We start from the raw sequence: 281,625 nt of genomic DNA, 5'->3' as shown, positions 1-281,625 counted from the left end.
GACATCATCATTGCCATCAAAAGCAGCATCCTTCGCATTGGTAAACAATTTTTACTTCCCAACTTTTCCATCGAGTTTTATTTTATTTTTCCCGCTCTATATTACCCGCAGAACATTGTTAACTTGTATGAGCATTATATTTTATGCTTATAATGCGACTCGATTACTTTAAAGCTGTTTATCGTCTCCAGCCGCCGCCGTTGTCGGGTTAACAATTTTACTGAGTCATCGCTGGGCTGCCACAGACCGACAATTTGTAGCGGCCACTGACGCACAACCAGCACAACAAACCCAAATACACCACTTACAGCCATTAAAGGAATACATATTTAAATTATAGACTTTTCCACATCACGCAATTCGCACATGCACGCGCTTTTCACACCACATAAGAGTGGTTGCGAAAATTGCAAACTTTCCTCAAAGTTACTAGAATGTTTTTTATACATAAAGTCTTTTTTGACGATGCAGAGTCGACTAGCCAATAAAATACTTGGTAATTGAATCGTAACAACTTATGTTTCCTTATTATTAGTTGACTTTTGTAGTCTTTTGGATTTAATTGAAAATTTTACACTTTTAATTTTACACATTATATTTCAAATTAAATATATCATAATTCTACAAGTTTCTATGAAACAAGAAGACCAACCTTTCTGTTTTTATTTTATTTTACGTTTCTTGGTATTCAGAGAATGTTCATTTTGATGAACTAAAATTTTATATTGCCTTTATCCAATTTTCTTATTTGCATTCATTTTATTTGATTTAATCAATGTGCATCGGCATTTTCCGGCATACATTTTCCCCAGGTCCGCTCCGCTCCGCCTCGTCCTCGTCTTGGTTCCTTTGCCGCAGTGCTTTCTCTTTAACGATTTATTTATTTGTATTTGACTTTCACTGTGTGGGCGTAAAATGGCGCGAAGGAAGCTCGAAAGGCAAATACAATTACAGTGAGTGCTCCTGCCCCGGCATTCCCAGCCCTCGCCTGGCACCTGGCTATTGGCCTGGCCAAAAGGCACGGATGAAAGCAAAGACTCGGGTAAACAAATCATTTGGAAAATATTTTTGCGCACAAATCACATCAAGGTGTAAAAATTATTTACGAATATTATTTTGGCGAACCCAGTCAGTGCCAGTGCCGCTTCAACGAAGCATTGAAGAAGAGCAAGGTATGCAGAAAAGCTTGACGGCTAGATGGATTGATAGAGAGATACAAAAATGTATGGACGGTTGGGGCAAATCCGGCGGGGAGATGATGAAAAAAATGGAAAAAGGAAAAGTCGATAGCAAATCGTGAAAATCGTGAAAAGTGTAAATATTGCCACTGCCACAATATTTGTACAGTGATGTATTCTTTCTTCCTCTCTTCCATGCCCAGCCCAACTCCACTTTGTTGATGAGTGTCAGCTTCGCCGATTTTCAGCCAAGACGATAAAGTTGACTGAGGGATTCAGCCAAAGGTGAGGATAGAACCTTCTCAATGCATACTAGATATTCAATAGTAATAGGCAGTGGTATGGAAATAATTCAATAATATATTTAAAAGGGAAATCAGGCCTTCAAATGATACAACTATACATTAAACTCTGTAATCCCTAGCGTTTTTTATATCGACTATTTATAATTACACATTTTGCCTCCAACACTAAAATAGTACCAACCATGTACTCTTCTAATAAACAAAAAACAACAAAACTATTTTGTTGAAGCCAAAAGTGAGCAAGAAAGTTGGCAGTCACTTGCACTTCCGCTTACAAGTGTTGCCTTTGGGAGTGCTGGCTGAGATTATTATAATAAAACAAATAAATACGCCGGGGAGAAAGGATGGCTGGGAAAGTACTCCACGATGAGAGTATTTGTATTTATGGCAAAAAGTTGTGTGTGGCGGCAAATACGCGAGCCCTAACAATGCTCCACAGAAATTCTGTGAGATTTCCGGGAAATGAAAAGTCCTTGTTTGCTGTGACGGTGGGGTCGTGCCCCACATACGCTAATAATGTTTTTGCAGTACTCCCTCCCGGGGGTCCTTGCAAAATAATTCCTACTCTGGGTTTTTGCTGTTTTTATTTCGCCTTTTCGAATGATAATTAGGGGTATATTACGTGGGTGGGCATAACGAAACAATTGAGAGAGAAGAAAACAAATAAGTAATGTTGTTTAGTTTCCCGGAAGGGTTAAAGCGCCAATAACGAGTTATTGGGTAAATGAATATATATATAAAAAAAAATATCGGTTTTATTTCTCAGATGATAGGGTTTCTTTTCGCTACAATACACAGACCATGAACGATATCGAAGCTAGCTGAACTTCGAACTCAGCCAATGAAAGGGCAATTAAAAATCCCGAGCCCGGCCAGGACAGCTGGAATAGAAGCTCATGCCTTTCATGTACCTCTCAAATCGTTCAGCTCAGTCATATCTTTCCCCATCAGCCAAATTGCCGGCTAACCCAAATGAGTGCCATAATACTGTGACCTTTGCAAGTGGATTTTCAGCAGGAATTGGTGCACTTTCAACTGCAACATTTCCTGCCATCGGGGGCATTAATTGTGAGGGGCAGGCAGATCTTTTTGCAATTTTCACTGGTACGGCCTGGTATCGCATCATTTGGATAATCAGCTATCCTCAGTCTAAGTCCTCTTTTGGATTCGATGAGTCTGCATGTGTGTAAATTTTTGAGGATGTTGGATAGCGAGTGAGTCAGCTCAGCTCTCTTAAACTTTTCCAACTGCGGGAAATTTATGATGTTTTCATAGTTTTCTTTTTCGCCCTCAACATGACTGTGGGAAATTGTCGATCCTGCATATTTGAGTTTTTATCCTGTGGTTTATATCATTCCCCAAACCATAAGGGTGGGCAGCGGCGGGCAGAGAACCCGGGGGTTCTGAGACAGCGTTTGCGGTTTATTAATATTTTTTGACTGCCTCGATTTCCCGCCACTGTCTGTGGCTTTGACTTTCACAAAAGTTTACAGACGTTCCGGCGGGGATGGCTCGGGGACTGCGTTTTTGATTGGGGTTTTAGCTTTGTCTGAACTAGAAATAGATGGAATATTTTTGGATTAGTTTAATATGCACAAAAGTTTCATTTTTTCCGTGGCCACGCGTTTAAAGGAAACCATTCAATAAACAAAATATAACACTTGTTTGTATAGAAAAAAACAGGAAAAAGTAAATCTAGAAAGCATATGTATGTATATTCCATGTCTTTCTTTTAGTAAATGGGACATGGTTTTCTGATGTCTTTCATTAACTTTCGTCCTATCCAGTTGATTATCACATCTTATCATTATATTTTTCATAGGTAAGCTCCTTTGTGGGAAAGCATACTTCACGCCAGACACATTCGTTGCATTTAAACACTTGCCACACCTTCGACGCCAGGCTGGCCATTGTATAAGGCACCACCCAGCGCCACCCTCCCCCCCATTATGGCAGCTAATAAACGGTAAATATTGAAACATTTAAGCGCACGCAACACGCGGCAAGGACAAAACCGACAGGACTCGAGTGGTGCCAACTGAAGTGTAATTTTCATTGTTTGCGCTCACAGATATGAAGACACATAGGCACGCGACAAAGCCACAATGACGGCGAAGACCGCGGGAGTTTTGTTAACATAGTTATGTTAACTTTAGATAAATAAAATTAATGTTTTTAATTTTGTAACTTCTGTTTATTTCTTTACGATGTGTTCTTGTTCGCTTCTGCTCACCAAGTCAGCTCAAAAGCTTTTTCTTGTACCTTCTTTGAAGTCGAGAGAGCTTGTGATCTCTCTCTCTCTCTTGTTAAATGTAAACGAAGAGAATGGAAGCTTCGACTACATAACTTCCCCATCGCTTAAATTAAGACTCTCCTGAGTTTTACAATTTGGTTATGAAAAATATACATACATAAGTGTTAGGAATACAATTATAGTAGATTACGTTAAATTTGAAGTCTGATATTTCTTCTTTCTTTTTATATTGGAGCTATGTACATTGCTTAAATTAAATTTCCTATATTTCGGTTCATTTTTGTGTCTTAGAGATTTATAGTTTTTTATATATCCCTTATTTCTAGTTTCTTCAAAATTTTCTCTGGTTTGGTTTAAAGATGTAATGTAATTTTCCTTATATTTTAGAATGTTGTTACGTATAACTTGTTTGTCACAATTTCCATATTCAATATTCAGTGGCGTGTTTTGTATTGTTGAGTGATAGCTGTTATTATAATATTCTATAGCTTTACTAACTTTATCTTTGATTGATAGATCTTTATTTTCGAGGTATATTATTCTTATCTTTTCTGTTAACGTGTTGTGGAATCTTTCAACGTCTGCATTGCCAGTGTGACTGTTCGGTTTCACAAAATGAACTTCTATATTTTCATTTCTTAAATATTCTTTTATATTTACACTATTAAATTCATTATCAGTTATTAATTTTTCAAAATTTCCTCTTTGGGATTTGTACAAGCGCATTTTTTCGATTATAGTTTGGTTATTGCGATCCTCAAGGTAGAATGCAGTAGCAAATTTTGAAAATCGGTCAATAAAAGTTAGAAAATTACATTTTGAATTTGTATAGATATCCATATGAACAATTTTTTTTATATCGTTTGGTGTTTCTGTATATTTAAATTTTTCTTTTACTGGGTTCCTATCATATTTACATTGATTACAAATATCACAATTGTTGATATACTTTTGGATGTAATGTTGAAGTTTTGGAAAGTAAATAATCTTTTTTAAGCTTTGATAATTTTCATTTATACCTGAATGACCAGTATCATATTTGTGGAATCTTTCAATTTCTTTGTACACATCTTCTTCGTTTTCAATGTCTTTTGCATGAAATGAGCATTTTACAAATTTTACATTTTTATTACCTTCAAAAATTTGGATAATTTTGTTTTGAAATTTATTGTATTGATGATCGTTATATTCACTGAATATTCCTACTTTGCCTTTTATGATATGATGCTTCAAAATTTCTTCCATTCTATTTTCGAGATCATTTAAATTTAAATAAATTTTCTTATTTTTATTTTTATATTCAAATTCAATGGTTTTTTTATCTGTTAGAATGATTTGTATTTTAAATCTATTAACAACCGTTTCTAAATTACCTAAAATAGTTGTGTCCACAAAGTCTTCAGCTTGTGTATGTTGTGTACTAATATCATCAACATTGTTTTCTAAAGAGCTACACGATTCAGCTGTGTTTACGGCACAAATTTCGTAGTTACTTATTCGACTTAAAAAATCAGCTACCTGATTATCTTTTCCTTTAATGTATGATACGTTTATATTAAATTGGCTGAGCTTAACAAGCCATCTATAAAGTATTTCATTAAGTTCTTTTCCTTTATATTTAATTAGCAGCCACTTAAGTGGTTGGTGGTCGGATAAAATATCGAATTTAACTCCATAGAGATATGGGCGGAAATAAGCTGTTGCCCACACTATAGCTAGTAATTCCTTTTGTATAGAAGAGTAGTTTTTCTCATGGTCATTCAATGTGCGACTTGCATAGCAAATAGGATGATTATCTTGTTGCAAAACCGCACCTAAAGCTATATTACTAGCATCAGTAATAAGCTGAAATTTCTTTTTGAAATCCGGATACTTAAGTACCGGTGCCTCAGTTATGATTCTTTTTAATTTGTCAAATGCAATCATGAAGTTGGGTTCATTGACATCTATTTTGGCGTCCTTTTTAAGGCATTTAATTAATGGATAAGCTACTTGCGAGAAATCCTTTATGAACTTTCTATAGTACCCAGTTATTCCTAGAAAAGCTCTAATTTGTTTAATATTTCTCGGAATTTTAAGCATTTTAAGAATGCTGTTAACTTTTTCTGGGTTAGGCTTAACTCCTTCGGGGGTTAAAACATGGCCCAAAAACTGAGTTTCTTTTGAAAAGAATTTGCATTTATTAATTTGAATCTTAAGATTTGCTTTAGAGAGTTTTTTAAAAATTGTATGAATGTGGCCAACATGTTCTGAAAAACTAGTAGAAAAAATAAGAACGTCGTCAAGATAGACCACACAAATTTTATTTATTTCTTCTTTTAAGACTGTGTTTATGAGGCGTTGAAATGTGGCAGGGGCGTTTTTGAGTCCGAATGGCATCCGATTAAACTCATAATGCCCGTGAGGAGTAGAAAATGCTGTCTTTTCCCTGTCTTGTTCCTGAACAAGAATTTGGTGAAAGCCCTTCGCGAGATCTATAGTAGAAAAATATTGCGCTCTTCCTAACTTATCCAATATACCTTCTATATTTGGGATAGGAAACTTATCATCTACTGTGTTTTCGTTCAATTTGCGATAATCAATAACTATACGCCACTTTTTTGTTCCACTATTATCAGCTTTTTTTGGGACAAGCCATAGAGGGGCATTATATGGAGAATTGCTTTTACGTATAATGCCCTGATGTAGCATTTCTTCAATTTGCTTATAAATTTCTTGCTCATGTACTTGAGGATATCTATAAATCTTACAATATACGGGTTTATCCATTACTGTTTTTATCTGATGCTCGATAATGTTTGTATTGCTAAGACACTGACCTTCAAGAAATATTAATGTTTTAAATTTACTTAAAATTTTATTTAGAGCATTGTTTTCTTCTTGATTTAAATTATTGAAAAGAATTTTTTGTATTTTATCATCTATTTTTATTGGTTCAATTTGATTTACCTCATCAGAGTATGGTGAACTATTTTGAAATTGGATAATATTATTATTAATTGTAATTGTATTGTGATAAAAATCAATTACAGCATTTAATGGCTTGAGAATATTTTGACCTATTATAGCATCGAACGATTTGTTATTAAATATGGCCAATTTCCAACTCATTGTGGCATCTTCTTTAAATTCAAGAGGTAAATCAGTTACAATTTCTTGCGTTATTAGCGATTTTGAATTTAGAGATGAAAATGATATTGGATGACGCAAAGTACTTCGAGGATATTGTAACAATTTATTTCTATCTAACATGGAAGTTGTTGAACCAGTATCAATCAAGGCTGTGATTATTTCATTGTTTATAGTTAAGTTAATCAAGGGAAGTGATTTTTCGAGGCAACTATATGAAAATTTGCATGACAAGGACAGTTCATTGGTTCTGGCATTGATTCAGAAATGAAGCTTTGATCTTGATTATAGTTTTTAAATTGGCTACAATTAGTTTTATCTACCTCGACATGATCGATTTCCATTTTTGAAATATGGCTTTGTTGATTTGTACAGTTTTGATTTGAATTTAAATTTTGTGTTCCTGATCGAAAGTTCCCTGAATTAGCTTTTACATTTTGGAAATTGTTGTTGTGGTTTGCATTCTGATCTTGATTATTATAATTTAGTTTGTAAAATCGGTCTCTTTGATTATTTGCATTATGATAGTTTTGATTTTCCGTTTTGTTCGGTTTTTCGTTACTTTGAGGAAATTTTGTTTTAACACTTTGAGTTCTAACAAGACCTTCGGTTTCCAATAAATCGAAAGCTTCTCTTAAATTTTTTACATTTCTATTAATTATAACTGAAGCTAAATTTACGTCAATATTTTTCAAGAATGTTCTTAGCATAGCTTCTTCAACATTTTTGGGACTAAACTCAGAATGTTTTACGTTATCATATTCATATTTTTCATTAACTTTACACATTATACTTCTTAAAGACTTAAAATATTCTGTAATATTGTTGTTGTTACTTAGCATAAATGCTTCTTGGTAAAGTTGATTATAGGACTCTTTTACGCCAAAATTCCGAATAAGAATCCTCTTGATGTCATCCCACGACGGCTCGGAGTTCTCGATGGTTCTCACAACATGTAGGGCTCCGCCTTGGATTTTGTTGAGTATGACACGGCGAAACACGTAGGCTCCTGCAGTAGTTGTGGGAGGTAATAGTGACAATATCATCTCCACTTCGCGAATGAATGATGAAAGAGCCCTTGAATGATCTCCTCTGTACTCGTGAATGTGGTGGGCATCCTTAAGAATATCCCCAAACGATAAAGTAAAATCGTTTGCCATCGTTCGTAGTTAGAATAAATAGCCGTTGAGTTCTTTGGAACTTAGAATATTCTAACAGAATTAGTTCTGTTAGTTTTCGTTGCTCATCGATATCAGACGTTCTTATGAACTTGTTATCGAACTACTTATGAACAGAATAAGTTCGCTCTGAGATGCTGGTGTGTGAAATTGTTGGTTTATACACACAGTCACACATACATACAAATATAAGTACAGTTTCAAAATGCCGGCACGCTGCACACAAAAAAGAGGTGCACCAGATACCTCTTTGCTAAAAAACAAAGTTGAACGGGATGCAGCAAATATCCAATGCACAAAAACAGCTTGTTGGTCTTTTTCTTCTCTTTTTTTTTTTTTTTTGTACGCACTTTTGCGAGTCTTTTTGTCAAAGTCTGTATGTTTTGACAAAACGTGCCTTTTCAGGTTATGTGTCTTTTTCACAAGATAATTGTGGGATTAGCACAAGCACCAATTCACTCAACACTGCACTTAAGTGGATTTTTTTAATGTTTTCGGTTACTCCGTCGACTGCGCCAGTTTTGTTAACATAGTTATGTTAACTTTAGATAAATAAAATTAATGTTTTTAATTTTGTAACTTCTGTTTATTTCTTTACGATGTGTTCTTGTTCGCTTCTGCTCACCAAGTCAGCTCAAAAGCTTTTTCTTGTACCTTCTTTGAAGTCGAGAGAGCTTGTGATCTCTCTCTCTCTCTTGTTAAATGTAAACGAAGAGAATGGAAGCTTCGACTACATAACTCGGGCGACTTGACAGTTAATGGGAGTGGAAACTCCCGTCAATTACCAACAACCAGTGCAAGCTGCAACTGCAACTTCCTCATTAAACTCTATTTTTTTTCTTTTGCGGGGAATCTGTCAGCGGGGAATATTTTCCAAATCAACGTCCAGAACGCTCCACGATCCAGGAACCGCTCACTTCAGACACTCAAGTACGCAATTAAGTGCTCAATGTGTTTATTAAAAGTGAAATGGCAAACAACTTTTCATGCCTCTCCCGTGGCGCCCAAACTGTTTGTTGCTTTTTTGTTTGTGTTTTTGTTCCTTGTTTTTGTTGCGTTTGTTGTTTGTTGTTTGGCGCCCGCAGGTTTTGCGCTGGCCTTTCCCTGTTAGTCACTCAGCTGGCATGCAATTGTTGCTACTTTCCCAGTTAGTAGTTCGCTGTTTGTTATTACTGTATTAGCGGATCAAAGGATTACATGTCGTTGGTTAGCCTTGGTCATTGGAACTAGTCTGTTAAAAATTAGTTTAGCTTAAATTGCTTCAAAATCATTGGTTTTTCTATCTAAAACTTGACACCACTAACCTAACCTTTTGGTTATCCCAGAGTGATTATTTTGTAAAGAAAGAAGAGTATTTCAGATCTGGTCGTTGACATAGCTGGTGGTTTTTCAGCATTCTCCCAATCTTATATTTGCTTTTGTTTACATGCCGCAAACTGTTTCCTCTCGACTAACTGGGGGCCGGTTACCGTGTCGGTATCCCAAGAAGTATCATTGCCAGGATATCTCCAGAATGTAATGGAAAGAGGAGCAAAGCTCACAAGCCTGAATCCTTAGCCGTTTCATTGTCCTCGTTTTTGCGTCCCAGCTGCGTACAACTCACTTTCAAATCAATTTTCTTCCTTGGTCTGGACAATGCAAATGATTTGCTGGCATTGTTTTGCTTTCATGTTATTCTGTACTTCCTTTATTTTTTTTTACATTTCTTGTAGATTTTTATACTGGAGCTGGAAGCCAGTGACCATGAAATTGAATGACAAGCTAAATCAGTCAACCAACAAAATAAAACGTCACACACAGGACATCTGGGATGTGCGGATGTGTGAGTGGTTTGTCCGTGTGCATGTGTGTGGGCCATTTGCAACTATTTTGCGTCCTGCCTCAACATCATTTGTTGTAGATCCCACACCCTGGCATGTTCCAGCCATCCAAATGTGGGAAAGCAATCAAAGCAAACATCAAATCAAAATAATGCCATCATTTATTTTCAATGAACTTTAATGATATCTTCCCACATACGCTACTTTTTCAGCGAATGGTAGGCAGACATGCAAAATAAAACTTCGATGAAGACTCGTACACTTTGTGAAAAATACTTAAAAAAAAATAGTACAAATATGAACAAAATTTAAAGTGCACGCATTTGTACTTTAAATGGCCGTCCGTTTTGTTTATTTTCTTATTTTTACTGTTTAATCCTTACTGTTTATAAACGGTTTCGGTTTGAAAATTGTTAAAGCTTAGTTTTGGTTATTTTCCGAGTGCAGATCTGCAGGAATCTCAATCCATTTCAGCAGCCTCAATCTCGGGCTGTCATTGATTACATAACAATGGATATACATTCTATGCCCTCGCAAGGACACAATGAACGACGAAAACAACGAGCCACATCTGGTTTCTGGTTCAGATGCTAAAGCATTTCACATCAAAATAGTAATGAAAGTCATTCATATGTTTGCTTCTTTTTTCTATTTTCGTTTCGTTTCCTTTCGCTGTCGTTGTTTTCCTATAGAACTTCCTGCAGGTCGCGTGGTAGGCATGAAATTTATTGCATACTTTTAGGCGTTGCATAGTAAACCCTACAGATCCTGAAGGACTATTCTAGATTGAGGGGTTAGCTGTTGTTCTTTGTATAGCAATTAAAGTGAATGGGATTTCGTTGTTTTGGGAAAGGAAGTCGATTTAAGTTTTAATAGCTAGTCCTAGCAGAGTTGAGGCGAGTGCTTAGCCAAATTGATGAATGATGGGAAAGTGATGGAACAATCAATGATCTTAACATCATTGTCTATGTATATGACCGCTATTTAAAAAAACAAAATATATACACAGTTCAAAAAAATCCGATTTACTTAAAAGACATTTCTATTCAGCTTATATTTTCATTAGATTCCACTCTATTATTTCTAGATTTCCAAAGGTGAAAGTCTAACATTTAATTTAAGTTTCCCAGAAGCCCTAAATTACCACCATCAAGCAATACTTGACTTATGTCCGTCCTACTCACTTGAAGTTTGACAAGCGAACATTACTCAAAACGCGCTCTACGGGGCGCAGCCACAAAAAGGGGCAATCTTGTGGGCGGCAAGGACGAGGCTTCGCCACCTGCAAGGGCACGCACAGACACCCACTGACAGTTTAACTGTCATTAATAAAGAGCACCGGGCACATGGCACACTCGCACAACAACATGTGTGGAGTCCTCGCATAATTGATGTGTTTTTGTGAGTTATGCCAGAGCTCGTCGACCCGGCTCACTGCTGACTTCCCAACTTTCTGGTAGCCTTCCATCCACACATGGGTGGGTTGTTCTCTCCTACACTTCAAATAATGTGTGACCCTAAACCAGCACGTAATTTCCTGGGGCCATATTTCACTTGCTTTAATATAATCATAAGACAATTTTATGCGGAACACTCTCCTACGAACTAAATTTATTTTGACACTTTTTGGAGGGTTCTTGGGGGATAATAGGTTAATTTTGATAGCGTGCTGATAATAAGTGTTTTTAGGTGTGTTTTGCTCATTAAACATATTTAGATATAAATGTAATAAAATTTGTTGGATAATAAATGAGTCTCCTATTGTTTTGAGAAGACATTCCTTTAGAAAAGTGTTTTAAGTGTAAAATTCTATGGTTGAAAAGTAAGAACATGTTATCAGTTCGATGGCACCGTTCCACCTCGACCACCAACTTCGGGCTTCCGGATGTTGTTTGTCCGTGTTGAGTGATGACTTCAAATTGGCCATCTCTGATGATGACGGCGACTACGTGTTGTCCTTTGTATTTGATGGCCCGGTTACATCGGCAAAAACACGTGTGCGAGTGTCTATAATGTGAATCTCCTCTTTTTGTGTTCTTCGACGACTTGATACTACTTTTGCGGGTTTTATGAAGAGGTGGAAAAACATTATAGTGGAACAATTCAGATGTTCTATTTCCATTTGGGGCCTTCAAAGGCACAACTATTTAGACACTTGATGGATGCCAGGGAAAACCAAAAGTCGTTTTCGTTTCGTTAATCTAATTTATCTGCATGATGTTCGGCATAGGAAATGCCAGGCCATTACCAATTGCTCAGGTGTGTTCCGTCCCTGACCATTTGAGACCTCGGCGCACACACACCCAAATCGGTATCACGCCCGGACACCCACTCCATAATACGGCTTTCAGTTGCCTTGATAAATGATGCGCAATTTGTAGGCGCAGCTTTGTTAATAGAAACAAATTGCCGGCCTTTAGTGCAACCATGGACGGTGGAAGGCTGGCGCGGGGCTTGGGAGAAATGTGACGATTAGTGTTGCTTATTTATAAAAATTATACCACACCAGTTTTTGGGGAAAATTAATTAAAATTGATTAAAGGTACGGCGCTGTGTGCTCTGCAACTGCGTTCTGTTCAAATGAAAAGAGGCAACGCCATTTAATTTAAATGTAATTTCTTTTGGCTCCTTGGTGTCGTTTTTGCCTGCATATAATTTCATTTAATTTTCAGCCACGCCCCACATAACATCACTTCTTGCCAGTCATTTCGGCAATCCACCACTGATCCCTGGCCCGCCCCGCGGAATGCTCCATCATCTTCTGGTGGCTGTTGCACTGCACGCTTTTCACTTTTCATGAATAATAAAGTGAAAGTCTAGTTAGTTTGGCGTTTTTCAGCTCACTACTCGACGGCAGCGGCAGTGGCTTCCTAGCTTCAAACCCGAGTGCTGGTCCTACTCCCTTCCATTTTGCCATTGCGAGGTGAGGGCTTGTCACGCCCCCTGCTAGTCCCCGCCATCCGCCGCCTCCTTTCACCTCAACCAACAGTGCACCGTACATTTGTAATTTCGTTGCATACTTTTGCGAGCATAAAAACCATGAAAAGGCGGCACCTCGCAATTGTTCGGCGGGGAGGAAGGAAGACTCACAGGAATGAGATGGGAAAGCCCAGCAAGTTTTTCATTTCCATGTTCCTCTGAATGCACTTCCCGTTATTGTTGTTGTTCAGCTTATTGTGTTCCGTATTTAATGAATAATTTTTAATAGTTTCGCCAATGCTCTAGGCATCACTTGCAGTTTGGGGCATCGGGGGAAACAGTAGCATAGGGACGGAAACTACTGGCACTAGAAGTGGATTAATTTGCAGGCAAACTTTCTGGCGATGATAAAAAGAAATTAACTTTATATTAAATCATTGAGAAAAGTTCAAGTCGATTTACATGGAAGTTCTGATTAAAAGAAAGCTTTATCATTTGAAGGTTAGATGTTCAAAGTGGACTAGCATAAGTTCTGTAGTTTTGGGATAAAAATATTATAAAATAGCCATCGATTGGATTATTTGCATTCTTCAAGGCAACTCCACATTGCATCCTATTTTCATCCTTTTGTGTTTACCTGCATTTCCCCCTCATAAAATTCAATTATATGCACTTGCCGCATCAACTCCTTGTGGTGCGCATTCATTCCTATTAGGTTTACGAACACTGCGGCACCCCTTGGATGCATATCCTGGGTTGAGGTCGCATCCCCCTGCAATTGTTGCATAAATCAAGAAGAGTCTCACGCATATAAACAGTGCAAAGTGTGCGTAACGAGCGTTTCAATTTAAGAGCTAGACTTTCATTTTTCCTTTTCGTTTGCTTTCTATATGTTTTTTTTTGGTTTTGGTTTTGTTTTTGGATGGATGGGGGTGAACACAGGCAACAAATTCAATTTTTCATTTTGAGAGCAGTCAGATTGCCGGCATTGCCCCGAAGTCCCTCTAAAAACACCACCCGCCGCCCGAGGCTCCATTCCGACAGTTTGAAAACACTAAAGTTGAATTACAATTGCAATTTTTTGCCCTCCCCGCACTTTGGTGCGTTTTGTTTGCTTCATTTTTGCCGTCGACTTGGTGTTAAGAGATTTTTATGTGCCTACGTATTTGAAATGCTAAAATGATGTATGGCAGCCAAGCCAGACTACAACTCCAGGCCCATCCCTCCAGTTTTTTTTCGCCTTTCTGGACCGTTGGCAGTGTGTGAGTGTGGGTGTGTTGGAAGGGAGAGTGCTATAAAATGTCCATTAAGCTTTTCGAGGAAACCTGCTGAAATGCACTTTTCGCATTCTAAACTGCCAACAGGTTCACTTGAATATGGCCAAATGGAAAGGGGAAAAGGAGTTGCTTCAAGTTGCCTTTGACGAGCTGTTCGCGGCCACTTAGGCATTTATTCTGGCTGAGGAAAAGTTTGCTTTAAAAGTGAGTAGCACAACATTGCCACAATGCGAAGTTGCAATTGAAAGCCTTTAACAATGGAATATCCCACTATTGATTTCACGAATCTTTTCTTCGTCACGCTTTCATTGCCGTCTAATAAAAATTTATTTATTTCTCTCTTGTAAATCATAATTATGCTGTCATCTATTAGTTATTAATACAGATGTGTTGCGGTCATTTATTATAAGTATATACACTTAGTTCCTCCTCGAAGATTAATGATGGCGAAATATTTCACATAATCAAGTGATTTTGGTTTCCCTTTTGCCAAGCTTCCCGTCGCATTTTGTTATTTTTTTCAATGGGCGGAGCTTACCGATGATGATGATGATGTTACTGTTGTTTTGGGTGGGTGGAAGTGGTGGTGAGTGACCTTAAGCAGACACAAAAACATCTTGACTTGTCAATATTTTATTTATTGCCCATTGTGTGTAATTAGAGCAGGCGTTTTATCGTTGATCCTTGCTTTTGATTCGGAATGGGATTATGTTGTGGCCCTAGGCTATTTGTTGTAGATGTGTATGGGTCCTTAATAAATATAATTAGGGGTGGAATTCCAGCCTTTGATTGATATTATCTCGATTTATTACCATAAAAATAAAGAAGATGTTCGTCCGTAGAGCGTTATGCGGCAACTACGTCAAACTTGAACTCACGGGAGTAACGGTAGGTCCCGGAGTCGTAGTCAAAATGTTGTAAATAGTCCTGACTAAATTTACCTGGATTCTGCAAGGGACTGCTCGGGTTGGCCAGACGCTTGCTGTGATCAGGCATGAGTTGATGTGCTTGAAGTCCTGGGGTGGTTTTCCTCAAGTACCGGTGGTATGGTGGTTCGGCTGATTCCTTATCGGCCGGTCCTACTGGCGGTCCGTTTCACGGGAGCAACACTCGAAGTAGGTTAGGTAATGCGGGGTCTACTTGTGGTCCGTTTCACGGGAGCAACACTTGAAGTAGACTGGTATGCCGCGGATTCTACTTGTGGTCCGTTTACACAGGAGCCACTCGAAGTAGATTCGATGATGAAAGTTCTACTGGTGGTCCGTTTACACTGGAGCCACGCGAAGTAGATAGCTTTCAGAGAGTCCTACTTGTGAACCGTTTTACACAGGATCACTCGAAGTAGGTTGATTTTAAGTGCCGTGGTTCAGACACTGAGTAACGAGACGATTGACTCTGATTTCGGAACTGTCTTTATTTCAGAAGAATAACTCTTATATAAGATGCTAAATTATACATCATTAAATCTAAGAAAGGTCAAAGTTCTGGACGTGCTAAACTAAGGTTAATGCCAGGGTCACCCACCTCTGAGTCTGCTGACTCAGATTGTTTGTTCATGTACTGCTTGCGCATTTCGGCTTAGCTGGCTGGTTTTTACTTGCATCGGTCAGTCGGTCATTCTTCCCGCTGATATGCTGCTTCTGCTTTTGGCGCCGTCTACTAGTGCTGGGTTAATAGGTTGGATATAGTTTTATGCTTATTACTAATTGTTTATAGGTGAGAAAATCGGTTAGTGGGTTTGTATATTGCGACATGCTGATGCATATTGATTGGATCAAATTACTAAGTGTGCAATATATATTTGCTTTAAGTAAACAAAAAAGAAAAATAGCATTGCCCATGGCAACGTATCTGCAATCTGATTTTAGTTTCTAAGTAAATAAATATTTCACATTCTTCGTTATATATTTTTTTGTAAAAATTTAAGGATATTGAGAGCCTACACTTCCAAGGATCACTTCTTTTATAATGCTTTTCCTCAGATACACAAAAAGACTACTTTTATACCAGGTACTAAAGGAAAACTTTAGTTTTTATTGTAAAGCCATCAATTATGCTGCTCTTTCAACAACGGCCATTATAAAAGACTATCATAATCGGCTGGCGGGGAATAGGAACAAAACAAGAGCTAAAACACAAAACGCAATCTAGCGAATTGCTGGGGGGATGAGACGACCTTTGACCAGACAACCGAACAATAACCAGACGCGTTCAACTTGATGACCCCAATAGAAATAAAACGCATACTTTTTGCAACATTTGCCTGGACTGCCCCCCTCCTATACCCTCCATCCCAACAAAAAGTGTCCCTTTGGACTTTGGAGCGAAAACAAACGTGTCGCATGGAAGGGACATTCGCTGCAAGTGTCGCGCACTGCAATCCTGTAAGTTTTATCCTGGCCTGGACATTGTTTACAGTCCGGCCGCACCTCGCCAATCCCCTCGCTGACTGCGTCGCACATAGTTGTGGCTTTTTATTGTCTTATTTTGGTTATCCTTTGACTATGCTGTTTTCATTTGCGTTTATAGTTGGCTTTGTTTTCGGCTGATTGTGTGCGGTTGTTGCAGGTTTTTCTTAACTCTGGCCTGCGAGCCGAAAATATCTATAAATTTAAGACCAACATTATATTTGTTTGGTGTTGGCCAGCGTGTACTGTCCTGTCCTGACTGCCCCAATTTTCCGCCCAGCAGGAGCTGGTTACAATTCAATTTCAAAAGATAACGTGACTGTGGGACAGTACAGTGGAACTCCTGCACTTCTCATTCCCATTTCCCTTCCCGAGTGTAAGCGACAAAGGTCTGTATATCTTGGCCAGATAATTGGCGGGGCAATGAATTATACTGAGACAGTGGCGTGGATCAGATGGGGTGTAGTGGGTGTAAGACAAGAAATACGATTTATCTTCAGAAATGAATCCGTAATAAATATGTATACTATACATTGTATAGTAATGCTTTTCTAAATGTTTTGTTTTGTTTTCGGAGGTTGATCATCAAAGAAACAGAGAGTTTACTGTTTACAACATATGTATATTTTGTAGTCTGTGGTATTAGGCTGAATTCAAGGTCCATTGGCCTTTCAGCTTTTAGTCTCAGAAGTTCCCATAACCCGAAACTGTATGGCTATTATGAGTCAATAAATAATGTATTATATTTTCTTGTCAGTTAAAACCACATAGAATTCTATTTTGCTCCCCTGTCCCCAGTTCTCGTCCTTGTCAAATATTGGGGCTCCGGTATGTGTGAACCAGTTGCACTTCCCAGCACACACACAACCCGGCTAATTTGCGAAATCTGAATTGTCATATCAACAGATGGACCTGAGCTCCAAATGGAGCTGAGATTGCCCCCATACCCAGGATCCCTTCAGCCCCTTACCATCAACTGGAGCGGCTCTTTGCGCCTTACGTTAATTGCATTGAATTGGGGCAGCTTGGACGCCTTCGTTTCGGGTGGCACTCCCTAACTCTCCAAAAGTCCCTTTCCCTTGGTCCTAGTGCCGCATCGGTGGTCTAGGAAACTCGACTGCACTGTCTAATATGCTAATTACACTGCAGGCAACAATGCTGAGAGGCTTCCCGTACAATCCTTGCTGCCTCCGCCCGCCTGCCATGTGTGTCTGTGACTGCAATGCGTTTGGGTCGTTCATTTCGGTTCGGGATTTGTGCAGATTGGAGAACATATAGGATAGCCTCTTCAGTCCCCTAACTCTTTCGCTCTGACTCCAATGTCTGGCCTAAGCCGCTTTAGTGAAGTGTCATTTATAGAAGTATGTACACTTAGAAAAACAAGGATAACTCGGAATAAGGCTAGGAATTCGGTAAGGGAATTTAAAAGCAATATGAGGACTTAAAGTATTATCTATATGACTATTGCTTTCATGGTACCAACTTAATTTAGAAATGTAAAGACCCCTTATATTTTGTTCTGTGCTTCTGCCTGTGTGCGTTTGAATCTATACTCGGCTCCCCCGCACTGCGTCTGTCTAATTAATTATACTTTTCAATTGTATCGCAAACAATGACAATGACATTTGCCGGCGCCTCCCGTCTTCCGACTGCTGTCGCATTCTACCCATTTCAGATGGCTGGGGCTTCGGTGTGGTTCGCTTATCTATGTGGCATACTTTTTGGCGCTTCTGCCTTTCGAAGCTGCAATCAAAAGTTTTCGGTGTGTGGGTGCAAAGTTGAAGGGGAAAATTTGCATGTGCCGCAGATAAATGTGTGTCAGAGTCGCTTATCGCACTTTTCAATTCCTTTGCCATCCAGAAACAAAACGAAACCCAAAAAGAAAAAAATGAAGAAATTAGTTAAGTTTTTGTTTCAGAAGATTATGTGGCTAAACAAATGTGTTTGTGTTTCGGAAGTTGGCGACAAATAATTTATTTTTTGAAACATTTACCCAAATAGTCTGTTTGAAACTAATAGAGATTTAAATTGTATAACTCAAACATTTAAAATTACGCGTTCAATCAATTAAAATTGAATCATATAATTAAATAATGAACTTTGCGATTACCGACCAACATTATCACTAATGGACATCCCTTTATTTACGAAATTTTCAGCCCCGAAAAGCAATTGACCTCTCCGACGAACCAACAATTGGGTCCTCGTATTTATTATCCATTTAGGTGTAATAAACAAACGCTGAATGCACCGGGTATTTACCACACATCTAAATTAGAGATCCCGAACCAAATCAACTACTGACAGTGACTTCCCATTCGCCCACAGTTTTTATCCGGTCCGTGGCGCTTACCCCCTCCAGGAATCAAAATTCAGGCAATTGTTTGTCGTTCGGCAAATATATGTTTATAACCAGCGGCTGAACGATAGATAAATGCAAATTTGATATGCAATGCCGCAGCTGTCAATGATGGAATAATATTTTCAATAATTTCCAAATGTGGCTGCCCAATGAAATAAATTAATAGAAATTGCAAAAAAAAATGTCAAATTCAGTGAAAATTTATTTTAAATAAATATATTTTCATACATATGTATGTTTTGCGTAAAGGAGCAAATCTCAGTTTATAGATCTATTATAATTAATGTTTTATTCACAAAGGCTAATAAAGGATTAAGTCTAACCGACTACAAATAAAGCCAAGAGGCCATATACACCATGAATATTAATCTTTGCATTAAATTTGATTATTATTTAGCTAAATGAATGAATCCTTTCTACTGAAAGTCTGGGATTCAATATATGTAATTATGCCAAAGTGCTTAGCTTATATTTTTTGCATTGATTTTGTCGAACTCTAGGTTGCAAAGACAAAGAAACAATATATACCCAAGCCAAATCGTGCGTAAGAGGCGGACAAAGAAATCCGATTGTCGAACAAGGAGAAAAGTACGTTTCCAATACTGCGAGTACGTATGAATATGAAAATTGATGTATGGGAAGATTGCAAAGGACACGCAAAGTATTTTGTATTGCCGTCGAGGTCGAAGAATTGGGGACCGTGGGGGTGGCCAAATTGAGGACTTCGAATTGGAATTCTGATTCTGATTGAAGGAAAGCAGCAGCATTTCGAGTGGCAGGGCGTGGAATTCAAACAAAATGAGCTTTGATTTCAACCCATGGCAGACAGAAGGAAAATTCAGCAATAATAAAATTTGGACTGCCGTTTGAGGGTTTAACATTTTTTTGCCTTGCAGGTACTTTTGGGACTTATTCTTTTTCTTTCCTACTTCATAAACTAATTGTGGTAATGCATATGATATCAGGAAATTTCTCTGCAAATTATATTCATTTTTGAAATTGATATTTGCATATTGGCTTGAAGCACAAATTTCACTAGATTTTGTTGAATCAATTTTTATTTTTTTCAAGTATAACTTTCGACGTCTTTCTTATAAGGATTTGCCAAATTCAACAGGCCTAATTGCGTTTTACAAATTGTACCTTTTATTCAAAAACCCCATTCATAGTCCTTACTAACCAAATCGCTGGGGACAACTTTTCAACTTTTCAGTAATTTCAACAAGAAAAATATTTTCCCAGCTAAAATTTTCCGACATTCCCATTTTCTTTTCTTAACCATACACCATTTTAATTAAAATTCGAGACTCCTATTTTGGCAGACCAAATTTTTTTGCAAACATTTCCCGCGACATTTTCTTATGGGAAACAGTCCCATTAGTTTTCAAGTGTTATTTAAAATGCATTTTCTAGTAAATGATGTGCCGCATTTTAATTAGCTTTCTTGTCGAGCAAAACTAATTCAATTTGCACTTTCCAAGAACCAGAACCACAAGAAGAAGAGCTCTAACACAAAATTTGGCTACGCTTTTTTTTTAAGTTTTTGACTTTTATTATTGTTATTTTTTTACTTTTTTATTTTAACTTCAAAGACAAGCCAAGACGGTTGGTTCTTCGCCTGGTTGAAACGACTTAACGACTTCTGCTCCCTGGCATACAAATTAGTTTTTTCCGCCCAGGACGAAGAAGATGTTGAGTAAAGAACATTTTGCCTGAACGTTGGTTTTTGTTTTATTTGACTTTTTTGGTTAACCGAAAAAATTAAAACATCATCATTTGGTGCACTCAGCCAAAAAGTCAACTCTACTCGAGTCAAGTCAACTCCATTCAGTTCGGCTGGATTCTTTGGATGGGTGTGCTTGCTGAATTTCAATTTCGCTGGCCTGTCACCCGAGAGGCCGTGTTTGGCCGGAGTTCATATGAAAAACATTACGCATACGCACGGTTGCACAATTTTAAATGGCACGCGCACAACAAGCCACCAACAAATTTTCACCGCCAAGCTAAATCAAACCAAGTTAAGATTTTTCTTTATCTTTTCTGTTTGACTAACCAGGCGTGTGTTCGCAGCAGAAGATTAGTTAACTACATGACATCCCACCCCACACCACCGTTTCAAGACTTTGAGTCGAAGTTTTCCCCGGAGAGACCAGGAACACAGCTACCTGGAAACATGGAAAACATTTGTTGCTTCTTTTGCCATTCACCTGCGACTCGACATCTTCAGGTGATTCGCAAATAATCAACAAAGTTTTTGAATTAATTTGAAAGGAGCTTGTCTCCTATTGACCCCAATTTATTCAGACCACGTTGACCTGCGAATTGGTCCATGAAGCTTCAAATTTTTCAGTTATTTGCTGGAGTGTATTGACCTAGGATTAGATAGAGTATTCGTATATGATACTGCACCCAAACTGAAAATGATAAAGATGGTAAAATTTAAATATCTGCACATAAAATTTTCGATTATAAAATTTTGATTTCAATTTCCACATCGATCGTTTTTAGAAACACGGAGAAATCGTCCGGCATTGGCCGTCTCAATCAAAACCAATTAACGTACCGAGCACTAAGCTACCGGCTGTTGTCATTTCATTTCCCCCAGATAAAGAGATGGAACATATCCTAATGCCGAATGCTTGCACAAATTTCCCCCCCAGCCCAAACCCATGTACACACAGAGAGCCTGTCATATGTTTCCCGAGGCAACAACAATGGCAGGCAACAAAAGCGCCTGGCATCAACTCCTCCAAATGAAGCCAGAAAGCGACACAAGGAAAAAAAGGCGGAAAAAAACAAGTAACTTGGCAAACAAGGATACACTCCAGAGAGGAGTCGGCAAATTGGGTAGCAAAAAAGGGCCATCGGAGGGGAAAACCCTTTTGTCAACATAAATGAAATGCGCCCACAATTTCAAGTTTGGCGACGGCCCCGCCGCTCCAAAAGTATAAAATGAATGAAAAGCGAAAAGCACAATAACAACAACGACGCCGAAGAGTGGTTAAAGGTTGGTGAGGGTTTTCGGCGGGCTAGAGGCGGCAGGGGTACGAGCGAGTGGTGCGGTGCTCCAGCCAGCTATACAAAAGAAATGACATTCGAGTGCAGTGCAGTGCAAAAAATGACATAAGAATGCATTAAAAGCGCGTCAACGTTGACTGACTACGGGAGCAGTAAGAGACGGGGACATCGCCAAGGACAGGGTCCACGGACAGGATTCTGCCAGTGAGCAGAGAGAGACAACAATCCCGGGACAGGGACAGCAACAGGACAAGACAGGGCCAGCAGCACCAGAAACGAAGAGAAAATGCTTTCGCAACAATGCAACAGACGAGACGGCGTCAACTTGACTTCCACATCAGACCCCCTGCACATCCCGCACCCAAAGGACTTCCCAAAAAGACCCCTCACTGCCGGCACCTCCTGCCAGGATCCTGCTGGCAAAGACTGGGGAGTAGATGGAGAAAAAAATGTTCGCACAAAATGACAAACAGTCATACTGATTGAATAATGGTCGTAAATCGCATTGGTGACATAGCTGCAGGTGCTGGGGAACGGGGTATATTGGGATGTTTGGAAATGCAGCGAGCTTAAAGGAATTGGAAATGGAGAAGTTTTTGACTCTAAAAGACGAAATCTACTTATAGTCGTGACTATACTATTGACTCAAATAAAGCAGTACAAATGTTTCGATAACTAGCTTCTGAATTCGCTATTCTGAATTTTGATTTATATATTAAATGCCACTTTAACTCCCACTATTAATTCTGAATTTCAGAAACAATACGTTTATATTTCAAACTACAACCCACAAAGTCTTTTAATCGTATACAGTGTTTATATTCCACCGCATAGGTGGACAAGTTTTTTCCTTTCCTGTAAGATACAGCGATTTTTATCGGACTTGTTCTCGCAAATGGATTAGAGCCGTGTGACGGTTGACAGTTTTTTTCAGAAATTCGAGTGAATTTGATAGGGTGGGTCTCGGGTAGTTGATGTTAAATTGATTGCCGCCAATAGGATTTGCAAGCACACCGTCTCAATCACGAATTGTGGTGAACACGAACGAAAAAAGTGTGTCAAATTTGAAGGAGTTGAAGCTAAAAACTGAAAAAATTCATAAAGATGTAAAAGGAGCCAAGCTTATATTTCAGTTTTAGTCGCTTGATGATTAATTTGAATATAAAATGTATATTTAAAAAAAGTTTATTTCAAGTAAATTATTCCAACCCTCAGTCATTTGCTATTACTCATAGTCCTAAATTTTCTATTTGTGCATTTCCATTTTAAAATTCTTAATGTTCACCAAACCATTATCAGCAGTCCCCCTGAAAAAAAATGCCTCCACCTCAAAACACCCCTCTAAAAATAGGACAAATTAAAATGCATTTTATGCACCCGCACACAATGTTTATATATGTACATCCCCTTCATTCCAATTTGTCTATAAATGTCTTCAAACGAAGACAGACGTCGTTTCCCTATTTTGTGCTATCCCTTCCCATTAATCAATGGATTCCAACCCCTCGATTTAAGCCAAAGGAAGTGAAATCAATAGCCACAAATTTTGACATTTGTCCAACGACTTTGGCAAACTTTCTTTGCTCAAAGCATCACAGAGCAGAAATTTGCAATTTTATGAGAATCTGAAATCCTTAACCTCCATCCCGGAGCAGTGGAATTAATACATTAGGCTTTTAAGACCATCCCCATCCACTAGGCGATGTCCTGACCGCCCCGCATGGTACGCACCCCCAAGGAGAAAATTGCAAGCAAGACGAGATCGAATGTTGGCCATAGTTCTCGGCAAAGTATTTTCAACGCGTGCCAAGAAAACTAGGGTGAAAGCCACCCCTCCTTTCCCATCATTCCACCATGCTGTTGGCTTACGCATCGACTTGGGAAAGTTAAATCGTAACGGCGACGACAATCAATTGATTTATACAAGTCGACGGGAGGGTGGAAGTGTCTTTGATATTTATTTGCCAAATATTTGGTGAGGCATTGCTCCATGTCCCGGATATTGGCTTAGTCCGCTTCAACTTCCTCGACTTAATTTCAACTCCGTCCTGTTTAATTGCCCCTGGCAGTTAAGTTTAAAATATTTGCGTTATTAAGACATTTTTATGTTTTTCTCTACCTACTAAAGCTTATGTCGTTTATTTCGTTTCAACCATTTTATTGTTTACATCGGATTTTTTTCCGGCGTGGTCGTGGCAATTTTGTATATGCCATTCATGATTGCGCTTTTACAATCGAATTCGGTTTGCTTTAAGCCGCTTTCCGAGGCTCAGGAAAGATATAAGCCAAGTATATTGTTAAAAAGTCATTTGGAAAGAACCCCAAAAATTCCAGAGGACAATCATTTGTTTACCAAACGATTGAAAAATGATTTCTATATCATTTTATTGATTAATTAAAATAATATCCAAGCATTTGGTTTACAAATTTGTTTTAAATTTATAATATAAAATATATTATTATTTAAATATATAACCTTATTTTTTTAATTAAAAAAACTTTAAGTGTGTCTCACTGTTCGCTTTATTCATTTCACTGGCGCTCCAGCCTTCGTCCTTTTTGTGGGTTATTTAAAAAATGTCTTATCACTTTCTTATCATTTATCTTTATTACGACCTAAGACCCCCGACAAACACGGCTTCATTTACTTTTCAACGAGACACAAAAAAATGGAAAAGTAAATAAAGAAGAGAAAAGCCGAAAACCTCAATGAAAGGCAACATCCGTGTGCGTAGCCTTTTCCTTCCTGGCCATTGTCATTGAATCTTTGTGCTTTGTTTGGGGGGAAATTTAAAAAAAAAGTAGGGAACACCCGAGGAAAGCACGGATAAACCAAAACAAGTTTGTTATTTAGCTTTAGCACCTAGTGTCCTTCTTTGTTCGTCGTATTTACGCTGGGAGGAGGGAAAAAGGAAGTAGCATAAACGCCTTTTCAATGTAAACACTTCAAAATGAAGGGAAAATCGGAAAAAAAAGGAGTTATCCCTTTATAAGCAGTGGACAAGCTCAATCTTTGCTAATTGATTGCCATTAGGTGGTTGGATTTATTCCCAGACGCTTTCATTTTTAAGGACCTCCAATCGTCTCGAGCAGTCATACTATCGAAACGGTTTTTCCTCTACCGGGAGATCTGGAGGAAAACGGTCAAATGGGCAAACAAGCCACAAGAGCATCGATTCAGTGGCATATAAAAAGCGATTTCAAGGCAGTTGTCTTTCAGTCCGCTTTGACAAAAGACTGGCCCATCCTTTGACCACCTTTGCAAAGTGCCTTGGTCCTTGGGCCTATGCAAACAGCGAGGACTTCCGCTTGTGTAGACGCCTTGGACATTTGGTTTTACTTAAGGTTTGCGATTCGGATTAGAGTTGACAGTAAAGGTCTCCATTGTTGGCACTATTTACTGAAGGCGAGCGAAATATTTATTATGCCATCAAACAAAAGGCAAGGATCCACTCAACGAGCTTCTACTCTTTCACAGACTCTCACAGGACTGGCTGATTTCGTAATCGATTTTTTAGTTCCCTTCAAAACTGTGTAGACTTTTTGAACAACCTAACAGTTTTTCCTATAGCTTTTCCTTAGCTTGCCTAATACAAATCCTTATACTAATAGAAGATTTGTAGTAGTCATGGGAGGCTCAATATGGCCCCCAGCGATGGCTATATCTTTTCCAATAATCATACGATTCTCGAGATATTTACCGTAAATGATTTTTATATTGATTTCCTTTTAATCTGCATCGAAATCTAAGAATTAATTTTTTTGTAGGGTTATTAAAATTAATTTCTGGAGGATTCCCTTCGAAATTATGAAAAAATGCATGGGAGCCTCAATAGCATCCCCCCAGCGATAGCTGTTTCTTTGCCAATATTTATCCGATTTTCCAGAGGAATGCCTTAAACGATTCGTATCAATTTCCTTAAATTTTGTTCCCCTTCGAAATTATGAGAGGTTTAAGCTATTATTTAAGCTATCCCCATCCAAAAAAGTTGTTTTGTGTGTTCTTGTTAGCCCACATTATAAAAAAGTTGGCCATTAGGTGTAATTCAATATTCTATTCATGGAAAAAAAAAATAATATTTGGCCGGCATAATGACAGCGTCCAGTTGAGAGGGACGCTGTGAAGGAACAAAGAACCTGCGGTTGCCAATGGTCGACCCTCAGATAATTCTATGCTCTAAAATGTCTAAAAGGTTGAGAAATATCTCCCTTCTTCTTTATGCTTGCCCCTCGTTTTAGTGGCAAAACTTGAACTCATCTTGGGGTTTTCTTGGCTCGGTTTTGACACAATGGTACTTTATGGGATGTTAGCTTTTGACGAAAATATTTTTGGAGTATTTTCCCTCCTTTGCCCTGGAGTTAATAGGCTGTTTTTTGAGGAAATAAATCAGAAGAAAATAATATTTACTTTGTTGAGGATTAAATAACAAGACTAATGGTTGTTTATCAATATAGCCCGTTTAATGTTAAAAATAATTGGGTCACGTGGATTATACTTTTTTTTTAAGTATAATCCGTTTTCATCAAAAATATTATGAAAAATTATTGAATAATGTTTATTGATATTAATTCCACACCCTTGTATGCTAATTTAATAAAATGCGTAAATGTATTGGTATATCTGAATATTATGATGGTGATAACCTTTAAACCTATTTTTCGTGTAAAGAGATAAACTGAATCCCCTTTAAAATAACCTTGAAATTAAGAGTATAGTGATTCGATTTATAAAGCAAAAAAATTAATATAATCTTATTCTTTTAAGATAATTTCTACAATTACACATTTTATCTATATTTTGAATAAAATTATATGAGACATATTTATATTTCTTCATGTTTCAATCCATCATTACAGTATTATTAGCTTCGACTCAAAACCGACAATTGGTAACAAAATTTTTTTTTGTTGAAAACGATAGTTTTATTTTTGCATATATTAAGCACAAAAACAAAAATTATCGAAGCGCATATAATACAAATGAATTCGATTTGTGGAACAATAAAGCTCTCAATGACGGCACAGTTGCCACTGCCGTTGATGGCCAATATTGATGCCGGCATTGTGAAAAGAAATAACATCACGTATACGCGGGGAATTGCAGCCAGTGCAAACTATTTATTTGCCTAAAGCAAACGTGACAAATATTGTACCGAATTTCCACTCCGCTGTCATTTAAAGCCACCGGAAAGAGTTGATTTCCGTGCATAATGTGCCACACGTATCCATCTTCATATATGTATATGCGACCTGACATCCTACTTCTGTCTCCCGATAAAGTTTCCCTTGTAATCCCCATTAAGACAACGACAGCCTCAAAAGTTACTTTAACGACATGTAAGTGGCCAAATATACCCAAGTATATTTATTTTATTGTTCTCCAAAAACTGGCAAACTGGTGATGAGAGTTTGCCAAATTATTGTCATTAGTTTTCCGAATGGGCACAGTCCGGGCAAATGGGCCGAGGGTAGGAACGCATGATACTATAAGGTCAGATTGGCCCGAGGGAGAGTGAATCAAGTTTCCTATTCGGCCTGGTGTTTGCCAGTTAATTAGACGATTTGGCTTGGGACCCAGCTTCTTGGCCATACTTGTCTGGTTTCTGGGAAAAAGTTGTTGGTTGGTAATGCCAAACATAAACATAAGGTTATGGAGCTGATTTCTGTATCAGCTTTAATGAAAATATTCATTTTGTTGGCTGTCAGATTAGGATTCAGCAAATTGGTATATTTTTAAAATATGGATTTGGACAAAACCTGTGAATTAATAATTTCCTAAATTTTTTAGAAAAAATAAATTAAAATGAAGCTTGACCTGCCTTTAATATCCTCCAAATTTCCTATTCATCTACTGGCTTGGCATCCAAAAGGATGCACAGACTCCTGTTATTTCATGGTTGTTTTAACTTGAAAGTTACTCATACCCTGTGTTTTGTACGGATTTGCCCCCCAGTTGCCTCTATTTTACTCCTTTCTGCACAGTTTGATTTCAATTTGCTTATGAAAAGAGCAAAAAGGCGTTAAAAATTGATTTGCACGCTTCTATAACCTAAAGCTTCGGGCTCAGAACGTTAATCACTCCGCTAATTAATTGGTAAATTGCGTTGGTAGCTTAAATTATGTCACCGTCGCTTGGCAAAACAGCAACTGTTGGGCTTTTAAAATTCATACATATATGTAATTTTAAATGTGTGTTAATCCGTAATGAAATAAAATATTACTATAAAGGACTTTTTACTCGATAATGGTAGGCTCTCTTTTGCTCGAAACGTAAATGTAAATTGCCACAAACTGCAGAAAATTTTTAATGTTCTTTACTGCATAGCCTGCTTTTAATTGAGTATTTATTACTACTGACTACCAAGCTATGTTTTCAATTACTCGGAAAGGCCGAGATGGACATTAACCTATTTCCAAATATGGTTCTTTGTCAGGCAAAAAGCAGCTACTTCTTCAACATATTGATCAAAATGCAATTACAGGCAATTACCAGCCCGAAAAATAGATACTCAGCACATACCTTTCAATTGGCTTCACCTAATTAGTCACTTGCCGAAATATTGAATAAATACTTCGTCGGACTGAATGACATGCTGTTGATTTGCTTGTTTTCCTGTGTCGGAGGGCATCTGTGACATCTGCCAATTAAAAGGGTAACATATTCGCGCAATTAGGTTTCAATTAAAGCCGCCTTCAGTTCGGACAAAAGTTTTCCTCCACTTCAGTCTGTGAAGCCTGGAAACGGAAACGTCACAATTACATAAGTAAACAAAAACACTCCTCAAGCCGTCAGCTCTTGGAACAATGTGTTACAATTTTGCATCGCCTTTGAGCTACGTCCGCAGTGCTCAGGACTCAGTATTCTGGGCTTGTAGTGTGTGCCACGCCCGTGGGCGTAATAAACACTTGACCCATAAAATGCACAAGTGTGCTCCACTCTTTCCTCCCCTAAGTGCAATGAAGTCCAAGTGAAGTGCGCACGTGTGAGGAGCCGGAAAAGTGTCCTGGAAGCAGGACTATGCTAATTTGGCCATTTGTTTTGGATGATGTCGATGCGAGACAGTGTCCCTGAAGCGATAAGCCAAATTACCTAAAAAGGCTTATTTCTGGTCTTTGTCACATTTTGGAGTTAGACATTTTAAATTAACTCCATCTTTACGAGATAATTTCATAATATGCCTTCCATCAATTCAAATCCAAAGAGGAAAGGTCTTCAATGATATTGGCTCTATGCTTCTTATTAAATATTTTATAAATTTATTATTCCCTTTACGATTTTCCGGAAAAACTAATTTCAAACCACTGTCCAGTGAATTTGATTCACTGCTGATGGGGGCTAAACTTGCACTTGCTTTGTGCTCCACTCCGCAGTTTAAGCGAACGTTTATCCCCACCACTTTGCAATTAAAATTCTGAATCGGAGCCGTGTAAAATGTTTCCTCATTTATTTTCAATTTCATTAAACTTTGTGCTGCCCCGCCAGTTTGCTCGATGTCACCGTGCAATGAGCAAGGAGCAATGTGCAATTGCGAACTGCAGAACAAAACTTATAATTGGTTTCAGAGCTTATTTATGCCGCATTTCTTTTAAAGCGGATACCCTAAAGCAAATAAAGGTATAGAGAAAAATTAGCATTTTACATTTTATAAAAATGAATATAATGGAAACTAGATAAAACCAAATTTCCATGTATTACTTAGCTGTTCTCTTTAGTCTTTCTACGAATTTTGAATAGCTTGGTTAGGGTACCATAAATTTCGAATAAATTTTAATCAAGAATTCCATTCTTCCCTTTGACCCCCTAAATGCAATTACAGCATAAATCTCTGTCATTAGACCATGTTTGTTGGGCCGCAGATATTGGAGCTTACTTACTTCGCTTCAGGTGGAGCGTTGAGGTCAGCTCTGGACTCTGATTCCCTGCCTGCCTGCGCTCAGTGGAAAACCACGGCCTGCGGTTGCGGAGCAGGCGTACATGGTGTATGAGTTATGTTTGCTTATGCTCGCTCTGTATAAAAGTTGCACACAATGCAGAATATTTAATAAAAAATACGAACAGCAATTTGAGAGCTAAGCTTAGCACAATGGCATATCTGTATGAAAGGGCACGGACGGCGAAGGATTTTCATTTTTTTAGAATTTCACGCACGCTCCCATCTTAAAACATGTCACTCGATGTTTTATTAACTCAGTTTTGAGACCTCTCGACGGAAAATCCCAGCTGTCAATACTTGCAAATATTAATCAGAGCAAACCCGCAATCTCCTTCCACTTTTCGGAGTGCCGCGCCCGCAAATATGCAAAGCATTATGTATTAAGCACATGGGAGGCATATTAAAAAAGAGCCGGAAGTCTCTACGGCGCTGACAGGAGACACTCACATTCACATCAATTCAATGGAAGAAACGAAAACGGGGCCAGGGGCTGCCTTATTGACAGGTGTCGATTAAGAATTTAGCATTATTTTTGTTCGTCCGCACTGCATATAAAAAATTTATTACACGCACGAAAACACACAAACGTGTCACATTTGCAGACAATCCCCATTCCGCTCAGCCATCCTTACAGCAGGGACCCTCGATTGGCACTTGGAAGTGCGCTTATGTCGTGACATGTAAAATAAATCAACCATAGGACATCCCTCTCGTTTCTTCGACTGGGGCTAAAAACCAAAGGAATGGCGAGAAAGTTTCCCTTTTATGTTTTTCAGACAAGAAGTCGAGAGTTGAGAAGAGGCCTTCCACTGGAGTAACAGATGAGCCTGATTGGGGGTATGATACATCAAAATAAGTTTTTACTAAGAAAATGGAAGTGTTGCTTGTAGAATGTACCTTGAATTTATGCTCGCAGATGGTATTTTACTAATAGAGGAGTCGATGGAGACTTCTAAAATTTTTAACTTCCCAGCTAGATTTACAAAATATGACCACGCAACGAGCACATACTTTCCGTATTTTGCATACCTACTTACCTTAGTTTAATCCAAAATGTAACCACATTTCGGTACTTTGTGTAACTTCATAAAAATGAAAATTTACAACGTATATCCTTTATGCTTATATGCTTACCAGGAACTTCAACAACAGTATATGGGAGCAACAAGAAAATGCGATAAACGCTGGTCTGCTCATTTCGCCTCTTTTTCTTCATTGCATCAACTTTTGTGGCTTTGGCTGCCGCTGGAGAAAGGCAAGAAATTGGCAAGAAGCGGGGGCGTGGTATGCCCCTTTGAAAACTTTGTTGCATCACAATGCCAAGAGCAGCAGCAGTAGCAGCAACAGAAGGGTTGAAGCTGAATGCTGATTAGGTGTTGAGCGATTACGTGAAATGTTTACGCATTTGCTGAAATGGGTTAAGTGAGCCACTGAGCAAACTGGCGAAGTTCTGTGCATGTTCTGCCACATAAAAGATGAAGCACGCTCAAATGTGTGGCAGAGTGGAGAATGATAAACTTGAATGGGGCATGCCAGAAACCAGTGATGAAATTGAAATAAGTGAATTTACTACTCTTTTATAGGCCAATGTTTCCCTTTCCGAAAAAAAATGGGATTAAACATGGTCTGGAGGATATATGAAAAGAACCTTATCAGTTGATTTTAAGATTCTGCCGCATTTTTCAAAGTGTACATAATCGCCAATTTGCCATTAATTATGGTTCCCTGCTTCAATTACTTACAAAAAGACTATATGAGAAAATCAATTTATTTATTAATTAACCCAGATTCCCTTTCATTATGCCATTATCTTGTTTCTCCTTCCTGCACGTCTTCAACTTGAGAATTTCATACAAATTTAATTAAAGGATTTTCGAGTAGTTCGGGAAAAGACAAAAAAGGCGACCAAGTGGGGAGCATCAAAAAGATTTATTTACCAAGCGTAAATTTATTTTCATTCCACTTTCCCCCACTTAATGACTTTATGCAGGCAGACTTCGGAAAACACCGCGGGGGCGGAGAAGACATAACATATGTCGTTCCCGAATATACCCGACCGCGCCATCGCCCGCTTTTAAATCTTCAGCTTGCTGCTGAAAAAGCTCCTTGGGGGAGTGTCTTAAATAAAGGTGCCAAGACTTCACTTTCTCCAAAAAACAGAAAATAAAATAAAACCAAAGAAGCTGAAAAAGCATAAGAAGTGGGTAAGGAAGGAAGTCACTTCTATGTTACGAGTGCAACGGGGAACGGGAGCTCAATGGCACAGAGAACTTCTTGACTTGCTCAGTTCCAGTATCCGGGAACAACAAGTTGTATAATTTCCTTTTCTTTACATTACAATTTCGTTCAAGTTTTTGTTAAATGTATTTTCTCGACACCCCTTTACCATCCAACGTCCCGCAACTGCTCCTCGTTGCAAAGATACACAAGTTTTCGTAAATATCCTTAGCCTCAGCGCGTGGCACGTATGAGTCTTAAGATACTTAAGGAGCATGTAATGTGAGTACTGCTTTCCAGCTCCCTACTTGCTCCGCTCGCTCGGCAGCTTTCCTCCATCCTCTGGCAAATGCAATTTTCACCTTGCATTGTCTGTTGCGTGCCATGTAATTATTTTTGCTTCCTCCCGAAGCTCCCTCCTTTCTGCCCCCAAGTAATATTATCGCAGAAACATTTTCAGATTCTCCTATTTTCGATTTTTTTGTAAAACGAGTTTTCGGGCCTTTTAAACCAGCGATGTTTGATGAAAATTTCATTAGTAATTGAACATAACTACTTCATAATTTCTACTTGCCTATTCTTTACAAAGTCTTTTTGTCGGCTCTACAATTAATAAATAGTTTCAGAATTATGTTCATTCAGATGCGCAAACAAATAGTGTAAGCCACCAAAATCAATATTATATAGCGATACAAGTAAGAACTATCTTGTGAATTGTGGCTTCAACTCAAAAAATCGAAGGAAAATGTGCTTTGGCATTGACCAGTTGAATTTCTTATAGTCGTTCGACGTTTGCCTTTGGCTGACTTTATTTTTTCACACATGCTCCAGGTGGCAATGAATATTTGGTGCGTGGCTTGATTGTAAATTGGAGCATAAAAATGGTTTACAAACCTGCTCTACCTCGACCAGTTCTTAAAAAGCGCAGCCAGGCAAAGGCTTGTTCATACATCATATAAACATATACATATATATTTTGTGTTAAAAATGCATTTATTGTTATGTGTACCGAGTTCATACATATTCACATTCATACAATATGTGTTCATTTTCCTACGTAATGTTCGGTTGGTGTTTGTCGGTGTATTTACGACGTATGAAATATTCAAGCCGGGTGAAATCGCAGTTGCAAAAATGGTTGCCGCCACCGCAATGGCGTCGCGCCGTCACTCTGCCACTTCTTGCATAATGACATTGACATGCCGCATCCTGTTGGCATACTTTTGTGTGCCACTATTTAAAATCTCTTAAATTGCACGTCATTAGGGAAAAGAGCGAGCCGGGTCTGCGGCTCAAGAAGTGCCAAGACTTCAGTCGAAAGTGTTTAACAGACTCGACTCAAGGCGACTTGAGTTAGTCTTTGAGGTTTCGTCGGGCATCTGCGTTTTAATGAACGCAGGCAAAAGACTTAACGCTTTTCAATATTTGATTACTAGGGTCGAGAAACATTGGTCAAGACCTTGGCATAAGCGCTTCAAAACCTAACCTAAAATGTTAAACCTTTTGGAAGTGTTTAAAACAAAAAGTCAAATCAGAAATAGGTCAAGCCAAATGGGAAAACTTATTTACGGGAATGGCTCGATTGGCCATGAACTGTGACTTATTCGGTTATGGTAACAACTTGAGTTGCCATGAGTACCACTTCGAGTACATGTAGCTTAGCATTTCAACGGAGCAACTTACTTTATTTTATATATTATGGTGTTTTCTTTGAAATACAAGCGACCATTTCAAAGACCTAACATTTTTGTGTTCCTCGATCCGCACGGAACTAAACAAAAGTTCAATTAACTTATCATTGAACAATGCTAAGCACTTGGGGTCAAAGTCACTAAGCGAATCTTTACGCTTATTTGCATTCATTTCGCTGAGTTTCAATGGCAAACAAAGCGAGCCAAGAACTTGAGCCAATTTTGATTCGCTGGCCGCACATAATTCATGCTTGAGGCAACTTGAATGCTCAATAATAAGCACAAATGCCACAAGTTTCGCCCTGACTTTTATTGACTTGCTTCAGTTGGTGGTCCGGGCAGTGATTTTCATTTCAAATTAAATGCGTGCAATCACAAGATGGTGGAAATAACTTGTGTATACAATTTTCAAGGTTGTCCCTTGGGCAGACCCCAAATTCATTCCATTTAGCTCGAATTTCAATTTTCCTTGAGACCTAGGAGCTAATCAATAAATAAGACAAATTGGTCCAAGCATGTATTAATCCAATATTGCGTCTGTACATTGACTTGTCTGTGTGTGGGAAACCATGGCGTATACGCAACCCAAAAATTCAATGCATTGAACTCTCGCCCAACCTTGAAGTCAGCCGCAGTCCTCGGTCATTGCACATAAATATGCCAATGATATGGCTGATATAGCGTCTGAGAATTTTGCTACGCTTCTCCTTCACCAACTCGCTCTCGTACTGAATATTTTTTATTTTTTGCATGTCTAAGACATGTCTTTCGTATTTGGTTCGCCTTGCGCTGATTTAAATTTCGAAGAAGCTGGGAGTCTGAGACACTATAGCCTGGCCATTTTATTCTAGGAATATATTAGGGACCTTTGGGACTGAGCACGTTTTGTTATGTTTAGTTTTATGGAATTTGGAGAAGCGATGTCTAGCCCGGCTTATAACAGTTCAATGGTTTCATTTTGATGTGGGTTTAATTAGCTTGTTGCGCTTTCGGACACAAGCATTGCCAACTTCTAGACTTGACCCTATTTCTACGGGTCTCTTGGCCATTGGACGCCTAGTTGGACATGCGCTTGTAGGTCCAGTTAGACGCACATCAATACACGCTTATTAGTCGTCCAACCAAGCTTTCCATATTAGTGTCACTCGAAAAGCCTGGTCAGGAGTTGGCCTTCAAAAAGAAGTTGCCCCCTAAACGTAAAATGATGCATATTTCATGTGACTTACTGGACCCATTGGAGTCCTCTAAATGTTGGAATGGAGAAAATCACTCAAATTACATACATTCCTGGAGTTCCGTGCTGATAATGATTTGATTTTGATTGATTTTCAAGGTCTATCGCTTGTATTATATTTTGATAGGAAGTTCCTCTTCATTTCAGCATATTCAATGAAACCGAATAATTCTTCCATGGCCAGCCGCACCATCTGACAGCCTTTTCTGCTTGCATTTATAAATATTGAAATAGATGTCAATAACGTTTTCACACGCCCTGCCACCAGGCATTGCCCTGCTGTCCTGCCCTCTGGCTAAATGGAGAACTCAGGATATGGGAATTTCGGGTTTCGTGCGTGTCGCACCCAAAAATCTGTTAATAATGATGCTTGACATATGTAGGCAGTTGCTTGTAAGTCGGGGCCAACAAAAGGGAATCCAACCGAAAGCCGGCGCATTTGTGCGTGTGAAATATGTTTTGTCAACTTATTAAATATTCTCACTTCTCTGTTCGTTTTTTTGGGAATTTGTCTTTGTCTGATTTTATTTTATTTATTTATTTACTTTTTTTTATTTTGGTTGTGGCTTTCGATACGTGCCGGAGCATTTGAATGGCCCGAATAGCATAAACAAATGTGGTCTGCCTGTCGCAATGGGTGGCTTCGGATCCACGCGGTTGAATTGATGCTGATGAAATTGCGAGGTGTGAAGCTGAGGGCGTGATTGAGTTCGGTTTGAATGGAGTCGAAATGAGTTATATCAGCAAAATATTTGCTGAATTATTGATAAAGTGTTCCATAACAATTCAGTTTGCTTTGGGCGCAAAAAATTGAGGTGCCACTCTAAAAAAAACACAAATGGAGCATATTTGGTAACATTTAAATATTCGTTGCAAATCCTTTAAAAAGTGTTTCAAATTCCTTTTTTTATAAATTTAATGGGTAGAATTACGGTTGGAACTTATTTAAACCCTTTTCATTTTTTTGTTTCTAATTTTAAAAGGAAATTCAGCTTTAAAGAAATGTTAATATAACTGAGATTAAATAAAATTTGTATAATACGTTGTAGTTAAATTTCGATTATTTTAAAATAGAAACGGTGTCCGAAATCATGAACTGAGTCACAACCAAAGGACATTCATCCCAGTGAGCGACCAAAGTTTTAGAGTCCGGTCCGGTTAGCCTTCCCATTCAACTCCCATGTTTATTGCCAATAGAAGGCAGCAGCCTTAGAAACATAGAGTGAGAGCTCTCTGTTCCACAGCACTTATTTTTATTTAGCCAAAGAAAAGCAAACCAGAAAAAAGGCAGTAAAGGCTAAGCAAGTATCCGATATACAGTTTCTCTTCAAAAAATTTTGTGTTAAATATAAACTTGCTTACATTTGGTCTTTGAAATTTGGTAAATATAAAATAAAAGAAAATTTAAGTTGACTAGCTTTCAATTATTAGTAAAGACGCAATTCATCACAATATAACTCTTTCTATTTTCCTTTACCTTAGTTTAAAACACATTTGGATAGTGTACAGTATAATACTGGGGAAAATGTGGAACTCGGAGAAAAAATTTACTTTATCTGCTGGAGAACAGCTACGTGGTGATTGTCGGGCGGACAAACCGTCCTGTTGTTTTGTATCTCTGGACGGGTGGCTGTATTTACAGGTAAAACCCCATTGAAATGTGGCCCGTGTTTTGTTTGTGAACAATCTGCTTTTTGTTTTCGTCGTCTCGTTGGCGCCAAGCTGCAAAAAGAGCACCAACAACAACGGACAAAAGCACAACTTCATTTTAATGGAGTAGACAACGTCAGCCATGGCGACACAAAACGGGCGCCACACTCGATTCCTGCGTGGGTGGTAGGGGATGCGTTCCACGCCCAATCATCACGCCCCTTTTGGCCACCTAACCTGCCCGCCCAGTAGGCGGGCTTTTCGAGATTACTCCCCCCTACCACCCACAATTCAGGGCTGTGCTTAATTATCGCATTAAATTTCTAGTATTGGCAGCCATAACTTTTTGCCACCTTCGTTTTATGGACGGCAATTTGCGGAACAATTGAAATTATTGCGAGAATTGAAACACGATTATTCAATTATTAGCCCGGATAGGACAAAAGACGGCGTGTTTCCCAAACAAGATCGCTACGTTCAATAATAATATTTAATTATTTAAATTTAATAGGGGAGACATTTAATGGGATGAGACGATTTGTGGAATTTGTGGATGTTAAAAGATTTCAACAGATTTTTTTACGCAAAAGATCTTATTTATAAGGAAAATTCATATACAACCTATAGAATGGTTGTAATTTAGACCAAAATGAACATTAGTAGTCTGCCAATTATTATTGTCATCTCAAATACAGTCGATCCGAAACTGGATGCCTTTGGGGCCCTTGAGTAAATGACAGATGGTCATTTTGTAGAGAAGACTTCCTCCGGCGGGGCTTCGATTCAAAAAAGTCTGCAAGTGCATAGGGACACGAGCAGAGCTCACCGCAATAGTACCGCTGCCAAACAGCGATGCCGGCGACTAGTAAAGGTGTCATTAACAAAGGCCACATGGGCCGACCGCTTTTCCCGCGCTCTCCTCGCCACTCATCCCTATTACCAACAAAACCAGGCCAAAAGCCCTCGCAGCCATTTTCCAGCCGCGTCAACATAATTGATGAGTTTGGCTCTAAGCAAGAGGCGATGTCGACATCGGTTTGGCGGCCGACGCTTCCTGAGGACTTTGTTTGTGTATTTGCGGTAACCTCTCACACACACTGCCTCTCACAGCTACACCCACACCAAATCACACACACACACTCACACGCAGCACGTTTATGTTAGTAAATTGGCTTATTTTGTCGACAGCTTAAGTCCCTTGGGTATTTATTGAAATTTAGTTGAAAATAGCCAAACACTTACGTTGGCATTTCAGGCCCACTGGAAGATAAATGATGGTTGGTTGGTAGCACCTTCGGATTTATGTGTGCAAGTTATTTGATTACGTTAATACTCTTTCATCTAGCAGAATCTTGGTTCAAAGGACTTTTCATGGTTCCTTCTTAAGACAAGAGCTCAACGCATTTGAAAAATACACTTCTTTTATAACGCAAATATGTATTCAATTATTTAAAAAATAAATCACAAAGCATGCAAAAATAAATACCCTAGCACGTAGAGAATCCAAAAAAGGCTTCATGGTATTTTCATTTCCATTGGACGAGGGCATAGCGTTATCCACTCTAGGAAGTCGAGTAGACACATCGCATTTATGGATCATGGATCTGCCCATGCAGTCGCCGGCAAAGGACCTCAGCTCCTTGGCGGAATCGATGCCGCAGAGCAGGGCCGCCCTGGTGTAGTAGCAGTCGAGGACATCGTTGAAGATCTGGCATACCTTGGTCTTGTTCCGGCGTTCGTACCAATCCGCCGGAGCCTCACACTCGATCATGTCCGTGCGGAGCTCCTTAAGACAGCTGTGCGCCTCGTGTAGCCCGGTGCTCCGCTTCCGGTTGCTGCCCTCTCCGCCTTCGCAGACTTCCTTTCGGAAGTAATTAAGTCCGTTGGCCAGATTTCCGTATATGTTGTCCGGCGCAAGGACGCAGCGGCGCATCGATTTCCTAATGTTTTCCAGCACATCGTTTATTTCCGCGCAAGAGTCCGGAAGCGACGTCTGTGACAACAGCAGGACAATCCTCTCCGGACTCACCACATACAGTCTGGCCAGCTGCATCAGTATTGGGTTATCGTCGCACAGTTTTGGCGGAGTTTCTTTCGGAGTTTCAGAATTGTCGTCTGATCCTGTTCCTGATTTTGATTGTGATCCTGCGCCACAGCCAGAAGAGGCGTCGACTTGACGAACGGCATTAGCCTTTGGCGCATAACCAGGTGGACAAGTAGCGCCATTCATTCCGTGGCGCATGGAGTGCGGCTGTAATCCATATCTGTGAAAGTACCACGGAAACCAAATGGCCAAGTTGGAGTCCGGATAAAAAACAACTAGCAGAAGGAGAATAACCCAGGCAGATATCTTGCCCGACATGGTTTTAAAAAGGTTGAGTCTCACTTTGTAATGATTTATCTTATTGAACATATTTTTTGACATGTAACCCTTTGTATTAGATTGACGGTTTAAGAATTACTCATGCTCAAAACGTACATATGTATATGCAACGCAACGCCAATATGTACATAAATTCATAGAGTTCAAGGATGTAAAAAATGAAGAAGCGCTGATCAGCGTTGCCACGGCTTCAAATATAAACAATTGGTAACAACTTAAATAAATAGAGTTCTTTTATTATATTCTCATTAAATCAATGTTGCATAACGCTCAGATGAATATTCAAGGTTGGCGCAATATAATCTGTAAAAGAATTGTCCAGGATATCTAATAATGTTATAAAAAATAATAAACCAAGCGTACAATTGCCTTTTCCAATGCTTTTTGGAAAATACCTGTCTTTCATATGCCACAAATGCAGAAAATATTTTTGTCACCAACAGAGAAAATCTCCAATGCATACCGAATAAAACTCAATAAACTTTGCATCAGAGATTTTGCAAAATTTTTATTCTTTTCTCGAGACACTTCCCATCCATTCTTCTGCGAAATTATCACAGAAATTGCAAAAGGCACCGAATGTAACCACTCTTGGCCAATCCCAACCCTGCTCCGGAACAAATGATACAATATATTGTTAAATTTAAAATGAAATCCTTGCCTTTTATGCTGTCCATGCGGATCTGAGCTCGAGAAACTGCTTAACCAGAAAGGACTCGCCGGAGGGTTGCCTTTATCAAAGCGCACACCTTGAAGCACTCGCGCCATTTTGCTCGCTTTTTTGTGCGAATTGTCGACGAGTGAGTGTGCCGAGAGAATTTTATTAGTACTCATAAGTTGTAAAGTGTATGGCAAAGGCAACCCAAGACAGAACAAGATGATTTCCCAGGATCTCCCTATTTTCTCCTTTGCAATTGTCGCTGCGGCAGACTTTTGTGCGTTCGCCGCACTTCATGTTAAACAGATTTTTATTGCAGTTTTTTATTTGCCAGAGCCCTCGCCCTCACACCCTCATTTTTCTGCATGAAATTTACTTTGTCGCTTATTTTGTCCGCCTGTTGTTGCTTTCTTTTTATTATTTAACATTTTTCCGCTGAAGGAAATGAAATATTTTTGCATGTAAAAAACATTCGACTTCACGCTGTGACAATGTTTTCGCGCTGTTTATGTGGACGCTTGCCGCCTCAGAACCTGAGCTCAGATTCTGTTTTTATTTTATTTTATATTTCGGTTCATTTCCGTCACGTAATAAAATAGCAAGGTAAATATGCAAAAGAGCAGCAATTTAAGCGCTCATAAATAAAAAGAGATTCGCACTCACCAGGGGCAGATATATCCGTGCCAGGAGCAGATTCCCCGCACTTCATCCACTTGTCATTATCTTCATCGTCACTTCATCGGGCACGCGGGATGGAATTTCTTCACATTCCCCAGAATAACTTCATTAGGGACTTCCAATCATTAATCTTTAGCTCCTGGGCTTATAACAGATTGTAATGTGTCCTGAGCAGGACCTATAACAATTAATTGACGCGATGGACCGGGGCGCAGGAACGAACATGCCAGTATTATCTAATCCAGTCGATGGCGAAATTATGTCATTAGGTTCGTCCATGTTCTAATTTGCCCAATGAACTGTGTTAAATTTTCTGACTAATTGCTTCTGTATGCGTATGCTCTGTGCCGGATGCTATTGGAAAATTGTTGTTGGCCCACCGCAAAAAAATTACAAATAAAGCAACCAACACAAAGCCAGAATATACAAATTAATTGCTTTTTGATGTGCTGACCAGAAAATAAAAGATAAAGCGACCCTAAGATGATGGCTAATTAAAGGAATGGATGGATAGTATTAAGAACTAAAAAAAATATAGTGAAAATTAAATATTAAATATCATTATAATGAGACTTAAAAATATATTATATAATGTAAAATATAATAAAATATTTAAAATATTATATATTATATTTTAGAAAAAATAAAAACTTGATGGTATTCAGGTAATTGGAACTTGGATATAGGTAAATTGGCTGCGCATTTTGTTTTTCTTTATTCTCAATTACTGACGTCCATTATTCACTTTAAAATAATAAAAATCAACATTCATTTTATATGGCGAGACTTTACGTAGGCGGAAACTTATTGCATTTTAAGTGTATAATTTCGCACATAATTTAATGCAATTAATTGAACATTAAAAATTGAACTGCAAACAACAAAAATTAAAACAAATGGCCGGAAAAGGGGAAGACTCAATGCAAATCACTCACTCGCAGGATACATGAATATATCTACATGATTGTTTGTTTGTTGCCGCGTCGGCAAGCATAATTAAAATGTCAAACACGGCATAAATCATTTTTCAGTTTATGTTAATGCACTTACGCCCGGAGCTCTGCTAAATTTTTAATTGCATTTTCATTAAAATCAATAAAAAGAGAAACTTCCGACCAGAAGAACTTGGTGGAGAACTCTCTAAAACTCAATGTAACTACCGAGTGCACTTCTGCATACTGCAGCCCAAAAACTGGTGGAAACAAAATCGAATAAAAATGGCACTTAATTTCGCTTGGAATGAACTTTTTAGTCAGCTCCAGGTGTGGCTGCCATGGAATGAAAAACTAATGAAAAAGCCAACAAAGTACGAGCACTTGGTCGAGGATAGCGGGTGAAGCTGGGCAAATGGAAATTAGATTGCCGAGAGCTTTGGTCACCCGCCAGACAACAACTTGATATAACTTTTGCAGCCGAAACTCCTTCGGCCCCGGTGGACACTCATTTACCCGGGGGAAAAGGGGGCTCCAACTCCCGGTGCAACTAGTTCAAGTCGCTGCCAGTAATTATAAATTTACCCAAGGAATTACCCAGGCGCGTTGAGTGCATCCCAGCCTCCTGCCTCCATGACCCCCCGGGGTTGGGGGCTTAAACTTCCGAGTGGCAACAAGCTGAAGAGATCCTAACTACCTACGCATAATAATATTATTGATAGATTACGGTGGAGCTCGAGTGGGTTTGTTTTTGGTGAAAGGGCCCTGGAACGGGGTTAAGCATTATAGTGGAAAAGTTAACAAAGTTGATCTGAAAGTCTGTTTGCACTGCACTTTGCCAAAGGTAGAACTAGTTTAGATAGTTATTATAGAATGGCTTAGGAGCAGTGGCAAGCAGCTACACCCATCTAATTAGGTTGTCAAGCCCTAACAGTCAAGTGTATCGAAATGCACTCTAATTAAAATTTAAATAACGCGTTAGGCGACTGAAGTTTTGGCAATATATTACATTTTTAGGTTAAATCTGTCTTCAAACTGGCTCAGAAGAAAAAAATTCGGTACCACTTTAAGCATAAGGCCAAAAGGAGAAGCCCGAAACTGAAGCTTTTCTCGACCATTCCTCTTGGGTCCTTATAGGCCAAATGAAAAGCGGCCAAAACCAAATGCGGAAGTGAAAGGTGTTAAGACCCAAGCAAATCCTCGAAGACTTTGAGCCGAGTCTTATCTGGGCTACGATGTTTCTCTTTTTTGCCTTCTCTCTTTCCGAATTTCATTTTCGGGTTTCTCCTTAATTTTGTGTTCGGAAAGAAGGTTGAGAAAACGAATCAAAATAGTTCTTAAAGGACAACAATGAAAGGCTTTAAAGTTGTTACTCTTTTGATTTTGTATGACGTATTTTCCCTGTCATGTTTTCATTTACATTTTTACAAAGCGACAATTTAATAAGAAATGTAATGGGAGTCACCGTAAATAATACATCCTTATGTATTTTGGAATACTTAATTAAGTAATCTAACGATATAGTTTGGGGTGAAGACGTCTAATCTGTATGCAACTTTTCTCAGAGTTTATCTAGTCCAAACCCTCCAAGTTATATAAAGCCCCCTTCTTAATATCCGCGCTTTCCCTGCAACTTTTACCTAAATTACAATCACTTAGGACACTTTTAGCAGACATTATGCACTCATTTTAGACTTCCGTCTAATTTACATGCTATTTAAATTATGCTGCTGCTCCGGCAGCTCCTGGGAGGAGCCAAGCGCCCAACAAAAGCCAGCACCCAATATATAAAGCAGCTTCATCAAAATGCCTGTCTGCTCGCCCTGTCCTTTCCTGACTGCCCGCCGCCTCCAGTCCTCTAAGAACCTCTCTGCATTCTGTCCCGTTCCCCTCCCCTGCGGCTCATAGATGCTGTTCAAACTTGCAACAGCTGCCGCAGCTACTTTGTAAAAACTTTTGTATGGAATGCTGAGCCAGAGGGACGAGGCAGCTGCATCCTTTGGATCGCCTTGCTTAGCATCTCCAACTGCATAAAATTTTGCCCAATATAATTTAAAGAGCACCCCAAGTGGCCTTTCTCCCACTACGCCCCTGGCAGCACACCTATATGTATATCCTTTTCCTCTATCTGTCTGTAAGCTTTTGCAATAAAAATGAATTAAATGCAATGAAGTAGCAGAAAAAGCAAGGTCCACAGGGAGAAAATAGTATTAAAGAGATATAGTATTGCTTACTTTGTTTATTTTTTTCCCAAATATAATTGGAATAAGAATTATTTTAAAGTAATTCCTTCGCAAGAAATTCTTAACAATTGTGCAGATTTAATATCTAATTTATTTCCTTGGTTATCAAAAATATTATATGTTCATATTTCGTAAATAAACTATAAAGAAAATCATTCTTAAATGTTTTCCAAGTGTAGCATCATCGTTTCGCCGCCACATCCGCTGCCGGCGCCTCGGGTCGCGAAAATTGTTGCAACAAAGTGGAAAGTGGAAAGCAGAGCAGCAACTGGTGTCAGTTATTGTTGGAGCTTTCACGTGGGAGAGCAGAAGCCAGTTCGGGCCAGGTGGAGCAAAGATGTACAAGCTATGGTGGGGTATCCGTTAACGGCCACGCCCACTCACCCGGGCTTCCAGGCGCCCCTTGTTTCTGTATTTAATGGCAATTTGTAGTCGAAGACGGCGGCTTCATGCAAATTTGCGGCTTATAGTTTATCAAGCTTGCCTCGTATTACGGCTCATCTGCCACCATGCCTTCCTCCATGTCCCCTTTACCACGCCTCACTCCTTCAGGTAATCCATCAGGTATTTCGAATTGCGTAAGATTGCATAAAATGCGTAAATGGGTGGTTTTGCGTTGCGCTGGAAATGGTTTCGAGATGGGAAGAGTTTCTACTCTTGTAGATTTCTTAGCTTCCTTCTACCACAAATGCGTTTAAGCGCGAAATGCAGTTGCCCAAGGTAAAAACGGCCAGGGCCAATTAAAATGTATTTATGTGAGCTTGAGCTTGTATTATAAATTACTAGAAATAAAGTGGAATTTGTAATATATCGGGTGGCAGGGAAATATATTTCATTTTATGAGTTTGTGTTTCATTTTCAGAGAATAATAAACAGATAAATAAGACTTCCGAAATTTAAAATTTATAATTTTTGGGTCTTTTTTTTTACACTTGCTTATTCAATTCTTGCGAATTCAAATTGAGATTTTTCAAATGTCTTCGGGTCTATACTGTCCCTTTATGCAATAAAAAATTGAAAGTTTTCTTTGTAAAATAAAAGTTAACTGGCTACTGGAGGATAACAATAAAGGTCAGCTAAGGGATTCAAAAATTCTATCAGTTTAAAAACAACTTTCCCAGCCACTTAGCTTTTTTTTACTTTTAAGAACAACAGAAAAAAGTGCGTCCCACATGGCGTATGAAAGTTGGCAACTTATTCGCGTACTTTTTTCATCTTCTGCTACTACCAAAGTAAAAAGTGGAATAAAAAGAAGTGCAAAGACAGGCACCAGGGGAATTGGAGTGGTTGTTGCTGCTTTAGTCGGGTGTTTGAAAAAAAAGCAACGAATTGCAGTAAGCTATGCAAATTTTTCTTGCTATTGTGGTGCCTGCCGCATGGTGTTTCAGCCTTTTCTTTAGCAAATCAAAGCCGAAAGCGGCAAAGGAAACCTACAGCAGCTAGAACCACTCCTGCGATGTCCTGTTGCGTCAGGGAAAAGGAAAACGTGCGGCAGCACTTAGCACGCTCCGACTTCTCTCCTTTCTCTCGTCTGTGCCGTTCTCCATTCGCCGTTATCCTTTCCCATTTCTCCGGCTTTCCTTAGAGCAGCTCCTGGCATTATGTCTGCAGGACTCACACAGCGCCTCGTCCTGCGGGATCCTCTCTTCAGCTTTTGTTTGCACATCCCTGTTTGTGTTGTGGTTCCCGTCACCCTCGCCACCACCGCATGCTGCTATTTGTTTGATTGTGGAATATTTGCATCCAAGTATAGTTTTTATTGGCACAGCGTTGACACTGATAAGTTCCCCTCGGGCAATCTTCTCTCGTTTTTCCCCAGAAATTAAATAACAGCTCAGGGTGGATGGAACAACGGAGGCGAGGGGCGATGTGGATGCGGAGGAGACCACTTGAATATTAATTAATGCGTTTGGTTATTTTACCCACTTGCCCACATCGTTCTGGGTGCGCTGCACCTTCCTTTCTGTTTCTTTTTCAGTGCTCCAATATTGCCCCTTTGGCCTCCGTCGATTCGATTTGCATAATAAACATTCTGTCACTGGTTGCCCATGGGGAAACTTGCGTTTAATAAAAAATTATTGAAATCTAACTGGCTTTGAGGTGCCTCACAAGCAGCGGGCACAACCAGATGTAGGACACTTTTGTAGTTAAGGGAAAAATTGAAAAAAAAAAAATTGAAAACAGAAACATTCACTTTTTAAGTTGAAGTTACCCATGATTCAAAAATCATCTCTGAAATTGAACAGCAACTTGAAAAGCAGTCACAGTAGAATCTTCAATTTCATCTTTAAAACTCTAATAAATGGCAAAAATGGACAAATTGAGTAAAAGGCCTAGCAGGCAATGTAGACAAAGCTAAAAATGCGATGCCGATGGTCAGGGTTTTTTAGACCCATGTGAAATGGAATTGAAAACAAGTTCAACACCCAAACAAAAAAAAAAGAAAAATTGAAAAGATTCGGTTTAAGTTTCGACCCAGACATACCCTAAATGTATTTTAGAGGTAATAAAATCTCTTAAAAGAAGGAAAAAACCTAATGTCCTTATATGGTATTTAACAAATATTGTTAACATCCTGATCCTTTCAGCCAATAAAATCCTTCTTCATAGAGGTAGTCTTTTGAATTCGATTGGTCCCAGACAAAAGTCAATATGCCTCACGGCTGTGGATGTGTACCTCATATTGGAGCCATTCAAAGGGGTATGGCTCCACTCGACGTTTTCGTGCCCCAACTCTGTTCATTCATTAGAGGACGAGGCATTTCGCGGGGCGCAGTCAATGCCATTGAATGTTTGGGAGCGCAAACAGAAGGCAGCCGTTAGACTCAAAATCATCGCAATATTCGGTTTCATTTTCTCTTCACAGGAGCTGCACGTGTGGGTGACTGCGTGAGTATCTGTGCGACAGAGCGTTTGTTTCTGTGAGGGTGCGTGAGTATCTGTGTGACGGGACGTGCCATTAATGGCGGAAATTTCATTTCAGTGTAACGGTGCGCCTAATAAAATATTTATTCACCGACCAAACAGGTGCGAAATTTTAAATGCAAGCATTTGCTTTTTACACTCTCCTGTTTTCGTAATGTAATGTAATTTTATTTACTTGAACACTCTGTTGAAAGAAGCCAAAATTGTCCCCGAAAATTTTTCTCCCCCCCAAACTGAATTTGTTTCTGTTTCGTTCAATTTGCGTTCATGGGATGTGCGAAATGATTTCGAGTGTGCACTTCATTAACAATCAGCATCGTAATGAGAGGATATATAAGGACACAGGATACAGGATCGGTTGGCAGTGAGGCGCGTGCTTATCGGCTAATACGTGCGTGGTACTCATCAGAATTTATTTATATACTTGCCTGTGTATTTGTTTTGGTTCATTATACTCGTTATTAAGTTTCTGCGCATCGATTTCCACATGAATCCGAAATTCCACGTATGTTATTTAAATTTTTTTTCATTTTATGTTTGCATTACAATTAGTTTTGAAGTTTGTTTAAAAATTCTCTCACGGTTTCGACAGTTTCATTTTACTTTACAGGAAAGCAATTAGCAACATTTTGCAATTTAACAAGCTAAAAATAATTGGGGTATGTATTTATAATTTGAGGTTATTATCAGGTTATTATTATTTTTTTCAAAATGTTTTATTTCGATATTACCCAATTCATGGATATTTTGGCTGTAATAAATGGAGCCGGAAAGCCTTGCTAACCAAGCTAAAAACAGGCTTGCCAAAGCGGCAAAATATACTTTCTAGCCAATATTTAATTCATTTGTCATAAGAATTGAAAAATGAATGCCATTTAATCAGGAAATCTATTATCGTCGATCCACAAAATACCGAAATTCCACGAAAATATAGATAGACAATTTTGGGTCGATTTTTGGCCAAATTCATGATGTTACCCCTTTGAAAATTTGAGAAAATGGGGTCACATTTTAGGTGTCGAGGCTTTGATGTAGAATTATACTACTCGCTAATCTAAGATCGGGAAGGTATTTGATTCAACGATCGGATAAACATTAGCCAAGTTATGGCTGTTTCCCCGAAATAAACCGATCCGGAAAGCTTGACCAAGTTAAAAAGAGGTGGCCAAAACGGAAACTTTTGAGACACTTTTTCAGATATTTGTCATCGGATTTGGAAGAAAAATGCCATATACGAATCAGGAAATCAATTGCTTTCGATCTGAATTAAAGTACCATGTATGCAAATAGAGACATAAAATTTTGGGTCGCCTTTTTTTTCATGATTTCACGACATTTTGAAAATTTAAAAAAATTAAAAATTTAATGAAAACTCTTATAAACGAAAGTAGGAAGTCGAATGAACAATAGATGTTCTATCTTCCAAAAATATTTAAGTTTATTTCCTTCGGTTTCGACGTCGGCAATCAAATTATAAATCCAAGATCGGGATTCATTTCCCAAGCTAAGGCTATGTGTCTGAAATGCGTGCTTTTAACATACATTAAAATCAACATACCGTGTCATACTTGGGAAAGGAGCACTTATTCACCTATTGGGTAGTTTTTCTTCCACAGGTTCGTTTTAAGTCATCGACCTAGAAGAATATGACTGAAAAAAAGAACACATTTCACTTATCATCCACTTCGCACGCAACATCAACTAGTCGACTTGTCTCGCTGTTTCTGTCGGAGGAAAAAGTAAAAATATTTCTTTATCTTAACATATCTAACTGTTAGGCTACACAACTGCATTTTGCCGTCCTGTGCGCACTCGGTACTTTCTGCCGAATGTGAATCCAAAAATAGGGAAGTGTGTATGCGAATCCTTGGGCAGCCTCAGGCGTGGTGTTTTTCTGTTTTGGCTTTGATTTTGATTTATGTTGCAACAAACACAGTCAACTGAAGTAAAAGGAAAAGCCGCCGCCGTGGAACAACCCCAGAAACCTCGTTTGCTACTTACTTTGTCGCATCATTTCACCATAGACGATGGCACTACCAGGCCACAGGATCCACTGGTATTCCCAGGCATCTCAGCCCCAAAAACTTAAACCGCAGCTGGAAAAAGCATGCCAACGCATGGACGCAGTGATTTGTCTCTTGTTTTGTTGTTCTTCAGCCAAATTTCTTCAGGCGACAGAGTAAATGTTTTCCATCCCCCGGAGGCTTCTCGCATACATAATTGTGGCGGTGGTCGTAGCAACCTTTCAGAATTCAAGAATTTAAAATAGTTCCGTACCTATGTATATATTATATCCAAAAATCTTCAGATTCTTTTCAATAAATGTTCTTTTAAAAAAACTAAAAAACTATACTACTATTCTAAAAAAAACGCATATTGAGTGTTGGTTGCTTATAAAAGTAAACATTTTGGTGGTAACGGTGGTGAAATAGCATCTACCATGACAGTTGGCAAAGAGACAAGGTGGCTTTTAGCCCAACTCAAAGACGTGTAAATTATATATATATATGTAAGAGCAAAAACTACCAAAACGCTTTGTTTGACTTAAATTTATGGTGATGTTTCTCTTTTTTTTTCTTCTTTTTTTTTTGTTCTTGGCAAGCTCCCAGCTGACTCATAGGAAGTGCCTGAGAATGGCAGACAGTGTCTGGCTGTCTGACAGTTTTTTCCAGAAATGTTTTAATTCCTCGGGCTCGAGACCATAATTTACACACTCATACTCCGGGGCTTCCAGCTGGTTGGTCGGCCATAAAATTCTTGTTTGACTTGCATTGCCGCCAATAATTATGTTTGCACATTTGTATAGTCTTTGGCGGCGCTTATTAAAATTTATATGACAATTCGTTAGTTTGTTGTCTGACAGAATGAAACAATGGGAAGCTCCTTACGAAGCTCTGGATTATTTTTGGTTGCCATAATTCGGGGTTGGGTGTCTGTTGGCAATGGAATTCGCACTTATTATAGCTTATTTTTGGTTTTATTAACCATTCGTTTTTGGTCCTCAACATATTTGGCCCATCAAAGATGATTGCATACTTTCTGGGTGCTGCGCCTGTTTATATGGCTAGTGAGCCCCAAAGCACGCACTAAAAAACCCTGCCATTGAATGGCTTCATATTTTTTATGATTTTATCAGTAAGCTCGCAAAATAAGCAATATTTTTTGAACATAACTTTTGGTTCTCATAGTTAACCGATTTTTATGTGGCTAACGATGATGATCTCTTGTCACAATGTTGCAAGAACAACATTATATTCAATATATTAAAACTTAAAAATTTTACTCACTGCAGTTCTCTTCCTTTTGTAGCGTAGTTTAAGAATATGGACCTTTGATCTAATTTATTTTGAAACTCAAAACCGAAACTTCTGGCAGACCATAAAGCAGCTTAAAATGTTTGGTCCGGCTAATTAGGGTGCCAGCCAGTAAAAATAACATCTCCCAGCAGCTTAAGAGCTTCCTCCATGAATTACAGATGCTGAAACTCACAACTTGAGACCAGCAAAGGAGAACCAAAACCAGAAACGTACAAAATAAATGTGAATCCAAAGAGAATTTTCCATTAACACACATATTCTCGAAGCAAAGACCAGGACCGGTTTTGCTTTTCTCTTTGCAACAAAAAGAATTTGAAGTTCGGTTTGTGTATTCTTGGACGATATGAAGCCAACATGGCAAACTGTCTGACAAAACCTCAACGTGCCACTAAAAGCATAATCATGCACTTAAGGAAAGCCCATCCGAAGGAAGTTGTAACTGCCAGGTGAAGGGTTCCAGCAAGGTTGCTCCTGGGGGTAGGGCTGCTCAGGTGCCAAAGCAACGCCCGTAGAACTTAAGTCATCATCATATAAATAAAAATTTATGGCTTTAACTGGTGCTGTGCGTGAGTTTGTTTGTGCGGTCACGAATTTGGAATGGAGCCCCGAAGTCATGGTTTGTGGTGTGAATGGTGTGTTGAAAGTTGGGGAGTTGAGGCGACATATGTGACTTTAATCGCGTTTTCTTTTGCCTCTGATACTTATAGTCCCATTTTATAATATTTAAGGACTGTTTCCATAAGTATTGATGTATAATCGTTGCAAAATTAAATACTTTACATTTAAAGAGAAACTAAAAATTCGACAACACGTCGTATGAGTGATATTCACAAAACACTAAGCTCATATTTATCTATCGTCTTATAAAAGTCTAATAATAATCTATATTTCAAAATATACCGTTTTTCCTCGAGCTTAAATAAAGCCCCTTAATATATGTTTGTAGCTAATGCGACAAACTAACGAGGGAAAGCTGCTTTCTCGGCTACTTTTCAAGTTAAAGTTATTATCCTGAGGGCAGGGCAGGTCCTTCAAGTGGCGCTTCTCTTATGCCAGACTTGACAAAACTCAGCAGACTTTTGAATAAATTTTCAATTTCCAGGACAACGGCTGCAGGAATAAGGGCGGGGAAGTGACACAGACAAAAACATCAGGGAAATTCAGCGTTATGAATATGTAGCTACATCTTCTTAAAAGTGTTCGTGTTGTTGGCTAAGTGAAAAGCTAAAGCCAAGTTGCGCCTGCAACATTTTTAAAAGCGGCTTTACTTTCCCTCTAAGACGTTGGCTTTATTAAATTTTTTTTTCGCCAAGCGAAAACTTTCTACCAGCTGCAGCCAACAAAGAATAAGAACTATCTGGAATAGAATAGAAAGTTCTCTGGCTTTCGCAGTCTTGTACTTCTTATTTGGTTTCATGTTAAATGCTTTTAGCCGCTTTTGTTAAGAAGTTTTGGCCGGAGTTGCGCCCGAAATGACAAACGATTTTCGTATTCGGTCGAATTATGATTTAATTTCGGTTGATTCGGTGATAAGAAACGGAAATTAATTAAGCCACTAAACAGCTGATAACAAATCCCCAATTAAAAATAGAGCAATTAAATTTAATGCCTCCAAAACAGAGGAATGTCGCCGCACCGAGCGAATGCGGTCCGAACGAAGTGCGACCATTTCTCTTTGTGGTCAACCGCCATTAACGTTTATTACACCCACCGATGGCGGCAAAAACCAAAGAGCACATGAACAAAAAGAAAGCCCCGAAAGGAAAAACCAAATGAAATAAAGAAACCAACAACAGAAATGGACGAAAAAATATAATTAAAAATAAACATTAAGCGGTGACAGACAATGGACGAAACCGAAGAAAATTCACAATCCAAAGAAGGACCAAGAGTAAAAAAAGCCATAGGAAAGAAGTGCGACCAACGGAGAAATGGGTAATAAAGGAAAGCAGCAGCGGCCAGGTGAAAATTGCATTAGTTTGGGCGACAGAGGGCTAAAGGCAAAGGACGGGAGTGAAAAAAGGACATCAGATCGGAGGGCCATCTTGGTCACACTGTGCAGCGGCATTTTAGGCGCTTAATTGAGCGTTTTAGTTATGCTAATTGTTTGTGAACCAGAATAAGGAAAACAAGCTAATGGCCAGATGCGAGATGTCCATTCGGATTTCGTTACAGGTCCCCAGCCCCTGGGATCGTTTTATTGTTTGTCATTTGTTTAAGGGGAGATCTCGAGCTCATTATGGGATATAGCTCCTGGGGTGGTTTTGGGCAGATTCATGAGTAATTTGTCCAGGGATTCCAACAAATGTACACTAATTAATTATGTTGGCCTCTGACGAAGAATAGAGGACGAAGTGCTATAAACTTATATAATTATGAATTTCAATCTAACGACCACGTTTAAGAAAAATCTCCATTTAGTTCTCTTCTGATTTTTATTTTGATTATCTACCGTAAATACTTATAATATACATATCTTTTATCCATCTGTCTATCGTGTTCCAATTATATATTATATACAAGTACAATACATATATTCTTTTACATGTGTAGGCAATATTTAAACTTAGGATCTAATTGCTTAACTTTGCCGTTCGTTTGCTTTTTGGTTTTGGGGCAAATACATTTAGGCATATTAAGTATAACTTTATATAGTACATATACATATACATAAACATCATTTATATGATTTATAAATAATCTTGACTTTGATATATATAAATATATATAAATGTATAGAGAACTAAGAATTAAAAGCTTAGCACAACATGTTTTCTTTTTCTGGCTTTTCGACTCATCTAATGACACGAAAACTAAGTGGGGAGCGGCTTCCAAATGGTTTCAAATCATTGAATGCAAAAAGTTTTATGGAGTCCATCTTTAATTCATAATTTAATTAAATCTAATTAATTAAATCTAAAGCTTTTCCTGAAGTTTGTATGAGCCGGAAACCATTTCGAACCCTTATCTCCTCCGCCCCGAAAAAGTGAACATATAAGTATCGCTGCAGCGTGTTTCTGGTAATTTTATTTTGTATTTTTACCTAAATGCATCTGAAGTTACTTTGAGCTATCTGAAACGAGTGTCTTTGTGGTAGTGTAGGTGTATAAATATTTTAGATACATTTTGCTGTAGCTTCTGGGTCTTGGCCTTGGGCTGAAATAGTTCCCATATCCTTTTCTTCCTTATTTAGCTGGACTCCCTCGACCACCTCCACGTCCACCTCCATCTCCGCTTCGGTTTTTGGTTTGAACCTCACGTCCTCCCCATCCCTGAAGTGTGGCACTAGAGTTGCGTGACAATGGAATCATGTTAATTGCCGGGTGCTTCTGCCGCTCCTGTTTGTGCTGAGGGTGATGGTGCTGCATCCTTGCCAGCTGCAGTCGGAGGCCCGCAGGCATCTCTTGTGCTTTGTTGCAATGACCCGCATACCTTGTGTCCGTCGGATCTGGCAATGCCTCCTGCCCGGGCGGCCCTGGGTGCTCTGGCTGCGCGAGTTTTGGGTTTTGCAGGTGTTGCACACACTCTCGGTCTTTGACGCCGCCTCCAACGGCGATGACACTAATTGCCTGCCGAGCGTCCAACTGAGCGCCGCCAGAAACAGTCCGCCTCCGCCTGCCGCCCAGGACTGACTTAGGCGGGAGCTGGACGACCCGGCTCCTCGCCATGCTGCGCCCCCATCCTCTACACCGTTGTCTATTCCATCATCTTCTTCGCCTGGGAATACAAAATAAAACAAGTCTAGCGAGAAATAGAAAGAGACGCAGACAAATGCAGGCCATGTATTCAATGTTCTTCTGTAGTTTGCAATTTTTCTCCTAACTGACTACAGGGGAGCTTGTGTAGCTTGAACCAAAGTGTTTTTTAGGCCACATCAAAATCATTGACAGTCCCTTTCTGCCCAAATATGACTGCACCTTTTAATGAAAGAGACATAGATTGCACAGTAAAAAACGAAATTCAAGATACACAAGTTCAACTGTAGCCTTATATTTTTTCATTTTTCTCGAGTGTATATGGATAAGTGTTTCCTAGCACTAATTGGCTGTTCTACTCACCCTGCAGGTGCGTCAGGAAGCCATTCTTCTTGCTGTGGAACTGGTCTTCCTCGTGAAGCGTGTACTGGTCATAAAACTCGTCGGGGCTAACCCTGTTTCCATTGGCCCCATTTCCGTATTTCGTGAACGGATCCACCTCGAGAACGGTCTTTTCGGTGGTCTTCCAATAAATGTCATGCAGCTGGGCACTGCAACGAAGCTGCAAAAGGGAAAATGAAGCCAGTAACCAACTTAAATCCAATTTTATTTACCTTTAGCTTTCCATTATCAAAGTGCTGATCGGTTACAACAAAATGAATACCCACAATCGAGGATTCCAGGTCATTGCGAGATTCTCTGACAACTTTGTGGTGACGCACGTGGGAAGGATTGACCTGGCAAAAATTAACACAATATTTGAATTGGGGACAATATTTGAATTCGAAAAGGGGAAGGATGTATTGAGTCTAATTTAGGCTATCAAAGCACTTCATTCGGTCGGCTTTATTGAATGTCCAATCAGTTATGAAAATGAGTTCAATGGACTTTGCTCCCGTTGACATTTGACATATTTTCAATTTTGTCAGCTTTAATTGACTTCTGGACTGCTGAGTAATTTGCTTTATGCATCAGAGTGACCGATTAGCAGTCCGAGATATTTCGTTGTTGGGGGAAACATTGGTTTTTGTGCTTGTTACCCGATTATTTCGCAAGTGGTTCACTACGGATGCCAGACTTGTGGTGTGTTTTTGGTGGTTTTTTTTATGTATTGTTAAGCGTATTTTGTGAACGAGAGCGAACGGCAGGCGAGGTGTGTAGAGGATTAGGGACATTCAATCGACCAAGCGTGGCCAACTCGACTCAACTCGACTCAATTCGCCAAACCAATTCAGCGCCATTCGCTTTTCTATTCACCCAAACCCGCCATTGTGGTTTGTCTGTATATACGTATTCACGCATATGTATGTGTATGAGTGCATGGGTGTGTTTTGTGAGTGTGTGTTCTGGGAGGAGGGAAATGGACGTGTGCGTGTTGGCTTTGTTTCCCACTGCCTGTAACCCGTTTTCAGTTTCCGGTGGAGCTCCTATAATGCAGCATCAATAAGCATTGTTTGCCGTTGACTGATGCTGAAATTGCAGCTGCCGTCTCTTTCTACGATAGACTCCCCCTCTCACTCTGCTCTTCGCCATTTTTGTGCAGGAAACGCAAGCTAATTATTTAGGCAGGCGTCTTTTATTATTTAATTTCCCATATGGCTGATGGCATGTTCACGCCAAATTAAACAATGCATTGTTTGTCTGGAAAAGACTAAATTGACTTGGTTAAATAAAAATAGGATTTCAATTCTAATGCAGCGGTTAGGAGTGCGACACTGCTAGCATTATTAAATCATATGTTGATATGCCGGCGATAAAATATCTCAACATTTTTAGGGATACTTTGAAATCGCTTCCTAAATAGACAAATAAGCCCTGAATCGTCTGGAGGGCCTATTTAAATAAAAGTATGCGAGGAAGTTAATGGTTCGGCTTACCACTCCCGCCGGGAACATTAATTTTCACCGTAACCGGAGTGCTTGCCACGGACGTGTGCTCATTCAGTGGGCGTAGATCTCGACAAGTGGAAAATATAATTGAGAAATGTAAAATGCAAAGCTGTGAAAATTGCCCCCCGACTCGAGGGTACTTTCAGACCTCTCTTAATTCCGCACATTTCCCAAGCCCATTTCCATATCCCCCGATTGCCAGATACGCAAGCACATATGCACAAATGTATGGATGAAACGATGGCCGAAAATAAAAATTGCACCTAAAATTTGACGTTCTGGGCATGGGCGGCATAATGTATGGTTATAGGAGGAGTTGGGATGCGTTGATCTCCACGAATGCGTCTGTTTTTCTGGTAATTACAGAACGAGCTTAACCCGTATTCCCGGATACCCCGTTTCCAAAAACAGACGCATAAATTTCCACCAGATGCCAGAGCTTGAAAACAAGAAAATTGTGTTTGCATAATTCCCGGCGCTTGCAAGGGCGTCGAATGTGCATTGCTGGTTGGGGTTGGGTAGGGGGTAGGGCGGTATTTTTCAAGGGGGGTGGTACTCACCTCTTCATTATTCACTGTCCATGTGAGATTGGCCGCCGGTCGCGAGTGGCGCGATGTGCAATTACCTCGCAATATGTCGCCGACCCGATATCGAGCCCGTATTCCCGTTATGAATGGCGGATTGTGCGGCGTTTCTGGAAGAGAAGAGTGGAGCATGAGAGTAAAACGAGATGGCAGCAGTTTACAGGTGAAGCAGATCGCTTGTCACTATATTTTTGATACTCTGCGGCATTCGGAAAAACCAGAGTGCGGCCAAAACCCTGACCCCACCTGTCCGCCTGTCAATTGGGATGGCTAAGTGGGAGTGTGTGAGAGGGATTTGAGGGTGTGTGTGCAACAATCAATGTCCGACAGCTGCATCTGTGTGGATGTGTATCATGTGCATGTGCATGGCAAGAGGCCATTTCATAATTGAAATAATTACGAGATCTCCTGGGCAGTTCTCCGGACCTACAATTTAATTGCGTGCTCCAGCCTAGATCCCAAAAATCTTTACATCAATGAAACTCGAAAGCTGACAAGGACCCATTCTCTAAAGGATATTTTCCACAAAAATAATTCCTCTTAATGTCCATCATCTAGATATTTGGAATGTCGGAATGGAGACCAGGCAGTCGCACACATCCGCATTTGTGACACAAAACATGAAATACACACTTCCCAAAGTTTGTCAAGCCAATTTAAGCTTACCTACGTCAACAAATGGACGTAGGAACCCGTCGAAGGCTCTTCGTCCCACCACATTACTATCCGCCCACTACCGCCTCCCTCTCATACACCCACGCATTCAGTTTGTCAGCTTATTGACCGTCGCTTAAACCATTGGCAAAACATTTGCTCTCAAGGTCTTTATTTTGTTTGCTGGCTAAATATCTTCGTCTTTATCTCGTTTAGCCTCAAATTTGTTTGTACTTTGTCCGTCTTCCTGCCAAAACATTCGAGCTCGGAGTTTATTTTTAAGTTTTATGTCCAAAGTCTTAGTCCACACACATTGGCCTGGCTCAGACTTGGTCCGCCCAATTGAATATGACAGTTGGCCGACTTGGAAAGTTATCTTTGCCTCCGGGAGTCGAAGTTGAAAAGTTTTCTTATTTTCTTTTTGACGTGGAACGTACTTTAAATAAAAATTAATTAAGTTTTGAAAAACAAACATTTGCACTCAGAATATAAAATTCCACTCCAATCCAGAAACTATTTAATAAAAGTGAGAATAATGGGCGCGGGAAGCATTTCCTTTTCCGATTTTCACAGGACCCCGAATTTTTTTCACTTACCAATAACTTCCAATTCGGCGGCCGCTATTAATGTATGAAATGAGGGCGCATCCGCAGATACTTCGCAACTGTATTTACCGGATGTAGCCATTGTAACTGCATCGAGTACCACTTGGCTCTCGTTCGAGGACATTCGCTGTAAAATGAAAAAAATGAAGGCGTATTGAGGATATTCGAGTGCACACAATAAAAGTTCGATTTTATTTTAAAATCCAGGACGCACATATTCATATTTATTTATACATATCGTATATCCGCATACACAGATGAAACATTGTCCAACAAACGTATCTCCCTGGATTGCTTCCGGTTTCTATATATTCGGTAGTAAAATATTTTTTGCACATTTTAAGAGGCTTTCAATAATAAAGATGAAAACGAATATGCATTCTTTGGCTATCGACGAGGCTTTTATTCAAACATTCATTTTTATGTTTTCACATACCTTATAATTGCTAAAAAAAATGCAAGGTATTAAACAAATTCCTCTTTAATACAATATCTGTTTTAGTATATTTTTTTAACCTTTTTAGGTTATAAAAAAAGTGGAACTATTTTCTATTATTTTTTAAACTTGATAAATTTTCTTTCGTTTGTGTTTGCCAGACTATATTGGCGGGAAACATTTCTATTCTTCTGCTATTGTCACTATATTTGATAGAGAATAGCTCTTCAAATGCAAAGAATGTTTTTATCTTATTTTTTCTCACATGAGTTGGAAAAATATATTTGAATGAAAAATAGAAATTCCCGCACAAAAGCCGTATGCAAATAAATAAAATGCCAACGTGTTTCTTTATATGCCTGAATAATTTTTGAACCAATTTAAAAATGCCAATATTTATTGAAAAATATTGCCAGCTACCTCGAACGTATTTCGAAACTATAAAATAAATAAAAAACCAAAAAAGTTCAGGACCCGAAACGGATTCTCAATGCTCGGAGAATGTGGATGTGTGCGCGTTTCTATTTTTCCGGATCGTAACTGCGATGAAGCGGAAGTTAAAAACCGTGTTTTGATTTGATTGTGCATTGAAATTTCTCGTGATTCCATCCATCGCCTCCCCACACTCCTGACCATTCTTTTTAACTGTAGCAACGCGTTCAATTTGAATGCCTGGAAACGCAAATGTTTTACATTGTTGAAGCCGCAACCCGTTTAGTTTAGTTTAATTTATTTGGTTCATGTTTTTTGCGTGCCCTCTTTTTTATTGGCGGTGCAAATGGCATGCATAGAACCAAAACACAAATCTGTGGGTGGAATATTTTTAGTATTTTTAAATAACAGTTCTCTAGTGCCCTCAAAGTTACGAATTTGGGTGGACTGTAAAGCAAATGGACAATGTCCGTTGATTGTTTGATGGCCGTATTGTCAACATTTTAAATCACAGCCTTGAATAAACTGCCATTTTATTCTACAAAGATATTATTCTCTCAGATCCAGAATTACATGAAAACATGAAAAAATAAGAAACTCACTAAATACGGCCATTATAAATTCTCTCATGATGTTTTTTGGCAGTTCTTCTTTGTAATTTAGGCCTCAAATAAACATAAGTAGACAAATAGTTTGTTTATTGGAAAACACCCATCCACTCACCTTCACTTTGACACCTGGAAAGTGAAAGACTTTCATTGGCGGAGTCTCCTTCGGTGTATATCGGTAGAACTCCCGACGTCCCTTGTACCATTTCACGGAGTACAAGCTGTCGTCTTCGATGTCGTAGAAGCATTTCAGAATCGCCTTCTCGTTCCGCCTCACCGCATGAGGAACTCGCACTCGGACATCTCTTAATGCGGCGATCAGCTCTGAAATTAAAAAATAACACAAAAAAATGAAAAACAAACCTTCCAACAAGACCATTAAATCATTTGGGCTTTCAGCGCATTGGACCTGAAAAGGGAACTAAATAAACAATTCCCACAGGCTTTGTCTAATAGGAATCAACTGGAAGTGATAAAAATCATCACAGGCTCATTTTTAATTTACAATTTGCTTTTATTTTATTATCAATTTCATTTTTGTTTTATGACAATCGCCGCCCTTGTTTTTCTACTTTGGTTTACGGCGTTGTGCATAATTTATGGCAGACACTTTCAGTTTTATTATTTGGAATTTTTATTAAATAAATCCCCAACGGCTTTTATTGACTCAACGATTCCCACGGTATTTTAGATATTTGTCGGATGTTCTGATTTACCCTTCAAAAAAGAACTGTCGTTTTGAATATTGTATGGTGAATGAAAATATAAATATAATCTATTTATAACCCGAACTTTGTGTATTTATGTTATACGTATTTAAAACCACATTCTGTACATATTTTTTTTTTAAATAATAGGGTACCTTGAATTCGACCAGTCTCTGTTGGTTTTGGCCATTTTTAATGTTTAGTCTGATCACGTATTGACATGACTTTGGGCACGGCTTTATGCCACAAATCTCTAACTGACTGAACTCTCTCATACCCCAAAGCGCCCGCACAGACTATCATTCATACATGTTTAATACAGGAAAATTTGTACAGTTTTTTCTCACTTTTTTATTGAAGAATATTTTCATCCTGACTTGGCAAAATAAATCGGCTTATAACGAAGCGGAAGGCCCGTGGGTTGAAGAGGCCCAACCCTTCAGCTGTTTGAAGTTATTACATTCCTGTAAAATGTGAATAATTTGTTGTCTGATTAAGTGAGATGGCATGAAAAACAATTTTATTGAATGCCTTGTAGTGCAGCAGTTTATTAGTTAATCGTTGTTAAGAACAGCCTGCCTTCGGCCTGTGGTCAAGAAGTTACGTATCATTCAAAATCTAGAACGGAAATCCTTAGCCACATTCCGGAAAATTGCATTGCCCTTGAGACATACTCAAACCTCAATTTGCTTTTATTATGACTCCTCTCTCCAGCCACTCCTGCCACTAATGTCTGCCCCACTGTCATTTAGCGCCTTTTGCCTTCTGTGGCTCCCATTTCATGCCACACTAAATAGACAAGGTTGCAACAATCCGGCAACAAATGAATGTCCAAACAACCTGGCACGAGTGTGGGAGGTGCATTGTAAATCCCATCAAATAACTGTAATTGCAAAGTTTTTACAGCCAGACACGAGCCGCACGCCTACTGCCGCAAGAGGGGCCGCCACCAGAATGGATACCACTTCGACCCCAGTACCCGCCCCCCGCAGCAAGAACAATGCACATGCAACCAGACCATTTGTCCGGGGAGGTGGCCTGCATAGAAGAGCACCACCAGGACTCCAGTGGCAGGACTACTCCTCCGTCCAACCCGGAGGAGGCGGAACTTCTCACAACGTGTGCAATAAATATGAATAACGAGCACAACGTGAGTGGCATACAAAGTAAAAACGAGACCGCACTCGACGTGGTACCAGCGGCAGGGAAAGGGCAATGCCAGATTCTACGGGACGGGTGTCCTTGGGGACCATCCTTGCCTCATCCGGCCTCATTGTTGGCGACACGCGGCGGCAAATATTTGCCTTTGCTGCTGTGCTTTTGTTTAAATCTTGTTTATGCAACATGCATGACATATATTAAGAAGTGACGACCAGACTCGTCCCATCTCAAGTGTCAAACAAATGACCGACAGCCCCGTGATTTACACTCGGCCACCGCCATATCCTCGGAGAGTCCCAAGTGTTGGCCCAGTTAACAGATTGTTCTGCGGGTTGGTTACTTTTGTCCAGCTCAAGGACTTTAGTTGGATTATGCGAGAGCGTGTAATCGAATTGGACAACGGGCTGTGTCCCTGCAGCCTTCAAATCTGGTAAAGCCAAATAAAATCTTCAATATCTTTAATATTACTTAAATTTCGTATTCTTGGAAAGGTGAAAAAATGTTGAAAAACTTTGTAAATGAATTGCAATGCATTTTTTTTTTTCAACTTTAAATGCATTATCCCTTGGAGTTAATGACATCTAAAGTTCTTACCTGAGCAGCCCTTTTCTTTGCCCTGAGTTGTTGAAATTATGACACATTGTGTCAAAGCATGTTTCTGAAAGTTCCGAGCAGCTAATTGAAAAGACTAAAACTATAAAGAAGCAAACTGAAAGTTTTGGCAAACTATGAACCCCTGACCCCACCGCATTATGACCTCAACTGGCACATAATTTCCCTTCCACATGAAGTCCTGGCCAAGAGCAGCATTTGCCTGACTGACCACACAGTTTACCCCAAGAAACTGGCGAATAACTATGAGTTCCTTGGCCAAGTGGAAACTTTGCAAAGTCCAAGTTTATGGGGCTTGGCTTTTGAAATGTGCATAACGCCGACTTACACTTGCACTCAAGCAACAGATGGGAAAGGCGGCAGTCTGCAGTTTTAATTTTCTATTAGCCTGGTCGACAAGTTCACGAAACTTGCTCAGATCACTGGGGTTGCTCTCGAATCCTGTCGAGCAATTACCCCCGACATCGGGACATATCTGGGGAGTTCTGGCGCCAAATTTATCATAATTTGTGCTGACGTTAAAAATGCAAAATCGCTTCACAGTGTAACCCAATACGAGCTCCAGCTCCGCAAAACCCATAACGGCCACTATTAGTGTCCCCGAGTTGGGTAGTCATTATTCAGTCAGATTTGACTACCATCTGGGGTTATCAGTCTCCCTCTTGCCAAAGCCAAGCCGAGAAGGGAGGTCCTTTCCGGGCTGTTTATTCAGGCGGACTTGACGCCATCGCGTCGGGGATGCTCGACTCCACGTCTGCCGTCCTTTGGGGGTGGCTTGAAAAATTGTTGACAATTCTAGCTTAATGCATTTTTATGTCACTTCTTTTGGTTTGGCGAAAATGAATGCTGCCACAGCCACTGCTGTTGTTGTTGTTTGTCCTGCACAAACACAAACGCAAACACATCCAGTCAGTCACTCACATATGAGCACTCCTCACTGCACTCGTAGTTCCACCAATTCTGACCAAGTTGAAGCAACCCAGCCTGGCCCAGCCACACACCACCCCCTCTCAGTGTTGCCTTTGCCGGATCGGCGGAGCCATTCAACGCCGACATTCAGGACTCGGTGGCAGGGTTCTGTGTCTGTCCTTTGTGTTGATTATGAAATTTAAGCACAAAAACCCCGGTCTCAGTCTGGGTTCCCCTCTTTGTTTACGCTTAAAGAGTTTGCTGCTCGGTGTTTGCCATTTAATGGCACATTTTCCACTTTTCCTTACAGACAAATTGTAGTCCGTTTGGTTTAGGGGTTTGGGGCCTTTTTCATTAAATTTAATGCCTTTCTATGTAACTTTGAACAGATTTCTGCCGGAGTGTTTGCAATGTTTCATCCCTAACGCCCGCAAGTATCTCCAGGCGTTCTCTAATGCAATTAACTAAAAGCTTACCCTCAATATGTTTCGTTAAAACTTTATCGAAAACTAAAGTTTTAAAAACGTTAGTATGAAGCTTACATAAACAGCTAAATTACACTCAAAAGAGAGTAAGTTTTTAAACAGATACTTGAATAAAAATGACTTCAACAATGGTTCGTTAATAGCCCTGTAGCTTTGTCTTAGACCTCTCATAATCGCCCGTTCTGATTCAGAATCAGGCAAGGGCCCTCGAGCAACGACAAATCCAACAAGACTTAGCCACTTTTGCTCTGCAGCGCAAAAGGCAAAGCCAACTTAACATCCTTGGCCATTTATTTAAAAACTAAATAAGACAAGCATCGCTAAATCGCCAACTAAGCTTATAAAATCCCACGAACAAGTGGCCAAGTGTAAAGCAACGTGGGAAATGTTCAAGTACGAGAAGGGGGTGGATAGATTGAGAGAGATAGCGCATAGTTTAGGGGAACTGGAACTTGGAAGGTCGCGAGGTGAAAAGCCATGAAAAAGTGCCGGGGATCAAACAACTGAAAGCGAACACAGTCACACGGCTTGGCTAAGTAATAAAAGAAGAATACGAGAAAAAATGGTGGCCTCCAGAAGGATTTTAAAAATAAAAAATCTAGCGTTTTATGTGGTGTCTGCTCCCTTTTTAAAACCAACACCCTCCAGACCCCAGCCTCTCCTACTCGTGCCTTTTGAAAACCCTTGACTCACTCTTTTGTGCACGGTTTCTAATCTAACGCTGGAAATTGTGCAGGAATTTGTTGCAATGAGCTTTTTATTATCCGTTTTCGATCCTTCGCTCCCTTTCCAACACATATGTATGTGTGGCAATCGGCGGTCTCGTCCCTCTCTCTCTCGTCCTTTTTTGGCATTTTTTGCACGCTTTTGCATTCCTTTGCCGATCCGAGAGGCGAAAATTGCAGTGGCAGCGGGTTTTTCCTCGCACGGAGCACAGGTGGAAATTTATACAGTGTCCGTGTTGCCACGCCCCCTAACACACTCACACACACACATACAGAAATGCACTAACACACTTACCGTCCGCCTCGGGCAGACGTTCAAATTATTTGAGGATTTGTTAAATTTTTCGGTATTTTTTGTCCACCTTTCCACCATTTTATTTTTATACAATTTGTCGTGGCAAGGCGAACAAAATGGGACACACAAGTGTCTGTTAAATGGTAGTTTCGGCCGAGGGGATCGCTGTTTGTGGACTGTTTGGGTTCAAGGCTCCTTTTATTTTCAGGTGGCTCGCTTTCTATCGCGAAAGAGCTGGCAACTTGTTGACCTGTAAATAACTTGAGTTTAACGAAGAGATTAACGTTCCAGATTCGTTGCTGAAATTTTATATATTTCGTGATGTCGGAAACGGGAAATGAAAACCAGAGAGATGTAAAATTTTGATTCACAATCTCTGAATGGAATAAAGTGTTTTATTTGGTTCTTCGAGGTCCCTCTGCCTTTTGTTGTAGCTCAAGTGGAAAATAACATAAAATTCTAGCATAGACTCATATGATCATCTCCATATATGACGTTTATGTTCATTTTTTATACAATTGGGTAAATTAAATGCAAATACTGTTCATAAATAAAACTTATCTCCGATCCTTGGCCCCAGAAACTACTTTAGAGATCCACTCAAAGATAAGATATTGCTCAGCCACCCCGCCAGTTATTCCAAATGTCCTCCTTCTTATCTTATCCACTGTGCACATGTAAACCCACCCCTGCCACACCCCCGCAGATTTCACCCTTGGAATTAACCCTCCCCGTTTTGCACCAGCAAGCCATATTACTTTGCGAGACGGGCAGAACGCGTAATTTTTAATTTACCATGACATAAATCGTATAAAACTGTCAAATTCACTAAAAGCAAAGAGCAACAGCCTGTCCTCTCTGACTGCAGTGTTCTTTATCCAAAGACATCCTTCTGGGCGAAAATTATGTCTCAAATACACAGGAGGGTGTCGAAAGTCAACAGAGGGTAAGCAAAAAGGCCAGGAAAGGTGCCAAGCTAGAGGGGGCTTCGGTGGGGCGGCTTGAAAACAAAGCAAAACAAAGCCAAGCCACGCAGGATTCCCCCCAGCAGAGCAGGATGTCGGCCCAGGACTCGAAACAGGCATTAATAAGTAAATCTTCAGCATGTGACGGCTATCAGTGGCACTTCCGCTTCGAAAACCGAAGCCATTTATATTTTATCTTGTGCTCGTCCTCGTCCTTGTCCTCGTACTCGCCTACGTAACGGTTCATGGGAAGCGAACTTCTCTAAAGTTCCAGCTCCTGCGAAATGAAGTTGCCATGTAAGTCCCTCTGCGTCCCCCAAGATCTGGGGAGTTCCCCCAACGCTCAGTATGTGGCAGTATATGTTTTGCCGGTCGTGCCGGAAGTTGCAATTCCTGCTCTCAATGCCTATAAATTTAAGTTAGTCTTTTGCGGAACTTATCCTGCTCCAGTGGCTGTTGTTGTTTTGTCATGTTTTGTTATCCTATTTGTCCTTTGCCAGCAAGTCCGGTCCGGGCCAAAGCCGTAACATATATTTTGGCTTGACTTAACACTCTGGCTGTTGATTTTCGGTCAAGGATTGGATTAGTTTAATTAGCCGTACAGAGGTGACACAAAACAAGATAAATGATTAAAGTTTAAATTTAAAGCGAAAATCGGTTAAATATTCAGTAAAAGGAATTGATAGCAAATGGCTTTTGACGAACGCCAAAAATAGTTTGGAAAACAGTATCTTAAAGATTGTTAAATTTCAAGTTCCATTATAATTCCTTTTTTTTGGGAATTGAAATGTCTACCATGTCCACCCAGTCGCTGTGAGTGACATTATGATAACCCAGTGACAGCTATTTGCCAAATCAGACATGAACAATGTCGGAGTGGGTGGCTTCCTGGGGGTGGGCCTGCTGGCAGGAAAGGGGCTTTGTGTAAATCAATTGATTGGCAATGCGTTTTGATTGCCAGCCAAAATTTGGTACTCTCACGCGACGACGGATTGGAAAGATTTGTGGGCGAGGGTGAATTGATTGGGAAGCTAAGTGCGGGGCGGAAAAAGAATACCAGTGGAAGGGTCTTTTCATTTAATATATTAATACCCGACATGCACCCCGATGCTTTATTGTCTAGGAATCAGCAAATAGACATTTGAAAGAACCTTCGACGAAAGCCAGCTGAATCGAAATTGCAAATTAAAGCGACTTGTGTTAATTTCTCTGGCCTACAGTTCATTGCCACAAATCACCAATGTGGATCTGTTCCATTTACTTACAAATAAGGGGCTGCGGCAGTGGTATTTGGAAATTTATGGAAAACCAAACGTATAGCTCTTAGCTGACAGCTGCAGCTCGCTCTCATTCGTTGGGACTCGACAAACAAAATAGGGTTCAATAAAAGTTTCGCAATGAAAGAAGAGTATTGACGATTAGTGGATCTGCTGGTCTGGACAGTAAAATTATTTGAAAAATATATAAAATTTAATTTTATTGGAAATAAAGTAATTTCTAGCTGGAAAGCTGCAACAACTGGTATTCGGTTTCTTCCTAAGGCTGATACTTCAGCTTATATACTGTTTATCAGATAATCGGATCATATTGTTTTACTAGGACTCGGAAAACTCGTCCTTTGTAAGCGCATGAATATTATTCCCTCAGAAATATTTTTATCTCTGCATTTTTTCCTTATTTTGAATTGGGAATATTTTTTCATGTATTTATGTACTTTGAGCTTGTTTTTCCTCTTGATTTATTTTAATATTTTATTACTTTTCTCCTTTGATACAAAATGCATTTTGGGCTATTTTCTTCTTTGGTTTCCAAGCTTCGATTTATCTCGCCACGATATTTTTCCTTTTATGGGAAAATAGGATTTATTTCTTATTTATCCTGGCTTGTGTACAGCAAACATTTTACAAAATGTGCCTTGCCGATATTTGGGTGAAATTTTAATGTAATTTGTTGATGTTCGTGTTCATACTCGGAGCTTTAAATAAGTGCCGGAAAGTTTTTAAATTGTTTTGCTGAGAATGGCTAAGAAATGGTTCTTGTATGTTATGTTTGTTGTAAACTGGTCTAATGAAAAACTGAAAATTTTGATTTTTAAAGTAATTATACAAAAGAAGAGAGAAGTAAGATAGTAATGCAGAATACGCCATAGCAAATATGCATGTTGAAAAGCTACCATCGATTGACAAACTCGAGTTAACTTGACCCCAATCACACATGTCACATTCACTCGCACCAAATGCAATTGGTCGAAAAGGTCCTTCGAATTGGGGCCAAAGTTGCTAACAAATTAAACTCAAATTACCTTTCTTCTGCAGTGTATGTATCAATATACAAATGCATCAAACATCAGACATCAGAAAATTGACGGCCTCGGCCTACCGCAACCACAATAAATGTGGGGGGCCAAGGTCCGCAGGCATTAAAGTGGGTGCCCGGAGGGGTCAGGACAATTACCGCTGGGTCAGAGGGTGGACACTACAGAACAATAGCTTCCTGCTTTCTGAGTGCTAAAGTTTTCATGTGTCTCATGGCATGCTGACCCCACCACCCCACGCATCATATCCTCCGGCTGTTCGTTCACAAACCGAGGACCCCGACCCTGGACGGGGCCTGACCATGTCGCTTCGGATGGGGTCGTATTATGGGAGCTCGCATGCCCGAGTTATTAGGGGAAGTAGTTCTGGCCCCACTCCGGAACGGCTCTAATGCAATTTTCACCTAGCCAGGGAAAGTCTGTTCTAATCTCCTACCCCCTCCTCTCTCGCCGCAGACGCCCCTGCTCGTGCCCTCACGTAATTACTAAATACTTTTGGTGCTCACTCTCTCTTTCCCAGCCAGGACCTTTCTTCCCGCCCAGTCTCGTTGGGCCCTCGTCCCGCCGGCCCGCTCTTTGTTACTTATTTTCTTATCGTCTCGGATTTGTGGCCGCAAAATGTTTCGTGAGCTTTTGTTTGGAATTTGGCTAGCTCGGCTTTCATTTTTCTTATTTGTCTGGATATGGGTTTTTCTTCTCCAACGCTTTGGCTCTCTCTCCTCTTCATTGGACTTTTTTGCTGGTGTTTTGCCCATTTTCCTTGGTGCCTGCGGTCTATTTTGGTTGGCATTTCCCAAAGAACAAGCGTGTGCCATGTTTATTTTTAATTAATTTTCCTTAAGCAGTCTAAGACCCTGCACACAGCCAACGGCCGAAAATCTCTCATAGCCCGGGCAAGAAGAACAGTAAAAACTCGACTCGATTTAGTATTTTTTTGTTTTGTTAATTTTTGCAATTTTCTACTTAATTACCTAACGGGTTGCAAGTGGGAGCGAGACTTAACCGCCTTTTGAGGTCACCACCATAAATGTTAATTACTGTAATTGGTAGCCCAGAACAGAAGTTTCTTCTTCTACCATGGATATGCTAATTTCTCTTTCAGAATATGGTGTCCTTTAAATTTTTTTGAAATCGAAGCGAATATATTTCAGAAGCTTGAGACAAAAATTTTAAATTTTAAGTAAGCTCAAATGATTTAAAATACTTAACCATTATCTACTTTAATTGCATAACTTAATCAATTTAATCCTCTCTCCGCAAATACTACGTGGCGCACTTTTTTATTGCCCAAGTTTTGAGCCCAGCTGAAGTTCTTTCAGCATTCCACTTTGGGTGGCAGTTGTCAGGACTCAAATCACCAAGAACCGCATCCGATTAGGCCAACTCTATTCCAGTCCGTTAGCCTGTCGGAGCGTTCCGGTAATCGAGCAAATTTCAGGCACAATTGAAGCCAGCTCGAATATAGCAACTGGCAAAGCGCAGGAACGAGCCGGATCAAGGGAGGTCCTGTCTTATCCTGGCTTGACAATTTCCACGCCCGAAAATTTCGCCAGAGGACTTTGGACGTCAGCGGCAGAGTGGGGACATGTCGGTACAAATTAAGTTGAATTTAGCCCCGTTTAAAGTATAATGAGCGTATAAATGATTAATTGTTTTTCTCGGAAATTGATAATGGCAGGAGGCCAAACCGAACTGGCGCTTAATTAACTTCACCTTATTGACTGTGCAAATTAGGCTAATTGCTCATTTGCCACTTTTTCAGGTGACACCTGTTCGAATCCTCAAGACTGGTCGTCCTTCTCCACCGCATCCCCATTTTTCATTCAAAATATCCACTTGGCGAAATGAATTTCCGTCCCTAAACTCGGCTGTGAAATTAAATAATCTTTCACCAATTCCCCAAACAATTGTCAACAATCGGTGAGGAAGGTCTAGCCGAACGAAGAATACTCGGGAGAGTCCACAGCGATTTGTCAGACAGCGATTTCTGCTTATATTCACAATAATTCTATTTGCTGTTTTGTTTGCTAACAACAAAAACTTTTCCATTCCATCCTTGAAAGACCGCAAAGTTTCAATTACTAATATCCTAAGGCGGAGAGACTGAATGTGAAAAATGACGGGCGGAAAAGCCTGAGATATTTAAAAAATGTTAAATTAAACGAAATAGTTGCCATGCCATGAATGAAGTTTAAATAAAAGCCGAAATGCCATCGGCAAAAACTTGTCACATTCTTAAAGCTTTGTTCGTGCCTCTCTACTGTTTTAACCCTTTGTTCCAGCAATGAATCGATGGCTGATTTTTCAGTGCTTTGTGTCCTGCTGCTGTCCAACCTCGAAAAATCAATTTGCCTTTAATTAGTGTGCCAGACACGCATATCCTGTGCCATACTCTGTGCCAGTAGAATAAAGAATAATGTTAAGTAATGAAGAAGTGCCCAGTTTTTTAACTACCAGGCGGAAGTTCCTTGCACTCAGTACACCCTTGACCAATTTTTATAATAAAATATTTTGCAAAACTAGACGAATGCGCCAAATTTAGGGGAAAATGTGTGCAACAGCTATGAAATATTTGACAGGCAGCGGAAAAAGTTTCGCAACTAATAAAAAGCTGAAATCCCATGGATGAGGGACGGTGCCACCCCGACCTACTGGTACTAAGGAGCTAGGACTCAGACATCAGTGGAAAGTGCGTCTTGCGAGGAAGTGGCCCCTTTCGAATTCCGCGCAGCGAGCATAAATAATAAATACGGCATGTAGTAAATGTAAATGCGCAGTGAAACTTCCATAAATTCAACGGCCCAGCTGCGCTTACCCTTCATGACATTTAACACTTTGGCAAACAGCAGCCGGCGAGTTAGTGAGGCGGCAAGTTAGCAAGCCATTCAAATGCACTTGCCATCCCCGAAGCAACAGCTGCGGCCTTCCAAAGGCCACCTCGAAGGGTCCTGTCAATGGCGCCTAGGGATGCCATCGTGACGTGATTACGTGCCTATAGTGCCTACAAATTAGTTACAAACTATTTTCATATGCCTCAATCAATGATTAATGATATCTTTCAAAGTTAATACATTATTTGTAAAAATATAAAAAATATGTAGACATGGTCATTGGATTTTATCCGACTATGAACACTTAAAAGAAAAAGTGTATGTTCCTAAAGAGTTTATTAGCAATATTGATTAATTTTGGGTCACGATTACGAGCATGATATATAAGGATTTTGGCCGTCCACTCCATCTATGACACTCCCAATTATTTTTGTTTTTTTTATTTTTGATACTTAACCTTTTGAAATCACGACGACATCTCCGCTGAATGAAACGGATTGGAGCATGCCTGTTGGCGTGCAAAGGCGCCAAATCCAAATTAAATAAGATTTGTTTGGCTGACGTTCAAAGATGCTGAACGGCAGGTCAGGCCAGGTCCTTTGGCTCCTTTAACTCTGGCAGCCACATCCAGGGTCCTCTTGGTTTAAACTTTGGTTGATGGCACCGACCCGATGCCGCGCATTTTAATGAGCCAAACTCAGCCGGGTTGACGCGGGGGCGTGAGATGTCGGATTGTTTGCCAACAAACATGCGTCAAGTTCAAGTTGGCGTGTGAAAGGCAAGAAACCAACGCTGCTAGAGCTCAGCACCAAAAAAAAGAGAAACCGGCGTACAACAACAACCAAAAGGAATTCCACTCAAGAAAGGACAAAAGTTTTTATCATGACGTCTTGGCCTTAATTCCAAGTTTCAGTCTCGGCGTTCGAGGTTTCTGGTGTCGGCCACATTGTGTCGTTTTGGAGCTGTTTGCCACTGGGCGGGGCTCGAGAAAAATGTGTTTAGAATGCGGAAAACTTGTTGAAAATTGAGTTTTGTGTGAAGTTTTATTCATTGATTTGCGGCTAACATGTGTGTGAGGACTTGAGCTTGAGTGTGGGTGTGTTGTGGTTTCTTGATGGAGTCTTGTGGAGATAAATGTGTGCAGAAGCTGGGAGGTTGTGGCTCCAGGGCACGAATACCTCTGCCCTTTTAATTATTTGTTTTAAAAATGGACCAAAGGCTCTTCCATGTTCACAAATGTGAATTTGACATCGTATTTTCTCAAATAAACTTACCTAAAAGAAGAACAATAATGTTAACCAATAGAATTTGCTATTTTTGTAATCGTATGCTTTGAGATTGTAACAAAAAATCAATAGCAAATTGCTAATATCACTTTGCAATCATATCAATTAAATTGACAGCAACTCTCGCAGCTTGTTTGCCGCAGGTTCTGATTAGGAAACCCCTTGTGCCCCCGATTTCCTACAAATGTCAATCGGAATCGGCGAATGCCACGAATGCTCGGAAAAGTTTCTGTATGACCCATTAGTGCCATTCGAAACGTACGTGTTTATTGGAAACTCAGCTCAGTTGCACGTTCATTATTTGAGGTCACAGGCAGGCAACAACAATTGCAAAGCGACGTCGAAATGTGCAATAATTTGTTGCTCGAAGCTTTTCCTTGGGACGGAAGTGAGTGAAACAGTTTAAGGTTTCCACATGGAGATGACATTGAGTGGAAGGATTTTTTAATCAATAAATTTTATTGTCTTTGTTGTTGTGACAGTAGCAGCAATTACTAGAAAGGGAGAACTGTAAGTTTTATTAATTGCCACTTTCTCCACACACAGAGTCGCAGCAATCTTTATTTGCAGTTGTCGAACCAATAAACTATCCCTGTTGCACGGCCTGCCCTACTGCTGCACTGACGTACATTTTTTAATGGCAAAATGCTGAAGGAAAATACTTGCATTAAGTTTTTATTGCTGCGACGCAAGCATTGGCGAAAGCAAAAGCTGTAAGGTGAGTGGCGACATGGAGGGCGCTCTCGTTTTGTGCCGTTTGCTGATTGCCCGACTTGCAAATGCCAGCAGTCGCACATGTGAAGGAGATATTGCCTTTAAATATGCAGCAAGCCCTTTGTGCACCGGATTGAACAATTTTCTTGGGGGGCTGTGCCAGGTTCGTCCGCGAGGTTATGAATTGCAATGCATTTCGTAGTGGCAGCCCGAAGAGAAAGTTCCTGATGGCATTCACTTCCGACTACAAAGTGCTACAGACCAGAAAACAATCAAATAAATTCAAATAATTCAATATTAATTAATATGTCGCCACTCCAACGATCTTCTTAACGAGTTGAGTAACCCTGTCAAAACGAAGACAATCAATTATTTCCACAAAAGTCTCCATTTAACAAATACAATTTTATGTATTTTCTTCTCCAAGGGAATGTGCATTGACAATTATACAAGATATATAAGCTGGAATTAATGAGCACGCCATTTAACTGCGATTTTAATTCGGATAATGGGCTTTCAATTATTTAAATTTTTGCGACAGAGTACGCAGCTATAATATATTGATTAGCCTGTCCCAACAATTTATGATAAAACATGAAAATACCCGACGGTAATTCTGCATTTTAAGGGTCAAGTTGCTCTTGGAGCATCAGCCGGAAAATCGCATGTTAATTATTTAATTAAAAACAAACTCTTTACTGGAGCAACCTCCTGCATAATGCTCTTTATTAGACTGCTGCTCGACGGCCAGCGAGGAAATTGGGGTAGTGCGGGGTCCTGGCTTAGTGGTTTGCTGCATAATAGAGGTGAAAATTGCTGTCTCTGGGCCCAGTCCGGCGTGTGCATGCAATGTTTGGCTGTTATGCGCCAGGCATTTAGCCACGTAGATATTAATAATGATTATTAACTATTTGCCGGCGTTGCAAGGAGTCCGCCGGATAATGGCTGGCGTACATGGCAGCCGTGTGTGGATGCCCACGTGCGTATATTAAAATTTCGCGGATTGTAAATCTGTCCTGGACTCTATGGCTTTCCAGATAATTAGTTTGTTTCAAAAACAATAACATCCCACACAAGACTTTAGTTCTTTAGGCATTAAAAGCAGGCTCTTTATTTCAATTTAATAATATTCAATAGTTTTGTTTAAAAAATCATATTAAATCCACTTCTACATTCATTTCTTTTAAAGTAACTTACAGAGCACAAAAAGGAATTTTGGTAAGGATTTCATATTAGGATTTTCGTCATTCTCTACATTTTTCAACCTCTCTACAATTTAGGCTATAGCTGCATTTTGTTAAGCTAACACATCGTTTTCCGGTGCATTGCTACGGAAAAAGCAAAGCCAATGGCCAGGATCCGATGCGATCTCATATAGCCGCTCAGGACACGCACTCAAACACACAAAATTGTTTCCTGTTATTATGCAAATTTCTTCATGCCTCCGAAGCGCTTTTCGCCTGCAGGCATTCCATGAAAATAGTTTCCTTTTGGAGGGCTTTGCGTACCCAGAGTTGACCTTACCAGAGCAATTAAGCCGCTTAACCCATGGCTCGAACTCAGCCCACCCACGGCATCCATATTTCGGATCCCCGCCTTCATGGGGCATCGCCATAAAAATTGTTAAGCTTCGTCCCATCCGCTTCGTCCCACGAAAACGAAGCGAAAATGAAAAATAAAATGGCCAAAAACATTTGGCCGTTACAGCTGCAGTTTGTCAGTCGTGGCTAAAGCTTCAATTTGTCCGCCCATCCCAGGCGAAACGTTGGTTTCTTTTTTTAGCTTTTAGCTGAATCGAGATTTTCATTCATTTTATGTAACGATCCGACCAGCCCTCTTCCCCCTTCCACTACCCACCGACCAACCCCTTCCTGACACTCCGCCAGCGCACAGGTCTTTGCATCAATAATAGCTGTTCGGGGGATGCCTCCCTTTGGTTTGGTTTGGTGTTAGCGTTTGGTATGATTTTTTAGCAAACGAGGAAACGACTGGAATTCGAAATTCCAAACACTCGCAGCTTATTCATATTTTCTTTTTTTCAGCTCCCCGTTACCCTGCCATTGATTTGCCTGTTAGTTTTAAGTATGCCAAGCGAAAGGCGAAGCCAAGTCAAGCATCCTTGAATGGCAAGTCTACCAGGACGAAAGGAGATCTGCGCGGTGGCATGTCTCGAGTGCTAAAATGGATTGCTAGATGTCATCGGCTCAAAAATTCCATGCCACGGTATAATTGGTTTGATAATATATACAGGGATTGATTTTCAACCGAAGAGGCTTCCTCGATTGGGGTTTAATTAAAGGCAATGGGACAAAGTGAAAAGGAGATGCGGCAAACGACACTAAAATGATTTCTTCCGGAAAATAAAATTACCAAAAGAAACTGGAGCGATTGCTTAATCAAACATCCTTTATGGATTTACCCAAGGCGGACAATTCACTGCCAAAATATTACTCCATTTATGTTCCCAGCTCCATACTGTTAACCTTATAATTAAGTTAGTTTTGGAATTTAATATGCGGATGGCCCAAAATATCACTCAAACAAACCCAATCAGACCATCAGACACTTGACTTCTAATTGATGTCAACATAATAAAATCAATAAGCCCAGAGAAAGGCGCACCTTTCGGAAATCCTCACCCAAATGTTTGCTCCTTGCAATTTAAATCACATTTGCGGCTAATACAAATTACATGATAGCCTCTAATTTTCCGAACAAAGCTCGTCTGGGCCAATCTCCAATAAATGTCAATTTCCCCAAACAATTCGTCGGCCATAACATTAAGACATTAACACAAGTTTGAAGCAAGCCGAAATGGATATAATGCTGTCACAAATTTGCAACAACTCCGGCCAAGGTTCAGCATGTGGTTATTAAAAGTAAATCAAGTGCACGACCGTTTTACGTGGCCCGCAGCTAATTAGCCACTGTATGTGAGTTTTGTTCAACAAAATAGAAATGGGAGTGCGACACAGCCAATAGCCGACTCACACCGACTGTGGTGCGTGTTGGAGATTGTTATCGGCACTCCGAATTGTGAATTGCCGAAAGGACGAAGGAAGGGAAAAAAGGTCCCCGGAGTCTAGTACAATGTCCTCATCTACATCGAGTGCACTTGGGCCCCGGCTCGATAATGCCAGGTTAATAAACGTTTTTGTGCGACATTGAACGCACGGCCAGACCTTCCTTTCCTATTGGGGGCGTGTCTTTTGGTGTGGGCGGCCAATCGTCTCCTACAAGGGTAATGGCGCCTCTGGCCGACCCAAAACACGTGGGCTGCATGGGTTGTGTGCATAAGCAGTGAATCAGGGTTCAATGGAGCTAATTTAAAGAAAATACGATGTCTGCATTTGATAAGAAGGCAAAACTAGGCGTAGAACTTAAGACCAACCTGAGGCAATTTTTAATGCCTTATTTACGAATGATTTATATAAATAAACAGTAATATAGCGATAATTTCAGCAATAGGTCATTTTAGAAGTACAACAAAATCTCAAGCTCCAGGTATTTCTATCTCGTTTTCAACTTCACTTTAAGATTATAATCCTTAAATTTTACAAGTCTTGTTGGTGTTGTGTTGAATATTGCAAGAACTAAGCCCAAAAGTCACTTGTCACAGAATCCGAGGAAAAAGTGTGTTTCACCAAATAAAGACAGAAAAAGGTATGGCACACAAAACAAATGCCAGGCACGTTGAGGGCATTTATCAAGACCACCGGACCCATTCAGAGCACTATGGATGTCGGGTGCTAACGAGAAGAAGAAAAAGGAGCCGTGGAAAAAGGGATAACAGGCGGCCATGTGAGAGGCTCCAAATCCTGCCAGCTCCTCGACTGGATCGTTCAAAGTGACAAAGAGTCCAAAATTTCAGTCACGCGAAGGGATTAAATGTCGTTTGATGTATTCTCTGTCATTTAAGTTTCTGTTGATAGAGCGACGGATAGATACATAGGAGGAAAATCAACTGTCAGATGCCGCCTACCAAGCAAGCTACCTGGGCTACCCGGGGAATGCCTACTTCTCCAAGGCAAATGCATTTATTTGATATATTTTCCGCCTTTATTGACACATGTCCTGGCACTCTGCTCCGAACCCGATTGAGTGGGTCGAAGATGCAGATAAAATTTAAATCTGCGGCGCACGTTCAAGGGTTAAAGCCAGGTGAGTGGGTGGCAAAGCAGGGGGAGCGGTAAAGGAAGCCGCAGCAACTTGTGTGATTTATTGAATAAATCAGTTTGGTAGTCTCCTCCTAGCAGATGCTGAAATATTTATATGCATGTACGAGCGTCCTGGATACGCGGCAGTTGGAGTGTGCGTGCGGTTTTCGGAATTTATGTGCGCTGGTAAATAAAATGAGACCTCCAATGGCGGCGAAAGCCGCAAAGACGAGGCAATAAAATTTTGAAGTGTGTGTAAAGTATGGCCAGAGTTAATCGTCTATATGTGGCAGAAGACGCTGACAGAGTGAGTTATTGGCTTCATATTTTGCCATTTGAATGCGGTGGCTCTTTAAATACAATTTGGAATTATGTAGAATCGAGTGTTGCAAAATCCTGCGACACATAGGAACATTTTCTAAGCCCACCGTGTGTTTATCCCGACAAATCGAACAAGCTCATTAATCGAATCATTTTATGGCCTCAGCGGATTTTTGTTTGAATTATTCTCTGTGGCTTGATTAAACAGAATTTGATTTTATTGCTATTTGTGTGCTGAAATCCCATAAATTTCCGCGCAATATTTCTCTGACATTTATTTTAATAGCAACTAATTAGCATTTATGGCGCAAACAGGGTAAGGGAAATGTCCTCACAGCGGAAAACTGTTGAAATTAATAAAATAAGAAATTAATAAACATAAATATTATTTTTAATTCACGTCAATCATAATTGCAATTCAATGTTTTGCCAACATTATAATGTATAATTTTATTTTCATCCAGCCTTTAGTGATGTGAGTTAGAAGTCTGGCGATAAATTTAAATGTTGCACCCAATTATCAGTTTAGAATTATAAATAAAATTAAAATTTAGCAATAAAAAAGTATGAACCTAGCTTACCAAAGTTTATTGCCAGAAGAATTGTGGCCAAAGCCGTTTGGCAGACAATTCGTGGAAACCGCATGATGAAAATTTGTAACGTAGCTTTTCTGAAATAAAAGAAGGAACATTTTAAAGTTTCAATCTATTCTTTACTTATATTGAATTGTAAGACCTTAAAAGGAAAGCTTCAAATTATTGTAAAGACAGTTCATTAAAGAAAATAGCATATATTGGCCGTCCCTTTAGAAAACTCACGTGGCTTATGTAAAGTATTTTTTTAACAGCCCCCGAAGTTGTATACAACACCCACACGAAAACGTGGTGGAGCAACATCCTGAATCGGTGGCAGACAGCAACACCGGTTCTTAATGCGTTAAACTTTGACTGCAGCCTGTAAGTCTTTTTGGCCACTGCATTCGACTGGGCCGGGTTGCCCCTGAGGCAGGTGTTGCAAAGTGAGTTTCTTATAGTCACTCTTTGGGGCAAAGTATTGGAAGCAATTTTGTAATCAGCAGGAAAGGAACAAGGGGAAACTGTATAAAGTAATAACTATAAAGAAAACTGCAGCGATTTTCCTCTCCCACACATACACTTTGAGTGAAAAGTTTTCCATTAACAGAGAAGGAGGCGAGTTCCGTGCCTGGCCAAAAAACACATTGTTGCCTAACTGCACATCAAATGTTTCTGGCCCGGCTAGGGGGTGTAACACTTTTCCATAAATTCTCGACTTCTTTTTGGGTGCACTTTAAGTTTGAAATCGGATTATAATAATCCCCTGGTCAGCTCGAGTGGACACGCCGAGACTCGGCAGCTTGAGGAGGAACTTTAACAAGTTGTAATCTTTTATAGCAGCAAATTGTATTACCGAATCAGGACAAAAGCGAGGCCAGGGCCATCTCGTATGGGAATTCGCATTGAGCCCCAAGGTCCGACCAAGTGGTTATTTTGTCTATATCCCATTAACACCGCAGTGCCCTGGCTTAATTGCTTTGGCTTCATTAGGGTCAGCCAAAACTAACCGAAAACAGGGAAAACAAAGGAGAATTAGGTGGAAACTCCTAACTTTTTAATTTATGCATTGACAAACTTAAACGACCGACTGCGACTGGAAGCAAGACAAACAAAAGGCCAAGTCTGTTCCCAACGCGATAAGCCGCAAAGAGTGCATTCTTATACGGTCTCCTCCTCTTCCGGCGGGGAAGTTGCAAAAAGGAGCTAGAAAGCAGAAAAAGGGATAAAAACTTAACACAAATTCAAAGCCCTGATCCCTGTTGGCTTAGTTAATTACATGTGCACTTTAAAAGACAAATTGAACATTCAAGCCGTTTGATTTTAATAAAGGATATATGTTTTGAATAATATTTTTGTTTTTGTTTAATTAAAAACCGTAGCAGATAGAAAAAATTGTAAGCAATTCTCCATTTATTTCCACAATTAAGTTCATAAATCCATCAAAAGTCGCACAGTCAAAACAGGCTATTTGCAAAACTATCAGAGCAATAAATATGTCCTGTCATCCTTGCTGATTGCCATGAAATCGGCTTGTGTTGAAACTCTGCTATCACAAAGATTTTTCGATTACAATGTAACAAGAGGTCCGACATACGAAGAAAATGAAACACAATTTTAACCTCCCAAGATAGATGGCTCGGCTTTGACTGCTAAATCATAATAGGTTTGCCAAGAGCCAAGAGCAGAGAGCTATTAAACCGCTTTCAGCATTCAGAGCCAAAAACAAAGCTCACATAGCTGTAGAGCTGCGCAGAACTTGTGAAAATTGGTAAACAATTTATGTGGTCAAATAAAATTGGTCTGAAGTGGAGCGGCAAAAAGCGAAGGCTGAAGCTGAAGCTGCAGTACAGGGCAGCCGTAGAAAAACCAGACACTGCAAAAGGAGCAGAAACAAATTTATGACTGGTTCAACCAACACCGGAAGACTAGTACGGCTGCGTCAAAAAAATGGGAATATTTTGCAATATTAACAGGGGCGTAGTTATCACAGGAATGAGGATCATAAACCATATGCGTAAGTATCGCTTTAAAAGGAAAAAAGGCTAGAAATATCTGGGTAAATTATTTGATATTGTGTTACCCTTTTAAGTTAAGGTGTGCAAAAATTCGGTAAAAATAAAAAATATAAACACATTTCATCTAACTTGCTGCCGTTTTAAGGTCTCATATTTCGTATACCCGCTATGCATTCAGAGCCAACGCCTCTGTGAATCTAAAAAGCTGCAGAGATGCAGAAACCCAAACCAATAGGAAGCCCGATACTGGAGTTTTTAAAGGGAAAAGGTGGGGCACTCAAGGATATAAATTACATGCTTAGCTACTCATAGTTCCCCAGCCCCATGTCCCTTCCTATCATATGCAAAAGTTTTCCCCATTCTCCGTTGCTGCCTGGGCGGGCTGTGTGTGGCGGCTTGTTGTTGCAGAGATTATGAAATAAATTTCCACATGCCGCAACATTTTCGCAACCGCAAACGAACAGCAAATATTCTAGGTACACAGTCTTCTCGGCGAATGTTGCACTTGAGATGCGCCCGTGGCGCCAAAAAGTAGGCAACGAAGCCCTAAATTACACTCCCTGCCACATCCATGGCAGGCACTCGGCAATCCGGATTCGGGATTCCGGATCCCGGAGAGCCACTGGCCATACAGCCGATAACAACAACAATGGATTTACATATGAAATATTTTCAATCGCCCAAGGGGTTTTTTCCGCCGTGTTTTCATATTTGTTCAGGCGAAGTTTGAGTCGATATAAGATTTGCAAGGCCAGCAGAAAAAAGTTGTGCATCTAGACGCTGGAAAATTTGTAAAGTTTGTGTCGTTTTCAATCCATATATTACCCAAGATAAAAATTAGAATGGGGATTTGTGCGAAAGTTTATCCTGAGATGACACTTTGCCCTCAATGATGAATGAGTCTTCTCGAATTCCAGTACTATATCTCATACCGTCTGGAAAATGAATCCGAAACATCTTAATGCTGAACACACAGTTATGATCCACACAAATTCACATTCAAACGGAAAACGAATTAATTAATTATTTGATTGCATAGTTACGCAATTGGCTGAATTTGCATGGGCAGCTTCGTGCATTTAATTCGATTATGCCATAAATATTAAATGGCTATCAAAAATTAAACTAATGCAGTAAATACAATTAGGCCTAACATTATTTGTGCAAGAAGTCAAGTCAATTACTATTTATGGCATCAAAAATTCTTAATACGTATTTTGGCAGCCATGCTTTAAAAAAATTTCTGGTAGCCTCACAGGTAGCGACCTCCTCCATAAAACATTGCATTCCCAGCCACACAAAAAATGGGAAAGTAAAAAAATGTCAGGTCCAGAGAAGAATGCGACACCGTTGCAGGTGGCAGTAAAAAATTGTTGAAATTTCTCCAGGCGAAGCTCAGATCAAGGCACAGCTCATTAAACGATGGTCATGGCTTATATTTCACTCAGAAAAAAAGTATTTTTTCATAAACTTCTCAAGAGAGCCTACCCCTTTTTTTATCAGGCTTAGTGTTTAATTTTCTTGCCAATCAAATTTTAATAAAAGTCTAAAAGAACATATAAAAAGTCTTAGCTATATTTCAACAGTGGTTGTAAAAAAAATGGTTTATAGCGGTGTATTCGTGCATTTGGTCCTGTTGTTGTTTTTAAGCCGGTCACAGGATAATCCGAAAACGTCGGCGGCAACTTAATGCGCCCCTTGGCTGTGCTAAATAGCTTTCATTATTTACTTTATTTTCACATAAAGCCTGCGAAAGTTTTTAGCGAGCCACTTCTACGGAGCTGAGCATTTTAACTGGCCAGCGAGAAATTCTCGAAATAAACGAAATGGCAAAGATAGAGTGTGAAATAAATTTTCTGTTTTTTCGACTGGTTCAAGGAAGCAGCTCTTTTTGGAAAAGTTGTTGGCCCAGCCTGGTGTGGAGACTTTCCCTGCCAGGGGCTCTCCAGCAATAATACTCCGCCGGCAATAAATCATTTCACATATCAATCAGTCAATCAAATAAATGTTTGACTGTCGGCCAACTCCGCCCCGCATCCGATATTGATTGTCCCACTAAATACAATTTTTGCCTAGTCAGTGAGCCGCCTGAAAAGGGAGAAGCCGAGCAGAGGAGGAAACTCGACTAGGCAGTTGACATTTTACATCAACAAAAAGGAGGAAATTGAAGGAGCAGCGCCGGTTCAAGACATTGTTGCACAGTTCCCAATAGCAACTATGGGAAATGTTTACGAAGGTTCCTGCGACACGATTCCCTGCAATTGACAAGTTCTGTTTGCTCCCCGGATAAGTTGGGGCACGCCCTCCTGTCTATCTTTCGGTTCATCTTCTCCCGGAGTGAATGTGAAAGGTTATCCCTGAAATTGGCCTGCCAGTTGAGCATTAAGTAAAAAAAGTGTACATAGTGGTTGCAATCCTGAGTGGTTGCAATTTCCATCAAACCAGCTTCCAATGTATACTGCTCAATTCCAATTCTACTTTCTTATCTATTGCCTACCTTTAATGTTATGCGATAAATGGCTCGTTGTTTTCCTGTTTTTAATCTATTTCTTTAAGTGTACGTCGGCAGTCATATTTCACAAACGAATTTGCGTTCTTAGATGTTTCTTTGCTATATTTTTGTTAGTATCCTGCACAATTTGGCAAACAATTTTATTTCATGCAATTTTCAGATGATTCATCTGGGAATCCTTGAAGACGCATGGACCGAACATCGAGTGCGTCCTGCCAAAAGGGGATTTTCGTTGCTTGGCTTCCCTTAGCCGAGCTCTGTTCCTTATATTTTTGCTTTTTGCTAAGCTGCTTCTACGCTTTTCTCTCGTCCTTCCGCAGCTACTGCTGCTGCTTATCTCCTGTCGCGAATCGCGGAACTCGTTAAAATCACCTTAGAACACGTGACTGCACAAACACACACAATCACACCTGAAGCAACAGCCTCGCACAGTAACACACAAACACATACACGCACCCGGGAAACCAGTTAAGGAAGAGATCCTTTTCCGGATCGCCCTTTGCGCTCTGATATTTCGGCAAGTGCGATGTCAAAAACACAAGGATCACTGTCACAAGCGCAGGAGTTCAATCCGCCGTTTCTGTTTCCGTTGAATTTATTTGTGTTTTTTTTATTTTTGTGTTTTTATCTGTTTCTGGTGGCCGATGCTTTTATCTTTTTCGCACGACAAAATGAGGAGCAAAAAAGGATGATGTCCTTACGCAAGGGCAACGCAATGTAAACTGCAGCGGAAGGCTCCGTGCTCGCCTCGCTACGAGTCCTTTGCACAGATTTCCCAATTGGCGAACAGGACGCGGGGCTAGCCGAACGGAGCTCGGAAAATCCGAGCTAAGATTTCGGAAAATCACGAAGCGTTCGAGTCCTTGCACAGGGGCGAGGGCAGAGAGAGAATTGTGGCGAGAGAAAAAGTATGTCAGTCGTGGTGAGTAACGTTTTCGAAAAGCACTGCTTTCCTTAACTCCTTCGCAGTTCCCGCTCAACTGCTTGTTTCCCTGCCCTCACTATTCACCTCATTGCCCCTCATTGCGGAATAATGAATATATTTCGTTTATACAGCATCATCCCTCCATAAAAAAATAAAACATAAATAAAAATAAGATATTGAAAGACATGATGTTCCATTCCAACATCAGTCACGCTTATGAAATGCTTTAAACGTTTTGAATCCAATCCAATTGGACTCTCCATCAATAGCTGATGATAAATAATTAAATAAATAAATAGGGAAAGTAATTTAATAATTGGACTATTAAGAGCCTGGTTAAGTCATTATCCCTAAATAATTCGTGCCGGAAAACCTTGTTGACCCTTTTGAGACACTTTTTAGTCAATATTTTAGTTATTATACCCTTGCAGAGGGTATTATAATTTTGGTCAAAAGTGTGCAACGCAGTGAAGGAGACATCTCCGACCCTGAGGCATAACCAGTAGTGAACAGGCGACTTCATGTCTGGCCGATGAACCCTTTTCCAAATCCAGCATAATTGTAAATCAAATTGGCTGCCAAGACGTCTCCAAGAGGCTTCTGAAAGCACTTAAGTGGAACAGAGACCCATGTAAATGACCAACAAAACTCGGGCCGACCGAGAGATGGCATGGAAAATTAGTTGCCATCGGCAGCAACACTTTGCGCCCAAAATGTCATAATCATAAAAATTTGCAATTATGCTGATGACCGCAGTACAGCAAGAGCCACTGACAACTGGAGTAAGTCATTTGCAGTTCATTAGCCCCACCACGCCCACTGCCACGCCTCGTACAACCTCCCGATTTGTCAGTGTGTGGACAACACATACTGAGTTTGTTGTGCTGGAAAATTTTTCTTGGCACGCCTTCGAGACAGAGAACAATAATGCAACACAAATAGTGCAGACGAGTGGAGACAACAAGTCATTAGCCTTATTATCCTCAGTCATTAGGCAGCGAGCGAGTTCACCCCAAAATTCCACAAAATCAATACCAGGAGAGGAATAATAGGGCGCACAAGTTTTGCATTGATTCGTTTTCAATAGACATCAATTTATTCATATCAATTTGTAGAGTGACTCTTTTGCTTATCACCTAAGACAGGCTGCAGTTACCCGTTTCCATTTTCTATTTCAGTTAATTTACACAAATTCATTTCTTACAATACAGGGCTTCGTTTAGTTTGATTTCATAAATAATTCACAATTTTAGCTGGACAGTTTTCTTCCTTTTTGTTTTTGTTCTGATTTTTTTGGGTTGTTTTTACGTTTCATATAAATATTTTCGAAATAAATTAATAGCTTAAAATAAGAAAACTACGAGCTAGGGGAACTTCTGATAACTTTTCCCTAGCACAGCTCTGCTACTTGGAATTTGAGTACAAGTGCGAGTATAAGTCAAGGTCGATGCCAAACTGTATGTGTGATTTTCTCACACGCGCATTTAGGGAATGTTTCAAAAGGTTCGCTACCGGTTTCCGTTTCCGGGGATCAACTTCTGGGTTTTTTATCCTACGACTACCAAACGATTCATGCATGCAAAAAATACCCACTGGTTGTGAGAGAGTAAATAAATAAAGGGGTGGCGGTGGTGCGAGGTTGGGGTGTGCGGATGGATCACCACTGATTGGAGGGACGGCGCTCGGCGCCGGGGGCCGCACTGCCGGAGAATCGCGGCGACGAGGAATTCTGCGAGGAGCTGCTGCTGGGCATGCTGCTGCAGGCTGCCTCGCTCGCCAGCAGCGTATGGATGGCCGCCAGCAGCTTCTTGCGAGCTCCAAACGCTGCGATACCCAGCTCCATCATGTTCTCCTCGGTCAGCGTGGTGAACACCTCCAAGTCGATTTCGTTGAGCACAAAAATTTCTGAAAGACGAATAGTTAATCAGTGGGGGCTGAGCTGCAGGATGACGTAAGTGACTACGCATTTCATATTGTTATATGATACGGTGGACAACACAACACCAAACTACAAAGTACAGGGAAAACAAAAAATACCCAACATTACTTGCTTTGTTTTGGGGACAATCACATTAAAAAGTCGCAGATTAAACATTATCAACGACGCACTTTATAAAACACATCTCAATTACACAGTTCGTAAAATACTATCGTCATGAACTACTCACTGATGTAATGCTCCAGCCCCAAACTAGTGAGCAGGGTCTGGATGTCCTTGTGCTGTGCCAAATGCATTCGGCGATTCACTGGCGTGGCGTCCAGCAGCCCGGTGGTGGCGCTTAGCCCGTACGGAGAGCCCAGTCCTGCCGGTAGCCGCCAACCGTTGCCGACCCCGGGTCCCATTCCGGGACCTGCCCCTGCTCCGGCACCACCGTCGTCCGCCGTTTCGAGCGGCGCTGGTGAGGTGCAACTGAGGCCCATGCCCATCCAAGCAGGGGTGGGAGTGCGAAGCTCCCCGGCAATTGGGGTTCTCTCCATGGCCTTGAAGCCCAACGCCCGTTTCATGTCAAAGTCGAACGCCCGGTGAATATTGGTATGCTTGTTGCCTGCAGCTCCTGTTCCAGAACCAGAAATGGATCCTGATCCGGTCAGGTCGTAGTGCAAGCTGCGGTAGCTCTCGGCACTGCCTGGCAGCAGGGGAGCTCCTCCGCTCGACCCGTTTCCCAGGCCTAACAGGACACCGTCGCTAAGGCGACGACCCAGACGGGCACCGCCCCCTCCGCCGCCACCCGGCACGCTTCCCGCCTCACTGCCATATGTGGAATCGGGAGAATAGTGGGCCCGATTGGCACAGCCCGCCGAGGAGGAGGTGGAGGAGACGGCTCCCTGTAGCTGGGCATAAGGGGGATATGACTGCTCCAGCGACGTGGTGCTACTGCTAAAGCTCTGGTAGCCGCTGGTGTTCTGACTGCAGCTGTTCCGAGGGGAAACGTTCATGGGCAGCGGCTTCAGCTGCCCGTTCCCGGCTACTCCGCCCAATCCGCCGGGCACCTGTAGGTAGTTGTTGTTGTGGTTCACCCCGAGCGGGCGTCCTGCCTGAACGGTCCCGACCTGACCCTGTTGGAAGGCGCTGTTGTGCAGCTGCATATACTTCTGCGTTGGCGCACATACTCCCGTGGGCGTTGCCAGGCCGCCCACAGCCACACCTCCATTGGCATTCAGCAACAAGTGGTTGTTGTTGGCGTAGGGCGTCAGCTGACCCGCAAGGGCGGGCGGCAGCAGGGAAGGAGTCTTCGGGCTGTCAACATAGCCCGCCAGAAGAGCTGTCAGTTGGGTTCGGTAGGCCAGGCTGAGGTCCTTGTCCTTGGGCATGAAGTAGAGTTCGGGGATCTCGGGCTTGACTGAGGGCGTGGCCAGGTGCAGAATCTCCTGACGAGCTTCGTAAATTTTGTCTAAGAGCGGGGATAATTAGTCGGCAATAGAGTAAAAGTTGAACCAAAAAAAACTAGTGGATAATAGGAAAAAGGTCTTTTTTTTGGACTTACCTATAAACTTCTCCACGCCCTTGACCACAATGGCCAGGGTGCTTTGGCGCTGCTTCTGGCGCAGGGTGATGTACACGCCGTACTTGGTGTTGAGCCCCATTATCTCGGAGGCATCGTTCTGGTTGTCCGGAAAGTCAAAGATCAATGCTACGGGCAAGTTGCCCAGCAATTGTTGTCGTGCCAGGTAAACATTGTCGATGCGACCGCTGATCGTAACCTGCGACTTCTTGAGCGGCTTCACATTCATGTCACTAAGGTCGGGGAAGATGATCTTAGTCTGGGTGCGCTCCATGATGCTAAGCAGATTCACGTTATTTTTGCCCTTCACGATCTCGTGGTGCTGCGGCGAGATCTCCATCTGGACATTCACGAGGATTTGGCTCTGAAAGGACGATCTTGCTATTAGTAAGAAACTCTGGAACCTTGTAAACCGCAAACTTACTGCAATGCTCTCGCAGGCAAAATTGATCAGCAATTGAGTGGCATCTCGAACTTGAGCGGACTCCCTTTCGGATCCTTTCACCAGCACTAGAGAGGTATGCAGCTTGGGACGGGTTGAGAATATGACCTGGAACGTTTCGGAGATACAGAGATACAGGATAGAAATCATACGGAGCTGCCCACCCATCAGCTCACCTGCACATTAAACTTGCTCTCAATCATTTTGATGTAGGGCGTCTCGTGGTCCGGCTGCGGCTTGCTGGGTCCCATTACCGGCATCTCGAATGAGATAAGCAAGGGCGTGGAGAGCCGGACCAGGGCCCGGGCTCGTTCCACGCCCTCCAGGCTGCCGCACAGCGACACCTGATTGGACTTCTCAGTGGGATTAGAGCGGTTTGAGTCGGGAAAGTGGATGTGGGTGTGGGTGTCGTCCATGATTCGCTTAATATTGTTGCCGCCGCGTCCAATGATGTACGAGTGGTCCGTGTAACTAACGTCCATTTTCATGATCACACGGGTGCCCTGGATGGAAAGCAGGGGACTCAAAATTATTCGGAGAACTCTTATTTCAAAGCAAAACTTACCCTCGAGTCAAGGCTGCTAAGAATGCGTTCCTTGGCCCGCTGCACCTGTTCCACTTTACCGACGATTCGCACATGGGGATCTGTAGGAAAAAGCAATCCTGAGAAAAATTCTTGACTGGCATTTCCCAAGGATCTCACCCTTCTTACTCTTGGCGCCGATTTTGAGTCTGCAAGGCCAGCTCACATAGGTATCCGTCGTGTTCATGATCTAGTAAAACAGTTAATATTGGATATATTGCGATTCAAATATATCAAGTCAAGAAGGATTATTGCCGAATTCAAACGTGACTAAAATGTATTGCGCAAGCACTGAAATTTGTGGTAATAGGGTCGGATAACCAAACGAAAGACATGAATCATATAACTTAAAAATTTAGTTCGAAGAGTAAATAACTTAAGGTGCTACAGATTCGAAAGCATATTATGTAATGCTTGAAAATCACACATAAGGCACGGCATTCTATGCCCTGAAAATTTAGGGGAATTATTAGACATTCTTTTTTGAGAAAAAAGGTTTGAAATTATCATTTTTAATTATACTGATAAATGGTTACTCTTTTTTCGCAATCAAAGATTTTTTGCTTAAATGAAGCTTATGTCATGTCCAATTCGTATATTGCTGAGAATGGGTGTACTTACATCATCAAAGAAATACTCGGCTCCATTCATGCCTTCTATGGCACTGTCCGCTACACAAAATATAAAGAAATGGCAAAAAGCCCAATAAAATTTACTAGGTATACGTATATATTTTTGCTAAGATTGCTGGGGGGTGTAAGCTTGGTGACTCACCCTTAATCAACTGCTCCAACTTCTGACGATCGACCTTGAACCGCTCGGTGTGCAGATCGTCTGGATTTTTTACGCCCAACTTCATGGCGATGGCGCGTATGTCACTCCAATCGCTGTCCACCGAGGATATCTCGCTCTGGGTCTCGCTGGGAGCTCCGCTGCCCATCGACGTGACGGAGGTCAGGGTCTGGAGGCTGGCCAGCGATCCAATACTTCCGGCCAAGCCCACTCCCACGCCCTCCACCGGCGATTTGGCGACATCTGCGGCCGTCGGGTAAATGAGTTTGTTGAAGGAGGCGCAAGAGAGCATTTCGTAGTGGATCAGTCGTTTTGTTTTCAAAACCAAGAAAAAAGGTCGGTCTTTTCTGTCCGTTGTTGGCTAACACCAATGTCGATTTGGGATGCGCTTAGTTGGTGTGTGTGTTTGGGTATGTGTGTGAATGTGGTGAGTGGGTGAATGCGTGAGGTGAGCTGAAGACGAGATATAAAATGCAGAACTTGGATCATTCCCATTAAAACGGTCTTACCGATCTCCTTTCTTCATCATCCCTTGCAATAAGGGATAGGAAAGCAGTTTCGGGTATCCAATGATGCAATTTTTACGTTTTTTCTAAAAATTAATTTTAGTTGATTTTACGTAACGAAAATACTTATTTATTTGCAAAACGGAATAAAAAAACACAAATTTCTAATAAAAAATAAAAAACATTTAATGAATGAAACTTTCCTACGGTCTTGAAAACCTTAAGTTAAAATATAACAATTTTGTACGCATTTTCAAATTTATTTTCCCTAATTGAAGTGATTGAAAATGATCGCCACCTTTTCTCAATTGAACACTGATGTGGAAAATTCGAATGTCTGCTGTTAATATGCCTCTATCACTTTGACATAACCTCTGAATCGTGCGACTGTCCTGCCATGAGGTCTCTCGAGCCGACCCTCGCTTCGAAAAGGGAATCGAAATAACTGGAAACCGTAATACCGCTCGACACTTTCGCTTTACTTTCACCTTTCTGGAATGGCGTCACTTACCGATGGTGGCTCAAGGAGGCCTACTTGAGGTTGAACAGGCCCTGGAAGTCGAGGCAGATGGCGTGCGAGAGGTCCTGGACGAATTGGATGGCCTCGGCGAGACAAACGTTCATAACAAAATTACGTATTTGTTGGAATCTTTCGACGAAAGGCATTTAGGGTGTGATCTACTGGGGATCGAAGTGTATATATTTCAGTCTATATATCGGTAATCAGTATATAAGTGTTCGGGGGTCGGGGTCTGCGGCTGCGTCAGAATAGCTTGCTGGAAATTCGGGCGTCTTGGGGCTACCACTTAAAAAAGCGACTCAAAGGCAATTGAACGTGGCTGGTAGAAGTCAGAAGTTAGCACCCGCCCGATTCCCTTTTCCCAATTTCCCCACAGGGGTCCTAACTGTAGAACGGGTGGACTTCGCTAACGATCGCAGGAGAAATTCTCTTGAATATTGTTGTTGGTGGGTCAATGAACCGCTCCCCCAAACAGAAAGAGAAAACATGTTGCTAAGAAGGCTAACAGCCGAGATGTTGCTATGTTAGGTGCTTAACAGCGAGCTTCAGGTCTCGGCAACATTTTCATTCATTTTGGCGCCAGAACAGGAGGTGGAGCAAATCGTAAAATATTACAACTTTTTGCCGCCAAAACTAGAACGGCACTTACCTCAAAATCGAGTTCCGATCGAAGCACAAACAAATATGTCTCAAATTAATTTACTTATACACAATCAATTGTAAAATCAGTCTAACAAATAACACGCTCGTTTCACGTAAAAAAAATTATATTCTCTTGTTAGTTAATTTTAGCTCAATTAATTTTCCGTCAATTGGTCAAATTATAGTTCGAAGGTGGAATCGGTTGGCAGTCGGTTTATTTTTTCTCCAATGTAACCAAAAAAATAGCCACTGCCGAAGTGTGAGTGTGGTGCAAGGAACTAACAGAAACACGTGTGTGGAAAACACAAATTGGAAATTCAATGGAATTGGAATGAAAAGCGAAACTGAGTTTTTGTCCGAATGGAGTTTGTCCGAAGTCAAGTGGGGGAGAAAGTGCACCGCGCCTCCTAAGTTGGTAGCAGCTATGTATCCCGTTTATTGTACTAATAACTATTAGTAACGAATAAATTATTCAAAGGTGCGCGGCGTGCGGATGTGGTCATTGAAGCGCGCTGACTGCACATCCAAGCTCCCAGCGCGGGTCCGTGTCCCATCTGACCTTCACATTGGAAAGCTTAGGTTGAGAGAGAGCGGGTTCCGTACTAGATCCGTTAGCAAACCCACAAACAGCCGGCCAAGCACAAGCTTTTCGGGAGGCAAGGTTTACTTTTAAAAACTGCAGTCGTATTTTAGCGCCATGACAGGGCGTTACGATATTCCCTTTTTAAGAAAGAGCTTTAAATTTACGATAAAAAAACGTTGCCAGAATTAAAATGTGGGGCTTAGAAAGCTTGAAATGTTACAAATTTCTTATTCTGGGAAAGTTTAATCGTAAATGTAAAAGCTCTGTTAACAAAAGTAACATCGTAATGTAAGCAGATGTAAGCTTTACAGTGAATCCGAGAAGTATGGTTCTTGGTGAGCCTCCTTAAACTTCAAAACAGCATTTTGAATATTTATTTTCGTTTATTTATGTGAAGTTTGCCTGCTTACGGTTATGGTACACACTAATATTATATGCCTTCCTTTGATTTTCATTTTCATTCACATCTTACATAAATATTCATTAATGTTGTTATTACCATTCTGTTATATCTATGCATTATAGTGGTAAATGGTTTTTTTTATTATATGTATGTATGTTATGCATTTTACACCACTGTTGGTTTTTCTTAGATCTACTTTGAGTTTAGCTTTACACATTTTTTAGCTTTACACATTTTGACTATTTATGGGGGATATGAATATTTTATAATTTGTGCAAATGCATTTGCTTTAGATTAAGTTCTGGGTTAGCACAAAGCATTTTTCAGCTTTATTCTTTATTGTTTAATCATCTTAGATAATAACATCGAAATGAAACTCAAGTTCTCCTTGCCTCTGTCTGATTAAATGGAAAAAAATGATACTGTAATAGTTCGAATAATTAGTATGAAACAACTAACTATTTTTAATATTTTGAAACAACACAAATAAGGGAAGACGATTTTCACAACACGATTTGATTTGAGAACTCTAGGCGCATGCACATTACTTTTATTTTGATTACACAATATTAAAACTTTTAAACATTTACATTCGTATTTATAGAATATCTTTAATATGCTCTTACACATTGGATTATATTTACACGTTATAATATTTTTTACTCAGTAACCATTATAAAGCGATAAACTATAAATACACAATAAGTGACATTACTGAGTAGCTTTCTTCCTAAATACAAACAAATATTTTCCAAATATATTCAATATATTTACTATACAAATTTACAAAATTTATTTGAGTTCAATTTTTCTTAAGAACTTTTCTAGTTCGAGCATCTACAGTTTATCGCTCTATTATGGCAACGGCTGACAATTTTTTTTTTAATCATGTAAATAAACAGTACCTTTTGTTAACAGATTACGATTAGGGTTCTCCCTTCTCTATTGGATTACCAATTACTTAACGTTCATTAATTATATAGACAAAGGAACTATTTACCGCTGGATTTTTGATGGCCAAAAATGTTCAAATAATTGTTTGTTTCGTTTGAGTTACAGTAAAAATTAGGTTTTATTTATTTTTTCCATTGTTCTATGAATTCCAGGCTTTCTACAATCGATTAACTATTTCAATTTTTAATTTTGCTTTGTATTACCACAACCGTAAAAAGTTCCTTTCTGTACAGAGGATATATATGTCTTTCCATTAAGGTTCTATATTCTATATACACGTTTTCTTGGCACTAGACTAGTTTTATTTATTTGAGTACTTATTATTTGCAACTCTGCGTGTTTTTGGGTAGTGCTGTCACCCAGCTTATGTTAACCAAAGCCCACTTTAAAATGCACTACGGTACCCGAAAGCTAAGCTCAAGTGCAGTCTAAAGTTCAGCTTGCTGTACACTGCGAATATATTTCGGATGCCCTTCGGTATCCATTTCGATGGTTTTCTTTGCTTTGGTAGGCTAAGAGCTTCCTGGGCACCATAAGGGGTAGTGCAATTCGTTACACTTACGAGATACATGGAATACGGTATGTGTTTATTTAGCGTGTGGGTTATTACATACTCGTTACCCTGTAGGCGCACTCACAAAGGAACTGTACAATTTGTTCAGAGATTATGGATTTGGGTTTCTTTATGTTTTGTTTTGCTCAAATAATTTATTTTTTACTTTTGAAGCAATAGATGATAAGCAGCTTGCTGATCAAGCGGACAAGCCGCGGAAAAAGGAGAATTTTCGTCTTGCAAATGTTCAAGTAGACGTGTGCAAAGAGTACAAATATGGCATAGTTGCCAGAAACTGTATGCTTAAGTCTGATAGACATAGAGAAATCGCAATTAATCTGCTTGTACCACTATATTTTGTATAAAAATATTACCACTTAATGTCACACGGTCACTTAACTCGTCTTTATTTTTAAACTAGAGCCCAGAAGTTTTATATAACATAACATCTCAAAACTCAATAAACCAAACCACTTGTGATTGCTCCCTACAGGGTAGTTATACTTTTAACTGGTTTCACCATCTAGGTATTAATTTTGTAACATAACATGTACGTGTTTCCTGTTATTAAGCAGGCCTCGCTGGCCATAATTTAATAATTAAATATACCACGGTTTCGTATATCCCTGACCTTATGAATAACGCTTAAGAGCTACTGCCAGGTCAAATTATGCATCTGGCGAATTCAATCAATACTCGCATATATATTAATTAAACCATTCAACTTTTCACACAGTGTAAGGGCCGTGGCGAGCACCTTAAGCTACTTTCGGAAATGGATTTCATCATCAATTCGGCATCAGCACGCGCTCCAGCGCGTCTGCGTCGCATCCATCGGCTGCCGCCTCAAAGTCATCAATATTCGTTGATCCAGCCAACTGGCCACGCCCTCCACACTCCCCACAAGTGTTGCTGACAGCCGCTTAATGCTGCAACTCGCGACTCCAGCAGCAACAGCAGCAGCAATATCAGAAGCTGGAGCTGCAGCCGTTGCACTTTCAATATTCGCTACCCCATCATCATCGTCCTCGTGCAGCACGAGATTGCGATTTTCAGTTGGCATTGCCATTTGACAATTATAAAAGCATTTGACGCTCGATGTGGATGTGGATGCGGATGCGAATGGTGGCGCCTTTGAAGCTGTCACATCCTTTTCGTCCCTGTTGCTGCTTCCAGGCATTTGTTGATGTTGCAGCTGCTGTTGTTGTTGCCGTTTTTGTGGCACCTTTGCCCTTCGTGTTCCCGTTTCCAGTCCTGTTGTTGCCGTTGCCGTCGCCGTCGCCGGCTTTGTGTATTGACAGTTGATAATTTGATGGGCCAGCGGCCCCAGAACCAAAGCGGCGAAAAAAGCAGCTGCCCCCGCTAACTGCCTGTTGATGCGGAGCTTCGTCATTTGGCCAAGTGTTGCCGAGAGTCGTGATGGCCAGAAACGCCAGAAGATTTCGTTTGCAGCTGTCGCGGCGCCCGATGCACTATTATCCGCTGGAAAAAGAGGAGTGAGAGTGAGTACGTCGATTCCATTAACGAATGTCTCGCTATTGAGGTCTTTGTGAAATCTACAGCAGAGTTTTAGATTTAAGGTCTTTTCCCCTAATAGTTTTCCCATGCATCGGACAAAAATTGAAAAAATCTGTAAGTAATAAACTGCTGCACTTCTGATTGTGTGGTCGGGAATGTCAATATGGGATTTGCATAAAGTTCAGGGAGGAGTTCCAGAATTCGAATCGGAACATGCAATCGCCTCATCTCATTTGCTTATAGACGGCGAAGGGGAAGTCTCGAGGGTTGGATGGCAACTTCCGCTTTAGGGGTTTTTCTCCAAGAAGCCCCGATATTGTCGCCTCAAATCAGATTTTTCTAAGTTTTTCCAGCTACCACTCATCCTCCCACCATATCGTCACTAAAGCAGTGAACCCCATTTTAAATACAATTTTCAGCTCAATGCGTTTACACACTTGTTATTCCTGGTGTTGTCGTTACTCTCGGTGTTAAGCAAATGTTGTCCCTGGTAAGTGGCAAAGGAAAACCGCAACGGAACTGCGGCAAAAAGGATATAGAAAAAATACCCATTTTAGCCCAGGGCCCCAATCACCGCTTCCGTCCTGCACCGTCTGGCGCAATTCCACGACAATCTTTCATGTCTAAACTAAGTTTATGCCAATTTGATTCCCCGCCATTTGATCCGATAAGCCTTCTGGTTGTTAGCAGCCTGGAAGAATGTTTATGCTGCACAATTTTATTTACATAATTTACTTTGTGTGCCCGTCTCCAGCAGGATGCAGTGGGCTAAGCTACGCTAACTTGGTTTGAGTCCATGTCTGGTATTTGTTGAGCGATTTTACTGGCGGTAGGGGATCATGGAATTTTCAAGATAAGCAGACTTGATTTTCGTTAAAGCTCGGGATTGTGTAATTTTAAGTGAGTAGACTCTATGTCGAGGAAGTTTCACTCGCACTTAAGACTCAAGGAACTCTACCTAGCATCCAAGACATCTTTTACCATCTTTAACCATAACATCCCCTAAAGCTTACCTGAATAGTAGGTTAAATATGATTCATTGTGATCCTCGAAGCCCCTTTCGCCATTCGTGTGCTCATCGAGTGGGTAATTGTTGATGTCATACGATCTGCCCGAAGCCATTATCCTGGGTCGGTCCTCCTCGATGACGCTCTCCATTTCCTCCTTAAAGATGTCAAAGATATTGGCCGTGCACTTGAGCTAACAAAGGGGCAAGAGAGAGCAGGAAACTTTATTAGGACCTCAGCAGAGACAGATTGTATCCGTGTATCCGAATAGTGTGTGTGGGTGGCACTTACCCTCATCTGACCCTTGAGAAAATGTTGATTGGTGACCATGAAATGTATGGCACTTGTGACCGATTCCAGGGTGCTGTTCTCCCGCCTCTCGGTTTGATACGTCTTGATGTGGTGCGGTGGCACCTACAAGCACACGAAGAAGTAAAAGATAAGAAGACGAATAGTGTCAAGTGGGTGCTTAAATTTGCAACGAAATCAATTTGAAAATATTCATCAATAGAATATGTAACAGGGTTGCTGCAATCCGTTCGATGAAGTGGGCCGCCATGAAAGCGAAACTATCCCAAAGGCTGACACTTCTCCACCGAAAAATAAAAGAGACCACACCAGAGCGGCCCAGGCAAAATTTATAACTTATGAATGATGAATAGATTTACGCTCGAGTGATTAACTAGAGCAGGGAGACCAGAGCGACAACGCCGAGGATGTGGATGAGGATGAGATGATGACGATGATGATGATGGCGATGGTGATGCTGGCAATGGAAACGTTGCAGGGGAAGGAGCCAAAGGACATGGGTGAGTTGTGCTGGGAAGACGAGGCCACTTTGTTTGCGGTGAGTTTAGTTTGAAGTGCCAGATACCGTTGCCTGACCCACCCATCCAACCATCCAAACACCCACAACTGACAGCACACATGACGGCATCGGGTCGGTGGGTGAGTGGTGCTCCTGTTGAAATGCGCTCGTTAGCTAAAAGATCAAGTGGCCGCACCCACCGCATGGTGTAGGCAACACTCAAGTGCTGTTGTGTTAGTTTCAATGCTTTATTTTTATATGTTTACAAAAAGTGTATATATAAATATATATTTTTGCTGAATTGCTCCTTCGGATGTCGATTAATTCTGGAACTGGGCAATAAATTCCAGATTTTCGTTTTAAAATTCAATTTTATCTATTTTTTCTTGGTGTTAAGTCTATGTGTGCTCCTTGAAAATGAGTTGAGCATTACCAATTCACTAAAATGCTTCGGTTTTATTGGCAAACTATCTCTTAATGTTAGTTATATTAAAAAGACACTTTCCAAGTAATATAATATAACAATTTCCAACAGTAAATAAATTTAAAATATGTACTAGCTCTAAGTAGCCTAGAGATTTCACTATGTTTATTTTCCTCTTGAAACTCCATTGTTATCTTTTTCAAAGAAGAACCTTTGATCCTAAACCTAGTGACCTACAAAGCTTACTTCATGTTCCGAAAAGCTAAGCATTGACTTAACCCTACCAACTTAGGGAAGGAGCTCTTCGGCCCCCAACAAGACACACACAGACCGCAAATTTGAATTATGACTTGGAGGGCCACTGACATTGACAACACATTTACTATACTCCAGCTGCCAGGAGCTAGCCCCGAAGACTGGAGTAACAATAACAATACCACCAGCGAGTGTCTGGGAGGCGGGTAATGTTTTCGCAGCTCCATAAAAACGGAACCAAGGAGAAAAACTAGCTGACAACCTAAACGTTTCTTGAAAATCCGAACAGAAAATGCTAGGACATGTCCGCCGTTTCAACACAGGACCGCCTACCTTTTCTCTCCTCCCATCCAGTCCCCTTCCTGCCTCCCTTTGACACCTGTGCAATCATGCGGAGAGGCTTGACAGCAGCTGGGCGCAAACTGGCAGGAGGCAGTGTGACCTCCTGTTGGAGTCGACTGCTGTGGTTGCGGCCATAAAACATCCAGCCCAGCAAAAGCGAAAGGCATAAAAACTGACGGCATTTCAAAAAATGTATACATCCGAAGAAAAAGTGGAAAGTGGAGGGGTCTAGGCAAATATAAGTGCCAAAGATGTGGCGCTGGAGAATGGAAATGGCGCACGCACAGGTGCCAAAAAGTATGCAACAGACGAGAAATGAAAAATCGCACACACCCGCATAAAAAATTGCAAGCCAATGCCCACGATTCAGCTAGCTTCATTTTTATTTTTCTTCTATGGAGAATTGATCATGGACTGAGGTGTAATTAAAGAGTTTATCCTTTAATGAACAAATGAAATTGGATTGGGTGTTGTCAAAATTGATGGCCCATGGAAAATTTGAGAAAATGTGGACAGATCGGTAAAGTAACATTCAACGATCGGATTATTATTAGCCAAGTAATGACTGTTTCCCCCGAAATAAATCGATCCGGAAAGCTTTCTTGACCAATTTAAAAAAAAAGGTGACCAAAACGGAAACTTTTAAGACACTTTTTTCAAATATTTGATTAATTTGTCATCGGGTTGGAAAGAGGAATGCCATTCACGAATCAGGGCATCCATTGCCGTCGATCTGCATTAAAATTCCACGGAAATAGGGATATAAAATGTTGACTCGGATTTTGATCAAATTCATGAAAATTTGAGAAAATGGGGTCACATTTTAGTGGTCAAGGTTTTGATGTAGAATTATACTACTCGCTAATATAGGATCGGGAAGGTATTACGTTCAACAATCGGATAATTATAAGCTAAGTTATGGCTGTTTTGGCTAAAAAAAAAATAAAATTTTGGTTAGATTTTTAGCTCCGTTGATAATGTTACGCCTTGGAAAATGTACGAAAATTGGTTAAGATTTAAGTAGGTCTTTAGCTTAGTAGGATAGGTTTTGATCGAAAATAATATTAATCGATGATACAAGATGGGGAAGGTATAATATTTGTCAATCGGACATGTAGTAGTTAGGTAATGACAATTTTCCTCAGATTTATTAACACGCATAACATAGTTGAGTAAGAGTTTCAGACACTTATTACACAGAGAATGGTACATTTTCCAATAAATCAGACCTTTTGGACCCATCCTTAATCAGTCAAAATGCAGGAAGCCCCAAAGACCAACTCACCAAACTTGGATTCAGTTCCCAACCAATGACTAATTGAAAAACTGACTGCCATCAATTGAAAGCGATCAGCGTTCTCAGACCTCGAAGGCCCCTACCCTCTTCCGACTGCCCGCTAATTGAAAGGCGAATTAGGCGTGGCAAGCGTGGGGATGAAACAGTGGCAGACGAAACCAAAACTTACCACAATACCATTAATAGTCCATGTCAAATTAGCAGCCGGTTTGGAGTATTTAATTGAGCAATTGCCGTCGACCAAATCGCCAATGCGATAACGTGCCTGAATCCCGGTAACCACGGCGTGCTCTTCCGGTAGCTCTGCAAAAAGATGGCCAAGAGGGAGAAAGAGTGAGAGGGGTAATTGTGAGTCAAGGATTGTGAGAAATGTAAAATTGGCCAAAAGAGGGCCGAAAGCGCAGCCACGGGCTCAAACACATTTGTTCTAATTAATTTGTTCGCCATGACCGCAGCCTTTTCTTTTTCTGGCCTTTGCATTTTTTAACCGAAAGTATTTTGATTGCTAGTTTCCCTGCCAGTGGCACAGTGGATGAAATGGAAGGTTGAAGAACTAAATTTTAGATAAAGCGAATAAGTTGAAATTCTTGTCAATACAATTTTTTTTATATATTTATAAAGTGGAGGTGACGTCCGACTGGCTTATTACTTGACCAACTAAACATAGGTTCTTTACTATCATCCGTGGCTTAATATATTTATACTTTACTTTACTTACCAACAACCTCCATTTCGCCGGACACCATGGCTGTTTGGAATGTTGGGGCCTCCACGGAAATTTCGCATGTAAATTTACCCGAAATATTCAACGGGACCGACTGCAGCACGACGTGGCTCTGATTTGAAAGGTTTCGCTGCAAAGAGAAAGCCATAGAGTGAGTGAGCGGAGCAAAGAAAGCGTGAAAGGAAATGAAGAGCGTAATAAAAATTAGGTGAGCCAAAATTGGCTGGACGCGCTGCATAGAAATTCAATATAGCCCACGCCAAGATGAAAAGTGAAAAACAGCGAAACGAGAGCAGCACAAAAGGGAGAAAATAGGAAAATAGGAATATGTTTTCCGCAGTTATGAAAAACGAAAAGCATAGCTGCTGAAGGAGAAAGATAGCTTGGATGAAAAGTGACTGCAAATGGAGGGTATAAAGGTGAAGAGTGAATTTAAGGATGAAGGGGTCACCGGGCTTTGATTAAGATTTTGTTTGACTCAAAGCGAGTGGGCCCCAGGCCTGGGCGGCTCTTAAGCCTCTCGGCTGTTCTGTGGCAAAAAGCCTAATCCTTTTCGGTTTCCAAACCCTTCTGGCCAATAAATGAATTTAAGATTTGATTAAAATGAAGGTCATAATTCCCCACAAAAATAAAAATTTAACATTTACTATTTTCCATTATTTGATATAAAACGATATCTTTTATGAGAATTCATAATTTTCAATATATCCGATCTTGTCACCACCGTGGAAAACGGTCCCCAAACCTTTTTAGCTTCGATTTTTACCGACTCGAAGCTCATTAACTTGCTTCCTGGGACCCCTTTAACTTTTCAACCTTTTATTTTGATTATGAGCCTCGTAAAATTTAATCTTTCGCACAGAAATTGAGAGAACCTCATACGGCAATTCGCTTAATAAAATCAAATTTAATTTTCATTTAATATCGTGATTAAAATGCAGAAATATATGTATATGTTACGTATATTCTTCGGGGTTACTAAATGGATTGGCCACGGGTGAAGAGGTTGGAGGTGACCGAAGGATCATTAACTGAACTTCGTTTGATTGTTTAACCCAATTAGTTGTTTCCAATGCCATTTTGGCCACTGTGTATTCCCATGTAATAATTAAACGTTAACCTTAATACCCTCGAAATGGGTCAAGCGAAATGTTGGTTCATTTATTCTCCAGTTCTTGAATTATGTGTGTCCTCAGATATTTTTTATTTACCTATGCTTTTTTACATAAAAACTACTTATGAGAGCTAGCGCAGCCTTGCAGAGTATTCAAAGCGTCGTTGCTTGGAGTCAGGGCTCTTACTCCTGTGAGGCTTTATGCAATCTGTATATATTGTTTTTTAATGAGCCGCAAGTCAATCGCAAGCGCGACTAATTGGCCACGCCCAGCAACTCTTAACGGTTCTACGGATGTACTGGCATAATTATAACGAATGGTGGGACAAATAAGCTGGCAAATGTCGTTATGAAAGCCAAGTCCACCGGGAAACGGGCTTAAAGGGTGCTGGCAATCAGCCATTATGGATATAATTTACACGCAACTGTAGTAACATGTGCCCGTAATGGATATCTGTACCATGTACATACATACATACATTTGTGTAACGGAATATAGGCAGATATCTCTGGCAATATCAGCTCGGCACTCACCTCAACGTTGAGACCACTCGTCATGGCGAAGACCTTCATTGCCGGATTCTCCTTGGGCGTGTAGCGATAAAATTCACGCTTGCCCTTATACCATTTCACCGAGTATAGAGTATCATTCTCCATATCGTAATTACACGTGAACAGAGCGTTGCTGCCACGTTTCACCGCCTGGGGAATCATTACCGAAACATCCTTAAGTGCCACAATAAAATCTGGAAATAAAATGAGATTCGTTGTGAGCGAAAGATGAAAGAATCATGGAAATGTTAAGGGTATTGCATAACAAATTCGTAAAAATAGTAAACAACTTGTGAGATTGGAGCTTAAACTAGAATATTTAAAGTTAAAATATATATTTTTTAAATATTTCGTAAATTGACAAAAAGCTTTCGTTTTATTGGCTTTTCTAGCTGCATGCGATCTAAATTTCTCCCGTTTCAGCTTGTATAGTAAGCCATTTTCAATGCATCCCTTCCAGTGACAACTTTGACCTCAACTACAAGGTAAGCAAAACCAGGTAAGGTGAGTTGCAATCAGACCGCTCCCCCACACCTCTCACTTCAATGAAAAACACAGCGCTACTCCGGTGGAAGCTAACTGCATACTATGGGAACCTGCCTTTTGATAATCGAGAGAACACCTGACCCCTGACCCCTGCCGCAGTCCAGTGTTTCGAATGACAACAGAAAAAATGGCAAACAAAGTACTATCCGAACTAGCCGCCAATTTCTCCCTAGTTTTTCTCTTGTTTTGAAATCATTTGTCTATTCTGCTGTGAGGTTTTGGTGTGAGGAACTGTGCAGTTTTAAGAAAAATATTAACAGTAGTCTTTATTGTTATGAAGTTAAAATCTTTACACTCTCATGGACACAAAGATTTTTGATTTTTTTTTATTGTAGGAACCAGATCAATGATCTTGGGTCCTGTTTTAAGTTTCAAGTCGTATGAAGGGTATTAATTTATTCGAATTTAACATGGCCTTTGTTTTGTTTTGAAACTATTTCCAAAGCTGGGCTCAGTTTTGTTTTGTTGGTTGCCTTCGGCTTGTTTTTTCTGATTCCAGTGCTACCCAACGCTTTTGTTTCGCTTATTGACCCATATAACGAGCGAGTATTTTGTTTAGTTTCCGCCCTCCTGGCCCCACTTGATGTGGCTGCATTTATCGCAGCGCGAGGGCTGAAGGGCGTAGAATATTGTCCTTCAGCTGCACATTGTTGTTTAGCACTGACCAACCAATTCCGATCTCCTCGCCTCACTCCACTTTTTCGCCCCGAACAACCGCAGCAAGAACAACAACTTTCCCTGGCATTTTATTTTGTTATAAAAAACTTTTACAATCTACGTTTGTTAAGTATTTTAACGGCTTTCTATGGGTGGATGTGTAGGTGTGGGTGGGGCTCATGGTTTTCCTTGGTTGTGCCACCGAGTGTGGCTATATATGTATAACCAATGAAAATTGCAAGGGCAACTCGTCGTATCATTCACTTTCCGTCCCCTGGGTTGCGGCAAGATAAAGGTAAAGTTGCCCGTCTGCTTTGGGTGTTTATCTGTCAGTTTATGTTTACAAATGTCCACTTTTAATGGTGCACCATTTAGCTGCACAGACCTCAACTGAGACAAAGTAGTGTCTCCCGGGACAGATGGTGGAGACTTAGGATATTACAGTATGTATGACAAGTTTAATCATACATATGCTTGACTTCCATTAAGATTTCACTCAACCGCTTTGTTAAAAGTAGAAACATTAAGCATTATTAATCGTAAATAAGATTTAAATAGTATTATGTTCTTGGTACCACAAATTAAAGCATTTTTGTTAATTCTGTCTCCTTACACAACTTTTGGGTGAAAAATTTGAAATAAAACTTTACAGACAGAGTGCATTTAATTTCGGCGTATTATGTTTTATTAAAAGCTGATCAAAAGTTAAGGAGCAAAACAAAAGGCCAGACAACACAAACAAACCAACCCAATTTCAGACCAAAATGGGCGCAAAGTGTGAGCCGAAATAAGGTTGTCTTCTAAGTGCTCCTCATACTTTAGCGTTTAGCCCACCAAATATATTATTCTGCATATATATTGTGTATATCTGGGCAGACTCAGAGCAGACTCCAGACCGAGACGCGACCGCAGAAAAAGGAGAAACCAGCGGGACAAGGGCGCCCAAACCAAATGGCAATGACGAGGATGGGAATCCGAACGGGAATGGGAATGGCAACTGACACGGCTGTCAACACTGTAGCCAGGTCCTCGACCATCAGCCAAAGCCCCTCGAATCCCGGCCATGTCTTTTCACTCTCTTTGCAGTCATTTCAACTTTGGAATTTCAATAAGAGCCCAGGCATCGGCGAGCGAAAATGCCGCAGGTGGTAGGCACACAGACTCCTGAAGAACGAATAAAGTGGCGGGGGCCAAAGTTGTTGGCCAACATAAAGAAAAGCAAACAAACCAAAAAGTGAATGCATAAATTAAAAGTGTAAAGGCGAAAAATGTTTAATTCGCGGACGGATACGTTGAAGTGTAATCAAATGGAATGGATTGGCATCGCAATGTATTATTAGTTCAACGAGAATAATTGCGATACATTGGGTGTAACTATTCTGAAAATATTTATGGGTAGAACCAAAACCACCCCATTCTCAGATGCTACCAGTTTGAAATACTATCCATGCTCCGCACTATTTCACTTCTAGACCAGTATCTCGCCATTCTCCTTGTTAGCCTGCGCTCTTGGTTTATTTTTCAAACAATTTTTTATCATCAGCTGTCAATAGTTCAGGCAGCTGACCCCACCTAAAGGACCAACGAAACTGCACAGCACAAATATGGCACAGAGCAGGAGGGTTCCAGGCAGAGAAATCATTACATAAAAATGTTTTATGTTTTGCTATTGCAACTTTGACCAGGCGGCGTATGAGCGATGCAACAACTACGAATACAACGACAGCGCTGGAATTTTTGGGTGTAGCTCCCTGCCACCTCCCTGCTTTTGGAAGAATTCCAAACCTGCACGTATAAACACATTTTTATACCCTTGCAGAGGGTATTATAATTTTGGTCAAAAGTGTGCAACGCAGTGAAGGAGACATCTCCGACCCTATAAAGTATATATATTCTTGATCAGGATCACCTCCTGAGTCGATATGAGCATGTCCGTCTGTCCGTCTGTCCGTCTGTCCGTTTCTACGCAAACTAGTCTCTCAGTTTTAAAGTTATCGAGTTGAAACTTTGCACACACCCTTCTTTCCTTTGCAGGCAGTATATAAGTCGGAACGGCCGGGATCGGTCGACTATATCCTATAGCTGCCATATAACTGATTGATCGGAAATGCCATAACTTTGGTGTTTTTTAAGTTAGAGTTAAGTTTTTTTAGGTTGGAACTTTCCACACATGTTATATTTGACCAAAAAATCTTGTGTGCAAAATTTCATAAGGATCGGCCGACTATATCCTATAGCTGTCATAGAACGATCGAAATTGGCATAACTTTGATGTTTTTTAAGTTAGAAAGATGGGATTTGGTACAGATTACTCTTTTGGCAAAATAAATCGATATGCCAAATTTCATAAGGATCGGCCAACTATATACGATCCGCTACATATCTAATAATATAAGATGCGTGGCGCCACCTAGCGGACTGCGACTGAACTGCAAGGGTATATAAACTTCGGCTCCGCTCGAAGTTAGCTTTCCTTTCTTGTTGATGCTGACTTTGTTGCTTTTATTGTTTGTATTTTCATTGCTTGCCATAAAAACTAAAAAATCGCCAAATAGAAATAAACGCATTTTTATATGTATCTGTATTTATGAACCCCATAAATATGTCAAATAAATTACGTAACAGTCAAAATATTGTGCCATGTTTGCCTTTCCTTATGTGTGTTGTGTGTGGTTGTGTGTGAAGTCGTATATGACTTGGACTCAATATAGCTATTCACCCTTGTAGTTCTCAGTTTAAGCCGAATTGAGCCCTTGATTTTTACATATATGTTTATTATAAAAAAACCATATAACATAATATAACATTTATGTGATTATGAAGTATTAATTTCATAAATTTATACTTCTGTTTCCGAGTGTTAAAACTCTTTTAAGTATTTATATTATTTTCCAGAAACCAAACACAAATCCCTCTTGCTTTAAAATTTTCCGCTAATTTTGGCTTTTGTGTTTTTGGCTCCGTTATGAGAGTACCATAAAATTTTGCGGCCAACTCCTCTTTCGGATTATGCCGCAGCGGCAAAAACAAATCGCCAAGAGTGACACCAAACCTCAGCCCGCAGACAATTTCAATAGAACAGCTTCAAAAAAATAAACATTCCCTCATAATGAGACACTAAATGACAGCGAAAAGGGGGCGTAAGCCCCATCTGGGTAGTCGTATTTGTGAAAAAAAGTCTTTGAGCAACCAAAACAAAAAATTCTTACCAAAAACAGAGTTTTGCAGTTTGCGGCGCTCACCAAAATGTTTGCCACTGCAATGCCCGGCCCTCGCACATTCAACCATTGCAACGCAGCGCACACCCACACCCTCCGTGTGTGTCACAAAGCAAATGACACTTTGTGGTGTTTTCCGAAGGGAGGAGGGCTAGCTGGGGCAGGGGCGAGGTCATTGGGGAGGTCTATGCGCTGGGGCTATTAAATAAACATGCAAATTATTGCGCAATTTTTGATTACGATTTTTCAGCACTCCCCGCAAAAAGCGACGACAACAATGCCAGTCCCGGCATATTTGTATATGTAAATCGACCCACTGCCCGCATCACCCTTAACACCCGTGGCCCCCGATCCTTCCATCGGTCCTTCCACCCACTGCACCGCCCAGCTGTATCATCAGCAGCCGGCCTGCAATCTTTGCATGCATTCAACACTCAACGCCTATTTTGCATACAAATTTTATTATTATTGTATTGAATCGGAGCCGCGACAATGGCGCTCTTTTCTAGCCCAGCAGACTCCCCATATTCCTTTTTTCTGTTTTGGCCATTCTGGTTTGTCGATGTATTTTTTTGTTGCTGGAATTATGTTAAATGAAAATCTGTGCAATTTTTCGCATGACACTTGTTTGTTGTCATGTTTTTTGGGCTGTGCCATGGCAATGGCATCCACTGAAAAATGAGGACGAATAAGGAAAACAAGGTAGCTGAATTCATAAGAAGAATTTGTGCAAATTTAGTCTGATATTTTAAAGACGTTGCTTTAGTTCCAAGGTTAGGTATCGTTTTTTAAATATTTCATACAAATCAATCAAAGAACTGTCTGAAGGATAGGATTAGGACCATTTGTTTGTAGGAAAGTCTTTTGTGGTAAAACAAGTTTTAAAAATGAGTGTGCAAATCCATCAAATAAAAGCATAATGGAAGACAAATCGGAAGACTATTTGTTCATGCATTTGACACGTCATCTTCGTGGACCCGGAGGTGGCGACCCCTCAGTAGCGAGCCAGGACGCAAACGAAAGAACCCTGGGCCTGGCATTCATGGAGTTTTGCATGAGTGTCTGCTGTGTGTACGAAAGTGTGCGATTTTGCAGGCGACCGACAAAGCGTCGCCAAAAATATCATCCCACATGGCAACAACAAAGACCGAAGTTCGACCTTACCGCCGTCACCGGGTCAAAGGAACTTTCGGCAAAAACTCACTCCCATTGATATGCAATGAGTTGGCGATTTGAGAGGTGCAGGGGAGTGGTTTACGAGCAAAGGCAGGAACTTATTCTGCACTCGTTTCTGCAGAAGGGTCTTGACCTATTTGTTTTTTAATTCGCTGAATAATTACGATTTTTATATTTGCGATTCTATACGCGATTCTCATTGAGATAATAAACTCAACACATTGGTAAATGTCTTCTTCAAAGAGGCAGGGACAATAAACGAATCCTTTGTTTACCGTCCTCAAATTGATTTTTAAATAATAATTTCTGGCAATCTCCCTTATCCCTGGTGACTCTGGCAAAATGGAATTCTTCCGTTTCTTCGGCCTCTGCCAATTGCAGGGCTGGACAAAGTGAAAGGGGGTTACGAACTATGGAAATGTGGCAAATATAAACATAAACGGTTGGCCAATGTTCCGTATGTATCTGCCACCTGAGCGACAACAGTTGCTGAAAGCCCGCATGCAAAATGCATAGATACAAATATACGGACTTTTTGTTTATTCCCTTCGCAGTTTTCGACACCAGCAATCTTGCCTGCCCAGCTGCAACTGCATTTGATGGATCGGCTCGAAGCTCCCATAACCCCTCTCAAACCATAAAGCACGCCTCTATCGACAATTTTTGCATAAATTAAATTTTGAATTTCTTGTAAATATTTGCTGCGAAAAACTATTTCCACCATGCATACAAGGGGGATTCGAATTCTAAATGGTTTTCCATGCACTCGTCGATGATTGGCATAAAAGCTTGGCAAGTGTTTGCTGAAATTTAAATGCCCTTCACCAATGGAACAAAAATTTTCTGGATCGGAGTTGCCTTAATATGTTTATCTATTATTTTACCCTTTTCGTGCCTCCCAAAGGATAACGTTAAAAGTTCGAGCGTCCAAACATTTGGTTTCATTAAATAATGGAGTTTCTTAACGTTCGAGAAGTGACTACATGGAATTCACTGAAGATAGATTTAAAATACAAATAAAAAAAAAAAATAAAAAACCTGCGTATATGAAATAAATCTGTAAAAAAGTCTTGATTGACTGGCTATCGCTTAAGTACTCTTTTCGCTGGTTTTATTTGTGCGGGAGTCTGGTCGGGTCCATTCTACTGAAGTAATTTCTTTTGCTATCCGAGAGTTTTCCACAATGACGGTAACTATAAACGATATCTGCACGTATGTATGGGTGCAGGCTGAATGTTATTTCGTCAGACATCGGGCCGCCAAACAAACCAATTTTCAGTACTTTTTCCAATAACGTGTCCCGTGTCTGCTCCACCGCCACTGCCGCCGCTGTCGCCGCCACTCCCCCGATTCTCTGTTAACTGTAAACTACAAATTGTTGGTTTCCATTTTTTGTGTCAGAATGGAAGGATTTTTTGGAGTGGCGGAGTCGGTTGAATGGTGGGGCTTTGGTAACAGCTGCGCTGTTAAAATCGAAATGAAGTCTGACTCTTTGGCCAGACACTGGGCGTTCTTAATTAAGGCATTCTGATAGAGAACTCCACGAGCCACAATGGGCAATAAAGGATTTCAACTTTTTGCCGTAGCTTGTCCACCTTATTGTTTTCACGTTACTTTTTTACTCTTGTTTATTTTCCGTTAATGGACAGTTTTGCCATTTGCGTATTGCCTAACCAAACAAAAAATGAAGGTGAGTTGAATTAAACAGGGGCCAAGGTAAATATCGGAGCCCCGGGATAGAGTCCGAAAATATCAATTTATCAGAGAGAAAAGAGCTCAGGGGAGTCGTGCATGCTTTGCATGCGAAGTGGAGTGGATTTGCGCCCCAAGCTCCTTGGGAGCACGTAATGTTGCAATTTCTCAAAAAAAAAAAAGGAAAACGGAAAACCTAGAGAAAACCAGACCAGAAAACCTGCTGCTGCCGAGTGCCTTGTTTATGCAATGACGACGCATAAGTAGCAAGTTGATTTCGGTTCGGGGCCTGCATTTCACTTTGGAAAAACTGTCTGAAACAAAATAAATTACAAAACAATGTTGCCTGTGAGTTGGGGGGCGGGAACTGGTGCGGGAGCAGAAGTCGAGGCGTGTCCCAGCCCCTTGTGCAGTTTCAGTTGCTGTCTGCCATTTCACAGCACCTTGCCGCCATTGGTTTTGCGACTACTTGACATGCTGGCATCTCGGGATCTGGATCTGTGGGCACTATAATCTAAAGGAATTTATGTAAGGGGCGAGCTGTGCTAAAGGGAAAGTCGATGGGAATAAAATGCTTCGGACTGCCTCTCTGTGTATTATGTTTATGCCACTCAAATATAGCTTTTGGGATTATTGATTGACATCAAGATGGTTGAATTCCCAAAATTAGTCCAGAATAATCACAAAATATTGTTTCGAGTATCTTCATTAAAGCTTCAGTAAATACTACGCTAGAATGCATTGAGTCTGAAAAAATATTTCTGTCTTCTCATATTGAATTTAAACAGCAATATTAGATGTCCACGTCAATCTTCCACTTTCTGCACAATCCCCAAAGTAGCCACAATAACTTAAATGGCCTTGTTTTTAGGATTTTAATTGATTGTAGCGATTTGATTTATAACAAGGACAGTTTGCTTGGCTTGGTGTATCCTTGATATATGTAAAATTGTTGATTTATTGGCCAGACAGAGTTATTTTCTAATTGTGTAAATGTTTTGGTCATGTCGGCCCGGACTCTTCGATTAGCCATACATCATCAGATCCGGAGCAGAGTTGACAACTTTCGAATTGATCAAAAACCAAATCGTAAATTTCACAGAAGACCACAAATGAGCTGTCACATGCAAAATACCTTTTCCAAGGGTCAAAACATGAGAAATCAGGCAGGGCACGTTACGCATACGCCACATCAAAACATCTCCATGATGTTTTTGGTAGCGTCCGTCTTTCGTAGCTTCCTTTCAAATATTATTTGAAGCTAGCTCCAGTTAAGGTCTCTCCTCGAAAGTCGGTGGGAGATGATGTTAACCGTTTGAGTGGTTGTAGTTGGCATTTCGGACTGGTGTCTGTGTTTGGCTTGGGTCTGGCCTTCGGGTCTGCCTTTGTATTAATTGCAGTGACATATTTAAGTTGAGATTTTATTGTTCTCCGACGATGGGCAGGAGCTTTGTTTCCGTCTTTGTTGGCTCACACTGTTCTGTGTGTCCTTTGTGGGAGGACATGTGTGTATCCCAGTGGTGCTTCGGCCAAATTGATTGAAATTACTACTTAAGTCAAGCTACAAGTCCCCCAAAGAAAAGGCAGCTGGCAACGGCAGCTCTGGTTTATGACCATACACTATAGAAAGAGAAAGGCACTGTGGGACATAGTTACACCGAGTCTTCAATAGAATACGAACCCTAGTCAAAATGTTTAATTAAAATCTTTAAGCCCCAAGTAAAAGGGTCTCAGCAGTGATCAGAACCCCAATTAATAATTCTACACACATTTAAAAACTTAATTGAAGATAGATATCCCTCTGTTGCGGTCCACTGTTCGATCCTAGGTGGGGCTCTCTGCTTTGGCGAACAAGCAGAACATTTCATTTGAAATCCAGAAGGCAAAAGCCAGCTAGGATTTGTAATGAAGATATACAGACACGTTCTGAGATACAAACACGCGTAGAGGAAGGCGCTTTGTCCCGTACACATGTCCGGCTCAAATCACTTAGTTTCACATTACAAAGCCATCCCGACGGCGGCGGCCGAGGACGGACGGAGGCGAACTCCTTCATGCTTGTGCGATTCCACGCTTGATACTCATCGAACATATAAATTAATGAATTCGATGCTTATCAATAGTCAACCAACAACCGCACTAAGTCCGTCCTTCTCCTATTAGTTGGTTATATTTGCTTCCCTCTGTCCACTTTGTGGATTGCTCTGGCTGGGCTTTGTCTTGGGCCCCCGATTATGTTCGAGTGACTAAGATTCGCCGAGTCTTGTCCAACTTAAAGTCAACGAGTGAAACAAGCGTGGCCTCGACGTTTTGGCTTCCACGCATTTGTCTTGTTCGCATTTATTATGGCACACTCGCCTGATAAAGGACTTTGCTCCTTCAATCATCCCATTGTTGTTGGGCTTATCCCCTTGGGGCTGGCGCTCCCCTATTTGTTCTTCTCTTTCATTCATTTTTCTGCCGGGGATTTGTAATTTGGTTTTGATAAGGGCTGCACAGCAGTGCTTTAACTGTTTCGGCTAGCGGATAACTCTGTTCCAACCAAGAGTGGGGGAGGCCCTCTAGTCCTTATTTTCGCATTAAGCACAATTTTGGGTAAATCTGATTGGTTTGATTAGTGGTGGGCTGGAAGTGTGATTTATATGAGAAAATATTGTTGTAGTCTATGTCTATTTTAACATTTCACTTAACAATTTAGTTTTCTCAGCGATCATGTTAAATTTTAAATAATAAAGGCCACATACATCAGATGCAACTTCAACCCGGAAACCGTTTGGAACACATTTCGACAACAATCCCAAAGACAACGAATTTTCTGCACAAGAACGTAATCGAACTCTATGACCTAATGGTCCTGTGCTAATAACCACATGCAGTTCTGCATGATATTGATGCACTGCCGACACAATTACAATGGACGAGCAGCAATATCGCCTGCAGAGGCATCTACAAGGGAAGGCACAGCTTTGCAACCAAAACTCAAAATGAACGACTCCTGACAGCTAAGTAGGGGCAATAAAATTGGGTAACCGAAATGTCTGCAAAGAACAAAGTCTGAACCGAATTCAAATCAAAATGTCAAAGTGCCCATGGAGTTTTCAAGATGGGAAAAGGAAGATCAAAGTCATAATTTAGTTACCATTTTCGTCTAAATCCTTCAGTACCTTTAACTTTCTATGCAACAACAATATTAGATCGACTTGGTCTCTGATTGATTTTCGAGAAAAAAAAACAGGAAAAAACGAATATTGCTGGAGAAAACTTTCGTCGAACTGCCATAATTTCTTAATCTACATCAACTGTTGACAGTTTTATTAAAAAAATTTTCGCATCTGACATGCCAAATGTGAACAAATGAACAGGAAACGGAAGCTATACGACAAAAGAAACTCTAAGAGGGGGAAAAAATCAAAGGAAAAAGAAACCCGAAAACAACTCAAAAGATGTGTAAATTTGTTCGCCACAGACAGGATGAAGGCCAAGTGCCAAATGTCACTTGGATTTGTGGTGGCTAGCAGCGAAAAGTATCGAAAAGTATCCAAACATCCCATGGTAAAATGTATCGAAGAGAATCCAACAGCCGGGACCGCCGCCATATCGATGGGTCCCAAAGTAGAAATGAGAAAAGTTTTGGGCTCGGGGGGGTGGTGTGCGCCACCAAGACCGATGGCATTTATTTTATATTTGTAGCAACTTTTTCGGGGAGAAATTTAGTTTAGTAATCAAAGCAAGAATTTGTCGATGGGGTCTGGTCTGGTGTGGGTGGTGGATTGGACATGGGGTGCGCCCGTCGCAATCGCCCCGAAATTTGTTTGTTTTTCGTGCAAAGGCATAAAGAACATCATAAGGGAGCTGGGAAAAAAACAACAACAGAAACTAATGTAATGGAAATTTGAAATTATTGAAAATAAATGAAAGCAAATAAATATTCCGTGGGCATTTTTATGGTTGAGGGGATGCCGGCGTCCCGGCAAGGCGATGGAGTATGGCGTTAACATTTTTTATCCCTGTTATCTCAGGGCAAGCCCAAGTTATATTTGCTGGAAGTTACTCAAGCGATCGGACTTTTTCAATACATTAAAACTCGAAATTCTCGCAGGAATTCTCGAAAAATTTTATTAAATTTCGGCCCCGTAGTCTAATCTCGGCTCAAGCTTAAACTAATGCCGGGCTCTTGCTGCAGTCATGGATAGAAGATCCATAATTAGCTGTCTCGGGGTCAAATGGTATGGCTGTTTATTAAAAAAGGAACTTAATAACCTCTAAGCTTCGTGGGAAGTGTATTTTAATTATCGCTTTGCCTGCTAGATCTCGGCTAATTTCTCGTTTCATGTCTCGCTTAATGGCCTGTAAGAGTACAAATTGCCTAGATTAGTGCCTAAATTAAAAGTGAAATCGAAATAAATTAAAAATTTTCCTAAGCACACACATTCAGCAGACAAGAACCACCCCCAGACAAAGCCACTTTTCTAAGAGGCGTTAACGAAAATTCTTGAAGGAATTTATGAGTTTTTTTTCGGGGAGTTGGGCCTTGTTTTGCTTTGTTTATTTTTGCTGTGGGCTGCTACAAGAGGACAGAAATAGAAAATTAGGGGGGTGAATGAAGTATTTATTATTTGCTAACAAAATCAATTAGCTCAAGTTTGAAAGCGTTTTGTTGAAGTCTTTTCACTCAATGCCTTGTCTTTGTCCAAGACAAATGTATGGAGGCATTGTTTTGTTTCAATTTATCATTACGAGTGATTTAAGTCGAGGATAAAAGATTTAGGCAAAGAGTCCTTGGATCTTTGTCTAATATGTCAAATAACTGGACAGGCTTTAAATCACCCTAGGAATGGTACCATTATAATTCAAATAACTTTAAAATCTAGGCAAAAAAAATTTGTCAATATAAAACCAAGTGCAAAATTTAACTTCTGGTTCTTGTCGCGATGATAAATGTTTATGTTATGACATGTTTTAAATTTCCAGGTGCATTAGTGTAAAGTGCTTTTCCCTCCCCGAAAAAAAGCCAAGGAGCGTTGGCGAAAAATGTCTGCGAATTGTGTGCCGGGCGAGACGAAGAGCTAAAAAGCTCTTAACACTTTCCATCTTTTTTCCCAGCAATTTTTCCTTTTTTGGCCTTTATGCGTTGGCTACCAGAGCTTGTGGAGTTAACCACCTGGAACCCATTGGGTACAAAATATTGCAGAGAAACAAAAGCCTTACAGGTGGGCACAATTTTCAAAAAATATTGAATTGTTTTTTAAATTTTTAATATTTCAACAATCTTCTGTATCTGACTTACTTCTTATTTTTATATATCCAAGCTTCTATTTGATTGTGACGCTTTTGTCGCCAGTTGCATAGCCCCAGGTGCAGTTGTGCGATTTTGTTCGAGTGTGTGTGCGTGCGCTAAAATTTAGCACAACATTCTTCCAGATGCACCTGCTTTGGTTTCAGCCAAACTCAACGCACTTAGCTTTGGACCGCCCCCTCATATCCTCGCCAGGCATTAAGGCTCTTTCGCGATGGCGCAAAATGCAATTTATACATTTCCGTTAAGCAAGCGAAATTCAAACTATATTTTTTCGCTTCTACTCGGCGCAGACGAGACATGTTTTTGCTTTTAGCGGTGCGCTACACGGAAGCGAAAACAATGTGGTGAACACCACACATCCTCCCAACCACCTGGCTCCTCAGCCGCCTCACTCCGGCAGTTTGTCGGAAATTTTAACTAATTAAAATGCTTTCTAGGGGCATCCGGAAATTTCATAAAGCAAACAACAAAGTGCTAAAGCACGTCGGATTGCGTTATTTATGGCAAGGCGGCGCGTCTTTTCCGCTTTTGCATTCGATTCCCTTGGAAATCAAGGAAAAATATTTAATTTTCCAAATCAATAAGCACGCTGATTGCATTGCCTGACAATTGGCATCAGCGTGAAGCGAGCCCAATAAATCTGGCTATGTGTAAGAGATGCTTTGGTATTTGCTCGTGGACGCAGGGATGGGCCATTGCCCCGGTTATTGGTGGTCAAAGAGACGCGGAGCAACAAGACAAACTGTCAACTTGCATGGAAGGAAAGGACGGGGCTCGCCCTCGGGTGGCACCAAAAATAATTGAATTCCCCAAATGCCAAAGTGGAATTTTAATTTGCAGTCGACACTTCCTAGTTGGCCCCCAGACTGTGAAGTTCAGAGGGAATTGTTGCCACTGATTGCTGATCAGTATGCAAAATGTGTGCGTTCCGAAATCAGTGCAAAAAACGCTGTTTTTTGAGGGACGGGCCGGGTCTAGGGGCGACATTGTCACACGTACTTCCATTGCTTCCCCCACCCCAAATTGATGTCTTAGAAAATTAGCAGCCGCCTCTTGCCAAGTTCTTGGCCCGTGACTTGGCGTTCTCTTCACCTTTTTTTAATGGCTTTCCATCACTCTTTTGGAGTTTTCCCCCCTCACAGTTGGATTGTAATATAGGCAACGAATGGGTTACTATTCATTTCATCGAAACATTAATTTAATACTTTCGTCCAATGTGTGTTACAGTCTTTGAAGTTTCACCATTGATTTGTAATTTTTTAGGGTGAATAAAATAAATGCCTTTTGTAAAAAGAAGATATTTTTCATGTTTTTTAATCGCCCACCATTTCATGTTTTAATAACGCTCCCTGCTCGCTCGCACAATAGCTCCGTCTTTGTCTGCCGCCGTATCCTGGCATTTATAAACGCATACATATGCATGAGATCATAAAGATGGCGAATGTGTCGGAGTGTGTGAGGGGCTAGTGAGTGCAATGCATTTGTCATAAATGTAAAAAAATGTGAAGAAACTCCATAAAGGAAAATATGTGTGTGTGTGCGTACGAAGCTTTCACCATCACCGTCCTCCTCTGACAGGTCCGTCCCGCTCACTCTTTATGAGTCTCGTCAGCGGCATAATGAATGCATCCGGCATGCATTGAAAACTTGGCTCATATTTCATAACCAAAAAAAAGGGAAAATAGAATAATAAAAATTGTACGGGTACATTGACCATCTTGTTGGTGCTTCGTGTTATTGTTGGTGTCTGGCTGGTTTTTGCCGACAATTGGTTGTGTTTGTGTGTGTGCGTACGTATGTATTTGTTGCCAAAGGATCCCAGTTCATACACAATTTTAAGCCGGTTTTCCACGTCCTTTTGATCATATTTTCTTTCCCACAACTACTATGTACGAAATTTTATTTCAGGTAGTTTTTGCTCTCGTGTTGTACAAATTAAATGCAAATTTTTAAATAAAATGCTTTTAAGCAGAGCTCAGCTCGCTATGACGTTCGTAGGCCACTTAGTAGTTGATATATTCGTACATTATGGGATTACACAACGAGAGCTGGCATATTAATTTTCAATTGCATTCGAGCATTCGAGAGGTATTCATAAATGGCCATTGGAGTGGATTAAACTTTGATGCGTGAGCTGCTTTAATTTTGATAAATGTAAAGGGAAAATAAAAAATAGCTTAAATCCAAGTTAAGCAATTATGAATGGTTTTTGGTAAGGTGGGTAATTAATTTTTTATCAGCTGTATTGGTTGCTCTCCCATGCACTCGACAAGAAGCTTAACATATTTAGCCCACATTAACCACCAGATTTAAGAGGATGTGACCTCCTGCTCCCCAACGAGCTGACAAACTGGCTGACATCAACCGCACCCTTCACACAATAGTTAGATGCTGACAAAAGGCATGTCAGTCGCCTGCCTGCATTGCAGCCAAGTTGGAATGTCAGAACAGTAAACGGTGAATGTCTGCCAGACAAAGACGACTCAGCACCCCGGTCCCTCGGCCGCCCCGTCGCCCTGAAGCGCCCGGCTCCATTTCCCTAATTCCAGCATCCACCTGTCTTACCGAAAACGCAGAAACAAAAAATGCAAAGTGCAAGTTCATGTGATATGCAAAGTGGAGTGTGAGAGAGACTTTCTAAGAGGGCTTTTATACACACAGTGTGTGTGGCATCTAGTGAAAACTATCAGGTAGGTATACCAACTGTGCTGCTCGGGTACTTGTTAGTAGTACCAACTTTTTGAGAAACTTGCCTAGTCTAGAAAACTGAACACATAAATTTTCGTAATGCAGTTTAAAATTGGAACTTTAAAATGTAACTATTGACACGATTATGAAGTACATACGTTTGAAGATGAATATGCATAAGGGTTGTAAGCAATATAATATAGCATACTTTAAAGGGTCGAAATATATTTGCTTGTGTTTCAAACAAACTCCACCATCGGTAACTTCCACATTCCAGTACTGCCTGTTCGATGGAGATAATGGCTATTCTGTTAAAGAATGTCAAGTGACTTTTATGCAATCTGGACAAATTGAAAACTCATCTCCACCCCATGTATTGCTTCCTCTTACATGCCATTGTTTCTTCCTTAGTGATTGAAACAGCCCACAGAAAGCAAACTTTTTCCATTGGCCCTGTATTGAGGGATATGGCCAATTTTGGAAATTTTTCTAGAGAAGACCAAGGGGCTGGGGCAGTGGCCACCCGACATGTTGCATAGACTTTCGGATGCGTTAGGCCGAAGAGCAATGGAAAAGTTTTTCCTTTTTCAAGGGACTTTCTGCTTAGCCCCCACATACGATGCAGTGCATTGTTTATTGTTTGGCCCTCAATACGATGCTACATACATACGTCCAGGAAGAGCACTTTCCCTTTGCAAGCTCCTTTGTGTGCATTTAGCATAAATTAGAAAGTATCGATCGATCTGCGGTGAAATTGAAAAGGCAACTTTGCCACAACCCAAAAAGTTTCAAATCAATAACAGCCAGGGAATGTTTTCGACTAAGCTGCTAACCAACTGAAATTGTAATTTCGATGAGTACTGGAGGGGATTGCAGAACCGAATGATATTGAGCAAGAAGGAGGAGAGCAAAATAAATAAAAGTTGGGCCCTGCCACGCATTGGGTAATTGCAAGAAAATCTCATTTAATCCCAACAAATGCGACTTCATCACGCAAAAAATTATGAAATATTCTTCGTCTCTAGGCAGCAATTGCTTTCGTATATAAGGACTCTCTCCACTGCCGTTGAAGTTAGGTTGCCTTTTTGTTTTGCTTGTTTACACATCGTCCCGCTCGCGCCTTTTGGCTAAAAACAAAAAAAAAATGGGGAAAAAGCCAAATATAGCAAGCAAAGATGGCAGTCAGAAGCATTGGATGGATATTTAGTATCGTAGTTTCTTTTGCAACATCATCATTTTGGTTTTTGGTTGCGGAGGGACTGGGGTAAGGCGCAATGAGCTGAATCCGTTGAGTATTGAAGCTAGGGTGGTTTGTGAAATTCTACCATTGAAATTGTTCACAACCTATGAAGCGAATAAGACAGAGCGAGTTGGTGGCCATTTTGGAGGACCTCCAAAATTGTACTCTTTATAAACGCTATTTGATGTGCTTTTTTAGTAGAATTAAAACTCATTAAACACCCCTCGAATTATTTAACTGCTTCCTTGGCTGGCAGGCTCCCTTGGGCCCCTTGGTCATCGTTTCATGCAGATGAATGCGCGCATTTATGAAAAATGTTGTTGTCATTGCTGCTGTGTTGTTATTATTGCCGCTTCTGGCTCTGCTACATCTGATGAGAAATAATGTTTGCGGAAAAATAAGATTTGTTTATTTTACGAACGATTGATTTCGTCCTGCCTCGTCCTCTCTGCTCTGTTTATCCCGCCCCTTCCGCCCACGTTCCATCAAAAAGGACACTTCGCCCACCCATTTGCAGCACTTGTCCGTGCTTCATTTCGCGCGGCTTAAAAATTAATTATCGCCGAAGTCGGGGATCCAGCAAGGACTCTAGCCTGTCACTCGTAAAGCCATCAGTGTCATTTGTTATTTTGAGGTCTTGTTGATCTTTTTGAAATCTTTCATCAAACTTTCGGCTGTCCTCAGAATTAGCTGTGATTTGAATCTGGTAGACTGCTCTCGACCCCGTTTAAAATACAATTCACTTACCAGGCACCACCATGAGCAGCAGTATCATGGCCAGCCAGCAGAAGCGGCCACGCCCAGTTTGTGGTCCAAGTGATGGTGCTGTGGCCATTTCTTTTCCCCTCCGCCTCATGCACTTGGCCATTTGTATGTTGCGGATGGGCGGCTCTTGTTTAGTGGTGTTCGCCATTGGAAAATATGTTTATACTGTTGTCTCTCTGTATTTGTGTGCCCCCTTTCGGCTTTTTTACTTTCGAATTTCCTTTGCTCCGACTTTGGCCCTATAAATATATATTGGCCAATAAATGTCAATTGAATTCGGGTTTCTTCTGGGCTCTGCAGTTGGGATTACTCGGAAGCTCTAATCCAGCTGTAATTGAATAAAAAATTAAAAAAAAGATTAGAATAGGCTATTTAAGGGATTTAAAAGATAGTTAGGAGCCAATCGAATACTGAAGAATACATTTTAACTTTTAGTTTATAATTTTATATTTATTATACAGGCTGGGACTTTTGAAAACTCCCCTCCATCATCATTGCACTTTCTATTTAAATTACCACGATTTGAATTCGCAACAAAAACACCAGCAATGTCATTGGTTTTTGATTGCCATATAAATAATTCAGTAAAATTAATTTAAATAATAGATTATTTGTTACCTCAAACTCCCTTTTATTGGCGGTCTATTCACTATTCTCTACATTGTGGTTTGGACTCCCCGCTATTTTGCAAAACAGTGATTAATACAATTAACTGAAGTGCTTTAATTAAAATAGCTTTAAACACAGAGACTGAGTAAACACGCATTGGATCTGTTTGTCGCAACTCTAATTCTCGGGTCCGTTTCACAAAGTAATGAAAAAATAGCAACATTGAAAGCACGAGAAAAAACTAAATCCACAGAAAAAATATAAGGAAATGAAAGAAACAAAATACCTACAGAATTTTATTTTTATATTTAAAAAAATATCAGATAGTCCCCAAAGCACACTGCTTTGAACGTCCATTGCCCATTTTACCCATTTTTTTATACTTTTTTGTATTGGTTAACGACCAATTCCTAATTGTCTTTTGGTTAAAAAGAGAAAAAGAATCTTAAATCTTTGGTTTAATTATTTTTCATTTAAATAAAACTCCCACACATACACAAAACTGGCATCAAGGACTCCACATGTGTAGGTCCTTTTAAGGGTTTGTTTCCTCGTAAAAACTTCTTTTCTCTTTTGCTTTTCAGGAGCGGCATTGCTTTTGGCAATGTTCTTCTCGCCTTGGTTCGCATTCCGCTTTTCCTGCTTTCCCACTTATTTGAGACAAAAGTGTCAGGAACTCCCTCACCCACACATCGTATTTAACAAAATCCTCCCTTTAGTCTTATTTACAGTTTTTTTTATAAAGCGGACAAGCTTTCTCTTAATACTCATTTATCCTTTACCATGGCCATGTTGTGTCGTTAAGGATTAAAAATAAAACGGTTCAGAATAAGTACGCCTCAAGTGAAGCCTAGTGATCAACCAGTTTTTGAAGAAAAATATTTTTTTATTGCAGACTTTTTTAGTTTAAGATATAAAGAACTTATAGTCTAATTACGAAAAACCAAACCAAAGTGCTCCAAAGACAACGTAGCCCTAGTAGACTTTTTAGATACGTTCTGCACGAAAAACTTTCGAACGAAAGTGGAAAGAAATTTTTTCCCTCAGGCTGCATTTAAGGTAATGAGCACATACACAACACAATTAAAAGCTGATTGCTAAAAATGCAATTCCACGTATCTTTTCCTCCGCTGTGCACCCATGAGAACATACGTTCATAATTGTTCGCCAGGACCTTTTAAGCTTAGAGTTGGCAGTTTGGACACAGCATGCAAAGCATTAATGCATTTTATGGCCCACAGTCGAAAGCGGGAAAACATTTAAAAATCAAAAAACACGTGCTAAAAGATAAAATTAAATTTCAAAAGAATTTCGACACTTCCATACGCTTTAAAGCCCTACAAATTTTTTGTTTAAAGCCTTGAAGCATATTTAAATTTCCCTTGGGTCTTTGGGTAACGTATTGTTACCTAATATCATTAAAACTTTCATTTCCTTTGGGAAGTGTCTTTGTTTTTGCATTTCATACAGTTCATTGGCCTTGTTGAATTCCATTCCCAATCGATTTGGCTTTATTCTTCCCCTATTTACTCTCCTGTCTTGATTACGGCTCACTTGCTTCATTCCGCATTGTGGTATTTGGATTGTTTTCACATTTTGATTCCATAGTACTCTCCGGCTCGGGTTCATAGGTGAAATTGAGAGCAGGACGAGTATGACATGCATTTTTGTACCGATTTGCTTGCCCGGTTTTGTGTGTCAAGTGGTGAGGCTTGCTGGGGATACGGATGCATGCAAATATTTACGTCCATATGCAAATGCCCAGGCATGTGTATCTCAGTGAAAGTAACCACAAACTGCAATTACAGAGCCTGTGAAGTTTTTCCATCAGATTACCGCCAAAGTGATAAGCATAAGCCGAAAGCTCTTGAACTTAGATACGAAATATATTTTTCTTTGAGTCCAAAACTAAACTATTTATTTTATACCAGAATTCCTAAAATAGAATAAACACCAACCCCATCGATATAATGGTAGCAAAAAATCAGGACCTTGTTGAAAAATGGCTACAGCCGGCTTCAAATAGTAATTTATTTAGTACTCTCTTTTCCTTAGTCCCAGCAGTCCGTGGATGCTCTTTCTTTCGCAGGAAGATCAATTAACCCAAGCGGGCATTGTTCAATAACTCGCCAACAAAAGCCGTTCAAATTCAGCACCCACCTGGCAGCCTGTTTTCCTGGCAGTCTAAAACAAGGAAAGCTGTTCTCAGTGTGCTCATGTCATCGTTGTCGTGCAGCTGCCAACCTTTCTTAGACCGCAAAAACTCATTACAGGCATCCCCTCGCCCCAGCTCTTTCCTTCGGCTCCACGCTCTCCTCCCCCTCCCCCTCTCGCTCCAGCCATTGTGTTCTCGTTGGGGCTAGCTGTCTCTGTCGTTCGGTGCGTTTTTGCTATTTCGCAATTAAAACTTTCATTAAAGTAATTAAAATTGCAACAAAATAAACAAAAATACAATCGAAATCTGCAAGGTCTGGCCCAATTGGGGTCGAGGGGGGGCTGGGAGGCGGATGAAAGGGGGCTGTGGGGCGTGGGGCCGTTGTGTGGGATCTGACAGACACACAAAAATGCAGTTAAAAATGTACGACAAGGGGGCGGGAGGGCACCGAAAACAAAGACAGAAGTGTGACAAATATAAACAGGAGTATAAATAAAATGGTAAAATGTTGAGGGCATCGGGGAAGAGCAGGGAGGGCGGGCAGGGGCATAATAAAATGTGGTAATTGTAAATAAGTGGAAAATGAGTGCCGGAGCTGGCAGAGGCAGGACGATCGAGGCGGGTCTATTGCATTTGGCGGGATAACATTTTAAATTCAAATTAAACGACTGACAAAGCCACAAAAGGATTGACATGAAGTTAGTGCCCCCGCCCAGGACGACAAAAGTGACAACTTGGCTAAAGGCAACCGCAACTCTAGTTGGCAGCTGTCGTTGTTGCAGGAGCATTTTCGCATCTATTGTTTTATTTGAGCTTGGAATTTGCATGGAAAATAGGAACACAAAGGCGTGAAACAAAACTTAGATTAACCATTCAGGCTCATTTGAATTTTTTGAAATTCTTAATTACTTTCTAAATACTAGACGGACAAGCCAAGAGGGCACTCTTTGAACAAAATAGCGAGGGAAGACTAGGATCTAAGGGAGTGACTCCTACCAGTTCCAGCGTGCCTAAAATAAAAGATATCCTGCGGAAACCGAACGAATTAAATGGAATGTTCCAATAAACCTGCACCCCTTTGTTATGCAATACGAGTCAGTACTTTATTTTTATCCCTAAAGTGGTTCGAATTCATATTCATATTTACAACTTGGCATCAAACGTGTACACACTATATGGGAAATTTGATGCCTCAGCCGGCACATGTGGGGTCCGTGTCTTCAGGACGGAAATAAAAGATTTTACAAGACATTGCACAGCCAACGCTTGGAAGATGTTCCAATGAAATTTTCCGCACATTCTCCGCCAGGCAAACAACTTAGCCTGACTGCTGCCTTTCCCCACCGCCTGCCCTGCCAAGAAACCGTTTAAAGGCAACTTGACACGCCGGCAAATAAAATCTAAACTTCTTAAAGCAAACCCTCATCTCTCTCCTCGGGGGCGGGGATCTGCCAGTGGTAGATGAAGCTAAAAACGAATACGAATACGAAAAGCTCTAAAAAAAATGATAAACGCTTCAACTGATGACACATTCAGTTTCACACACGAACGACTTTCAATTTACATTTGATGTTTTATGTTTCGCAGCATTTACCAAACGAAAAGCGAAAAAAACGAAAAACGAAAAGTGAAGAAAAAGCGACTGGGAGGCCAGGGCCGGGGGCCGGCAGGAGCCGGGAAAAGGAATAACTCATACGCACCCACGCACATACGGATTGGCGCCCGACGTTTGACGCCGCCTGGCAGCTCAACGCACAGAAAAGAAATAGCACAAAAACCCACAACCCAAACCGAGAAACTTAGCAAAGCCAGTCCTGGGAAGGAGTAAAGCTGGCAGGAGTGTTCTAAAAACGGCTGCGGTGCCAAGCAGGCGACCAGGCGCGGCACGAAAGGGAGCTCGGCCAGGGAGATTCCTCTGATGTACCCTGTATTTAAATTAACCTCAAGGATTTATTTCTTAAGTATTGGAAGAACGGAATAAATATACAACAGAACTAAAGTATTAAGTATTTTAAAACTAGTATTTTCGAAATTGTCATTTTCGAAGTAAAGAATATTTTTCAGTGTATCAAAGTGAGTATAATTATCAACATAAGTTACAAAATTGGTGTGCTTCTGAGGGAACGTAATTGGATGCTTCATTTTATGTGTGCCCCTGTGATTATTGCCATTTTGGCTGTGAGATCCTGCTAAATTTTTTGACATTATTAGAAGATTATGAGAAGTTACAGAAATAGTCTTCAGTAGAAGGAAAAGAAAACATTTTAATTAATTTAATTTAATGGTGAAAGCATATGAGACATCTTTGCTCTGGGAAATGCTCATCTTCAAAGAAAACTTCCCATGAAAACGATGGCGAACAAGAGCACACGAATATAAATTTCATATATATTGAAAAGTTGTCCAGAAAACTTTTCAATGGTCACTTGGAAGCATTTTCGGAAACCGATGCTTGACAAGTTGCCTCTTTTGAGATCAGCCACAAAGGCCCTTCAAAAGAAGGCCCACAAACTAGGAGCACCGCACTCAGCATGCGGTCAGCAAAAACAAGAAAGTAAAACAAAAGCACCCAAATAGCAGTTTGAGCAGGAATTGCCCATAACGAGCACTTGACCAGGGACAAAATGTTGGCAAATGATGGCAAAGTTCACAAAAATTGCCAACTTCTTTTGTATACCTTTTCAATATGAGTATCTGTTTCCGTAGAAAATAAATTTAAAGCATTCGAAGGCAAAAAAGATGCACTTAAAGACCCCACATTTGTCTCAATGAAGGCCGTGACACATAAGTAACATCAAGTTCCTTTTTTTACCTAATTTATACGATTTACGCTGCTCGTCTGGCCGTCCGGGTGGCCTGGTCTTTGCGGTCCCCATTCGTGTCCGGGTCCGGCACTTGAAGCCGTATAATTGCGCTTATCTCTTGGCGCACACTCAAGTGGGCCGGCTCAATATGTTTTTGGAGTGAAATGAAGTGCCCATCGTGTCCACTTGGAAGAGGGAAAGGCCGAGAAGTACGCCCCGGAGGAGCCATGGAATCCCAGTAGAAATTGTTGTATTTGATTTAAAAGAAATACCTTTTTAGTTGAAGCCTCTCTAGTGGTTTACCCTGTCGTGTTTATTTTTTCCATGCTGTTTTCTTTTTTGCGGTGACATTTTTACACACTGTGTGTGTGCGAATGGTTTTTTATAGGACGGATAACTTTTTGGCATCCGACCAATGAGATTATCTTAAGTGGGGTGTTGTCTAGGGGACTAGGAGGAGGTGCGGAATACTCAATTGCAGTCTTCAAGTTTATTTTCCCTTTTTTCCTAGCCAGTTCCGAAATGAGTTTCGCAATAGTTTTTAACTGTCTGTGGCCTGTGGCTTGTGTATCATCAAGAGGAGCACTTTTGGGGCTGCTCCTTAGGTAAATCGATTCGGGTTTTAAAAGAATCAAATGAATAAATTACGCAGAACTTAGAATCATCATCGAAAGAGAGGAAAGAGATTGCGCACCCTTATTCACGTTGAAAGGAAAATATTATCCCAAATTAAATACCTTTGACTTGAGAATCGCAAATCCTAAAATATTAACTATACAATACGTATTTGTCTCCAATTGCTCGAATGCATTCGACTCTAATTCCTCTCGGTTTGTTAAGCTAATGTTCTTTTAACATTTCATTGCACACAGTTAGCGTAGTAAAATTCCGATTTCGGAGCTATAAACAATTCCACACTTTGCTTTAAGATTTTCTTTAAAGGATTTGAGTGTTTGTTTTCACGGCCGAGTGTAATCAAACGTAACTCTGCTACCAAGCTTAAATCTTTCCCCCGGATTTCGATACGACCTACCCCGCCGCCCGACTCTCTGCCTATCGGTGTGAGTGCATCTTTTGAAAGCCTCAAGTGTGAACACACATTATAATAAACGCCTCAATTGTTGTGCAGTCATGTGTGTAATTTATGTTAAGCTAATGTTCAGGGATCGATGAGCTTGTCAGCTTTTGTGAATCACAACACCAGCAGACCCACACGCAGGGGTCCTGCGTCCAATATCCTGCCCCACCCGCAGATGCCTAAGCATTAACCTCCCGAAGCCAGAGGAAGCTGCAAAACGACGTTAAGGTTGCTTCGTTGAGTCTAATAGACTTTCATGTCTGCCACGACATCGACTTTGACTCAGTTTAGAGTGAGTCCTGCGAGAAATCCTTTCGGCATCTACTTCACCCTTGCGTTGCCGTTGGCTGGTGCTATCCTCCCCAGGCTCCTCGGTTTTTTTTAGACATGTTTCAATGATTTCTTATTTTTTGCCACAGGAGCCGAACTGTTGCTCTGCTGTTTAGCCCTTAGAGAAATTCAATTTTTTTATTTGTCGCTCGCTCACTTGGCCTGATGTTAAATCATCGATGTGTGAAATTTGTGAGCTCCACCAGGAGGGGCAGCTCCGCCGTCTTGACTTTGATCGATATTTAAGATTTTCGTTTTTTATCAGGGCTTAAATTTTATAGAATCAAGTAGGCTTGGAAGGGAACTGTCTACGGCCTTGGCCTGAACGCTGTGGGGTTAGCTCATTCCAGTTTAGCTTCTTGTTTTGTACACAACCATAGCTCTCTTTTTGAAAATCAACCGAAATCATTTAAAAATTCCAAATTCTAAGAAATTTGGAAATTTTTTTTTAAATATCTCTTGCCCACGAATTGTAAGTTTCATCCATTACGCACTGTATCGCTTACTATATGTGTTCCATTTCAGAACACTCCTTTGGAAAATGTGCTGTCAAGCAGCGTGTGGATCGGTCTCTTACGCCTTGTCCTACGGCCCTGTTGGACCCGCGCTTCCGGCCATGAACTACTCGAGCTGCTGCTGCGGTCCAAATCCTCCTTGCGGTCCCTGGACTTGCCCGCCAAATAGATGTTGCTGTGCAGGCGAGTGGGGATGCTTCGGACCATTCTACTAAGGATCACTTCCGCGCGATTATGAGGCAGATAATGCAAAATGGGTTGGGAAATTGGGCTTTGGGATTGTGTACAAAACAATAAATTTTCAGTTAAGCAAATCTGTAGTTTATTATTTGTAAGATTCAATAAAGACGTATGTCCTCAAATAATCACTATTGATTTAAAAGCTACATATTGATTCTGTTTCTCATTACACTTTAATTCAATAAAATGTTAGCTTTCAATAAATGAAATAAAATTCAATAAACGGTCTGAACTAAAATCAATTTTAGCAAACCATAGCAGCTTTTAAATACATTTTCAATTAAGATAAAAATAAATTAAACCAGCAAATTTCTTTTTAAACTTTTAATTTTGATAATGTAGAATATTGAGACACTATTTTCTGCAGTCTATCATTGCCTATTTTTTCTCTGGGCTCTCTGGTTTTGACACCAATTTCGGATCGGATTTTGGTTCAGATTTTGGATCGGCTTTTTGTTCAGTTTTCGGCTCAGCCTTTTCCATATGGTTCCCATATTTTTGCCAGCACAGATTGGCCTCCTTGGGAGCAAGCACATGTGGCACGTAGCAATTATTTGTGTTCTTCTTGCGGCTTGTGTCACGGACATAGCACTTGTCGCCTGGGCCGCACGGAGTGGGGATGAAGTCGCGACCAGTGTACCGGAGTGTTGACAAAGGTGGATTGTTGCAAGCCAGCTCATAGGAGGCACAAGCCCAGCCACCGCACATTTTGATTGCGGTTTGGCAGTTGAACTAAAATGTGCGGCTTCGAAGAAACTAAAGAAGGAATAGTGATGTCCAAATGAAGATGTCCTCTTTTAATAAATAAAAACTTACACCGTTCTAATGGGGAGGTGTTCAGCCGGTAATGACTAGACTGAGACTGAAAAGGTAGTGTTTCCTGATGACAGATCTTAATTTTCCAGGCCTCCTTGTTGGGAATCGCTCTAGGAGGCATTTACCACCAGATTGGGAGACGGCTGTGGCTAAGTTCCTGGAGCCTAGCATCCGCCACAGCATCCCCCACAGCACCCACCGCAGACGGCGCAGTCGTCGTTGGGGCCGCAGGGGGTGGGGGCAAAGCAGCGGCCTGTGTAGCGCAGTGTCGAGTTCCGCGGATTGCAGCACGCGATATTGTAGGAAGCACAGGCCCAACCGCCACACATCTTGAATTTTTCGGTAGTTTTGTTTGAGGTACTTAGCCCAGGAGCCAAAAAAAATCGAGTGGTTTAGGCCGAACGAGAGAATGAACTGATGTGAGGAGAGGTCAGCCCAGCCGGATACGCTTTTCGATTTGACAGCCGTTGACAATCGATCCGCAGCCGCCTTTGGCGACAAAAAAATCTCTGAAACCTGCCTACTGAGAAAAAATGCAACGCAACAGCGGATGCGAAAATCTGGTGAGTCTGACCTAGTAAACAGAATTATATAGAGGACGCCAAATTATTTTTAACGAATTTACTGAAACAAACAATAAAGAAACACTGTTTTGCCACAACTTCGTACCAACACTGCGTATGCGTAATAAAGTTAAGTCCGCGTTGCGTACGCAGTTTATTTGAGTTTATTAAAAATTATTTGCAGAGAAAGTGCTTGTTCCAAAGAATCAAAACTTGAGATCCAGATCGAGAGAAAGTTCGAACTCATTTTAACACATTTGCTTTTACTCATTTGCCAAATAAAAGAAAAAAAAAAGATTTAACGAAATTGCAGCAGACGCAACAGCGTCTACTCGTCAAGAATTGCCAAATTTTCCAAGTGATTTTGCAAAGAGTGGCGTTCAAAAAACGAGCTAAATAGAACGCTGGGCTTTGAGAGAGCCCAAGGATTCTTTCATTGTCCGGCGTATTTAGCACGTTTTTTGCGGCAAGCGTTTTGCCACAAGTGGCGGAAGATTAACCAATTTAGGGATGAGTTGTGCAACACCCCGTTGTCGACCGCGTTGTGGACCCTGTGGACCCTGCGGCCCTTGCGGACCCTGCGGACCTTGCGGACCTTGCGGATCATGCGGACCTTGCGGATCATGTGGACCTTGCGGACCATGCGGACCCTGCGGACCTTGCGGACCCTGCGGCGGTGGCGGTTGTGGGCCCTGTGGTAGCTGCTGCGGACCCTGCGGCGGGCCATGTGGCAGCTGTTGCGGACCGTGCGGGAGCTGCGGTTCCGGGCCGTGTGCCGTTGTATCATACCGCCTTAGCTGCGGGCCGGTGGGCCCGGTCCTGCCCTGTATGAAGTGCACCTGCAGCGCATGCTGCCCCAGCAACTGTGCCCCTCCCTTCTACTTCGTGCCCAATAAGTGCCGCAACTGCTACGAGTGGGGCTGCTTTGGACCGCTGTATTAGTGTGCTTGCTGTTGTTGCACTTTTGATGGAACTTTTGCTATTTTTAATGCAATAAATTTACGTGTCAGCCAAAGTTGCATATTCCCTCCTATTCAGCTACTTTTTTAGTTCTCCCTGACAGGCTAACAAATGACCGAGGTCCAGTTTCAGGGTTGCCAAACTTTGCGCCACGAAATCATTTAACATTCGAACTTTTGTGAGCCAGAAAAGCATAAAAAATAGAAATACTCGTATAGCTGCGAAAGTTTCCCTTGAATGGAGCGGCTAAAAAAACAATACAAAAACGGGTAAAATCTGAAAATGACTTGTTTTGGTTTTAGACACGGCTTGGCGGGATGTAAAATTTTTTGTGAAACAGCAAAATGCATATGCGTGTAGAAACTTTCCAATCTATTTGGCTACAAGCCGTACTTATGTAGGTCATGGATCTGACAGTTCTGTTGCCACCGCTTGTTGTATTTTTTAGCACGCCCGAAAAGCGAAGACTGGTCAATTGAACTGTTGGTCAACGGATGGCGAGAAATGGTAAAACAAATATTTTCCTATTAAATTGCTTTAGTTAGTCCATTTATTTGAAGGTTTCTTTGTTCTCCTCTTTTTCCAACAGTTTAAGCAAAATTGAATTGAGTGTGGCGGACTATTGAGAAAAGAACCTAAAGGTAGATCTTGCCAAAACTTGATCACTGTGTAAGCTCTCCAAAATTTTACCAATATTATGTATTTACTATATGATAAGTGTTGCCAAAAGGAAATGCTACTTAAAGCAATGAACTTAAAGCAACTTAAAAATGTAGTTTAAGTATCGCACAATATTAACAATCATAAAAGTCAATCTGCACCGGCAATCTGAAACCAACCAGCCCACAAACGTATCTATTTTTTAGCAGGAGGAGTTACAAACACAAAGTACAACGAAGCAGATATTATCATCACCTAGTGGGAGCTCTCAGATAAAAGCAACCCCGGCTAGGATTGCAGTTCAGATTCAGAACCAGATTCTCGACCTACCTTTTTGGGGAGCTGGAAACAAGGTAAATGTTATGACTGCCGGCGATTGTTGTCTCTGCGAGCTGCTGTTGTTAGTATTGTCCCGGCAATAAATTAACTTATTTTAGCACGTTACACGGGTTTCCACGCACACACTCACACACCGACACTAGCACATGGATGGAGTTCACGGAGTACGTGGAAGCGGGGTCCTCGAAGAACCACGTCGGGGATTCCGAGACCGTCCAAAAAATATCTCGCACTGGAGCTCGGAGCTTGACCTATGCCAGAGGCTCTCAGTTACGCTTTTTGCGCCCGCCGCTCAGGTCCTTGCTCCCCGAGTGTTTTTTGGATTTTGCACACTTCTCACATATTTTTCATAATTTTGTGCGAACAAATCGCGTTGGGCCAAAAAAACGTGTGTGTACGAAATAAAAGTTTGGCGAAAAGTTTTGTTTGGTCCTGTTTCTCTGTTCGGTGTGCAGTGTGCTGTCTGTTTGCCTTTTGTTTTAATTTTGGTAGCACTCAAATCTCTGGTGAAATATTAATTTTCACAAATTCTGACACTTTTAGCCGGCAGTTGTTTGTCCACTGATTTTGCTATTTTGTTTCAATTGCGTTTGGCCATTAGACTGGCTAATTCGTTTCTGTCCGCTGGCTATTATTTTGTGTTTCTGCGGTTTGTTTATACGGCTATTATTCAAATTGATTCAAATATTAGCTTTCGCCTGCGCTGAATTTGCTGTCGTGGTTGTTGTGGCTTCGTCCTCGTGTACGGTGGCAGCGGCAGAGCGACCAAACGATTTGGCATTATCAATGTAACTGAAGCATCAGCAGCAGGAAGCTGTCGGCACTCGCCGGAATCCCAACAACAGCGGCTGCCTCTGGCAGAGCCGAGTCCGATGCTGTTACGGGGCCAGGACTCGGCCGAGCTCGTATCCTGCCGAGGAGAGCACAGGATAAAGAGCACTCGGAACTGAACGAAGCCCAGGCCGAAGCCTGCTCGTCGCAATGTGTTGCCAAGGGAAATTTTACAAGAACAGGAGAGAAGTGCCTGTAACAGGGCCGAAAGAGCTTTCATTTTCGAAAAGCGGGTTATTTTTACTTCGTCAGGATGTTGGTGGAATAACAGAGACTTGTTGGAGGTTGGAGGATGTTCTGACTGAGTTTTTTTTTTTTTAACTGAAGCTTACAGACTTTTTTCAGAGATGAATTTATAATAATAATAGATTTTTTACTAGCTGTATAGTTTTCGAATATTAATATTTGATGAAAAAGTCCACCGAAGATATTTCTATTAAAAAAAAACAAAAAATAAAAATACAAAGCCACAAATCAAAGACATTTTAATGCGACGGTTGGGGCAGCCAACACGTATTCGAAAGTGACACAGTTGGTATCTATGCATTAAATAGGTTTCATAAAATTTCATTCAAAAAGCAAGAGTATGAAATGCGAGACTGAAGGGCTACCCTTTGGAGACAGCGACCAAAGTGGTCAACAACTAACGGAAATAATGCACAACATAGAAAATGGAAACCATATTGACAAGATAAAACATCGGAGTGGCGATAGGCGGCGGGGGTGGGTTGCAGCATGCAGCAGCGGTTGAAACATAAAGCAATAAACAAGAAAATACCAAATGCATACGAGGCAGCAAACATGACAGGCAGCAGCAAACAAACCAAAGCACAGGGACCAAAACATGACTGCCAAGGGGAATGATTCGGATACACATGTACATGTATTGAGTGCATGTACATATGTGCACAACACACAAATACATACACATATGCATATATAAATAAATATATGTGCATATGTGTGGGGAAGGATGCTTCGGCTAGACAATAACTGTAAAATGTAAATATTAATATTGTCATAATAGACAAGACAAGTGGAAATGCCGTTCTTGGGTGTCCTGTCTGGCAGCGATGATGATTACAACGATGATGACGATTGGTCCAATAAGACGATCATGACGAGCAACCGCAAAAGTGCCGTTAAGCTGCTAGACGACAGGAGCGTGGAACGCAGTGGACACGAACCGAACCGAATACGAAATGTCAGCTCATTTCCGGTTGCTTAATTTGAAATCGTTGTGCCAAAAATTACAAATGAGCTGACAATGGGACACCAAAGAAACCAAACAAGCGAAAAATAACAGAACATGCCAGACAGGGAGGGGATGGGGGTCTGAAGCCGAAGGAGCGACGGAGAGGGAGCGGTAACAGGGAGCGAGCGACGGAGGGGCAAGTAGCGCAGAGTGAATGGGAACAATAAGCACAAAATAGCAGCGTCTAATACGCAAAATAAACGAGGACTGACCACAGCATGCCTGGCAGCCGAGCACTGGACGAGCACTGGACAGCTGGGTGCAGTCCTCTGCCACGCCCCCACCGCATTCATCCCAAGCTCTACGCCCCCGCCGCCTTTCGTGTTTTACAATTTTAACGCACAACCTAACAAGGCAACGCCCTGTAGTTTAATTTTTGTCCTTTTGCCTCGATATGTGCACAAATTTCTCACACTCCCACTCCCCCACTCTCTCTTTACTCTGCTGGCCAGCACTCTAATCTAATGATGACAGCCGGGGGGTGGGAAGGGGCGAAAGCCTGCACTCAACCCCAGCATTGAATGTCGCTTCTTTATTGCGTATCCGCCCCGTATACTGCTGCCAACCCAGCCACCCACAGATGAAAGCCACAATGTGTCGAAAATTTGGTGCGTTCATCGTCATTCACCTTTCTGTTGAGTGCAGGCGATAAAATGTACAGCGGACACTTGCATCCCCTCACCCCTCACCTTAAAACACTACCCCCTCTCATTCCGCTTCAAGGACTGGTCTAGCTCCCTGAGTGCCGACTGGGAAAAGGAACTTTGTATGTGGCCAGGAGGTCCGTCTTGGCCCCTATCAAATGGTCAAGGGGAGTGCAGAGTTTGCGTTTAAAATTAAGAGTTGTTAATCTGGAAAGCTTGAGACCTGCAGGAATGTTACCAAATTTTAGTTTGAAGCATTCCAGCTTTTTTTTATACCATAAGTCAGAGTTAGGACTGATTAGATGATTAGATTAGACTGATGGTGTACTTAGAAAGGGTGACTAGCAGTATTGTACCCCCTTGGAAATTTAATCCCACCTTGCTTAGCGATTTCCAAAAACTTAATTAGCGTGCGTCAACTAATTGCCTAATTTATGCAAGTCAAATAAATGTCATGTCAACATATAATTAGTTATGGCGCCTAAAGTGGCGCAAAGCAAATGCGAGTGTGTATGCGGAATGTCAGCTAATTTATGCATGATTTAAATTCAGAATGGCATGCAGAGAGGGTCTTGGCAGCTAATTAAATTCTTACTGCGAAAAATTAAAAAACAAACAATGAAAATTACAAGACGATGGAAAACTATGCAACAGCAAGGACGTCTTGTCCTCCTCGAAGTCCCAGCTGCGGCCGTCTTCCTTTCGTTGGGATACTTCGCCCATAGTTTTGAGGTCATCCTGCAAGTCCCTGAGGATGGTCTTAATGTCGTCCGTTGACACTGATGTTGGACATCATAATTTTGTTATTGTTTTTGCATTGCATTACAGGCGACTCAGAAGCAACTCTTGCTGCTGCCTCCTAATCTATTGGATTAGCGGGAATTCAATTAGGCCGGGCCAAGGACTCTCCAGTTGCAGCCAGTTGCAGCTCTGCCTCCAACTCAATTAAACTGCGAGGGCTTCAACATCATCTGGCTCTGCCATTTGGATTCGCAAATATTCCGTGTGGCGCCGAAAAGAAAAAACTTTCCACGCGCGGGTTTCGCCACTGCTCGTCAAATATTTGTTCAACGAGCTAAACAAAAGATCGCCCCAATAAATCCGTGTCACAATCCAGCGATAAAATAATAAATAAACCTATAAAAGCTACCCAAATCATTCCATCTACTCACATAAAAAGGGCACAGGGATAAGGGATGTCGTAAAAAATAGTTGCAAATTTCAACCAAGTGCAAACACTGTTCGAAAGCAAATATTTACAACAATTTAAGCTTTGTGGCAGTCTCTAAGCCTGTAAAAAAGAATATCAGACCAAAATTAATAAAAAAATATCCATAAATGGTTCCGATAATTTCTTATCCTATCGCCGGCATAGATAAAACAAGGGCGATATGCAAACAGGAAATAAACATCAGGTCTATCGGTCTAAAGGACCATACAACTTTTTATTTTGATTTTAAGCCCTGTGACAAGCTTCTGTCAGCCAAATTCCTGACAGCTCTTCATTTTAATAGGCCCTACTACAACTTTCAGTTTCAGTTTCAGTTTCTGACTCCATTTTTTTGCGGAAAGCTCCATTGTTCTTTGAACAAAATAAGTCATAAATATATTTTGCTGATTTCTTATTTTCCACAGGGTTGCGAGAGTAACGTGCATAGTGGTCTGTGCGGGGTAAGGACAAGCAAAACACAAAATGGACTTAACCAAGGCACAAAGGGAATCCTGGCCGAAGTGTGCGGCGGGCCGGCAGGGGGAAGAAATAATTCACAAAGAATGAAACAGCAAAGAAAGGCTTACCATTCGCTGAGATATTTAAGTAGATTTGCTTGTTGTCTTTCAACTGTGTCCCGTTCCCATTCCCACCCACCGGCCGACCTCTCGGCGGGCTCAGACTTACTTTCATATTTTATAATTCCTTTCTTTTCTCCTTCCTTTATTCCAGTTTTATTTCATTTTATTCTTCCCTTTGGTTCGCATGTTTTCGCGCTTCCTTTTTTTCCCCCGCTTTTGTACTTATAATTTCTCACGTTTTCCTGCAAATGCAGCACAAAAATTTCTCGTAGTAACTTTTAATTTCATACCATTTAATTCGTTGAAAGCGGAACGCGTAAAAAGAGCAAAAAATTGGCAGCTGAAGCCTTGCCAAGAAAAAGAATACTGCAATTATGTCCGGGTGCGTGCGCTTGTGTGAGTGCGAGGCGCGAAGGAATTTGCCACAGGACACGCTTTATAACAAAAATAGTTTCCTTTTCTCCGTTTGGCGACGGCTCGCCAAGGAAAAGAGGTTGGGCGAGGTAACCATTTTTAAGTAGTATATAGACAACATACTATTTACTTAAGTCCTTGCCGATTTAATTTGAATTTGAACTTATGGGTTAGATTAATAAGATAATCTGGACCTGCCTTTTCTAAGCAGAATCTGTCCAGACTTTTAGGTTCCGGACAATTTTACCGAAATATGGAATAAACTACTTACATTGCGGAAAAAGCCCTAAAAATGGCTAATTAAAAGTTTTTAAGTGCAGAAAAATATTCAAGCTCTCGAAAATGTTCATCCAATACAGAACAAGTGTTAAATATTTAAAGGGTACAAGGGCTAGCTTGAAAATTGATTAAGTTTGCGCCATCTAGCCGGGGTAAACTTTTTTCGGGATGCATAAAACGTATAATGGAAAGCCAGAAAGGTGAGGCCAACTAATAAAGTTTGCGGTGAAAGTAGCTTAGGCCACGCCCACTCATTGAAGCACTTTACCGGAGGCAGCATAATTTGCACATTTGTTGTGTGTGAGTTGTGGGCCGGCGATGGGTTTGGCTCGGGGATACTTTTGCCTTGTTCATGGTTAAAGTTTTAAGACGTTACTTAACTGTTATGTGCACCGCAAGGTAGCACACACTGGCGCTCGCATTCTCGCAAATCACTTGGGCACGAAAGTGAAACTCGTACCAACTGATCCAACTTTTCTCCATACTTTGGAGGGCTTCTCTCTATACGCAACTGAGCAGCCAGTTCCTCATCATCAGCATCTCGGTTGATTTACTTGGCTCGCAGCACGTCGACCTCCTCATCATCGTTTCCAGGATTTTGCAACAAACTGCAAGCAAGTTGCAACCTTTTATGCGTGATGCAAGTTCCTTTGGGGCTCCACTGAATCGTGTGCGTGTAGCTTTACAAATTCAACATCTGGTACATAGAAAGAAGGTAAATGCTTTCGTTGTGTTCTCTTGCTATGTTCAAAAAGAATAACGTGCAGCTCATTGACTAAAAGTGCAGGAGGAATCCTTAAAATAAATCATTAAACTGTTGGTTTCATTAAATTGTTAGGAAAATATTCTTGAAAATATAAAAGATATCCCGAATAGCTTCATATTTTCATCAAAAAATTATATGTAATATATCCTCATTTTGTTGCCTTATTTTTCGCCAAAAAGATATATGCGTTGAGTATTCCATTGTACACCTTATAACTCTGGGAAAAGGCAGCCCACGATTAGGGTGATAAAAATACACAATTTCTTACATAAGGACAAACAACAGCAAATTGATGGTGTTGAAGTTGTTTTTGAGAAATTGCGCCACATCATCATCATCGACATCGCCATTCACACCGTCGACATCCAGATCAAAGAGGCTGACTATTTCAGCGGGGAGTGCACACCTCTTCATCCAATAGAATGACAATACAATTTAATATTGTCAGCAGCGAAAAATAACCGAAAACAATCTTCTTGATAAACTTTTCTTATTTTTCCCTATGCTTCGACTTTCGATATTTCATTTATCTTGTGAGTTGTTCGTTTTTGACTATGTGGAAATGAGTTTTCATAAGTTTCCAAGGTATTTGAGCTTTTGTCAATTTGTCAGTTTTCAATCAACTCGAATATCCATCTAAAGGACCTCGGCAATTGCGCAAATTGTAGTCGAATGAGTTTTAAGTTCGAAAGCCAACGGTTGGGATGGATATCAGCAACATGCTTTTATGCGAAACATTTACGAGAATCTTAGAGGTAATAAAAGTTTCTTCGGACCGTATTAAAATAAATTAAATTAATAATGTCGAGACAATCGAATAAAGGGCACATCAATTTATATAATGCGAATATCCGTCTGCCGTGAGTATTAATTTTGTAACGCTTCCCGAATAATCGATTGGTGGAAACATGAATGATACAGTCAAACAATTATCTCTTTGTTTTCACATTTATATTTTAAGCAAATATTTTTTCAGCCATTTCATAATTTTCTTTGGCATTTCGGATTTACGAATAATTTTTTCCGAATATTTTAGCCTCATTTAAATAATTTGTCAAAGGCATTTCCATACGCTCTATTAATTATGTGGCACTCACAAAACAATTTACCCAGTCCTGGATCGGTTTATTTTATTCGCCCCCTCTGTCCGCTTCTGTCAGCCCATCTCTATCGCACCGACATTATTCGCTTTCGCTGCATTATTTATGCTCATTTTATCGCTTAATCTGTTTGCCAATGTTAATTGCTGAAATTTTAAAGCCCAGTTTTTTAATTAGGCTTTTTCTACAAATGTTTGTTTGGAATCAAAAAATATTTTTGCCCCGCTTTGTTTATAATCATTTTATGTGTTTGCTGTCAAATGTTTAATATTTGCGCGTCGTTTTTATTTTAATTTTTGTGCTTCTTTAACAACTCATGTGTAAACCTTTAGCATATGCTTTTATGAATAGGCCAACATCCACACATATATACGATGCAATTATTCAATATCCCCGGTGTGCGGGCCATTACAAACTAAGCCCCCTGTGAATATCCCACAAAAATGATATATAATGTTGTGCAATATGATAAATTTATATCCAGAGTGTTGTGCGCTTAATTTGTTTATCTATGCGCGAAAATCAAACAGTGGGGACCCGGCATTTAATTGTAAATTAAATTGTCTATTGCCCTTAAGTGGAGGCGTTTATTGCGTTTTAATTGAGTAAGGCAAGATTCGAACCGGATAAAACAGTAAATAAATAACCTTTCCGTTTGAAATATCGAATGCACTTCACACACTCCCATTGCGCTCTAGAAACTCGATCCGAAAGCAACCTCGCGTGAGTTACTGCGCAGATAGTCCTGGCATAATAAAATGTTCATAGCACTGGCAGGGATTATACGACAAACCTCTATATAACCCACCAATAAAACGAACCCCTCTTCAGATGCCAAAAAGCTGCAACTTACAATGGAATGCCCTTGGAGAACAACATCAAGCATCCGGGCCGCCACACACATATGTAGGCATGCAAATTTGTATCAAAAAGTTGTTAAATCCTCATAAAAGGAATCGCGCTTGATGGGTAGGTTGGGCAGGAGATGTCGGGTACATATAAAGAATTTGTAACTTTGTGCGGTGGCCAAAAAGGATCGGTAGGTGTGTGCGTGTGTATTTTAGCCTGCTTGTGTGCGAGAACATGGGCCAGGGAGCGAACATAATTATGCAAACTAATTAAAATACTCATACGACCCGTTCAACTTGCGTTTTTGTTACTTCCACACACACAAACACACCCTCACACTTACTCCACCCACACATCTTGCATCGCCTGTTCCTTGGCGCCCATTTTTAATTAACAGTAAGCGTCCCATCCAAGGGAGAATCCGAAAAAAGCGGTGGTGGGCGGAGGCGGGAATGTGGCGGAGGGCGTGCCATGGGGGTTGGGTGGGCTGCCCGAGAGGGGTAAACAAAAACGAAAGACACTCACTTCCGCTTGACATGGCGCGGAATGCTCTGCACATGCATTTGACTCTGCATGCTCAATGGCAGTCTGTCAATGTGTGTGCTGGTGTGTGCCCTGCACAAATACAAAGGGTAACCGCAAAAACACAAATATAGTTGCATACTTCTGAGCGCCTACAAACAAAATGTCAGCCGGTTCTGAGTCAGAAAAACAAAACCAAAAAATAATAGTTCAGTCCCGATTGCATGATACTCCGCACTTTTTTGTCACAAATGGCGTTTACAAATTATGTTTATCAGAAAAGAGGACTGCCAGTCCTTGATTGATCCTTATAAGAATCAGGTATTCAATTCTAGACTCTACATCCTTCAAAATATCGCCACAATATTTTAAACTAGGTTCCAGTGAAATCGACAGTACACTGTCGAGACAGCACACTTGTCAAAAAATAAGCAGGGGAGCTTGATTAAAATTAAGTGGTTATGGGACACTTCAGGACCGATTTTTTAAAGTGCACCATTGGCATGATTTCCCCCAAGCCTGGCAGGCCTCAAAAAGTCAGCAACACGTTGCCTCTAATGATATGACTAACGTTGACAGGCCCATTCGCACACTCAAATGTGCGCACTGCGTGTGCGAGCGAGTTCTGTTTGGGGAATAAATTGTTAATTATTATTTGAAAAGAGTTACAGCAACGCAGGCCACAATCCCTACGCTGACGAGGATGATGGGCTTGATGGCAAGGATAAAGGCGGCGGTGGCGACGTTGGCGGCGGCAGCGATGGAGAGGCTTTTGTGAGGACCTGCATCCTGCATGGCAGGTTTTTGTGGTTGGCTTGGCTTGCAGTTTTAGTTTTGGCCCGATTCTCCCGACGGGCGCGGTTTTGGCACGGTCGCCTGCGCCCGGGACTGCATGCACATTTGAATCTGCATTTGGCTGCTGTTTTCGGATGAGGCACCTAAATTAACATTCGCGCTTCGGCGTATGTGGGTGGTGGTGTGGGTGGGCGGTGTGCATTAATGTGCGTCCTCGATTCTTATGCGTGTGCTCATTTCGAATGCGAACTACAACAGCAGCAAGAACATCTGCAACAGTATTTTTCCCTCTTTGGTCGCCCGACCATGTCAATTCAAAATTCAGCCTGGAGTCTTGCTTTACAACCCGACCTTACCCGTCCCCTTTACTCCGCCGCCACTGGATGCAAATTAAAAAGTGAAAAACAGCACACATGGCGTATGTGTAATATTTTTATTTCACTTGGCTTCTAATTAGGCAAGTCAGCTGTCAGGTTGTCAACGTTCGCCGCACTCCCTTTCTCTTCCATTGACATTTGCATTTCGCTTTTAACTAATTTTTTTGCAGGCAGAAGGAGGTTCCTTCGCTGATTAATGCGCTCTGTGCATTTGAGGCGAGCAGGGACAATAATCCACACACATGCGGCTTGCCACGAAAGTGGCACAAGAAAATTGCAAATATTACGCCTAATTTCCAGAAAACGAGGCTGGCCAATGTGGAGTATGTCATCATTAATCGGGGCCATTGCTTTACGTTATTCCATACCATTTTTTCCTATGGAAATATTTTCTGAAGCCTCCTATTTTAAGCTTAATATTCGCAGTAAATTACAAATAAAGGAATGCTACGCTTGCTTACGTGGGTACGGGTACCGAACCCATTTCGTTGGCAATATTTAAGAAAACTTCCAAAAACCAAAAATCGATCTCAATTCAATTTGTTTGATTGGCCAAATGGCTTAGATCAAACGAACTAAATGCAGGCCACGTATCTTTCCCAGACTCACAATCAAATAAAACGGTCGAGCAATAATTGCGCGTGTCGATTGCTATCCAAAACGAGGAAAGTCCCATCGTGTGTGCGCTCTCTACCTGTTTCACATGCGAAATTAGCTTAAAATGGTTTTCGCTAATGTGAGACTCGTTCTTCCAAGCCCCGAACTCTCTCACACATTAATGCCTTTTGATCTTTCATTAAAGTCCAAAAAGGATATTACTGGCTGTCTCTTGTACGTGTTGATGCTAGCAAAAAATAAGGAAAATGAACTTTAAAGCCATCCTGGGCCAGTCTGTAAGCACACAAGAACCTCACTGTCTCTAAGTCCGCTCTACAAGCGAAGATTTTCCTTTATCCTTCACGTTGGAGTAGGTTTCAATTTGAAGTTGTATTCCATTTTTTGTTAGTTTGAAAAGGGGTTTCCCAGAGAGAATACAAACAAAGCTGGCAGCGAACGTTGCAAACCAAACGATGGTTCCTTGAAACAGAGTTGCTTAACTATTTAAGGTAATTCTGCTTTTAATAAGCTGCAAGATTGTTTGTGGAACAGAAATGATTTTATAAATCAAATTTACCCAACATATTGCCGAAATGTGCCATGATTTTCTTATCAAATTAAATAACCTTTTAGACTATGCTGCAAAAAATTTAATTTTAAAATTTTACAGAGTAACCCACCTTCGCTTTGATGTCTGCTGTATCTAGGGTTTTATTGCCGTAGCTCGCTTTATTATTGCCGTTTAGCGATTTTTTATGGCCCGGACTCTGGCTCTGTAGGCAGCCGCATGCGCTTTTTATGGCGATGCATATCGGGGGCGAAAAGGGGAAGGGATGGGCTTCAGGAGGTCATTTGTTGGGGTCTGCTGGCTTTTTGAAAGCCATAAAAATCGAATGGCATCGGCGGCATCGGTGGGTGGAAAACCAATCGATTTGCTAAATTGCAGTGCAAAGTACAAAAGCATTCACACAAAGGGACGCAACGAGAACTGAATGAGTTAGCAGGAGCAGGACCGCCACATGTCCTGTCATTTATACGAATGTCCTGTTGCTGCTGCGATCTGCGGTTCGATGGTTCCAGCGGTTGCCCTCAGCGGTTCCACGCACCACCAATCGCCCAAATGGTTTCGCCATGCAGCTTCCAAAATATTTATAAATATTTAAATTTGCATTAATTAGCCAAATAGGTTGAAAGTTGGCGCGAAATAGTTGGAGGCGGCCCGGGTTGCCGAAGTTTTGGATGCAAAAATTCTTAGACTTGCTGAAAACTTTTAATTGCACTTTGTTTGGCTATTGCATAGGAAACTTATCATTAAAATAGTTGTGGTGCTTGTTTAGTTATCCAGGGAAGCGCAGAGTACTCCAGTTTTCTCAGAAATTTCGGATAAATAGTTGAACGAACTGAAGGCTCCCCCTTGGGCTTGATGAAAGAAAATAATTTTAATGAAGGTGAAGCATTCAACTTATAAAGAGCCGTTTTTAATAGTAGAAAACAACTTAAGATTCATTAATCATAAGAAGATAAATGTAATGCCGTTATAATAAATTATTAACCGCAACCTAAGGTAGCATTTCGATAACACAATATATATCAGAAAATTTTATGCATTTGATTTTTTTAAATATTTTTGATAAGCATCTATAAACTAACCTCGGTTTGCCCCTCTTAAAATTTCACTTTTCATTACTTCCCTCGGACTGGGCCCTTTGACATTCCACTTTTCCAGGCCAACAGCTGTCAGATCCATGGCCCTCCTCCGTTCCTCCTATCAGCATATTTCTTAGTTCATCCAACCACAAAAACCATCTCATTTAGCCATGAAATCTTTGCTGCCAACAACAGCAGCAGAATCAGAAGCAGCAGCGACGGCAACAACAAACAGCCGAAGGTAGCGGGAAGAAAAAGGAAGCACGAGGACCTGAGCCGTATCCTTTTCATTTTCAACAGACCACAAAGCACATTTCCCTTTCATTCCATTTTAGAAATTCTGAAAGGCGAAATGAAATGAAAATGATGAAAATGCAACTAATTCCTGACGGCTTATGGTTATTATGAGACCTGCCTCCTTCTTGGGACGCCACTGCCCGGCTCCAGTAATAATTCTCATTTTTATTTTTGCGCCCGAACAGGCATTTAATGAAAAGCGACCGCAGTGGAGATTAACCTTCAACGGTGCTCGCCTTAAGCTGGTTTAATTTTTAGCACTGAGCCCCGAAATCTGTCCGGGTTCCCGAAATGGGTGAAACCGACGGGATTAGGTGAGGTGGAAAGGTGTACGATTTATTCTGGGCTGGCTTTACTGGAAATTTAATTAGTTGCAGGCGCGCAACAGGTGAGCTTGCGTGTGGCCCCATGGGCGCTAAGTCCCAAAAGTAAGGTCTTCCCGAACTGCATAAATCACCATTCAAATTAGAAATTAGTCCACACACTTGCCCGCACACTCGAACATCACTTCTAGATTCTAGACAGACTCTGGCACTTCAGGCCTGGCCTGGCCCAATCCCGGGCTGATCGCTCATAGCTCTCATCCAGCCATCCACTCGTCGGCACACTCATTATTGGGCTCAAGTGCAAATTAGTGTGTTTGCTAGTGGGTTATTAAGACCCTCCCCCGACGACCACCCGGCCACTCCGCCCAGCTCCGACCTGCCCCTTTGTTATGCTAACTAAATGAGTTTCTCCCACTGCAATATACGGCTCGTGTCTGAGTCTGTTCTGCTCAGTTCTGTTCTGTTATGTTCGGTTCTGGTCTGCGCCTGTAGTAAAACTTTAGTGTACAAATTTTATTTCATTGTTTTTCGAGTGCGCAACAACAATCAGAATAAGTGTTAAGGACTGCCTATCCTGGCGGCCAGCCTGGATAGTTTTTTTGTCCGTTTGGTAAGAGGCAGAAAAGTTTTGCAATTAACAAGAGCCGAGGGCAACCGAAAAAAATAATCACCGGAACCGCCTAAGAGGCTCAAAAGAAGCGAAAAAATATGCGCTGCCTACGCTCCAACGCAATTACCACATGCCAATGCTCGAGGCCAACGGTCCTCGGGCCCCAAGGAGGTCTCAATCATAAAAAATTAATTAAAAACAATTAAAGCGGCAGAAGAGTCCAAAACACAGATAATAATGAGTGGAATAGGGTAGGGTCTGCATAAAATCACCTTAATTATGTTTTTTGCATCCCTGCCCGTGCAGAACAAAAGCTCGAGCCACAATACAAGCCAAACAATATGCAAAGCGCCAAACCAAAGCGAGGCATCATAAAAATTCAATCAGACCATAAAAGCGAGTGGCGGGCATCTCTGAACCCGAAAAACGCAGATACCAAAGAAAAAATCTCGCGCCCGAAATGGCATTAATTTACACATCAGCGAAGCACGAAGGCGGGAGGCGAAGCTGAAGGACATGGAGAGGAGGAAAAGAAGAAGATGGAGAAGCGCTGCGGAAACAGGAAGCTGCACAACAGCCCCGGCGACAAGGAAGTGGGCGGTTGGGAACCCGCGGCCAAATGACAAAACGGGCAATAAAAAACAATCAGGCGAGGCTGGGGAAGGTCCGAGAGAAAACAATTTGTTAAGTATCCTAAAACAAGAAAGTAAGAAATCGGATTGGTAGATTTATAGCAAGAAAGTCAATTTTTTGTCATCGGAATGATTCATAGAATATTTAAAGTTCATGTACCATTAGTAATAACGAAATGTTAAGAAACTTAGTATTATGGTATAGTATATAGTAGCCAAAGTATTCTATTTCTTTCCTATAATTCGATAGGATTCAAAGCAATAACTCCCAGCAGTGCCCCCTTCCCCTTAATAGGCTTCCCACAAATAGCTAGGACAAACCACACGGTTGGAAATAGCAAACAAAGTGTTCCACAAATGCTGAGACTGCTTCACTTAAAATGTGCGAATTTGTTTGCATTGGCATCACGTGCGCCTGGGAATATGCATAATTGAATTTTATAACCCGTAAAGCTGTTATTGCTGTAGATACGCTCGTATATGGTAAGAAGCTGGGATTGCCTGCATTCTGCAGATTCGAATTTGCAAATTGTCAGCTCAAGCATTTTTGCCAGACTTCCTTCACACAACGTACCGGGATTCTCCTTAATCTCTGTTTGCTTTGATGCCAAGGGAGATGAATCCAAATATTTCCCGAGCCTCTGCCCAGAATATCAAATTGACGCAGACCAACAAGAATTTCATACTCTTTATCAGCTCGGTGACAGTTTGTTGTCAGTGAAAACAAATTGTTCTTGCTTATTGTCTCGGGGCACGACAATTAATCACAGCATTAATAACAGATCCAGCCAGTGGATGACAAAAAGGCTTTTGGTCTGCTAAGTGCCTTCTAAAGACTCTGAGAATTAATGCAAAATTGTGTGAAATTAAATGCCGCTTATTAGTAGTATACTAGGCGTATACGCAATGCCGGAAATTAAACATACGCCAAACGGCAACAGAAGGATTGTGAGCCCCGGCTTAAAGCGGAAGTTAATTGTTATGCAGAAAACATAATGCGAACCAAGAGGGCTGGGTAGGGAACTGTCGGGTCGGCAAAGAGGCAGCCAAGATGATGCAAAGCATAGCAAAACTTTAATATTTAAATATGAAAATCTATTTATGTAAGACACACAGAGCTCTGGTCAAACACAAGGAAAACAAACACAAAATGGAAATTATTAAATATGAGCCATTATTGGTTCAGGCTTGTGAATACTCTAAAAGGATATTACAAACGATAACTAAAAAAAGGAAAGCGCAATTTAGAACATCAAGTTTGCCAGACTGATCGCATTTTCCCACAATATTGTAAGTATTAAAAAAACAGATATTATATTAAAAACGTATCAACCCTTGATACCTCTTACTAAGCCAAAACCAGAACTGCTTCCTCGTACCAAACGCTGGAAAATGCAAAATTCCCCATGCCTGCAATGCCATGTCCCTTGCAGGAGGGCGCATCTTTTTGGTGGCCACTGCGCGATGCGAAAATTTTAATTTATACATTTTCAGCTGCAATGGTGTGAGCGGGGTGTGCGTGTGACTTCCTGTTGCAAAATGGAGTTTTGTGTATGCGAGCGAGCAGAAGTTTGCACAACTTGTTTATGATTTCTCATGTCAAATACGCTGGTAAAAGTGCCTTGCAGAGGGCGTGTCAGGCAGATGCCGTTGAAATAAGTATCCACAAGTGCGCTGCCTCTATTTTGCACTAGAAAACTTTTTGATTTACAATCCGGGTGCGAGTCTACAAATGTATGAGAAAGTGTGCTGGTTTGTTTGTCATGTTCCATCTTGTAGAGCACACTTTAAAAAGGCGGAAGAGCAGTTTATGTTTTCATTTACGGAACTCTATTGGACAAACTTCCTGTTAAAAACATGAGCTTTAAGTGTTAGTTGGTTTCAGATGTTAGTTCGCTAAATGCAAGATCTTAATTTTTAGATAACAATATTATTATTTTTAATTAACCCATCTCTTAGAGGATTAAAAGTTCTCATTTTCAATGTAACTTTGCAACACCCTGTTACTTTAACATTAATACTTAAAATAGCGCAATAAATTTATAGTCTAGACAATCAGTCATGCAACACAATATCATTACCATATTTTTGTAATTTGTTTAAAGAGTTGTTGCCCTTTTGCCATCCCGCAAAGTGAGACAGACAGTCAACCACCCGCACAAAATGCAACTCCAAGCCAGAAACTTTTTATGCAGATTTTTTTCGAGTTAAATGCATTTTATGTTGGGAAATCTTTTTATGCGCCTGAAAGCACGCTCCAGTATAATTCGCGGTCATGTTCATTGATCTCCTGGGAAACATTAAATTTAATGATTTATACTATGTTGCAGGATAAAAAGTTGGATGACGGGATGGCATAGCAGGGACGGATGGAAATGAATTTATGTTATGTCGCTGCTGCTATTTCGGTTTAAGGGTTAACTCTCTGAAATTAACAACAATTTGACTTATGCGCGGGGTTGGCCCACACACTTACATCCATATCTTGGCATGAGAACAATGTCAGGAGCCTAAAAGTATGCTAAACAGCCAGCAAAAGTCATAACTCAGCATGAATGGCAGGCTGAGTTTCGGGTGGTTTTTAGGGCCAAGGGAACTTGGCGAAAGGTGGAAAAGCAACCGAATGTGGGCTGCACTATTAATCAGGCTTTAATTGTTTTTGTGTGCGTTGGGCGGTTACGTTTGTGGTGCCAGATAGGCCAACACACTCAGTCACACACACATGCATGTACATATGTAGGTTCGTTCTCCGCTTGAGGCCCCATGCATCATGTGGGCCGAAATCTTTTTGTAATCTCTGGCATTTGTCTGGATTTTTCGCAAAGACTTTGAATAGATTTATGCTCCTTTGACAGGCACAAGATGTGAATGCGAATCTCTGTAAGAAAAAGAGTATTACTGGCTAAGTGTGCGAACTTTAAGTATCTTAAAGTTGTGCCATTTTCAGACAAGTAACCTTGAACATGCATTATAATGCTACAGACGGTTTTTAGAAAAAGATTTCCAAAAAATATATTCTTTTAAATGGAAGTCTGCATTGATGGACGCAATAATCCTCCCTACCAGGTGCACCTTTTTAAAGGTGGAACAAACTGTAACTTTGCTCTTTTTGAACTCGGTCTGCCGTCTGGTGGTTCTCCGTTTTTTTACTCCCTTTGCAATTGTCTCTTATCATCATTGGGGCATAAATCACACGTTTAGGTTGCCAAGTGGCCTTTTCGACCATTCTGCCGTTTAACTGTCGTTTTGGCCACTTTTAAGTTCTGCCACCGACCGATGGCCCAGCAGCTGGCCAACAGGGGCGAACCGACATATTTAGAATATACGGCAACACTTGGCAACACCGACACAGCCCTTGACCACAGCAAGTGTAGGAAGGAGTGTAAAAAAATGGAACCCAGCTCAGAGCAAACCGAACGAACGATTGCGCAACCACAGCGCAAAAACCACTTGAAATTTCGCACACCCACCGACGTGTTGGTATGTGTGTACATGCGAGATAGTTTTGGTAAGAGGAGTGTTGTAGTTCGGTTCGGTGTTGTCATTGCCAGAGTTGCCAACGACCAGAACAACACGACAGAGCCTAGCCACACAAACTTGCAACGTAAATTTTGTATAAGCTTTCACAAGCACCACCCTCAAACGGTTTCGGCATTTGGCATCTGGGCAAAATATATTTTTTAAACGAAACCAAGTCTGGAATAAACATTACTTCCCCAGAGGTGTTTTTAGTAAAAAGGAGCAATTAGCTTAGATTAAAACCGACGCAAAGGTGGTCCTCAAAAATACTTACACATTTAATTAAAGTTTAAAATCTTCTCTCTACTATATATTTAAAGATGGATGAGAGCCTTAAAAGACACCCGCCACCAGAATGTATCTTTCTATCTGGCATCAGAAAATAACGGCACGCGGAATGTGGAGCGCAGATGAACCATTTCTCGAATACACTCTCAGAATGTTTTTCAATTTTATTCATTTCTCTCTGAGTGGCGCTCTGATTTCCCATGTATTTTATATATATATACATAAATCTTTATATAGACAATGAAAAATTTAAATAAAATAAGTGCTCATTTTGAAATTAACCCAACGTGTCGCTTTTTTGTTCTTCTGTCAATTAGTATTCAGAAGATATCTGAAAAGGAAAAAATGACTATGGGATAAATTTAAACTATACAATTTTAAAAGTAACAGTTACAAATGTATATTCTCTATCATTAAAGAGGTTATCGACTAGATTGTATTTATTTTTCCACAAGGCACCTAAAGAGTGGGCCGTATAAATGGTTTCAAGTAAGCGATAAGCGTGGGAATATTTCAAGAAACCAAGTGAATGTGAGTTCACAAAACCCAAATAAAAAACAAAATCATCATTGCTTATGAATTTAAATTATCGCTACAATTTAAGAGAACCAAAGAGTAAAGTTTAATAATCTTGTCTACGGCTCCTTATCTCCTCGGAAAAATTTGTTCTTTTTGATAACGAATGAGTAAGTAAAAATCATACTATTAATTCGCTAGACAAGTGTTATCAGAAATTCTGGTCGGTTAAAAGCCATACGCCCAGTAACTTATCAAAGTAGTTTGCGAGTAACAGTAGGCGAATACACATGGCCGCGATTAGAAATTTGTTGGCCTTTCTGGCCAACCCATGCGGCCAACATCGTGGGGCTCTTCGCCAGCCTGAGTCCGTCGCACTTGGTTATCCAGATGTCCATGGCCCGAATTCTAGCCGAAAGTGGTCACAACGTTACTGTGGTGACCGCCCTGAAGCCGCCGTTCCTGCCGAAAAATATCACACATATCCAAGTGCCCCTCACGGAGGACGAGCTGCAGGCCTTCAATTCAGTTTTTGCCGAAACGGCCAAGACAGATAATACCAACCCGTTTTTGCAAATGCTTCAACGAGTAGGAAAAATGAGCAGCGCCTTTTCAAAGACGGCCAGAGTTATGGATCATCAGCTGGTCAAGGATCTCTACGAAAACAAAGACAACAAGATCGATCTGGTCATCGTTGGATATTTTATGAGCAGCTTCCATTTCACGTTGGCGCACAAGCTAAAGGTACCGCTTGTGTTGGCTCTCTCCAATCCGCCAAGCTTTCTGGGACACCTCTTGGGCAACCCCAGAGAACTGTCCTACGTGCCAGCAATGACTACGACAGTTAAAGCAGGCGAGGTGATGGGTCTTGGAAAGCGCTTTGCTAATCTTTTGGGTGCCTTGGGTCAACTTGCATTTATGACCATAATTGAGTATAACAACGAAAAGACATACAGGTGAGAAAACTCAATCAAGACTCTAGTTTTGCGCAACTCTGGAATAACTTTTTCAGGAAAATGTACCAGGATGATCCCTCTCTTCCCGCCTATGGGGAATTGGCAAAGAACATTTCGCTTATATTCTTTTCCTCTCACGGAATCAGCGAGGGACCTATAAGGCCTAATGTGCCAGCAGTGATTGAGGTAGGGGGGATACAGGTCAAGGATCAGCCGGATCCCTTGCCCCAAAACCTGCAGGATTTCCTCAGTGTCTGTCCCCATGGAGCCATTCTACTGAGTTTGGGCTCAAATCTCAAAGGAGCTCATCTGAAGCAAGATTCGGTAAAGAGGATGTTCAATGTCCTCTCGAAACTGAAACAGAAGGTCATTTGGAAGTGGGACGATCTGGAAAACCTGCCCGGCCAGTCGGAAAACATTCTGTTCGCCAAGTGGCTGCCTCAGGATGACATCCTGGCGCATCCCAACATCAAGCTGTTCATTACCCACGCGGGCAAGGGCAGTGTCACCGAGGCTCAGTACCACGGAAAACCTATGTTGGCCCTTCCAGTTTTCGGAGACCAGCCCGGTAATGCTGCTGACATGGAACTGCAGGGCTTTGGTGTGATTGAAAGTTTAGTCAACCTGCAGGAGGAATCCTTTGCCGCGGGTATCAAAGAGGTGCTGGACAATCCCAAATACACCAAAGCGGTTAAAAAATTTTCCGAACTCTACCGCGATCGACCGCTGAGTGCCCGTAAAACAATAGTTTATTGGGTGGACTACGTTATCCGACACCATGGAGCCCCACATCTACAAAGTCCAGTTGTGCACATGAGCTTCATAGCCGCGAATAACTTGGATATATATTTTATAATTGTGTGCGCACTTTTAGTCATAGTTTTTGCTTTAAGATTAGTTTTTGGGCTTATTGTAAAAAAGATCAAGGGTTCACCAAACGTTCCAAAACAAAAAGCGAAAAAGCATTAAGTTTATGTGACTCGTACTTTAATAAATTTGTTTAAACTTTAAGTGACTGAAAGCTACATAAGATTAATATTTTACCAAAGGAATAAATATATATTTTTTATGTATTATTTATTTTAGTTTTGTAAAAATTCACTTTGCTTTAAGCTTTTCCAAATGTTTGTTTGTAATCCCTACCCATCTAATCATCCAAGCGTTTCGTTTGGCTGACAGAAAATATTTTTGTGTGCAACCAATTGTACAATAGTCTCGTTTGCTGGTTGTCTGCCAAAATGTCGAACTACGCCCGGCCTTCATGTTTACATTAATATTATTGTTTATCAAATAACAACAGCAGCAGCAAAAGAGCCAAAGCAACAACAAGCACAACCATAATAGAGAAGCTGTTAAATCGAAAAGACATAAAAGTCTCATTAAACTTTCGTGTCTGGCAATTGGCTTTATTGGGTTTGGTTTGCTTATGGTTTGGCAGAAATTTGGCTGCTGTTTTTATGATTTTATTCCACGTTTTTATCTGGTGTCCTTCGGGCTGTCTGACAGAAAATTCACATACTCATATATTTTGTTTAGTTGTTTGTTTGCCAAAAATCTCTGTCTGCCTATTTGTTTTTTGTCTGCCACATCCTCCATTGACATAGTTGATTATTTATGCACAGAAAACAAATGGAATGGGAATGACCAAGTCAACTTATGAGACTCTACGGGTCCAGTTGTTTTCACTTTTCCGTGTTTTCCTATTGGCTTTTATTTAGGTATAAAAATGCATTGATGTTTGCTGATGGATTATGTGAGTTATGCTGACTGAATCTGTTGATTGAAATAAATCCAAATGCCTGAATTATTTATGCAAATTCAACTTTTTTTTGGAATCCTGTGAATACTTGCGTCCTTCTTGATGTCAATGTGTACAGACTTTCTGGGATCTCAAACACTCGTTAAATCTTGCAGTGGGTACTATAATTTTAAAACAATATAAATGAAATTCATAGTTTTGGTAAACAAAATAATCTTAGATTCAAGCTCACAACTGCTGGTTTTTCGTATCTTTTGAAGCGCATATCCCATTTAATTTTCATTACAGATTTTAATTTAGTCATTTCTTAACAGATTTAAAATGAATTTTTCGGAATAAATACAGGTATAGAATTCAATCAACAAAAAATTAATGGTTTTTTAAGGGTAATTCCCGGAAATGAATCAATGTTTTAGTCATTTTTAGACAATACGGATGACAATTGGCTAAAATGAAAGCATTTGAAAGTGTTTTTACCCAAAATCTCAGTCAAACATGGCTTCACTCCCTTTCGCTCGCTGATCTAAGATCGGAAAAGTATAATATCCAACGATCAGATTATTACTAGCCAAGTTATGACTGTTATTCTTTTTTTTGTCAATATTTAATTCATATGTCATCGGATTTGAAAGAAGAATGCCATTCACGAATCAAGGCATCAAATTAATGTAAGTTGTTTTTCTTCCCCTTACTAAAAACACTACAATTTTAAAACAAAAATTTTACACCAAATCAAAAGGGTTACATTTATATATATATATTTTTAAATTTATTATATATATATGTTATATATATGTTAAATATATGTTAAATTTATATATATTTTTATTGAAAAGCAAAGTTTTATATTTTTCTTGATGCAGATGCAGAGTAAATACAGAGGGACATAAAAGTCCACTACATTTTGTAAAGGGATGAGCTAAAAGTCTAGAGAAAACATGGTCAGGCAAAACAATGGAGCTCATCAGCAGCCCGAAGAATGCGTTGAAAATTTGAAAAATCTGTCTAGGCATTATTGATGAGAAATGTCAGAAGTGCGTGTATTCGCAGGGGTCATGTCGATGGAGTTCGGGTTTTTGGAATTTTTCTTTCAAGCTTACAAGATGGCATAACTACTAGGACTCTGTTTTTTCTGCATGCTATTACAAACGTCACTAACTAGCGAATAACTGGCTCCCCGTCCAGCTTTTCCAATTTAGGCAGGCGACGAACAGCCTCGGCCACGAAGAGCGCAGGCTCCATGTTCTCGTTCAGGGGGTTGCCCACGAATGTGATCTCGCCCAGATTTGGGGGCACGGTCATACGCATGAACTCCGCCCAGTCCTTGATGAGGTTGAAGGATATGTAGAAAACCTTGATGGCCTTCATCGACTCGAGGGGCTTGATCTTCTCGATGTTGTTATAGCTAACCCACAGCTCCTCTAGTGTATCGGCCAGACTCTCGATACCATTGAGAGTTTTCAAGTTGTTTCTAGCCAGGCTCAAGATCCGCAGGTTCTTCATGCCTGCTATCCCTGAGATCTTCTCGATCATATTCGAGGAAAGGCTCAACTTTTGACACTCGGTCAGTGTGCTTAGAATGTTGTCCATTTTCTCAATGGGCGGATAACGAAACTGCAACCCAATTTCCGTAGCAGTGGCCGCCTCCTGTTTGTTTTGGTCCTCCCACTTGGCAAGGGCATCTTTAATAGTTGTGGGCTTGGACATGACTGGGCAATAATTTATTCCGCTTCCCTGTGCTTTTTTTGTGTTACAATATATACTTCTTAGTTCATTGATTAGTTTTGCAAAGCATACTACATTTACATATAATAAAGTAAAGAAGAGACTACTAAAAAGGGAAAGGCAACTGATTTTCTATTTTCACTAGTACAAATGGCCGTTAAAAGTCAGTGCCTTAAATAAGCTTTAAGTTAGGGCAGCAGCATTTTATTTATTTTTTCCGTTGAAGTGCTTATTTAGGAGGTTACACCTCACCTGTGGGGGCTAAGTAGATGACTCTACGCCAATGTGTAATTTATTTATTTGCGCATGTGTCTGATGTTCCCCAGCCGCCGTCTGTTCGCTTGTCTGGGTTCCAATGATAACTCCTTTCGCTTGGGCCATTGTTGTGGGGGGTTTTCGATTCAGGGTTTTGTGTGGAGCCTCTACCCATTGTCATATGCTACCTTTCGGTATTTTTTCTCCTTTCCATGGATCGGGGGATGGGTGGTGGAAAAGTTCTTTGTGTCAGAGGCCTCCTCGGCACTTTATTACACACATTTGAGGTGATAATACAGTTCACATTGCCACCCCTCGGGACTCACTTTTTTCGCAGGAGAGTCTGCTGCCGTTTGTCACACAATTTTCTGTTTGTTTTCCTTTTTATTGGACATTTTGGCCCCCTTTAAATTGCAGCGTTTTGATTAAATATTTGCAGCAGCTGTTATCGCAAATACAGCTAGATATTTTCGGGCAATAAATTATTGAATTGCTTTGCTCAAATAAAGCCCAAAAATATTTAAATTGGTTGAACCTTTTTGTATATTTGTCAAAGTCGGTCTGAAAATGGTAAAAACCCTATTTGATTTCAGTATTCTTGGGTTTTTGGTGTAAACTCATATAAAATTAGTCAACTCATAAATTCCATGCCAAATGCTGCAGAAGTGGTTCAAAAGAAAAAAGGAAGAAAGGAATTGGGTCGCATAGTAAAAATAGATATGGCATGCAAATTCTAATTTATGAATCGGCCAACGGGAAACTATCGATAGGTGTTCGAACTTGGAAGTTTTAATTCTCAATTGGAACAGATCAAAGAAGGCCGTTAAAATGGCTCCAAACGATAAATTTTGGAACAGTATGCCATGTAATGAAAGCTGTCAAATTTTTCCTATAAATACCGGGGCTACAGCTGTAACTTGTTCATTCCAATCCCGGATATCAAAATTATACAACGTAAAAAGCAATATAGGTTAAGCAAAAAGTTGAATCGTTTATTTATATTGTTTTTGACATAAAACAAAAACAATTATTTTTTAAAATATATAACTCACCAAACAATACCTGGTAAGTTGAAGTATTTAATAAGGAACCAAATTATATTATTTTTATTCACCAGTTCATCTTGTCGTATCTGTTTATCTAGGCAAGCCCTATCTTACGCTGAAAAATGCAACAGCAACTGACTCAACAATCAAAGAAACAGTCTGATTTCCAATGCAAACCCCAAATCGATGAGCGCATACCCACAGTTGAAAACTGAAAACCCAAATCTAAAGCCTAACACTCAAAAGCGATCGAATCCAAAAGAACTATTCATAAATATCACCGTAGAGGATTGAAACCAAAACTCACTGTATACTAAAAATGTTCATAGACTCAATAAACATTATATATTTTGATACTACCTTTAAGGCCCTGCACCTGTTAATTACTCCCACAACAACGCGCCAGGCACTGAATGTATCGAAATGCTCGAAAATGCATTTAATCAATTAGGGCAGGGTTTGGGACAGATTGTGGGTCCAGGGGACGCCTCTCGTACCACTAAGAGGCTAATCTGGCCAGGGGATGCGGTGGCTGCCCTTGGTAACCACAACATCCTGCCATCCTGCTCCGAGCTGGACGTGGACATGCGGTAAATGTTGCAGTTGTTGACAGCCCTGTTTGTACTGCTTAGTTTCAGCCAAAGTGGAGGACTAGGCGAGCGGGTTCAACCCCAGAACGGTTGGCCAAATGTCATGTATTTGATACCATTTTTGCAGCCATGCTTTTACCAAATGGATTGATTCTAATGCCACTGGATGTTCTGAATCTGAAATGGGTGGAAAATAAAGGAAACCTGTTAAAAATTCTTTTGTTAAAATTGTAAATATATATCATGAATATTTTAATAGATTTTAACCTTTTAAGCTTAAAAAAATTGTATCCTACGTAGATGTTGGTGTTTCCATTATTTATTTATCAAAAAAACCTTTACAAATATTATTACATTGTCATAATATTTGCCACCGTCGCTTAAAATGAGTTTTTAAGAAAATTATCTGTGTCCATCCAATGGTTAATCGTGGTTTATTCAATTTAATTGAAATAAATCGTGAGATAAACAATGATTTGATGCAGTCGGTGTACAAATATTGCGCAACATAATTATCAATTTCAAGTGCAGTCATCGAGCCTTTGTTTGCCCCAATCATAAACGTCAGGCAGCTCAAACGCACACCCACATGCACACGCATATACTCGAGGCAGCCAATTATGGCCAAAACGCCAGTGCGTATGCCCCTTCTTTAGCCCAGAATCCTGGTGACTCAACTGGAAGGAGTGCTTGTCTATTTGCGGCTGTGTAACCCAACTCGATTGCAGCGTGGCAGGGTGGGCCATGTGGTAGGGCGGGGCCTTGGAATTTCGGTTTCTCCCCAAGAGCGATGCGATATATTGATTGAGGAAATTGTAATAGCACAAAGGAGAGGAGGGGTAAAGCAGCAAGTATACATACCCTGGAGCAGGGAGAGACCCCTTCAATTAGTGCGTTTGATCTTGCGGTATAGAATTATCCTCCAAAGCACATTTTCTTTGGTAATCAGAATCAGGTATACAGCGTGGATCAATACCAATCGTCAGTAAAAGCGAAGAGGTATCCTAAATTAAAACTTACTATTATTTGCTTAATTTTAAGTCTCCATAAAATTATTTCCCGTTCCAATTAAAATTTTGATCCTGCGATTTCATCTGCAAGCTGTGACCTCAATTCTTCTTGGTTTTGCTAATTTGATTACTAGTCGTAAAAAAGAAAATTAATGCAGCAGGACACATTGGTCTATGGCAAACGGAGAGGCCTGCAGGACATGACTTGTGCGATGTGTGGAAAATGCGGCAGGGCAACATTTTATAATTTTCTGCAGGACGACGCAACGCATAAGTCAGCTGCAGCTCCAGTCCTTTGACGAACACGGCTCAAAGCCATGAGATGAGTGACTTGGGTTCTACACACAAAAATAAAAGGGCGTGCCAAACAAAATACATAATAAAGCTTTATATATGTACTTTTTATTGCTATCTTTCGAGTTTACCTAAGTGTTTTTAAATGAATGTTACAATTTTAAACATGATGTTTTTTTCAGTGTCAAATCCTGGTGCAAGACAGGGCCCAAAAACAGGGACCACCACACTCCGCACTGGCTTCTTTGCCGCAAATGATTTTGCAGCTGACAGTTGTCCGTTGCCATTTTAGGGAATTTAGTATTAATTATGGTCGTAATATGTTGTACATACGGCAACAGGCCATCTGAAAGGCAGAACTCCACCCAGTAGGCTCACCCTTTAATGTCACAGCTTAACAGACAAGTAGTCTGTCTCCTCCCTTTCCAAAATAAAATAGATTCCGCAAACCTCACGAAATTGTATTAAATGCTCTGAATTTACGTAAGTCAACCGACCGTGGATCGTTCAACACTAACTTCTGCTAAATGTCCTCACCTCAGAATTTATCGAGGGTGCCATTTTGTAAATCTAAAAAAAAACCGAAAAGGACCCCTTGTCTTCCGGAAATGGTTTATGTCTATGCCCCCAGACCAGTTTTTCTTGCTGTGCTGGACCTATGTTAAAATGTGTTCAACTGCATAGGGATATGATAGTTAATTTAATAAAGCCATATCCTTTTGTTGTTCCCAAGGAAAATAATACCTAATAGAGGAAGTATATGAAAATAAATTTGTAATAAAATGTTCTTGAGTTGAAACGGGTAATTATAGAGCTTCGGAGAACTATAAGTATCTTGGGATGGGTGAATAACATTTCCTAACTGGAATTTAATTGCATCTTTTCATCGCCCTGGAATATAAAAGTTTTACTCGCTTTGCCCTGGCACTATGCCACCGCAATTACATGCAACTGTCTTCCACTTAGCTGTTTAAATTTACATGTTTAATTCACGCCCATCCCCTTGGCATCTCGGCGTCGTCATCAGAGACCTCTTCAGAAGTTGAGAGCTCTTGAGACCTTTACGCAAATCGCTTGATAATTACTTAAAATAATCTGCAGACAAGTAACCACAGGCGAATGCAATTCTGCCCATGGCCACGCCCCCACAGACTCAACGCAGGAGTCTAAGAAGTCGAGCAAACAGAACAGATCCAATGCCGGATCCGGGGACTGTAAGTGATTCCCCCTAAAAAAGGCAAAAGGCAAAACCTTTTTCAATTTCCCTAGCACGTCTCAGGGCAGGCAGCAAAAACAACAATAGCCGGCAGAGAGCTAGCAGGAAAAGTGGGTAGATGAAGTTACTTCTTTGGTTGCCTTCCCCTTTTTTATGTGTGGAAACTCGAAAAACAATTAAGCGACAAGTGTCTCAATTTCAACGTCACTTACAAACATTTTATGCACCGTTCTTTGTTTGTATATGGATGTGTGCCACCGAGGCTGTGGATGGTTGAGGGTTGGGGCTAGTGGGAACAGGACATAAAATGCAAAAAGTTTTTACCCATTGAGAGGTACGCGTCGAGAAGTGGGGACCCGGAAAGAGCCCAGAAACAGCCGAGACCAACTACGAGAACATAACCAAAAAAAAAATTAGAGAAAAACTTAATTATTTGTTCTGGTGAAGTGGGCTTGGCGGAAGTCCTTGATGGAATCACTGTATGTGTGTGTTTGTTTGTGTAAGAGAGTGACTGATTGTGAGAATATGCGCATAAAAGTATGCAACGCATTTTAATCGAAAATGTCTGCAGAAAATGTGGACATTCCCGACATTCAAATGGGTTTTCGTTCTGAGTTTTCAGATTGAGGCTTCACCTGAAGAAACAAAAGCAGCATAGAATATTTCTTTATTAAACTTAAGACCCTTAGGTGTTATTAAGGTTTTAATGTTCGAGCTACGGGTCGTATGAGTAATATGGTATGCTATAGTACTAGTAGTAGTATGTATTGTATTTTAGTAAAAACTGAAAGTTCAGGTGGCGTGAATTCAGTTAAAAAGAATCTACGCCTAGAAAGTTTTTAAGAGAGTATTATTTATATATTTTGTGAATATAAGTATTAATTCTTCAATTTTCTTGAAATTCATGTCTCCTTTAGATGTTTCTAAAAGTAAACCGCTTTCGTCAAATTCTTTACCCCAAATAGATTTCCTAAATTGAATTATTCGCAAAGCCTTCGTCGAGTGGAACGGTTGAACAAATAACTACCACGCACTAAGGAAAATCCCGAGGGATTGTGTGATTTTGGTAAACTCTAGTGCCAGCCATAAACTGGCCTAGAAATGCGGCAGGCTGGCCGAAACCCAGAGGTCACTGATAGCCACCCACGGATACCCGGCCAGCAGTCATCTCGGGCGGAACGAGAAACGCCCCGACACTCAGCCAGGTGTGCGGTTCAAGTCGGCTGGGCAGGTGCAGAGCGGGTGCAAGTCGTACAGTTCAGACACGTCCGCACACACGGACATTCCTGCCAATCGCTTTCCATTTCGTGTTAAATTACACATTGAATCGGATTGCGGCGGCCATAACATAGTGGCCAAAAGGGAAGGAACAGGACTGGCACTCTCCAAACAGTTGCTGCGGTCATTCGGGGCCCTCAAATTGGTTTTTGCGGTTTTTTAATCAAGTTATTTGCCCGGTGTAGGAAGCTCAGAGATTTAATGGGCTAAGTGAGGCGAAATGGACCCCTACCGGATCCGCTCAAAGACTTGAGTTCAACAAAGTTGCATCAAATAAATATATTCAGAGGGCAATTTATTAAATGTTTGCCCAAATAAATCACAAATATGTTTTCCAATCAAACTTTTTCATGGCCCACCCAAAACGCTTGTGTCTGTGGACTGGCCAACAAATCTTCTGGGGCATTGTTTCTTGGGCATCAAATTTATTGCGTTAATCCGCATGTAAAACATTTTGGCGCACATTTTCTAAGCATTTATCAAGCGTTTTATTATTGACAGTGCTCTGCTTCAGATTCGATAATATAAATATAAATCTATTGTATATATGCTGCGTCTGCAATGGCAAAAGTTTTCGCTTAAAATAAATACATATCTGAGTTATATTTATGTCCTCGTTGACCAGCCATAAATTTTGACTTGTGCTGAGCTAAGTTTGGTTTTGGGTTAATAAGTATAAAATAATGCTTGGCATTTGGCAAATTGAGTTTTGATTTCGTTTCTGGCTGGGTAAATCGATACGTGTGGGTTGGAAGGTCAGACATGAGTTGGAAAATAAAATAGGCTTGGTCAGTAGCCAGCCGATATGAACATTAATCATGAATTGCCAATTACTATATGATCGAAAGTTGTGATAGTTTTAAATGATTCATTTGTTAAAACTATGTATTTATCGAGGTGTACATTCTAAATTTATAGACTTGAAACAGAAATATAGTTCAAAGAGTTCCATTATACGTCATTTTATCAAATCTGTATGATTTAACCAACTGCTACAGCTGTTTTATTTATCAATACAAAAAATTCATAAGTTTCTAGTTTTTCGTTTGTGTTTTCCAACCTCAATGAAAAATAGTTTCATCGAAGTAGCAGTCTTCTGCTTCTACTTAAAAGTAGTTCCGTTCCAAGTCCAATAAATTTCTGTGGAAGGGGCTTTTGTGAGAGGGCGGCGGGGACATTGGACGTTGTTACGAAAATTTTTGAACAAATTGAAAATTCCAAAAATCGGTGAGGCATGCGAGTAGAAAATGATAGAATCTACGATGAAATGCACAAAGGAACGGCTGGGGGTAGCAGAATGCACACACGCACCCTGCGTGTATCCGTAACTCCCTCTCACATCAAGTGCATAAAGGTCACCGGGTGGCTAGTGGGTGGCTGGCAGTGGCATGGAATGGCATGGAGTGGCTGTGGGTATTGGTGGGGATGGGTGGCAGTGACACATTTGGCGTGGCTTTGGCATCAAAGTCAAAAGCAACATTTGCAGCCATCGAGAGAAGCCCGAGTGGGGGAAGGAAAAGCTCTGAACAAAAGTCAGATGGGAAAATATTTTGTCATGTCATCAGCAACTGAAAACTGGCAACTGTTGCAATGGCCACCGCCAGTGACGCCAACAGGAGCAGCTCCACCACTGCACCACCATGAATCCACCACTGCCAGCTCGAGTCGCTTCGTTGCTTTTCTTCGTCGCCGCCAAATGTGGTTACAATAATTTATGCACTTGTAATGACAGACAACAAAGCGTTCAAGAAGCCAGGAGTCGTCATCCGAGTAAAACCCAAAAAACTCAAAAAGAATAAAGTTTTTTTGACTCCATAGTCGACACCTTAAATACTGTTCAATTCTTAAGGCCCTTTTTTTAAGGTTTTAATAAAACATTCTAATCCTAACGACGAGTACCAGGTGTCACATAGTCATTATATTTTATTTAATAAATTGGTTACACTAAATGAATAAATTATTATGGGTTTATCCCAAGACTGCAAATAAAGCATCATTTGAAAGTATCCTCTGCAAGGGCATTAAAGGACGGAACCCAACTCAAAAGCTCCGTTGTCTGTCAGTTGTGGAGACTGACGCGCAATAAAATGCGTGTCATGTGAGTGTCGTCACTTCGCCGTCCCTGTATGCCACGCCTCCCACCCTGCGCCCATCAGCGCGACCACGTTGATGGGTTGCCCTTTGCCGAATGTGCGCCGACTGCTCCGGGAGTCTGGCTCCGGCTGCACTTCAAAATTAATTTAAAATTTATAGTCGCCGCTATTGCGTTAAACGATGTGGAGGCCAGACGGGGTAGGGAGTGTCGGAAAGGTGGTATATACTGAATACATCTATCACGGCGTTGAGTGATTTGCGAGTGTCAAAGGAGTCGGCGGGACGGTCCCGCCATCCTTCGCCGCGCATTCGATTTATGTTAATACGCAATCCGTACGGCCAGTACAAAGGAATGCGGTTTTCGCACTTAACTCCCAAATGTTTGCTTCGTCGATTTACTGGCAGATCCCTATACGATTCTCTTCGTCTGTCCAGTAGTTTGGAGCTTTTTTATGAAAATTGTGATAACTTATCAAGAAAACTTTGAAAGAAGATTAAACTTATCGAATTCTTAGAAATTTTCTGTTATATTTGGAAATATGTTTTTATTTAGGCTCTGCTCACTTTCTAAGATTTTCACTAAAGCGTCTGTTTACCCCCAGGAACTGTTCCTTCATATTCATCCTTTTATCTTTCTCCTGTGAGCGCTCATCGTCAGCTCGTTTGTCAACACTTTATATAGTAAGTGGGGTAATTTTCAATGTAAACGCACCGCCTACAGCAGCTGCTTCGCATTCAGCCGAAGGACCCCCGAAGCCTGCTTTCTAGAAGGATGTTTTAGTCTGGAACACTGCGAAAAAAGCAAAGCACTCGGAGCATTCGAAGTTACTTTTACAAGAGCTAAACATAATGTTCGACAATATCCTTTGTTTTACCCTAAATAATATTTATAGCAATAATTTTCTGTAAACCACGACACAAAGTAAACCAAGAAAAAATATATTTTCATTCTAAATAAGAAAAGAAAGAATAATAAGTATAACAAAAATAATAAATAAGAAAGACAAAACTAATAAGTAATAATAAGAAAAACTAATAAGTACAATTTTATCAAATTTTGACAAGTGCAAGTTGCTGGTCCTGTTTTGTTTGGGCGTAGACCTCGGGGTGTGGCCCATTCATTTGAATTTTGGAAGTGGGGTGAGGGGAAGCCTACTGCGAAGGCCGACGCCGTTGTCGCGTACGGCAACTGCACTTTAAATGCACCCGGACACGTCGCCGGATCCACCGAGCCGTGGTAAGTAGGCCCTGCTCTCGGAGTTGTCGTTCTTGTAAAAGTGAGCAGCGTTTTTACAATGCCAGCAAACATATTTATTCCCCACGCAATGTTATCCTCTGCTAATATGCAAAATTCACTTGGCCCGGAGTCGCCCCGGGTTTCTTTTTGTTTGCGTTCCTTTCGTTTTTGTAAATCTTTTTATTTTCGGGCTGGCTGGGTAAATACACCCAGTAATTGATAGTTTTAGGCTATAAGGGACTAAGTCTGTATTAAAATGTAGAAACATTATGATGGCAACTGGGTAAGAGATATTTGAAACATTTTTTCCACATATTAGAATCTTGTTGTAGAAAATAACCTATTATATGTATTTGAAGGGTAATATAAAGTCATTTCGAACAGTCTTTTCTGGTGTTATTTTTTTGTGCCCTGAAACTTCAAAACTAAGCATTAAGTGTTGCCTAATGGGTTTTGAGTGTTTTTGGCGGCTATAACTGCTACAGCGCTAGCACACGAAGCCGGGAAAGAAACAGGACGAGGCCCAGCATAAGGACGAGGGCAAGGGCGAAGCTAGGCGCCCGATCAACCCAGCAATGCAGGGCATGCATTTTTGTTAGTTGCTTGCCAAAAGTTAGTCATTAGCGTTGTTTTCGAGCACTGCCGCTTCTGCATCTTCTCTGATTGCCGGGAGGCACAAAACGAAAAAGAGAAATAACAATTAAAACAATTTTAGTGTGCAACGCAGAAATCTCCTAATGACTAGTGTTCAGTGAGGTCAAGGATAAGTGGTGAACTGGCCTTTATTTTCAATAGTTGTTTAGAAGAAGTCATTCTAAATAAAAAAAAGAGTTAGTTGATTAAAATAACAATCAACCAGATATGCCAACCAATAAACGATTATTTTGAGAAGACACTCTTGACGTCAAAATGAATCTAGGTTATGGAATAAACCGAAAAAAGTATACATCAGATGTGGCTTAATTGTGGCCAACTGTAGCTAATAAATTTGAATTTTCTCGCAGATAAATTCAACCTTCAACCTTTTGCCTTATTTAGGATGCTCTATTCAAAGTAATTCTTGGTCTGACCCGCTGCTAAATCATAAATTAGGAAATTCCATACGGAGATAGCACCCATAGCAATCCCTTAACCCTCGTTGAGCCCCGGAGGAACCCAAAATAAACATTAAATTCCACCTTTCGGATCCGATATGCATATAAATCCATTATAATCACTTCGACGCCACAACAAATTATGATTGAGAATGTTCTCCAACCCCGTGTGACGACGAAATAAATCTCCAGAGACGGACGGAAGAAGGATGCGAAAGCCAAAATGGAAATGCCCCAAATACGAGGAAATGTCAAGCCAAGCAAAAGATCTAAGGACATGGTAAATCAAGCTAAATAAATCATTTAAATTATTACAGCTTTACTTTTGACGCTTTTAAGCGAAATTAAATGAAGGATCAGTCAGGGCTTGGTCGGAAAAGGAACGGAACGGACTGAAAGGGAAGGGACTGGGGGGACACATGCCGTCGTAAAAATTATTTATTTGCTTTGAAGAACGTCGAGGCGAACCAAAAATAGGAGCGCTAGCAGAAAATGTAACCCAAATCTATGTAAGTGAATCAAGAGAAATCACTTAAGTATATTTTTATGCTGGACATGCTGCCAGGAATTACAAATACTAGGCGGCACGCACGCACGCACACAGAAGGACTAGGACCAGGAGAACGACCAGCACCAGGTCCAGAAGCCTGAAACAGAAGGAGGACGAAGACAGGAGCAGGACATCGGTTTTCTTGGCGGTTTTGTGTGGCAGTCATTTGCCCCAGGGGCTTTCCCCGATATGCGGAGAGGGAAGTGGGGCTTTGAGATAGAAAACGGGGCGGCAGAAGAGCCATCAAAAGGACATCAACACGTAGCAAATAAAAGACATGCCACAAGGATATGCCGACGCTCCTTCGGATGCTCTTTGGCCAATGCTACATTGCAAAATTATTATGATTTATATGGCCTTTGGGAATGCGCACTAAAGCACACACACAAACATGTCGGGCGAGTGTCACACAAAGGACTTGGCCAGGATACGTACTATACATTCAGTCGAGTCGTCGCATTGGCCGCAAAACTTTTGCCCGCTGCGACAAAATAGAAAACTTTCTTGGCATAATTCTTTCTATTTTCCTTTAGCCTGTCGTCGTTGCCGTTGCCGTTGAAGTTCCCTCCAGCATCGCTCTAGCCATTCTGCGAAATTAGGTTAACACTGACGAATTAAGGACATTAGCGTCATAAAGAAATAAGTAATGAAAAGAGCAGCCAGTTGAGCATTTTTGCCGAGTGCGTAAAGCGCCAAAAGACAACAAGAATATAAAACCAAAAGTTTTCGAGCTTCTCAACTCAGCTGCAGGCTACATCAAGGAAGGCTTCACCAGTACATTTGGACAATAAGAAGTGTTCTCTATTGATATACAGAGGTTCAGGCCTTCAGTCATAAATTCTATAAAGTTCTTTAACTGAAACTCCTGTGTGTTGTTTATAATTTTACCACAATGCTTCGATTATTCCAAATGCCTTTCTTATCAACATGTCAGCCATATTCTCTTCTCTGCCATCTGCACGCGCATATTTTGCAGCTAATAAAATATTGATTTATTAAATTATGCCCCGGCAACGACGATTCGCTTGTCAATATTTTGCAAATTTGCGTTGGCATCAAGCGTGTCGCAGGCCAACCTCATACACGCTTCCCTGGCCCTCTTCTGCAACCGCCAAACGCACACACGTTCGGTTCATAGTTGCTCCAGGCAGCTGCCACGCCCCGTGCCCCGTGCCCCGCCCCACTACCGACAGGATCTTCTGTTGGCCTTCGTAAAGTGCTTTTTAAAATCCCGCCTGGAGCGGTTTGTTTGTTTGCATCATTGGCAGCTGTTGGTGGCCACCACTCGAAAATCGGAGATGACGGGGGTTTAGGGGCATTCCGGAGTGCGACAACCGCACAACTTTAAATTTGTTGTGCACCCTTTTCCTTTCGGTCTTTGTTTGTCTGGCCCAATAGGGCATCTTTGACGTATGACAACGCCCATGCCCACGCCCACTCCTACAACTGATTCCAGCCTCGATAAAAATATGTGCGGAAGCTTTACGGCTCAGCCAGAACCCTGGATCCCCTTCGCCTGGTAACTGCCTTTTACACTGTTTATTGATGCTTTTGTTGTAGTTTTCTGCTTTTGCTGCTGCAGACATTTACTGACGTCTATTATGCCTTTTTATAGAAATTTTCTTGGGCTCTCGAGCTGCAAAAACTTTCCGAGGAAAAGCTGTAGTTCTCGAAGGACAGAGACGTCGCATCGGGGTAAGGGTTATGGTTTTAGTTTACAACATTGTCTTGCGGTGGCTGCAAGCAAAATGGTTTTATGCAAAAATATTCTATGACACTTTTTTGTGGGTCTATTTTTCGCAAAATACTTAAAAGTTAGTTACGGAAAATTTTCACTACACCAACAATTGCTCGCCAATGGGGCCCGGCATGAAATCGGCTAACGAGTTAGTTAGCCTTCATTTTGGCTTGGTAAAAATTGTTGGGCTGTCTTTAGATATAGTTTCTTATCCTAGGAACTTTAAGCCTGTAAATATTATAAAAAGTTTGTTACAAAACCTTTGACCAAACTTAAACTCCATGTTTAACTCAAATCGGTAAAGCGTAGTTTTGGTAATCGGTATTGCGAAACTCAATTAGACACCACAAGGCGTGAAAATGGTAGTCCAGTCAGCCAGTCTAACCCAATTAAAGTCAAAAACTGCAGCACATACATACCTGACATCCGCCCACGAGGATACAGGAACCAGTACCTGCCACACATTTCCCAACGGCAACAGCACCCAAGTCCTGCCGCAAACTGCAGCTGGAGAAAGAAATAACTGCTATTATGGCACACGATAAAAGGTAAATGGCAAAGGGAAGGAAAATGAATACAGTGGTGGTGGGAGGATGAGAGAACGAAATAAAAGATCGGAAGCCAAAAAACGGGCGCATAAAAATTGCATTAAAATTGCCACGCGGACATCCGCAATGGACCCTAAACTCCATTTGGTGCTCAGGTTGGCCACTGCAGGAAATGCAAAAGTATACGGAAGTGCAAGTTCTGCAAGAAACTCTGCATCAAATTCTGGGGCGCAAAATTAAATGTTTCCGCCAAATGAGCTAGAGAAAGGACTCGTGAGCTACGAACCGAAATGAAACTTCAAACAATTTCATGTCCTTTGCCGGACGCCATTTTGCAAGTTTATTGCAAACATTTTTGGCCGGACGCCGCAAAATCATCCCTTCCTGCCACACCACGCCGGGTCCTGCATTTTATATAGTAGCAGTCAGTGTCTAATTTGGCACATCATTTAGTGCCGGCCAAATCCCCAGCCAAAAAGCAACTTGGGAACTTGTCACCTCGATGCTGGCACTTGACATCCATTAATCAATCAGGAGCCTTCCTTGCGAGGCATATTTCCTTGACTTTGGTCGGACACCACACACTGGGACAATTAGCACCCAGCTTCCAGAGACATGCGTTCCTTTCGAGGACTTCCTGTTAATGAAAGTCAGGTCCTGTTTTTTGTCATCTCGCCCATGGCATTTTTTAGGGGCTCCGAAGCAGGGGTGGCGTCTAAAATAAGTTATAAAAAGAAATATCGCAAACCTAAAATGATTAATAGCTATCTATCATTACGACTTAGTTGTCCTTTCCTTAGTTACAGCAGAAGAGTAACACTACTTTAAATGTTAGTTACTAAAATGGAGTATTTGAAATAGCTCTTAAAATCCCCCCTCGCGAAACTTAATCTGCACGTCTCTGGACCCACTTGCCTCATCAGTTCTCGCTTCATTAGCCGCACACTTACAAAGGCCAATGCCAAAAGGTGAAAACAAAAACTGTGTATGTACTTATATTAAAGGAAAAGCTGCTAGTACTTATAGACAATAAACAAAAAAGAAGAAAAAGAAACACTGCCACCAGAACAGGTCAAAGTATCACAAAAGAAAAAACTTTCAAAGAGGCAGTAATAACAAAAAAACAAAAAGAAGCTGAACAGTTCTGACGAAACCAAATGTTTGATACACTGTCGCTAGTAATTTATAAAAATTAAAACAAATAATAGTTGGAGATATTTTGAAGAAGAATTTATTAATAAACAATTTAGTTGGCAATAAAATATTTTATTTAGGGAAATTAATTCGAACCTAATTTAATAATATATAAAATAAAGGAATAAAAAGTATATTAAGAAAACAAAAGCATTATTCTCTTTCCATTGCTTTAACTTCATTAAAAAAATATTGATTCTAAAACCAAGGTAGTCACGAAAATAGACTTAAAGTATTTAGCTATTTTCTTTGTCTACAGCAATGGCTTAAAGTCTTTCCTTATCCGGCCATCAGCGGTGTTGTTGGTCGTCCTGATCAGCCTGCGGCTGATTGATCTCGTGGGAAATTTTGCACAGTTGATGCAACCAAAAGCAGCAGGGTCTAAGCAAAAAAAATACCAAGGAAATAAAACGTAAGTTTTCCCTCCACTCTTCGTTATATGGCTACTTTTTTATTTCAGTTTTTCCGTTTTGTTTTTCTCGACGGTTTTTCGTCTCGTTTCTTTGTTCATCCAGTGGCGCACACGAAAATTAACTTAATGTCACTTACACTTTAGTGCTTTGGGTTAATTTGGTTAGATTATTGTTAATATCCTTTGGGGTGCTCTGAGACAAACTCAAACTGTCTGTGTGTGGCTGCGCAAAAGTGTGAAATCGGGGGAAACTCTGGGTGAAGAGTTTTTTGCTCCGAGCTGAGGGAACATTAAGAGCTTAGGCAGTTCTAAAGTTTTTCACATAAAAATGATGCATCGCCCTGGTGGAAACTTTGTGCATTGTTTTTGGGCCTTCTGAAATTTGACATATACATATATATTTCTAAACATTTTGGTAGTTCGTTTTTCCAATAAAAAAATAACAAATAAATTCTACAAGAAAAAAATAAAAAAAGGACTGAAAAAGGCTGTAGCTAAATTTATAGATTTCAGTAAAAGATATGGTACATATTCCGATAAGCTTTCCTATTTAAGCTTTTCCATAAATGTGTTGACTTTTATACTTCTTATTAACACGAAGTGGGAAAAATTTAATAATTTAATAGGAAAATAAGAAAAGAAAATTTTAAGAATTTTGATCAGCTTATAGGCACGTGTAAATTAACTAGAAGTTTAAGCCATATTTTATATGAATATTATAAACAATTATTTGGGCACTTGCCACCAAGCTCTTTTGAGTCTTTATAATATAAACATTCCCACACTCGCATCTAGCACCCTAACGGAAGACCAAGCTTGAGAAATGAAATAAACAAATTCCCCCTATTGAGCCGGCCACGGCAAAAACAACATTAGACTAAACATCCGCTAGAATCACGCCACTGCGGCTCCCCTTTTTAAGCATCCGTATTGATACCCAAATTTTCCATGCTGATCACAGCAATCCCATTCGGGAAATTCTCTTCGGAATTCAATTCGTAATATACTTCGGGAAGATCCCGAACCAAGAAGGAAAAGAATCAGCTCAAGCCTGGTCAGTCGGAATCTAGCTTAGGTTAAGATATAATGCCTTGTTAGACTTAAGATCGGAATGAAACCTAATAAAGTTTAAATATATATTTTTTTAAAAGTTAAAACCCGTCGTGATTATAATTGGCGCCCAACGTGGGGCACGCGTTAATTAAAAATATCGATTAAAAAAAGATATTCGCGAGTGCCTCAAATAAAAATCATAGACCTGAAAAATAAAGGTTTCTATGTAAAAAAACTTATATCACGTACCGGTAATAACTAGAATAACCTCAACACCCAAAGTGGAATTTTTCAAGAAAAAAGTGACACAAAAGGAGAACAAAAACAAAATATACAAACTAAATAAATTTTGAACCACCAAAAAGTGAAAAATCAAACGAACTCAAAAAAGTGAAAAAAATTAACCCTCAACGCCCTAAGTGGAATTTTTTCAAGAAAAAAGTGACACAAAAGAGAACAAAAACAAAATATACAAATGAATAAATTTTGAACCACCAAAAAAGTAAAGAATCAAACGAACAAAGTGAAAAAATTAACTAAAATAAAATTACAAAAAAAAAAAAAAAAAAAAAAAAACACACAAACACAACAAACAACCCCGACAAACAAGAAGATAAAAAAGAAAAAGATTAAAAATAAAAAGTAAAAACTTAAACAAACTCGAAAAAAGTGAAAAAAAAATTAAATAAAATAAATTAAAAACCAAAAACCTATATTTAAAAAAAAAAAAAAAAAAAAAAAAAAAAAAAAACGGCAGAAGACCCCCCACTCAACGGAAAAAGGACTGGGAAGGAAGAAAAAAAAAAAAAAGCAATTTCATCAGAGGAACACCAAAAAAAAATCACAAACGTGAGATAGATTATTGTTTAGTTTTATAAAAAAAATAAATAATTAAAAATAAAAAACACATCAATGTAAATCCTATTTTACACACCGACACTATATTGAATTTATATGTAACCTTTTTTTTTTCCTCCTCTATTGTGTTTTTATAAATCCCCGTCTCAAAATATGTCTATATATATTTCATATAATATACCAATTATATACTAAATTAAATTCAAGAAAAAAATTGCCTGCTGTTTTGCTAAATAGTGATTAATACTGGAAGAATTAATAAACGCTTTAAGAAACTTTAAAATGACAGACTCAAACGGTCCATCTACTAGCCATAGCGCTAATTTAAGCCGACAAACACCTGAACAAACACTAACATCAGACCTAATTGTCCGATTGATAGCTAACAACCTAACACCACTACATGAGGAAATAAAAACGTTACGTTCTCTCTTGGATTCCAAATCCAATTTAGTGACCGAATTCCAAATCGAACAGATTGACGATACCATTCCATGCGACGAAACACTAGAAATAGTCAAATCCGTTCCCCAATTTTCTGGAAATTTAGACAATTACGTAGCTTGGCGAGAAGCCGCTGAAACAGCAATGGGACTCTATGTCCGCAAAAGTCGTCGGTACTTTGTAGCCCTAACCATTTTAAGAAACAAGATTGTAGGCAAAGCCAATGACGCTTTAACAAACCATGGAACCGTATTGAACTTTGACGCTATTTTGGCCAGACTCGATTTTGTCTTTAGCGACAAGAGGCCAATCCACATAATCGAACAAGAATTAAGCGTGCTGACACAAAACAGATTTTCTGTTATGGACTTTTATAATTTGGTTAACAAAAAGTTAACCCTCTTAATAAATAAAACCATAATGACGTACGGAAAAGAAAATCCAATAACTACAGAAGCAAACCTCAGACATAGACAAAATGCCTTGAGGGTATTCATAACTGGCCTAAACGGCCCAATTTCTGGCATGTTATTTTCCCTAAATCCTCCAGACTTACCAAACGCTCTAGCTAGAGTTCAAGAAATGGAGAGCAATCATATGAGGGCACAGTTCGCTTATCGTTTTAGCGCACCTCAGCGCCGTTATAACGATAACCAACGAAACCAAAACGAACCATATTATAGATCTGATGGTCAGAATCAGGGCAATCAATTGCGCCTGAACAGAACCAACGACAATTACAAAAATTATAACGGACAAAATCCCAATTATCAGCATAACAATAGAAGTTCTCCTCAGAATAATAATAATTCCCAAAATAAAAATAACCCCCAAAATAGTAATAGCTACCAAAACCATAATAGCTATCAACACAATAACACTCGGTATAATCCCTATCCAAGTTATAATACTTGGACTCAAAGGAATAATACATACCAAAACAGAAGCGAACCTATGGAAGTGGACTCCAGCATCCAAATCCAAAATAAAAATAGTAACCAAGTATTCCCAAATGGTGAACAATACCAAACTACAAATAGCCTCCAATATAATTCATTCCAACAACCAGAACAGGCAGTTAAACGCGCACAAATTGAGTCATCTGCTCAACCTAGAAACAAACAAATGCGCATAAATAATATCAAAGAGGAACATTTTTTAGGAGAAGAATAGGTCTGCCACACATATTACGATTTGACAAAAAAATTAATAAAAAACTTAATGTTATGATAGATACAGGAGCCACAGCCTGTTACATAAAAAAAGGTACCTACCAAAACGGGATAGAATTGCCCATTTACAAAAGAGTATCCACGGTTAATGGATACTCAACAATAAAAAAATGCCACTACATAACAATTTTTCAAACAAAACAAATTTTTTACGAAATAGAGGGCCTAAAGGCAGACTTATTAATAGGATACAATTTACTAAAAAAGATAGGAGCAGTCATTGACACGAACAATGACACACTAAAATGTAAGGGAAAAATCGAAAAATTGCACTATGATGAAAAAATAAATTTATTAGAACTAAACAAAGAAACAACCATACTTCCACTAAAAAAATATATATTAGACAAATATTTTAACTACGAAAATTTGTCAAGCAAGAATTCACTTAGCATAAAAAGTTTGGGATATATAAGCCCCAAACACGCCGTCGACGCTCATTCCGACATATACACTTTAGAGTACTCAGGGTCCAAAAACTCTGTCAGCGATATTTCCGAAAATTATAAATGCAACAGTTTGGGGTACATACAACCCGAACACGCCGTCGATGTTCAATCCGACACACACAATTCGAAACACTTAAGTTCTAAGAGCACCATCAGCGATACTTCTGACAATTTCAAATCTAATAGTTTGGGTTATATAAAACCCAAACACGCCGTCGATGTTCATTCCGACACAAGAAATTTGGAATACTCAGGTTCCAAATGCACCAAAAGTCAGATTTCCGACAACTACCCCTCAAGTGGTTCAGGGTACTCAGACACTGAACACGATGCCGATGTAAAATCCGATTCAAACGATATAAAGAATATAGATAACACGGCCGAAAATATTTTTGGCATAAACAATGTAAAAAACAATATAGACGAAACCGATACAGAAAACTACATTGAACTAATAATAAGCACAATAAAAAAAGTACATTCAGAAATAAATACAAATTTACCATTCCGGACGGACGTTCGCTGTGAAATAGACACAATAAACGATAAACCGATTTACTCAAGGCAATACCCATACTCACAAGCAGTAAACGAATTTGTTAATCAAGAAATACAACGAATGATTAATGATGAAATCATTAGACCCAGCAAAAGTCCTTATAACTCACCCGTAATTGTAGTATCAAAAAAAGGTACTAATGAAGATGGCACCCCTAAACATAGATTATGCATCGATTTCAGGAAACTAAACCTTAGCACGATTCCAGATAGATACCCCATGCAAGATCCGACAGTCATTTTATCAAATCTAGGAAAAGCTAAATACTTTAGTACTATAGACTTAGAATCAGGTTTCCACCAAATTTTGATGAAAGAATCAGACGTAGAAAAAACTTCATTTTCAATTAACAACGGAAAGTACGAATTCATTAGAATGCCATTCGGGTTAACAAACGCACCTCGAATCTTCCAGAGGGCAATGGATGATATACTTCGAGAACATGTTGGTAAATTCTGCCATGTCTACATGGATGACATAATTGTTTTCTCTCACTCCCTCGAACAACATTTCAAAGACCTAAATTCAATCATTAATATTTTACATAAAGCCAATATGAAAATATCATTAGAAAAATCTCAATTTTTTAAATTAGAAACTTCATTTTTAGGATATGTAGTAGCGCAAAACGTTATTAAAACCGATCCTCAAAAAATAGACACCATATCGAATTACCCAATTCCCAAAAATATCAGAGAGCTGCGTAGCTTCCTGGGTCTCACTGGGTATTATAGAAAATTTGTAAAAAACTATGCAACCATTGCCAAACCCCTGACTAGATTATTAGAAGGTTCCAATGGAAAAATATCCAAGAGGATGTCAAAAAATGTTTTAATTACTCTTGACGAGACTGCAATACAGGCATTTAATGAACTCAAAGAACACCTAATTTGCCAAATAGAACTGGTCCAACCAGACTATTCAAAACAATTTACATTAACAACTGACGCATCCGACGTAGCCATAGGAGCAGTACTTTCTCAGGACGGATACCCAATCACTTTTATATCAAAAACCCTTAACAAAACTGAAAGAAATTACGCGACTAACAAAAAAGAACTTTTAGCAATAGTATGGGCATTAAAAAACCTAAGAAACTATTTGTACGGAGTATCAGGAATTGAAATACATACAGACCATCAATCACTCTCATACGCAATTTCGGATAAAAACCCAAATGTGGAATTAAAACGATGGTTCAATTACATAGAAAGCTTCAGGCCAAAAATTTTGTATAAACCGGGTACTACCAATGTAGTAGCAGACGCACTGTCCCGAATTGAAATAAATAATATTACAGAAGATGAAGACGTAGAATCCACGGATTACGGAACCCAACACTCAGCCGAAAGTAGCTTTAGTAACATTATAGGCGAAACAAAAAAACCACTTAATCAATTTAAACAACAACTTTTAATAGCAAAGGGAAAATTCACAATTCATGAACAGATAAATGTATTTGAAAATAAACGTCATATTATTGAATATGATCAACCAGAAAACTTAGTTACAGTCCTTAAAGAATATCTACAACCCAATATTAATACAGGGATTCATTGTACTCCTGAAGTGTTGTATGAAATTCAAGTTCAATTAAAAAATAACTTCATTAATAAATTCGTATATACAAAAAGTTTTGTTGTAGACATAACAAATAATGACGATAAAGCAATAATTATAGAGGAAACACACTGTAGAGCGCACCGAGGATTAGATGAAAATTATAAACAAATAACCAGATTATACTATTGGCCGAATCTGTACAAAAAATTAAAAGAATATATAACAAATTGTGAAATTTGTAATACGAACAAATATAATAGAAACCCGACTCAAATACCTATTGGAGAAGCCCCCATTCCAAAAATAGAAGGCCAACACTTACATATTGACATTTTTTACGCGCAAAATCTAACCTTCTTAACTTGCATTGATGCCTATTCCAAATACCTCGTTGTAAAAGAAATTACTAACAAAAAAAATATCGATATAAAAGTCTATGAAATACTTCAAACATTTCCCCAAGTTAAAACGATTATGACAGATAACGAACCTAGCTTTACATCAGCACAATTTAAATCCTTCCTACAGCGTTCTGGTATTTCAATCCATTACGCAGACCCCAGACATAGCCTTTCGAATGGACAAGTTGAAAGAGCCCATTCAACCCTAACTGAGATAGCTCGTTGTATTAAAGATGAGTACCGTCTCCTAGAATATTCCGAAGTTATTATAAGAGCAGCAAAAAGCTACAATATGACAATTCATTCAGTAACAAATCAAAAACCATACGACATTTTATTCAACAAAATAGATCACAGTGACTTACCATTAAAACTACAAACAGCACAAACTAAAATGTTAGATTATCATAATAAAAATAAATTAGATAAAAATTATCATGTAGGAGAAGTAGTATACGAGAAAATACACGGAGAAAGAAACAAATTAGGTCCCAGATTTAAAAAACAAGTCGTTCAGGAAAATTTACCCAATAAAGTAATCATTAATAATAGGAAACGAGTTATTCATAAAGACAACATTAAATAAGCCATATTTTACAGAAAATGGAAATACCATTTATCATCACCATTTTGATAATCACTTGCCACTCCGAAATAATCGACTACACTAACAACGAATACCTACTACTGAAGAATGAAAACGAGGTATTGACGTATGACTCATTCGAGGACCTCTTTCATATCACAAACCTAAGTTTTTACAAAGAAATAATTAGAATAGAAGATAAAAATACTAACAACAGCAACTCAGATTCAGACTGGGACATTTCCCAAAATCTAAACATTATTAAAATTCTTATGTCCCAATTAATACCATCAAGAAATAAAAGGGGCATTAACGAATTGGGCACAGCATGGAAATGGCTAGCAGGTACACCAGACCATGACGACTTAATAAGAATAGAAAACAAAATTAACGAACTGACAGAAAACAATAACAAACAATTCACAATAAATTCACGTATATTTCAAGAAGTCCAACTTATGACCAAAATTCTTAACACAATCGTTGTTAACAAAGAAACAAAAGTAAGACAACACCGACTACAATTAATTACACTTGATATCCAAAATTTAATCGATACAATCACCTTAGCAAAAATAGACATTTTTAATACGAAAATACTAAACGAACAAGATATTAAAGAAATATTTAGACACGAAAATAAACCAGTTGTACTATCAGATCTGTTAGACATCTCCACTTTTAAAATAATAAAAAACCAAGACCTACTTATAATATACATAAAATACCCAATTATAAACAATATCTGTAGCTTGTACACATCAAGGGCAATTGCCCAAAATAATGGAAAATTAATAATAGACGATAAGACAGCATACTGTAATGGAAAATTCTATAAAATAACAAACTTTAAAAAAGAAATATTCAATAACTATTGTAAACTCTCAAACGAGAGCTCGTGTTTTATAAATCTCTTAAATGGAAAAAAGGCAAACTGTTCAAAAATACGAGAAAAAAATAAACAATTTGAAAATTTAGATGAAGGCGCTATTCTCCTCACTGGAGAAAATATTGTAAACGAAACAAAACTAAATGGCGCATTTTTGATTTTATTTAATGAAAGCATAATTATCAATAATATAAAATACATCAACGAAAAACAGAAAATGTTGGATTATATATCACAGTATAAATACAATAATTATATAATAACAGATTACATATTTTCCAACGATTCCGAACTAAGTTTAGACAACATAAGCATTATAAACCCGTTTGTAAAAATAGGAAATACAAAAATATCCCTTGAACTCATATTATTAATTGTAATACTTATCCTTTGTGCCATATATAAATCACGTAAAATAATATTCAAAATGCTAAAACAAATTCAATTAAAACGAACCAATATTGAACAAGAAATAGAAATTCCAAAAAACGAAACCACTGCAGAATCCATTGCAGAAGTTGAATCTGAAAGAAATATTGAAATAACATTTGCCGAACTTAATAATAAAATCACCTCCCTCACCGCACAATTGTAATGAATCGGGACGATTCATCTTAGGAGGGGGAGAATTAACTAGAAGTTTAAGCCATATTTTATATGAATATTATAAACAATTATTTGGGCACTTGCCACCAAGCTCTTTTGAGTCTTTATAATATAAACATTCCCACACTCGCATCTAGCACCCTAACGGAAGACCAAGCTTGAGAAATGAAATAAACAAATTCCCCCTATTGAGCCGGCCACGGCAAAAACAACATTAGACTAAACATCCGCTAGAATCACGCCACTGCGGCTCCCCTTTTTAAGCATCCGTATTGATACCCAAATTTTCCATGCTGATCACAGCAATCCCATTCGGGAAATTCTCTTCGGAATTCAATTCGTAATATACTTCGGGAAGATCCCGAACCAAGAAGGAAAAGAATCAGCTCAAGCCTGGTCAGTCGGAATCTAGCTTAGGTTAAGATATAATGCCTTGTTAGACTTAAGATCGGAATGAAACCTAATAAAGTTTAAATATATATTTTTTTAAAAGTTAAAACCCGTCGTGATTATAATTTGTATGCGCTAAAAACTTTCTGCGGAAAAAGAGTCTTCTCCGTTTTCATAAGTCAATTGAAATTTATTACACAATACACACCCCAAAATTTCCCCTGAGCAAATACTTTGTTTATCTCTTAAAAAATATTTATATATGGTACGTCGGAGCATCCACCTCCATATTCGGCTTGGCATAATAATTTACAAAGCATTTCACGCTTCGCTTCGCCTGCCATCTGCATTAGCCGCAAAGTCAGTTTTTTGCTAGGATTTTCGTAGCGAACGAATAAATATGTTCTTATAAAATAAATATAAATAGGTCTTCTGATCTATTGCCTATCTGTGTTTCGTGTTAAAACAGGCACAAGTTGTTTTGGAGTGCTGATTAAGACGTTTTGGAGTGCTGGGTAATGAACGTTTTTCAGGTTTAAAAAACAATTAGCTAATGCGTCTGTCATAGTCCTAAGAATAAATGTCATAGTCAAAATATAAATGCAAAACCTGAAATACCAAGGCAGTTGTATGGAGTTCTTCAAATCTTTCCTAGGGGTCGTCGGATGATTATTGACAAAAATATTCCCTTTGTCGCCCTCTCATGATTTTCAAATTATACACATTCGTATATTTAAGTAAACCTGTAAGGATTTAAAATGCATATTTCATTTTCTTGGGTAGGCCAAGAAACAATAAAAAATCACGTCGATGGTTAAATATTTTTATGACATCCACAGAAATGGAAGTCACTCAGCGGCATGTTCGTCTCCACCTTCGCTCCTTTCACTTTTTGAATTACACTTTCATTTGTATGCAAGGATGCGGTGCCCTTCTATGCGATTTTCAAAATTACATTAAGCATATTATGGGCTCTCCCCTTCCGCTTTTTCCAGATTTCTCATTTACTCAGGGGCAGCTAATAAAGTGCAATAAAATATTTTTTAAGAGCTTTATATAAGTGTGTTTACACTGCGAAATATGAATGTTGAACAATTTTAAACTTACTATAATGGGATATAATGTCGGCAGATATACTGATAGACTAACAAATAAGGTACGACATTAACGATGGCTCACACTAATGTCTCACTAACAGGTGAATCCATAATTATTAATAAAGGTATATTAATTACCCCTTGTCATGCAATTCGAAATGGCCTCTTATTAAACCATTTATTAGAAGTTAATTATTTTGACTTATAAAAAGATTCATTTTTTTGTAATCTTCTGCTAAAATGAAGCTAACAAATATGTTCCCTATATTCAACCATAGTTTGGGACAAAAAGAAATTGTTTTCGTCCAATGAGCGAATTCAGAGTGTTTTCCGTATATAATTTCCCAAAAAGGACTTCTGTTCAGATTCTGTTAAATATAAACACCCCCATAATTTCCCAACTGACTCTCCATCGCTCCAAGGATTTTTTGCTGGTACTTCGGCCCTTTCGTCAGGATATGAGAGAGAACACGAAGAGAAAGTGTCTTCCAGAGACGGAGAGAAAGCCCGATTGGTCACGAAAGGACCTACTTTCTGGGCGATGCTGGCGACGATGACGAGAAAAATCAGCAGTTTCATTGATAACGCGCAACGAATTGGATCTCAGACATACGCCGTCACGACCTGCACTGCTCCACAAAGTCGTGAAAAAGGCTGCAAATCAAATACAAAAAAGTCACTAGTCCAGAAAACACCAACACCAAAATAGGCTTAAGACTTTAAGCGTCTCACGACGCGAATTAATAATTGCGTATATGCATCGGACATAAAATTGTGCATTTTTTTAATTCATCGTTTTCTGCAAGGTTACAATGCCTCCAATAAGTCATCCGGAATCATTTCGTTGATTCGTCGGGTGTTTTTCCAGGGTGCGTGTTAATTCCATAGACGAGTGCCCAATGTTATTACACGGACAACAATAACATAATTAATTATTATTGTGAAATAGGCTTTCTCTACAAACAGTTCAGTTTTCTAATTCTTGTGACAAAATGCGGGAAGGACGAAAGAAAATAAATAAAATATAACATAATATTGTTTCTTATTATAACTAACTGGTAAGTTATTTTGCTTATACGAAGTAAGGTTTTTTTAGTTTTTCTGCAACAATATTTTATTTTAGTACCCAATTACGTGCTGGACCTTTTTAACGCATTTCAATTAAATTCATATTAAAATTTAATTAAACAGGAAGCACCCACCAAATGGCCACTAATTAGTTTGACCAGCCTCTCCCAATGGCCCCCAAGACATACCATGACCTTTGCTTGGCCCAAAAAAAATATAATAGTCTCTTATATAGGAAAAAAAAAAGAAAACAAGGAAACACAAATAAGCCCAACGACCTAATTTAACTTTGGGTTTAAGGGAGCACAACGAGTCAGATTTGTTTTGAGTTTTTTCCATTTAAAGCGTCGACGTTTTCATTCAATCTTTTCAACAATTTTTTCTTCCTGCCACTGATTTATCTAAATTCAACGGAGTGGCCGTGGCAGCTTCTCACATCCACAATTTACATGAGCAAATATATTTTATTTTTGTTTTCCCGCGTTGGGCAATGTGGCCAAGGGGCTCCTAGGGTTGCTCTCCGGTCGCCTGTCGTCCAGTTGGCGTCACATAAATTTCTATATATTTTCCGCCAGTTCCCCCAACCCAACGGCCTCAAGCACAATCCTTGGTGGGCTGACAGTGACTTAATGAGCTGCGGAAGTTAATGTGCAACTTGGTCCAGACTTGTTTCCATTTCTACTGGCGAACTTGTTTGCATATTTGGGTTAATTTTTTCTGCCGTATGACTAGCATTTTTTTTAGCCGGCTTTGTTTTTCTGACCTACTTTTGGTTTAATTAACTTGCTTAGCCATTTATCCAGCCCAAAAAAATACTGGAATTGGTTTGGTGTTTTTTGGTTAACATTTTATTTATTTTTTACTTATCAGTCCTCGAGTCCGTGAGATAATGAGAGATAATATCCTTGAAGTATCCATTGTGTATCCTAGATGCCTTTTAGTATATGTGTATAAGCTGAAGAAGAAGATTATATAAGTCACGATCTACTAGTACGAACAAGCCCCTCCTTACCAGCTATTTTCAAATCATCATTGTGTTCTTCCGCAGAGAAAGTTCCGAAGGAGGTGAGGTGAGGATATGTGTAGAGTCTTTACAGGGGTATCCTTACAGGTGTGTCCGCCTTGATCGAATTTGAGTCCAAATTCGAAAAAATTGAGATGGAAGAGCACATTGTTTATTGTGTGAGAGAAGACAATCTAAAAGCCAAAAATATTTGGTTTAATAATTTGGAAGGATTGGGTAACACTTACCACAAGAGTATGCTTGGTTTGGGGTGTGTACGCGTCTGTCCATTGTTAGTCTGAGTGTGAGAGCTCCGACCAGCCATGTGAAGGTAAGCCAAATGTCTGAAAAAAAAATCGGTACTCCGAATGCTTTGTGTAATTCCATATGAACGGAGCGGGAAGCTTCACTTTATGCCTAAAACTAATGCCTAAAAACTTTCTACTTAATTCTAGCCGAAAATGATTTAATATTATTTAAAAAAGCCGAAATAAAACAGAGAATTTTGTGGTGTTTACGGGTTGAGACCCCGAAACAAACTAAATGTTGTAGCTTCTGTGCAACGTTAGGTGCGATGGGATTTGACAAAAGCTACTTCCAAGAGCTACTTTGATTAAAAAAAAATATATAATTTTTCATCCATTGACTACTAGGACCAAAATAGTAATTTTACTGAAAATAAAATGCAAGCTTCCCGCCAAGAGCCCCCAAGGTACATATGTATGTACTGCACAGTCCATCGTTATAGGAGGTTCAACCCGAATGAAATTTATCAAAACGAGTGTTGACTTTTGTGACCTTACAATGGGCAACCAAAGCGTTTACGCGTTTTTTCCCTCTTTCTCATACGAGAAAGAGGAAAATGTGTAAATACCACTCAGCTACAATCAATAGCAAAGAAATTTTTGGGCAAACACGTTCCGTTCTCCTCAGCCAATTTTCCTTTATTTCTGCTGTTTTTTTCCTGCCGTTCGGTTTCATCTTATTACATTCGTGCAAGATGCTTGGTGGCACGGCAAACCGAATATATCTAGAAAATCAGAGGGGGAATTACTCTGTGCAACTCTCCTAAGATTTCGGGAGCTGCCTGACTGCCGCCTATTTGTATGCTCGAGTTCATTAGCGTCGGTTAGTAAATATTTACCTTAGCTGCCTTTTCTGGTTCGTTTTGGCTGAGGACCTTAAATTTTATTTGTCGCCAATACTCTACTGAACCAGTAAAATAATACTAGTAAAATAAAATATAACCAGTAAACAAAAACAAAATCTTAAATGCATTGCTGATTTATTTTTGAATCTTAAGGGTACCGCCAAAGCATGTACATATAAATATTTAACTGATGCATATGAAATATACAAATTTCAGACGAGTGCATTAAACTCTGTCGATGCTAGAAATGGATTTGCTTGGTCCACAAATGCAATGGTCCAACGGGCCGTACCTTTCAACAATACTGTCCTTAACCGCTTCAAGAAGAGCTTGCATATTATAGGGCTTTTTGAACAATGCTTTCGGAAGAATCTTTTCCCCATCGCCACTCCACTTCTGCATACTTGCTACGACATGCTTTAAAAACTTCTTTCTCTTCATAGTGAAATCTCGATATTTTTTCTTTTCTATAGGGAAAGTTAAAAACTAAAATCGATGTTGAAAAATTGTCTTCAGAAATATACCAGCTTCATCATTCATTATACTAATCATTTGGTCTCGCTTTCCAGTGTGTCCCAAGTCCATCGCCCGATGACCGGACACAAATGTCTGAATTATATCGAACAGTTCACCATCCTTGGCTTTCATTGATTTGGTAAATGAATGTCGACGACTACAAATGCCGCCATCATTAAAGCCCATATAAGGCACGTATGTATATTTTGCAGATCTCAAAAAAGCCTGTCGTTGTTCGGAAATTAAGGAGGAATGCAGAAGAGTTTTGTAGCAGGCTTGGGCATTGTAGAAGCGATAGCCGAATGTAACCAACAACTGTTCGGAGAATTTGAGGCATTTTCTAAAGAATAGGAAAAATTTTAAGAAATGTTTAAACATCACCGAGAAACATTACTCGTTATTTCGCAGCGTGTAGACACCCGGCAGCATTTCAGATCCTTTTGTGGTGTGTAGTACCTTGGCCACCGAGTGAATGAGGTCCTCGGCGACAAGCCGCTGCATGATCTTGAGTCTGGTCAGATCAAATATGTGCTTCCGGGACCACCAGCCCCGGAAGAGGGTCTGAATGCGAACGGCACATAGGTTGTAGTAAGCCAAAACAGCTTCCTGCAACCTCTCCTCGGCAACGGGTGGCAGTCTCCTTCTGCACATAAAGCCTCGCCACCACTTCTGTACGATGACTGCCGATCTGGCTAATTTTGCCATGTAGCTGCGCACCTGCCAGCCGCGGACAAAGCGTTGAATACTTCGGGCTGCCAAGAACTGCTTGTAGTCCAGGATGAGACCTTCCGCGCTGCACAATAAGTCCCTTAGCTAATGCTCTCTTTAGTTGTCGAGATTAGACCTACCGAGTCAGATTGTTGGGTATAACGTGGGCTTCAGATTCATTGTCTTCTTCGCAAAAAGCTTCATATTCACTCTCCACTATGACTGGCACATTCCTCAAGCTTTGATAAGAAAAAATTAAACCTAAACCAAATTTATGTTTTAATCTTACATGTCGGAAAATTCGATTCGTTGCATCTTATAGGTGTTTTTTTGTTTAAATATCCAGGAGTGACTGTCGTGATGTTCTCTGTTGACTGAATAGTGAATTTATATTCAGTAATAGGTCAGATCTGACACATCGGTCAACGCCTGCTCAAATACCATCCACGAAAGTAACCAATCCAATCTAAACTGGCGAAGCTTAAGTAGGAAGTAACAAATTTCTCCCAGCTGGAAGCATGTTTTTCTGGAATCGAATAACACATTAATCGCCATTGGAACAAATAAAAACCAATATAAAAACAAAGGATTTTTTGGCCTAAAATCCACTTTATTAATTTTATTATTCGAAACAAGCTCATAAATTTGGGGTTTCCAATAAATACTGTATCCTGACCGGAATTTTGAAGCTAAGCTAATAAATAATAGACAATAAAGAGACCCTTTGCAGTTCTTAAGCAACCATACCATTCTACTTATAGTTTAAGTGAGCATGTAACAATTGAATCATGGGGGTTTTGGGTAAATTCTTAAACATTTTATTGTTAAAAAAATAACATAATAAATGTATTCACTTTTTACTTAAAACTAGAACGGAATATAAATCGAATATAAATAATGTGATGTTTTGGGCTTAATTTTTTTATGTTGGTAGATTGGATGCTTGTTTGATTCTGAATAAACGATTTGGAATAGTCTTATATTTGGGACTGACAATTTTGTACAGCCTACACAGCCTTATTACATTCCCTTCTCGTTACTAATTTAATTTTTCCAGTAACATCGAATATTTTTAATTTTTTAAGTCTACCGCCTTAACGACAAATCCAAAGGGCCAGGTATAAATTGAATTCAGGCAGTTTCCTCCAACGCTGCCTCTGGCTGAGTCGGGAATTTAATTCATTTTTAATGCAGGTCTGACTCACTCGATACTCCCTCGATGGTGCAACTTTGCCACTCAATGGAATCATTTGCCAATGCACTCCGGTAGATCCCTGTTTCGGAGGCGGTGTGTGTTCCACAAGGAGGAAATCAAAAGTTAAAATAAACTTCGCAGTCCTTGTCGTCGCCGTACTTGCTGGTGCGTTTTGTTGTTCTTTTTTTCGGTGCCTGCCGGGGAGCTCCTTATAAAGTTCCAGAATATCCGGTTGTTGCCTTCGGCGCTCATTTTTCGTCCTTATGCAGCGCCTTCCTCTTTTCCACTCCGACCCTTTCGAGTCCCGGCCGAGGCCCCTTGGCGCTGCATCCTTGTCTCGTTTAATGTTTCATTTATTTGTATTTTCGTAGTGAGGCACAAAAAAGGACCAAAGGAGTGAGTGCAGAATGGGTGCTGTTGCAAGGACTTTGGTGTATTGCATTGTTCTTGAGTCCGCTGTTTTCACTATTTGACGCTTGTTTACTCATTTCCGGTTGCTGCTGGCATTGTGTCCTGGCAAAGGACGTTGCTTTGCATGGAGGCTCCTCCCTGCTCCACTGCTTGAATAGTGCAAAGCCAGAAAACATTGTAGCTTCCATAGTTAAAATGCTTTAACGTAAATTTGGTTTCGCAGACGGGAAGTTTTTCGGCAGTAATGACGTCGTCATGAGTTGAGCAATAATTTTATGGTAATTAAAAAAATGCAACTTTCTTGTTATAATGATTTAAAAAAAAATATATGCTGGTGTTTAACTTTGTTATAATACCTATCTATACAACTGGGGGTTTAAGGTTTCTAGTATACTCCAATAAACCGAATACCCAATTAAATAAAGCGCTTTGAAATCAATTGAAATTGCAAATTATTTCAATCCGAATCCGCCCCCTAGAAGCCTCAAGGTTGAACTTTCGCTCTTTCGCCTGCGGCGCGCAAATAAAAACTTTGCCAATGTGGTTTGCGCTTCTAATTTGCCCCAAGGCAAAGGCAATCAATCAATATTCATCAAAATGCTATTTAATTTGAATGCAACAGCCTTGCGCCGTAATGCCGTCACGTCCTCGTCCTTTCCCCCGGCCTTCACCGCAAATTCTGACGGAAGGCACGCAGCTTTCATTACTCGCCGAACTTGGCGACAACGCGAACTTTGAAGTGTGGCAACGACATTGAGGAGCCGCGACGGGGAAATGGGGAGAGCGGAGAAAAGTGACAGGGCAAACTGGAGAGACGTGATGCAGCTCCTGTTCTGGCTCAAATTTCAATCTATCAAGCTTCCAAGTTGCCGTCACTGTCATCTTACCTTGAATATATTAGGCGACGTTAATTGCGGAAACTCAAAAACGCAGCACACCTCGTCGTCATAAGTTTTAATTGGTACACCAAAACATGATAGTTGGAAGCCTGATATTAGCCGTTAGCGGTCAAGACCCGGGTAAAAATTCCCTCACATGTATTTGTATGGATCGCACATACAACGTCGATATAAAACTCCGATTGCTGGTTTTTTCTGCTTCCATTTTTTTGTAGCATATTTTATTGGTTTATTGATGAGAGATACATACGGGGGAAAAAAGGGTCAGACGAGGTCTGACTCCCAAATTGGCAGTTGTAAATTTCGTGATGCCCCTCAGACAAGCCAAATAGGTGGATTTGTTGAACCAAGTAGTTGGGGTGAGAACGGTGAGCGCTGATAAAAAAATTGAAGGATACCCGAATTGGGCATCTGGAGGGGCTTAATAGACATGCTAAGCTTGAAAAATACTTAAATCAGGTGTTCAGTTGACTCTGCCCAAAATTAAAGGTTCCTTGCAAGCCAATATAAATTTTATTGGCTTTACAGACGTAGTTACACTATCCGTCTTTTTAAAGGAACGGTCGAGAGGAAGAGGAAATAATTTTAAAGACCACAGGAAACATGTCCTTGTGCTGAAAGTTAAGACCACTTAATGCACGCCAAAAGCAGTTTATGTGTGTATGTAATGCGGCCATGCTTTCCACCTATATACAATGGCTCATAAATACGCTCACACATACAGCCACTTACATAGGCACACACACGTACAGTGTCACAGACACACACTCCCATAGCCAAACAAGGCCAACGACACATGTTTTAGGTTTTTGGCCCCTGAGCCTGCTTCAAGGCATCATTTAGAATCCCTACTTGCGTATGCGGTGTTAATAATGCCTTTGATGTGTGTTAAAGACAGCTTCAGACTACGACATCCAGAGCTAGTCATGTCCATTGTTGTTTTCCCATGCTGCCAGCTGCCTGCTGCATCTGAAGTCTGCCAAATGTTGGAAAATGTAAACACAATCCGCTGGCAAATAGATTGCAAAGAAATGGTGCCACAACTGGGTAGCTGGACGAATTTATTTTGCACATGCTCCTATCTTGCATTGTCATAAGTTCATAGCGCAGAAATTTAAAAGTTCCAAATGACATATTTTTTTTTATGAAATTACTCGGAGTTATTAATAAAGTCTTAATAAAATGGAGGCCTTTAAAGATAACTGCTAAAAATATCAAATTTCCATGGTGAATAATCAAGCGAAATATTTATTAATTGACTTTCCTATTTAAGGCTAAGTATTAAATGGATCAGAAAATTGCTAAACGAGCCCAAGGGCTCCAACAATGTCGTTGTATATATTTTTTTCGCCTTTAGCCATACCCACAGAAAGGAAGTTTTATATGCGTATTACGCATACGCAGTGTTGACAAATTTTCGTCTGCCCAAGTCGTTGCGAGGCTCTCGCATCACCTGAGCCGCAGATGGGCAGTTGGCTTTAATGGTCTGTCACCGCCCCTTACCCTCTCTCCATTCCTCGCAGAGAAACCGGTAAAGTAAGTCTATTAACGGCAATGACAAAGCACGCGAAAAGCTAATGGTGAGACTCGCCTGGCGGGGGGCGGTTAAGTAGTTTGGCAAGTCTATAAAAATGTATTAACTGCCGGCCCAGAAAGGGAGGTGAAAATAAAGTCATAAAAAGAAGTGCTGTGAGAATGGGCGTTGCTCCTTCAGCAAAACCAATGGCCGTAATATGATAATCATTGCGTAGGCCCATACCCACAAGGGGCGTGTGAAAAGTGGGCAAATGATGCAAAACTGAAGGCTGAGCTGGGGAACTTTTCTTCTAGGCCAGCAGCAAATCCATTAAACCCTTATGATGCACGAGTACAAATAAAGTGAATGAAAGCCGGCAGACAATGGGGAATTCCAAGGGGTAATGCTGAAAACAAAGAAAAAAGTGGAAGGACTGGAAAAATCGCTAGAAAACAAAAACATGTGGGCGCAAAGGGGGCGTGTCAAAGCATATGCGAAAAAAGAGCAACCGCAAACAGAAACGGTAACTAAGAAGACTGCAGGGCGAGTGGGTAGGGAGCGTGGTGAAAGGTTTTTTTGGCGAGGAAGTGGGAGATAGACAGGGCGAGCAGCCCACAAAGTGAGCAAACACTTGAGTCAAGTGGTTAGCTGGTTAAAGCGGCTGACGGAACCCTGCCATGAATACCAGCGTGAGTATGGGTGTGAATGCGAGTGTGTCAATGGGTGTGCGGGTGAGTGGATGACAGTGCGAATGTCAGTGCTGGCGGGCGAAAGTTCAGTCAAGTGCAATGCCAAAGAGGCCTAAAGGTTCTTTGCTGAAATTATAAACAGATGTAGGAAAGTAGATTAGGTGGATCAAGTCAGTACAAGTGGGTAAGTGGGCCAAGTGTCTCATGGCGAAGATAAGCCGATGAGAATTATGTACAGCTGTGTAATATTTCTCACGGCAACTCAATGCTTCGCCACTAATAGTTACCTGCTAAGCTAAGACATTCTACCATTCAGGACATTCAATTTTGCCATTGAACAATACCAGTCATAACATGGCATACAGGTCGTATGGGTAATTCTTAGTACACATCACTCATACGACACATACACCAGGTACTTCAAATATTTAAGTTACACATTTTTTTTATACATAAATATTTAAATATAAACATATTATAATTAAGGAACGGGGTACTATGAATATTGTCTTTGTTTTTTAATATAACTCACAAGACACTCTTCAGAGTAGAAAAAAGGACACAATTGTTTCACAATTGTTTCAAAAATTCATGTTCCTAAACTTCCACAGTCTTTCCCCAAATATCCCACCGAGGTATCTTGCCACTACACCATAACACATCTTCTCAAACTTTCGCTTTCAATGGCAGAATTTTGTGGCACTTCTTCGCTTCTGCCTTATCTCATATCCAAACGAGCAGGCACCGAATTTTAACAATATGTACAAGTGCACACATAACCCGATGGTTTTCCCAGCCACGGTTCAGATTTCAATATCTGAGTGAATTTGTGGCATTTTCTACAGCGACAAACCTCAAAAGGACACCGTGAAAATAACAACAATACAATGCACGATACTTCCGCTTGTCTGTGCTGTACTCTAGCAACAATAACAAGTTAGTTTGTGCAAAAACGTAACGTATACGCGATGTGGGTTTTGAAAACAAGAAGAAAGCCCGAAAGAGATACTTGCATTAGAGTCCTGAGCTGCACCGCCGGGCATCCAACTAACAAAAGCAATTTTTTTGGTATGAAAAATATATATAAGCACGAACAAACATACAAGAGCATATAGAAGCGAAGAAAGTTTAAATCAACTTGTGGGAATTTAGACAATTTTATAAACATGCATACGACTCGAAGGATTGCAAAAATATAAGTTGGCGGACATATATAAATATGCGGAGGTCTATGAAGTTGCAAAAGAAAATACTTCGATACACTGAGAATATATACACCTATATTTCTAAGAAATAGAATGGAGCTCAGTAGCTCGTATGTTTCGTTAGAAGACTATTTAAGCTAACTGATGGGACTATACATAAGACTTTAGCAGTTTGAAGGTACTTTAAAGTTCCCAGGTATTTTTTTCTGTGCTTATTTGTGGTTGGTATTGCATACAGTAGAAATTTAAAAGTGAGCCCAGCCGCATCACATCGCGCTATCTGCGGATGTTCTACCCGCTTACTACTTGGCGAGCTTACTGGGACACCCGTGGCTGGTTATTTTTGTTGTTCGTTGGTGTTTATGCAAATGCTCGCCCTGTGTGGGGCAGCGCCAAAGGGAGATACGTGCTTTATACGGGTATGTATATTCATGAATGTATGAATAACTTGCCTGTATAAACAGAGTAACTGAATAATAATAACAACAGAGGCAGCCGACGGGCGGCGGCCCGCAAAAACTTAAAGAAAATGTCGCCAACGAAAAAGTTATTTCCTCTCAGGTACAAAAAAAATACACACAAAACTGTTATTTTATTTTGGTGGTATAATTTCAAGATCCCTAAACATAGTTTCCCAGTGCAGTACCCCTTTTTTCCTTTCAGTCTATGATCTAAATAGCTGCCAATCTGTCAAGAGAAAGATTGAAGTCCTTACATACATATGTACATAAGGACTTAAAAATAGAAACAAATTCCAAACATATTGTGATTTTAATTTTCTAACTCACTTGCCACCAACCAACAGCAGGTCAGTCATCTGTTGGGTATATTGCCACGCCCCCCTGCGCTTCCATACGTTTGCCATTCGGTTGCACATTGAAGCGTGAAACTTGTGCGCTTGTCGCAAAAATGCTTTCCGTCAGCTTTCGTTTCGTTCCATTCCTTGCGGTTGCCCCACCAAAAACAACTTCAGTTCTCGAGGAAAATGGGACTGCGATTGGGAAGTGGAAGCGGTGGTAGTAGTAGCGATGGTGCGGTGGCGGTGGTGGTGGAAAATGTCGCCACATAAATTACCAAATAGAGCAAAACCAAACCGTAGGAATCAAGCTGCCAGGCAACAGACCTATTGCATCTCACCTTTTTTTTGCCCCCTCAGCTCGACCTTCTCCCTTGACTTTTTTTGCATTAGCATTTTGTCGTGGCTCCCGCCTGCGCACCCCGGCCCCTGTCCCGCCACCATTGTCTGCATTTTCCGCTGTGGGTGCTGTTGCCACTTGTCTCATTTCGAGCGCTGTCAAGCTGGAGAAAAGTAAATGCACAGCGCCATCTTGTGGCCACCGACCAAAGGAGTCCTGCCACAGCCCGCGAGCCACCCACTTCCGCTTCCTCGGTGGCGACTGCATCGCTGAGTGGATGCCACAAGTCCGGCACTTGGATATTGCTCTATTTTTTCTAATCCAAAAGCTATTGCTTGTTGCTTTCGTTGCTGTTTTTTTCTTTGCTTTCCTTCCGAGCTGTTTTTCTTTTCACATTAATTATTCAATACCGTGGAAGAGTAGTTGAAAACCTTTTCCCGATATGGGCATTTTAAAATATTTAAGGATAATTTAACGGAAAATTCAGAGTGCATTTTTATTATGTTTCATTTATAAAAAAATATTTGAGATAATTTAGTAAAAATATATATCTCATTGGCCCACTGTAGAACATGGGTTACCTTCTCCTTGAAAGAAAGTTTTTTGTCACTTTCGTTTTGTTTTTGTTTGTCGTCTTCTGTTTTCATAGTTCATTAGTGTCCTGGCCCCTCGCTGAAATCCCATTCCCTCAGTACCTCCTAGCTGGGTTTTCTTTGTCGGGATTTTCCGTAGCATTTAACAGCTGCTGTCAGACATTAGAAAAATATTTGCACTTTGTTTTCATTTTATAATTTCTTTTGCGATGTCTGGCAGGCTCTTAACCTGACAGCGTTGCAATTTTCCCCATTCCTCCCATCGGGTCCACGGAGAGGCGGCATTGATTTTCCCGAAAGCAACTTCTTAAAGCCGAGTTGGCTAATGACTTTAAGTGTACAAAGATAAGCAGCCCCAGGATGCAGGACCTGGCATATGTAGCACAGCACAAGGAGCTCAACGAGCCAGTGAGCGACGATGACGACGACAACTGAAATTTGTTGTGCTCCAGACTCCTCGACCCACCGACCCCGTGGCAGTCCCATCAAAAGCAGCTGGGGGTCCCGACTCGAGGTCCTTGCAGCCAGCCTCCTTTTGGCGGCTGCCTGGGTAAAATAAACGACAGCTAATAATGCGCACAACGAGCTACCAGCAAGGATCCAAGACCGTCGACCATTGGAGGGGAAGAGAGGCTAAGAAAGCCACTTGGCTTTCTCATACCCTTTGTACCGGGAATACGACCAGGAGCTTTATGCTTTCTCGAGGTGGATGTATAGTTAGTTGTGGCCAAAAATGAGCTATTTTGGAAAGCATATCAATGGAGCATTAGGGAGATCTTCGCCTAGAAAAAATTATAGGAAGCTACTCTAGCCACTCTAAATGAGGCTTCATTTAATGAAAGTTAATTACATTTTGATGCAACACATAACAGACAATAATAGCGTTCCATTAGAGAACATTTCAGATTCGACTTTCCGCTTTCGAAGTATATCTCCTTTGTGTCTTGAAATCCTTTTTGAGGCGTCAGGGGGTGTGACGCGACTTTAATTGGCACACATGACACAAAGCGCGGGCGTGACACACTATTGCTTGTTGGAGGCACAGGACGACGAGGACAAAGTTTCTCTCATATGCATAGACACATTCTAGCAAGGAAGGGGGTGGCGTGGTACGAAGAAGCGGCTGGAAATGGCTCCCTGGTTGATCTTTTGCCGGGTAGGCAGCAAACGCGCTCCTTATGCAAATGAGTGGCACTGCGCAAGGACAAGGGGCCGAGCTCAAGTGTTAAGGGTCGCACAGCTTAAGTTTAATTAGACACAGGACTTGTGATTTATTTGATTGCCGCCTCGGCAATAGTAGCACAATGGTTCTGGGTCAGCCTCCAGTCCCCAACCCCCTCTATGGCTTTAAGTTCTGCGCTCAAATAGTTTCCAAACTTTAAATCAATAAGTATGAGTTAGAGGCGGATTTCGGAAGTATTACTTTGGAAAGTGGCATACCATAAATTGTGCGCGGTTCCTTTGAGTATTTCTTAGGCCATCACAGGAAAGCAGCATTTCGGCAAATTTAAAATATTGCAAAAAAGATTATACATATTTTTGTATAAAGCTTTTAGAGAATAACAGCTATGAGAGAATGCCTTCAATTTCATGAAACTATTCAACTAATAACCATCATTTGAGTCTTTAAATCAAAAATTTAAATGCGCTGGCCTGCCCTGGAGATTCTATTTGAGAAAGTTTTTAAACTTTTATTTATGTTGGCAATTGCACTTCATGTCGGATGCATATTTGGGCCACTGAAGCAAGTTCGCCCAGCGGTGGAACATGAATAATAATATCTGTCAGTCGAGTGGCGGAGGCTACTTCTCTTTGTCTGCCCGGGTCTGCTTTTACACCTGATTCGTTACGCAACTTTGGTCAGGTAATTTTGCAGTGGCACCTGGAAGGCGGGGGGCTTGGGTAGGTCGGTTGGCTTGCATCACTCAAGGATTCGGTGGAGCGTTGAAAAGTGAGCAACTGTGGCAGTCGCGGCAGCAGAATGCGCAATATGTCCGAGGGGGAAGCTGGAGGGAAAATTTTGACCTCGGTCGCCTAGTTGGCTTCGTCCTTAGTCCTGGATCGCACTGCTTAGCTGCTCCTGGCGGCTCCGCAAAAACTTGTCACTGGCACTCAGTACCCGACAGGCGGCGTTTATTTATGCCCGAGTGTCCTTTTTGGCCGGGACAGATGAAGCTGGCTTTCAACTCCAGTCGGTTGCATCTGTGTATAAGCGAGGCATTCATTAGGAGGTATTTTCCATTAGCCAGCTACCGAAAAATTGCAAAATTCAATATGGAAATAGTTGCAAAGCATAACCAAACAAAACTTTGAGAGCTAAATTAATCATTAGAGGGAGCCCTGAGCACTCCCGTGTGTTTTGGCAAATATTTAATTATAACTAAAATAAAAGTTACAAATATACTTTTCACGTCAAGCCAACAAACCGTGTAAATTAGTGATGGCGGAAAAACGATTACCCGACAAAAAAAAACTATAATTGAGTTTAAAATTTTAATAAACTGTTTTAATCCTTAGCCTCTTCCGCATCGATAAGCTTCTGACTTTTACCCTTTCTGCCCAGACTTCCACTCAGAAAATAAAATACAAATTTCTTCGTTTACAATACAAATTATAAATAACGATTTATCATGGCCTGCAGTGGCTGTTGCATTTGCCAATTGCCCACCTGAATGCGTTCTCGAGTGCCTTCGCATCCTGGAAAGGAAGAGTTGCCTGGCTAAGGACAAAATCCCAGAGCTAGATTGCCCGGCTGCTGAAAATAAATTGCCAATGGCAACGAGAGTTTAGCTTCCACTGAGCCAACTTACCTTTTGTCGTCTGCTTGTTGGATTTCTTATTTTTTGCTAGTCAGACATACATTACTTGTGTGTGCTGCAGTCGATTTGGAAAATATTTCCGCAATGCATCTGGCCGGAAGTTTTTCCGTTCCCCGTTCCCCGCTTCCCGTTTGTCGTTTCCCATTGGCCGTTTCTACAATCCCGTTTTCCTTTAAGCACTGGCACTGAAACTTCGTTACCAAAATAATATTTAAATAGCTCAGCCTTGGAGCGGGATGGCGAGTTTCAAAACGAACTGGAACATAAACTCGGCACATTTACCGCTAATCGCTTCCCCACAGACGCATTAACAATTTATCTTGCCTTATTTTATGCGAAAAGTTTTTCGCCTGCCACGCCCATGTAACCGCATCTTTCACCTTCTGCCGGCGAAATCGAATCCCAGAAAAGAAAACATTTGAATTGAAAATCGTGCTGAGCCAAAAAAAGAAAAATATCAACGGCATGCGCATAATTTGAGCACACACTGGCACTGGCATCGCTTTCCACTGGGAAATGCGAGTACGTGAATGCGAGAAGATGGGAAGGGATTGGATAAGGCATCGGGATATTGTGTCTGGCCTCTCCAAGTGACTGTGTGTGCAGCTTAGGTAGACCTTTGGGGATTCCGATAAGAGAAATGTATATTTTTGGAGGTCTTTGGCTCGAGAGGAGAAAAGTTCGATCTATGTACGCTTTGTTGTCTTGAGTGCCAAAGGGAGCCCTGGCAGATAGAAAGACTTGGGAGGAAAGGTTCATGCGGCCCCTCGAAAAAGTACTTATGAAGTACACACGGTAATTTCCATACCCAAAACATAAATCGAAACAAATACTGGCTATGACTATTCAATGCTACGGAATATATGAAAAATCAGATCACAGGTATTTGTCTGTGATATCATGACTAACTCTTTGAAAATTATTGGCAATATGCCAATAATTATGGTTATATATGGTTAGAATAAAATGATTTGTGTCTTTATTGATTGGACATAATTTGGCAATCATTGGATTTCTAATGAAAACACTTAAATTATTAGAAAATAAAAGGCTATCATGAGGTCCCCATGTTTAAGCGTTAAACATATCAGATAGTATAATTGTAAAGTTAGAGTTTCCCACACGGGAAAATAATACATTATGTAGTTTATGATAGATCCCTTGAAATCGAACATAGCAATATGCATGAGTGACACCACCACTTAACGCACTCAAAAGGGTTACATATTAGAGCAATGCTGATAAGTAGCCTTGGGGATCCCTGGTATAAAATACGCCACATTACTCAATGCTGATAAGTAGCCTTGGGGATCCCTGGTATAAAATACGCCATATTACTCCAAGAATGGAAGAGATAATTTATAATATGAGCACAATTTTCAACAAATACTGTTAAGGGTACCTGAGATAGTGCCGTAAGTTCTTTGAAATCCATTTAGACCACTTATAGTTTACTGATATTTAGCAGAGAATTCAAATTTGCGCAGCTGCCAGTTGCCACGAATTCAACATTAAATGCATGAATGTTCAGTTTTGGTCTCTCCCAACCAAATCCAATAAATTCGTAAAATAAAATGTGCCAATAAATTGCTGTCCCCACCATTCGAAAGCTGCAAAACTGAAACTAAAGTTAAATTGAATTAAAATTCAGAGCGCTTAATGTGACACACACTCTTGCAAGCTCGCAAACTCACACACATGGAGAGTCTTCACATGTCGCAGATTTTTCAATAAACAAAACAATTTACGAAAATTGAAGTTTATCTCAATTGTGCAGCTGTTGTTGACAACGTTCGCCATACTCAAAGCTTTGTCGCGTTCCCTTTCGGCCGAGAACTCAATTTGGCAATAAACTGGCGCTCAAAGCTCATGTCCTGCCCCTCGCCAACCCTTTCGTTCTCTCATTCGAACCCTATGTATAAGGCACGAACCCAGTATCCTTTCCCCTCTTTGTGAAGTGGTGCACAAATGCGCTTAGTTGCTTTATTGGTCAAGCTGTTGTGCGTGGATAAAACCCTTTTAGTGCACAATTGCTATAAATTCGCTTGGCCCATTATATTGCGAGAGGATCTGGGGTAAGGAGCTGAGGGGCGGCGTTGGTCGAAGGGTCGGCTATTGTCATGTGGGAAATATATACGAGCATCGAGCAGCAGTCCAAGTCGATGTCGATTGACGGAAGAGCTTATTTTAATCTCATTTGACAGCCATGGGAGAGGAAAGCGGGTGGGGTGAAAACTATTTCAAAGCGAACAGCTGTTGTTGTGCTGGCCATTTGATAAACGGACATTTCGCAGGGTCACTTGGCTGGGATGGCCGGCTGGCTGGATGACCCCCTCTTGGCCGGTCCGGGCATTCGCAATATTATGTCCCATGATTAAGTTTGAAATTTGCATGGATCGACCGGCCTGACACATTTTGATGACCCAAGCACTTGGTAGCTCTCAGGCCGAGCCGTTTGGTGTTAGTTTATTGTCGAATTGGGTTACCCATTTGGTCCATTTCTGTTAGTTTTCGCACATGGCCTCGTTTTTTGCATAATTAAGATTAGGGTTAAGGAAATGGTTCGAGGTTTTCTGGCTTGCCTTGGCCGCTCGCTTCGACCTCTAATTGGAATCCTTTGTGCGTTCGTTTAATGGTCAGTTTGGCAGCAAAATACTTATGTGAATGAAATTTTAGGGTTCCTAAGAGTTTAAGTACGATTAGTACGTTGATGGAAGCTGATGTGATCATTATAGAAAATTGTTAAGTCATGTGCACATGCTTTAACCATAAACGTTTTGTTTTTGTGTTCATTGAAAATTGTTCCTCAATATCCAAATAAAATTTAAAAAAAGGATTTACAAAATAAGAACTCAAAAGATATACTTAGGTGCCATCCCTTAGATGGTCTTAGCTACATATTTAAAGAAAGAGCTAAGAGGTATCAACCTTCTAATACAAAGCTGGACAGAAGCTGTTGATTCCATCGAGTGGTAAATAGAAATCCCGTAAACCTTTGATTTTTTTAAATACAGTTTGTTGTGGGTTATGGGCTCAGTTCAGTCGGCTTAATTGCATTCGTGTGTAAAGGCCAACAAAAATGGCTAAAAAGGCAAATAAACAGACGGAGTTCGAAGAAGACGAAGAGCAGAAGGAAAAATTCATTTGTGCTTGCGGCTCAGCTTAGATTGTGAGAGCCCGAAGGTAGAAGTTACTGGCAGGAGCAGCACCGTGGCCATCTCAGTTGGAGCCAATCCACTTCAGCACCTCGGGCTCGTGTTGCGGTTTGGTGCTTGTCAATTTTGCAGTGGAAATTGCTTTGGTATTTACTGTGCACTTGGCCAAAGGAGCATTGCGGAGATGCCTTTAAGCCCGCCTGCAATTCCCATGAGGAGTGGCTTCACGCTATTTACCTTTAATCCTCCACCGCCGCCTCCTCCGCCTGGGCGCTCCACCCTATCCTTTCTTCCTTCGACAGCTGTTAAACATTTTCACGTGCAGTCTGGTGCTGATGCTTGATTGTGTTTGCCATCTCGACGGACTAATCAAGACAGCCACTTAATGCCACAAAGTATGCAACACGAAATTGTGTAACCCACTTATCTTTAAACTAATTTGTCCTCCAGCTTGAAGTCCTTTAGAGTCCCCGCCCTCTGCCGGCCTTATCAGCCTTGGCCCGCCATCTTTATGACGGGGCATTTCATTACCAAGCCACAACGCGACCGTAAAACAATGCGGCATAAAAAGTGACCCCTACATTTCCGCAAGCGAAAGTACTCAAGGCGAATAAAACAAAAGTAACTATAATAAATGTTTGCAAATAAATTGTGAGCTGCTAAAAACGCACTCGCACAAAAGAAACTGGAATTCGTTTTCCTCAATTTTTGTTGCCTTGACATTAAAAAAAATTTAAGCTTTTCAGAGGACGCTCTTGCGGGGCAGAGTCTGTTTTATGTCGAGGAATTTGTGAAATTTTGTGACTGATGGCTATGGAGAATGTCTGTTAGTGTCTAGGGGCATTTTAATGGTCAAGGGGAGCTCGTATCTGCACGGAAGACGTTTTTATTTAGACTTCTATATGTAAGTGAAAGAATTTCCCTCCTCATATTTTCTTGTCGTAATAAATCACACAGATCACTAACTTTCAACTCACCTATAAAATCCAAATACCATACCAGATTCATGAATATTTTAATACATATATGCGTTGTGGGTAGCGTTGTGGAAATACAGTGAACGAAATTTAAAATGGAAGACCCACCAGGGTCTCTAGTTCTGGTCGCCCATCCACCAAGGCAAATGTTCGTCCAGAACTATGGAGCCTTAGAGACGTGAGCCATCCTCCGTCAGTTAGGGAGCCATCGCAATTTTATTCTCTGGATTTTGCTAAGAGATCATCCAGAAACTGCCGCATTGTTATTTTCTCTGCATTCCGTGCTACTAAACGCTTTTTGATCATTCGCCTGACCAAGTCCCTACAGAACAAGGCCCGAATGTTCTCCTGATTTGCCTGCATGCTGTTCCGCCGCCCTAAAGCCACGAAAAGTTACGTTTATTTTTCTCAAAGCGATTAAATACGGGACTTACTGGCTGCGAACTTCTCGTAAATCTTTCTAATGTGCCGGTCCCTGAAGGAGTTGTCATACACCATGAAGGTGCGCTGTCCGGCAGTACAAATATTCTTGTTTACCACGCCCTCCCCAAATATTATGGCCTCTGCGTCCGGACCCGGATATGGTGATTTGAAGTATCTTTGCGCAGATCTGAACTCTTGGCGCTTGTCGTTGATATAAGACCTCTTCGCGGCGATGGCCGCTCGCACTCGACCATTGTGGAAGCGGAAGCCGAAGGACCATGACAAGTCCTCAATACGGCTCAGAAGGCTGAAACGATCCATTTAAATTTTAGTCTATGCACTCAGAAGCTCTAAAGAACTATTATTTGTTAAACATACGCTGACTCGCGCAGTGAATAAACTCCAGGCAGCTTGTGTTCATGCTTTATTTTCCACAGACTCCTTGCCAGTTGACTAAGAAGATCCTCGGCGTACTGTAGTCGTAGCACCTTCATTCCCTGGAAATCGTGGAGGTACTGGCGCGTTTTCCAGCCTCGGAAACTGGCTTGAATCATTTGAGCCTTCTCATTATAAAACTTCATTACCCGTTCTTGCAGAAGATTCTGAACTGTCTCGAAGAAATCGATGCGGACCTGGGAAATGGAGAAAGTAAGACCAAGTACTACGTTTTTTTTTCCTGATACTTCCAAAAAGTACATCTACCTTGTAGCCTCGCCACCATTTGGCGATCATGGTAGCAGCCTCGTTCTCTCTTATAACTTTTTTGCGGGTGAGAAAGCCCCGGATGAACCGTTGAATTGTCCTGGCCGCCTTGAACTGCTTGTACTCCAGGAGGGCGAAGTGGATCCGCCATGCTGGGCCTATGTGTGGATCAGGTCCGGAGGCGGATTCGATGACCGACTCCTCCATGTTCTCGCACTGTTGTGACCCCTCTTCATCCAACTTGATGTACATCGATAGCTTGCTGGCATTGCCTATCTGGGTGTATGGCAGAATCATTGAGGAACGGTGTGTACTTGAAGTGTTTTGGTTTATTATTTTTTACGATATTTTTAAATGTATTTTATGTTGTATCAGTGTGAAGTGTTTATATGTGACCTGTGTTGGGGCATACAAATATGACGGATCTTCAAAATATTGCTTTTTTTGCTATTGTGCTTGTGTGTTTTTAGTGATCAGGTTACTCTTAATTTTTAAAAACATTATTTTAATAAAGATGGAATTTATTTAATCACTACATTTTGCCACAATGCTTTTCAAATACAGCGCTTTCCAACATATCGTAAATAATGGCGGCTTAGCGAAAAATATTCTGTTCCTTGATTCCCATGGAGACTCTTGGAAATGACTACCCGGTTGAACCTCTTCGACTTTAACACACATAACTTGACTTGAATGGGATGGGAACACCCACCGCTTTTCGCTTTCCCGTCGAGGATGTCTCTTTATGAGACAGAACCTCCAATCAGAGGCGCAGTCAAGCTGTCAGTCAGTCAACAATGTGCGAAGAGGGGTCCTGGGTTCCTTTCAAGCGCATTTTCAGCTTAAAGGATTTACATTGAATACTGAATGCTGATACTTCATATCAGTTTAGTTTTCGTTACGTTGCTCCCAACCAACACCCAAAAAAGTGTTAGGAAGTGGGGTAAAGAACGCAAGAGCAGACAGAAACTCACTGCGAAAATCTTCGATTTCCATAAGTGAATTTTACCCATGCACCAACGTCGGCAAATCGAATCGCAGGCATGTAAAGTAGGCTACCACCCGGGTGCCTTATACACATGTGCGCCACTGTCCCCGCCGTAGCGGTCGGAATGGTGTCGTGTACGGAATGTGAAAATCGTGTTGTACAATTTCATGGCTTGGCTTGTGCCAATTTCCCATGTAAAGTCAGTCGGCTTTCACTTCCGGTGGCTCCAAAGTCTCCCGCCCCTTGCGTTAGGGCTGTGCGTATTTGGTTTGCTAATGGGCAACATTTGGATTTTCAAATCAGTTGGAAAATGCACTGAGCTTGTGTTTTGCTTCCACCCCCACGCTGCCAAAATCAGCGCTCCGGAGTCGTTGCAGCTTAAAGTGTCCATCAATGATTCACTCTCAGGCGATTCTTTGGCTCCAGGGCGGTAAATCTTGGCGGGGATATTGAATTTGACGATGACACCTCCAATCGGAAAAGTGTCACATAAAAAGCCATGAGATCTGTTAATGCTCATCGACTTTTTCTTGGTCTTATAAGTAATTTAAACAGTTACTTAAAAACTCTTTCGAAAATTCCCATGTCTCCACTAAACTATTTTATACTAATCTATATTTTCCCTTATACCTTATTTAATTTTCAGATTGAATCGGAACACAAAACTAGTTCAGTCTTTGCCCAAAAATATACAGGAAGAGTGGGAGAAAAGTGAAATCACATAAAATACACAGAGCAGCCAAGTGGAGGAATTGAGGAAAGCCGGAAATGAATATGCAAAAAAGGTAGAAGGGATATGAAAAATGCAAATAGCCAAATCGAGTTCAATAAGAATTGCAGCTAACCCGACCCTATTTACACAATTCGACATGCATGGCAGTGGGTCATGCAGCTGGAGCCAAAATCCGAATACCAATGCGACTCACTCTGCAGATTGCTAATTGTGGCTGACTGCAAACCGGAGGAGGCAAGGACATCCCATTGGTGGAATGTAAAAAATGCATTAAGTGCAACCGCAAAACAGAGTCAAAAGAAAAAACCAATCAAGTGGCGAAAATAAAAGGAAATTGCACATACGGAGCAACCAAAAAACAAAGAGACAACAGAACGAGTTAGGGAATACAAAAATTGATTTTTGCGGTCTGCAAAACGGATATTGATCGCGTATGACATTAAATCGTATTTGAAGTACGGCGTGCTGTTCAATTATTAACTGATTTTTCAATAAACAAATACAATTGCGGGCAATACAATAAAACAGAATGCAACGGTCAGCGATTAAACTGCGACGACTTCTCGTCATTGCCGCTGTTTATTTAGCCAGTTTGCCAGGTGAGTGTATTTAAAACGCAATCCAAATATTGTCACACTCCACACTCAATCAAAAGCCTTGCCTTTTTGTTTAACAGTTTGCACCTTCTTCAAAACGCTTTAATTTGCGAGTCCCAGTCTACCTTAAATAATAATTAAAACAAGAAAGGAAAGCTAACTTCGGGCGGAGCCGAAGTTGATATACCCTTGCAGTTCAGTCGCAGTCCGCTAGGTGGCGCCACGCATCTTATATTATTAGATATATAGCATATCGTATATAGGCGGCCGATCCTTATGAAATTTAGCATATCGAATTATTTTGCCCAAACAGTGATCTGTACCAAGTCACATCTTTCTAACTTAAAAAACACCAAAGTTATGCCAATTTCGATCGTTCTATGACAGCTATAGGATATAGTCGGCCGATCCTTATGAAATTTTGTATATAAGATATTTTGGTCAAATATAACATGTGTGGAAAGTCCCAACCCTCCAACTTAAAAAACACCAAAGTTATGGCATTTCCGATCAATCAGTTATATGGCAGCTATAGGATATAGTCGACCGATCCCGGCCGTTCCGACTTATATACTACCTGCAAAGGAAAGAAGGGTGTGTGCAAAGTTTCAACTCGATAGCTCCAAAACTGAGAGACTAGTTTGCGTAGAAACCGACAGACAGACAGACAGACGGACAGACGGACAGACGGACAGACGGACATGCTCATATCGACTCAGGAGGTGATCCTGATCAAGAATATATATACTTTATAGGGTCGGAGATGTCTCCTTCACTGCGTTGCACACTTTTGACCAAAATTATAATAACCTCTGCAAGGGTATAATTATAGCCCCGAGGAATAGGATTTCAGGCTGCGAAAACGCCTACTCACATAGGTAGACGGCACCATCCACATCATTTGCGGTTCAATTATCCTGTGGTTACCATATGTGAAAACGCCGGATATGCATTCAGTTTTTGTGTGTGTTTCATGGGAGAAACCCCACGGCAAATCGCATCAAACCGCAGCAGTGGCACAATTCAAGCTTAAACAGTAGCAGAAAACAACAAGAAGAGCATATTTCAAAGTAGAAGATGGAGGTTCCTTACGAAAAACTCTACTGACTCTAAGCGCTTAATATTAATTGAAAAACGTTTATTAGCTTCAAAAAAAGTAAACTGACGAAGTTCAGCAGATGAAGTAGGAGAATAACAATCGTTATCCAGCGTTTACAAATGCAGTAAAAGTTATAGAGCGTTTTATTTGTAACCTCAGGATTTTTTCAGTCCAACTGATAAGACTCTTTATTCCATTGAAAAAGCTTTTCATGCCAATTGTTAAGTTGCCTTCTACTTCTCCAGGTAATTTGCATTGGCCCATTGACTTCCATTTTTGATCGGCTTCTGCTCTATTTGACATTTGATGGCTTGCTGACGGCCTGGGACATAATAAAGGCCTCTGTTCATTTCTCTGGCAAGTGCTTCCGCCATTTATCTTTAGAAAACTCGTTTTATTAATATTTTAATATATCTGGCTCGCTGCAATTTGACGTTACATAGGGCTGTTTGTTTGTCACTCACTTCCCCCACTTCTCGGAACAATATGAATTGTATTTAATTTCAGTTCTCCGAGGCTCCATAGCTCGCCATCTCCGTCTGACACTCCGGGCAAAATGGCTGCTGCAATGAGATGTCGCTTTGTCTGCATTTCCGGCAGCTTTAATTTCATTTCATATTCCTTTGCTAGGAGTCTTTCCCGGACTCGCGCCTGTTCTCCCGTCACCCCTGCGTCCTTCTATTCATTGTGAGATTGGGGCATAATAAAGTTGTAAAAGAAGCGCTCATAAATCCCCAGAATTTTATATTAAAAATTGAAAAATTCGAGCAGTTCTCTAAGCCGAACTTGAAAGTTGGTCCGCAAATTGACGGAGCCCCAAAAAGCAGGCAAAACGAATGCTAGAGCAGGCAATTCATCGCAGCAACTTCCGGTTCCGGTCTCAGCCAGATCTACGCAACAGCTTGATTTTAATTCAGAGCCGTCTCTTGACTTTTGACTGGCATGTGGCCAAGTGACGTGCTCTCGACTCTGACCCCTCCACTTCCACCATTTTTCACCAGTCTGGGCCAAGTTAGTCATATTTCTGGGCGCAGCCCACTCAAAACAAAGAGGCAACTGCGACATGCCTCTTAAACATTCCAATCACGTTCCGCGGATCCTTCACTAGACACGCATTTCAATGGCCAACATTCAGGCGAGATTCGATTTGAGCGTGTCTGGGTGTATGAAACAAAATGTGACTACCGAAATAACACTGCGAGATGGGCCAAGCTTCTCAACAATATGAGTACTCTTATAAACGGTTCAACTTCCATAAATTTTTATTATGGAGCATAGTTTCTCCCCCTAAAAATCCCTTTAATATTTAGATGTGGAGATAGATAAGATGATTTATAGAATTAATCTTTTAAAACAAACTATATATTTTTATACAAACTTTATAGAAAAAAATATTTTCGAAGCTAATACTCGTTCTATTAGCCAAATGACGTGAAATATTTTGAACCTCGTTGGAGGGACATCCATCATATTGCCCGAAGTTACCTGAAACTTATTCCTAAATTAAAAACCATTACATATGTAGGTGCTCAGTAAAATACGTGAAGCTACAATTCGTGTTTCGTTTTGGCAAGTGTGGCTTATTAGTTCTGATGTTTTTGCTTTGCTGCCACATGCTGGGGAATCCGCAGAAGAACGACGAATGATTTTCAGCTCTAAACTTCTGACACCCACACAAACGCGGGCTTCGCTGGCACCCACCAACACACACCCATACCCACACCCACACACACATACACTGTGCCACGTAAACACACTTGTTGTTGTGACACGCACGCGATGCATGCGGCGGCTGCCGGAAATGCCAAGCTCAACGTCCAAGAGCACCAACAGTAACGCCAAGAATCAACTGTTGGCATGTTGATGTTGACGCTTTGCCACCAACACAGGACACCCCCAAAGGCCACCCCCTCGCAGCGCCACCCCCTCGCTAGCGCCACCCCCTCGCTAGCGCCACCCGTTTAGCTGACATTTTTGCCAGCGTAATCACGATTAAACTGTCAACGGCATACTAATTAGATTTTTATTTTTATTGCGCCATGACAACGCCGCGTGACGTTGCCTCCTTCTCTGTACGACTTCACTTCCGAATCCTGCAACGAAAAGGTTCCCTTCCCCCCATCCCCACCATAGAGTAGGCGGGGGTCCTGCTTAGCGATCTTTTTTATACCCTCGCAAGAGTGTAATAAATTCAGTTGGAGCCCCGTGGTGCAGAAAATGTTGGATTCGCCCTGCAATGGTCTTCGTAATTGGCAAGCCGCAAATTGGCCATGAACCTTTTTGTTTAAATTTATTAATCCCTGTTTGTATTTAATAAACTTTTGTATAAAAATAGTAATATTTATTTCGGATTATTATTTTTTTAGACACATTTTTAGTCGTTTAATTTAAATTTATTCTTATAACACATTGTACCAAAAGTGGGAAGGTTATACAGCTGAATAATTGGAATTTTCACTAATGATTATGAGATAGGGTATTTGCAGATTCGCTTATTAATTCTCCTTACTCTTCTGTTATTTTATTTTGTGTCGTTCGCTTGAAGCGCGTGTTTCGCATGACCAAGTGGTGTTGCAGACCATCATGGGGGATTGGCGGTCGGAGGACTGACCCAAACGGGGTCAGGCGCCGCGACGGGCAAAGGGAAGCAGGCGGACAAGACCGAATCAGGACCCTAAGCCAGGCATTCTGTGGCGCCTGCTACTTTTGTGATTTATGTCTTATCATATTTGAGAATATTATTGTTATTGATGGCATTCAATATTAAGTGAACAAGGAAAACCGAGCCACGGTTATTGATTGATTGAAAGATCGAGCTTAGCGTTTCCGTAATTGATTTAAAATGTGTGACGACTCTTGGTGAATACAAAGCAGTTATAAAGTGTTATTCGTTAAAAGCTAAACATGGAATATTTAAAATAATTTGAATGGAATTTCTGCATAGAAAAATATTTAACTATTTAGGGCCAGATTCAATTAAATATATTATAATAAATTCTAGTTTCCGCTTGGCATATCACATGTAAACTCGTAAAAATTGTGAATAAGCTCGCTGGCTCCGTCAGTTTTTATACGGCTTTTCTCTAATCCTTTATACACTTCGCAGGGGAATTTGATGAACGCTACTAGTCTCGAAACTAAATCATTTTACTATTTTTGCCCATATTATTAAGACTTAACTTTCGAATTATATGACTGAAAAGCTTGCTCAGGCTAATGGACTTTGAAGTGGATTTCGGTGCACTGATTTTTCTGATCTTAAAATGCTAAAATCCAATCTTATTACAGAGCATAGACGCTTCGGCTCCGCCTGAATCTCATTTTTCCTTCCGAGTTTTCCCGCTCTCATTCAACATTTTGTAAGGGCAACGCCTTCTTTTAAGGAAAATGTTTTGTTTGGTTTGTTTGTTAGGGGCTATTATTTCCAAGCTGTTGAATGCGTCATCAAGAAATCCCCCAAGCAGAGTTCCAAGTTTAAGCTTTTCACCTGTGTAAGGTAGTCCAACCACCTACCTCCGGCCCTGCGCTCTCCCTTGTCCTGGCCATTCCTCAACGCCTTTCCTTTGTTAATATTTTTTTAGATTTATTTTCATTAAGTCCCCGTACAGGAAGTGGAATTTTTTCTTGTTGCTTGTGTGCGGGGGGCGGTGCTGGGCCAGATTCCTTGTTGGTTCACTGGTCCAAGTGCTAATGCGGCCTGACAATAGTGTGGCGTGTGGCATGGCTGGGAAAAACAACACCAAAAATCTGCATGAAAAACAAAGTAAAAATGGGTTAAATTTAATGAAAGTGCGCAAATTATAGTGAGCGCAGAACAATTGCCCAGATTATTCCCATAGTTTTCTGTCCTGTTATTAAATTTTTTTGCAAGCTTCCTTGAACTGCCAATTATAAATACGCAAATATTGTTTGACTGGGAAATAAAAAGTCTGGAAAGGACTCGATCTGATTACATGGTATAAGTGAATAACAAATTAACCCATTTTCAAAGCGAAAACCTACTTCCGAATAGGTTTCTCAATCCTCAAAAGTCACAAGCCCGAAGAGCAATACAAATTTATATATTTGAATATTTAAGAGGTTTCCTTTCATGTATTTGTTTATGTTTATTTCTGATGAATGAGCTAGAATTTCGGGTTGAAGCACGGCAAAGTTTCCTACATATAAGCAACATTCCCAAATGAATTCGGTGTTGGTTGAAAAATCATCATTATTGCCATCATCGCAGTCATTATTAGCGTGACGTCATGTGTGGCCAACATGACGCATGAAAATTAATATATACATTCTGGAACACATTTTTGGAGCGATCTGTCGAACAAAGCCATAGAACGTGTTTCGTCAGTTTCGCATTGCATATTCATAGCTGTGGAAATATCTTGAATAATGCTAATTTCATTTGACGCCGCTTGCTAATGTTTTCATGCGCTTTAAGCGGCCTCAAAAACTATTTAGTTGGAATGGTTTCAAAGGATGGAAATGATAAATAGTGATTAATTTCAACAAGACTAACGCGATCTTTGAACAATGCATATTTTGGCCTTTCTTATAGCCAACTGAAAAGGATCCTGGAAATGTATTTAAACTTCTTCAATAATTCATCTAAGCAAAGTCCTAAAGTCTCGGCGCATTAAATTCACTTAGAAAATCGACATTACTCAGTTAACTTTTACAAAGGAGAATTAAAAAAAAGGGTCTGCCTTTCAAGTTCCACAGTCGTTTTCATTCGTTTTTCTTTATTTTTTTATGATTTCACACAACGAACGCACTTGGCGAGCATTAAATAAACCCGCAAAACGCATTTATCAAATTTTCTTCTATATAAATGCTTTTCCTCCCTTGGACTATGACTGTGTAATATTTGCTTCCATTACGCTGTTACGGTGTATTTTTGAAACATTTCTAAAACGGCAGGTGGGCGGCAGTCGACAGGTAACAGCAAAGGAAATTCCTGAAAGTGGCAGGTGGGCAGCGAAATGCGCGTCTAATGACAGCGATGAAGATGCCAAAATGATAAATAGCAACAAAAACAATGAAAACGCGGCCAGAATAGACCTGGCCAGAATCGAAAAAAGAGAGAAAACCAGGAAAATGTGTTTGGTCATTAGGACTTTAAAGCAACACTGTGAATTAAGTTCATTTTTTTTTAATATAATGCAACTTAGTTGTTCAACTTAAATTCGATTTTTTTTTATTTATTTATTTTTCTGATATTGAAGTTATCCTTTTGCTGAAATATCTTGAAACTCAAAGACGGTAAGTAGTAATTGTTAAGAGGAGCCCTTCAAATAAGTGTTACTCCAATGAGTTCTGTTTTAAAACTGTTTTTATTTCACACACTTCTCTTACAAGAAAGATACATGAAAATCTTAAATCTATTTAAAACTACTTATCAACGGACTGCTCGCTGACATGCTATGTGACCCTTTCTTAAGTGCTTCAAGTGCACCACATAAATATTTGGTTAGACTGCAGGAGATCGTCTTTCAAACCATGCTGTTAATCACTTATTCACATGGGTCCGATCTTCTACATTCTATGTTTGGAATACTTATCGTGTTCAATGCTTGAACATTCTGCAAAGGGCCACAAAAAAGGTGTACATTTTATATATTTTAAATTCATTATATTGTCCATTGATAACGCTAGATAGCGGACTATATATGTTTATGTGTACATTTGCTTTTGTATTAAATTTATAAATTTCTTTTTTCAATATTAGAAAATATTATTATTATTACAATTCTTCGATAACAATATGTTGTTAATTATATCATTCTATTACATATTTTTAAATTGTTTAAGTTATTTTATTAGCTCCCATGTTCAACTTAATGTTTGAACATCCTGCAAGGGGCCACAAAAGTGCTTGACTTGTGTTTACATTTTTAAATGAATTATTATTTTTGTTCGATTTTTTAGTGGACTGTATATTATATTTTAATTTTTTCTTTAGATATAGCTTTTCTTTTTTATTTGATTGATCACTTAATCATATGTATAAAACCATTACATTATACAATAATCATATAAAAACATTTTTTTTTTAAACATTCGGCATTGGGGTTGGCAATGCTATAGCCATCAATTGTCTTCTCGACTTTAATTTTCTTACATAGGATATAATCAGTACAGTTATGATTATCATTATTAAAATTAACGAGCTATGACCTGACACATGATGAAAGTTGATATTTTTTAATTCTAAATTTTGTGCTTTCAAGTCTTCTATTTGTTTGGCCAGGTGAGCTATTTCTGCTGTATGGTTCATAACAGGAGGCTTTAGAGGGTCCCAAGCTATTTTCGGAATCTCTTTTATTTCTCCTATATAAGCCGAAGCTAATGCTTCTTGACTTTCCTAGAGGCCACTTCGCTGGATGGCAACTATCATCTTTTTTAGTAAATTTTTTGAAATTAGTTTTACCTATTTCTGTTTTTATGTCATTGCTATGCTCTTTTTCTACCCTCCAATATCGGTCCATTTGTTTCAGCACGATACTGGTTGATACGATTGAATTACTACCCCTGGATTTCGTGCATCCTGACACTGTCCATCCAAAGATAGTTTTTTGCCCAAGAAGCATTCCCTTTTTGGTTATCTCCGGCAGCAAAATTTGTGGATATAAATCCGCACCAATTACCAGGTCAATTCGACCAGGTTTGTCGAAATTGCGATCCGCTAAATAGAATCCTTTCCAATCCGACTTTTCTATAAAAATTTTATTTGTGGGAAGACTTTTCATTAATTTTGGCAAAACAATTGCGTTTGTGCTCACTTCTTTTGAATATTTGGAATTATTCTTGATTGTCAATTTTAATTTGTGATTTGAAACACAAGCGCCTGTTGCTGAAACTCCATTTAATTGAGTGTGCGCTTTTATTTTTGGCAACTTAAGTTTTTGTGCCGCTTCTTCTGAAATTAGAGTGCTTTGTGACCCATTGTCAATCAATGCTCTAAATTTCCTGAATTCACCATCTTGACCTTTAATCTGAACATACGCCGTGGCCAACAACGCTGGTTCAGAGGTCATGCATGTATTTACATTCTCTTTTTTAAAATGTAACATGCTATGGTGTAATTTTTGACAATACGAGCATACTAGCTCGCTTGGACATTTTGAGTTTGAACTGTGCTTTAAACATCTGTAGCACCAATTCAATTTTTTAACCATATTCGTTTTTTCCTGAGCACTTAATGCTTTAAATTTATAGCAAAAACTTAATTGATGCCCGGGCATTTTGCACATCGGGCATGCTTGGTTATTTGTGTGATTGTTTGTGTGATTATTTTTTATTATTTTTCTAGTTGGCAACTCATTTCCAACTGATGTCAACGAACTAAGCCGTTGATCTAAAAATTCTATGACATCTTTCAAGTTTTGAATGTCATTTGACTTTTTTACTTGGCCCTCATATTGTTGCAGAGCCTCAATATTAAATTTCTTTATAATAATATGCGCAAAAATGCAATCTGATTCTTCGGTCAGATTTGCTTTGAGACGCATCATATAAATTGATTCATTTATAGAATCAATTGTATTTTTTAAATGCCTATATGAGTCCAAATTTATTTTTGGAAGATCAATCAGGCGATTCAATTGGTCTGAAAATATTTTTCTATTATTCTCATACCTTTTTATGAGCAACTCCCAGGCTGCATCATAATTATTGCCTGAGCCAAGCAATAAATGGGAGACCACATTTCGTGCTTCCCCTTTTAGAGCACTTTTAAGGTAGCTTAGCTTCAATGATGGACTTAAATCCATTCTTGAATGCACAAGTTCCTTAAATAACTCATAAAAATGGTCCCAATCTTTGGAGTTTCCAAAGAAACTGGGAACCTCAATTTTTGGTAGGGTAGGTAGTTCGTCCATTTTAGGATTACTACCTTCTACCTTTTCTAATCGACCCACTTCGATTTTACTGTTCATGAGCTCAATGTGTATTTCCACATCTTCTCTGAGCTCTATTATTTTGGGCATATATTTATTATTTAGCCCTTCAATATTTATAAGATCGGACACTGTTTCTACTCTGCTGAGAAACATTTTTAATTTTTTAATTCTTATTGGAAAGGTTTCAGCTTTCCTTTCCTGGATTTCGATATAAGTTTGCTCGAGGTAATCCTCGAGATTCTTTAAGGCACCCTCAAGCCTAGAAAATAGCTCATCCTGGCCAATAATTTTTTTAATTTTTTCCTTAGCGGACTTGAATTTTGATAGCATGCTATCGAAATGTTTTTTAGTAAAATATTCGTGCTCTACAGCACCAAGTTGAACCAAATGATTATGGTTCGTGCAGGCTCTAAGCTCGATGTTCTTAAGTGATTCCCTATCTTCTTCTACATAAGAATTTTTTGCGAGAAGCGCATCTACTTGCCGGGTGAGACGCACCTGGTCTTCTATTATCGCGATTTTTTCTTTTGTCGACATATTGGATTTTTTTTTTTTAATTAATTAAAATAAAATAATTAAAATTATATTTAAGTTATAAACTAAAAGACCAAACTTGCCGATCAATATATTTTCTGCTGTTGTTTGTTGTCGCTGCGCTGTTGATGCTGCTTCTTCTTGGGGTGTTGTCACTGCTGCTGGCTGATGTTGCTGTTAACCTTGGTGTCGCTGCGGATGTTGCTTCTGCGTGGATGACTTGTTTCGGCCGATATTGCTCCTGATGTTGCTCGGATGTTGCTTCTGCGTGGATGACTTGCTTCGGCCGATATTGCTCCTGATGTTGCTCGGATGTTGCTTCTGCTTGGGGTGCTTATTTTCTGTTGATGTTGGTGTCGCCGTTTCTGTTGATGTTGGTGTCGCTGCGGATGTTGCTTCTGCGCCACTGTTGCTGTTGCTAATGCTGATGTTTTATTTTTTTTTTTATGTTTTATTTTTTATTTTTTTTCGATTTAAAAATTTTTAGCGCCACTGTTGCTGTTGCTTATGATGATGTTTTAAGTTTGTTTGTCCACAATTTACTTTTCTTTTAAACTTTTACACGTTTATTCTTCTTTTAAACTTTTCCGATGTCGGGCCTCGGATACGCCAACACAACATTTTTATATTTTATATATTTTTATTATTCTGGTGTCGTTCCAGAAAACACACGATAGAAGGAAATATTTATTTATTTTTGTATTTCCTTTCTATTCGATTATGCTCATTGGCATTTATATTATTTTATTCTCTGTGTTCCTTACCTCTTGGGGGGAAACAACAGAGGACTACGATATTTAAACTGAGCTCTTTTTTACTCAGATCGCAGCCTTATTTTTTTAGCTACCCTGGGCTGAGAATTTTAAAATTTTTCTACAGCCACTTATAGGTGCCAGTTTTTTAAACCTGAGTCTCTTACCACAGGGGGGAAAACGTCAGGGTGTCTCGATGGACCAAATGTTAAGAGGAGCCCCGTAAATACTCGTGATACTCCAATGAGTTCTGTTTTAAAACTGTTTTTATTTCACACACTTCTCTTACAAGAAAGATACATGAAAATCTTAAATCTATTTAAAACTACTTATCAACGGACTGCTCGCTGACATGCTATGTGACCCTTTCTTAAGTGCTTCAAGTGCACCACATAAATATTTGGTTAGACTGCAGGAGATCGTCTTTCAAACCATGCTGTTAATCACTTATTCACATGGGTCCGATCTTCTACATTCTATGTTTGGAATACTTATCGTGTTCAATGCTTGAACAGTAATTTATCACAAGAGTTTCCTGTCAGATGGTTATCGTTTGTACTGCCGCACTTTAAATGTCAATTAGTTGTCAAACGTTTCTATCCCAGGACGAAAAAATAAGGAAGACCCAGACGGAGAAAAAGTTTTGCCCATTGGGCTTCGGGAAGAACACAATGTCGAAATAATAATAATTTATAACTATCAATGTCATAAGTTCATGACATGCTCATCAATCAATGCATTAGACAGCTCGACAACATCGTCCGCATCGTGGGCGGCGACTGAGTGAAAGCTATTCAAATCGAACTTTTGTCCGAAGGACTTTTCTCTACCCAGCCTCTGCCTTTGGCTCGGCCTCGGCCGCTGTAAAAACTTTCCCCGGGTTGGCTCATGATTTTGCATACTTTGATGACGACTCCACGATTTCCAGGCAACAATTGACAGCAATTGCGTGCCCCTTACCGATTTGGCGCCTCCGAGAGTTTGGCAAACTTGTCGAAATGTTGCTGAGAAATTATTTTCGGGGAAAAACTTTTAAGAGCTACACGAAATGGGGTGTCTTTTGGGACTTGAATTCAATCGAAGATAGTTGATTGAATTTTATTCTAATTGGAGTATATTTTCCAAATTTACAAAACACTTTAGCTAACAAAGCTCTTAACAAAGCTATAATTATTTAAATTGTAAGATTTAACTACCAATAATGGAGAATTGCATTATTTTAACAGTTTTTAATCAAAGACTTGACAAAATGGATGTTGTGAGTGTTTGTTTTTTGGTTTGCAGACCTCTAGTTAAGCTTACTCAGGTTCAAGCCACAATTCTCAGGTGTTTTCGCAGTAAATTTCTTTTCACTTTGCCACAGGTTTTTCCATTTGTGCATACGACGTACTCTTTGGGAATTTTCCTGTTTGGCTTTTGTTTCGTTAGTATTATGCCTTCATTGTTTTTATGCATTCCCATTCGTCTGGTATTGCCCTCCAGTCGATTTTTCCGGGCTTCCCTCTGTTTTTCTGCTGTAGTTTGCCGTTTTTCCATAGCTTATTCAAATTGAGTCAATTTTTGTTAAATTTCCGTTCGCCTCGCCTTGGCTATGACGCCATCTCCGGCTCGACGACTCCACGGCTCCATGGCTTCACGGCTCTGTTTGCGAAATGGCTTACGAGCTCCGACACACCGCTCCGAGATCTCCTTCGGGTTGACCTTAATCCTGGCCAGGAGCAGGAGCATGGACACCAGCAAGGCCAGCGGCGAAACGAAATGTTTCGGCCCAGAAAGCCAATTTAAAAATGCCAACAATGATTTATGCTCGCCTTCTTCATCCGGTTTTCCCTTTTTGCCGGTAGTTCCGTGACACGTGGTGGAAAATAATTTAAATAGCCGCTTCATGCGGCTTTAATTTATGCAATTAACCCATATGCCTGCCTTGGAAGTCCCGGGCGCTATATAACTAATAAAACTAAATGACTTAATGTCCCCACGCTACAACGGTGGCGAAGGTCATATTATGCGCCGAAACAAAAACAACATCCCGAGCCGAGCTAGCTCAAGCCAGTGGTAACGTCTCTATTTATATTTTAACCGACCGAGGTTCGCCGGCAAAAAGTCATTGACTTCCGGCTGTCGAAGCCGGAGCGACTGTGTGTGTGTTAACAACATTTGCTGCAAAGGGCGCAATTAAAGTACACGAGCCACGGACATGGCAGCAACAAAGAGCGGCATCATAAATGACAAAAACAACTAAGGAAAAAGGATTGTGTCCTGATGAACGCGTCATACTCTTCCAACATAATTTTAAATACATATTTTTGAAACATTGGGCCTTTCGTTTTTTATAATGCCACCAATTAATACGATAAAAGTAGTCAAAATTGATCATTAATCACTGATCGCTTATACCCTCCCATCCTTTAAAAGCTTCCAGCCGTCACCGATTAACTCTAACGAGGCGGGACGCGAGAAGACTAGGGGTATTCCTGGTGTCCCGGCGTTCTGCGGACATACCTTCATAACATCCATAGTTACTTGTTGGCTGGCAATTGCTAGTTGCTTGTTGGGGTGCGAGTGGCAGTTGCAAAAAGCCATTATAAGCATATGTGCTGGGCCAGGAAGTCGAGGATGGTCTGCGGCTTACCTCCTTCTTTCGCACTTGCTCCTGAAGTGCTTCCGCATTTCGACAAAAAGGGAAGGATGCGGGGCTGCCATTATAGCCAGTTTGCTGACGGCTAGGCAAATGTGTGTAATATTACTGGTAATGGGTTCAGTTCTTGCTCTTATGCATGCTATCTTCATTCCTGATCCCATTGAGTGCCGGTTAACGGGTGGGAGTTCCCTTTAACACGACAGGCACTTTACTGTCGTCTTTAATTGCGCCCGTCGATTTTTGTTTATATTTTGACAGCATTTTCGGCGCAGACACAGTGTAAACATTTTCCCGGTTGACCAAAACATTCAGTTAGTGCAGTGTTTGTTTTCCTTTAGGTGCCAGCATAATTATTAAAAATCGCTTCCCCAAAATATTCCAGAGTGCCGGGTTATTGACTCAGGGTTGTTTTGACAGCCCCATCTCCTCGGCCCTACTACAGTTTTGCACCTCGGAGTAAATAAACCCATATATACCCATGAGGTTTGACCGTACATTTTGAGTGAACATTGGAAACCAAAATAAATGTAATTCAAAATGAAAAAGGTCTGGATGCGCACATTTTTAAATCCGCCCAAAATTTTCATTTAAAGGCTCGATAAGAGAGTCTCCTCCACCAGCACCCTCTAGCAACGGCATGTGCTTGAAAATTAATTAGACATAATTAATAAATTTAAGGAATATTATGCGGGTTCTTACGAATAAATCACTCGTCTCAAAGTGCCGCCTCGCAAATTTAATTACACTTTCATCAGCTAATCAGCCAATTTGCAGCAGCCAAAAAAGGCTTTAAGAAGCCGTGGCGGAGCGGAATGAGGCCCTCGTAAAATATGCCATAAATCTGCCCCGGAGACGTCACTTATTCCGGGCCGACTTTGCACTTGATGGGACACAGAGCCTCCAGACCCCACGGATCCCCTTACCTCCTGCCACTTGGCATCCAATTATAACTCACGCCAGACGTGATAAATCAATAAAAGTGTCCTTGGCAGGAGACCCTTGAGGTGTTTACTCGCCTGATGGCTTCCCTTGTCGATGTAAATATGCCAAAAGGGAAAGCATAATGTGACATAAAGTCTGGCTCAAGATTAATCTCCACTTTGTAGCAAACTGTCGGGGCTTCCCTGCAACGAGTAGTGACTGTGTGGTTGTGTCTGAAACAATTGAGTAAACTTGTCATTGGTTTCAGATCCTTAAACAAGGTAAACAAGTTAATGCGGCACGATTTTGTCGGTTTTCACTTTTAATTCCCTAATTGATACGTATATTACCTCGTAATTCAGACTAGCACAATTACTAGCACATACTTTAGGCTAAGGAGGCTATCCAAAATCTAAAGCTTTCAATGTTTTTTTTTTTTCGCACGACCAAGCCGTTAAACTTTCTTTTTCTTTTATTCCATCTCTGCTCTTATTTTCGGTAAGTGATTGCAAAATGAAATTAACTTTTATCCTCCTGTGTGTCGAGACTCGCTTGAGTAAGTACTGGCCATATATCACGAATTTGAGTAGATGACGGCGAGCCAGGGAGAAAACAACTACTAAATAATTGTTAATGTATTACGAATAATTTATGACACTATTTCATAAAAAGCAATAATTTTTCAATATCAAACCAAGCGGCAAACCCGCCCAGTGCAGGGCTCCCAGGGTGTTGCACAGTTGCAGCTGAAGTCTGTTTTCGCTCCCTGGTGGATGCTGATGCTTTCGTAATAAGCTTGATAAATAATAAAATAGCACGGGGAAGCAGAGCTCAAAAGGGCCAAGGGGTTGGCTTGAAGGGGGTGGCTGAGAGGTGGAGAGCTACAAAGTGAAATTTATCATTTTTCATGGCTGCAAGCTGCACTTTCTTGAAACGTTTCACTCAGAATTGGAATGGGAGGGGCCGGAAACCCCATCCCGGTCACACATTTTCAGACTCCTTAGATGTCAGCATGTTGGTGTTGTTTTTTCGGCTTGGGCCGCTGGCAAATGTTTGCGAGAAAAGATTAATTGATTCCACTTGGCTGCACTCAGAGTGTCCTGCTGGCTTCCCCTACCGCCCAAAAACCCGGAAACAGGAATTTGGTCTGGGGATGAATCAGCAAAAAGTTTCGGGTTTTTGTCTTTCGTTGTGGTTACTCTGTGGCCTAAACCCACTTCTATTGAGCACATCGAAATATTATTTAGGAATTTCCTATTATTTACAGTTTGCCGTGAAGTAGCGCTCAATAGGGGCAGTTGTGTTTTTTTCAAGGACTTATTTAGTAAAAATTTATAGGGCACTTTCCATCCGCAATTTAAACAGTATGGTGTTTAATTATATTTTCCACTTTGGGAACAACTTGATTGATATGTGCATTGCACCCACCCCCAGATCAGTATGAGTTGTTAATGTTCTACATGATTAAAACTTTATAAATTTTCCCTTTTGTGGGAGCTGCAGTTAGTGGCGGCGAGGAAAGGAAAAATGAAACTTGGCAACTTTTCACGAGTGCCAGTTACTGGGCAACTTTATGTTGAGGTTGAAGGTTTCTTTGCATTGCCGAACGGAGACGGCAACTTGCGTCTTGGGCCAAACATTTCAGACACGCTGCAAAGTTTAATGTTTGACAGCCACAGCACCCTGCACCACTCGATTCGGTTCTGTTGCGGTTTCGGTAAGGTCCTGGCTTGTCAGCCATTTTGAAGTGACAAATATATTTAATTGCTTGCAAAAGTTGGCTGCCAAAAGTTTGCGATCATTTTGGCTACACTTCGTTTTTAGGAGTTGTGCGTTGGACATGCGAGTTATGTGTCGGTATACATGTGTGGAATAGACGTGTTTATATGTAATTGCTTGTAATTACTTTTTCATTTGCACCCTTAATGAATTTTTTGCACGTCCCTTTCGGCTTTTCGACCACCTTAACATTTGGGCATCCGGAGTCCATCTTAAAAATGCAGCTGCCTGCAATATAATTTCTGCTGAATTAACATTTTATGGGCGTCGCGCCGACCTTTGCCCAGTGCTAGTTTCCATCTCTACCCAAACGCAAACAGAAAACAGTCTCAGAGAAGGGATTAAATTTTAATTTAATTTCGTTTTGATTGTGTTCCAGAGCCTGTGTTTAACTTTGGTCATTATATGTGTACATTCTTATGATTTTATTTTGTAAAAGTGGCTAGACTTTTGCCAAGTCTTTACCAAGTTTGAGTCTTCAACCTTTTTATACCCTTGCAGAGGGTATTATAATTTTGGTCAAAAGTGTGCAACGCAGTGAAGGAGACATCTCCGACCCTATAAAGTATATATATTCTTGATCAGGATCACCTCCTGAGTTGATATGAGCATGTCCGTCTGTCCGTCTGTCCGTCTGTCTGTCTGTCTGTCTGTCGGTTTCTACGCAAACTAGTCTCTCAGTTTTGGAGCTATCGAGTTGAAACTTTGCACACACCCTTCTTTCCTTTGCAGGTAGTATATAAGTCGGAACGGCCGGGATCGGTCGACTATATCCTATAGCTGCCATATAACTGATTGATCGGAAATGCCATAACTTTGGTGTTTTTTAAGGTTAGAGGGTTGGGACTTTCCACACATATTATATTTGACCAAAATATCTTATGTACAAAATTTCATAAGGATCGGCCGACTATATCCTATAGCTGTCATAGAACGATCGTAATTGACATAACTTTGGTGTTTTTTAAGTTAGAAAGATGGGCTTTGGTACAGATTCTATTTTGTGAAAAACAATCCGATCTGCCAATTTTTATAAGCGGACTGCGACTGAACTGCAAGGGTATATCAACTTCGGCTCCGCCCGAAGTTAGCTTTCCTTTCTTGTTTCATCTAAATTCGACTTTCATTTGTTACCGATTCTTTCTTTATCCGATAGATTGCCCAAACTCGAAATAAGGATTATATAGTCGGGCTTTTTTAAGTCTTCTTAGAAAAAATAATGACCACCATTCAAATTATCAACATAAACTCCAAGGATTTTACGAGGATCCGTGAAAAACCAGGCGCATAAAAATGAAATATTAAACATTTTTTACCGAACAACTAAAAGTAATTCCATGTCTGAGCTCAGTTCAGTTTATGGTTTACTGTAAAACGAGAATTACGACCTGGTGACACATTCACAATGCCAATCTGGGGGCAAAAAATACAAAACAAATACATAAATTTCGTATTAATGCATTTTTTATGCAAATAATGCCAAATTAACTGCGCTGAACGGACCGAACATATACGCAAAGGAAAGTTTGGAGAAATATTGCAGAAAAAATCTCTTTATCGAGGGCAATTGAATAGCAGGATTCTCATTCCCTTTGAGGCAGCTAAGGGGGGCGTTAAACAAAAGCTTTTTGGGCTGTGAACTCCCGAAAACGGGACGGATGGGTAGGTGTTTATGGGATTACCAGGCCCTGATGATGCTGCCGCAGTAGCAGGTCATCACCTTTGCCATTTGCCTGTTTGTCAACACTAATCTGCTGCAGCACAAACACACACTCCCGGAGAGGAAATCGAACTCCTGCTGCGACAACACAATCAATGTAGAAATCGACAAGGACACCCGCTGCCCGTGCCTCGTGCGCTGAGCATTTGAGCCGGAAATCAAAATAAACAACAGCAAATCAGTCAAACAAACAAATAAACAAGCAGCGAGCTCCGGCTAAAAGCAATAGGGCCACAATGTGTTCCACATTCGACTAGCTAGCTCTGAGTGCTTCGTTCCCCGACCATCTGCCTCCGAACCACTTCTGGCCATTTTGAGTCCTTTTCGGCAGGACGAAAGGCAATTTTTGTGCGTCACGAAATTGTATTTGGGGCCAGCTTGGCCTGCAATAAACCCTGATCGAAAGCTGACACAATTAGCTGATGCTGTGGGCCACAGAATCAATAAGGCGTAAGTGGGCCAGCACCACCTTCTCCTGCCCGACCCCCGTATCGGTTAATATTTAAGCAAATATATTAGCAGATTTGTCATGCATAATGCAAGCAGATCGAATGTAAACAGGCCACTCAGTATACAATCGTTTGGCCCTGAGATGACTGGGATAAATAATACAGTATTGACAATAGCAGCAACTCGCTGTTTTTAGAATTAAACTTAATCTTTGTTTGTGTTTATTTCGAGGAAGCTAATAGAATATGATTCGTCAATGTGCTCTAATTGAAATATTATTTGCATTGGCCTTCATGCAGGCCAAAACAAATCCAAGATATGGGCTTCAGAAATATTATATTTACTTATGCTTTGACGCACTCATTGTCAACAGTTTTCGTCAAGGAATCCAAAAGCGGGTTCCAGAAGCTGCATCAAGCTCAAATGTCTTACCTCATTAAAAGACCTTTTTGTGACTTCTTCTTTAATTTTCATTCCAGCTCTCAACCGCAAATTCATCATCATCTCGGTGTGGTGCAAACACATTACAATTTTATTTTTATTCAATTTTCGCAGAACGATATCAAAAGGCAGAGAGAAGGGACTGAAGAACTCAACTTCACTGCGAGTAATACAATTTTCACCTTCCCTTTTTCCCCGCCAAATGCCTTTTGAGGGAAAATTATATTTTTACATAATTTAACAAGTCGAACGAGCTGGCGGCGCGGCCAAAGGGACAGGAGCGTAAAAAGTCGATGGCGATGGTTAGTCAGTCATTTTGCCGGGTCAGTTTGCCATTTCTTTATGCTTCTGTCGCCGGATGAAGGCCTGGTTAATGTTCCCGGTTTTGTCGTTGTTGCGGCTGGCATTGCATTGACCACTAAAAGTGCGCCATTAAAGAGCGTAAAACTGTGCCATTTCTTTGCAGCACCCTGCTTCCCATTCCCGGGACCACTATGCCGAAGTGGCCCTTGAGTGGCAGTACTTTTGAATGGGGTTTACGGCCCCGTAGTTCCATCACACCTTCTTTGGTTACTTGGATCCAGGGTTTCGTTTACTGCCACCACCGTTCATCCATTTAAAGCGTAAATTATGTTGTAAATACGATTTTTTATCCGGCAAAATGTCTTCATCATCAAGTGGTTTGCTCAAGGGATGGATTCCCTTTCCCCAAACATCCACTGGTATAAAAGCCAGAAACGTTTGCTAAGTGGAAATTGGTGCTTCAGAAAAGTGTGCGAAAGTATTTTTTATACCACGGACCTGTAAGTTAAGAGTGGGGAAAAAAGAAAGTATCTTTTATGGAATCCCAATCAAGTTGACCTTCGGCAAAAAAATTTCCCCCATATGGGCTTTAATTTGGAAATGTATGTCTTTAATTTTATCCACTGGGAATCGTTTTCGCATTCAAACTTGCCATATTTACCAAGAATAATTGCATACTGATCCAATCGCTTACTGCAAAAGATTATCAATAGTCCCAAGGCGGAGAAATCCATGCACCCGTATTTAAACTCAAAAGCTGCATAATAAGCCAGTTCAACAGCCTGGCCTGAAAGGCTGACGTCCTGCAAAAATCTGAAACTAAAGCCAAGGGGCAGCCGCTTGGCTTTCAGCGGAAAATCATTTTCAGAGATGTCCTGTAAGCGCCTTTGGCACTCTGCCCTCTGGCACAAAGATAAAATGAAAAGAGGGGACACAGAGCTCAGAGGGAGAAGGGCATAGACATTGCGGACCGAGAGGCCGCGGGGAGCACAACCGCTGGCCAGCAGAAGGCACTTAAGTCTAATGGTCCTGTCAGCCAAGGCTCGGTTTTTTTTTGCTCCAGACTGAGCCACTCGCAGCAGAAGAATTCGCTTCAATTCGAAACGCTACTGCACGCATACAAATTGACAATTTTATTAGCACATAAATTAGTAAAAATAATCAATAAGCAATGTGCCAAAAAGCAGTCGAGAAAAGAAATGGAAAATAAGATTGTGGCCAACATCGAATAGGGAGTACTCTAACTCTAACAATCTTCAAATTAAACAGTTAAAAAACGAAAAAAGTTATTGTAGATTATAACCTTAACACACGTTTGTTACTGTTTCATAATTTATTAGGTATTTTTTTATTGCAATAAAATATATACTATAATTTTTTATTATTTTACCTACATTTAGCATATCACTGTAAACCATTTTTATCATTACATTAACCACTTATACCCTTCTTTAAGCGGAATTTGTTAGGGACGCTTACGCTCAAAATTGGAATTGGTAGCTGGCTGAAATAAATTCAATTTATTGGCCATATTATTGCCGGGATTGAAATGCCTGCGATTACGAATGCCAGACGGAGGGGTAGTGAAGTGATACCTAAACCGAGACCAAAGTCGTAGCCAAGGACTCATCCTGAAGTCGATGATTCCAGTTCCAAAATATTGGTCAATTAGTAGAGGGGGAAGTATTGGACTTGGACACCAATATAGGCTACTTGGAGAGAGGATTCCTGCTAATTCTGTGCTTTTATTTCGCCTCCCTTTTCCGACTTCCTTCCTAATTGCTTAATTCACGAGCACTTTTGCATTGCATACTTTTCGGTACCCCGTGGGCGGCTAAGTGGACTGCAGACAGGGGCGTGCCATCTCCATAGTCAGCCGACTATTCCACGCCGGAAAAGTTGTGCCGTGACGATGATGACGCTGTTGTTCCGCCCCGAGTTGTTTGTTGTTGTACGCTAATTAACTAGATTTTTGAAGAGAAAACCGTTTGCTAATTTGAAAGCGAAAAACTCTCCCAGTCCCTCTGGCGTCATTTCCAACTGAAAAGTTATCATGCTGCAATATAGACCCTATACGACGGTCATACATCCAGTTGCACCAAACTTCAATTAAGATTCGCCGATTGTCCCCTTCAAAATTTGGTGACGAATGACTTCCTGCTTGGAATACCTTAAACAATTTGTGCATCGATTCCCTTTGAATCTGCATCAAAACCTAGAAACTACACATTTTTTAGACCTTTTCCTAAATTTCATGGAGGATCCCCTTCAAATTACCTTATACCTTAAGTGATTTGTGTTTTGATTCCCTTTGAATCTGCATTAAAACATAGAAGCAAATTATTTTTTAGATTTTTTCTCAAATTTGCTGGAATATAGTTATTATAAAATTATAAAATTGTTTCATTAAATATGTGTACAATATATGTTTTACAATACAATATATGTATATGTTTTACGCAAGTGATTGCCTTATATATTCTCGACTAAATTTGGCCAGAACCCACATCAGAGTAATTATGATTTATTCCTGGCCTTTCGGCGACATAACGCCCCTTCAATTGCATGATAGCCATCCCAAATGGATGCAAATTTTTGCCACTGGCTTTTTGCCAAAAAGAATTGTACAGAAGACGGGCGAGTGGCCCACTTAAGTGGCGGAAATGAAATACAACTAGACGGAAAACAGAACTGGAAGGAAAAGTCAGGAGTGCCGGAATCGTGTTCTGGGGGCGGGTCGCACAACTCGCTATCATGCTTAACTGACATTAGAACGTGATTAGATTTCATTTAAGCATTAAGCACAACTGACAGCCAGCATGACAGCAGGAGGTTGAAAATGATATTTTGAGCAGGCAAATTTATTGACAATTAGCCGGCAAGTGTGATACCGGTGGGGTTAGGGAGACTGGGAGTGGGGATGGTGAGCATTAATTATAACGTGCATAATTAACAAATCTGGGATTCGACGGGGCTGCGGCCTTAGCTGGCCAGGACTTCTCCTATAACCCCACTGAGTGCACACGCTCACGGGGAGGGTCCAATAATCGTTTAGTCACAGCCAAGGACGAACATGGAGGTCGAAAGTCAAGGGGATGGCTTCCTGAGGGTGGTAGCTTTGGTCGGTCGGGCAGCGCTAATGAAAGCACAGCCGGGAGAAATTGGTTTACGGGCTGTTTACGCAAGTAGAAGTTATTAGTTGACCTCGGCTCTCCGCTCTTTCCCGCCCTGGCTTACATCCACTTCTCCTTATAATTTGCGGTATTAATGACAAAAGGGGGGAGTGGACTCAAATATCCTCGTAATTGGCAACGGCTTCCGAAAGCAATGTCATATATATAGTTAATGCAATTACGATAATCACTGGGTCTCTCAACAACAGCCAATCAACGATACTTTCAGTGTCTATCTTATAGTTACAAGGTATTAGTTTTTATTAGGAGCCACTCTTGTCCCTTTATCCTTTTAAAGCACTTTGTGGTTACCTCACCTGCCACTCAAGAAATAGCCCCTAGAAAGCCTTCGAGAAACAACTTCTATGGCCTGCATCACCTTAACGCCCACCATCATTTTCACCTGTCTGAGAGAGGAGGGAAAAACACATATCGAGAGGACAACAAAAACGTCAGCTTTGTTGTTACAAAGTTAATCAAATACAAATAGATTAGTTCAAAAGTTCACGTTGTTAGAATTTTTGGATGGCAAAAGTCAAATTGTGTCAACTGTTGGGGCGGCAGAAAAAAGACATAGGAAAAGGGCGGAACATGTCAGAGCTCCTCAGGACAAGTTTGTTGTGATGTGTTGTTGTGCGTGTGTGGGCGGGGGCGGTTTGTTTCCGACAAGAAAAACAAATTGCCTATTGGCTGTGCAACTGACAAAAAGGAGCTTATTGAAATGCCTGGAACGAGGTCAAAGGGAGGTCAGTGGAATCGCATTTGAATTGCAAAGTAGAGATATTGAATATCCGAGGTGACAATTTCAGCAGTGCACCTCCCGGGTTATGCTCCGATCCGTCGGGCAGAAAATTAAAATCTTACCCAGAACTGCCAGTGATTATGGGCACAACTCAGTCAGTCCCTGGGGCCATAGTCCGTAGTTCTTCAATTACTTTGCATAAATACGAAGCCAAGGGGGGGAGAACGACAACCTAATTAGCTCACAGACACGGCTACATTTCATTAGACAAATGGTCTCTGGTGTATAATTTTAATACGCAATTACTGGCATTTCAACGACACTCAATGATGCCTGATAGTAGGAGCTATCTCAACCCTCAACCAGCCACCCACACTCTAATGCCTGGGCAATAAATTTCATTTGAAGGCCCAGTTACCTTGACTCCTGCTCAATTGGAGAGGCTTTAAATTATTTGACAATTTATGCGAAAATTATGTGCGAATCTGAGTCTAGTTGAGCGGCCTCATCTCTACGGGCAACTCAAAGGAAAAAACGAGGGATCTCTTTATTGCCAGCCATTAATCAATTTGTTTGGTTGTCATGTCGCCGAATCTTAAATTTCATACCAGATTTCCCGTTCCTCGTGGCAGACGGTCCGTTCCATTTCCTCGATTTCATAGAAGATTTGCAGGGGGCATACGAATCGATAAAACTGCCGCAGCACGAATAATACCGATTCGAGCATGTTTCCAGGGTTCTCGATCCGGAAAGAGTGCACGGCCTGCAGAAAGGACACACGCCTAGATACTGGCAGTGAAGCTGGGACAACGAACACGTTTGATGGAGCGGGCAAAGAGCCGGAGTTCCCAAGTAGAGAAAAGCCTTTCCAAGGGCTGCGAAAATATCAATTTTATTACCATACTTTAATGCACGAGGAGTAATACCGAAATTCCCGTACTAGTAATTAACAATATGTAAGCGCCCTTCAAAGTCCATTTCATTACTCACCATGTGCAAAGAGTCGAAGTCCTTGTTTAATTGGGTCGAGCGGCTGGTGTTTCTTTTGATACTTGAATTTCATTTTCCGAGTTAAATTTCAAAGCCGGGAGATCCTACGCCAGCTCCGTTCAAGTGTTGCCTTTGAAAATCTCCACCCTTTACATTTCTAATTGGCACCACGAAAGCCACGAAGATGCCGCCACAACGCCTCAATTACACTTTGTGGTTTTAAAGGCGGCGTAGTTTTCTAGCCGACTGATTAATTCTCTCATGTTAAGCAACAATTTAATCATATGCATATGAATGAAACAAGTATTTTAAGTCTGCTACGTCACAGGGATTACATAACCCAATGGACAATAATTAATTATGTACTAAAAACAATGATGGTCATCGCCATTACACATATCTCAATATATCGTAAAATTTGATCAATTTCTTCTCTTAGGTGTCCCGCGGAAACTGTAGGTGATAGAACCTATGTTTGTTTGTTCTGGACTTTGGTTCAGGGGAGCTTAAAGGTTATGGAGCAGGTGAAATTATGCGTGGAGATATTTTGCTGTTGGCCTGTTTAATAGAACAAACTCGACTACCAAATAGTCGAATAAACAATACTTTTTTAATAGGACTATTATGTTTTCTTGGTGGTACAAAAAAATTTATAAAAATGCCTACTCCAGATATATTGCATAATTTTGGACCGGAGTGAATGGGGAAAGGGTTTCAGGGACTTAACAAACACATTTAAAATGCAATCAATCTGGAATGGGCAAGAATTGGCCGTTACGCAAAATGAAAATTAATTGCGGGCGCATTTATTCATTTATTAATTGATTTTCCCCTTGAACCATTTAGCCAGTTCCGGGTAATGCATAAATGAAACTGTTAGTGGCATTGCTCGTTATAAGCTCATCTGTTTTTATTGAATATTTCAATTTGTTGCAGTCTACAGGCTTTAAAGAAAAAACGAAACATTGACTAAATATGGTCTTCAACTAAAGATATACTTTAGTTAGTAAAGTACATACTTTAATTGAATCCAGTCTTCATATGCTTGCTTAAAATAGGATTGACAATTTACCCGGCTAGTTATCATCTGTCATTGCTCTTTCATTAACCATCAAGCACCTCTGAAAAGTTGGAAATACTCTCGATCTTGTCAGATAAGGCAAAGCTCCAGTCTGGTGGCCACTTCATCATTTGGCCTGCATCCTTCCAACCGCTTACTTTAACAATTATTGCCAACCACACGTGGACATGGACATGAACAAGGACATGGACATGGACATGGATACGGGGTCTGAGTCCGAGCTTGTAATATGCTCAATTTTTCGCATTTTGCACATCCGTCGGCCGGAACAGGGCCAAGGTAAAAGCTGATTCGAATGGCCACCTGCCAGCCATAATAATATTAAACAATATATATAAATCACTCAGCTGTCTGGGACATACCGAGCAAAGAAAGATATTGGAGAAGGAAGGTGTGGGGGTTTCATAAAAATTTACCGCCATGCTGCTTATTTTAAAAGTCAATATGTTCGGTGCCTGTTATTTTAACACCCATCGTGTCCAGGTGCCACCACTCCGGTCACATCCGCTTGTGAAAAGAACGAGACAGGCGACAGGAGCCGGAAAAGCACCAGTAACAGCAGCAGCACGAAAAGCCGGAAGAACAGGAAAAGCGGCAACAGGAGCCAAGTGTCAGTGGCCAACGTCACAGCCCACAACACACAACATAAACATAAAGTGAAAAGTTGAGCGAGGAAGCAGCAAACTGTCGGGAAATAAGCTGGAAGGTCCTCAAAGCCTGCACTCCTTTCCCCCATATATATAAAAAAAAATATATATATATATATATATATAATTTTTTGTAAGGGGCAGCCAAAGAAAAGCGTCACATGTTGCCGGAACCAAGGAAGGGGCGGAAGGCTTGTTGTTCATATCCTGGCCTGTCGTCCGTTCATGTGACATGATTATGTGTGTAAAAGTGCAACAGGCACCGTGCCCGGGTATCCGATTCGCCGACCCAGCACCCAGCAACCCTTCCCACACAACTTCCAACCTTCATCTCACCTGACACCGTGTTAAGTAGCCCTCGAGCATTGTGGAGACTGTGGGAGGGTGCAGGCTGATGGTGGTGAGTCCTTTGTTGACGACCCTGCTACTCACTAAACTTACACGTTATGGGTCCACTCAACATTGCAACCGGGTTCAGTGGCGCCACGACGAGAAGTCAGCAAACTTAGCCATTTTATTTATCAGTTTATTATGGGTCAGACAGATACATTTTTTTAGGCAAAGTACTCTTCTAGAAGTAATAAATAAATAAACGAATGCAAATTTACAAATGAAATTAAAATAAATATGTGTATGAATGTAAACTCGCAAGAATAGTTGTTTTTGTTAATTATTGATTTTTGACTTTGTTCTGATTAATCTATTTGCGCTTCTGTAGACCTTCCTGACCTGATAAAAAGTGAATCATTCTAGCAATCTCGAAAATAATGGAATCTAAGTATACGCCATACATATGTTTTCAGCCACCATTTGATAAACAATAAATTGAGCAACGCGTAATCAATTAAATAAATTCTAACTGATCAAAGAAGCTGGTTTCTGTCTATTGAAAAAGGCAAGCTTTTTTTATTTTGCAGTTTTTAAGACAGTTGCTTTTCAGCTTCCAGCAACGAAAGATCAACAGTCCCAATGAAAAATATAAAGAAGTTGTGGATATTCGCATTTATCGTTTTTGTAGCGGCTGATGTTGATGTTCTTAATAGTCCAGACTATGATTTTGGGTCTATAGAAGAACCAACAGGCACCGATCCCTTAGTGAGTTAACAAAATAGCTAAATCAGGTTTTTAATAAATCAAAAACAAAATTTGGGTACACGTTGCTTTAATACTTCTAGAAAAACTTTAATGATTGGAGCGGATTCGAATGCGGGCCCCGACAAAATTCTTTCACAAATTTGAACTTCAGTGCCAAATCTGATACAAACACTTTCAAATTTCACCCCTGGACGGTGGCTATATACTCAAATGAATCGGGAAAATTTGTTGCCGCTGGGACTCTGATCCGATACGATGTGGCTGTTACATCCTCGAAGGGAATCGAAAACGTGCCAGATGATCAGTTGGTAGTGAAGGCCGGCATCGTAAATCGATCGGAAAGAAATCAACTTTATCGCAATGCCCGCAACGTGTCCAGAAACGCAGAATTGTCGTTGATCCACCTCACCACCCCGTTTGCAATGCTATTTCCACATGTTCGTCCCATTTGCTTGCCGCTGCAGGAAGACGTTTTTACTGAAAGGTCCTGCGGAACGGTTGGCTGGCATCTTAACTCCACAAATACAATGGACGGATCCACTAATAATGAGACGGCTTTCCTTTGGCAGAGGCCTTACGTAGTGATGGGAAACGAGGACTGCCTTACCGAGCTCAACGAGACAATTGCTAATAAGAGAATATGTTCTACGGACAAACTAAACGAATTTACTCCTCTCAATATCGGCGCCGGTCTAGTCTGTAAAACGGAGAAGTTCGTGTTGGCTGGTGTTTCCCTTTCAAACAGTGACTGGGTCAAGGAGAACAAACCCACCTTCTTCGCCAACGTCCCTGATTATTTGCTGTGGATTGAGTCAGAGCTTAAACCCTATCTTGAAGCATCTTCTAATAACTCCTTATTGTCGACACAGGATTTCGAGGAATCTAATTTAACTCCTTAACAACAAAAATGGATTGAAGCACAAATTTTAAATGAATATTTTTACATTGAAGCTCTGCTAGCTTACTGCAATATACCCATACTTCTTTGCATTCAAAAATACGCTTTTTAATTCAAGGCAAAATACATATCTTTTACTTTTCTTGCTGATAAGCAATGCACATAATTATGAATACTGGAAGAAGTACAGATTGATTCCAGTAATGAGCTTGAATTGGTTACGAACTGAAAGTCAAGATCTCGAGTGTGCCCCCTCACATTTATCAGTTGATGTGTGTGGTACGTATGTACAAACCACAATCACGATGGGATTTCAATTGAACATTTTTTGGGGCTGCCTGTATAGAGCGTTTCCATATTCTGATCGCCTGTTCAATTAGCAAACTATTTAAAATGTTTTAAACTTTTTCACGCGCTGTATCGTTAAATATTTCTGAACAAAATAAAAACAATTCCCCTCTGATTGCGATCTTCAATTTTGGCTGAGAGAAAAAGAAACATCGTACTAACACGCCCTTTTCTCAGCTCTTCTCCGGCTCTCTTATCGCGATACGGCGTAACGGTGAATGCGTAAGTTTCTAGGAAATACGGTATTATTTTGTACTAATTCCAATAGGCGAGCAGCATTCGAGAGCAGTGTTTCTCTTGGAGACTCTCCGCCATTTGCTGATAAGTGGGAATGTGTACGGTATCCCCCACAAGCGGCCCCAACGAACACACAGATACTCGTATTTGTTTGACTTTTGTATGTATCTACGTATCTCTGAGGTTAATTTGTTTATTGACACTCATCGCTGAGCTTTGTATTCATTTGTTTAAACATCAAGGGCACTGAAAGGTTCGGTCTGAAAAAGTCTGGGAAACCTGTCAAATTTTAATTGTCATCAAAAATTATGATTTTAAAAAAGGTGTATAATTTTTGAACGTTTTTATATGTAATTTTAATGATAGTTAGATAGGCAGTTTTTAAATTGTTTTTCCCAGTGTATTTTACAAATCGCTTTTTATCCAAATGCGAAGTAAATGCGGAAGATATACCCACTGCCTCTACAACACTGATCGCCTGTGATTTTGGATAAATGGTCAGCTTTGAAGAGCGGCGATTGAAAACGAAAGTGTTTCATAAAAAGCAAAAGTTAACTCTCCACACAGGGAACTCCTAGAAGTCGTGGTGCCAGATCCGCACAACTGTCGCCAACACAATTCGATTCGGTGTGTCTCATAGCTTATCAAGCTATTTCAACACGCCCACAGCCCCACCATCGCACCAGTACTGCCACCGCCCAGCCCCACCGTACCCGTCAAACAAAGCATGCCTTGTAAGCACTCGAGTGGAGCATGCTAGATGCATCCGACAAACGACTTTCAAACGCTTTCTGTGCGCTTGTTACAAAAAGTTTATAATTTCGTATTTAACAAAAAAATTAATGTTTTATAAGCAAGGGGACGCCTCCCACAAAAATTTATAAACATTTCCAGTTGATGAAAAGCGAATCTAGCAGTGTAAATTTCAAAGTAACAAATTCAAGAGCGTCTATCGTCTAAAAACAAAATAAAATGTTTAAAATGGTCTAAACCAGGGGTGCCCAAGCACTGCTTATGACAGAGCAAATTCCAATACCTATGCACAAAAGCACAAATACATATGAGCGATAGTTTTTTTTTTTTTTTCTATCGTATCACTGAAAAAAATTTTTGTAACATTTTCAACAGAAAAAAAAAAAAAAATTATTTCGGATAATTGAGAATTAATTTTAGGATTATAATTATTTTCAATATGCTCAATTATTTTTCGAATTTTTTTTACTGCGCTTCCATATCGGCTTGTGACGCAGATACTTTAGCATAGCATTTAATAAAATGCCTTTCCAAATTAATTTTTTTGTTTCCGCTTATTATTATATTACATATAATACATTGCTGCTCGCAAAGAAAATTTTCGGCAAAGAAAAAATTCATCGTTCCAAAGTCAACCATTCTGTCCAAAACCTCAACAAGAAGTGATTTCTTGCAGTGAAAAGTTTTCGGCAATCCAACAACAAAATGCCAAAAAAGTGTTGAAACTGTTTAAGTGTTATTAAACTAAGAAAAATTGTTATTGTAATTTGCCTTGCCTATACTGGGAGCAGCACACGTATATGATTTTGCTCTACCCATATGACAGAGCAATCCAACAACAAAGGAGGAACGAGAGCAATGGGACTGGGCATCCCTGGTCTAAACGGTCACAATTTTCTTAAAAAACATGTATTTTTTTTATAATCTCTAATACGTAGAAAAATAAAAAATATTAAAATAATTATTTAAATATGTTGAAAAATGAATTATCATATGTCGATAGGTACAAATAAATTTTATTGTTTTAGATTTAAAAAAAAGGGTTGCAAACTTGTGAAATGTAATCATAAAGTTACCTCAATCTTTGCTTCACCTTATCGAAGGTTATTCGTTACTTTTATCGAGGAGGCACTGCCGTTGTTCGCTGATGTCATCAAAAACACGTCAACGGTCTCCACCGCGGAGCGTGAATTCAGTACGCCTCTTGCTCGCTTCAACAGTTATTGCTGCGGGCCCCCATTCGGGTATTGCCGTCTCTGTTCCGCCAACGCGCTACGGTCAACGATCTTCAAAATTCAAAAGGGAAGGGTCATTGAACTGCCGAAAATTTGAAGCCAAAACCAGCCAGGGCTCACTCTGAATTTCCTGGTCGCCTGGTGCGGGCAACAGGCGTCTGATTTTTCTTTCAATCGTGCTCGATCCGCTCCACAGAGGCGATGTGTCAGGGACGGACCCTGAACGTGACACCGTTGGCGGCCGCTCACCTTGGGGCCCGCAGCCGGAGCGTTGAACCTTGCCGCGCAGGGTCAGGCAACGGTTCGGAGCCCAAAAGTGGGTCAAGTGACGAGGCGATGCGCAGCGCGGCGGTCTGCCGAAATTCACTTTCGTTTTTTATGTAGAAATCGATAGCCGGCTTTGCTCGACGACCAGGCAAGCAGGCGACGCAAGCCAACGAACTGTATCTGCATCTGTGCCGCGCCCCACTCGTATCTGTATCTGTATCTGCCACGCACTCAGCTCATCTGTCGGCTGCCTTCCCTTTCGCTTTCAAAACATGATCGATAATATAGTGGCAGCAAGTAACAGGTCAGCATAATGCCTAAATAAACGGCTTGCTCTTCAGTTTGTGTTTCGCTTACAATGACCTCGTTTCGCTTGTTGCCTGTATTTCGGATTCGTTTGGTTTCGTTGGCTTTTGTTTTGTTATTTTATTATTTATGTGGAAGCTTGAACAAAGGAAGGGAAGTTGGAGCAGAATCTGTGTTGAAAGTGGCTAAAATGCACGACTGGGCTGAGAGAAAGTTAACTGATACGGGCACCTTAGTGCCGCTATAATGTTCGATTATTCTCTTTATAACGGGAATTGATTCAAACTCAAAGTTCTATAATATAAGATTCAAACTATAAAGTTCTTTTCAAAGTTCTATAATGAGACAATCATTTAGTATTTAGATTTTTAATTTGTTTTTGATTCTTACATGCTTTTATTATTTTATAATTGATTTTATTTAAAAAGAAAGCCCGGTCTTGAATTTATTAAAGCTATGCTACAAAAGCTACAAAAGCTAAGCTACAAAATATGTAGTATCTGTTCTAGAAGCCTTTGATCGTTCATGAGCTCCTTCCTTTTGTACATTTATTGTTACCTTGGCTGCATTGTTATTGTTGCTCCACCGCTGGTTAGCGCTTCTGGTTTTCCAAGGTTTTCCAGTTCGATCGAGGCAGAAACCTCAAGGTTCTTTGAATTAAACGTAAATACTCAGTGCCAAGTCGGCGGCGCCGTTGCTGGCCCTCTTCTGTTGGCCTGGCCAAAATAGAACAGCAACGGTTTCTAAATAGTCTGACGTCTAATATTTGCCGGCGTCACCGCCGCCTGCGAGCGCCTTTCCCACGCTGCGGCTAAGCAATAGTGCTTCGATTTACGCAAATTCGGTCTGCCCAGCGGTCGGCGGCCGGCTAGACAACCGGCCCGGCGGATGAGATTAGTTTTTTCGTACTATTTCGATCCGGCGCTCAGCGGTATACAGCAGCCATCGAGCGGGCGCAGCATGAAATTTTTATGCTGATATGGAGGCAAAAGCAAAAGCACTGACAACAACTACGACATCGCGGTGCGTACGCAGCGAGTAACATTAAAGTCAACCTGAAACAACAATTAGTATTCAAGGTTAACCAGAAATAAGGCGCGCGGGAAAAATAAAAAACTAAACACCAGCAGTTACCAAGTGGGGGATACGAATACGGTGGAGCAATTGTTAACATACTCGCAACGCTTAGCCCCACCAGTAAACCGGTTTAAGGTTTATTTCTTTTTGCACAATTTGAAACTAGAAGCTATTTTATGATGCCACATATTTCTAAAACATTGTGGTGATAGAAAATATCGCTCAGACAATAAAAATGTTTGTTCAAATATTCATTAAAAGTAGAGTATCAAGTAAAGACTAAGTATTTTTCAATTGAAATAGTTAAGTTTTTTTTAATATTTTACTCTAGATTTGCAGTGAATCAGTTGAGATCATTTACCCTGTTTCAATGTTTGAACATTAAGAATACCACATACATATGAACAAATCAAGCCACTTATGAATACAACCCCTAATTACCCCTAATTGGGTGCGCTCATCTGCTATAACGTGCTTTCGGCTAGAAAGCAATGGGCTTCTGGCCCGCTTCTCAGTTCAGTGACCCCGGGGAGGTGCCGATCAACCTTTGACTGGATGGCAGCAGAGGTTGCTGGGCCCCTGGTCGGTTGCCACAACTCGATTTCCTACATGGCGGATGGCGGATAACAAAGGCATCGGGCCCCCTTATGATTTATGATAGGTTCTCGAAGAGAGCAGCTCTTTCCGAAGCCATTCACTTTCGATTTTAATTTTTCTAGGAAGCTTTTTATAAATTCGACCAGGCGAACAGCTTGGGGCTGCTGGCCACAATGGAGATCACCGAATTTTTATTTTATAATCAGCTTTTTGCGTTAGACTCTTCCGGTTGTCTCTGTCGCACCCACTTCTGTCTGGTACGCTGAAGTTTTCATGTGTTTTTTGTGTGCCAACTTGGGGTTTTTTAGTGGTCTGTGACCCACTTTTCTTTATGGCTGATATACATGTGTGTCGATCGAGCCGAAAAAACACTGGAACAATAAGCAAATGCGTCCAAAATTTTTGTAGTGCTAAATTAATAAAAATATTATTTATATATTATTTTTTTTATTTTCATACTCGACTTCATATTTTAATTCCTCGCTGTAATCTGAAACTAATTTGAAGATATATGTGTTTAAAAATAATATGTATAAGAGAAATTGTAGAGCATTGGACAAAAATGCCTTCCTGAATACCTCACAAAAAGGACCCATTATCAAGGGTGAGAAATAATTAAGACTCTCTGTTGGTGTCTTTTTAGTAGGGAAAATTTCAGGTAATCAGCATTTACCGTGTAATTTTTTCACTTATTTTGTGACTTATGTGAGTATCTTTCCCTTGGAGTCGCAGTTTAAGTTACCGGCATGCGCGAAGAATCCCTTGTAATCCGCTGGGGATCATAATTAAGCCACAATAACTTGTCATATTAAGCCTGCCCAACTTGCCGTGGCAACCACTCATTTACACTTTTCCACCGGTTTTCTCCTTTCCAGGACTCGCTGCGGGGCTGCGCAATGTCAACGTTCGCATACCGTCCGCCGTCAAGCGCGGCGATAATGCGCTCTTAATCTGCAATTATGACATCGAGAACGATACGCTTTATTCAGTGAAGTGGTACCGGGGACGGCGGGAGTTCTATCGCTACACGCCAAAGGAAAATCCTGCTTGGAAGACGTTCAGGAAAATAAACGAAATAGACGTAGAGGTAAGTGAATCCAATTAGCCATTTATATTAGTTGGCAATTCTAATAGGATTTAAATGCATGTTTTCCAAGAACATTGTGTGTTATGTTAAGTAGTGGAGGCTTTAAGAGCTCTCTGAGGATTCTACGTTGATGGACTTTCAATGAAATGAGTTTAATGTTTCGTTCGAACGGGTGATGGAATTAAGGAAAGCAGCCATCCTGTGGGCGGCAGTGTAAATATCATTCCGCTTTCGGTGTGCGAGCCTGCTGCACTGTTTGCCTTATGGATGTTAAAAAGCTTTAATTAACAATTTGGACTTTCCATATTCTGTGTTGACTTTTGCTGAAGTTTCGATATTAAAAAAGACTTACAAATAGCAAAAAAACACGCATGAAATGATTGACAAGAGCTGCCTTCAGAGATCAATAATGCATGGCAACTATTTCGCATCGCATGAGAACTTATGCAAACTAAGAAACCAATGCCTTAAAGCAGTAATTACTTTTTTAATAAATAGCTTTTTTTAAAACATAAGAGAAGGGTTGTTCCTGGGATTTAACTAAATGATACTCTTTCAGACCACTCAATCGAATGCCAGTCATGTTTTCTTGCGAAATGTCCCCACCTCCATTTCGGGCAAGTTTGCCTGCGAGGTTTCCGCCGATGCCCCCGGCTTTGACACTTACATCGTGGCCGCTGACATGGAGGTGGTGGGTAAGTATTGAAGGGCTATCCCACACGACCGGCAGAATCTCATTGTAGCTTCCCTCCAGAGTTACCCACCCAACGACCGATTATCACCGGCATTCATTCCCGCTACCGATTGGGCGACGTGGTGAACGGCAACTGCTCATCGGACTACTCCAAGCCAGCGGCTAACCTCACTTGGTGGATCAACGATATACAGGTGCCTCCAAATTACCTACGGATCTACGACATCCAGCGTCATCTGGCCGAGCATCTCGAGTCGGCTGTCTTGGAGATCAACTTTGTGGTAACCGTGCATCACTTCATTAAGAGCCGCATGAAGGTGGGAGTCCACAATGCAGACCCAAGCATAATTACTTAATTTTCTACTAATTTGTAGCTCAAATGCTCGGCTCGCATACACGATATCTATGCTCAGGAGACCGAAAAAATGATTGAAGAGGATCGTCCCAGGATACTGGCTTCAGGACGTTCGCCCGACATTAATATGTACCCCTTCGATCAGCCCGGCGACGTAGATGAACACAACGAACTTTTTCTGATCCATTCAAGTAAGTTTTAGTTTCAACTTTATTTCGGATAGGGAAATATTCAAAAAGACTAATACATTATACAAACCTTCGAAGGTTCAATTAATCCCAAAATAGACACCAAACCAATTGCGATAATCAATATGTTCCTTGATTTAGTTCCGGTCGTTACTTGTTTGGCTTTATCTGCTTATGCTATTGTATCTGCTTAAAAATAGGCCGCTTAGATTGGCAAAAAGGGCCACGCCCCTATCGCAAGCGGGAGGAGAAGCTACTGACCCGACTCGGCCTTACAAATCTCGTCCCGATTGTTTTTACAACCAAAACAAATGCACAAGGGATACATTTACACGCACGCCATTACAATGAAAAACTGTGTGGCATTAAATCAAAGTTAGCGAAAAGGACCGAGCACCTTATTAGCCCTACTGCCCTCCCATCCCTGGGTGTTTTGCCTCTGCCCGGTATGGCAGCGATTTATTAATGCTCTGCGCTAAGCTGGAAGCAATTAATTCCAAGATTAATTTGACCAGCGGGTGCCCTTTCCGAGCCAGATTTCAATCTTTCGGATGTAGGTACTAAGCCAATCTCTATTTCTTTTGTTTCAGATGTGGCTGCTGCACGCGTCTCTAGCCCGACCCTGCTCCAGCTCCTCTGGTCTGGTCTATGCCTTGTAGGGGCCTGGGGGAATCTGAACAGGAACTTGGAGCGGTGATAAGCTGGCCACTGGCAGGAGATAAGGACTTCAGGAGGAACTCCCCAGGGAAAACCCTGCCCGAGCTCACCAATTATGGAACCCAAAATTAGAAAATCACATAGCAAATCAACAGTGAAAGGTCCTCAGCATACCGGATATACCTACTCATGTACACCCATACCTATATTAAGTACGTATCTGTTAAGACGAATGCATCCCCTAAAAGACTCGAGGACTACTCGAACCCTGTCAAGTGTAAATAAACATAGAGCGCATCCTTTCACATATTCACATCGTCAGACATATATCTTTACTCTCTAAGCAGAATTCGAAATGTTTGCTTTCATTGGGTTCGTCAAGGATTTATTGTTAAGATTGTGGTTTCTAGGCAGATTCGTTACTCTGTTCATCTGTGTCTGTTTCAAAAACTGTACAACTATTTAGCCGTAGCATTAACCTTAGTGTGACCTTAAGTTGAGAGTGTGTGTACTGAAGAGCTACTGCAAAAGCCAAATAAAGATTGTTTTATTTGATCACTACTTGGATGTTTTTCTTTCCTTAGGAAGTAGGATAGCATTTGATAAGGTAAGGAATACTCTCTCCATTTAAAAAACTCCTCTCATTACTTTGCACTGACTCTCATTTTTTCCCCATTTGCAATTATATTTTTTACACTCGTTTGGTTGACCCCGGCTACTTTTCCTGCTGAAATATTGTGGCGGCTGCGGTGAAAATGTAGAGAAGCTGGAGTACAAATGAAAAACTTGTAATTTAAGTGACAAAAACAAGAGTCTGCCCGCGACAGAATAGGGCATTTGAGTCTCAGTATTTGGAGGGGAGCTGACACGAAAAACGGCGACACATGGGTGGTTTTGAGTGTGCGTTGCATCTGTGTGCTTTCTGCCTCAAAAAAGCATTTTGGCAACACCCACCGAACAGCGCCGGGACAATCATCAGAGAGTTGGCTGGGGCTTTGTTGCTGCTACTCGCAATTTCGCACTCGACTGAATCTGCATCCTGGATCTGTGAGCAGCTACAGTGCGCACGGGGTCCTGGCGGCGTGTTCCGGAAAGCAAAGGCGAAGATTTTCAAGCTTGGATTTGTTACACAAAGAATATTTGAGTACTAATGGAATACTAAGTAATTTCAAGGTAAAAGTTAAAGCTATTGCCAATTTCCAAATTGAAAATATTAAGAAATTAAGAAACCAAAAAAGAAATACATGTTCCAGCAGCAGTTTTTCGGAACGTCCTTAAATTTAGCTTTTTGCGATTTTCGGAAACTCAAACGTTCAAATGTGCTCGGGAGGGATTGCCTTTGCAGCCTGGCCAATTGCTTGATAATGACTTTTGGCAGCGGGCAAAAAGCAAGCTGCTGGTGCTGGTTAATGGACAATCGAAAACGCATTGAACTGGCAATTGCGGTTCGGCTACCGTAGCCATGTCAGCCACATTCTCAAAATTGATTTCCGTTTGCGGTCGCCTGCCAGCGTAAACTGGCCACGGACGACAGGTGAAGCCGTCAGGTGGAGTTTCCATTAAAACTGTACTCTGATTCTGAGCGATCAAAGGGGTAATGGGAGCGACAATTCGGCCAAGACACAAGGTTATCCTCTTGGCCATGTCAAAAGCACTCGAACGAAGAGCTGCTGATTTGGACATTTTTAACCCCCAATATGAGGGGCGAAACATTTGCTAATTTGGTTTTTTTATTTTATTCGTAAGACGTAATTAGTTCGAATTTTCGAAGAATGAAATCTGTAAATACAGATTAATCAGTTAAAAACAAAATCAAATATCTGAATAGTAATTTCCAATTCACAAGTAGCCAGAATCATGCAAAAATAATTTCATGCAAACCCAAAAAGTATGCTACATAAGGATCCAATTATAATAAATAATTGTTTAAATTAAATAAAATCTATTTGATGATTAAATCCACTGGCTTATTCTTTAAGATCGCTCTTCCATATGTTTATAATTGTTTTAGCACTTTTGCTTTAAACATTGCTTAAGTAAACATATGGGAATCGCCGCAAAACTCACACACATAATGAAAAACAATATTGTGTATATTCTAAAAAACATGCACAATTTGGAATATATTAGACGCACTAAGAAAAAATGAAAATTTTTATGAAAATGTGGATTTTCTTAAAAAAATTTCTCTAATTTTTCTTCCATAATCATTATGAATAAATTACAGAAATGAAAAATTTTCCAATTGTGGTTCAGCATGCACTTTATGTTTTTCTTATTATTTTCTTATTATTTTCTTTTCATTTCTTTAATATTTCTTTAATATCTTAATATTAATTTTGTTCCATATTAATCGTAAATTTTGTGCAGTGTAGTGGCTCAAGCAAACAAGCATTTTCTTAAATAAATTTCGGAAATCACTTTTCATCTGGCACTCCATAAGAACGAAATAATTAGCCGCCGCCAGCCCAATAAATAGCCACTGCTCCGGTAATAGAGAGCCAAGTGCACGTACAACTTACCTGCGAGAATGAGGTGCTGCGGCTGTTGGTTGCTTGTGGTCCTCCTGCTGGGAATCAGCGTCCTGAGGGCGAAAGCCCGCAAAGGAGTCGGACCCGGAGAGCAGGACTGGGGCTACGTCGACATCCGCGAGGGGGCACACATGTTCTACTGGCTCTACTACACCACCGCGAACGTGAGCAGCTATACGGAGCGACCGCTCATCCTGTGGCTCCAGGGCGGACCCGGAGGTCCCTCTTCGGCATTGGGAAACTTCGGCGAACTGGGACCCATAGACCACAAGGGTGACCCGCGGGAGGGAAACTGGGCACAGCACGTCAACCTCCTGTTTGTGGACAGCCCGGTGGGATCCGGATTCAGCTACGTAGACAACACCAGCCTGATTGCATCTAACAATGAGGAGCTGACAGACGACCTAATGACCTTCATGATGTACTTTTACAAGCAACACAAGGAGTTTAAGGCAGTGCCGTTGCACATTTTCACAGAGAGCTACGGCGGAAAAATGGCACCGGCCCTGGCCATCCGATTGGACGCGGCCATGAGTACCGGAGAAATAGCCGAACCGGGAACACTACAGACGGTAACTATCGGCAACCCTTGGATCTCAACTCGACATATTTGTAAAGAGCACTCGCGGTACCTCTTTGTCAATGGATTAATCGACGAGGATGGGGCGGCAAAAATAGATGCTCAGGAAGACAAGATCCTTAGCGCCCTGAAGGAGCATGAGTTCGAGAAGGCCACGGATGAGTACTTGGAATGGTATGAGTTGATGCAGGAACTCACTGGCGAGGTGTTCCTCTACAACTCTCAAACACACGTGGATCCATCCGAGGATCGCACCTATGGTTATGGCGAAGAGCTGACGAACTTTATGCAGGATAATGTAAGCCAGGCTCTGCAGATTAACGGAAGTGTCTACGCCTCTCAGGTTCTGGATGTACTCACAAGCTTGCACGCAGATCGTCTCAGATCGGAAATAAATTTGGGTAAGACCTCGGATATATATTTCCTGCGTATAATACTCTCAATATTTGCACTATTTAAAAAATGTACATTATTTTAGTTCCCTATTTACTAAACAAGACGACCGTAAAGATAAACATTTACTCCGGTCAATTGGACACTCTAGTACCGACAGCAGCCACCCTGGCTTTGATCAAGGACTGGTCCTGGACCAACAAGAGTGAATACCTGAAAGCCGAACGAACTCCTATTGTAGTTAACGGAAGACTGCAAGGCTACAAAAAAGTTGGTGGTCAGTTCGGGATGTACTGGATCAATAGGTCAGGACACTTAGCACCCAGCGACAATCCGACAGCCATGCAATTTGTTCTGAAAGACGTGACTGGATATGACGACGACTCGTCCAAATGATGAGATTCTAAACTAAGTCTGTGGACGCCGAATACCCAGACGAACGGATGTTAGTCTTTAGAATTTTAAGCAAAAATTTTAAACAAAACTCTAGCTATGCATTTAATTGTGGTCAATGTTTACCTTTAAACTTCGAATAAACAAAAATGGTGTTTATAATGAGTCGTACCTACTATTGTTACAAAGTGTTATTTCTTATTTTCTAAAAGACACAGTTTCAAATCCTTTTAAATTATTTTTCCACAATCAGATTAGTAATTTATATGTGTATAGGACTACATACTTTTAAAAGAACATTTCTTTGCTTGACTGTAACGAAATAAACAATTTAAAAGCTTTTAAAAATAAAAAATGTATATTATATTTTATTATTGACTTTAAAGTAATAAGCGAATGTGAATTTCAGCAAAACAGTACATCCAGCTTTGATGAACAAATGTTTCTTTTTGGATTTGTTTACCAGAACACTGTGTATTCCGAAATTTATAAATAGCCAACGGCCAAGAAATGCGCCGGATCAGTGCGCATTTACCCTCAGATCGGGCTGTATATGTTTTAGTTCCACTTCTCAGCTAAGACCATTAAGACAATAGCGATGCCGTTCGGTACAAAAAATCAGAGAAAAGCTTGGGTGTGTTTTATGCTGATTGTTGCGTCCCTGGCCCCAGTGCAAGGTTGGTATCCTGGAAACCAATAAAAACAAATACCACGTTATAGAAACTTTGATTACCGGAAAGAGCTGATCCGTTAATTTTTAACAGGGCGCTCTGGGATAGGACCCGGCGAGCAAGAATGGGACTACGTGGAAGTGCGGCGGGGTGCCCACCTCTTCTACTGGCTCTTCTATACGACGGCGAATGTTAGTAGTTTCACGGAGAGACCTCTTATCATCTGGCTACAGGGCGGACCGGGAGTGGCCTCCACTGGCAGCGGCGTCTTCGAGCAGCTGGGACCCATCGACATTGAGGGGCGACCCAGGGAGAGTAGTTGGGTGCGGCATGCCAACGTGCTGTTCGTGGACAGCCCAGTGGGCACGGGCTTTGGGTATGTGGAGGAGCACGGAAGTTTCGCCAGGACAAATCGGCAAATAGCCATCGATCTTGTAACGCTGATGCGGACTTTTCTCCGAAAATACCCACGATTCCGCCAAGTACCTCTGCACATATTCTCGGAAAGTTACGGTGGCAAGGTTGCTCCCGAGTTCGCCCTGGAATTACATATGGCCCGGCAGAGGCACCACGTTGATTGCCAACTCAAGTCGGTGGTGGTAGGCAATCCCTGGACGTCGCCTCTGGACAGCATCCTCTCTTACGCGCCCTTCCTTCTCCAGTTGGGCATCGTGGACGAAAATGGCTACCGCACCATTTCCAAGCTGGCCGGCGAGCTCGCCGGACATGTGTATGCCGGAATGTGGTTCCGTGCCCTAATGAAGGTTTCTGACTTGCAAAAGGCGATCACAGACAGTACGGGCGGCGTCTTTATTTACAACACGCAGCGGCGGGTCCACGTTGACGAGGAGTACCGGTACGGGGAGGACCCGCAGATGAGCGAATTTATCCGAACGAATGTCACACGGGCTTTGCGACTGGAGAACATGCCCGTTTGGATGGAGCAGAATGGAACGGTCTTCAATTCCCTCTGCCATGACATCATAAAACCTGCCACAAAAATAGGTAAAATTAATATTTTAACAGATATTTCATGACTTTTACTATTAAAGTGAACAAATGCAGTTAGCAGGCTGCTTGACGAGACCGAAATTCAGGTAGGTATATACTCCGGAATCCTGGACTTGCTTTGTGCCACTCCAGGTACGATGAACTGGATTGGGAGGCTAATGTGGAGCCGCCGAATGGAGTATTCTGAAGCACCGCGTACCCCTTTCCGAATAGACGGAATACTCGAAGGATACGAAAAACATGGTGGGAAGCTCAGTATGTTCTGGGTCTTCCGAGCCGGACATCTTGTACAACAGGATAACCCAGCAGCGATGGGTTACATATTAAAATACTTTACACAGTTTGGATAAGAAAATGGAAATTTCCAAACGGTAATGTGTTGTAAAATTTGGGATTTTGTATAAAATGGGACATAAAAATCATAATATCAGAATGGGCCAAATTAATAAACAATACTTTAAATAGGACCGAGTGGAAAAAGCAGCAAAAATTATTTTGCAACATCCTTTTAAAAAAAAAAAAAAAATAATGATTTAAAAAGACAAATAAACACTATTTATAAATAATTTTTATTTAATATTTTATATACTTGGGCTTTGTTTATTGTTGACTGTTCATTATATTTATAAAATATTTAATTAGTTTAATTTTCTCTGACCAAACGAGGTTGGTGGCCTTAAAGAGTCTCGGAAACTTATATTGAAACGAACAAACTCTTCTAATTAATGCGAGTAGCTTCATATGCCTGCCAACTAAATGCCATAATTCTCTAGTCAAGGCCACAAGCCACACACACATAGTCACACCAGTCAGATGGAGAAAACAATTTTCTAACAATTTACTCAAAATTAACTGAATTTCGGTTACCAGTCGCCGCAGCCTCTCATCTCTCAGTTTTCGGGTTGGGATGCGGTTGGCCGCATCACACGGACAGACATTCGTCTGGCTCAGACGGCCCTATTGTTAAAGCGTTTTACAGGTGCACCGCATCAATTTATTTTCCACACAAAAGCCTATTAAAAGTCTTACACACTTGGGCATTGATGAGTGGCTGGGGGCACTTTCCTCTCGGGTCTGGGCTGACATGGGCCTGGTTCTGGGTCTGGGTAAATGTTTGCCAAATGAAACCACTTAACCTTTTTTTTCGCCTGCTCCAAAAGAAAAATGGTAACAGAAAGGGCGGGTTTCAGCCCGAGAAGGGGGACCGCAGCAAAACAAATTAATTAAAAACTTAAAAGTTTGTCTACGGCAACGCCCCAATTGGGTGGAATGAAGGAGTATTCCGGAAACAAGGGCCGGAAACACGCTGTGTCAGGACCTTTTGTCAAGGTTCATCTGAAGGCGTACCAAAAAGAGAAATTGATTTGGCAGGGTGCGCTTTGGCTGCTCGAAGTAGCACTTCAAAGTTTAAATTTGAAGCAAATGGAGGAAATAATGAAAATATTTGTTGTGAAGATGAAGAGGTATGTAGATTTTTTTTCTAAAATAATAAATTAACAAAATAATAACTAATTAATCCCTATAATATTGTATAAGCATATTGTATCCATTTGACCACTAATGTAATTTGAACTTCCGGTCTATCTCCAATGTTTGCAGTGACAAATATGACTACAAATTAAATTTTTTATGCACCAACACGTCTTTTTGCCATCAACAACTAATTAGAAAATACTTAGGCGAGGAAAGTCAAATAAAAGAGCCTCCAAAGACGGTTAGACAGATTGTAATTGAAGAAGATGGTTTTCCGTTCGCGTTCCACACGAACCGTGCTCCGTCACGTCATGCCTCGAGTAATTTTCACACAACTTAGCAGCACATATCGTGCATATTAATTATAGGCAAATCTGCAAATTAGATTTTCGCGCCCATTCCCACACCATCCTACCCTGCAGTTCCATTCCCATTCCATGTCGGAGCCATGAGTCACGTAGAAAGAACCCCGGGTAACCCGGGTCGCTGGAAGCCCCTGCACGTATGTCGAGGGATCCAAACAGGTTACGGCGAAGTGGGATGCGTGGCTTCCACGTCTCATGAATCAGGATCGAGGCCAATGCTATTGTAGCCATGTCAAATATTTATAGGTAGCATGCCAAGATTTACCTCGAAGCTCACAAACAGCTCCAGTGCGTCGTCTAGAAGCAAAATAAATTAAATGCCTGCTGAAAACAAAGGAAATTCCTGGCATGAAAAATATGGCTGCCTCCTTGGAAAGTGCTTCTACGAGATGTGAGAGAAAATTAAAGAAAGCAAAGGTGAAAAAATGGTATCTAATTAGTAAACAGTCAACTGCAGATGTGGTTGGCCGTTTTTTTTCTGAAAAAAACACAAAGAAACAAATTATTAGATGTCAGACCTTCTATTTAGTCATCTACTTTTGGTAAAAGCACTTGCGTAATTTTCAAATTAACTACCAATTAATTAACTACCAATTTCAAATTAATTAACTATATGAGTAAAAAATTTTTTTATAAAAAATGTTTATATAATTGAAGATACGTATTGAATACTTTCAATTTTTGTGAGGTTGTAAGATATCCAGGTCAGTTTGGACTTTGCAAAAGCATGATACATTATACTTATCGAGCAAATATCTCACTCTACTGAAAAAGCCATCGAAATTATTTTCATCACAAAATATTTCCGGTGTAAATTCAAATGGCTCTACGTCCTGCCAAATTTGCCATTTTTTCATATGATCAACGACGTCTTCGCAGAACTCTCTATTTTTCAGCTGTTCTTTTTCTACGATATGGTTTCGTAGTCGTTGACGTTTGACTAAATAAAGAAACATATAATTATGAATATTACTATAAAATGTCGTTCGACTACTAACTCAGTTCCTTGCCGCGAAGCAGCTCTTTTAGTTTGGTATTTTGCTGAAAATTCTCGTACCCGACTACGATGTCTTGGAAGCGCTGGTCAATGTCTGCTTTTACTAATTTCTTATCCTTAGTGCGGCCTGCATCGCACACATCGTCAAAGTTCGGCCCTGCGAAGGGCACCTCAAAGAAAAACTCTGAACTTTTGAAATGTCGACGTTCCTCCTCCGCATACGTCATCCTGCGAGACACTAGGGAAACCACCCGCACGTTGTGGTAGCGGAATGCCAACATGGCAATCAGCCTATCGACCTTTAAGAGAAGGCTGCAAAAAACCCAAGATATAAGTTCAAAAATCGTCAAATTATTCAAATTCAAATTAATTGTAAGTTAGTAAATGAAAAAAAATAGTTTTTAATGGGGTTTCGCCAGTAAATAATTTTACAAAACATACTGAGTTATAAGTTCTTATGAAACCTTGGAATGGAAAATCCTTTGCAATATTCCCCCATGTTGGAGATCACTAGAACATTCCCGAAACATCACCTGGAGTCTCTTAAAGATTCTACGCCAGCGATGAATCCCTCAGCTTTAATACTGTGCATCTGAAGTGCCATGGAGTGAAGAAGCTCCTCAACGGCATCTGTCTGCATCTGGTGCAGTTTCCTGGCATCGTGGACGTTCCGGCGATCGCGCCATCCCCGGAAGAGAGCTTGGATCGTGTTCGAAGCTCGGTGAAAATGGTCGACAACTGTCTCTTCCAGCTGCAGCTCGATATAGCGCCAATGCTGGCTTCGCTCCCAGAAGCCACGCCACCAACGCTGAATGGTAATGACTGCCTGTAGACGTTGGCGGAGTAGCTTTTGAACGCGATACCGCCGCCAGTGTGCCTGGATGCGCTTTGCCGCAAGGTACATTTTGTAGTCGAGCATATGATGCGCGGTCCTGGGCGGAGGTCAGATACATTTCAGAGATCATAAATCGCAGCTAGTCTCACCTTGACAGCTTCACCTCCAAGGGCCACTCGGAACTTGCCTCGCACTCATCTGTATATCTGAACCACCGATAGAGGCCTTAGCGTCATATAGATATAACTCATATCGATATAACTTACCCTGGGTCCTGTTCATCGTCAATTAGTTCCTCGACATTTGGAGTGGTGGGTTGAACGACCAACTGAATCTTAAGTGAGAACATCAGTGTAGTGGGTTTCCACTTATCAGTGTAACGTGTATGTGTTGCAGCAACTCTGAAAAAAAACTAACGTCTAATATCAACGAGCATTTCCCTTCGAGTTAAAATACATTTCAGTTTGTTTTTTCAACTGTCAAGAGAGAAATTTTCCTAGAAATATAGACCCTATATTATAGAACATAAATGTTTGATGTATCAAAAAATATAAATGTTCCTAAATGCTAATAAATTTCCTTAAAATAGAATTTCCTTTCCAAAGATATACAAAAAATGTGTAACTAAAAATTATTTTAAATAAGTATAAGTTAAATTTTTGAAACTTTTGTTGAACTTTAAAAGTTGCTTGCACGCGGGGCTCTAAACAAAATGGCAGCACACTTGGATCGCCGCAAAGTATGTAATAAATTTTTATAGTCCCTGCTTGTGGACCCTGCATCCGAAAGCCCACACCACTATGTTACCGACACCTTACACGGAGGCTGATGCTGCAATGTTTCAGTAATAATTTTCAATATAATCAGCACCTGTGACGACAAAGCATTTGCACAAATGCTGCTAATGTACAAACATTTGTACGTCGCTGGGTGTCTGTTCAAAGTAAAAGAGTAAAAGTAAAAAACGTTAAATGCTCTGCAGGGCTCCTATCGGCGGGGTGCGGCATCAAAATGGAATGGGTGGGGTCCTGTGGATTCCAGATGCGGCTCGTAATGCTTTGCGCCGGCGTTAATTTCACCACATGCGGTTAGGGCTCCGACTGGTGAAGGTACCAATACAGCAGAATGAACAAAAAGGATAAGCAGAATAATTACAAAAGGCCACATTTTATTTTTCTAAAATAGTTCGAATCAAATTGTAATCTCGCGGGTTTTTTTATATATATAAAATATAAAGCATTTTTATGGGCTGGGTACTACATATTTCATTGGAAGTCAAATATGGATTTCTTGGAAGCTCTCTTATCAGCAGAAGAATGCCAAGAAGAGTATAAAAGCCACGCCGTTAATAAGCTGTTGAATTAGTTCATTTTTTCGTTTGTAACATATCGGTCGGGAATATAGTTCATCAAACCGGAATATAAAATAATACGTGAAATATGTACTTGTGGCTGCTTGGGATTTTTATCTTTCCATACGTCTCCTGTATCGACACTGATGGGTAAGTTGTAGGGAAGAAAACATTTCAACAATGTATTAAAATTTAAATATATTTTATATAAAAATATTCATTTATTTAAGTGAAAAATATTTTCTGCTTTATGAGTACTTAAAAATTATATTATTTCTTAATCTCTGGGGCTTCCAGATTAAAGACTAACAATAGAAAAGTTAATTCTATAATAATTAAATTTTTTTTTTTACCTATCTATAATTCAGCATATACACGGTTATAGTACCGGACACTATTAGACCTCATATGACCTTCAACGTGGCTGTTGCCCTACACAGTGCCAGGGGAAGCTGCTCCGTCATTGCTACTCTAAGCGGCCCCTTGTATCAAAAGACAGAGGAGGTACAAATTCAGCCCATGACCACAAGGACCATTCCTTTCAAAGTGGAGCAGCTTCCTGAAGGTGATTATCAGCTCACCGTAGAGGGGTCGGGTAGTGTCGAGTTCAAAAAAGTTGCCAAGCTGAAAGCTGTCGTCGAAAAGCCATCGATCTATGTCCAGACAGATAAGGCCACTTACAAGCCAAAAGATCTTGTTCAGTTTCGCGTACTCTTCCTAGATAGAAATACGAAACCAGCCACAATTCAAAAACCCATTTCTATTTTGGTCACCGATGGAGCTCAGAACCGTATCCACGAGTGGAATGATATCACACCAGTTATGGGAGTGTTCTCGGGAAAACTCCAGCTCTCTGATCAGCCTGTCCTGGGCACCTGGCAGTTTGTTGTCTCGGTTCAGGACGAGGCTTTGGAGAAGAAGTCCTTCCAGGTAGACAAATACGTGCTGCCCAAGTTTGAAGTGATCGTTGAAACTCCCAAAAACATATTTGCATCTGCTGGAACTATCACAGCCTTTATCATTGCAAGATATACTTTCGGCAAGGCGGTAAAGGGAAAGGCCACCATCTCGATTGAAGGAAGCACCCAGGAGCATACCATCGACATCAACGGCAAAACTAGTTTAAAGATTCCCTTCGCCGACAGTATGAAGTCACCGATAAAGATTGTGGCCGTGGTCACCGAGGACCTTACTGATCTCAAGCAGAATGGGTCCGCTTATGTAACCCTTCACCCGTACCAATATCGACTGGAGCCCTACCAATGGCCAACCAAGTTTAAGCCTGGGGAAAATTTCAACTTTACGGTTTTGGTAAAAAATGTGGATGATTCGCCAGCCATTGATTTGAAAAATAAAATCAAGTACACCATATCCTGCTGCAATATCTCACGTACTTATGAAGAGCCGGTAAGGAACGGCATAGCCAATAAAATCATGACGATGCCCGACATTCAGTACCGTGCTTGCAACGTAAATGTTACCTTAAAGAATTCTGCAGGCCTGAATGAAACGATTTATAAAATTTATAAGTCTTTGTGGATTGAGAAAAAAAGTTTAGAGTGAGTACTCTTAGGATTATTTTTTGCGTTTATCTAAAATTTAACTTTAAACGCAGACCACCCAAGTTGAATGAAAAACTACACCTCAATGTAATATCGAAAAGACCTATTGCGGGCTTTTTGCTTACGATCGTCGCAAGGGGTAAGATCGTATCCAATGCCTACTTTAAAATGTTATCGAACCCGAGGAATAGGACTTTAAAAATGACTGTCGAATTTAACCTTATCCCGGAAGCCACTTTCTATGTCTATAGCTTCAAGGGCGAGGAAATGCTAATGGATATGAAGACAATCACTTTTGAGAACGATTTTGGCAACTCGGTATGTCTTCGGATGATGTTTTTTAAAATCTGTATTCTTTATGATTTGAAATGCTTTTCATACGTTTCCAGATTCAAATAGCAGGCCCAAACAATGTTCTTCCTGGAGAGAATGTAACTTTGACTGTGAAGACCCAACCCGAATCCTTTGTGGGACTTCTGGGGGTGGACCAAAGTGTTATACTGCTCAGGAGCGGAAACGACCTCAGTCATGAGGGAATCTTTAAAGAGCTTGGTAGTCACGGAACTTGTGGCCTTATAGTTTTAACCAACGCAATATTGAAAAGCGATATTATTTCAGGTAAGTCTTACTGAACCAAAAAAATTCTAAATTTCGAATTTATTTGAATCTTTTGTTTCAGACGACTGCCAAAATAAGGGTAAGCTTCGGTATTTTCTAAAAGAATTTCATCAATTTCACTAATGTCACTATCCTTTTAATAGATATTTTCTTTAACCCCTTTAGCATAAGTCATCAGTTTAAAACAAGCACAGGTACGCCAAGTTATAATTAATTACAGCCAATTTTTCCTATGAACTAACTCTTCAAAAAAGGTGACATCATTATTCCTGCTCGTCCTGGATCAACCTCTTCTGAAGTATCAGCTCCATTACCGCGCAAACACTTTCCGGAGACTTGGCTATTTGAGGATTTAACCGAGTGAGAAAATGCTTTATGTCCGTCCCTAAACTGCCTAAATACTGTCTATCGTTAGGATGCAAGGCGATGTGGCCCACCTGGAGCGAAAAATTCCCGATACCATAACCTCCTGGATAATAACTGGGTTCTCTTTAAACCCCAATACCGGTATTGCCTTGACCAAAGATGCCACGAAAATTCGAACATTTAAGCCCTTTTTCGTATCGACAAACCTGCCGTACTCCGTCAAGCGCGGTAAGTCATTTATTGATATGTATTTAGTATGTATATGTTCAATAATATATAATCCAAATTTTTGCAAAACGCAGGTGAAATAATTTCCATTCCAGTGTTAGTGTTTAACTACATGGATGAGCCCGCCAATACAAGAGTAGAGATGGACAACTCCGATGAGGAGTACGACTTCGCCGAAGCTACCAGTTCCAACGCCCAGTCAAATTTGAAGAGAGAAAAGAAATTACAGATTGCAGCCAACAGTTCCAGGAGTATCTCGTTCATGATTCGTCCCAAGAACGTGGGTCTGACCATTCTTAAGATCTCCGCCATTTCACAATTGGCCGGTGACTCCATCCATCAGCCCCTAAATGTTGAGGCCGATGGCGTCACAAAGTATATAAACCAGCCATTTGTGATAAATCTGGCTCGCAGGAGCAGGAGGAGTGCTCCAACCACGGGTTGGGAATTCGAGAGGGAGTTGAAGGTGGATATACCTAAGAATGCGGTGCCCGGCTCAGTGATCGCCAGAGTTGGAATGGGTGGCGATATCCAAGCGCCTGTCATAGATGGGTTAGGCAAACTGGTGCGCCTGCCTTACGGATGCGGTGAACAGAATATGATTAATTTCGCACCCAATATCCTGGTACTTCGCTATCTTGACGCAACGGTCCAATCGGATCCACAATTGGCTGCATTAGCTGGAAAATACCTTACAACCGGCTATCAGCGACAGCTCACATACAAGCATTCTAACGGCGCGTTCAGCACTTGGGGCCGCGGTGAAGGCATCACCTGGCTGACCGCTTACGTAATCCGTTTCCTTTATTTGGCCAAACCATACACCTACGTGGATCCTAATGTGTTAAAGACGGGCCTGGGTTTCCTTGCTTCGAGGGCATCAGGTAGTGGTATATTCTTTGAGCGTGGTAGTCTCTTTAGCCCGAAGTACATGGACTCCCTCGCCCTTAATTCCTTTGTTCTGCTGACATTCCTCGAGATCAAGGTGAGTTTTTGCAACTACTCAAATTCAATTGCTAAAGTTCGTATCATTTTTTGGCAAACAGGAAAATGCGGATTACAGTTTTGTGATTAACAATGCCGTTACATTTGTGGCTAATGCGGCGGAAAAATCGCGCAACGAATATAGTTTGGCAATCGCCGCATTAGCACTCAAAATGAATAAACATGAGAAGAGTACATCCATTTTGGACAAGCTGGACTTCATGGCCAATCGACGGGACGATTTGGTGTGGTGGTCAACAGGCGTGGAGACCACTGCCTACGTGTTGCTGGCCATGTTGGAAAATGGGTGGACTCACAACCCACCAGCCGTAGCAGCTTGGCTAATTAAACAGCGAAACAGCAATGGAGGATTCGGTTCCTCCCAGGATACAGTGGTGGCCGTGCAAGCCTTAACCAAGTACGCACTCGCGGCCAAATTTGAGCGACCGAACATGAATATTGAGGTTGAACTACCTTCCAATAAAACTTATTCCCCAGCAATATTTTCAATAAATCCTGCGAATTCCCTTAAACTGCAGACATACACTTTGCCCAAAAAAATATACAAGGGCTCATTTCGGGCAGCTGGCCAAGGAACAGGAATGGGCCAGCTCTCAATCCAATACAACGTGGCTGCGAGGGAGCCTCATGCCAACTTCAAAATCATCCCAACTGTACAAAGCTCATCTAATCACCAGATGGTGCTTCGCGTCTGCGGTGAATACACCCCTGAGGATGAGGGCAAGAGTACCAACATGGTCCTAATGGAGATCCAGCTTCCTTCCGGCTTCGAGATTGATGGCAACGGAATTGCCAATATCAGGTCCGTCGACAGGGTAAAACTCGTCGAAACCAAGAACGAGGACACCCAAGTGATCGTGTACTTCGACAATCTGAAGCCGCATCAACCAATCTGCGTGACAGTGACAGCAGCCCGAACCCACGCTGTAGCTCAGCAAAAACCTTCCTACGTCAAGTTATCCGATTACTATGCACCAAACCTCAGTACCGTGGAGTACTATGATTTTGGAGCCTCTTTCTGCGACATCTGTGAAGGCTCAAGCTGCGGAAATAAATGTTCATTATAATATTTATAAGGGCTATCACTACAATTAAATGCTTATACCCAATCAAACCAATTACAACTAAAATACACAACGCAATGAACAAAATCTTTTCTTTTTTTCTCTCAATATCATTGACACTATATTCGAAATAGAAGAGGATTTGGCATATAAATTTAAAATTTCTATCCAATCTACAAGTGCTCATTAATCCATTGCAGATTTCTTGTAACGTTAGCAAAAACTGTTTGATTTTCCTGGAGCTGGTAGCTCCATATTCCCAATAAAAAGTATTGGCTTCCCTCAGTGGGACAGACAAGAGGTGATCCCATAAGATTCAGGTGCCTATGTGCGCTGTTATGTGCCTCGATCCTTCCATCCGGCTTCTTTATTAATGCCGTCGTAGTGTCGACCGCTATTTTAAGAACAATATTTTTTTGTGGAAAAAACCTAGTAAATTTTATTACATTCCATCCTATGGCAAAGCAGCTAGTAGCGTTGAGCCTTGAGCTGCCAAGATCATCGAACATGCAGACAGGAACTATGTGCTTTGTACGCGGAAAGGCGCTCTCCAGGACCGCCAGGGCTAGGTCGTTTAGCAATTGTGACAAAATTAAATCATTGTGCACAATGATTTTCTCGACTAAACGATTTTCATGTGGGACTATCTCGCTATCCGATAAAAGGTCCCAGTCGCCAGCCCTCACCGTCAGGTTCTGAGTTGGAGGCAAACAGCTGGCCGCCGACAAGACCACTTTGTGGCTAATCAGGACACCGCTGCATATCTGTTTCGATTCCGAGTCCAGAATGGCTACCACCCAGGGGTACTCCGCAAAGCTAGTCTCTTGGCCACTGCTTTTTACGGTCATGTAAAGACCGTCCACGTTGGTAAGGCCGCACTGCTCGTGCATTAAATTGACGTCATGTGGGGGGCGCTGGAAAATCAAATATATTATATTTTTAATTTACTTAAGGTATGTATATGTCTATGTACTATGTACACAGGTTTATTGGTTATATAACACAGGTTATATTTTGTACGATGCTTACTGATTGGTTGATATTGCTTTGCTGGCAGCAAGTTTCCATATAATCACACACGCCTTGGGGTGTAGTCAAATCAATGATTATTTTTCCTGTATGAGTACCACACTGATCTCGTTTAACACAGAATTCATTCGTCATTGATCCGCACAGTTTTCCAGATATCGGCTTTACAGTGTTTGTGGTTGTGGGTGGTGTTGTGGATCTAACGTCCGAAAAGTCACCATCATAGCTTTTGCCATTACCAAAGTCTGAGTAATCCACATAATTATCTCCAATTGTAAATTTTAAAAAATGTACATGTAATATAATCAATAGCAACACAACAGTTTTAGATTTTTCCATAGCTAAAATTTCAATTTTCATAAAAAAAATCAGAGCGAGAGATTTTCGACGACTGGATCGCAGCAAGTGATTCACAGAAATATGATTATACAAACGATCGAAGAAAAGCTGGACCCGTTTAAATTTAATAAATAAATTAAATATTGTTATGAATGCAATAAAGAATTGGGGTCACCCCAGAAAAATAAGAATTCTTTTAATTTTGTATAATGTCACAATTCCTCGAAAAGTCTAATAAATATTTTTTTGAGTCACCCCTATTTAATTATCAGCAGAATTTTGATAACGTTTACGATTTCGTCTCATGTTTCTGATTTTAAAAATTTTTTGACATTAGTTCGATTGTGGCTCTCCTTGGTATAATGATTACTGCTACTACTTGGTTGCTACTATTGAGTTCAGCTTTCGGTCATCTCAGCCGCGTATCAAGTAAAGTAAAGTTTTCTGTAATAAATCATTTGCAGTTATAATACAGAGTTCTCACAGGTATTTCTCACAGAATGCGGGTCCAATAATCGAAGCGGGGTGGACTTTCTTGGATCTTACCGAGGAAAGGAGACCAGCCCGGGCCAATACCCATGGGTACTGGCCGCTCTGGACTGCAGGGACTCCCTGACTCGTTACATAGGTGGGGGGTCCTTGATTGCCTCCAGTGTGGTTCTCAGTAGCGTTCAAGTACTGAGAGACACAAGCGAGGCCGATCTTCTGGTGCGCGCTGGCGAGTGGAATGTTTCGACGACGACAGAAATGTATTCCCACGTGGACCGGCCGGTCAAGAGGATAGTCAGGCACGAACAATTCAATAACCAAAACGGAGACAACGATGTGGCGCTGCTCTTCCTTACATTAGCCTTCCCAGCCCAGCCTAATATCCGGCCAGTGTGCCTGGCCGAGGAACCCGCAGCCTTCGGAGGGGTAGGCTGCTTTTACAATGGCTGGGGAATGGAGGAGACAAACTCTTTGGAATACCCCAATGTCTTAAAGAAAGTCACCATTATTGTAAAAAGCAATGTAAGCAGTATATCTCTTTCTGATAATTTCATTCTTGGCCAAGCCACGAACAGAAACATCGGCTGCAAGGGCGAGAGTGGGTCGCCCTTGGTCTGCCCTGTGCCCAGGAACCCAAATAGCTTCGAGCAGATTGGCATTCTCATTTGTAAAGATGGGCGTCCAAGTCTCTTCACAAATGTTGCCAAATTTCTGCCATGGATCAACAAGCAAGTTGAAGATATAGCTCAAAACGATGACTACGAGACTAATTCAAAAAATATATTGGTATATTGACATATCCATACCCTCTTTTGCTTTATTTAATTGTAATTTAATTAATCAATTTTATAGCTTTTTTTAAAATGATAATATATAACTTATATAATATAAGGCTTTCGGAATAATCGTTTAATTTTTCCAATTATTTAAGGTTCCTAATAAAATATTTTCCAGTATTTCCAGTAAAATGTCACTTTGTAGACAACCCCATGGCACGGACTAACTGCCAAAAGAGAAAATGAAGATACTCTCTCCCTGTAATTCAACGAATACTTGCAATTAAAGGGGACCCCCTCTAATAAACATTAAGTTGACATGAAATACGCGCCAAACAAATGAAGCAAGTGCATTTCATCCCAGGCAAGGCGGGTTGTGGCCAGATACTATCTAAAGCCGTCCTTCCAGACCACTTTTTTTGCGCCGACACCGCAGGATATGTTTACAAATTGAAAAATATAGTATGCGACTGGTAGAACGTGCAGTACGAAGTGCACAGTGGAAAAAAGCGTATCCCATTTTTTTATATTTTTTATGAAGCAAACTATAAGCAACACAGTTTTTTAAACTAACTCAAGACCTTCAAAAATATTCTTTTTGTTTTAAGCTTAAACAAATATCCGAAAACAGAGTGCCGATTGGGGAAACATTTTTTCAAAAATGAACATTTCGTGGGTCAGTTGTTTGGAAAGCCTTCCTATAAGTGGACCATCGACGTCGGTTCGACTCACCCACAACTCTTTTATACTAAATGCAGAAATATGTATGTATTGTATACGTATGTTCGTCGTTCACACGAAGAATACGGCCAGCTACAAGGTAATATATATGTAACTAAAAATGAATATTTCCTGCAGGAAAGTGCAGGACACGAAACATTTGCGTGACAAGCAAAAACATCCTGGGACCACATCCAACGGAGTTTCAAGGGAGTATCATGGGGTCGGCAATAGGAATTTACCTCCAGTGCATTTCAGAAGGAACCAGAAAAATAATTATGGCCCAAATCACAATAAAGCCACCGTAGAAAGGGGACATAAACGTAAAAAGAACGCTAACAAATTAGGAGCGCTAGCACAAAAAAACGAGTGGGCAGTGGCAGAAGGCTAACTGCCCGCAGGATATTTCTGCAATTTTCTGCAACCATGACATTGAAAATAAACTTTATCATTTGAAGGGAAGGGAATTTATAGGAAGGTTCACATAGCGTACACAGAACCAAAACACTATAGGAATATTACAACCATTTTGTATAGGTAATTATCATCCCTAATGAGTAGTGATATTTACCTAAGTTTAATATATCTTTTGTATTAAACAACAATACATTTTTAAAATTATTTAAATTTAAATGTTTTCTGTTTTTTTGTTTTAATATCTTTAACTAAGCCAAAATACAGCAAACAAACAATGGCGACAATTCTTCTTTGAGAATGTCAGAATGCCAACAATTAAATTTTCTTCTGTCTGTCGCGCAGTCAGAAGGCCTCCTCCCACCTACGTAGATGTCGCCGCATTGCGAAATTGTTGACAGAATTCAAATCAATGTCCACAGGGCGAAATTTCTGCAGCCACTGATGATGGTGATGAGGACGTCGGTATAGACTTTGTCATAAATGTCACTTTCAATTTCGTTTGGCTGGCGCGCCGGGGACGGATGTTTCGATTAAAGCGTGTTTTGAATGACAAATTAGCTAAATTCCGTTCGACTCTATTTTGCCATCTTGCCTTCAGAGGAAACTCAAATTTGATTATGTCAGTGCAGGGAGCTGATGTGGATTCAATCAGCTGATAAATGTGAACGCAAAATAAAATATTTAAGTATTACTACACGTAACACCCGTCCCACATAATAAAGCCCAGAAAAAAATCGAATAATAGGTCGAAATTTAATGTTCACCAATAAAAGCTTTCTATCTATTAACATCTTTTCATAGTACGTCCAAAGCGTGATAAGTTGTTTACCTTGGATACTTTTAACCATTTTGAGTGCAAATGCCACTGCTGTCCAAAACTCATTGATCCATTTACCGCGAATGCAGACTAAACCGAAAATGTCTGGGCCGGCAATGAGTGCTTCCTTCTTCCTGTTTCCTGCTTCCGACATCCCGACTATCTTCAGACAACTGTACAAGCAACTATAACTGTCGGCAAGTTGGCTTTATTATTTCCACGCTGTTGAATATGCATATAAAAAGCGAATCTGCCACGGGCGGGGGCCTCCCGACTTTGTGCAGCTTTGATAACTAGTGGCACGCCCACTTTAGTCCTTCGGGCCAAAGGCTGTCCGGTTGTCCCCGGTCCTTTACAGTTCTGCCAAAGGCCAAGGCAGCCCTGAAGAGGGGCGCCCCCCAGTTGAGCAGCCTGGGGTGGGTGCATTATCACTTGCCAGCCGAACAAAATGTTGTGGGTGCATTAAATATTTTCCCCCTCCGACCGCAAGACAAAAGAAACGCTTTCCCAACCTCGGAGCCAGAGGGCCAGGCCAAGAGCATGTCCGAGCAGCTCGAACTATGTCGGCCGTAGATGAGATGAGCGAAGTCCTACCCAGCCCGGGTCTTTGTCTGGGCTTTATATTAAACTATTTGTGCCATCGCAGCAGCCGGTCCTCGGAACCCGGCCACCGGATCTCGAGGAGTCTCGGCTCGTTGGCGCTGCCAAGAATCGACTCGAAAATTTACCTACAGAATCTGAGTCCGTGTGCCGCATTCTCCGGATGAAACATTTTGCGGGGAATTTATGAAAAATTTAAGGCAATTATGTGGCTTTGAGCGCAAAGTCTCGAAGCTGTTGCGGAAAGAAGGAGGCATGGTCATTGATCACTTGGCTGGTCAGTTTGCCACACAAGAGATTGTTCATGGCATTCTGTGGGCAAAGTCCCAGGGAGAAATACCAACTATGCCTTTGCTATATATTGGTTCTTCAAAATTCTTTGCAAAGATTAAAATCAATTCCTAGGAAAGACTAAAAACGTCGCATTTTGCGTATCATAAAATCAACGCTGGCCGCTTGAAATTGTAGCTGAAGTGGAATATTTTATGGGCTTATCTATCAAGTTCAAAGCCATTTAAACTGTATTTGAAGTATAAGAAGTATTGATCTGTAATAAAACCATACAGAATATTTATGAAATAGTCAGCTAATATTTTCAAAATTGAATTTTGAATAAAGATTAGTAATTTACAATGAGTTAACTATGCCGTCACGATAGAACGGAAAAGAACTATGCCATCTCTCTAAAGGATGGTAAGTAAATGCGAAAGAAAAAGGTCTTTAAAACCTTTTAAATTAAATTGAACTGATATTTCGTCCTTTATTCTTTTTCTATTTCAAATGGAAACATTTTCCCAAGAATTTCCCAAATCCCTCAATGACTTATTTTGTTCAATGAGAAATTATCGCTAAGCCAGAAAAACGTTGCCTGCAAATCGTTCCGCCTGGGCGCCTCTTGCCAATAACTGATTCCACTTCCGCTTTGAATCTATGATGCATTTTCATGACCGGAAGTGCGGAAAATGTTGTGGCATAGACAAAATTTTCCGCCAGTTGTATGATGTGGGCCACGTTGAGGACAGTGATGGGAGCCAAAACCCCTAATTAGCCCGCTTCAACCCAAAATCCAATTGCGATGATAATTGTTCTTTCAGCCAGTCATGGAATGGATATATTGGGCAAGAGTCGCCGTTGGAAATCAATTGCCAGGCTCTTTAACAATGTTGATGCATGTACATGAGCGTGTTGGGTTATTTTGACAGTAGCTGTCAGTGATGTATTTAGTTGGGGCCAGGATCCGGGTCTGTGTATCAGACGAACAAATTTTCAGCTTCCTCTTCTTTTGGGGATAGGATGAAGCAGGAAGGCGTCCATGATGATACTCATATCTCTGCTGCAGCGAATGCAAGCTCTTCTACTCGACTGCCCTGCCACTTCCGCATCCATATTCCCACCCATACACACAACCAAAAGCCGCACCCGCACCCACACCTACACCCACACCCATACCCTCAACCCGCATCCGCATAGAGAATAGTTTTTCTTTGGCTTCTCTCATTTTTCATGCGCGCCAGCTAAGCTTTTAATTAAATGCAAGAAAATTCAATTTTAATTAAAATTTCTCAAAAGTCTCTGGGACGGCATTGCTGCGGATAGTGCAGCGATTGGATTGGTATGGGGCTACCCCAATGCGGATGCGGATGCGGATGCGGATCCGGATGAGGATTAGGTATGGGCTCTTGTCCTGTTTTCGATCCGGCTGTTCGACTCGAGTGTTTGCCAAACGTGTAAAATTGAAAATTAGGAAATCGAATGCCACCAGTGGCAGACTTAGACAAAGACAGGGAGAGAGGCCGGGAACGGCGGGTGGCAGGAAGTTATCAGGAGCACAAAAGCAAAATTGTAAAGTAATTGGAAATGAAAATTCATTTAGGGTCCGGATTGAGATGAACGAATGCGTCGGCAAAGGTTTCTAGGGCTAAGGGGTCTTGGGGCATAAGCATAATCTGATGAGCTTTGTTGTTTCAGGGCATTCTTCACTGATGAAAGCCCCACAACAGAGTAGGAATACTTTGTTTTGTCTTGTAACTAACGGCTCTTTCGAACAGAACACCTAGAAATTTCTTGAAACAATGGCCCTATTCCATATAGGTCTGTCTGGTAGAAAGTGGTTTTAAGGTTAACAAAGAAATCGATTGGAAAATATGGAGCTCAGAGCCAATAACTAATCCACACGTGACTCAATATTTTGGTATTCCAGAAGGGGAACGGCCAGTTTTGGCAAACTTTTGAGTTCAAGTTTGTTAGCCCCAAAAGCCCGGGCGGCTTTTGTGATCATTTTGCACATAATTTAAGAGCACACATCCCGTCAGTCATAAATTACACATATTACATGCACGTATAAGTCGCAAACCAGATACGAATTCGCAGCGTTCGAGGGTGCGGCTGTGGCAGGAGTGCGTCTGCGAACTGGGACCAAAGTGCTTAACATACTTTTTGGCGCACGGCCCAGGACTCACACGCATTGCGGCCGCACATTCACATGCGCCAAAACAGACACATAGGCAAATCAACAAACGCACGTAGCGCAAAAAGTTGGAAAACTTTTGCGGGCCGCAAGTGAAAGCCGGAAAGTAAGTCAAGACGCCAGAAAGAGCTGGAAGTGTAACTTTTACTTTTAAGTTCCCCTCCCGGTTAAATCTCTTCATATGGTCCATTAAGTATGCCTCTATTTAGAGGTATACCGTTTAGATGTACTTCCATTGATTTTTGCAGTAAAAGACGTAAAACCGCCGGCAGCGCGCAAAAGTTATTGTAAATATATTATATTGTGGCTTACGGGCCAAAGATATGAATTGAGAGTATTTTCTCTGAATGCTATTAAAATTATCTATAAGCACATATAACAGTTCACCAGTATTATAATGTCAGAACGTTAACAAATTTGATGTATCTTAACAACATAAAAATTTTTGTGTGTTTGCTTAACCTCTTTCGCCAAACCATTGCTAGTCTCTGCTGAATGAATATCAAATACCAGTATAGGGATGTGTCTGTTAAATTATGGAATCAAAAATAGTGTCACTCATTTTCAACTGCTAATCGTGTTTGTCGTGTTTCTTTGCCTAGTGTTAAGATGTGAAAATATTCCTGTCTACGATGAGCCAAGATTACCAGCGACTGTGATACCCTTCCACTATAACATACAGCTAATAACCCATTTGGAAAATTCGTCCCAATTCCGCTACGAGGGAGTCGTTAACATATCCATTCACATCCAGAAAGAGACCAAGGAGCTAGTACTTCATGCAGCCGGCTTTAAAATGAATACGAAGGACATAACATTATGGTGCAATGACCAGGCTCCACAGTTGGTAAAAGTCAGGTTCAACCGGCGCCGCAGCTATATGGTTCTCACCTTTGACAAGAACTTGAGTCTGAGCAGGTTCTATACACTGAGGATGTCGTTTCGACGCCCCATGTCCGATGACAGCCAGGCTGGTTATTTTGTGCGCCACTATTTGGACCGAGAAACATCTCGTAAAAAGTGAGTTTAGGTCTTATTTTGACGATCATTTCATTTCTTCCAAGCGACCATACTTTGCAGCTGGTACTCTCTGACTCATTTCAATCGAAATTCCATCCGCAATACAATGCCCAGTTTTGACGAGCCTTCCTTGAGGGCCACTTTTAATGTGACTCATGGTCATCACAAACGCTACCAAAGTTTTAGCAACATGAAAGTCCTGAAGGTCCTGCCCAAGTAAATATGTGGTTATAGGGCCTCCCAATTCTACAGTCATATTATAATCTGTCTTTGGTTTTTTCTTGTTTCAGCCACCAGTTGGTGGATTATGTTTGGTCCGTTCATGAGACGTCCCCCCCAATTCCCACATACCTGCTTGCCTTCGCCCTGAACAACTTCACCTGCCACTTTAGCCAGTCGGCCAATGCCAAGCCCATTAGCTTTCGCACCTGCTCGCCGGCAGGACAGGTGCGCGAAACCACATTTGCCGCGCAGGTAGCGCCGCAGCTGCTTACCCACTTTGAGGAGATATTGCAGGTCCAGCTTCCTCTAGAAAAGATAGATCAGCTGGTGGTGGACAACTACCCCACGGCTGCCCTGGAGAACCTTGGCTTGGTGGTTTACGGAAGCAAGCTGATCCTGGAAAGCGAGCAGCCCGGCAGATCGCTGACGCGGACACAATTGCAAACCATGGAACTGGTAGCCCACGAGATGGCCCACATGTGGTTCGGGAACCTACTGGGCCTCGAATGGTGGACGGACCTCTGGCTGCTGGAGGGCCTATCTGTTTTTCTCCAGTCGTTGGCTATAGACGGGCTGCAGCCACGGATGGGCCAGCGGATGCTGGTCCGCAACCGGGAGTCGGCACTGATGCACGAGACGCGGATGGGGGGTCTCAAGCTGGTGCAGCGAACAATGCCCATCGCATCGGACACGTTCATGTTTAAGAAGGCCACTTCTCTTATCGTCATGCTGTGCTCCACTTTGGGCAACACCACTTTCTTCGATGGCCTGCAGAGGCACCTGTGGCAGCACACCTACGAGAGCAGCACCCCCGACGACTTTTTACGGGCGATGCAGCTGGCGAGCGAGAGGCATGACTCGCTCCCAGAAGGCTACGATGTAAAGACCATAATGAACATATGGACCATGCAGAGCGGCTACCCGCTGGTGACGGTCAGCAGGAGCGAGGGTGGACTAGATGTAGTCCAGAGTCACGCACTGAATGAAAACAGTACGGAGCTTTGGTGGATCCCACTCACATTTACCATCCAGGGCTCGGCCGACTTCCAGCACACTCTGCCGAAGGCCTGGCTCACTCCGGACCAGCCGCAATTGCATCTGAATCTTTCGCTACCCCAGAACGACTGGGTGATCTTCAACCTTCAGGCTCTCGGCTACTACAGAGTCCAGTACGATGAGCTCAACCTGAAACTTTTAGCCAAAGCGCTCTTCAACAATTTTCGTAACATCCACGTCCTGAACAGGGCCCAGATCGTAAGTGACATCCTGTTCTTGAGGCGCCAAGGCCGTATAAGCTGGAGCAACGCCTTCGAGGTTCTGAAGTACATTCTTGACGAAGACGAGTATGAGCCGCTGATGGCCTTCGTTCTAGGGGTTACTCACGGCTTCTGGGGCTTATCGCCGGACACTTCCATTTCCATTGCGGTAAGTAAAAAATGAATCATCATGTGGAATTTTTTATAACGAAATTAACATGCGACCCTTACAGAAATGGCTGGGCATTGCCGGAAAGTGGTACGCGGAGTTCATCAGTTACACGTTCGACAAGTTCGTGATGCAGGAGCAAAGTTTGAATACCCTCGATACGCCGCACTAGCTACCACCACGGAACGAAAGGGCCCAGTTGGGGAACCGCAGGATAATGGAGCTGAGCAGCCCCAGTGGCACTTCCTCCTGCGCGAACAAGCAAAATGAAACCACCATCAATGAACCGCAATTGTATTTGTTTGCAAATAACTGAGCGTTATCTGAGACTATTTATCTTTATCTACAGCAACAGCAAAAGCAACAGCCACGACGGCAGCTTCGCACAATGCCAACGGACCCGGCCGTAGGAGGCAATGGCTGGGAGTAGTAGTGGCCAACTGGGATCCGGGGCGATGGTAACTGGTAACTGCGGCTACACTTACAACCCGGCGAATGCCAAGGCGCCAACTGAAATAATGACGGCAGGCGAAATAACAATAAAGGCTAAGACTCCGGCTGAGGGGGGAGCCAGAACCAAGTAAAGGACAATATCGATGCTCTTTTTCCGAATAATGAAGAGCGGAAAAGACAATGCCAGCCAGGACCCTAATGCGGCCATTCCAACGGCAATGCAATGAACTTCTTCGGTGCAAGTTCTTAAAGGACTTTAAGATCGTCCAACGCGAAAATGTAAAACATTCACAATCTCACAAAATTCAGTCTATATTTGGTATTGTATGGAAATATCCGTGAACATTGGTTAAATAATTGTTTCGCTTTGATCGTATACCCAATTGCTATATCCAAATGCAATTGAAACCAATTAAATGCTAATAAAATAAAATTTAGATCGATTTGGTTATATTTTTTAATCTGTTTATGTCTTTTACCATTATTCTATTATTTTATTTGAATGAAGTCCGGTTTTGATTGATTTCGTTTTGTTTATTTTATTGCTATTTTCTGTTTTCTTGTTTTAAGCCCCTGACGTATTCCTCTCCCAAGGAAAGGAAAGAAAAATAAATTTTACGCGTAATGAAATTTCTGCCTTGGGAGCAAATGCTTTGCTGAGTCCTGGCGGAAGCAAATTGCGCCTAAAACCATGCAAATTAAATTTTTTTGGAAAATAAATTACCATTTTCAGTTGTTGGTACTTCTTTTGGGTGTGGCCAAAGGGATGGCAAATATTTATAAATCAAATTTGGGGCCATGCATTAATAACTCTGTTTACTGCAACAAGTTTAAGCAGCTTGGAAAAACAGTAGAGACTCGTTATACCCAACGGCGCCGCCAATTTTTGCACCTATTATAGTTACCATTGGCGTAATGATTTGTGCTTTTATTAAACATACATACGCATATATAGTTTTTATTTAGCTTTTCGCATGATTTTTTTGCGCCGATCCCCTTATTGAAATATTAAAATGGTTATTTTCGACGCATGAAAATACAGAAAGGTATCCTCTTTGGTTTTTTTATTTCTCAGCTGGTATGGCCATGTGTGCATGCGGAAATTCATTAAGGTTGCAATTATTTTTTCATTGTTACATTTTGCGCACAATATATTCACTTTGAAGGCAATAAAACTACAAGTCTTATGCTGTATTAAAAAAATCAATTATTATGAAAGAAGCGAAAAAAGGTCATTATATGTCAGATCTGACCATAATACAGTTGCTGAATGCAGTTGACAGCTTTATAATGACTTTCATGGTAAATGCGGGCAATTAATTTCTTTTAATTTCCCAGGTGGCAAAGGTATAAAATCCCGCAGCATTTTATTCACGAAAGTTTTAGGGCAAACTTCTATACCATACGCAACTATTTAAATAAATTAGTTAACTTATGTTAAAAATTTTCCGATTTCTTGATTGATTGGCCAACCATTCACATCCCTGTGCATAGTTCACATAGCCTCTAAGTAAAATATAAAAGCCAGAACCTGCTTCAAACTAATAAACAACCAACGCACTGGGAGTCAAATGCGAGATGGTTTCTACTTTTTGTTTTTTCATGAATTATGCAAAGGAGTTTTTCGCAACTGTTGTGGCGAGAGTGGGTTTCTGGCATCCCCGAATCCCACAAAGGGAATACTTAAATGGGATTTGGGAAATCACATACCGAGCCAAGAGCCAAGTGCGATAGAGACAGTGCTAGAAAATTACCAGAATATGGCGAAGTGAACGTTGGCCAAATAATTTTTTCGCTTTGATGGCATATCCAATTGCATTTCGCTTAAGTAATATTATATATGCGAATGCCTTTATATTACACATGTATACTATACGACGTTTGCACGTCTGAATATTTAAGGAAACTTGTACTGAATGCATGGGGTGCAACTATTAAAGCCTGCTCAATAAATTCTGGTAGCGTTAACTACCTGAAATCCCTAGCCCATTTACTTTGGCCCCACGTCCATCTTCAGCACTGCAGTCCCGGCCACCACCTGCGAAATTGCAACTTAACAATACTTCGGAGGTTCTGGGATGCCCAAGCCACGCCCCCGCTCTCAGCTTTACTACCCCACGTGGCAGGAACGCATGCGGCGTATAAATCAATATTGGCAATTTAAAATTGGCTGGCGGTGTATGAAGCCAATATCCGGCAACGTTCAGCAGCTCGAGTGTGTTTGTAAAGGTTCCTGGAGCGTGTGCAAAAAATTGTAAGGGGCTCAGGGCCCAGGGAGAAGGACAGCGGGCCCGGACTACCAAGAGAAGTACCCACTTCGTTGGGTGAATGGGTGGCGAGCTGTTCCTGGCTGGTTAGGACAGCATTTTGAATCTTAGACAAACATTATGTGGCCCGAAACATTCGTGGGGCATGTGTGCTTGGTATGTAAGCCGCAAAGTCTATTAAAAAATCGCGTTCAAATGTACGCTTCTATATCTTTTTCCTAAAGCCATTAAATGGGTCGCTAAAGAAGCTTAACTTAAAGTAACTATTACTATTTATGTTCTTATTTTATAAATAATTAAAAGTATAGATGCGTCGGCGGGAAAAATGAAAACAACAGAGCCCATCAAAAAAACCACATAATTATGCGTCAATAAGTGGGGAAAATGATTATAAAATTATTATGCAAATTACTACGATTGCGGATAGACCGTTGATATTAAAACGGTGTTTGTTTTGACTTTTGGCGCTCCACGAAATAAAATTATGACATCATCATCGTTGTTATCAGCAAAGCATCAAAAATCAATTACCCAGAGGAAGAGAAAGTGGGGCAAGTACAATTATGCCGCATCAAAAATCTTGTTTACCCACTAAAAAGCTTAGGAATGCCCAGGCTGGGCTTCGAAACTGTTTTCTGGATGCCATAAGCAAAAATTCGTGAAAAAAATAGCTAAAACTGCGTGCTTTGCTTTTTATTGTTGTTTGTCTCTTGATACAATAAAAAATATTTTTGGAAAGAAAAATACACGTACGTAATGGGAAAATCAGTCAAGCATAAACTATGACGAACAGAGATAAATACAGAATTGCGCTTGTCCTCAACCTTCTAAGAAAAATTTGAAAAACATCGCATTCTGATGCTTAAAATATTTTTCACAAAAATTATAAAATTATGTTGATGATTGTTATTGAATTGGTTTATCACACGCAGCACGATATTGAAAATAATAGTTTGTGACCAAAATAATTAAAGATCTTAAGCCAACGTTACTCATACTTTTCCGTTGGTAAATTTTTAACTTTTACATTTTACTCATACTTTTCCGTTGGTAAATTTATTGATTTTTCATACCATCTCTTCCTGTGGGCCGGAAAAAGCCTTGCCTATCCTCGAATTTTAAATTTGTATCAAAGTCTTCCGGGTTCAATCCTGCGAAGCTTACCATAATGTTATTGGAGTATAAAACACTTTTCCTAATTAAAAGCAATCCCTTGCCGTGGCGCCCTCGCCCGTCGGCTGCAGCCGCTCGTCCTTTTTTCGCCTCGCCAAATGCTCAACTATCCTTTGGGCCGTGCCCAAGAGTTTAACATTAATTGCCGTCTTTCATTTCCCTTCCATTCTTTGCACTCACCTGCCAGGCGGAGAAACGCCGACCAAGTGAATGTTAAGTTAAGTACGAAAACTGTAAAAAGCCTGATAAAAAAGTTTGGTGAATTGAAATGCAGAGAAGAAAGGAGGGGAAATTGGTGAGCTAATAAAAAGTTTTCGCTTCCGTTCGAATTAAGTCGACAATTTTCAGTTGCTGCCAAATACCGCCTTAATTACAAGATTTGGCATCGAAAAATTGCAGCAACTGAACTAATCTTTCGCAATGCATTTATGTTTGTGAAAAAGAAAAGAAAGATCAGAAACTTTACCAAACACTTTATTTTGTACTTATATTATTTGCTTCCATTATATCTAATGAAATATATAATTTGAAGCAGCATATGCATATGATTTGATTCAATATTGCTTTACGGAATGCGACTATTTTGGCAATTAGCTTTCTAATAAAGAGCCATGATCCGAATCTGTTAATTAAGGCAAACATTTTACAAGAATATTTCTTCCACAAACACATGCCGGAAATAATTTTCCGAGTTCGAGTTTTGCTTATCGGTTCCCAGCAAATTTCCTTTGCACTCAGACACTCAAACAAACACTCCTGCAGGACGCCTAAAGTTGTGCTACTAATTAATTAAATTCTGACTCCGGCCATACAATTTCCATTTGTCTACCCCGTCCCATGCCTTCATTCCACACATTGTGTTCGCCTTTGGCTTGGTGTGCATCTGTATTTGGATATGTGTGTGACATTGTCGCTGCACAAGTTCGGGTGCACAATTAATCCTTATTAATTATATGCTGCCAGTGGATTTATGGCAAGTTTTGTGTGCTGGCATTCGGCCAAGACACAAAACCAACACACACACGCATCTGCATTTCTGGGCCAAGTCTGCTGCAAGTTGCTTTCCCGCCGTGAAACAGACCATTGGTAGGCCAGGAACCCGGGAATGCCTGCCCGACGCAGCAGGACATTATCTCAGCCCCCCAAGTTGCTGTTCTTGACAGCTGCGTCCCTGACAACAAGTCAATAGAGCCTATTGTCGGCCCCCCATCATAACCTAATCGTCGAAACACGATAGTAGACCTTAATTACTCATCCTTGATTACACGAGACCAGATGAACACGATCTGGCCGTTTAATTCGGCAATTATAAATTGCACAACATTTTTATTGAGCTCAATAGATGCACAAATATGAATGGACTAATCGGGACAGCTATGGCTGCATAGCATTACTCTAAAAATTCCTTGGAATTAGCAACAGCTGTATATAAATTTTATAGAATAAGCTTCTTTGCCTAAGCCCTGTCATTTTTTCAAACAAAAGGATGCAATCAATGTTAACAAATACTGCGGTTAGCTTTTCCATTTCACCCCAGTTTCACCGTTTTTCCAACTCACTTTTAACTCTTTGCATATAATTGCAGCCCCGACAGCAATCAGTGCGATAAAATAGATTGTCATTATCATCATTGGCGCGTTGAATGATTTCCTTTTTTATGTGGCCGAGTTGATTTTTTCTGTATTTGCATATCATTTAAAATCAATTTAGCAATCAGTCAGCCGTATTTTGTTAAACAGTAATTAACATAAATCAATTGAAATGCAGTTTGAGTTCGTTTAATGTTTATCTGTGCCTGATGAGCTTATAGACGACATTAATTAGGCGAAATAAAGGGAAAAGAATGCCTGGGACGTCAAAAATGTAAAACCAAATACGGTTAATAGCGATACAAAAACGTCAGAATGAAACTTGTTTCAAAGACTTATTTTTTTTTGTTTGTTAAACCTTTGCCACTTTTTACAATGTATCCCTTGCAATTGTCAATGTTTGGTTTGATTCCACTTTTTACAGGAATTTAATTTTTAATGTGTGCCAACAAAAACAAAGGCACAAATGTGAAAATTAATTAAACTTTGACAATGCACAAAAACTGCAGAATTTTCTATTTGTACCTTTTTGTGGAAATTCCTAATAACTTATTTATTGCTTTGGATAAAAAGAATGCACTGATTTCCCCTGGATGGCCAAAGTGTCAAATTCCTTGCAAAATATTTGCATTTAGGCAAAAAAACTACGGCCATGCGAAAAAGTTGATAATTAATTCGCGGCCTTACGACAAAAAGAACAGCAAAAATGGTCTGCGGCTTTGATGTGAAAACACTGGACCGATAGAATCGATTAGCTGGAAAAGTGCTGAGGTTAAATATTTGTTAATTATGAATGGCGATACCTCGACCGTAAATCATTTAAGTAATCTATTATTTACGATTATATTTCCATAGCTTCGCCTCACTAATTCAGAAACTTCTGCAAAATCATTTAAAACAATATTGAAAGCAAATTTGTAAATATTTTCCTTGTGCTTACCATTCCCATAAATTTCTGGGAAAACTCCAAGCAGAAATAAATAGCCTTGTTTCAGGGCAGATAGTCAAGGTCCTGTTGCCTAGTGTCCTTCCAACTTCTTCGATGTTTAGGAGCTTGGCCATTTTTCTTTGCCAGGCAGCTGGAGCCGAGCCACCTCGAAGGCAATTTACTCGCAAGGCACAGGACTAGGGCCATTAAGTGCAATTGTATTGCGTTTTTGAGACAAACCTCTCTCCGCACATGTCGTTGGCAATGGCACATGCATGGAGAAAACATTACAACTAAAAACAAAAGTGCGAAAATATTGAAAGGTTTGGCTGCAACAGCTAAAATGTGGCCAGGACTGGCGTCGGGTCTGGCCAATGTTTTCGCCATAAAATTCTCATTGTAAATAACGTTCAGCACACGCACACCTACGCATTTCTCCACTTTCTCCAGCACTTTCGTTCCGTTGATGGCATTTACTGTTGCTCATTGCAAGTGTTTTGTTGTTTTTCTAGCTGCTTTCACTTTACACCCAAGCGAATAATTTTTCCCCATACATACATATACCCGAATGTATAAAGAACAGCAACAGCGCCAAGCTGCACAAAAAATACTTAAAGTGTTTGCAATAAATTCCTTTAAAGCTTTTAAGCCTCGCCGGAAAGAGTTGCTAAAAGGATGAGGAGTTGGTGGCAAGTGGCAAGCATCTAAAATTAAAAAATGCGCTTTTAGGGTTAAGCTTAAGTCGGGCCTGCATTCATCATGGAGCGCTTAGGCACTTAAGCACTCTGGTTAGACCCTTTGGGGTTCTGGCCTCAGGGCCATCTTAGAGTGTTGATTCTCCATCGAAACGATGGGATAAAGATGAAAACTCAGAAGTAAAAATTTTAGCTTTGAGATATATCTCGCACGAATTAGATTGGAAAATCTTATCATCTGTCGCTCTGATAAAATGAGATTTACCACTAAGCTGATTTAAAAAAAAAAAACATCTAAGAAGCTTTCATTGTTAATTTCCTTTGTTAATTTATACAACCTTGTCGTCGATTTCTATGCGATTAATTGTCTGTGCTATTAATTGAAATGACAATATTCTTAAAAGTGAATATAGGGAGAACAAAAATTTTGTTTGTTTCTTATCAATATTTATTTATATTTAAACGTGTGTCGGGTACCATCCAGTCTAGTCTTCTCCTCTTACTGCGAGCCAGTCGTCGAAATCTGTCGCTCTGATTTGTTTAATTCAATTTGTTTTTTATAAAATTTAAATTAGAACTATGAAAAGAGTCAAAAACCAAGTGGTGTTCCTATTAATTGTACTACATGTAAATCTTTTTCGATTTTCAATAAGTTATGACTCTGACCCTTCAAATGAACTCGACTATAATTATGGTGATTATGGCAACATAGGCGACGACTCATTCACATCTACACCCACAACCACTGAAAATACGATATTTGGAAAATCATGTGGATTAATGACGAATGAATTCTGTGTAAAATTTAACCAGTGTGCTACAGTGATTCGAACACCAAAAATTATCATCGATTTGACTAGACCACGGAACGAGTGTCATTATATAGAAACTTGCTGCGAGCAAAGCAAAATTAGACAATTGGTAAATATCATACAACATATTTTTGAAATAATATAAACAGTACGTTTATGTACTCAGTACAAATACATTTTTGCTCTTTTAAAAAGAGTTAAGTGAGATTTATTTAATTTTCCAGCGCCCCCCACATGACGTCAATTTAATGCAAGACCAGTGCGGCCTTACCAACGTGGACGGTCTTTACATGACCGTAGAAAGCAGTGGCCAAGAGACTAGCTTTACGGAGTACCCCTGGCTGGTAGCCATTCTGGACTCGGAATCGAAACAGATATGCAGCGGTGTCCTAATTAGCCACAAAGTGGTCTTGTCGGCTGCGAGCTGTTTGCCTCCAACTCAGAACCTTACGGTGAGGGCTGGCGACTGGGACCTTTTATCAGATAGCGAGATAGTCCCACATGAAAATCGCTTAGTCGAGAAAATCATTGTGCACAATGATTTAATTTTGTCACAATTGCTAAACGACCTAGCCCTGGCGGTCTTGGAGAGCGCCTTTCCGCGTACAAAGCACATAGTTCCTGTCTGCATGTTCGATGATCTTGGCAGCTCAAGGCTCAACGCTACTAGATGCTTTGCCATAGGATGGAATGTACTAAAATTTACTAGGTTTTTACCACAAGAAAATATTGTTCTTAAAATAGCAGTCGACACTACGACGGCATTAATAAAGAAACCGGACGGACGGATCAAGGCACATATCAGCGCACATAGGCACCTGAATCTTATGGGATCACCTCTTGTCTGTCCCACCGAGGGAAACCAATACTTTTTATTGGGAATATGGAGCTACCAGCTCCAGGAAAATCAAACAGTTTTCGCAAACGTTACAAGGAATCTGCAATGGATTAATGATCACTTGTAGGTTGGATGGTAATTTTAAAAAGAATATGCCTAAATCGCGCCTATTCGTATAACATGACCAAAATATTTTGTTCTTGGAAATTAAATCTTACGAAGCACGGAACAGTTGTCCTAATCCTAATTGTATGTTAAAGGGATTCCCTCGACATGGAGTGGCCAACGTAGAACACTGTGAGTCCCAATGCATTTTCTGGCTTTGTGCTTGATTGTAAATATTTTGCCAAACACCTGATACCTTAACGCATATATTTACACTCATGTATGTTGGTCTGTGAGCGTGTAGGTCCAACTGCGACTGTGTGTGTGGCTGTATGGCGGGCTGCTTGGAGGACTTTGTTCTCCATTGATTTTCGCCTCTAGGTGTTAAGATTACACAAATTGCAATTTATTTGTTTGGCCAACCGAAGCCAATGCTGGAAATTGCTTGTACATCTATCGGTTTCCGGCTCTCTTCCCCTCACTTGACCCTGTCCCAACACCTGTCCCTGCACTGATTAATATGTCTTGCGTTTTGTGTATTTGCCTTTGTGTTTTGTTTGCATTTAACTGGCAAACTGGATTGAAATCGCTGCGATAGGAAAGTGAGGTGTTCAGTCCTCCCCAGCCTGCTACCGCCTCCTCCCCACCTTTCCAAGACCCTTTGCTTTCCTGTAGACCGGATTGTGATATGCATGACCTAGACAAATATTGTGCGTTTGCAAGCACTTTGTCATTGGAGCTGCTGCTACACCACAGATCCCAGCTCCAATGGACACATTTATTATTTTGAAATATTTTGTTGACTTTGCCGGAGAAGATTTCCAGGCAGCAACCGAACCCAGCCAGCATCGGTGGCAAGGGCTCTCACATTTGAGGTTTTCATTTGGCTAAGAGCGGAGCCTGCATGCAAGCCAAGCCAAACCCATTTTCCCATTTCTCATTTCACTTCCTTTCGTCGTTTTACATGCTTTCTCCGCCGCAGTGAGTGACACACTAATTGTTCTGCTTGTTGTGGCCCGAGATGCATTCACTGTTTGGGATTGGTTTAACCTGGCGTTTGAGTGATTTAATATTGAATTATGGCCACTGATTTATTCCACATTCACAATCTGTAATGGATTTATGTCGCCGTTGCCTCTTGTATCTCCGATTCCTATTTCCTTTCTTTGATTGCCAAGCTGGCAAGACCAAGAGTTCGGCCAGAAAGGCTAAAGCAATTGCGCCACATTTGTTGGACGGCACTGTGCCAAGAAAAATAAGCCTTCGTCTACTTCTTGGCAGTCCTGCGAAATTAGTGCTTCATGGTGTGAACAAAATGCAAATATTACACAGCTCATTAAGCTTGAATTGGAATCGAGCTTACGCGATTTAAACGCCTAAGAAACTTGGCAACATCGAATTTCTTTTGCATTCTTAAGCGTACCTTCCGAAATGCACATTCTAAATAATTTGTAAGTTTGTCCAAATTTATAGTAAAGTTCTTACTTAATAGTCATGGTATAAATTTACATGGCTTTCAAATAGTCAACCAAAATTGTTATGGCAACCTTGTAGAGCTCCAGGATCTGATTAGCATCACAAATAACCATTCAATTGGCTTTCCCTCCTTTACGACCCGATTCTGGGTAGTTAATTTATGATGACCGACTTCAATGTTAATTTACGCTTAATGAATTTTAATTGGACCCTTCTTGTTTCCGAAAAAACACGTTTACCACAAAGCTGCCCATAGCCACCGAACAAAATTGAAAAATTACATTCGGTTCGCAGGGTCCTTCTCTAAAGTGACTCGGGAAAATCGCAGTTCGTCCGGAACATTTTGGCTTCCATGTTCCTGGGCCTTTGCCATTTCGGTTCATTTTGTCGCCGCTGTTGTTTGTTGTTTTCTATTTTATTTTTTTTATGTTCCTGTTCGCCTGAAAGGTCTAAAATCGCGTCCTGTGTGTGTTTACCTAATCAAAAATTTCAAACACGTTTTATATTGGCAACGCAAGAGTCATTTATTCAATTTGCAAACCAGTTTTACGTTACGTAATCTAATCAAAAAGGTTGCGACTCAACTTTACTCCACTCGCTGCTACAGGAGGGTGATTCGGTCCAGAGACGACTGTACAAATATATATGGCTTTATATAGGGGCTGGGCTGATCTCTGGCCGCTAGCCAAAATACTAGTTACAGTAGGTTACGGGGTGGGAGAGAGGCTCCCCACAAAGGCAGGCGACTGAACTAAAACCAAAGTAAGCAAAGACACCAAAAAGTTACAATTTTGAAAACTAAAAACAGCAAATGGACGGAGTTTGGGAATACACATTTATATGAAAAAACTGTGCAGAAAAAATATTGAAAAGTATTTTTGTACATTTTGTAAAAGCATTATTCAATAAGGTTCTTTGAGGGAAAATTCGTTTCAAATGGATAGCATACTTGTTTTCCATTTTGTAGCTATTTGGTTTCTGTTCAAAAACTTGTTTTGGTCTGAAGCGAAATTTTTGAGTGCAAATACAGGTTGCAATTTGAAATTACCAATCCACTAAGTACAGAAGGGTACCTGTTGAAGCATCTCATGAAGGATAATATTTCAAGCCATTAGTTTTATCTGAAACGCCGTCGTGCAAGTCTGTGCAATAAATCCCAGATTAATTTCTTGCATCGCGCGACGTGCACTCGTCTGGTGTCGAAAATGAACCCTTGTGGACTGCCACTCCGGCTGTGAGAAAGGCAGGGGCTACATAGAATGAGGAAGGACATCCCCCAAATCGAGTCAGACATGCAGAACAGACGGGCATGGCCCGATTAGCGCTGCGAACATGAAAAACAGATATGCTAACGTGGCAAACAGCCGCAACACCTCCGGGGGTAGACACCTCCGGCCACACCTACAGCTCCAGCCAGTCCCGCCCACCAATAAAGTGTTTAACATTTTCGCCTGTACATTTTAATGGGGAAATGAAACAATTTCGTTGGCAACATGCAGGCTGTGAGCTCGACGGGTGCCGCAACGACCAAAGGAGGTGGGTGTTGCGGCGCTGGAGGCGTGGCATGGCGTCCACGCCTATATGCAGATTGAGCGCATTTAACAATTTTACGCTGCATACATTTAGGCGAAAATCCTCATCCAGATCCCATTCGTCCCGTCCTGGCTGTTGCCGTTGTTGCATCAATAAATTAAATGCAGATTTCCATTTTCGTACATTGCATGTGGGGCAAACGAACCCGGCGAAGTGGGTTCGATACCATGGCCTCACCCCTGACCCCCTAGACACCGAGACTGCCTCTTTCCTCAGTTACCAGTGCAGTGGCTGGCAGCAGTTAGGCGTGGCTGGAAAATTGTTGCATGCAGTTAATTATGTTGCACAGGTTTTTGTGCGTTGCAACTTCCACTTTGGACACGACGACTTCCTTTCGCCCCGAGAGGAAATGGCTAATTGAAATAAAACACGCCTGCTTCCTTGTTTAATTAAATAAGCCCAAATCGAGCAGAGTTTGGGCCTATTTCCGAGCTCGAGTAGAATTAAAAATTACCAATTTTATAGCAAAAAAATTGCATTAAACAAGTCCAGGCGGAGCTGCCAACAAAAATACCTTTGATTCCTCGTTTCGATAAATCAACTGCCAAGTTTTTAGCTTAAGAGAAAAAGTTTTTCCGATTGACAAGCTTTCGAGATAGTGCAGGTTGAAATTTAAATATTCGCAACTATTACCCATTAATCTGCGTTTTCTGCCTGTTTTAAGATGGTTTTAATGGCTCAAAACAAAGTATTTACCAATATTTTAAACATTTATCACAAAAAATATTTACAGGATAAACCAGATTCCATTCTAAGCCCAACGAATACTGGGCTAACCTAAGTCCAGGAGATCGAATTGGCCAACATTCGTATGCGATTTCAAAAACCAAATCTGCTAATGGAAGGGTGAGGAGCTAGGCAGGGATACAAGAGATAAATATGGCATTCGGGGGCGGTGGGAAGCGGTTCTTTTTGGTCACACGGTCACCTCACCGATGCCCGTTTACCTGGCAGCCATTTTGGACAGCAATTTTCCTTTCGCCATTCGCTTTAGCTTTTTTTTGGTCCGGGTTTCGGGTTTTGCGGTCTCCGCTTTCCTGCGGAAAATGCCTCAGCTTTTAGTGAAATTTGCATTTTGCTTGATTTACGGAAAGATTTGAGGCTATTGCAACGCAACTTTGATGTGTGTATCAATTTACCCAAGTGTTAAGGTTAAGGATTCGGATTGCATTCGACCGGGCCCTGGTTGTTGTTTGTCATGACAAACTTTTGGTTATTGCAGTTCGGAGGATCGAACGTCGGAATGTGAAAGGAAAGAAGGATTTTCCGGAGTGCGGACTTTCAGTCTGGCGAAGCACAACCGCACAGATAAGTCAATTGGCATTGCATTTGATTGCAGGTGTTTCAGATAGCAAATATATGCTGCTGTATGCTTGTGTCTGGCGAGCTTGAAAAGTTTTGGTATTTGGTAGTATTCATGGCAGAATCCCAGAGATATATCAGTGTTATATGTGGCCAAAATGTACTTTACAGTTATCATATCATTGGGAGAGAAAGGAATGCGCTTGGTCTTCAAATTTTCGGGAATAAATTATCTGTGGAATTTCTGAGCATGACATTTTTCGTTTTACGTCCGAAAACATGATATCATATATAGCCGGCCCACACTGCCGGCATTAATCCACCGAAAAAGCCTTATACTTTGTGGCTGTAATTTGCTTGAGCGCTCTCCTAACGACTTTTCTCACAAAAGTCATAACCTGCCAGGCAGACAAGCCAGACGAACAAGCAAACAAACAAACAAACAAACGACTTAAGTGCAAACAATTAAAAGACAAACAGCTCAATGCCGGTACACCCACTCACCCCAAACACACATGTCAGGGCACTCCTACAAATGCGCAAACAAAGAATTCGCAGAACCAGTGGCATCGGATGTTTTTGGGGCGCGAAAGAAGCAAAAGTTTTTTCTGCCGGCTCAAAAGTCGAGCCATGACATCTGAGCCACAGTTTTAACTTCTCGGGCTTCCCTTTTTTCAGACACTTTGCCAACAGAGATTGTAAATGAGAAGTTTGGTGAAAAGTTGGCCCAAGAGTTTTGGTGAGCGGCTATATAGGTTTCGAATGCATTTTAGCGACCTACTCGCATATGTTTGATATATTTGACGATTCAATAATGTGATTATGTGCAGAGCTTTCTTCTCAAATAGGGAAAGTGTAAAAACAGCTTCACTGTCCTACGGTAAGTAGTTTGGACCAAGTGACTAAAATCACTTTTCAGGATCTTCCAAGGACTTTTCCTATCGATGAAGCAATGGAATGGTACAGTTTTTTCAAGAAACTCTTTTATGTTTTTAATAAAATCAAAACCCTCAACAAGTGACAAGGAATGACAGGAACTTCCTTCAGATTTATGAGGACTCTGTACTCCTGTCGAAAATATGTGTGCTTTGCATTTAAATGGCATTTTCTTGTGTACTGCCCCCGAGAGCAGTATGCGGAAGAGTCCCAGGGTATATGCGTCCCAGGGTATATGCGTTTCCAGAGAATTCTTGGCTTTTGTTGTGTTAAAAAACCACCTCACCGCCCTGTATACATACATTAGGTTGGTAAACGTGTCAGCGCCTTTGTCCGATTCCCCTTTTTTCGGGCTTGTCATTCAACCGTTTTCAGAGTGGGGCGTCAACATTCCTGGTAATGAAATGCCCAACAATCTACTCGTGTCGGAATTTTGATTTTGATTTTTCAGGTAACGTCAACACAGAAACAGGTGAGTGGATGCCCGGTCCCCGGTGCCTGTCGGTGGACTACGGGAATAGAGGAAGGCTTGGGCTAATCCCCGGCGACCGCCAAACCGCACATTAGCAAAACGGGGAATCCCGGCGAGCAGAAAGCATCCAGCAGCTAGCAGAGAGAGAGAGAGAGAGAGAGAGAGAGAGCTCGGCAAACATTTGAGCCTGACAGCGGCCCAAAAAATCGTGCATTGATGATGATAACGTCCTGGCTGGCCCGGCTGACATCGCCACGTCCGTCGACCAGGGCTCCTTGCATATTCACGCCGCATTAGCGATGGGCGGCCAGCGTGTCCGGGCCTGCAAGCCGGACACGGGACACAGAGCGACGAATTTAGGTTTTGGTTTAGTTTGGTTAGGTTCGGTTTTGGTGGGGTTTTTGGTGAGGTTTGCTTAGGCTTGGGCTCGGGCTTGGGCTTGGGGTGCGTTTGCGTTTGCGTTTGCAGCTTGTGGTGCCCTGTGTTGATGCTTTTGACACGATCTGCTGATTTCTACCACCCCCACTGACCAACGCTATGCGATGAGGGCTCGAAAGGGTGGCGTGGTCCGGTGGCTTCTGCGAGCCTCTGAGATAAACGTATGCTAATCGGCTTGTTTGATGGCCGGGGACGGAGGACCGGTGGTCGGAGCGAGGTGCAGGCAATCCTGCGGAATGCATCAAATGTCTGTGGCTGTCATACCTGCACAGGTTAGAACTATGGTCGAAACTTTAGCAGTGGAATTCAAGGTATTAAATGAGGTAATATTAGCATCGTTTGTTTGCCTGAACAATCAACTCATTTAGAGTGAAATCTTGTTTAAGAACAAACCCAAAATGTCTCTGAAACGCCCAATAAAATATATTTTCACTTTGTTGACACACAAACATTACATTATGCCCCTCCTTACATGAGAGCCCTCTCTACCGAAAAAACTGCAAAAATAATGTCTTTTATTAGCATAATGAAGTCATAAACATTGCAACAGTTAACCCGGCAAGTCAACAAGTCAACAGGGAAGATAAAATCAACAGTCACCCACATTAACTTCGATTTTCTCCTTCGCACTCGCACTCACACACACACACGCCATCTCGCTCCCACTCCAACGTCCTTTGCCATGGCTGATAAGCGATCGCAAAAAAGGGGAAGCCCCATTTACATGCAGCGCTGCGAGTCGAGGCGCAGGCCAAAACGGAAACGGAAGTGCAGAGGCAGCTCTGAAATAACATCAAAAATGGCTGCCGGTGGCGTTGGCAACAAAAAGTTGCAGCTGGTCACAAATCATCTAAGGAGCTGCTGCTCCACTCTGTACGTGCTCCACCCGATGCCAGTGTTGTAAAATGCTAACGAGCGTCGGCAACCTTTGTTGTTGCCTCCCCCTCCACTCTGGCACCCTCGCGTCCTTCCGACCGCCTGGGAAAATCCGCCCAGCCACCATCCGGCACCCTGTTGTCATCGCTTTGAGTGACTTTCGCAAGACTGCGGAAGGTGGCCGGCAACTAATTTAGCTGCCATTGCAAAGTCAGCGGCATCTTCATTTCCCGGGATAAGCCGCGACTGGTGTTCCAGGAAAAGGATTCCCAGAAAAGCATATTCCCCATACTTCTATCATTTCATTTATTCTACAAAGGATTACTTGATCAGAAGATGTAGTTGAGTGTCCGTTGAACTATTTACCCAGAAATACAGTCGTTTTGGCAACTGGGCTACCCCATCCTGGCGAAAGCCTTTTCCGGAACAGCCAGAAGCGGTTAAAGTCTCTGTTTCAGTGTTAGCAACACGCGCCGAGCTAGGCAGCAGCAGCTGCTGGCACCTGTGCTGGTGGCTGCAACTATAAAATTCCAATTTACTCCGCATGCAGTTACTATACTTTCTTGGCAACCAGACCCGCCCTATTCCGATTCCGATTCCGGACGCCCAGCCCAGCTCCTTCTCCAAGTCCCCTGGCTGTGCCCGGGGCTGGCGTTTCTCGCCTTGCATCTGCAGCTGCCTGTGTGTGTGTAAGCTTCCTGCACTCGCTGGCTTTCTTTTAGCTGGCGCAATTTTATGTATTTTTATGGTAGCTTGCAGCCAGTGACGTTGCCGCCGCTTGGCCCGGAAAGCGGAAACCGAAAATTGCTACTTATTATGTTACTAACTTTGTGTTGCAACCCGTACCAGTGTGTGTGCCCGTGTCAGTGTCTTTGGATGAGTGTGTGTGCGTGAGAGGTCTTTTACGGGCAGGGGCTGGGGCAGTGGCAGGCGGGTACTGTTGTTGGCTGGTGTGATAATGTCAGGTTTTGTTAAAATTAAATTGCATGTCTTGCTGCGTTGAAGTTAAATTATTGCCTCCCAGGGTCTAAGGTGTGGCATTCAACTTTACATCTCCGATTGGGAAATAGTTGCCGAAAAAGTTTTTTGCCTCAAGTAGCAGGCATTCAACTTTAAACAGCCCATAGAAGAGAATAAAGCTCACTTTTTGCGTACGAGTACTATAAAAAGAACACAGACACACCAACATCAAACAAGTTTTTTTTAGTCTCATGCCTATTTTTCGATTCGGCTTGGATTCCATTTTCCCCCATTTTCCCAGCGGGCGTCTGAAATATAACATTTTTTGCGTTTTACCGCAAACAGTATGCAACAGATTTTTTCTTAGCCACCGCATGGTGCCAGCACAAAAAACAGTTGGCAGTGGGTTGTTTGGTGGTTGGGCGGATTGGGCGGGTTGGGCTGTGACCCTGATGGTGGTCGCCAATTTTTGCAGGCGGCACCAGCGCCAAAATGTATGCTTCTGCAATGCTTCTTTCCTTTCTTGCCGTTTTTAGTTGGCTGCGAAAACCACACGCTGTGATTTTTACCGGCATTACGAAATATTAACAGGATACAGCAAACATAAGAAAAACGATATTTCCCTTTTAAGACAGGTCAGGACGATGGGGAGAGAGTGGAAAAATTTGAGTAATGGCTGTTTGATGCCCCAGAGACTCGCCTTCTGGCAGTAGAGTTGTATCATTTCTTTAAAATCTTAAAATCTAAAACTACTTTGACTCTCAAGAGCCGCAACACTAAGACATTTTGTAGAATATTCTACATAAAAAATGATAAGCTTAGCTGAAATAAAGGTTTTTGGAATTGGAGGGCAGAATGGATTACAGAAATACCTTTTGATTCAAGACCAGCCTTGACCTTGGCAACAAAAAACAATACAACCACGATGGGAATTCTTCTAAAAATATTTCCCGCAGGCTGTAACCCTTTGGCCATACCACTGTTGGTCGACATAAGAAACAACACGTTCGATGGCAATAAATTCTGGTCGACAAGTGGCTCGCACGTATAGAAGGAAAGTTCCGAAGACAGGTCTGGAACTTGCAATCCGGAACAGCCGGAAAGAAAGTCACATTTTCTTTTTTAGGTGTATCTTAAAATTGACAGTGCATCGCTCTGACCTTCAGTCAATGTGGAAATGTGGGGCAAATATGGACACCATAATGGAAAATGGAAAATAGATTCAATGAGCCATAACGTTTACTGTTTTCAATTGGAAATTCCAACATGCTGCTCTGCCGTTTCTGTAATTTATTGGCTTCCTAGCAGAGTGCCACATGTATCATCCCAGCTAGATAGATTTAAACCGAAGGACACACATATTGGAGAGCAAGAGGGAGAAAGAATTGGAAGACCTCAACCAAACTGTCCCAATATTTGTTGCTTCGAGGAGGGCAAACATTAACGAATGTTCAACTACCTCCGTATCAATATCAAACCCCCTCGCTTCCCGCGCGTGTATCTCTAAATTGAGTACGTGTTGTTCTAGTTGTTGAACGTGTTTTGGTAAGTACTAAGGCCAACACGTGTCCTGGGGACCCTGGGGCGGATTAAGGAGCCGGGAGGGGATTGGCAACATATTTCTTTCAGTTATATGGATTTCCAAACGTGTCTGATTGCCCTCTAATGGCATTTTATTGCATTTATTAAAAGCAACTTAGGAGCTCAAGGACTAAAACCAAAATCCGCAAATTAGATCCTTGAATGGCGTTTACTTTTCCTCAGGTGTAAAGTGTGTAAAGAGTCTATACTATAGACAATTCGTAGAAAACACAGCTTAAATCGCTGCCAATATTATTATAAAAATGACTGTTTTTTAATTTTCTTCCATTTTCTCTTAAAGAAGGACCTTAGACTACTAAGGAATATACTCCATAATGCATTTTATTCAAAAGGGTGAGCACTAACAAATTTAGTCACAATAAAAGTACTTTCATATTCCCCTGGAAATCAAACCTAAAAATTTAGTCACCTATCTAAAGAGACACAGAAATTTTGTTACAAAAAAAGGGAGCCAATGGGCCTTCACCCAGCAGCTATTATCACTGACCGGCACCGCTGAGGGTGTTGGCCGAGGGATAATGGGACCGCAAGAGCATGCAACGCTCGCGATCGATGAAGAGGGTGCGCCGCTTCAGCATTATCTCCCGCTCTAGCTTGCTGCGGGCAGTGACCAGGTCGATCTTGACTCTTTCCGCCTCCTCCTTTTCGTGTAACATCGCCGAGACACTGCTCTGGATGGTATGCACGCCGTCGATAAGCGCTTGCTGGGCCAAGTCGCGGCAGTTCTCCACATTGGGTCGATAGCTGCGGTTGTCCATCCGCGTTTGGGCAACCTTCATAGAGGCGTCGAAGGACTCGATGCGGCGCTGCATATTTACGATGCGGTTCTCCACGTCAGCCAGATCCTGCAGAACGTTGCGCAAGTCATTCTCGAATCGCTGCACTGCCTCCTGTGTGCAATTGATTCTAGAGGTCAAGGCCTTCTCCACTATATCCGCTTGGGTACGGATGTCCCTAGCGGCATTCATCATAATGGAGTTGAGGGTGTTGCGCAGAGCCACCGACTTGGCCCGGCATTTCTCGCAGTCGTCGAGGGTCTCCATACTGAAGTGCTCCCAATACTTTTCGGAGGCCTGCTCGGGGGGCTGGCGTACTGCTCCCGGGCGGAACATGATCGTTCGAGAACTGTTGTTCAGGCCCGTATTGAGGGTGTCGATCTCGTAGGCCTCCTTTTTGTCACTCCAGTCATATTCCAGGCGCTGGCGAGCAGTACGGTTCTCAACCTGCTGAGACTGGAAGTCCTCAAGGGTCTTCATCAGCAGCCGCCGAATCTCAGCGATCAGGGCCAACTCGTTGACCAGCTCCTCCTCCACGTGGTCGCGCACGAGCTCGGTGTCCGGGCGGGTGGCGCGCTTATCGATGCACTCCTTCACAATCGACTCTGGGACACCGAGAACAACCATCGACTTGCGCAGTTTGATCCGCTCCACCTCCATGGTGGCGATTTCGTCGGCCATCGCTTTAATCGCGTTCTCCAGAGTGTTCTTCCATTTGCCAATTAGCTGCGAGCGCGTCCTCAACTTGTCGGTGGTCTCGTCCTGCGATTTGGTCACTATGGCGGAGAGGCGAAGGAATTCAGTGGCAGCGCTGAATCGGTTTCTGTAAAAAAGATGTTTATACAATTTATGAAAATCTGGTCAGAAGAATAATGGCTGAAACTGCTTACCTATCCGCCCTGCCTGTCGCCCCGTTGACCAACTGAACCGTCTCATGGTTCCTCGCGCGCCATTCATTCGGACTGTACCGCGTGATGGAGTAGCGGTCCACGACAGGCCGTGTTCCCGTAATTCCCGCCATGGGGCTCCAGTCTACCTTGCCCGAAGCCCAGGGCCCAATAGGTCCCATGGGCATAAGCTGATCCTTGTGCGGCAGATCGTCACCCTGTTGAGGCAGATAGCACGGCGGGTTTTGAAGATTGTCCGCATTGGGATCCATAGCGCGCTGCAAAGGAATAACAATAGACAAAGTCCTGGCCATGGTGACCGGCGCACTTACAGAAAACTGAACCTCCTCCATTTGTCGAGGTTCTTGCGACTTCTTGTACTGCTCGGCGCGTATATCGGCCATCTGTTGTTGCTGGTGATCCACCCCAGCCTGAAGGTCTCCCTGCAGTTTTTGGTGCTCCTGGGCGGGACCGGTTATATTCTGGACAATATGCGCCTGGGCGGCCTCGTCAGGGTGTGGGATGAGGGCCACGAGCGCCGGCTGAGGGGGCTTCTTCATCCGGTGCGAACGAGGCTCCTCCGGCAGAGGACAGATAATCGGAACCGGGCATTCCCCGGATCCCGGGTTGAGATCTATAGTGGTCGTGCAGGGCGCTTGGAGCTCATCCTTCTTTTCAAGACAATTCATTGTTATAGTACGGTTGCTAACCACCTGATAGGGTAAAAATAAGTGTGTATGTACCGGAACGAGTTACGAATCGGTTACGTTTTGTGTTGAGAAACAAACTGAAACTGAAAATATGAGTTTCAAACGATTGTTTGAAGGTCATAAACAAGCAATTGGGTTGCTGGGATCCCATTGTGGAGGCAACGGTTACTACATGTGGTTTTACTTTTTAGCTTATTGGGGTAGTATGAAGAGTGGCATTTATTTTTCAAACTTTATTGATGTTCAAATAAACAAACAAAAGTATATTGCTTTCAAAGCGAGAAAAAAATTATTCTTATTTCCATGAAACGACTTAGAATTTACGGGATAAGTTGGGCGCAGGTAGTAGCCATAGTCTAATTTCCTTTGGCCATGTTTTGAAAGAACATGATGGAAAACTCAAGGACATTTGTAGGCTTATACCGAAGCACATTGAGAACATAGTCCTGCATAAAGTCGGCCAGCTGGGTGTTGCCGTTCAAGTAGTTCGTGGCATTTTCGTAATTAAGAGCCTTTAGTTCCTGGAACTTGCGGGTCAGCTGGACATTCTGGCGCCACATGAGCTCCAGCTTGGGCAGGATCGTCTCCTTGCGCTTCGGTGGCAAGCAGGCAGCGTGGAGCAGGTAGTTGTAGCCGCGCCAATAGTGGATCACGATCCGACCTTCTGGCGTCATGAAGGTCTCGGCCACATCTTGCAACTCGTCATTGAAGCACTGCTGGGTGAGGATGTGCACCACGTTCTTGTAGGTGCGATAGAAGATGCGCACAACCTTGCGCTCCTTGTGCACCACCAGATTGCAGCGCAGGACGCGTCCGTACAAGTTCATTGTGTAATACTCAAAGTTTCCGATAAAGTTGTTGCACACCAGGTGACGCATCAGAAGCATGATACCTCCGTCTAGAACGAAAACGTGGTCACGGTCCTTGATGTCGATGCGCGCTTTAAAGCGCTGAACCTCCTCATTGATCCGCGTCTCCCGGATGGCGGTGAGCAGGAGATCGGCATGGTTTCGCACCTCCAGGATCTTCTCCACACGCGTGTTGTCGATCCGGTCGAACTCAGAGCGCTTTTCACAAATCAGCAGGAACTTATCGTCGTACTTGCCCTTCAGCTGATGACCACACTCCACAATACCGCGTCCCTTCTTCATCTTACTGCTGCAGAAGACCACGTATCCATCAAAGGCCTCCTCCACGTTCAGGCAGAAGCGACCGATCTGCTCCAGCTCACGTTCAAAAAAGATCTTTAGATCCTCGTTAAGCTTGCAGTTTGTGTTCCGTAGCCTGGACACGAACAGTTGCTCCTTAAAAATGATGGCCTGTTTCACGGGCAGGAACTGCTTGGGGTCAATGCCCCAGTCACACTGCTTATATTGATCGTCCGACGGCTCGATAGGTCGCAGCAGGGCCGAGATTATACTGGACACACTGATCTCGTCCTGGGCATCCAACTTATCCAGCTCCTCGCAGGCATCGACGGCTGCACGTTTCTTGTGTGGATCCCGGAATTGGTCCATGTCACAGGTCAAAAATAGGGGCGGATCCAGCCCCGATCCTCGACTGCTTAGTCCATCTGTAAGGGTTATTCTTAAATATAAAATAGATCAAAAAGACCAATTAGTTATCGTACCCATTGTTCTTAACTACAAAATAATTTTCCTGATCTCTGTATGCGCCTGAGAGTTCGTGTATCCATTCAAGGCAGAATCGAAAATAAATGATGTTTTTTTCAAATGCTTTCAATAAAACTTGAATTTATACAAGTTATAGTTTGTAGTATACGAAATTCGTTTAGATCTTTGAATTTTCTGAAACAAAATCTTAAACAATTTTGTCGAAGCTTCCAGCGTGATCTTTGCCTCAAGCACTTTCGACATTCAAGTCTCCTTCCTTTGTTGTGCTGGCCAAGAACTTGACTTAGCAATTAGCAGAAGCGACTAAGTAATGCTCCCTAAGAACTTTCTAAAGTGAGCCTGTCAGCGTGTCCAGTAATTTCGAAGTGGACCTAAGGCGCAACATTCCCATCAAAATGTGTGCTGCAACAAACGAAACAAATAGAAACAAGCGCAGGATTCTCCCCGAACTAATTGCAAGGCCAAGAGCTCTTCAGACGGCTTAAAGTGCTACAAACAACATGTAACTTCAGGGTGTTGGGGCTGTCACGAGTAAATATGAGCGTGGGCGAGCTTTAATGGCAGCAACTGTAAACGAATGGACAGCAAATAAAGAGGTCGCCGGACGAGGGCGAAGAAAGGACCTTTGTAATCCCGGCTGGCGGAGACCTGCTCATTGTTAGTGGAGCGCAAACAGTCGTCCTTCCCTCATTAAAAGGCAAAAGGCGAGTGGGGTTGTGAGGC

The 281,625-nt window shown here is 40.8% G+C and overlaps 25 protein-coding genes and 8 long non-coding RNA genes across 42 annotated transcripts; 16 read left to right on the top strand and 17 right to left on the bottom strand.

Annotated features, from left to right (window-relative positions):
- Positions 1–37,983: 37,983 nt before the first annotated feature.
- LOC6497752 lies at positions 37,984–39,012 on the bottom strand. The gene has a single exon (XM_032451579.2). The coding sequence runs from the start codon at positions 38,997–38,999 to the stop codon at positions 38,016–38,018; it is 984 nt and encodes a 327-aa protein (XP_032307470.1). The 5' UTR covers positions 39,000–39,012; the 3' UTR covers positions 37,984–38,015.
- A 6,576-nt stretch (positions 39,013–45,588) lies between these two features.
- Positions 45,589–46,765, top strand: LOC123257348. Its single transcript, XR_006507402.1, has 2 exons — positions 45,589–46,018; positions 46,079–46,765. It is a non-coding gene; the product is annotated as an uncharacterized LOC123257348 (long non-coding RNA).
- Positions 46,766–52,126: 5,361 nt separating this feature from the next.
- LOC6497751 lies at positions 52,127–81,958 on the bottom strand. 2 transcript variants are annotated; one of them, XM_032451736.2, is made up of 8 exons: positions 81,183–81,958; positions 76,677–76,765; positions 58,729–58,937; positions 57,129–57,264; positions 55,855–55,988; positions 54,020–54,142; positions 53,769–53,967; positions 52,127–53,451 (listed from the first exon to the last, which is right to left on the bottom strand). In XM_032451736.2, exons 2-8 carry the CDS (start codon positions 76,738–76,740, stop codon positions 53,018–53,020), a joined length of 1,299 nt encoding a protein of 432 aa, XP_032307627.1. In that variant the 5' UTR covers positions 76,741–76,765; positions 81,183–81,958; the 3' UTR covers positions 52,127–53,017. The 2 variants fall into 2 exon arrangements, with proteins under 2 accessions (XP_032307627.1, XP_001961425.1); XM_001961389.4 differs by having other exon boundaries at positions 52,127–53,427; positions 81,183–81,956.
- LOC116654942 lies at positions 72,726–73,881 on the top strand. Its single transcript, XR_004310102.2, has 2 exons — positions 72,726–72,835; positions 73,660–73,881. It is a non-coding gene; the product is annotated as an uncharacterized LOC116654942 (long non-coding RNA).
- A 1,237-nt stretch (positions 81,959–83,195) lies between the features above and the next one.
- On the bottom strand, positions 83,196–89,249 carry LOC6497750 (protein bicaudal C). Of its 2 annotated transcripts, none has more exons than XM_044716008.1 (10): positions 89,118–89,249; positions 87,425–87,895; positions 87,272–87,321; positions 86,771–86,840; positions 86,633–86,712; positions 86,244–86,570; positions 86,050–86,175; positions 85,608–85,989; positions 84,291–85,514; positions 83,196–84,027 (listed from the first exon to the last, which is right to left on the bottom strand). In XM_044716008.1, the coding sequence occupies exons 2-10, from the start codon at positions 87,732–87,734 to the stop codon at positions 83,780–83,782; spliced, it is 2,817 nt and encodes a 938-aa protein (XP_044571943.1). In that variant the 5' UTR covers positions 87,735–87,895; positions 89,118–89,249; the 3' UTR covers positions 83,196–83,779. The 2 variants fall into 2 exon arrangements, with proteins under 2 accessions (XP_044571943.1, XP_032307403.1); XM_032451512.2 differs by lacking the exon at positions 89,118–89,249 and adding an exon at positions 87,952–88,040.
- LOC116654903 lies at positions 88,460–88,614 on the bottom strand. Its single transcript, XM_044716009.1, has one exon. It carries the CDS (start codon positions 88,612–88,614, stop codon positions 88,480–88,482), a length of 135 nt encoding a protein of 44 aa, XP_044571944.1. The 3' UTR covers positions 88,460–88,479.
- Positions 89,250–90,056: 807 nt separating the features above from the next.
- On the bottom strand, positions 90,057–128,812 carry LOC6497749. The gene is made up of 8 exons (XM_001961392.4): positions 127,986–128,812; positions 116,908–117,253; positions 99,627–99,838; positions 97,973–98,108; positions 97,424–97,557; positions 94,420–94,542; positions 94,135–94,321; positions 90,057–93,085 (listed from the first exon to the last, which is right to left on the bottom strand). The coding sequence occupies exons 2-8, from the start codon at positions 117,071–117,073 to the stop codon at positions 92,403–92,405; spliced, it is 1,641 nt and encodes a 546-aa protein (XP_001961428.3). The 5' UTR covers positions 117,074–117,253; positions 127,986–128,812; the 3' UTR covers positions 90,057–92,402.
- LOC6502442 (male-specific sperm protein Mst84Dc) lies at positions 124,218–124,730 on the top strand. Its single transcript, XM_001961393.4, has 2 exons — positions 124,218–124,373; positions 124,427–124,730. The coding sequence occupies exon 2, from the start codon at positions 124,443–124,445 to the stop codon at positions 124,629–124,631; it is 189 nt and encodes a 62-aa protein (XP_001961429.1). The 5' UTR covers positions 124,218–124,373; positions 124,427–124,442; the 3' UTR covers positions 124,632–124,730.
- LOC6497748 (male-specific sperm protein Mst84Db) lies at positions 124,966–125,801 on the bottom strand. Its single transcript, XM_044716010.1, has 2 exons — positions 125,475–125,801; positions 124,966–125,412 (listed from the first exon to the last, which is right to left on the bottom strand). The coding sequence occupies exon 1, from the start codon at positions 125,799–125,801 to the stop codon at positions 125,637–125,639; it is 165 nt and encodes a 54-aa protein (XP_044571945.1). The 3' UTR covers positions 124,966–125,412; positions 125,475–125,636.
- Positions 126,260–127,050, top strand: LOC6497778 (keratin-associated protein 5-3). The gene has a single exon (XM_001961397.4). The coding sequence runs from the start codon at positions 126,546–126,548 to the stop codon at positions 126,975–126,977; it is 432 nt and encodes a 143-aa protein (XP_001961433.1). The 5' UTR covers positions 126,260–126,545; the 3' UTR covers positions 126,978–127,050.
- A 13,145-nt stretch (positions 128,813–141,957) lies between the features above and the next one.
- LOC26514599 lies at positions 141,958–143,798 on the top strand. The gene is made up of 2 exons (XR_004310126.2): positions 141,958–143,016; positions 143,080–143,798. It is a non-coding gene; the product is annotated as an uncharacterized LOC26514599 (long non-coding RNA).
- A 1,318-nt stretch (positions 143,799–145,116) lies between these two features.
- On the top strand, positions 145,117–148,016 carry LOC6497780 (UDP-glycosyltransferase UGT5). The gene is made up of 3 exons (XM_001961399.3): positions 145,117–145,206; positions 146,251–147,005; positions 147,062–148,016. The coding sequence occupies exons 1-3, from the start codon at positions 145,117–145,119 to the stop codon at positions 147,972–147,974; spliced, it is 1,758 nt and encodes a 585-aa protein (XP_001961435.2). The 3' UTR covers positions 147,975–148,016.
- A 1,836-nt stretch (positions 148,017–149,852) lies between these two features.
- LOC6497745 (dynein axonemal light chain 1) lies at positions 149,853–150,582 on the bottom strand. Its single transcript, XM_001961400.4, has one exon. It carries the CDS (start codon positions 150,469–150,471, stop codon positions 149,923–149,925), a length of 549 nt encoding a protein of 182 aa, XP_001961436.1. The 5' UTR covers positions 150,472–150,582; the 3' UTR covers positions 149,853–149,922.
- A 923-nt stretch (positions 150,583–151,505) lies between these two features.
- Positions 151,506–152,156, top strand: LOC26514344. Of its 2 annotated transcripts, none has more exons than XR_001408561.3 (2): positions 151,506–151,809; positions 151,889–152,156. It is a non-coding gene; the product is annotated as an uncharacterized LOC26514344 (long non-coding RNA). The 2 variants fall into 2 exon arrangements; XR_001408560.3 differs by having other exon boundaries at positions 151,862–152,156.
- A 1,829-nt stretch (positions 152,157–153,985) lies between these two features.
- Positions 153,986–154,490, top strand: LOC116654948. The gene is made up of 2 exons (XR_004310109.2): positions 153,986–154,167; positions 154,227–154,490. It is a non-coding gene; the product is annotated as an uncharacterized LOC116654948 (long non-coding RNA).
- Positions 154,491–175,727: 21,237 nt separating this feature from the next.
- LOC6497781 lies at positions 175,728–233,177 on the top strand. 2 transcript variants are annotated; one of them, XM_001961403.3, is made up of 7 exons: positions 175,728–176,230; positions 196,972–197,657; positions 230,511–230,722; positions 231,282–231,417; positions 231,477–231,733; positions 231,791–231,962; positions 232,550–233,177. In XM_001961403.3, the coding sequence occupies exons 2-7, from the start codon at positions 197,588–197,590 to the stop codon at positions 232,654–232,656; spliced, it is 954 nt and encodes a 317-aa protein (XP_001961439.1). In that variant the 5' UTR covers positions 175,728–176,230; positions 196,972–197,587; the 3' UTR covers positions 232,657–233,177. The 2 variants fall into 2 exon arrangements, with proteins under 2 accessions (XP_001961439.1, XP_044572578.1); XM_044716643.1 differs by lacking the exons at positions 175,728–176,230; positions 196,972–197,657 and adding an exon at positions 230,093–230,239.
- On the bottom strand, positions 177,062–177,796 carry LOC26514119. Its single transcript, XR_001408562.3, has 3 exons — positions 177,492–177,796; positions 177,253–177,437; positions 177,062–177,195 (listed from the first exon to the last, which is right to left on the bottom strand). It is a non-coding gene; the product is annotated as an uncharacterized LOC26514119 (long non-coding RNA).
- Positions 178,512–180,065, bottom strand: LOC6497744. Its single transcript, XM_014906317.3, has 5 exons — positions 179,907–180,065; positions 179,758–179,856; positions 179,304–179,702; positions 178,918–179,249; positions 178,512–178,860 (listed from the first exon to the last, which is right to left on the bottom strand). The coding sequence occupies exons 1-5, from the start codon at positions 179,930–179,932 to the stop codon at positions 178,619–178,621; spliced, it is 1,098 nt and encodes a 365-aa protein (XP_014761803.1). The 5' UTR covers positions 179,933–180,065; the 3' UTR covers positions 178,512–178,618.
- Positions 194,234–195,761, bottom strand: LOC26515523. Its single transcript, XM_014906957.3, has 4 exons — positions 195,338–195,761; positions 195,014–195,267; positions 194,647–194,942; positions 194,234–194,589 (listed from the first exon to the last, which is right to left on the bottom strand). Exons 1-4 carry the CDS (start codon positions 195,632–195,634, stop codon positions 194,429–194,431), a joined length of 1,008 nt encoding a protein of 335 aa, XP_014762443.1. The 5' UTR covers positions 195,635–195,761; the 3' UTR covers positions 194,234–194,428.
- LOC6497742 lies at positions 202,316–221,249 on the bottom strand. 3 transcript variants are annotated; one of them, XM_032451493.2, is made up of 3 exons: positions 221,095–221,249; positions 220,713–220,979; positions 202,316–202,500 (listed from the first exon to the last, which is right to left on the bottom strand). In XM_032451493.2, exons 1-3 carry the CDS (start codon positions 221,165–221,167, stop codon positions 202,346–202,348), a joined length of 495 nt encoding a protein of 164 aa, XP_032307384.1. In that variant the 5' UTR covers positions 221,168–221,249; the 3' UTR covers positions 202,316–202,345. The 3 variants fall into 3 exon arrangements, with proteins under 3 accessions (XP_032307384.1, XP_001961441.2, XP_032307385.1); XM_001961405.4 differs by having other exon boundaries at positions 202,316–202,477; XM_032451494.2 differs by lacking the exon at positions 202,316–202,500 and adding an exon at positions 218,451–218,506.
- LOC116654726 lies at positions 207,364–207,988 on the bottom strand. Its single transcript, XR_004309912.2, has 2 exons — positions 207,726–207,988; positions 207,364–207,547 (listed from the first exon to the last, which is right to left on the bottom strand). It is a non-coding gene; the product is annotated as an uncharacterized LOC116654726 (long non-coding RNA).
- Positions 222,060–222,935, bottom strand: LOC116654899. The gene is made up of 2 exons (XR_004310050.1): positions 222,538–222,935; positions 222,060–222,478 (listed from the first exon to the last, which is right to left on the bottom strand). It is a non-coding gene; the product is annotated as an uncharacterized LOC116654899 (long non-coding RNA).
- LOC26514670 (enteropeptidase) lies at positions 223,753–224,915 on the top strand. Its single transcript, XM_014906871.3, has 2 exons — positions 223,753–223,917; positions 223,998–224,915. Exons 1-2 carry the CDS (start codon positions 223,792–223,794, stop codon positions 224,814–224,816), a joined length of 945 nt encoding a protein of 314 aa, XP_014762357.1. The 5' UTR covers positions 223,753–223,791; the 3' UTR covers positions 224,817–224,915.
- A 1,913-nt stretch (positions 233,178–235,090) lies between the features above and the next one.
- Positions 235,091–236,678, top strand: LOC6497782 (retinoid-inducible serine carboxypeptidase). The gene is made up of 2 exons (XM_001961406.4): positions 235,091–236,128; positions 236,206–236,678. The coding sequence occupies exons 1-2, from the start codon at positions 235,147–235,149 to the stop codon at positions 236,514–236,516; spliced, it is 1,293 nt and encodes a 430-aa protein (XP_001961442.1). The 5' UTR covers positions 235,091–235,146; the 3' UTR covers positions 236,517–236,678.
- A 251-nt stretch (positions 236,679–236,929) lies between these two features.
- Positions 236,930–238,747, top strand: LOC6497783 (retinoid-inducible serine carboxypeptidase). The gene is made up of 3 exons (XM_001961407.4): positions 236,930–237,190; positions 237,278–238,189; positions 238,250–238,747. The coding sequence occupies exons 1-3, from the start codon at positions 237,112–237,114 to the stop codon at positions 238,543–238,545; spliced, it is 1,287 nt and encodes a 428-aa protein (XP_001961443.1). The 5' UTR covers positions 236,930–237,111; the 3' UTR covers positions 238,546–238,747.
- A 1,918-nt stretch (positions 238,748–240,665) lies between these two features.
- LOC6497741 lies at positions 240,666–242,376 on the bottom strand. 2 transcript variants are annotated; one of them, XM_001961408.4, is made up of 5 exons: positions 242,132–242,376; positions 242,015–242,071; positions 241,564–241,962; positions 241,032–241,342; positions 240,666–240,973 (listed from the first exon to the last, which is right to left on the bottom strand). In XM_001961408.4, exons 1-5 carry the CDS (start codon positions 242,212–242,214, stop codon positions 240,708–240,710), a joined length of 1,116 nt encoding a protein of 371 aa, XP_001961444.2. In that variant the 5' UTR covers positions 242,215–242,376; the 3' UTR covers positions 240,666–240,707. The 2 variants fall into 2 exon arrangements, with proteins under 2 accessions (XP_001961444.2, XP_014761802.1); XM_014906316.3 differs by lacking the exons at positions 241,564–241,962; positions 242,015–242,071; positions 242,132–242,376 and adding an exon at positions 241,495–241,563.
- Positions 242,377–243,228: 852 nt separating this feature from the next.
- On the top strand, positions 243,229–248,142 carry LOC6497784 (alpha-2-macroglobulin). The gene is made up of 10 exons (XM_044716275.1): positions 243,229–243,366; positions 243,585–244,775; positions 244,832–245,096; positions 245,168–245,396; positions 245,458–245,475; positions 245,540–245,590; positions 245,651–245,756; positions 245,812–245,990; positions 246,065–246,975; positions 247,037–248,142. Exons 1-10 carry the CDS (start codon positions 243,305–243,307, stop codon positions 248,060–248,062), a joined length of 4,038 nt encoding a protein of 1,345 aa, XP_044572210.1. The 5' UTR covers positions 243,229–243,304; the 3' UTR covers positions 248,063–248,142.
- On the bottom strand, positions 248,141–249,610 carry LOC6497740 (phenoloxidase-activating factor 2). Its single transcript, XM_001961410.4, has 2 exons — positions 249,089–249,610; positions 248,141–248,973 (listed from the first exon to the last, which is right to left on the bottom strand). Exons 1-2 carry the CDS (start codon positions 249,446–249,448, stop codon positions 248,233–248,235), a joined length of 1,101 nt encoding a protein of 366 aa, XP_001961446.2. The 5' UTR covers positions 249,449–249,610; the 3' UTR covers positions 248,141–248,232.
- Positions 249,611–249,739: 129 nt separating this feature from the next.
- On the top strand, positions 249,740–251,936 carry LOC6502443 (phenoloxidase-activating factor 2). Of its 2 annotated transcripts, XR_006507439.1 has the most exons (3): positions 249,740–249,861; positions 249,914–251,456; positions 251,551–251,936. XR_006507439.1 is itself a non-coding variant. In XM_032451743.2 (2 exons), the coding sequence occupies exons 1-2, from the start codon at positions 249,790–249,792 to the stop codon at positions 250,709–250,711; spliced, it is 870 nt and encodes a 289-aa protein (XP_032307634.1). In that variant the 5' UTR covers positions 249,740–249,789; the 3' UTR covers positions 250,712–251,464. The 2 variants fall into 2 exon arrangements, 1 of the variants encoding a protein (XP_032307634.1); XM_032451743.2 differs by lacking the exon at positions 251,551–251,936 and having other exon boundaries at positions 249,914–251,464.
- Positions 251,937–256,094: 4,158 nt separating this feature from the next.
- LOC6497785 (aminopeptidase Q) lies at positions 256,095–259,276 on the top strand. Of its 2 annotated transcripts, XR_001408563.3 has the most exons (5): positions 256,095–256,733; positions 256,794–256,949; positions 257,024–258,380; positions 258,445–258,674; positions 258,730–259,276. XR_001408563.3 is itself a non-coding variant. In XM_001961412.4 (4 exons), the coding sequence occupies exons 1-4, from the start codon at positions 256,234–256,236 to the stop codon at positions 258,550–258,552; spliced, it is 2,121 nt and encodes a 706-aa protein (XP_001961448.2). In that variant the 5' UTR covers positions 256,095–256,233; the 3' UTR covers positions 258,553–259,276. The 2 variants fall into 2 exon arrangements, 1 of the variants encoding a protein (XP_001961448.2); XM_001961412.4 differs by having other exon boundaries at positions 258,445–259,276.
- A 6,686-nt stretch (positions 259,277–265,962) lies between these two features.
- Positions 265,963–267,433, top strand: LOC6497786 (phenoloxidase-activating factor 2). The gene is made up of 2 exons (XM_001961413.3): positions 265,963–266,406; positions 266,522–267,433. The coding sequence occupies exons 1-2, from the start codon at positions 266,065–266,067 to the stop codon at positions 267,260–267,262; spliced, it is 1,083 nt and encodes a 360-aa protein (XP_001961449.3). The 5' UTR covers positions 265,963–266,064; the 3' UTR covers positions 267,263–267,433.
- A 9,765-nt stretch (positions 267,434–277,198) lies between these two features.
- Positions 277,199–279,367, bottom strand: LOC6497739 (tektin-4). The gene is made up of 3 exons (XM_001961414.4): positions 278,891–279,367; positions 278,562–278,836; positions 277,199–278,494 (listed from the first exon to the last, which is right to left on the bottom strand). The coding sequence occupies exons 1-3, from the start codon at positions 279,245–279,247 to the stop codon at positions 277,375–277,377; spliced, it is 1,752 nt and encodes a 583-aa protein (XP_001961450.1). The 5' UTR covers positions 279,248–279,367; the 3' UTR covers positions 277,199–277,374.
- Positions 279,368–279,463: 96 nt separating this feature from the next.
- Positions 279,464–281,051, bottom strand: LOC6497738. The gene is made up of 2 exons (XM_001961415.4): positions 280,899–281,051; positions 279,464–280,841 (listed from the first exon to the last, which is right to left on the bottom strand). Exons 1-2 carry the CDS (start codon positions 280,900–280,902, stop codon positions 279,625–279,627), a joined length of 1,221 nt encoding a protein of 406 aa, XP_001961451.2. The 5' UTR covers positions 280,903–281,051; the 3' UTR covers positions 279,464–279,624.
- Positions 281,052–281,625: the final 574 nt, after the last annotated feature.

Source organism: Drosophila ananassae, chromosome 3R, assembly GCF_017639315.1.
Source record: "Drosophila ananassae strain 14024-0371.13 chromosome 3R, ASM1763931v2, whole genome shotgun sequence".
Taxonomy (NCBI): Eukaryota; Metazoa; Arthropoda; class Insecta; order Diptera; family Drosophilidae; genus Drosophila; species Drosophila ananassae.
Note: the sequence above shows the minus strand (reverse complement) of the source record. Positions and strands in the feature narration are given on the sequence as shown.

Bases quoted from the DNA above. Each gene is read 5' to 3' on its own strand.
- LOC6497782 (XM_001961406.4), top strand. From the start codon at position 235,147: ATGAGGTGCTGCGGCTGTTGGTTGCTTGTGGTCCTCCTGCTGGGAATC. The intron at 236,129-236,205 runs GTAAGACCTCGG...ACATTATTTTAG, and splicing joins CAGATCGGAAATAAATTTGG to TTCCCTATTTACTAAACAAG.
- LOC6497748 (XM_044716010.1), bottom strand. From the start codon at position 125,801: ATGTGTGGCGGTTGGGCCTGTGCTTCCTACAATATCGCGTGCTGCAAT.
- LOC116654903 (XM_044716009.1), bottom strand. From the start codon at position 88,614: ATGCCTTTCGTCGAAAGATTCCAACAAATACGTAATTTTGTTATGAAC.
- LOC6497778 (XM_001961397.4), top strand. From the start codon at position 126,546: ATGAGTTGTGCAACACCCCGTTGTCGACCGCGTTGTGGACCCTGTGGA.
- LOC6497780 (XM_001961399.3), top strand. From the start codon at position 145,117: ATGGAACCCAGCTCAGAGCAAACCGAACGAACGATTGCGCAACCACAG. The intron at 145,207-146,250 runs GTATGTGTGTAC...TTAATTCGCTAG, and splicing joins GCACACCCACCGACGTGTTG to ACAAGTGTTATCAGAAATTC. The intron at 147,006-147,061 runs GTGAGAAAACTC...TAACTTTTTCAG, and splicing joins AACAACGAAAAGACATACAG to GAAAATGTACCAGGATGATC.
- LOC6497786 (XM_001961413.3), top strand. From the start codon at position 266,065: ATGAAAAGAGTCAAAAACCAAGTGGTGTTCCTATTAATTGTACTACAT. The intron at 266,407-266,521 runs GTAAATATCATA...TTAATTTTCCAG, and splicing joins AAAGCAAAATTAGACAATTG to CGCCCCCCACATGACGTCAA.
- LOC6497785 (XM_001961412.4), top strand. From the start codon at position 256,234: ATGTGTCTGTTAAATTATGGAATCAAAAATAGTGTCACTCATTTTCAA. The intron at 256,950-257,023 runs GTAAATATGTGG...TTCTTGTTTCAG, and splicing joins GTCCTGAAGGTCCTGCCCAA to CCACCAGTTGGTGGATTATG. The intron at 258,381-258,444 runs GTAAGTAAAAAA...CGACCCTTACAG, and splicing joins ACACTTCCATTTCCATTGCG to AAATGGCTGGGCATTGCCGG.
- LOC6497781 (XM_044716643.1), top strand. From the start codon at position 230,164: ATGTATAAGAGAAATTGTAGAGCATTGGACAAAAATGCCTTCCTGAAT. The intron at 231,418-231,476 runs GTAAGTATTGAA...GCTTCCCTCCAG, and splicing joins CGCTGACATGGAGGTGGTGG to AGTTACCCACCCAACGACCG. The intron at 231,963-232,549 runs GTAAGTTTTAGT...CTTTTGTTTCAG, and splicing joins ACTTTTTCTGATCCATTCAA to ATGTGGCTGCTGCACGCGTC.
- LOC6497750 (XM_044716008.1), bottom strand. From the start codon at position 87,734: ATGCTCTCTTGCGCCTCCTTCAACAAACTCATTTACCCGACGGCCGCA. The intron at 86,176-86,243 runs GTGAGCTGATGG...GAAACGTTCCAG, and splicing joins AGAGCAAGTTTAATGTGCAG to GTCATATTCTCAACCCGTCC. The intron at 85,515-85,607 runs GTAAGTCCAAAA...CCCCGCTCTTAG, and splicing joins GGGCGTGGAGAAGTTTATAG to ACAAAATTTACGAAGCTCGT.
- LOC6497741 (XM_001961408.4), bottom strand. From the start codon at position 242,214: ATGTTCTCACTTAAGATTCAGTTGGTCGTTCAACCCACCACTCCAAAT. The intron at 242,072-242,131 runs GTAAGTTATATC...TCGGTGGTTCAG, and splicing joins GACGATGAACAGGACCCAGG to ATATACAGATGAGTGCGAGG. The intron at 241,963-242,014 runs GTGAGACTAGCT...ACCTCCGCCCAG, and splicing joins TTGGAGGTGAAGCTGTCAAG to GACCGCGCATCATATGCTCG.
- LOC6497749 (XM_001961392.4), bottom strand. From the start codon at position 117,073: ATGGCGAACACCACTAAACAAGAGCCGCCCATCCGCAACATACAAATG. The intron at 98,109-99,626 runs GTGAGTGCCGAG...TTCTCTTTGCAG, and splicing joins CGAGTGGTCTCAACGTTGAG to CGAAACCTTTCAAATCAGAG. The intron at 93,086-94,134 runs GTAAGCTTTAGG...CTCTTTTTCCAG, and splicing joins ATATTTAACCTACTATTCAG to CGGATAATAGTGCATCGGGC.
- LOC6497784 (XM_044716275.1), top strand. From the start codon at position 243,305: ATGTACTTGTGGCTGCTTGGGATTTTTATCTTTCCATACGTCTCCTGT. The intron at 245,757-245,811 runs GTGAGAAAATGC...GTCTATCGTTAG, and splicing joins CTATTTGAGGATTTAACCGA to GATGCAAGGCGATGTGGCCC. The intron at 245,991-246,064 runs GTAAGTCATTTA...TGCAAAACGCAG, and splicing joins GCCGTACTCCGTCAAGCGCG to GTGAAATAATTTCCATTCCA.
- LOC6497740 (XM_001961410.4), bottom strand. From the start codon at position 249,448: ATGAAAATTGAAATTTTAGCTATGGAAAAATCTAAAACTGTTGTGTTG. The intron at 248,974-249,088 runs GTAAGCATCGTA...TTGATTTTCCAG, and splicing joins AAAGCAATATCAACCAATCA to CGCCCCCCACATGACGTCAA.
- LOC6497751 (XM_032451736.2), bottom strand. From the start codon at position 76,740: ATGCGGTTTCCACGAATTGTCTGCCAAACGGCTTTGGCCACAATTCTT. The intron at 55,989-57,128 runs GTAAGTGAAAAA...CTTCTCTTCCAG, and splicing joins CGCCGAATTGGAAGTTATTG to AAACGCCGCACAATCCGCCA. The intron at 54,143-55,854 runs GTGAGTACCACC...AATTTTTGCCAG, and splicing joins GGACAGTGAATAATGAAGAG to GTCAATCCTTCCCACGTGCG.
- LOC6497783 (XM_001961407.4), top strand. From the start codon at position 237,112: ATGCCGTTCGGTACAAAAAATCAGAGAAAAGCTTGGGTGTGTTTTATG. The intron at 237,191-237,277 runs GTTGGTATCCTG...AATTTTTAACAG, and splicing joins GTCCCTGGCCCCAGTGCAAG to GGCGCTCTGGGATAGGACCC. The intron at 238,190-238,249 runs GTAAAATTAATA...GAACAAATGCAG, and splicing joins AAAACCTGCCACAAAAATAG to TTAGCAGGCTGCTTGACGAG.
- LOC6497752 (XM_032451579.2), bottom strand. From the start codon at position 38,999: ATGTCAAAAAATATGTTCAATAAGATAAATCATTACAAAGTGAGACTC.
- LOC6497745 (XM_001961400.4), bottom strand. From the start codon at position 150,471: ATGTCCAAGCCCACAACTATTAAAGATGCCCTTGCCAAGTGGGAGGAC.
- LOC6497744 (XM_014906317.3), bottom strand. From the start codon at position 179,932: ATGCAACGAATCGAATTTTCCGACAT. The intron at 179,703-179,757 runs GTAGGTCTAATC...CTTATTGTGCAG, and splicing joins ATACCCAACAATCTGACTCG to CGCGGAAGGTCTCATCCTGG. The intron at 178,861-178,917 runs GTATATTTCTGA...CTTTCCCTATAG, and splicing joins TATAATGAATGATGAAGCTG to AAAAGAAAAAATATCGAGAT.
- LOC6497742 (XM_001961405.4), bottom strand. From the start codon at position 221,167: ATGAAATTCAAGTATCAAAAGAAACACCAGCCGCTCGACCCAATTAAA. The intron at 220,980-221,094 runs GTGAGTAATGAA...ATATTTTCGCAG, and splicing joins ACTTCGACTCTTTGCACATG to CCCTTGGAAAGGCTTTTCTC. The intron at 202,478-220,712 runs GTATGAAATTTA...TGTTTTTCCCAG, and splicing joins CACGAGGAACGGGAAATCTG to CCATGCCACACGCCACACTA.
- LOC26515523 (XM_014906957.3), bottom strand. From the start codon at position 195,634: ATGATTCTGCCATACACCCAGATAGGCAATGCCAGCAAGCTATCGATG. The intron at 195,268-195,337 runs GTAGATGTACTT...TCCATTTCCCAG, and splicing joins AATGGTGGCGAGGCTACAAG to GTCCGCATCGATTTCTTCGA. The intron at 194,590-194,646 runs GTAAGTCCCGTA...TCGTGGCTTTAG, and splicing joins TTACGAGAAGTTCGCAGCCA to GGCGGCGGAACAGCATGCAG.
- LOC6502443 (XM_032451743.2), top strand. From the start codon at position 249,790: ATGATTACTGCTACTACTTGGTTGCTACTATTGAGTTCAGCTTTCGGT. The intron at 249,862-249,913 runs GTAAAGTTTTCT...GAGTTCTCACAG, and splicing joins TCAGCCGCGTATCAAGTAAA to GTATTTCTCACAGAATGCGG.
- LOC26514670 (XM_014906871.3), top strand. From the start codon at position 223,792: ATGAAAAATATAAAGAAGTTGTGGATATTCGCATTTATCGTTTTTGTA. The intron at 223,918-223,997 runs GTGAGTTAACAA...TAATACTTCTAG, and splicing joins CAACAGGCACCGATCCCTTA to AAAAACTTTAATGATTGGAG.
- LOC6502442 (XM_001961393.4), top strand. From the start codon at position 124,443: ATGTGCTGTCAAGCAGCGTGTGGATCGGTCTCTTACGCCTTGTCCTAC.
- LOC6497739 (XM_001961414.4), bottom strand. From the start codon at position 279,247: ATGAATTGTCTTGAAAAGAAGGATGAGCTCCAAGCGCCCTGCACGACC. The intron at 278,837-278,890 runs GTAAGTGCGCCG...ATTCCTTTGCAG, and splicing joins TGGAGGAGGTTCAGTTTTCT to CGCGCTATGGATCCCAATGC. The intron at 278,495-278,561 runs GTAAGCAGTTTC...TCTTTTTTACAG, and splicing joins GCGACAGGCAGGGCGGATAG to AAACCGATTCAGCGCTGCCA.